Raw genomic sequence first — 248,413 nt, forward strand, 5'->3', positions numbered from 1 at the left:
GACTCCATCACCTGACACACAGACCAGGGAGCAGGAGAGGAACAGGGTGGGACTCCATCACCTGACACACAGACCAGGGAGGAGGAGAGGAAGAGGGTGGGACTCCATCACCTGACACACAGACCAGGGAGCAGGAGAGGAAGAGGGTGGGACTCCATCACCTGACACACAGACCAGGGAGCAGGAGAGGAAGAGGGTGGGACACCATCACCTGACACACAGACCAGGGAGCAGGAGAGGAAGAGGGTGGGACTCCATCACCTGACACACAGACCAGGGAGGAGGAGAGGAAGAGGGTGGGACTGCATCACCTGACACACAGACCAGGGAGCAGGAGAGGAAGAGGGTGGGACTCCATCACCTGACACACAGACCAGGGAGCAGGAGAGGAAGAGGGTGGGACACCATCACCTGACACACAGACCAGGGAGCAGGAGAGGAAGAGGGTGGGACTCCATCACCTGACACACAGACCAGGGAGCAGGAGAGGAAGAGGCTGGGACTCCATCACCTGACACACAGACCAGGGAGCAGGAGAGGAAGAAGGTGGGACTCCATCACCTGACACACAGACCAGGGAGCAGGGGAGGAAGAGGGTGGGACTCCATCACCTGACAGACAGACCAGGGAGCAGGAGAGGAAGAGGGTGGGACTCCATCACCTGACACACAGACCAGGGAGCAGGAGAGGAAGAGGGTGGGACTCCATCACCTGACACACAGAGCAGGGAGCAGGAGAGGAAGAGGGTGGGACTCCATCACCTGACACACAGACCAGGGAGCAGGAGAGGAAGAGGGTGGGACTCCATCACCTGACACACAGACCAGGGAGCAGGAGAGGAAGAGGGTGGGACACCATCACCTGACACACAGACCAGGGAGCAGGAGAGGAAGAGGGTGTGATTCCATCACCTGACACACAGACCAGGGAGTAGGAGAGGAAGAGGGTGGGACTCCATCACCTGACACACAGACCAGGGAGTAGGAGAGGAAGAGGGTGGGACACCATCACCTGACACACAGACCAGGGAGCAGGAGAGGAAGAGGGTGTGATTCCATCACCTGACACACAGACCAGGGAGTAGGAGAGGAAGAGGGTGGGACTCCATCACCTGACACACATACCAGGGAGCAGGAGAGGAAGAGGGTGGGACTCCATCACCTGACACACAGACCAGGGAGCAGGAGAGGAAGAGGGTGGGACTCCATCACCTGACACACAGACCAGGGAGCAGGAGAGGAAGAGGGTGGGACTCCATCTCCTGACACACAGACCAGGGAGCAGGAGAGGAAGAGGGTGGGACTCCATCACCTGACACAGACCAGGGAGCAGGAGAGGAAGAGGGTGGGACACCATCACCTGACACACAGACCAGGGAGCAGGAGAGGAAGAGGGTGTGATTCCATCACCTGACACACAGACCAGGGAGTAGGAGAGGAAGAGGGTGGGACTCCATCACCTGACACACAGAGCTGGGAGCAGGAGAGGAAGAGGGTGGGACTCCATCTCCTGACACACAGACCAGGGAGCAGGAGAGGAAGAGGGTGGGACTCCATCACCTGACACACAGACCAGGGAGCAGGAGAGGAAGAGGGTGGGACTCCATCACCTGACACACAGAGCAGGGAGCAGGAGAGGAAGAGGGTGGGACTCCATCACCTGACACACAGACCAGGGAGCAGGAGAGGAAGAGGGTGGGACTCCATCACCTGACACACAGACCAGGGAGCAGGAGAGGAAGAGGGTGGGACTCCATCACCTGACACACAGACCAGGGAGCAGGAGAGGAAGAGGGTGGGACTCCATCACCTGACACACACACCAGGGAGCAGGAGAGGAAGAGGGTGGGACACCATCACCTGACACACAGACCAGGGAGCAGGAGAGGAAGAGGGTGGGACACCATCACCTGACACACAGACCAGGGAGCAGGAGAGGAAGAGGGTGGGACACCATCACCTGACACACAGACCAGGGAGCAGGAGAGGAAGAGGGTGGGACTCCATCACCTGACACACAGACCAGGGAGCAGGAGAGGAAGAGGGTGGGACTCCATCACCTGACACACAGACCAGGGAGCAGGAGAGGAAGAGGGTGGGACTCCGTCACCTGACACACAGACCAGGGAGCAGGGGAGGAAGAGGGTGGGACTCCATCACCTGACACACAGACCAGGGAGTAGGAGAGGAAGAGGGTGGGACACCATCACCTGACACACAGACCAGGGAGCAGGAGAGGAAGAGGGTGTGATTCCATCACCTGACACACAGACCAGGGAGTAGGAGAGGAAGAGGGTGGGACTCCATCACCTGACACACATACCAGGGAGCAGGAGAGGAAGAGGGTGGGACTCCATCACCTGACACACAGACCAGGGAGCAGGAGAGGAAGAGGGTGGGACTCCATCACCTGACACACAGACCAGGGAGCAGGAGAGGAAGAGGGTGGGACACCATCACCTGACACACAGACCAGGGAGCAGGAGAGGAAGAGGGTGGGACTCCATCACCTGACACACAGAGCAGGGAGCAGGAGAGGAAGAGGGTGGGACTCCATCACCTGACACACAGACCAGGGAGCAGGAGAGGAAGAGGGTGGGACACCATCACCTGACACACAGACCAGGGAGCAGGAGAGGAAGAGGGTGGGACTCCATCACCTGACACAGACCAGGGAGCAGGAGAGGAAGAGGGTGGGACTCCATCACCTGACACACAGACCAGGGAGCAGGAGAGGAAGAGGGTGGGACACCATCACCTGACACACAGAGCTGGGAGCAGGAGAGGAAGAGGGTGGGACTCCATCACCTGACACACAGACCAGGGAGCAGGAGAGGAAGAGGGTGGGACTCCATCACCTGACACACAGACCAGGGAGCAGGAGAGGAAGAGGGAGGGACTCCATCACCTGACACACAGAGCAGGGAGCAGGAGACGAAGAGGGTGGGACTCCATCACCTGACACACAGACCAGGGAGCAGGAGAGGAAGAGGGTGGGACTCCATCACCTGACACACAGACCAGGGAGCAGGAGAGGAAGAGGGTGGGACACCATCACCTGACACACAGACCAGGGAGCAGGAGAGGAAGAGGGTGGGACTCCATCACCTGACACACAGACCAGGGAGCAGGAGAGGAAGAGGGTGGGACTCCATCACCTGACACACAGACCAGGGAGCAGGAGAGGAAGAGGGTGGGACTCCATCACCTGACACACAGACCAGGGAGCAGGAGAGGAAGAGGGTGGGACTCCATCACCTGACACACAGACCAGGGAGCAGGAGAGGAAGAGGGTGGGACTCCATCACCTGACACACAGACCAGGGAGCAGGAGAGGAAGAGGGTGGGACTCCATCACCTGACACACAGACCAGGGAGAAGGAGAGGAAGAGGGTGGGACTCCATCACCTGACACACAGACCAGGGAGCAGGAGAGGAAGAGGGTGGGACTCCATCACCTGACACACAGACCAGGGAGCAGGAGAGAAAGAGGGTGGGACTCCATCACCTGACACACAGACCAGGGAGCAGGAGAGGAAGAGGGTGGGACTCCATCTCCTGACACACAGACCAGGGAGCAGGAGAGGAAGAGGGTGGGACTCCATCACCTGACACACAGACCAGGGAGTAGGAGAGGAAGAGGGTGGGACTCCATCACCTGACACACAGACCAGGGAGTAGGAGAGGAAGAGGGTGGGACACCATCACCTGACACACAGACCAGGGAGCAGGAGAGGAAGAGGGTGGGACACCATCACCTGACACACAGACCAGGGAGTAGGAGAGGAAGAGGGTGGGACTCCATCACCTGACACACAGACCAGGGAGTAGGAGAGGAAGAGGGTGGGACACCATCACCTGACACACAGAGCAGGGAGCAGGAGAGGAAGAGGGTGGGACTCCATCACCTGACACACAGACCAGGGAGCAGGAGAGGAAGAGGGTGGGACTCCATCTCCTGACACACAGACCAGGGAGCAGGAGAGGAAGATGGTGGGACTCCATCACCTGACACACAGACCAGGGAGCAGGAGAGGAAGAGGGTGTGATTCCATCACCTGACACACAGACCAGGGAGTAGGAGAGGAAGAGGGTGGGACTCCATCACCTGACACACAGACCAGGGAGCAGGAGAGGAAGAGGGTGTGATTCCATCACCTGACACACAGACCAGGGAGCAGGAGAGGAAGAGGGTGGGACTCCATCACCTGACACACAGACCAGGGAGCAGGGGAGGAAGAGGGTGGGACTCCATCACCTGACAGACAGACCAGGGAGCAGGAGAGGAAGAGGGTGGGACTCCATCACCTGACACACAGACCAGGGAGCAGGAGAGGAAGAGGGTGTGATTCCATCACCTGACACACAGACCAGGGAGTAGGAGAGGAAGAGGGTGGGACTCCATCACCTGACACAGACCAGGGAGCAGGAGAGGAAGAGGGTGGGACTCCATCACCTGACACACAGACCAGGGAGAAGGAGAGGAAGAGGGTGGGACACCATCACCTGACACACAGACCAGGGAGCAGGAGAGGAAGAGGGTGGGACTCCATCACCTGACACACAGACCAGGGACTAGGAGAGGAAGAGGGTGGGACTCCATCACCTGACACAGACCAGGGAGCAGGAGAGGAAGAGGGTGGGACTCCATCACCTGACACACAGACCAGGGAGCAGGAGAGGAAGAGGGTGGGACTCCATCACCTGACACACAGAGCAGGGAGCAGGAGAGGAAGAGGGTGGGACTCCATCACCTGACACACAGACCAGGGAGCAGGAGAGGAAGAGGGTGGGACACCATCACCTGACACACAGACCAGGGAGCAGGAGAGGAAGAGGGTGGGACTCCATCACCTGACACACACACCAGGGAGCAGGAGAGGAAGAGGGTGGGACACCATCACCTGACACACAGACCAGGGAGCAGGAGAGGAAGAGGGTGGGACTCCATCACCTGACACACAGAGCAGGGAGCAGGAGAGGAAGAGGGTGGGACTCCATCACCTGACACACAGACCAGGGAGCAGGAGAGGAAGAGGGTGGGACACCATCACCTGACACACAGACCAGGGAGAAGGAGAGGAAGAGGGTGGGACTCCATCACCTGACACACACACCAGGGAGCAGGAGAGGAAGAGGGTGGGACACCATCACCTGACACAGAGACCAGGGAGCAGGAGAGGAAGAGGGTGGGACTCCATCACCTGACACACAGACCAGGGAGCAGGAGAGGAAGAGGGTGGGACTCCATCACCTGACACACAGACCAGGGAGGAGGAGAGGAAGAGGGTGGGACTCCATCACCTGACACACAGACCAGGGAGCAGGAGAGGAAGAGGGTGGGACTCCATCACCTGACACACAGAGCAGGGAGCAGGAGAGGAAGAGGGTGGGACTCCATCACCTGACACACAGACCAGGAAAAGGAAAGGGAAGAGGGTGGGACACCATCACCTGACACACAGACCAGGGAGCAGGAGAGGAAGAGGGTGGGACTCCATCACCTGACACACAGACCAGGGAGCAGGAGAGGAAGAGGGTGGGACTCCATCACCTGACACACAGACCAGGAAAAGGAAAGGGAAGAGGGTGGGACACCATCACCTGACACACAGAGACCAGGGAGCAGGAGAGGAAGAGGGTGGGACTCCATCACCTGACACACAGACCAGGGAGCAGGAGAGGAAGAGGGTGGGACTCCATCACCTGACACACAGACCAGGGAGAAGGAGAGGAAGAGGGTGGGACTCCATCACCTGACACAGACCAGGGAGAAGGAGAGGAAGAGGGTGGGACTCCATCACCTGACACACAGACCAGGGAGCAGGAGAGAAAGAGGGTGGGACTCCATCACCTGACACACAGACCAGGGAGCAGGAGAGGAAGAGGGTGTGATTCCATCACCTGACACACAGACCAGGGAGTAGGAGAGGAAGAGGGTGGGACTCCATCACCTGACACACAGACCAGGGAGTAGGAGAGGAAGAGGGTGGGACACCATCACCTGACACACAGACCAGGGAGCAGGAGAGGAAGAGGGTGGGACTCCATCACCTGACACACAGACCAGGGAGCAGGAGAGGAAGAGGGTGGGACTCCATCACCTGACACACAGACCAGGGAGCAGGAGAGGAAGAGGGTGGGACTCCATCACCTGACACACAGACCAGGGAGCAGGAGAGGAAGAGGGTGTGATTCCATCACCTGACACACAGACCAGGGAGTAGGAGAGGCAGAGGGTGGGACTCCATCACCTGACACACAGACCAGGGAGCAGGAGAGGAAGAGGGTGTGATTCCATCACCTGACACACAGACCAGGGAGCAGGAGAGGAAGAGGGTGGGACTCCATCACCTGACACACAGACCAGGATGCAGGAGAGGAAGAGGGTGGGACACCATCACCTGACACACAGACCAGGGAGTAGGAGAGGAAGAGGGTGGGACTCCATCACCTGACACACAGACCAGGGAGCAGGAGAGGAAGAGGGTGGGACTCCATCACCTGACACACAGACCAGGGAGCAGGAGAGGAAGAGGGTGGGACTCCATCACCTGACACACAGACCAGGGAGGAGGAGAGGAAGAGGGTGGGACTCCATCACCTGACACACAGACCAGGGAGCAGGAGAGGAAGAGGGTGGGACTCCATCACCTGACACACAGACCAGGGAGCAGGAGAGGAAGAGGGTGGGACACCATCACCTGACACACAGACCAGGGAGCAGGAGAGGAAGAGGGTGGGACTCCATCACCTGACACACAGACCAGGGAGGAGGAGAGGAAGAGGGTGGGACTGCATCACCTGACACACAGACCAGGGAGCAGGAGAGGAAGAGGGTGGGACTCCATCACCTGACACACAGACCAGGGAGCAGGAGAGGAAGAGGGTGGGACACCATCACCTGACACACAGACCAGGGAGCAGGAGAGGAAGAGGGTGGGACTCCATCACCTGACACACAGACCAGGGAGCAGGAGAGGAAGAGGGTGGGACTCCATCACCTGACACACAGACCAGGAAAAGGAAAGGGAAGAGGGTGGGACACCATCACCTGACACACAGACCAGGGAGCAGGAGAGGAAGAGGGTGGGACTCCATCACCTGACACACAGACCAGGGAGCAGGAGAGGAAGAGGGTGGGACTCCATCACCTGACACACAGACCAGGAAAAGGAAAGGGAAGAGGGTGGGACACCATCACCTGACACACAGAGACCAGGGAGCAGGAGAGGAAGAGGGTGGGACTCCATCACCTGACACACAGACCAGGGAGCAGGAGAGGAAGAGGGTGGGACTCCATCACCTGACACACAGACCAGGGAGAAGGAGAGGAAGAGGGTGGGACTCCATCACCTGACACAGACCAGGGAGCAGGAGAGGAAGAGGGTGGGACTCCATCACCTGACACACAGACCAGGGAGCAGGAGAGAAAGAGGGTGGGACTCCATCACCTGACACACAGACCAGGGAGCAGGAGAGGAAGAGGGTGTGATTCCATCACCTGACACACAGACCAGGGAGTAGGAGAGGAAGAGGGTGGGACTCCATCACCTGACACACAGACCAGGGAGTAGGAGAGGAAGAGGGTGGGACACCATCACCTGACACACAGACCAGGGAGCAGGAGAGGAAGAGGGTGGGACTCCATCACCTGACACACAGACCAGGGAGCAGGAGAGGAAGAGGGTGGGACTCCATCACCTGACACACAGACCAGGGAGCAGGAGAGGAAGAGGGTGGGACTCCATCACCTGACACACAGACCAGGGAGCAGGAGAGGAAGAGGGTGTGATTCCATCACCTGACACACAGACCAGGGAGTAGGAGAGGAAGAGGGTGGGACTCCATCACCTGACACACAGACCAGGGAGCAGGAGAGGAAGAGGGTGTGATTCCATCACCTGACACACAGACCAGGGAGCAGGAGAGGAAGAGGGTGGGACTCCATCACCTGACACACAGACCAGGATGCAGGAGAGGAAGAGGGTGGGACACCATCACCTGACACACAGACCAGGGAGTAGGAGAGGAAGAGGGTGGGACTCCATCACCTGACACACAGACCAGGGAGCAGGAGAGGAAGAGGGTGGGACTCCATCACCTGACACACAGACCAGGGAGCAGGAGAGGAAGAGGGTGGGACTCCATCACCTGACACACAGACCAGGGAGGAGGAGAGGAAGAGGGTGGGACTCCATCACCTGACACACAGACCAGGGAGCAGGAGAGGAAGAGGGTGGGACTCCATCACCTGACACACAGACCAGGGAGCAGGAGAGGAAGAGGGTGGGACACCATCACCTGACACACAGACCAGGGAGCAGGAGAGGAAGAGGGTGGGACTCCATCACCTGACACACAGACCAGGGAGGAGGAGAGGAAGAGGGTGGGACTGCATCACCTGACACACAGACCAGGGAGCAGGAGAGGAAGAGGGTGGGACTCCATCACCTGACACACAGACCAGGGAGCAGGAGAGGAAGAGGGTGGGACACCATCACCTGACACACAGACCAGGGAGCAGGAGAGGAAGAGGGTGGGACTCCATCACCTGACACACAGACCAGGGAGCAGGAGAGGAAGAGGGTGGGACTCCATCACCTGACACACAGACCAGGGAGCAGGAGAGGAAGAAGGTGGGACTCCATCACCTGACACACAGACCAGGGAGCAGGGGAGGAAGAGGGTGGGACTCCATCACCTGACAGACAGACCAGGGAGCAGGAGAGGAAGAGGGTGGGACTCCATCACCTGACACACAGACCAGGGAGCAGGAGAGGAAGAGGGTGGGACTCCATCACCTGACACACAGAGCAGGGAGCAGGAGAGGAAGAGGGTGGGACTCCATCACCTGACACACAGACCAGGGAGCAGGAGAGGAAGAGGGTGGGACTCCATCACCTGACACACAGACCAGGGAGCAGGAGAGGAAGAGGGTGGGACACCATCACCTGACACACAGACCAGGGAGCAGGAGAGGAAGAGGGTGTGATTCCATCACCTGACACACAGACCAGGGAGTAGGAGAGGAAGAGGGTGGGACTCCATCACCTGACACACAGACCAGGGAGTAGGAGAGGAAGAGGGTGGGACACCATCACCTGACACACAGACCAGGGAGCAGGAGAGGAAGAGGGTGTGATTCCATCACCTGACACACAGACCAGGGAGTAGGAGAGGAAGAGGGTGGGACTCCATCACCTGACACACATACCAGGGAGCAGGAGAGGAAGAGGGTGGGACTCCATCACCTGACACACAGACCAGGGAGCAGGAGAGGAAGAGGGTGGGACTCCATCACCTGACACACAGACCAGGGAGCAGGAGAGGAAGAGGGTGGGACTCCATCTCCTGACACACAGACCAGGGAGCAGGAGAGGAAGAGGGTGGGACTCCATCACCTGACACAGACCAGGGAGCAGGAGAGGAAGAGGGTGGGACACCATCACCTGACACACAGACCAGGGAGCAGGAGAGGAAGAGGGTGTGATTCCATCACCTGACACACAGACCAGGGAGTAGGAGAGGAAGAGGGTGGGACTCCATCACCTGACACACAGAGCTGGGAGCAGGAGAGGAAGAGGGTGGGACTCCATCTCCTGACACACAGACCAGGGAGCAGGAGAGGAAGAGGGTGGGACTCCATCACCTGACACACAGACCAGGGAGCAGGAGAGGAAGAGGGTGGGACTCCATCACCTGACACACAGAGCAGGGAGCAGGAGAGGAAGAGGGTGGGACTCCATCACCTGACACACAGACCAGGGAGCAGGAGAGGAAGAGGGTGGGACTCCATCACCTGACACACAGACCAGGGAGCAGGAGAGGAAGAGGGTGGGACTCCATCACCTGACACACAGACCAGGGAGCAGGAGAGGAAGAGGGTGGGACTCCATCACCTGACACACACACCAGGGAGCAGGAGAGGAAGAGGGTGGGACACCATCACCTGACACACAGACCAGGGAGCAGGAGAGGAAGAGGGTGGGACACCATCACCTGACACACAGACCAGGGAGCAGGAGAGGAAGAGGGTGGGACACCATCACCTGACACACAGACCAGGGAGCAGGAGAGGAAGAGGGTGGGACTCCATCACCTGACACACAGACCAGGGAGCAGGAGAGGAAGAGGGTGGGACTCCATCACCTGACACACAGACCAGGGAGCAGGAGAGGAAGAGGGTGGGACTCCGTCACCTGACACACAGACCAGGGAGCAGGGGAGGAAGAGGGTGGGACTCCATCACCTGACACACAGACCAGGGAGTAGGAGAGGAAGAGGGTGGGACACCATCACCTGACACACAGACCAGGGAGCAGGAGAGGAAGAGGGTGTGATTCCATCACCTGACACACAGACCAGGGAGTAGGAGAGGAAGAGGGTGGGACTCCATCACCTGACACACATACCAGGGAGCAGGAGAGGAAGAGGGTGGGACTCCATCACCTGACACACAGACCAGGGAGCAGGAGAGGAAGAGGGTGGGACTCCATCACCTGACACACAGACCAGGGAGCAGGAGAGGAAGAGGGTGGGACACCATCACCTGACACACAGACCAGGGAGCAGGAGAGGAAGAGGGTGGGACTCCATCACCTGACACACAGAGCAGGGAGCAGGAGAGGAAGAGGGTGGGACTCCATCACCTGACACACAGACCAGGGAGCAGGAGAGGAAGAGGGTGGGACACCATCACCTGACACACAGACCAGGGAGAAGGAGAGGAAGAGGGTGGGACTCCATCACCTGACACAGACCAGGGAGCAGGAGAGGAAGAGGGTGGGACTCCATCACCTGACACACAGACCAGGGAGCAGGAGAGGAAGAGGGTGGGACACCATCACCTGACACACAGAGCTGGGAGCAGGAGAGGAAGAGGGTGGGACTCCATCACCTGACACACAGACCAGGGAGCAGGAGAGGAAGAGGGTGGGACTCCATCACCTGACACACAGACCAGGGAGCAGGAGAGGAAGAGGGAGGGACTCCATCACCTGACACACAGAGCAGGGAGCAGGAGACGAAGAGGGTGGGACTCCATCACCTGACACACAGACCAGGGAGCAGGAGAGGAAGAGGGTGGGACTCCATCACCTGACACACAGACCAGGGAGCAGGAGAGGAAGAGGGTGGGACACCATCACCTGACACACAGACCAGGGAGCAGGAGAGGAAGAGGGTGGGACTCCATCACCTGACACACAGACCAGGGAGCAGGAGAGGAAGAGGGTGGGACTCCATCACCTGACACACAGACCAGGGAGCAGGAGAGGAAGAGGGTGGGACTCCATCACCTGACACACAGACCAGGGAGCAGGAGAGGAAGAGGGTGGGACTCCATCACCTGACACACAGACCAGGGAGCAGGAGAGGAAGAGGGTGGGACTCCATCACCTGACACACAGACCAGGGAGCAGGAGAGGAAGAGGGTGGGACTCCATCACCTGACACACAGACCAGGGAGAAGGAGAGGAAGAGGGTGGGACTCCATCACCTGACACACAGACCAGGGAGCAGGAGAGGAAGAGGGTGGGACTCCATCACCTGACACACAGACCAGGGAGCAGGAGAGAAAGAGGGTGGGACTCCATCACCTGACACACAGACCAGGGAGCAGGAGAGGAAGAGGGTGGGACTCCATCTCCTGACACACAGACCAGGGAGCAGGAGAGGAAGAGGGTGGGACTCCATCACCTGACACACAGACCAGGGAGCAGGAGAGGAAGAGGGTGTGATTCCATCACCTGACACACAGACCAGGGAGCAGGAGAGGAAGAGGGAGGGACTCCATCACCTGACACACAGACCAGGGAGCAGGAGAGGAAGAGGGTGGGACTCCATCACCTGACACACAGACCAGGGAGAAGGAGAGGAAGAGGGTGGGACTCCATCACCTGACACACAGACCAGGGAGCAGGAGAGGAAGAGGGTGGGACACCATCACCTGACACACAGACCAGGGAGTAGGAGAGGAAGAGGGTGGGACTCCATCACCTGACACACAGACCAGGGAGCAGGAGAGGAAGAGGGTGGGACACCATCACCTGACACACAGAGCAGGGAGCAGGAGAGGAAGAGGGTGGGACTCCATCACCTGACACACAGACCAGGGAGCAGGAGAGGAAGAGGGTGGGACTCCATCTCCTGACACACAGACCAGGGAGCAGGAGAGGAAGATGGTGGGACTCCATCACCTGACACACAGACCAGGGAGCAGGAGAGGAAGAGGGTGTGATTCCATCACCTGACACACAGACCAGGGAGTAGGAGAGGAAGAGGGTGGGACTCCATCACCTGACACACAGACCAGGGAGCAGGAGAGGAAGAGGGTGTGATTCCATCACCTGACACACAGACCAGGGAGCAGGAGAGGAAGAGGGTGGGACTCCATCACCTGACACACAGACCAGGGAGCAGGGGAGGAAGAGGGTGGGACTCCATCACCTGACAGACAGACCAGGGAGCAGGAGAGGAAGAGGGTGGGACTCCATCACCTGACACACAGACCAGGGAGCAGGAGAGGAAGAGGGTGGGACTCCATCACCTGACAGACAGACCAGGGAGCAGGAGAGGAAGAGGGTGGGACTCCATCACCTGACACACAGACCAGGGAGCAGGAGAGGAAGAGGGTGGGACTCCATCACCTGACACACAGACCAGGGAGCAGGAGAGGAAGAAGGTGGGACTCCATCACCTGACACACAGACCAGGGAGCAGGAGAGGAAGAGGATGGGACTCCATCACCTGACACACACACCAGGGAGCAGGAGAGGCAGAGGGTGGGACTCCATCACCTGACACACAGAGACCAGGGAGCAGGAGAGGAAGAGGGTGGGACTCCATCACCTGACACACAGACCAGGGATCAGGAGAGGAAGAGGGTGGGACTCCATCACCTGACACACAGACCAGGGAGCAGGAGAGGAAGAGGGTGGGACTCCATCACCTGACACACAGACCAGGGAGCAGCAGAGGAAGAGGGTGGGACTCCATCACCTGACACACAGACCAGGGAGCAGGAGAGGAAGAGGGTGGGACACCATCACCTGACACACAGACCAGGGAGCAGGAGAGGAAGAGGGTGGGACTCCATCACCTGACACACAGACCAGGGAGCAGGAGAGGAAGAGGGTGGGGCTCCATCACTTGACACAGACCAGGGAGCAGGAGAGGAAGAGGGTGGGACTCCATCACCTGACACACATACCAGGGAGCAGGAGGGGAAGAGGGTGGGACTCCATCACCTGACACACAGAGCAGGGAGCAGGAGGGGAAGAGGGTGGGACTCCATCACCTGACACACAGACCAGGGAGCAGGAGAGGAAGAGGGTGGGACACCATCACCTGACACAGACCAGGGAGAAGGAGAGGAAGAGGGTGGGACTCCATCACCTGACACACAGACCAGGGAGCAGGAGAGGAAGAGGGTGGGACTCCATCACCTGACTCACAGACCAGGGAGGAGGAGAGGAAGAGGGTGGGACTCCATCACCTGACACACAGACCAGGGAGCAGGAGAGGAAGAGGGTGGGACTCCATCACCTGACACACAGACCAGGGAGCAGGAGAGGAAGAGGGTGGGACTCCATCACCTGACAGACAGACCAGGGAGCAGGAGAGGAAGAGGGTGGGACTCCATCACCTGACACACAGACCAGGGAGCAGGAGAGGAAGAGGGTGGGACTCCATCACCTGACACACAGACCAGGGAGCAGGAGAGGAAGAAGGTGGGACTCCATCACCTGACACACAGACCAGGGAGCAGAAGAGGAAGAGGATGGGACTCCATCACCTGACACACATACCAGGGAGCAGGAGAGGCAGAGGGTGGGACTCCATCACCTGACACACAGAGACCAGGGAGCAGGAGAGGAAGAGGGTGGGACTCCATCACCTGACACACAGACCAGGGATCAGGAGAGGAAGAGGGTGGGACTCCATCACCTGACACACAGTCCAGGGAGCAGGAGAGGAAGAGGGTGGGACACCATCACCTGACACACAGACCAGGAAAAGGAAAGGGAAGAGGGTGGGACACCATCACCTGACACACAGACCAGGGAGCAGGAGAGGAAGAGGGTGGGACTCCATCACCTGACACACAGACCAGGGAGTAGGAGAGGAAGAGGGTGGGACTCCATCACCTGACACACAGACCAGGGAGCAGGAGAGGAAGAGGCTGGGACTCCATCACCTGACACACAGACCAGGGAGCAGGAGAGGAAGAGGGTGGGACTCCATCACCTGACACACAGACCAGGGAGCAGGAGAGGAAGAGGGTGGGACTCCATCACCTGACACACAGACCAGGGAGTAGGAGAGGAAGAGGGTGGGACTCCATCACCTGACACACAGACCAGGGAGTAGGAGAGGAAGAGGCTGGGACTCCATCACCTGACACACAGACCAGGGAGCAGGAGAGGATGAGGGTGGGACTCCATCACCTGACACACAGACCAGGAAAAGGAAAGGGAAGAGGGTGGGACACCATCACCTGACACACAGACCAGGGAGCAGGAGAGGAAGAGGGTGGGACTCCATCACCTGACACACAGACCAGGGAGTAGGAGAGGAAGAGGGTGGGACTCCATCACCTGACACACAGACCAGGGAGCAGGAGAGGAAGAGGGTGGGACTCCATCACCTGACACACAGACCAGGGAGCAGGAGAGGAAGAGGGTGGGACACCATCACCTGACACACAGACCAGGGAGCAGGAGAGGAAGAGGGTGGGACTCCATCACCTGACACAGAGACCAGGGAGCAGGAGAGGAGGAGGGTGGGACTCCATCACCTGACACACAGACCAGGGAGCAGGAGAGGAAGAGGGTGGGACTCCATCACCTGACACACAGACCAGGGAGCAGGAGAGGAAGAGGGTGGGACTCCATCACCTGACACACAGACCAGGAAAAGGAAAGGGAAGAGGGTGGGACACCATCACCTGACACACAGACCAGGGAGCAGGAGAGGAAGAGGGTGGGACTCCATCACCTGACACACAGACCAGGAAAAGGAAAGGGAAGAGGTTGGGACACCATCACCTGACACACAGAGACCAGGGAGCAGGAGAGGAAGAGGGTGGGACTCCATCACCTGACAAACAGATCAGGGAGCAGGAGAGGAAGAGGGTGGGACTCCATCACCTGACACACAGACCAGGAAAAGGAAAGGGGAAGAGGGTGGGACACCATCACCTGACACACAGAGACCAGGGAGCAGGAGAGGAAGAGGGTGGGACTCCATCACCTGACACACAGACCAGGGAGCAGGAGAGGAAGAGGGTGGGACTCCATCACCTGACACACAGACCAGGAAAAGGAAAGGGAAGAGGGTGGGACACCATCACCTGACACACAGAGACCAGGGAGCAGGAGAGGAAGAGGGTGGGACTCCATCACCTGACAAACAGATCAGGGAGCAGGAGAGGAAGAGGGTGGGACTCCATCACCTGACACACAGACCAGGGAGCAGGAGAGGAAGAGGGTGGGACTCCATCACCTGACACACAGACCAGGGAGCAGGAGAGGGAGAGGGAGGGACTCCATCACCTGACACACAGACCAGGGAGCAGGAGAGGAAGAGGGTGGGACTCCATCACCTGACACACAGACCAGGGAGCAGGAGAGGAAGAGGGAGGGACTCCATCACCTGACACACAGACCAGGGAGTAGGAGAGGAAGAGGGTGGGACACCATCACCTGACACACAGACCAGGGAGCAGGAGAGGAAGAGGGTGGGACTCCATCACCTGACACACAGACCAGGGAGCAGGAGAGGAAGAGGGTGGGACTCCATCACCTGACACACAGACCAGGGAGCAGGAGAGGAAGAGGGAGGGACTCCATCACCTGACACACAGACCAGGGAGCAGGAGAGGAAGAGGGTGGGACTCCATCACCTGACACACAGACCAGGGAGCAGGAGAGGAAGAGGGTGGGACTCCATCACCTGACACACAGACCAGGGAGCAGGAGAGGAAGAGGGTGGGACTCCATCACCTGACACACAGACCAGGGAGGAGGAGAGGAAGAGGGTGGGACTCCATCACCTGACACACAGACCAGGGAGCAGGAGAGGAAGAGGGTGGGACTCCATAACCTGACACACAGACCAGGGAGCAGGAGAGGAAGAGGGTGGGACTCCATCACCTGTCACACAGACCAGGAGCAGAAGAGGAAGAGGGTGGGACACCATCACCTGACACACAGACCAGGGAGCAGGAGAGGAAGAGGGTGGGACTCCATCACCTGACACACAGACCAGGGAGCAGGAGAGGAAGAGGGTGTGATTCCATCACCTGACACACAGACCAGGGAGGAGGAGAGGAAGAGGGTGGGACTCCATCACCTGACACACAGACCAGGGAGCAGGAGAGGAAGAGGGTGGGACTCCATCACCTGTCACACAGACCAGGAGCAGGAGAGGAAGAGGGTGGGACACCATCACCTGACACACAGACCAGGGAACAGGAGAGGAAGAGGGTGGGACACCATCACCTGACACACAGACCAGGGAGCAGGAGAGGAAGAGGGTGGGACTCCATCACCTGACACACAGACCAGGGAGCAGGAGAGGAAGAGGGTGGGACTCCATCACCTGACAGACAGACCAGGGAGCAGGAGAGGAAGAGGGTGGGACTCCATCACCTGACACACAGACCAGGGAGCAGGAGAGGAAGAGGGTGGGACTCCATCACCTGACACACAGACCAGGGAGCAGGAGAGGAAGAAGGTGGGACTCCATCACCTGACACACAGACCAGGGAGCAGGAGAGGAAGAGGATGGGACTCCATCACCTGACACACACACCAGGGAGCAGGAGAGGCAGAGGGTGGGACTCCATCACCTGACACACAGAGACCAGGGAGCAGGAGAGGAAGAGGGAGGGACTCCATCACCTGACACACAGACCAGGGATCAGGAGAGGAAGAGGGTGGGACTCCATCACCTGACACACAGACCAGGGAGCAGGAGAGGAAGAGGGTGGGACTCCATCACCTGACACACAGACCAGGGAGCAGCAGAGGAAGAGGGTGGGACTCCATCACCTGACACACAGACCAGGGAGCAGGAGAGGAAGAGGGTGGGACACCATCACCTGACACACAGACCAGGGAGCAGGAGAGGAAGAGGGTGGGACTCCATCACCTGACACACAGACCAGGGAGCAGGAGAGGAAGAGGGTGGGGCTCCATCACTTGACACAGACCAGGGAGCAGGAGAGGAAGAGGGTGGGACTCCATCACCTGACACACATACCAGGGAGCAGGAGGGGAAGAGGGTGGGACTCCATCACCTGACACACAGACCAGGGAGCAGGAGAGGAAGAGGGTGGGACACCATCACCTGACACACATACCAGGGAGCAGGAGAGGCAGAGGGTGGGACTCCATCACCTGACACACAGAGACCAGGGAGCAGGAGAGGAAGAGGGTGGGACTCCATCACCTGACACACAGACCAGGGATCAGGAGAGGAAGAGGGTGGGACTCCATCACCTGACACACAGACCAGGGAGCAGGAGAGGAAGAGGGTGGGACACCATCACCTGACACACAGACCAGGGAGCAGGAGGGGAAGAGGGTGGGGACTCCATCACCTGACACACAGAGACCAGGGAGCAGGAGAGGAAGAGGGTGGGGCTCCATCACTTGACACAGACCAGGGAGCAGGAGAGGAAGAGGGTGGGACTCCATCACCTGACACACATACCAGGGAGCAGGAGGGGAAGAGGGTGGGACTCCATCACCTGACACACAGACCAGGGAGCAGGAGAGGAAGAGGGTGGGACACCATCACCTGACACACATACCAGGGAGCAGGAGAGGCAGAGGGTGGGACTCCATCACCTGACACACAGAGACCAGGGAGCAGGAGAGGAAGAGGGTGGGACTCCATCACCTGACACACAGACCAGGGATCAGGAGAGGAAGAGGGTGGGACTCCATCACCTGACACACAGACCAGGGAGCAGGAGAGGAAGAGGGTGGGACACCATCACCTGACACACAGACCAGGGAGCAGGAGGGGAAGAGGGTGGGACTCCATCACCTGACACACAGAGACCAGGGAGCAGGAGAGGAAGAGGGTGGGACTCCATCACCTGACACACAGAGACCAGGGAGTAGGAGAGGAAGAGGGTGGGACTCCATCACCTGACACACAGACCAGGGAGCAGGAGAGGAAGAGGGTGGGACACCATCACCTGACACACAGACCAGGGAGCAGGAGAGGAAGAGGGTGGGACTCCATCACCTGACACACAGACCAGGGAGTAGGAGAGGAAGAGGCTGGGACTCCATCACCTGACACACAGACCAGGGAGCAGGAGAGGAAGAGGGTGGGACTCCATCACCTGACACACAGACCAGGGAGCAGGAGAGGAAGAGGGTGGGACTCCATCACCTGACACACAGACCAGGGAGTAGGAGAGGAAGAGGGTGGGACTCCATCACCTGACACACAGACCAGGGAGTAGGAGAGGAAGAGGCTGGGACTCCATCACCTGACACACAGACCAGGGAGCAGGAGAGGATGAGGGTGGGACTCCATCACCTGACACACAGACCAGGAAAAGGAAAGGGAAGAGGGTGGGACACCATCACCTGACACACAGACCAGGGAGCAGGAGAGGAAGAGGGTGGGACTCCATCACCTGACACACAGACCAGGGAGTAGGAGAGGAAGAGGGTGGGACTCCATCACCTGACACACAGACCAGGGAGCAGGAGAGGAAGAGGGTGGGACTCCATCACCTGACACACAGACCAGGGAGCAGGAGAGGAAGAGGGTGGGACACCATCACCTGACACACAGACCAGGGAGCAGGAGAGGAAGAGGGTGGGACTCCATCACCTGACACAGAGACCAGGGAGCAGGAGAGGAGGAGGGTGGGACTCCATCACCTGACACACAGACCAGGGAGCAGGAGAGGAAGAGGGTGGGGACTCCATCACCTGACACACAGACCAGGGAGCAGGAGAGGAAGAGGGTGGGACTCCATCACCTGACACACAGACCAGGAAAAGGAAAGGGAAGAGGGTGGGACACCATCACCTGACACACAGACCAGGGAGCAGGAGAGGAAGAGGGTGGGACTCCATCACCTGACACACAGACCAGGAAAAGGAAAGGGAAGAGGGTGGGACACCATCACCTGACACACAGAGACCAGGGAGCAGGAGAGGAAGAGGGTGGGACTCCATCACCTGACAAACAGATCAGGGAGCAGGAGAGGAAGAGGGTGGGACTCCATCACCTGACACACAGACCAGGAAAAGGAAAGGGAAGAGGGTGGGACACCATCACCTGACACACAGAGACCAGGGAGCAGGAGAGGAAGAGGGTGGGACTCCATCACCTGACACACAGACCAGGGAGCAGGAGAGGAAGAGGGTGGGACTCCATCACCTGACACACAGACCAGGAAAAGGAAAGGGAAGAGGGTGGGACACCATCACCTGACACACAGAGACCAGGGAGCAGGAGAGGAAGAGGGTGGGACTCCATCACCTGACAAACAGATCAGGGAGCAGGAGAGGAAGAGGGTGGGACTCCATCACCTGACACACAGACCAGGGAGCAGGAGAGGAAGAGGGTGGGACTCCATCACCTGACACACAGACCAGGGAGCAGGAGAGGGAGAGGGAGGGACTCCATCACCTGACACACAGACCAGGGAGCAGGAGAGGAAGAGGGTGGGACTCCATCACCTGACACACAGACCAGGGAGCAGGAGAGGAAGAGGGTGGGACTCCATCACCTGACACACAGACCAGGGAGCAGGAGAGGAAGAGGGTGGGACTCCATCACCTGACACACAGACCAGGGAGCAGGAGAGGAAGAGGGAGGGACTCCATCACCTGACACACAGACCAGGGAGCAGGAGAGGAAGAGGGTGGGACTCCATCACCTGACACACAGACCAGGGAGCAGGAGAGGAAGAGGGTGGGACTCCATCACCTGACACACAGACCAGGGAGCAGGAGAGGAAGAGGGTGGGACTCCATCACCTGACACACAGACCAGGGAGAAGGAGAGGAAGAGGGTGGGACTCCATCACCTGACACAGACCAGGGAGCAGGAGAGGAAGAGGGTGGGACTCCATCACCTGACACACAGACCAGGGAGCAGGAGAGGAAGAGGGTGGGGCTCCATCACTTGACACAGACCAGGGAGCAGGAGAGGAAGAGGGTGGGACTCCATCACCTGACACACATACCAGGGAGCAGGAGGGGAAGAGGGTGGGACTCCATCACCTGACACACAGACCAGGGAGGAGGAGAGGAAGAGGGTGGGACTCCATCACCTGACACACAGACCAGGGAGTAGGAGAGGAAGAGGCTGGGACTCCATCACCTGACACACAGACCAGGGAGCAGGAGAGGATGAGGGTGGGACTCCATCACCTGACACACAGACCAGGAAAAGGAAAGGGAAGAGGGTGGGACACCATCACCTGACACACAGACCAGGGAGCAGGAGAGGAAGAGGGTGGGACTCCATCACCTGACACACAGACCAGGGAGTAGGAGAGGAAGAGGGTGGGACTCCATCACCTGACACACAGACCAGGGAGCAGGAGAGGAAGAGGGTGGGACTCCATCACCTGACACACAGACCAGGGAGCAGGAGAGGAAGAGGGTGGGACACCATCACCTGACACACAGACCAGGGAGCAGGAGAGGAAGAGGGTGGGACTCCATCACCTGACACAGAGACCAGGGAGCAGGAGAGGAGGAGGGTGGGACTCCATCACCTGACACACAGACCAGGGAGCAGGAGAGGAAGAGGGTGGGACTCCATCACCTGACACACAGACCAGGGAGCAGGAGAGGAAGAGGGTGGGACTCCATCACCTGACACACAGACCAGGAAAAGGAAAGGGAAGAGGGTGGGACACCATCACCTGACACACAGACCAGGGAGCAGGAGAGGAAGAGGGTGGGACTCCATCACCTGACACACAGACCAGGAAAAGGAAAGGGAAGAGGGTGGGACACCATCACCTGACACACAGAGACCAGGGAGCAGGAGAGGAAGAGGGTGGGACTCCATCACCTGACAAACAGATCAGGGAGCAGGAGAGGAAGAGGGTGGGACTCCATCACCTGACACACAGACCAGGAAAAGGAAAGGGAAGAGGGTGGGACACCATCACCTGACACACAGAGACCAGGGAGCAGGAGAGGAAGAGGGTGGGACTCCATCACCTGACACACAGACCAGGGAGCAGGAGAGGAAGAGGGTGGGACTCCATCACCTGACACACAGACCAGGAAAAGGAAAGGGAAGAGGGTGGGACACCATCACCTGACACACAGAGACCAGGGAGCAGGAGAGGAAGAGGGTGGGACTCCATCACCTGACAAACAGATCAGGGAGCAGGAGAGGAAGAGGGTGGGACTCCATCACCTGACACACAGACCAGGGAGCAGGAGAGGAAGAGGGTGGGACTCCATCACCTGACACACAGACCAGGGAGCAGGAGAGGGAGAGGGAGGGACTCCATCACCTGACACACAGACCAGGGAGCAGGAGAGGAAGAGGGTGGGACTCCATCACCTGACACACAGACCAGGGAGCAGGAGAGGAAGAGGGTGGGACTCCATCACCTGACACACAGACCAGGGAGCAGGAGAGGAAGAGGGTGGGACTCCATCACCTGACACACAGACCAGGGAGCAGGAGAGGAAGAGGGAGGGACTCCATCACCTGACACACAGACCAGGGAGCAGGAGAGGAAGAGGGTGGGACTCCATCACCTGACACACAGACCAGGGAGCAGGAGAGGAAGAGGGTGGGACTCCATCACCTGACACACAGACCAGGGAGCAGGAGAGGAAGAGGGTGGGACTCCATCACCTGACACACAGACCAGGGAGAAGGAGAGGGAGAGGGTGGGACTCCATCACCTGACACAGACCAGGGAGCAGGAGAGGAAGAGGGTGGGACTCCATCACCTGACACACAGACCAGGGAGCAGGAGAGGAAGAGGGTGGGGCTCCATCACTTGACACAGACCAGGGAGCAGGAGAGGAAGAGGGTGGGACTCCATCACCTGACACACATACCAGGGAGCAGGAGGGGAAGAGGGTGGGACTCCATCACCTGACACACAGAGCAGGGAGCAGGAGGGGAAGAGGGTGGGACTCCATCACCTGACACACAGACCAGGGAGCAGGAGAGGAAGAGGGTGGGACACCATCACCTGACACACAGACCAGGGAGAAGGAGAGGAAGAGGGTGGGACTCCATCACCTGACACACAGACCAGGGAGCAGGAGAGGAAGAGGGTGGGACTCCATCACCTGACTCACAGACCAGGGAGGAGGAGAGGAAGAGGGTGGGACTCCATCACCTGACACACAGACCAGGGAGCAGGAGAGGAAGAGGGTGGGACTCCATCACCTGACACACAGACCAGGGAGCAGGAGAGGAAGAGGGTGGGACTCCATCACCTGACAGACAGACCAGGGAGCAGGAGAGGAAGAGGGTGGGACTCCATCACCTGACACACAGACCAGGGAGCAGGAGAGGAAGAGGGTGGGACTCCATCACCTGACACACAGACCAGGGAGCAGGAGAGGAAGAAGGTGGGACTCCATCACCTGACACACAGACCAGGGAGCAGAAGAGGAAGAGGATGGGACTCCATCACCTGACACACATACCAGGGAGCAGGAGAGGCAGAGGGTGGGACTCCATCACCTGACACACAGAGACCAGGGAGCAGGAGAGGAAGAGGGTGGGACTCCATCACCTGACACACAGACCAGGGATCAGGAGAGGAAGAGGGTGGGACTCCATCACCTGACACACAGACCAGGGAGCAGGAGAGGAAGAGGGTGGGACACCATCACCTGACACACAGACCAGGAAAAGGAAAGGGAAGAGGGTGGGACACCATCACCTGACACACAGACCAGGGAGCAGGAGAGGAAGAGGGTGGGACTCCATCACCTGACACACAGACCAGGGAGTAGGAGAGGAAGAGGGTGGGACTCCATCACCTGACACACAGACCAGGGAGTAGGAGAGGAAGAGGCTGGGACTCCATCACCTGACACACAGACCAGGGAGCAGGAGAGGAAGAGGGTGGGACTCCATCACCTGACACACAGACCAGGGAGCAGGAGAGGAAGAGGGTGGGACTCCATCACCTGACACACAGACCAGGGAGCAGGAGAGGGAGAGGGAGGGACTCCATCACCTGACACACAGACCAGGGAGCAGGAGAGGAAGAGGGTGGGACTCCATCACCAGACACACAGACCAGGGAGCAGGAGAGGAAGAGGGAGGGACTCCATCACCTGACACACAGACCAGGGAGTAGGAGAGGAAGAGGGTGGGACACCATCACCTGACACACAGACCAGGGAGCAGGAGAGGAAGAGGGTGGGACTCCATCACCTGACACACAGACCAGGGAGCAGGAGAGGAAGAGGGTGGGACTCCATCACCTGACACACAGACCAGGGAGCAGGAGTGGAAGAGGGAGGGACTCCATCACCTGACACACAGACCAGGGAGCAGGAGAGGAAGAGGGTGGGACTCCATCTCCTGACACACAGACCAGGGAGCAGGAGAGGAAGAGGGTGGGACTCCATCACCTGACACACAGACCAGGGAGCAGGAGAGGAAGAGGGTGGGACTCCATCACCTGACAGACAGACCAGGGAGAAGGAGAGGAAGAGGGTGGGACTCCATCACCTGACACACAGACCAGGGAGAAGGAGAGGAAGAGGGTGGGACTCCATCACCTGACACACAGACCAGGGAGCAGGAGAGGAAGAGGGTGGGACTCCATCACCTGACACACAGACCAGGGAGCAGGAGAGGAAGAGGGTGGGACTCCATCACCTGACACACAGACCAGGGAGCAGGAGAGGAAGAGGGTGGGACTCCATCACCTGACACACAGACCAGGGAGGAGGAGAGGAAGAGGGTGGGACTCCATCACCTGACACACAGACCAGGGAGCAGGAGAGGAAGAGGGTGGGACTCCATAACCTGACACACAGACCAGGGAGCAGGAGAGGAAGAGGGTGGGACTCCATCACCTGTCACACAGACCAGGAGCAGAAGAGGAAGAGGGTGGGACACCATCACCTGACACACAGACCAGGGAGCAGGAGAGGAAGAGGGTGGGACTCCATCACCTGACACACAGACCAGGGAGCAGGAGAGGAAGAGGGTGTGATTCCATCACCTGACACACAGACCAGGGAGGAGGAGAGGAAGAGGGTGGGACTCCATCACCTGACACACAGACCAGGGAGCAGGAGAGGAAGAGGGTGGGACTCCATCACCTGTCACACAGACCAGGAGCAGGAGAGGAAGAGGGTGGGACACCATCACCTGACACACAGACCAGGGAACAGGAGAGGAAGAGGGTGGGACACCATCACCTGACACACAGACCAGGGAGCAGGAGAGGAAGAGGGTGGGACTCCATCACCTGACACACAGACCAGGGAGCAGGAGAGGAAGAGGGTGGGACTCCATCACCTGACAGACAGACCAGGGAGCAGGAGAGGAAGAGGGTGGGACTCCATCACCTGACACACAGACCAGGGAGCAGGAGAGGAAGAGGGTGGGACTCCATCACCTGACACACAGACCAGGGAGCAGGAGAGGAAGAAGGTGGGACTCCATCACCTGACACACAGACCAGGGAGCAGGAGAGGAAGAGGATGGGACTCCATCACCTGACACACACACCAGGGAGCAGGAGAGGCAGAGGGTGGGACTCCATCACCTGACACACAGAGACCAGGGAGCAGGAGAGGAAGAGGGTGGGACTCCATCACCTGACACACAGACCAGGGATCAGGAGAGGAAGAGGGTGGGACTCCATCACCTGACACACAGACCAGGGAGCAGGAGAGGAAGAGGGTGGGACTCCATCACCTGACACACAGACCAGGGAGCAGCAGAGGAAGAGGGTGGGACTCCATCACCTGACACACAGACCAGGGAGCAGGAGAGGAAGAGGGTGGGACACCATCACCTGACACACAGACCAGGGAGCAGGAGAGGAAGAGGGTGGGACTCCATCACCTGACACACAGACCAGGGAGCAGGAGAGGAAGAGGGTGGGGCTCCATCACTTGACACAGACCAGGGAGCAGGAGAGGAAGAGGGTGGGACTCCATCACCTGACACACATACCAGGGAGCAGGAGGGGAAGAGGGTGGGACTCCATCACCTGACACACAGAGCAGGGAGCAGGAGGGGAAGAGGGTGGGACTCCATCACCTGACACACAGACCAGGGAGCAGGAGAGGAAGAGGGTGGGACACCATCACCTGACACACATACCAGGGAGCAGGAGAGGCAGAGGGTGGGACTCCATCACCTGACACACAGAGACCAGGGAGCAGGAGAGGAAGAGGGTGGGACTCCATCACCTGACACACAGACCAGGGATCAGGAGAGGAAGAGGGTGGGACTCCATCACCTGACACACAGACCAGGGAGCAGGAGAGGAAGAGGGTGGGACACCATCACCTGACACACAGACCAGGAAAAGGAAAGGGAAGAGGGTGGGACACCATCACCTGACACACAGACCAGGGAGCAGGAGAGGAAGAGGGTGGGACTCCATCACCTGACACACAGACCAGGGAGTAGGAGAGGAAGAGGGTGGGACTCCATCACCTGACACACAGACCAGGGAGTAGGAGAGGAAGAGGCTGGGACTCCATCACCTGACACACAGACCAGGGAGCAGGAGAGGAAGAGGGTGGGACTCCATCACCTGACACACAGACCAGGGAGCAGGAGAGGAAGAGGGTGGGACTCCATCACCTGACACACAGACCAGGGAGTAGGAGAGGAAGAGGGTGGGACTCCATCACCTGACACACAGACCAGGGAGTAGGAGAGGAAGAGGCTGGGACTCCATCACCTGACACACAGACCAGGGAGCAGGAGAGGATGAGGGTGGGACTCCATCACCTGACACACAGACCAGGAAAAGGAAAGGGAAGAGGGTGGGACACCATCACCTGACACACAGACCAGGGAGCAGGAGAGGAAGAGGGTGGGACACCATCACCTGACACACAGACCAGGGAGCAGGAGAGGAAGAGGGTGGGACTCCATCACCTGACACACAGACCAGGCAGCAGGAGAGGAAGAGGGTGGGACTCCATCACCTGACACACAGACCAGGGAGCAGGAGAGGAAGAGGTTGGGACTCCATCACCTGACACACAGACCAGGGAGCAGGAGAGGATGAGGGTGGGACTCCATCACCTGACACACAGACCAGGAAAAGGAAAGGGAAGAGGGTGGGACACCATCACCTGACACACAGACCAGGGAGCAGGAGAGGAAGAGGGTGGGACTCCATCACCTGACACACAGACCAGGGAGTAGGAGAGGAAGAGGGTGGGACTCCATCACCTGACACACAGACCAGGGAGCAGGAGAGGAAGAGGGTGGGACTCCATCACCTGACACACAGACCAGGAAAAGGAAAGGGAAGAGGGTGGGACACCATCACCTGACACACAGACCAGGGAGCAGGAGAGGAAGAGGGTGGGACTCCATCACCTGACAGACAGACCAGGGAGCAGGAGAGGAAGAAGGTGGGACTCCATCACCTGACACACAGACCAGGGAGCAGGAGAGGAAGAGGGTGGGACTCCATCACCTGACACACAGACCAGGAAAAGGAAAGGGAAGAGGGTGGGACACCATCACCTGACACACAGACCAGGGAGCAGGAGAGGAAGAGGGTGGGACTCCATCACCTGACACACAGACCAGGGAGCAGGAGAGGAAGAGGGTGGGACTCCATCACCTGACACACAGACCAGGGAGCAGGAGAGGAAGAGGGTGGGACTCCATCACCTGACACACAGACCAGGAAAAGGAAAGGGAAGAGGGTGGGACACCATCACCTGACACACAGAGACCAGGGAGCAGGAGAGGAAGAGGGTGGGACTCCATCACCTGACACACAGACCAGGGAGCAGGAGAGGAAGAGGGTGGGACTCCATCACCTGACACACAGACCAGGAAAAGGAAAGGGAAGAGGGTGGGACACCATCACCTGACACACAGAGACCAGGGAGCAGGAGAGGAAGAGGGTGGGACTCCATCACCTGACAAACAGATCAGGGAGCAGGAGAGGAAGAGGGTGGGACTCCATCACCTGACACACAGACCAGGGAGCAGGAGAGGAAGAGGGTGGGACTCCATCACCTGACACACAGACCAGGGAGCAGGAGAGGAAGAGGGAGGGACTCCATCACCTGACACACAGACCAGGGAGTAGGAGAGGAAGAGGGTGGGACTCCATCACCTGACACACAGACCAGGGAGCAGGAGAGGAAGAGGGTGGGACTCCATCACCTGACACACAGACCAGGGAGTAGGAGAGGAAGAGGGTGGGACTCCATCACCTGACAGACAGACCAGGGAGCAGGAGAGGAAGAGGGTGGGACTCCATCACCTGACACACAGACCAGGGAGCAGGAGGGGAAGAGGGAGGGACTCCATCACCTGACACACAGACCAGGGAGCAGGAGAGGAAGAGGGTGGGACTCCATCACCTGACACACAGACCAGGGAGCAGGAGGGGAAGAGGGAGGGACTCCATCACCTGACACACAGACCAGGGAGCAGGAGGGGAAGAGGGAGGGACTCCATCACCTGACACACAGACCAGGGAGCAGGAGAGGAAGAGGGTGGGACTCCATCACCTGACACACAGACCAGGGAGCAGGAGAGGAAGAGGGTGGGACTCCATCACCTGACACACAGACCAGGGAGTAGGAGAGGAAGAGGGTGGGACTCCATCACCTGACAGACAGACCAGGGAGCAGGAGAGGAAGAGGGTGGGACTCCATCACCTGACACACAGACCAGGGAGCAGGAGAGGAAGAGGGAGGGACTCCATCACCTGACACACAGACCAGGGAGCAGGAGAGGAAGAGGGTGGGACTCCATCACCTGACACACAGACCAGGGAGCAGGAGAGGAAGAGGGTGGGACTCCATCACCTGACACACAGACCAGGGAGCAGGAGAGGAAGAGGGTGGGACTCCATCACTTGACACAGACCAGGGAGCAGGAGAGGAAGAGGGTGGGACTCCATCACCTGACACACATACCAGGGAGCAGGAGGGGAAGAGGGTGGGACTCCATCACCTGACACACAGAGCAGGGAGCAGGAGGGGAAGAGGGTGGGACACCATCACCTGACACACAGACCAGGGAGAAGGAGAGGAAGAGGGTGGGACTCCATCACCTGACACACAGACCAGGGAGCAGGAGTGGAAGAGGGTGGGACACCATCACCTGATACAGACCAGGGAGCAGGAGAGGAAGAGGGTGGGACTCCATCACCTGACACACAGACCATGGAGCAGGAGAGGAAGAGGGTGGGACTCCATCACCTGACACACAGACCAGGGAGCAGGAGAGGAAGAGGGTGGGACTCCATCACCTGACACACAGACCAGGGAGCAGGAGAGGAAGAGGGTGGGACTCCATCACCTGACACACAGACCAGGGAGCAGGAGAGGAAGAGGGTGGGACTCCATCACCTGACACACAGACCAGGGAGCAGGAGAGGAAGAGGGTGGGACTCCATCACCTGACAGACAGACCAGGGAGCAGGAGAGGAAGAGGGTGGGACTCCATCACCTGACACACAGACCAGGGAGCAGGAGAGGAAGAGGGTGGGACTCCATCACCTGACAGACAGACCAGGGAGCAGGAGAGGAAGAGGGTGGGACTCCATCACCTGACACACGGACCAGGGAGCAGGAGAGGAAGAGGGTGGGACTCCATCACCTGACACACAGACCAGGGAGCAGGAGAGGAAGAAGGTGGGACTCCATCACCTGACACACAGACTAGGGAGCAGGAGAGGAAGAGGATGGGACTCCATCACCTGACACACATACCAGGGAGCAGGAGAGGCAGAGGGTGGGACTCCATCACCTGACACACAGAGACCAGGGAGCAGGAGAGGAAGAGGGTGGGACTCCATCACCTGACACACAGACCAGGGATCAGGAGAGGAAGAGGGTGGGACTCCATCACCTGACACACAGACCAGGGAGCAGGAGAGGAAGAGGGTGGGACTCCATCACCTGACACACAGACCAGGGAGCAGGAGAGGAAGAGGGTGGGACTCCATCACCTGACACACAGACCAGGGAGCAGGAGAGGAAGAGGGTGGGACTCCATCACCTGACACACAGACCAGGGAGCAGGAGAGGAAGAGGGTGGGACTCCATCACCTGACACACAGACCAGGGAGCAGGAGAGGAAGAGGGTGGGACTCCATCACCTGACACACATACCAGGGAGCAGGAGAGGAAGAGGGTGGGACTCCATCACCTGACACACAGACCAAGGAGTAGGAGAGGAAGAGGGTGGGACTCCATCACCTGACACACAGACCAGGGAGTAGGAGAGGAAGAGGGTGGGACTCCATCACCTGACACACAGACCAGGGAGCAGGAGAGGAAGAGGGTGGGACTCCATCACCTGACACACAGACCAGGGAGCAGGAGAGGAAGAGGGTGGGACTCCATCACCTGACACACAGACCAGGGAGCAGGAGAGGAAGAGGGTGTGATTCCATCACCTGACACACAGACCAGGGAGCAGGAGAGGAAGAGGGTGGGACTCCATCACCTGACACACAGACCAGGGAGCAGGAGAGGAAGAGGGTGTGATTCCATCACCTGACACACAGACCAGGGAGCAGGAGAGGAAGAGGGTGGGACTCCATCACCTGACACACAGACCAGGGAGCAGGAGAGGAAGAGGGTGGGACTCCATCTCCTGACACACAGACCAGGGAGCAGGAGAGGAAGAGGGTGGGACTCCATCACCTGACACACAGACCAGGGAGCAGGAGAGGAAGAGGGTGGGACTCCATCACCTGACACACAGACCAGGGAGCAGGAGAGGAAGAGGGTGGGACTCCATCACCTGACACACAGACCAGGGAGAAGGAGAGGAAGAGGGTGGGACTCCATCACCTGACACACAGACCAGGGAGCAGGAGAGGAAGAGGGTGGGACTCCATCACCTGACACAGACCAGGGAGCAGGAGAGGAAGAGGGTGGGACTCCATCACCTGACACACAGACCAGGGAGCAGGAGAGGAAGAGGGTGGGACTCCATCACCTGACACACAGACCAGGGAGCAGGAGAGGAAGAGGGTGGGACTCCATCACCTGACACACAGACCAGGGAGAAGGAGAGGAAGAGGGTGGGACTCCATCACCTGACACACAGACCAGGGAGCAGGAGAGGAAGAGGGTGGGACTCCATCACCTGACACAGAGACCAGGGAGCAGGAGAGGAAGAGGGTGGGACTCCATCACCTGACACACATACCAGGGAGCAGGAGAGGAGGAGGGTGGGACTCCATCACCTGACACACAGACCAGGGAGCAGGAGAGGAAGAGGGTGGGACACCATCACCTGACACACAGACCAGGGAGCAGGAGAGGAAGAGTGTGGGACTCCATCACCTGACACACAGACCAGGGAGCAGGAGAGGAAGAGGGTGGGACACCATCACCTGACACACAGACCAGGGAGCAGGAGAGGAGGAGGGTGGGACTCCATCACCTGACACACAGACCAGGGAGCAGGAGAGGAAGAGGGTGGGACACCATCACCTGACACACAGACCAGGGAGCAGGAGAGGAAGAGTGTGGGACTCCATCACCTGACACACAGACCAGGCAGCAGGAGAGGAAGAGGGTGGGACTCCATCACCTGACACACAGACCACGGAGTAGGAGAGGAAGAGGGTGGGACTCCATCACCTGACACACAGACCAGGGAGAAGGAGAGGAAGATGGTGGGACTCCATCACCTGACACACAGACCAGGGAGCAGGAGAGGAAGAGGGTGGGACTCCATCATCTGACACACAGACCAGGGAGCAGGAGAGGAAGAGGGTGGGACACCATCACCTGACACACAGACCAGGGAGCAGGAGAGGAAGAGGGTGGGACTCCATCACCTGACACACAGACCAGGGAGCAGGAGAGGAAGAGGGTGGGACTCCATCACCTGACACACAGACCAGGGAGCAGGAGAGGAAGAGGGTGGGACACCATCACCTGACACACAGAGCAGGGAGCAGGAGAGGAAGAGGGTGGGACTCCATCACCTGACAGACAGACCAGGGAGCAGGAGAGGAAGAGGGTGGGACTCCATCACCTGACACACAGACCAGGGAGCAGGAGAGGAAGAGGGTGGGACTCCATCACCTGACACACAGACCAGGGAGCATGAGAGGAAGAGGGTGGGACTCCATCACCTGACACACAGACCAGGGAGCAGGAGAGGAAGAGGGTGGGACTCCATCACCTGACACACAGACCAGGGAGCAGGAGAGGAAGAGGGTGGGACTCCATCACCTGACACACAGACCAGGTATCAGGAGAGGAAGAGGGTGGGACTCCATCACCTGACACACAGACCAGGGAGCAGGAGAGGAAGAGGGTGGGACTCCATCACCTGACACACAGACCAGGGAGCAGGAGAGGAAGAGGGTGGGACTCCATCACCTGACACACAGACCAGGGAGCAGGAGAGGAAGAGGGTGTGATTCCATCACCTGACACACAGACCAGGGAGCAGGAGAGGAAGAGGGTGGGACTCCATCACCTGACACACAGACCAGGGAGCAGGAGAGGAAGAGGGTGGGACTCCATCACCTGACACACAGACCAGGGAGCAGGAGAGGAAGAGGGTGGGACTCCATCACCTGACACACAGACCAGGGAGCAGGAGAGGAAGAGGGTGGGACTCCATCACCTGACACACAGACCAGGGAGCAGGAGAGGAAGAGGGTGGGACTCCATCACCTGACACACAGACCAGGGAGCAGGAGAGGAAGAGGGTGGGACTCCATCACCTGACACACAGACCAGGGAGCAGGAGAGGAAGAGGGTGGGACTCCATCACCTGACACACAGACCAGGGAGCAGGAGAGGAAGAGGGTGGGACTCCATCACCTGACACACAGACCAGGGAGCAGGAGAGGAAGAGGGTGGGACTCCATCACCTGACACACAGACCAGGGAGAAGGAGAGGAAGAGGGTGGGACTCCAGCACCTGACACACAGACCAGGGAGCAGCAGAGGAAGAGGGTGGGACTCCATCACCTGACACACAGACCAGGGAGCAGGAGAGGAAGAGGGTGGGACACCATCACCTGACACACAGACCAGGGAGCAGGAGAGGAAGAGGGTGGGACTCCATCACCTGACACACAGAGCAGGGAGCAGGAGAGGAAGAGGGTGGGACACCATCACCTGTCACACAGACCAGGGATCAGGAGAGGAAGAGGGTGTGATTCCATCACCTGACACACAGACCAGGGAGCAGGAGAGGAAGAGGGTGGGACACCATCACCTGACACACAGACCAGGGAGCAGGAGAGGAAGAGGGTGTGATTCCATCACCTGACACACAGACCAGGGAGTAGGAGAGGAAGAGGGTGGGACTCCATCACCTGACACACAGACCAGGGAGCACGAGAGGAAGAGGGTGGGACTCCATCACCTGACACACAGACCAGGGAGCAGGAGAGGAAGAGGCTGGGACTCCATCACCTGACACACAGACCAGGGAGCAGGAGAGGAAGAGGGTGGGACTCCATCACCTGACACACAGACCAGGGCGCAGGAGAGGAAGAGGGTGTACTCCATCACCTGACACACAGACCAGGGAGCAGGAGAGGAAGAGGGTGGGACTCCATCACCTGACACAGACCAGGGAGCAGGAGAGGAAGAGGGTGGGACACCATCACCTGACACAGACCAGGGAGCAGGAGAGGAAGAGGGTGGGACACCATCACCTGACACACAGACCAGGGAGCAGGAGAGGAAGAGGGTGTGATTCCATCACCTGACACACATACCAGGGAGAAGGAGAGGAAGAGGGTGGGACTCCATCACCTGACACACAGAGCTGGGAGCAGGAGAGGAAGAGGGTGGGACTCCATCTCCTGACACACAGACCAGGGAGCAGGAGAGGAAGAGGGTGGGACTCCATCACCTGACACACAGACCAGGATGCAGGAGAGGAAGAGGGTGGGACTCCATCACCTGACACACAGACCAGGGAGCAGGAGAGGAAGAGGGAGGGACTCCATCACCTGACACACAGACCAGGGCGCAGGAGAGGAAGAGGGTGGGACTCCATCACCTGACAGGCAGAACATGGTTCGTGTAGGGAATCGTGGTACAGGAGCAGGAAGAAGTGGGATCCCATCGTCCTACCAGACACAGCAGGTGCTGTGTCCCCTTTTCTCTGTGCTAGCTGCCCCAGTGTACCTGGCACCATGACTGAAGGTGGCCCCCCCGCCTGGACACCATTCCTCCACAGGCCTCCTGCTCACAAGCTCCATCCCTGACACCTCTCTCCATGATGAGCCTGCAGTAGGTCAGAATCCTTTCTGTGTCGTAGCAAAAGCTCTGAAGCAATGTCAGCTCTAGTCACGCTTCCTTCCATTTGGGCAATATTTTTTTAATAGCATGTCAACAGTTCTTACCTCTCCGGATCCTCCCTGTTCGTTGTAGTTTCATGTATGTGATTTTTTTCTCTTTATAGCCAAAGCCGGTGAACAGAGGACATCCACCCAGAGCAAAGGTCTGGAGAACTCCAGTTCAGAGCAGGAGGGAGCTTCCCCTCTGCAGAAGGCTGGCCGTTCAGTCACGGCGGTCAGCACATGTGCTAGGGTTGGCCTGGCGCATCCCACAGGCTCCTGTGCTGAAGGCCTGGTCCCCATGTGGCAGCTTCAGTGGGGGCTTTGGGGATTGGTGGATGTCGTGGGCTCTGACCCTCCAGAAGGTTAACCCTTTGACAGATTCATAATTGAAGGACTCCTGGGAGGACCCGCGGTCTGGCTGGAGTGAGTAGATCCTCGGTTCCCACTCTTTCTTCTCTCTGCTCCTCAGCTGCCATAAGGTGACATCCTCCCTTAGCCATGTCCTTCGGCCACGATGCTCGGCCCTTCCCTGGGCCCAGAGTAATGGGGCAGCAGCCATGGACGGCAGCCTCTGGCACCACAAGCCTAGCACCTCTTCCTCCTCTAGGTTAGATTCCTGATCCCACAAGCTGACCAGCTGACTGACAACTTGGCTTGGACATGTCATCTAGGAAGACACATGGATGGCAACGGAGCCGCAGTGATGCTGTGTGGCACTGGGTCAGGAGACCCAGTGGGGGGGCAGGTGTGGACTCCCTCCCTGCCAGGTCAGCACCTGCGACGGGTGCATGTGAGCAGAAGCCCCTGGGAAGCACCTGGTAGCTGCTCGACTACATGGCAGGGAGCTCACTGAGGCCCGCCCGCTCCTGCTCTTGAAGAACCCAAGTGCCCACCCATAGTCCCCACCCACGGCACCAGAGCAGTGAGCCCGGATGGATCTCAGAGCAATGAGCCTACAGGAGCAGCCGGGCAGGGGACCGGGCCACACACTGCACCAGAGGCTGCGAGCCCTCACAGGACACCAGGGTGCCTGGGCCAGAGGACAGCAGGAAACGTGGAAGTCTAGGGGCGGGGAACGTGTGTGCGATCCTGACCACTGGTCTCAGGGTGCGTCTGCGTCAGAGTGTTGGACCACACAGCCTGCACATGGGCACGTGGACACTTCACTGTACGTCACACACTCCTGAGCAAAGACAAACATGGCCCAAAACGCAGAACAAGTCACATCAGTCAGCGAGACAGACTTAGGTCAGCAGAGCAAGAACATGTCACCAACGGCCATGTGGGACAGTGGCACTGCCAGGGCACATTTGAACTCGAGCCCACAGAGGACACTGAAGCGTCAACCTGCTGCTCACACCAGGACCCACAGGCTGCCACAGAGCTGCAGTGGCCTCCACAGGGCGTGGCTGCGGGGAGGAGGCAGGGCCGCGGCCCCCGCTCCTTCTGGGGCAGATGGAGCTGGAGAGAGGTTCAGGCTTGGCTGCCAAGGCCCATGATGAACCACCATGAGCGAGCTTTGGGAACCGTGGGCAGTGGGCATGGAGGGCAGCAGCTGCTTTGGGCTCAGGAGGCTCTGCCTGCCCAGGCTTGGCATCCTCTTCTCAGGATGCCCCAGGCTGGCCTTCCTCTCCCTCCTGGGCAGAACCTGGCTCAGCGCCCAGTGTCCAGAAGCCTTCCTGCTGGTCTGAGAGGCCAGGTGGCCCTACGCCTGAGCCAGCTCAGCCCCCACTCTTCTTCCCAAGTCAGTCTCTGCCCACAGAAACAGGCTTTTCCGCTTCAGCCCCTTCACAGAGCCCATAAAACAAAACCCGGCCTCGCAGGTCAGGAATGTGGTCACCTTCTCAGCAGGGACAGAGGCCAGGACCTAAGCCCGACTTGTTCTGGAATCTACACGATAAATGGCCACTGCTGGAGACCATCCACGAAATCCCATTTTCCTCTTAAATACTCTGGCCACATTTGGAGTTAGGCTTCAAAACATCTGGAAGAACACAGTGTCTCCTTCTCCAAAGTCTGGGTCACGCAGGCCTGGGCCACATTCCTTCATCAGCAGGGGCAGGTCTGGACTGCACGCTTGTCCAGGCCACGCCTGCCTTTGGGAGGCTGGCGGGAAATAGCCGGGCCTGGCAGAGCTGGAGCCGGGCCTGGCAGAGCAGAGGGCGTTTGGCTGGGTCCTGGGGCTGTTTCCACACTCCGCTAGTGACATGCTATCTCCCTGGCCCTCGCCTCCTGCTCCTTGAAGGGCTGTGGGGCTTCGTGGGCTCAGTGGCACTGCCTGGCTTTGCTCTGGCCCCGAGGCCTCAGGAGGTAGCACCCTTTCGTGTGCTCGCTGGCATCTCCTCTTGGAGAGGTGCCCACTCCTCTGCCTAGCTTTACGTTTTAGTTGTAGTTGCCACAATATCTTTATTTTGTTTACGTGGTGCTGAGAATCGAACCCAGGGCCGCACACATGCTAGGCGAGTGCTCTACCGCTGAGCTACAGCCCAGCCCCAGAACAGGGTTGTTTTTTATATAAGAATTCCTTACAGTGAGACCCCATATCAAAAATTTTAAAATGAGAGAGGCTTTAGGGAGGCCTCTGCTTGTCCTCCAGGAGGGCACAGGAGGAGGGAGACAGCACCTCGAAGGACAGGCCTCCGTGGACCCGGGGTCTCTGGCCTCCCAGCCTCCAGCACTATCCCAGTCTGCTCTGCTGCTTACTCAGCACCCAGCCCAAGGGTCTGGTGCAGCATCCTAGTGGACTGAGCTGTTGCTTCAAAGAGCTGGATATTCAGGGTCCCTTACGGCCCACGTGCAGCTGGGAGTGGGTGCTTCCTGTTCTGCTGTGGAAAGGAGTGGCTCCTCTGCTTCCACAAGCTTGTCCAGCTCCCTGTCCAGCTTAGTCCACTGCTGGCCGACCCTTGGAGAACGCAGAGGCCACAGGAAAGCTTACATGACGGCAACATTAAGGCACCAAACGTAGCTTGCTCTCCCCAGACGACCAAAGTCCCCTCTCAACACCACAGGTGCAGCCCTGGCGCCTACTTCTGGAAGTTTGTGTCGGGCCCACAGGCAGGACGCAGTCCCACAGGATGCCTCACTTCAGCGAGCAGTGCAACGTGAGGGTTCCCAGCGTCCCGTGCTTCTGTCCAACTTGGCCCCAGGCCAGGGCAGCCCACAACATTTTTAGGGAGTTGCTAAATAGCTCATGTACTCGGGGAGTGCTTGGGCTCATGCTCTGGCCTAGCGCGAAGGGTGAGCCGAGGACAGAGAGCCGGGCAGGGGCGCACAGGGCGAGCGAGTCCAGAAGGGGCCCCAGCGGGGCAGCCTCTATCCCCTGGAGCTGGGCAGTGCCACCCACCTGGCAAGTGGGCATGTCCACCGACCTGGAAGCTCTCCCAGCCCCATCACTTGGGTTCAATGAGGACAAAAACTGGTCTGATGGTCAGCCCAAGCTTCAGCCCCTGTCCCATGTTCTCTCCCCAGAGCCTGACGGGACAGTCACTCCCCATCTGAGCCTGCACCCTGAGCACTGCCCACAGAGGAGCCCACACCTCCACCCAACTCCCAGCAGAAGGCTGGATAAGAGCAGCCAGTTGGCACCAGGGGGATGGTGTTCAGAGAGGAATGCTGACACTCCTCAGTCACGAGCAGTGTCAGCACGCCAGGGACACGCGATGCCTTGAGGGACGGCACATAGGGACACGTGACAGTTTGGGGACTTACCAAGGAACATCAGCGGAGTCCTGGTGAGATGTGCCAACAGCAGAGACAGAGCTGGGGTGTCTTCAGGCAGGAGGTCACAGATGATTTCTACCCAGTCCAGGAACAAACACAGAAGCATATGATTTGGGGACCTCAGAGTGACAGCCAGAGCAGCACTTCATGTCAGTGGTAGCTATGGCTGGGCAGAGGGTGGGGCGTGGGGCTGGCTGTGGGTCCTGAGGAGCTCCTCCAGGCTGCTCACAGGTGCTCCTTGCCCAGGAGGACCCTCACCCGCCCCGCCTGCTGTGTCACGGAGTGTGTCAGTTACAGTGTCCTGAGACCGACAGTGAAGGAAAGTCAGCAGCCCTCCCAGACCCTCGGCTGCTCAGGCCAGCTCCCTCTGAGGCCCTTGGGAGTGAACAGGAGTCCCCAGGACCCCGGAGCCTACTGAAGGCGCCAGGAGGACACACTCAGGAAGGTGTGGACCCGTAGGGCAGGACCACTGTCACAGCCAAACCCAGGACCAGGGCACACGGCTGCTTGTCACCAGCAAGCAGGGAATGCCAGTCCGCTGGCTCCGTGTCCCCCCAGAAGTCCTCGGTTTTTGGTGTGCGTGTGTGTGTGTGTGTGTGCGCGCGCGCGCACGTTGGTCCTGGGGACTGGACACAGGGCGCTCCACCACTTGGCCACACCCCCAGCCCTTTGTATTTTTTACTTTGAGACAGGGCCTTGCTACGTTGCCTGGCTGGCCTCCAACCTGTCACCATCTTGCCTCAACCTCCCACAGGCAGAGCCTCTGGTGGCCTCCATCGCCGACTTAACGACGAGCTCCGGGCTCAGGAAGCTGACGCACAGGAAATCCCTGTGGGACCCTCCTCTGGGACCAGGGTTCTGCCTGGGGCCAAGTGCCTTATGGGAGAAGCCCTGAGGACTGTCAGGAAGGGTCACCTGCTGCAGGGAGAGCACTGGGCAGTGGGAGGGAGAGCTGCTCCCGGCACCCTTCCCTGATCTGGGAACCACCTGGTGGACCCCAGGGCCACCTCCCTGTGGCTCCCCCTCCACACTGAGAACCCTGTCCCTTGTAGTGAGCCCAGTACCCCTTGACCTGGCAGCACTCAGGCCTCTGCGGTGTTAACCACTCTGCCTCAGAAGGAAGAGCACAGGCGCACAGCCGAGGTTTCCAGCCGGCCCTCTGTGTGCTGTCCACACACAGTGACCAGCATCCACCATGACCAGCACAGGCAGTGATGGACACACGTGTGCAGTGAAAGACACAGGCGATGACTGGCACATGCCATGGTGGACACACACTGTGGTGGACACATACAGTGATCCCCACACACAGGGGGCATATCTATAGGTGGCTCCAGGGCTGTAGGGTTCCCGAACTTCAAGCTGGAGTTCACAGGAGTGGCCAGGGAGGGCAGGGCAGAGGCTGATGGGACCTCCATGGCAGGGGAAGGGTCAGGGCTCACATTCCATTGAGAAAATGGTGTTTTTAACAAGCCGGGAGAGCCGGAGGGAGCGACTGCCTGTGCTTGAAGTCTCACTGGCTTCGTCCGTTTGGGGGGGGATTCTGCCTCTGGGAGAAGGGGTGGTGCAACCCTGCAGGCAGCTCCACCCCAGGCCCTGCCAGGGCAGGGAGGACAGGGCCTGCTGCGTCTGGACACAGGCCTTCCTGGGCCCAGGACCCAGGGAAGCCCACACCTGTGAGGAGACAGTGCCCGCCCAGCACCCAGGAGGACCCCTTCCCACAGCTGGCCACGAATGTAGGGCACAGCTGTCCACAGTGGAGTTCCCAGTCCACAGGCCTGGGGCTGCTGGAGGCCACTGTGGCTGGGCCCAGGTGCTGTCTGCTTGGCCCTCTACCAGGAGAGCCACAGACCACTCTTGGCTCCGAGCGCCTGTGGTGCCTGCACCAGCCCACCTCCCCCCCCCCCCGGGCTGTCCCCAAAGTCTGCAGGTAAGTGCCGTCTTACGTCCCTCCCCAGGGCTGCAGCAAGAGGGGAGGGGCCCAACATGTGTGCTGCCCACAGGGCCCGCTCTAAGGAGCCACGGTGCCAGAACTCGGCAGTGCCATGACAAGGTGTCTTCAGGACTGCTGGGTGCCAGCAGCAGAGATGTAGTCTGAGCCACCTTCCATCACGCCAAAGGGGCTTTATTAGTCGTATAACCACAAGAGGAGATTTCTGGCCTTCAGACACAGCTGGATCTGGCTGCAGGGGTCACCTCATCTTATCTCTCGCTGCCTCTACTCACCCCTGGGCTCCACTTGGGACAGCCTTCCTACTTGGTGGAGAGTGACCCTGTACCTGGGTCTGCCTCGCCTCCTCAGGCGACCTCAGATGAGACTGAGGGCTTCCCTTGCAGCCCTCCAGACTGGCCGGCTCACTGCCCTCACATGCTCGGCCAGGCTGTGGACAGCCGCGTCTGACTGGCTGCCAGAGGCTCGAGCCCCAGGGAGGTGTCTCACTGGAAAGGGCTTTCCAGAAGCAAGAGGAACCTGCGAGCCCACAGCTGACACCAAGCCCACCACATGGACGCCCGGAGCGCCAGTCCCCAGGGCAGGAGCCCTCCCAACTGCAGGAACGACAGTCTGGGATCAGAGGACCTGGGTTGACATGTGGCCCATGAACTTCCTGACCTCCCAGCTCAGCTCCCAATGTGACCTGCAGGGCTCTGCTGGGCTGGCCTGGGTCCCAGATGCCAAGCAGGGATTTGTCACGTTAGCACACAGGCCGGCCGCCCAGGGCCCAGTGCACTGCTGGCCAAGGCTGCTGACTGCTGGTCCCGGCTGAAGGCCACTGATGGCTGGGAGGCAGTTGGGAGTGCCAGCGTTCTCTCTCCAGATTGGCTGGGGGCGGGGGGGGGGGTGTTGCACTGGAAGCCTGGTGTGGCATAACCAGAGCTTTTCCAAGTGTCACCAGGATCTTTGTAAGTGCAGCTGTGGAGCTTCAAGACTTCAAAGCACTTGCCCCTGAAGTGAGCCAAGGCCATGTGGGTGTGGGGCTGTCCTTCAAGGGGCAGAGCTGGGCCACCCAAAGGTGTGGCTGGTCTGCTGGGGGCCTGGCTGACCCACCCCACCTGACTGGCTGTGGGAGTGTATGCGAACTTGGAGTTCACTTCCCAATCACCCCAGAGTCCGTCTAACTGGCTGACCACGGGCAGGCTGCTCCTTCCTGGGCCCTGCTGTGAGGCCGGGTCCAACATGCTGCAGCAGCAAGTCTGGGACCCCAGGACCGCCCTCCATGGCTCAGGTGCTCCGTGCTGAAGACGGCCCGACCTGGAGCCCAGTCCACCTGTCAGCACAGCTGGGACACCAGGAGGTTCTGACGTGGGCTGCGGAGAGCCGGGTGCTGGTCAGGTGGACTCCGAGCTTTCTCTGCACCCACCACAGGAATGAAGGCCCCAGAGTGCCCAGGAAAGACATGTGCTGCCAACGTGGGGGTTTCCACATGGTCCACCCATGGTCAGCCCTGCCTCCTCCTTCCTACAGCAGCAACAGCCTCAAATCCCCTGGAGCCCCTTTCAGCCGAGCCCTGATTATGAAATCCATGGACAGACTAGGAAAATATGTGGTGTTTACTTTGTGGCCCCAGAGCTGACATATTTAAACTTTCCATGTGCCAACACTCCAAACCCTGGGCAGGAAGAAAGGATGAAGCCACCACCACCCCGGCCAGCTCCTGTGGACAGACACTCCAAAGTCTTCCTCCTAGATGTGTCCAGTCATGCAGGTGGCCCTGTCCCCAAAGAGGGCACCAGGGGAAGAGTCAGGGGCGTGTTGGTGGCCCTGTCCCCCACGCAGGGCACCAGGGAGAGAGTCAGGGCATGTTGGTGGCCCTGTCCCCCACGCAGGGCACCAGGGGGAGAGTCAGAGCATGTTGGTGGCCCTGTCCCCCACGCAGGGCACCAGGGGGAGAGTCAGGGGCGTGTTGGTGGCCCTGTCCCCCACGCAGGGCACCAGAGGGGCAGGGCTGGGGGAATGTGGATGGTTCTGTGCTGCATTTTCTCTGAAGAAATGGAGACAATTTCCTGGGGCTCAGGCAGAATGGACATGGCACACATGTGGTCATGAGGTGCTAGGTGCCAGGCCTGGGAGGTGGTCACCCCGATGCTAGGACTGGATCAGCAAACCTTCTCCCCACAAGAAGGCACTCGGAAGCTGTTTCCTGGCCCCGTGAAGTCCCCTCAGCAGCAGCAGCCGTGGCCTGCAGGGTGGAAGCTGGGCAGGAGCTTGCCTCTGCTGTCCTCTGAGACCTGCTCAGTTGCGGGGTCCAGGGACTGGGTCAGATACGGCCACATGAGGCAGCTCTGGCCATGCACCCCTTCCTGCAGCATCCTGCCCTGGCTCCAGGAGGGCCCCAGGAGCCCCAGGTGCATGAGGACAGGTGGCAGGACCATGCAGGAGTCCCTGCAGGGTTGGGTGGACATGCTCAGGAGGCCCTGCACCCCTCGACACTCTGCCGCCACCTTGACATTCTCACTGATCCCCGGAGGCTTTCCCTTGGCACAGGCCCCACAGACCACGTTGCTGGTCCTGCCTCCTGTCAGGACATCCCCTCCTGCCCAGGGAGTGCCACCCTGGACCTCTGCCTGCGGCCTTCAGTTCCTGGGCATCAGGGTCCCTCAGCTTGGCATGGACTCTCAGCCTTCCCCCAGCCTCACCTCAGCTTGTGGCTGGTTAGAAACAGGAGACTAGTGGCTTTGCAGGCGCTCCTCAGGAACGTGGCCCAGGTTCCTGGAGGTCAGGGGTGGACTGTTGGCCACGGCCCTTGTTCCGTCTGGAGCCAGCTGGTCTTAGATAATCCTGGGCGGCTCACGTAAAGCATAGGAAGGGCACCTGGACCTCACACCTGGGAGGCCCCCTGTGCGACCCCATTCAGCTACTTAACCCTCCTCAAAACAGGAAAACACTGTCTCTACCCCAGAGGGTGGACCCGGGATGGCCAAGCAGAAATCCCTGTCGTCCTCTGCCCAGCACCTGCAGCCCCTGGAGCACAGTGCCCTCCTTCCTGCCCACTCATGGTGCCAGGAGGTATGCCATCACTGCTGTGGAAGGATAGTGTCCCAAAATCACAGGCCAAAGTCCCAGTCCTGTGCAGAGGACGTGACCTGGTCTGGAAAGGGGTCTCTGTGGCCAGCCCAGTCGGCATGAGTTCATCCTTGGAAGATGGGTGTGGCCCAGGAAAATTGGCAGAGTGCCCAGTGATGATGGAGCCAGGACTGGAGTGATGTACCCCCAGCAGAGAATGACAGACAGGATGGCGGGAGGCAGGATGTCACCTGCCGCCCTGCCGTGCCTTCTTGCGAAATCCGGGCCTCCAGAATCACAAGGCGATCGACTTCTATTGCCCTTGGCCCATCTGCCATGCTTGGCTTTGGCTGGGGGTCTTTAGCTCCCTATTCCTGGTCTCCAGGTTTGGCAGCAGCTGAGTCAGGCCAGCTATTCACTCCACTCCCCCAGAAAAACCTGCCAGACCCCCTCGTTGTCTCTCCTCTCTGGCTGGAGATGTGCCCCAGGGCTCCTGGGTGTTTACAGATGATGGAAGAGGCCTGAGGAGAAGCTGGGCACCCAGAAGTTGGGGCTCAGAGGGCACCATCCCCCAGCCACGTTCCTCCTCCCCTCTCCTCTCACAGACCAGCCCTTCAGACACTTTCCTAGGGTCCTGGGTTTCAGTCTCTGAAAACCCTCCAGCTGAGCCATAGTATACATCAATAACATTGTATCTATAGCAACCATGCAAAGGACACTTCAGGATTTATAATAAAAACACTATAGACAATTCAAAGTGGAATTCTAAAAACTGTCAAAGTAACCTACAAAGGAAGAAAAAAAACAGGAGTGAAAAATAGAAAACAAAAACTAAAATGGAGACGTAAGCCCTAATGTGTCTACAAGTACACTAAACGTAAAGGGTCTAACTTCATGAATCAAAAGTCAAAGATTGGAAGAATGGACTACAAACTGTGACCCAACTGTATGCTAGTTACAAGAAACTCATCTAATTTGACAACTGAGGCAGGATGACAGCTGAAGAAAGACTTAAGGCATCTCTCCCAAACATCAACCAAAGGAAATCAGATGCTGTTGTTTTAAATCAGAGAAAATAGACTCCAGAAAAGAGAACATTGCCAGAGAAAAAGAGGGACATAATACAAAGTTCAATCCACTGAAACCACATAGAAGCCTCATTTTCTTTGCAACCACAACAGAGCTATGAAACACTTGAAGGAGCTGAAAGGATAGAAAGAAAAAAAAAAGTCCACAACTGTGGCTGGAGACTCCAACACCTCTTTCCAAAAACTGATAAAACAGCCAGAGAGAAACTCAGCAAGGATATTGAACTCAACAACACGGTCAGCAACAGTCAGATCAATGTGTACAGAAAACCAGAACAACACCTTCCCAAGACAGCGAACACGGCCAAGATAGACCGGGGCTGAAAGACAACGCTGAAATAACGGAAGCCGACAGAAAGGGCTGGATAGCCCAAATGGTCAACCAGAGTCAGTAATGGAAAGATAATAGGAAAGCCCAAACACCTGAAAATAAGCAGCATACACTAAAGGATCCCAGGTCACAGAGGAAACCTCAGATATCAGAGAACAGGCATGCATGCTGAGATGAGTATAGTACACCACGGGAAGACGGAGGGTGCACAGAACAGCACCTAAGTGGACAGGGACCATCAGAATCAATGCCATACTCTCATCCAAGAGCCCAGAAAACAAGAGCAAAATAGACAATAACGCGGAAGGAAAACTAGTAAAGTGGGAGTAGAAAGGAAGGGCTTGAAAAACAGGAAGAAAGTGAGCAAACAGGAGCTGCCTCTGAGAGACCATATCAGACCAACCTGCAGCCTACTGCTGCAGGACAGAGATACGACATCCAGAATAGGCACCAGGGGCACAGCACCAGAGGTGGGCAGGAGGGCAGCACAGAGTCCCACAAGCAACTGAGGGGGGGGGGTGCACCACCAGGCCACAGCAGCCAGAGATTCACAACGTCACCAAGGGGTAGGACCACCAGATCACAACAGCCAGAGCTCCACAACGTCACCAGGGGTAGGACCACCAAATCACAGCAGCCAGAGCTCCACAACATCACCCAGGGGTAGGACCACTAGACCACAGCAGCCAGAGCTCCACAACGTCACCCAGGGGTGGGACCACTAGACCACAGCAGCCAGAGCTCCACAACGTCACCCAGGGGTAGGACCACTAGGCCACAGCAGCCAGAGCTCCACAACATCACCCAGGGGTGGGACCACTAGGCCACAGCAGCCAGAGCTCCACAACATCACCCAGGGGTAGGACCACTAGACGACAGCAGCCAGAGCTCCAAAATATCACCCAGGGGTAGGACCACCAGATCACAGCAGTCGGAGCTCCACAACATCACCCAGGGGTAGGACCACAAGACCACAGCAGCCAGAGTTCCACAACATCACCCAGGGGTAGGACCACTAGACCACAGCAGCCAGAGCTCCACAACGACACCCAGGGGTAGGACCACTAGACCACAGCAGCCAGAGCTCCACAACGTCACCCAGGGGTAGGACCACTGACCACAGCAGCCAGAGCTCCACAACGTCACCCAGGGGTAGGACCACTGACCACAGCAGCCAGAGCTCCACAACGTCACCCAAGGGTGGGACTATTGACCACAGCAGCCAGAGCTCCACAACGTCACCCAGGGGTGGGACCACTAGACCACAACAGCCAGAGCTCCACAACATCACCCAGGGTTAAGACCACTGACCACAGCAGCCAAAACTCCACAACGTCACCCAGGGGTGGGACCACTAGAACACAGCAGCCAGAGCTACAAAACGTCACCCAGGAGTGGGACCACTAGACCACAGCAGCCAGAGCTCCACAACATCAACCAGGGGTGGGATCACTAGACACAGCAGCCAGAGCTCCACAATGTCACCCAGGGGTAGGACCACTGACCACAGCAGCCAGAGCTCCACAACATCACCCAGGGGTAGGACCACTAGACCACAGCAGCCAGAGCTCCACAACGTCACCCAGGGGTAGGACCATTAGACCACAGCAGCCAGAGCTCCACAACGTCACCCAGGGGTAGGACCATTAGACCACAGCAGCCAGAGCTCCACAACGTCACCCAGGGGTAGGACCATTAGACCACAGCAGCCAGAGCTCCACAACGTCACCCAGGGGTAGGACCATTAGACCACAGCAGCCAGAGCTCCACAACGTCACCCAGGGGTAGGACCACTAGACCACAGCAGCCAGAGCTCCACAACGTCACCCAGGGGTGGGACCACTAGACCACAGCAGCCAAAGCTCCACAACGTCACCCAGGGGTAGGACCATTAGACCACAGCAGCCAGAGCTGCACAACGTCACCCAGGGATAGGACCACTAGACCACAGCAGCCAGAGCTCCACAACGTCACCCAGGGGTAGGACCACTGGGCCACAGTAGCCAGAGCTCCACAACGTCACCCAGGGATGGGACCACTGGGCAACAGCAGCCAGAGGTCCACAACGTCACCCAGGGGTAGGACCACTGGGCCACAGCAGCCAGAGCTCCACAACGTCACCCAGGGGTAGGACCACTGACCACAGCAGCCAGAGCTCCACAACGTCACCCAGGGGTAGGACCACTGACCAAAGCAGCCAGAGCTCCACAACGTAACCCAGGGGTAGGACCACTGACCACAGCGGCCAGAGCTCCACAACATCACCCAGGGGTAGGACCACTGACCACAGCAGCCAGAGCTCCACAACATCACCCAGGGGTAGAACCACAAGGCCACAACAGCCAGAGCTCCACAACGTCACCCAGGGGTGGGACCACTGACCACAGCAGCCAGAGCTCCACAACGTAACCCAGGGGTAGGACCACTGACCACAGCGGCCAGAGCTCCACAACATCACCCAGGGGTAGGACCACTGACCACAGCAGCCAGAGCTCCACAACATCACCCAGGGGTAGAACCACAAGGCCACAACAGCCAGAGCTCCACAACGTCACCCAGGGGTGGGACCATTGACCACAGCAGCCAGAGCTCCACAACGTCACCCAGGGGTAGGACCACTGACCACAGCAGCCAGAGCTCCACAACATCTCCCAGGGGTAGGACCACTAGGCCACAGCAGCCAGAGCTCCACAACGTCACCCAGGGGTGGGACCACTAGACCACAGCAGCCAGAGCTCCACAACGTCACCCAGGGTTAGGACCACTAGACCACAGCAGCCAGAGCTCCACAACGTCACCCAGGGGTGGGACCACTAGACCACAGCAGCCAGAGCTCCACAACGTCACCCAGGGGTGGGACCACTAGACCACAGCAGCCAGAGCTCCACAACGTCACCCAGGGGTACGACCACTAGACCACAGCAGCCAGAGCTCCACAACGTCACCCAGGGCTGGGACCACTAGACCACAGCAGCCAGAGCTCCACAACGTCACCCAGCGGTAGGACCATTGACCACAGCAGCCAGAGCTCCACAACGTCACCCAGGGGTAGGACCACTAGACCACAGCAGCCAGAGCTCCACAACATCACCCAGGGGTAGGATCACTAGACCACAGCAGCCAGAGCTCCACAACGTCACCCAGGGGTGGGACCACTAGACCACAGCAGCCAGAGCTCCACAACATCACCCAGGGGTGGGACCACTAGACCACAGCAGCCAGAGCTCCACAACGTCACCCAGGGGTGGGACCACTAGACCACAGCAGCCAGAGCTCCACAACGTCACCCAGGGGTAGGACCACTGACCACAGCAGCCAGAGCTCCACAACATCACCCAGGGGTGGGACCACTAGACCACAGCAGCCAGAGCTCCACAACGTCACCCAGGGGTGGGACCACTAGACCACAGCAGCCAGAGCTCCACAACGTCACCCAGGGGTACGACCACTAGACCACAGCAGCCAGAGCTCCACAACGTCACCCAGGGCTGGGACCACTAGACCACAGCAGCCAGAGCTCCACAACGTCACCCAGCGGTAGGACCATTGACCACAGCATCCAGAGCTCCACAACATCACCCAGGGGTGGGACCACTAGACCACAGCAGCCAGAGCTCCACAACATCACCCAGGGGTGGGACCACTAGACCACAGCAGCCAGAGCTCCACAACGTCACCCAGGGGTAGGACCACTAGACCACAGCAGCCAGAGCTCCACAACGTCACCCAGGGGTAGGACCACTGACCACAGCAGCCAGAGCTCCACAATGTCACCCAGGCGTAGGACCACTGACCACAGCAGCCAGAGCTCCACAACGTCACCCAGTGTTAGGACCATTGACCACAGCAGCCAGAGCTTCACAACGTCACCCAGGGGTGGGACCACTAGACCACAGCAGCCAGAGCTCCACAACATCACCCAGGGGTGGGACCACTAGACCACAGCAGCCAGAGCTCCACAACGTCACCCAGGGGTGGGACCACTGACCACAGCAGCCAGAGCTCCACAACGTCACCCAGGGGTGGGACCACTGACCACAGCAGCCAGAGCTCCACAACGTCACCCAGGGGTGGGACCACTGACCACAGCAGCCAGAGCTCCACAACGTCACCCAGGGGTGGGACCACTGACCACAGCAGCCAGAGCTCCACAACGTCACCCAGGGGTAGGACCACTGACCACAGCAGCCAGAGCTCCACAACGTCACCCAGGGGTAGGACCACTAGGCCACAGCAGCCAGAGCTTCACAACGTCACCCAGGGGTAGGACCATTGACCACAGCAGCCAGAGCTCCACAACGTCACCCAGGGGTAGGACCACTAGACCACAGCAGCCAGAGCTCCACAACATCACCCAGGGGTGGGACCACTAGACCACAGCAGCCAGAGCTCCACAACGTCACCCAGGGGTGGGACCACTAGACCACAGCAGCCAGAGCTCCACAACATCACCCAGGGGTAGGATCACTAGACCACAGCAGCCAGAGCTCCACAACATCACCCAGGGGTCGGACCACTAGACCACAGCAGCCAGAGCTCCACAACGTCACCCAGGGGTAGGACCACTAGACCACAGCAGCCAGAGCTCCACAACATCACCCAGGGGTGGGACCACTAGACCACAGCAGCCAGAGCTCCACAACATCACCCAGGGGTCGGACCACTAGACCACAGCAGCCAGAGCTCCACAACGTCACCCAGGGGTAGGACCACTAGACCACAGCAGCCAGAGCTCCACAACGTCACCCAGGGGTAGGACCACTAGACCACAGCAGCCAGAGCTCCACAACATCACCCAGGGGTAGGACCACTGACCACAGCAGCCAGAGCTCCACAACGTCACCCAGGGGTAGGACCACTAGACCACAGCAGGCAGAGCTCCACAACGTCACCCAGGGGTAGGACCACTAGACCACAGCAGCCAGAGCTCCACAACATCACCCAGGGGTGGGACCACTAGACCACAGCAGCCAGAGCTCCACAACATCACCCAGGGGTGGGACCACTAGACCACAGCAGCCAGAGCTCCACAACATCACCCAGGGGTCGGACCACTAGACCACAGCAGCCAGAGCTCCACAACGTCACCCAGGGGTAGGACCACTAGACCACAGCAGCCAGAGCTCCACAACGTCACCCAGGGGTAGGACCACTAGACCACAGCAGCCAGAGCTCCACAACATCACCCAGGGGTAGGACCACTGACCACAGCAGCCAGAGCTCCACAACGTCACCCAGGGGTAGGACCACTAGACCACAGCAGGCAGAGCTCCACAACGTCACCCAGGGGTAGGACCACTAGACCACAGCAGCCAGAGCTCCAGAACGTCACACAGGGGTGGGACCACTAGACCACAGCAGCCAGAGCTCCACAACGTCACCCAGGGGTAGGACCATTGACCACAGCAGCCAGAGCTTCACAACGTCACCCAGGGGTGGGACCACTAGACCACAGCAGCCAGAGCTCCACAACATCACCCAGGGGTGGGACCACTAGACCACCGCAGCCAGAGCTCCACAACGTCACCTAGGGGTAGGACCAGTAGACCACAGCAGCCAGAGCTCCACAACGTCACCCAGGGGTAGGACCACTAGACCACAGCAGCCAGAGCTCCACAACGTCACCCAGGGGTTGGACCACTAGACCACAGCAGCCAGAGCTCCACAACGTCACCCAGGAGTAGGACCACTAGACCACAGCAGCCAGAGCTCCACAACGTCACCCAGGGGTAGGACCAGTAGACCACAGCAGCCAGAGCTTCACAACGTCACCCAGGGGTAGGACCACTAGACCACAGCAGCCAGAGCTCCACAACGTCACCCAGGGGTGGGACCACTGACCACAGCAGCCAGAGCTCCACAACGTCACCCAGGGGTAGGACCACTGACCACAGCAGACAGAGCTCCACAACATCACCCAGGGGTAGGACCACTAGACCACAGCAGCCAGAGCTCCACTACGTCACCCAGGGGTAGGACCACTGACCACAGCAGCCAGAGCTCCACAACGTCACCCAGGGGTGGGACCACTAGACCACAGCAGCCAGAGCTCCACAACGTCACCCAGGGGTGGGACCACTAGACCACAGCAGCCAGAGCTCCACAACGTCACCCAGGGGTACGACCACTAGACCACAGCAGCCAGAGCTCCACAACGTCACCCAGGGCTGGGACCACTAGACCACAGCAGCCAGAGCTCCACAACGTCACCCAGCGGTAGGACCATTGACCACAGCATCCAGAGCTCCACAACATCACCCAGGGGTGGGACCACTAGGCCACAGCAGCCAGAGCTCCACAACATCACCCAGGGGTGGGACCACTAGACCACAGCAGCCAGAGCTCCACAACGTCACCCAGGGGTAGGACCACTAGACCACAGCAGCCAGAGCTCCACAACGTCACCCAGGGGTAGGACCACTGACCACAGCAGCCAGAGCTCCACAATGTCACCCAGGCGTAGGACCACTAGACCACAGCAGCCAGAGCTCCACAACGTCACCCAGTGTTAGGACCATTGACCACAGCAGCCAGAGCTTCACAACGTCACCCAGGGGTGGGACCACTAGACCACAGCAGCCAGAGCTCCACAACATCACCCAGGGGTGGGACCACTAGACCACAGCAGCCAGAGCTCCACAACGTCACCCAGGGGTGGGACCACTGACCACAGCAGCCAGAGCTCCACAACGTCACCCAGGGGTGGGACCACTGACCACAGCAGCCAGAGCTCCACAACGTCACCCAGGGGTGGGACCACTGACCACAGCAGCCAGAGCTCCACAACGTCACCCAGGGGTAGGACCACTAGGCCACAGCAGCCAGAGCTTCACAACGTCACCCAGGGGTAGGACCATTGACCACAGCAGCCAGAGCTCCACAACGTCACCCAGGGGTAGGACCACTAGACCACAGCAGCCAGAGCTCCACAACATCACCCAGGGGTGGGACCACTAGACCACAGCAGCCAGAGCTCCACAACATCACCCAGGGGTGGGACCACTAGACCACAGCAGCCAGAGCTCCACAACATCACCCAGGGGTCGGACCACTAGACCACAGCAGCCAGAGCTCCACAACGTCACCCAGGGGTAGGACCACTAGACCACAGCAGCCAGAGCTCCACAACGTCACCCAGGGGTAGGACCACTAGACCACAGCAGCCAGAGCTCCACAACGTCACCCAGGGGTAGGACCACTGACCACAGCAGCCAGAGCTCCACAACGTCACCCAGGGGTAGGACCACTAGACCACAGCAGGCAGAGCTCCACAACGTCACCCAGGGGTAGGACCACTAGACCACAGCAGCCAGAGCTCCAGAACGTCACACAGGGGTGGGACCACTAGACCACAGCAGCCAGAGCTCCACAACGTCACCCAGGGGTAGGACCATTGACCACAGCAGCCAGAGCTTCACAACGTCACCCAGGGGTGGGACCACTAGACCACAGCAGCCAGAGCTCCACAACATCACCCAGGGGTGGGACCACTAGACCACCGCAGCCAGAGCTCCACAACGTCACCTAGGGGTAGGACCAGTAGACCACAGCAGCCAGAGCTCCACAACGTCACCCAGGGGTAGGACCACTAGACCACAGCAGCCAGAGCTCCACAACGTCACCCAGGGGTTGGACCACTAGACCACAGCAGCCAGAGCTCCACAACGTCACCCAGGAGTAGGACCACTAGACCACAGCAGCCAGAGCTCCACAACGTCACCCAGGGGTAGGACCAGTAGACCACAGCAGCCAGAGCTTCACAACGTCACCCAGGGGTAGGACCACTAGACCACAGCAGCCAGAGCTCCACAACGTCACCCAGGGGTGGGACCACTGACCACAGCAGCCAGAGCTCCACATCATCACCCAGGGGTAGGACCACTGACCACAGCAGACAGAGCTCCACAACATCACCCAGGGGTAGGACCACTAGACCACAGCAGCCAGAGCTCCACAACGTCACCCAGGGGTAGGACCACTAGACCACAGCAGCCAGAGCTCCACAACGTCATCCAGGAGTAGGACCACTAGACCACAGCAGCCAGAGCTCCACAATGTCACCCAGGGGTAGGACCACTAGACCACAGCAACCAGAGCTCCACAACGTCACCCAGGGGTAGGACCACTGACCACAGCAGCCAGAGCTCCACAACGTCACCCAGGGGTGGGACCACTAGACCACAGCAGCCAGAGCTCCACAACGTCATCCAGGAGTAGGACCACTAGACCACAGCAGCCAGAGCTCCACAACGTCACCCAGGGGTGGGACCACTAGACCACAGCAGCCAGAGCTCCACAACGTCACCCAGGAGTAGGACCACTAGACCACAGCAGCCAGAGCTCCACAACGTCACCCAGGGGTAGGACCAGTAGACCACAGCAGCCAGAGCTTCACAACGTCACCCAGGGGTAGGACCACTAGACCACAGCAGCCAGAGCTCCACAACGTCACCCAGGGGTGTGACCACTGACCACAGCAGCCAGAGCTCCACAACATCACCCAGGGGTAGGACCACTAGACCACAGCAGCCAGAGCTCCACAACGTCACCCAGGGGTGGGACCACTAGGCCACCACTCCAGGCCCCCCAGGGCAGCACAGCACAGTTCCCCCCTCTCTCAACAGACTAATATAGACCTGCCACTTGTTAGAGAATCTTATTGTTTAAAACTCCAAAAAGATGTCTCCACACCCAGGCAGCCTGGGGGCGGATTCTACCCAGTGTTCAATGAATCGGCATCCGTCACTAGAATCTCTTGCAGGAAATATAAAGGTGGGAACATGTCCCATATGAGTTTCAGAACTACTATCACCTTGACACCGAAGCCATTCCAGGTAAAACCAGTGAGCAGGACTCTTCCTCCGAATAGATGCCAAGCCCTGGGTATGCCCTAGCACCGTCCAGAGTGCCACCCAGGGCAGGCGCTCCCAGCTTGGTCCCAGGGCCTGGAAAACACAGTGACATGGAAAGATCAGCATGTGGAGGCAGAGACGTGGCTCAGTGGAATGAAGGCCATGCTTGCCAGGCTGCTTCTGCCCTCAGTGGTCGGGAGATCCCCCTTGTGACAAGCTGGGAAGGGAGAGCATGGGGGTCACCAGGGAATGGGAGGTTGAAACTGCCTTGGTTAAGACAGCACTGAGGAAACCAGACTCCAGGCCTTGGAGGAGAGCGTAGGTCAGATGCGTGCTCCTCAACCCCGTGGGTTCAGAACGCACGCCTCACCCCACGAGGCACCCACTCCAGAGTGGGGAAGGACAGGAGCAGCCATGAGAGATGCAGGAATACCAGCTGCAGTGTTCCCAGGACACCAGGAGAGGCTGCAGGAGCCCACGCAGAGCAGCTGGTGAGTCCACGGCAGCTGCCCGTCCAGCCTGGGGACACTCGCGCCACACCTGCCACACAGCAGCCCACCCTGCTCCTGGGCCATCCCTCCAGAGGGTGAAGAGCTCTGTGAACAGAAGCCACGGTATCCTGACTCAGCCACAGGAACTAGAAGGGACCTACCTGTCCATCATCAGGGAAGGAACAAGCAAATCACAGCATCTCCAACACAGAGACGCCACGTGAGCAGGTGGTGTCAGGGCCTCCCAGGGTCAGGGGCCAGAGCAAAGGGACGACGGCACAGGGGTCACCTGATGCTGGGGTGGCTGGGCTTCTCTGGACTGTGGTGGCCTAGGGACACATGCTGTGGTCATTGCGTTGCACGCTCTGAAGGGATACTGTTTCCCACGTCATCCACATGCCCATAAAGTCAGCCTTAGAACCTTCAAGAGAAAGTAAGAACAAAACTTCGGCAAGTCCCATCTTTCCACACTGTAAAAGAACATTCCATGACCTTCCCCGTTGCCCCAAGAGTGCGAGACCAGCTCTGCGTGAGAACACAGGCTAACAGAGATCCATCGCAGGCACAGGACATGGTCAGAAAGAGAGCTCTTCTGAACCAGTGCTGACCTGGCTCTGGCCAGCAGCCTCACCAGAGGACAGCCACGTGAAGGGGACAAAGGAGCCTCCTGGCTGGGCTTCTCAGCTGGGGCAGGCTTCCCCGCCTCTCCCGGAGGCCCTGGAGCCAGGAGCCCTCTGCAGACAGGCTGCCCTCCTGGAAAGGCTCCCAGCTGGTTTTGCCCAGCGCCTTTCCACACCCTCCGGACTTCAGGATGAGCTGAAGGAGCAGAGGTGGGGGGCAGAAGGTCGTTCTGGGGCACTGCTGCCTGCCAGGGGTCGGGGAGCCACCTCGAGGGAGCCAGGCACGCCGGCCACAGGGTCCTGAGCTGCGGCCCACACCAGGCACCCTCTGTGGGGACACAGGCTTCATGTGCCATGGAAGAGCTTGGGCTCCCAAAGCTCCAGAGAGACGTCTGTGGCATCTGTGCTGGGCCTGGATGTGGGGGCCACCAGGCCAGGAGCACAGACGGGGAGCAAGGTCACTTTGGCAGAAACGGTGAGCAGTCCCTCCCCCTAGACAAGGGGCCCTTGTCCCTGTTGCCATGGGACATTCTGGAGGTGCCACCAGTGCAGCAGGACCCAGCAAGAAATGAAGGCCAGGTACGGCCGCAGAAAGGGAAGGCCAGGCCAGCCGGGCACAGACCTGCGGGAGAGCACGGAGCTCTCAATGCCACGCTCCCCCAGGCTGGCCCGGGCCTGGGGATGTGGAGCAGAGAGCCCAGGGCAGGTCTGGCCGGACCGGGACAGAGCGCTGCTCCTTCCTGAATGCAGACCATCTGGCTGAGTCAGGTTTGGGCCCCAGCTTCCCCCAACACCTCCAAGAGCTGGCTCCAGGCCAGCACAGGAGAGGGCAAAGCCCAGGTGGGTGGGCACCCTGCAGACCTGGAGCCCCCCAGTGCCTGCGACGGCCCACCTGGGGGTGGGGGCGTGCTCCTTTAGTGAGCTGTCAGAACAGCTGCAGAGGAGGGGAGTTTGTGTGAAGGCTCAGGGCTTCAGACCACCCTCCACAGACAGCGGCTCTATTCCTCAGGGCTCAAGGGAGGCGGAGCCTCAGGGAGGAAGAGTGTGGCAGAGGGAAGCAGCTCCCTGAGGATCAGGAAGCAAAGACACTCCAGAAACAAAATGTCTGCCCCATAGCCAACCCCCAGGCCAGCCCCTCCAGCTTCACCCCACCGGCCTCCAGTTACCACTCAGTGACCCCCTCGGGGGTTGATTCACTGGTTGGGTTAAGGCTGTCAGAACCCACCCAGTTCCCCCTGATGCTCTTGATGGTCCCGCATGTGAGCTTTGGGGACACCTCACATCCAGACCATGACACACGCCCTGCCTATGGATTCCGTGGCGCTGCCCTGGGGGACATCCACCCCTCTGGGGCCACTGTGGAGGGAAACAGCCCCTCCTGCTAGGTGAGGTGGGCCTCTCTGCTGAAGGAGTGGACCACTTCAGGGTGCCGCCCTGTGGCGGGACTGCACGCAGCCCCTCCCGGCAACCTTCTCGTGCCTGTGCCAGGGCCAGCTGCACACATGTGGCCCGTGGGTGAGGGACTGATGGACCTTAGCACACTATACAAAGCCACAGCAGAGGGACAAGCCTGCGAGTGTGCAGCCAGCACCCAGCATCACTGCGGCTGTGGGGCTGGGAGGGCAGTGCAGGCCTGGTGCCCCTGCTATCCACGGGAGGGGCTGGGGTCAGCACCACAACCACCAGTTCCTCCTGCATGTGCAAGGGAAGCCTCGGACTCACCTGCTGCGGTCTGCAGCCGAAACCTCAGGCAGCGCCAGGTGTGCCTGATGCATCTTCCAGAGCCCTGTGCAGTGAGCAGTGCGGACATCACCGTCCTGCCCTGACTCCACAGTATTCACGCCATCTCTTCTCCAGAGGCCAGGGCGAGGCTGACAAGCCAGCACTCTGTTTTCCTTGGTCTTGTTGAGGGTCCTCCACTGGCTGCCCTCCCAGGCGGCCTGCACTGGTGACTGGACAGGGATGGTCCTGCTCTCTGAGCCTCCTGGCTCTTCTGAGAGCCCCTCGCTGGTTCCCCTTCTTTTAGCACATCATCCGTCCCACTTTGCCCGTGCTCTGGCCCAGGAGAGAGTGCCCTGGGCCATCTGCCTGGAGGTCTCTGCCTCTTCTGGCACACCACGGAGGTGACAAGCAGAGGTGACAGAGGGGACGTGCCCCAATAGTCCCCATTATGAAAGTAGCTGGCCTTGACCTTGAAAGTATTCATGCTTGGGAGAGTGGGAGTTAAAAGCCCCAAAGCCCTGTCCTCCAGCCACAGCCAATCGGAGGTCATGCTTGCTTGGAACCCCAGGAGAACTTTGCCCAAGCAGCTTGGCAGCCAGGTGGGGGACACCCACAGCCGTGGGGGAGGAGCACTGAACTGGCCATGCTGTTTCTAGGAGTCACACCAGCAGGCAAAGACAGCCCCACCACGGAAGCCTGGCGGTGGCCGTGGTGATGGCCTGGCTCTACCATGCTGGGACCCATCTCTCTGCTAGGTTGTCCCACTGCCCTGGAGACAGCAGCCACGCCGGCATCCCACCAACGCTGTGGCTCTAGGTCTCAGGACTCATTAGCTCAAGCACACTCACTGCAGGGGAGGAGAGAACCCCAGAAGATAAGGGACCTGGAAGACAGACCTAGGTAGAGCCAGATTCAGAGGGGACTTGTCAGGGCCAGCTCCCAGGGCCTTGCTGAAGGGAATTTGGAAAAGGAGGAAAGAAGAAGGATGGGGTGGGGGCGCTCACCAGAGTCCCTTCACCCAGAGAAACCCTGAGCACTTCCCTGTGCTTTCCATGAGCCACTTGGGGCACTGCTATCTGCCCTGATGGCACTGTCCTGGAGATCAGGAACAGGTCCTTGTTCCCCTGATGTGGAAGGTTACACACCCGAGAAATGCTGAGGCAAGCACAGAAACCGAGTTTTATTTAAGAAAGAGACAAGCAGACTTCTCCAAAGAGCAGGGAGCCCAGGGCTGGGTGTCTGTGGGGTGGGTGTCTTGCTCTTTTATACACCCCAGAGCCCCACATCTCCTTCTTCACATATGTGCCGGGGGCAGGAAGAGGCAGGAGCTCAGGGGAATCCTTAGCAACTCCTCTTGCTGGGAACCAAGGTTGGCTGTTGGAGGACCAGTGATAACCAGTCATCCTCCTCCCCTGACCTCCGTCATTCATGGTCCCCTCAGGCCAGGCAGGGCTGCAGGCGGAGAAAGCACATGGGGAGTCAGTACAGTGGGCTTATTTCAGGATTATCCCCTAACCTCGTGTTCCCTCCATCCTCATCCATCTCTCCCCGACATTCTCCCTTCAAAGACTGGCCCCCAAATTCTTTCAGGGTATTTGGGCATCGACTTGTTCTGGTTACCTTCTGCTGCCAAGGGTGACACACAGGGGAAGGACACTGAGTCCTTGTTCTCCACCAGCAGGGACATGGGGAGTTAAGGGACGTGGCTTCAGGGCCATCCAGAGGTCCATGGTGGCAGTTGGTGGGTCATGGTAAGGGGACAGTACAGGAGGATGGTGGGAACATGTGACCAAGGCTCAGCGGCCCCTCTCTTGGGAGCAGCTTCCACCTTCCTCCAGGGGTACCCGGCGGCTTTGCTGGACCAGCACCGGCCCTGTTGGAGCCCGAGATCCAGTCAGAGCTGGAGTGTTCCCGCTCCCGGCCCTCTCAGGCCTGATCAGAGCAGGCCTCTCTCCGGGCCTGCAGCCCCAGGTGTGAAGACAGAAACACTTGGGCTTTGAGACGGCTCAGCCACCTGGGGCCAGCTCTAGACTGCTGCCCACACCTGAAGATGGCCCCCGTGAGGCCAGGGCCTGCCCACAGGAAGTCTTCCCGGAGGCTCCCCTCCACCACCTGCAGCTGGATTCGCTGAGCAAGAATGAACAGTGGTCAGGCCGTCAGGGTCAGGGGCCCACGCCGACGGACCAGCAGGAGCCAGTGGTCTCTCAAGGCCTCTTCTCGCGGGGGCCCTGTGGGAACATTCCCACAAACGCAGAGGGAGTTACAGGAAGGCGAAAGGGCACGCCAAGGACTTGGGGGCTTTCTGGAAGCATGTTCAACACAGATCTTGACCGACACTCAGGGCCAGGAGAGCTATGGCTAGCACACAAAAGCAGGCGTCCTGACACTGGTGCCCCCGGCATGGCGAGTTCTACCTCTTCTCACTTAGATCCGCCCTACCCGCCTCTTCTTCCCTGCCTGCAGTTATTGTCCATGGAATTTATTCTGCAGATTTATGACACAGAAAACCCAGAAATAAATTGGTGAAGCGAGAACTTAGTTCATCTCAAATCTCCAGGTTCAGTAGGACAGTGCTGGCCACCGCCAGCTGCCGTCCCAGCGGCTCCCTGTCCTCATCCTGGCTCCTTGACTCCCAGCTACCCACCAGGACCTGGGCCAAGGTTGAGCCCGTGAGAGTCCTGACCTCGGGGCCGGGGCCACATCCTCAGAACCGGGCCTCGTCAGGGGCCTGGGACTCCTCTTTTCTGGGCCACACAGGCACAGCCCAGTGCCTGCCATCCAGAGCTCTGCAGCAGGGAAATGAGGTGAGATGTCAGGAGGACGAGCGCTCTGCACAGCAGGGGGCGCAGAGGCGCAGGGCCGTCCAAGCAGGCCGCATCTCTGCCGTGGAGGAGAACGCAGGCCTCTGGTGGGGCGGGTGGGCCAGGGTAGGGGTACTGCCCAAGAAGGAGTGCTAGGGAACCACTGGGCGCTCTGCCAAGCCGCACAGTTAGGGTCATGGGTAGGTCTCTCCTCTCCCAACACCCTCTCTGTGGCTGTCCACCGGGAAGGGTTCCACACAGGCCTGGGTCTTATGGTCCCTAATCCCCTGTCCCCAACCAAAATATAAACTGACCACACTCAGGGGAGTGTTCCACTCCTGGGCTGGGCAGAAGAGCAGAGACACGCCCTGAACGGTCCTGCGTGGAGAGGGGAAGGCCAGGTGGGCATCCGGAACAGCATCAGGACAGGGTGAGCCAGATGCCCGTGGGTGGACTGCTCAGGATCTCCCACTCCTCTCCCAAAACTAGATCCAGCGGAGCCCTCGAGGTTGTCAGAAACACTCTTCAAACTGCTTTCCCCGAAGCATCGGCCCTCACTCGGCCTCCTTCTCCAGGCCCTCCCAGCAGCCAGGCACAGGCGCCATAGGCCCACCCACCCACCAGCAGCGGGAAGTTCTGCTCCAGACCCAGCCACAGTACTGTCAGTGTCACAACGGGCCTTCTGAGGGGGTGACACCGGCTTGGGGGCTCTCCTGCCTTTCCCTGAGGCTGGGGATGTCCTCCATCCGGTCTTTGCCCTTATCTCACTGGGCCTTTGGTTCCCTGCTGGGTGCACATGCTGTGCGACAGTCTGACAGCCATCATCCTCGTCCTCCTCGTGGTAATGTGAAAAGTAGAAAGTCCGGGGTCCACTTTCAGAATAGCCTTAATGAGGATGCAAGATCCAGTCTGGCCATTTTAACCACAGGCCTTTCCTCTGCCCGCCCAATTCTAAAATTAGCCAATCATGCACAGTGTGACCCTGAGCTCCTCCCACCCTAGCGGGGTAGTGCTGCCTTACAGATAAAGGGGCCCCTCCCGCCCAGCTGGCATGCTTGCTGGCCAGGCTCGGTGGTAGGCCCATCTGCAGGACAGGAGTTTGCCTGGCAGAGCTGTTCTGAGCACCTGCTGGATTCCTGGGGCAGCTGGTCTTTCCAGCAGTGGCTCTTCTGCTCGGCCTCTCAGGGGCCTTCTGCGGGGTCCAGACTTCCTCCCTGTGGTGACTGCCAAGGCCAGCCAGGCCCCTTCTGGGGAGGGAGAGGGAGGCCTCCACACCCTGGGTTGGGCCGGCCTCTGCCTGCTCTGGCTGGGAGGCTTCCCGAGTGCTTGGCCACGCCCATGGTTCCCAGAGGACACTGGGAGGTCCCCTAGCCAATCTGAGCTACTTTCCAGAAAACACACCACCCTCTACCTTACTTTTCTTTTTTTTTTTTTTTATTTTTTGGTACTGGGTGTTGAACCCAGGGGTGCCTAACCACTGAGCCACATCCCCACCCTTTTTATATTTCATTTTGGGACAGGGTTTCTCTGAGTTGCCCTTGAACTTGGGACCCTCCTGCCTCGGTCACCAGGGTGCTGGAATTGCAGGTGTGGCCACGACCAGCTTTATTACGCCTTACTATCCACACTGACCACTGGTTTGCCCAGCACTGAAGAGGACTGCTGAAGTCTGTCTGCATACACCTGCACTTGAGAGAATCCTGACCTGCCAGGCGGGAAGCCCAAGGTCACGCTCACAGCGACAGTCCTTCAGCCTGCAGTTCCTGGGCAAGAAGGCTTCCAGTAGCCACTGAGGCTCCCCGGCTCTCCATTCCCTGTTGTGCAACCCTGATACTTCACCACCCTTACTTGGGGATGTCCTAAGGCTGTATTTTACCTGATCAATTAATTTATTGCAATGAATTTTTAAGCTATGAAATGCATCACTTGTTCAAAACTCGGGAGTGATGGAGGCAGGCCGCTCGGCCACCCTTGGGTGTCTGAGGAGCGTGGAGGTCCTGTACACCCTGCAGAGACGTCCCTGGGCCCCATCTTCATGCAGGTGTGATGCTGGGTAACATCCTGGACGTGCCCCATGAGGAGTCAGACAGCCCTTATCGCCCTGGGCCCTGCTGGGCACCCAGTGCCCCATGGCTTGCATCTGCAATCAGGACCCTGTTTAGTGCTGGGTGAGAAGGCTCCAGGCCTGTGGGCACCTGGTCCTGGGCACCACAGAGGCCTTCCTATAGAACACCCTTCCACAGGCCACATGAGGCCCTGGGGCTCAATGGTCTCTGCTGGGCACCAGGATGGACCTCAAGCGAGTGGCCTTGAATAATGGAACCTGCACTTGGGCACCTCGTCTGTGAGAGAAGGGGACATGGCGCTCTCACTTGGGATTAGCACTGAGGCTTCACAACAAAACAACTGAGTGATAGATTATTCCACAAGTGGTACCAGGACCACCATCATCTGCCAGGTAAGACCACTGAGGTTCCTCCCACAGGGTGGAGGGTGCGGCGGCTAAAGAGGGAGAGAGGCAGCAAGGGAGGAAGGCTGGCTCTGGAGGAATCCTGAAGCCCTGCTGAATGTCTGGATTCAGAAGGGCTGAGGAAGCGCCTCCCCCCACGGCTCTTCCTGGAGCAGCCTGTCCGCAGGGAGCAGCCACGGACCTGGCGGACCTGGCAGCTGCAAGAATGACCTGCTCACCTGGGGCCAGCAGCCGAGCAGGAGGCCCGGGTCAGGTGCCCAGAGCTGCTGCTCACACCTGAGTGCAGGCTGACTTACCTCCAGATAAGTCCTATTGAAAATCTAGCTGAGCCACTCACAGGGTTCCACAAAGAAGGACTCGTTCATACAGGATCAGCCTCACGGCCTGGCCCGGCTGAGGGACCAAAGGTCTCCAAGGGAAGGGGTGGACAGCTGTGGCTATGATCTCAGAGAAGGTGGCTTCTTCTCCAGCCAGGAGCGGGGCAGAGCAGCTGCTCACCTCTTCCCACGCTCATCCGGAGGCCCTGGAGCCCTTCAGCAAGGACAGCCAGGCAGCCAGAACCACAGTCACGGCGTCCCCCCAGCTCCTCTCCCCCACGTGGAGGGGGTGAGGCTGGCACAGCCGCTGTCCGCAGACCCCAGTGGCAGCATCTTGCTGCCCCTCCCACAGAAGCCCCTCCCATGGATGCTCCTCCCAGAGAAGCCCCTCCCACGGCAGCTCCTCCCACAGCAGCTCCTCCCACGGCTGCTCCTCCCACGTCAGCCCCTCCCATAGCAGCCCCTCCCACGGCTGCCCCTCCCACAGAAGCCCCTCCCATGGATGCTCCTCCCATAGCAGCCCCTCCCACAGCAGCTCCTCCCATGGATGCTCCTCCCACATCAGCCCCTCCCACAGCAGCCCCTCCCACGGCTGCCCCTCCCACAGAAGCCCCTCCCATGGATGCTCCTCCCATAGCAGCCCCTCCCACAGCAGCTCCTCCCATGGATGCTCCTCCCACATCAGCCCCTCCCACAGCAGCCCCTCCCACGGCTGCTCCTCCCACAGAAGCCCCTCCCATGGATGCTCCTCCCATGGCTGCCCCTCCCACGGCTGCTCCTCCCATAGCAGCTCCTCCCACAGCAGCTCCTCCCATGGATGCTCCTCCCACATCAGCCCCTCACACAGCAGCTCCTCCCACGGCTGCCCCTACCACGGCTGCCCCTCCCAAGCAGCTCCTCCCATAGATGCCCCTCCCACAGCAGCTCCTCCCACAGATGCCCCTCCCATGGCTGCCCCTCCCATGGATGCCCCTCCCACAGCAGCTCCTCCCACGTCAGTCCCTCCCATGGATGCTCCTCCCACAGAAGCCCCTCCCATGGCTGCTCCTCCCACATCAGCCCCTCCCACGGCTGCCCCTCCCATCTCCTCCCAAGCAGCTCCTCCCATGGATGCTCCTCCCATAGGTGCTCCTCCCACAGCAGCTCCTCCCACAGCAGCCCCTCCCACAGCAGCCCGTCCCAGGGCTGCTCCTCCCACGGCTGCTCCTCCCACAGCTGCTCCTCCCACGGCTGCTCCTCCCACAGCAGCTCCTCCCACGGCTGCCCCTCCCACTGCTGCTCCTCCCATGGCTGCTCCTCCCAAGGCAGAACCCCCACAGCTGCTCCTCCTACAGCAACATGGGCCCCTGGCCCCAAGTCCCCAACCCAGACCCCTGGCCCTGCTAGTCCCGGAATGTGGGTGGCACCTTACATCACAGATGGGCTTTGCAGGGGAGAGGGTGAGGACTTGAAGACCCAAACCCCCTGGATGGGCTGAGTGACCAAAAGGTTTCCAAGGGAAGAGGAGGTCCAGGACAGAGTGGAGGGCCCTGTGCGCCTGCTCTCAAGATGGAGGAGGGCTGTGGCTGAGGGAACCTCACCAAGAGATGCTTCTGTACAGTAATGCCAGCAAAGGCCTTGTCCCCAGCACGACCTGCTCCACCTAGCTGTCGTAGGGACCAGAGCCATGGGGAGCCCCTCCTCAGCGGCAGCTTCCCAGTGTCCAGAGCCCACTGTCACCTCTGTGCCTGCAGATTCCTTGGGGAATCTTCAACCACATTCCTGACACTCAGGGCTCTGGACCGCCCCAAGAAACACCCACTGTGTCCAGGTTTGGCTGCTTCCCCTCCTTGGAGGACACCATGGGGTGAGTGCCCCAGGCGGAGGACATGGCCACAGGCCTGATCTGGAATCTGGGTGTCTCCTTGCATGTATGCCGCGGAAGCAGGTCCAAACAGCCACCCTGTGCTCTGTCCAGACTGGGCCTGGGGGCTGCAGGCCTGGGGGTTCCCAGGCCACCCCAGGTTGCCCCCACTGTGAGATGTCAGAAGCTCGCAAGGAGGGCTAGGGATGTGGCTCAAGCGGTAGCGCGCTCGCCTGGCATGCGTGCGGCCCGGGTTCGACCCTCAGCACCACATACCAACAAAGATGTTGTATCCGCTGAGAACTAAAATAAATAAATAAATATTAAAAATTCTCTCTCTCCTCTCTCACTCTCTCTTTAAAAAAAAAAAAAAAAAGAAAAAAAAAAAGAAGCTCGCAAGGAGAGGCCCAGAGGCCAACTGCTCTGGCTCTGCTGCTTCTGCGTGGGACGGGACCCTGAGGAGGACGGAGACCTGCTCCTGGTCTGGCTCTGCTCCTGGGGGAGCTGTGGGGAAATGTAACTGAGGCAGCAGAGGGAAGCTGTTCTTCCTGGTAACCCCGAGTGCAACTTCCATCCTGAATTCCCTGTCCAGGAAACATCACTAACCATTTTGACCTTCCCATCAGGCACACAGGCTGAAGGACGTGGGGATGCTGGGGACAGGGAGCCACACAGTGGGCGAAACATCCAGCAGAGCTAAGCCCGGGTCTTCCCAACATCCTACAGGTGGGGATAATACAAGGCACCACGGAGACATGGAAGCCCCCTCACTCTCCTGAAAACCAGCAAATGAAGGAGAAACAGCTTCTTTCCCAGACTGCATCAGGGTGAGCAGCGGACGGGGAGGCCAAGCCCCAGAAAACCGGTGCTCAGGACAGGCTGTGCACCTGCGGCCACCCAGCAGGCCCTGCATGAGGCAGCCATAGCCACCAGCCCTGAGCCACGCTGTCCTCACACAGGCGAGGCTGGGACTGGCCCAGTGGGCAACTCCAGACCCCAGAAAGGGGGGGGGGGGCAGAAGCCAATGACGAAGAAAAATAGGACTGAGGGAGAGACCAGAGGTCCTGCAGGGAAGGAAGCCATGGGGACAGTGAGGAGCTGGGCTGTGAGCAGGAGGGAGGCCCTGGGACAGTGAGGAGCTGGGCTGTGAGCAGAAGGGAGGCCCTGGGACAGTGAGGAGCTGGGCTGTGAGCAGGAGGGAGGCCCTGGGACAGTGAGGAGCTGGGCTGTGAGCAGGAGGAGCCCCTGGGACAGTGAGGAGCTGGGCTGTGAGCAGGAGGGAGGCCCTGGGACAGTGAGGAGCTGGGCTGTGAGCAGGAGGAGCCCCTGGGACAGTGAGGAGCTGGGCTGTGAGCAGGAGGAGCCCCTGGGACAGTGAGGAGCTCGGCTGTGAGCAGGAGGGAGGCCCTGGGACAGTGAGGAGCTGGGCTGTGAGCAGGAGGGAGGCCCTGGGACAGTGAGGAGCTGGGCTGTGAGCAGGAGGGAGGCCCTGGGACAGTGAGGAGCTCGGCTGTGAGCAGGAGGAGCCCCTGGGACAGTGAGGAGCTCGGCTGTGAGCAGGAGGGAGGCCCTGGGACAGTGAGGAGCTGGGCTGTGAGCAGGAGGAGCCCCTGGGACAGTGAGGAGCTCGGCTGTGAGCAGGAGGGAGGACCCGAGACAGCAGGAGCTGGCTGCCGGCCAGGGAGTCGAGGGTCCTGAGTGCTGTTTTCCAGGTGACATATAGAACTGAGGTTGTGTGGGTTTCAGTTCTGATCTTTAGAAATACTCTCATGGACACAATAACATGACGTCTGGGATGAGTTCAAAATATCCCTGAGGAAGCGGGGGCCCAGGCCTGTGGCTTGCTGCAGGGTAGGTCAGATGCTTGTCAGAAAACTCTGTGGTGGACTACCGTCCTGCAAGAGCAGATGCTGTGCATCCCAGGGCCTGAGGCTGGGCCTCTCTGGCCCTGCTCTGGAGCATGAGCAACCTGGGGAGGACACGGCAGCCCCCCAGGTTTGCCTGCAGGATCTCTGCTGGCCGAGCCCCCCAAAAGGTGGTTTTAAGGGTCTCCCCGTTTTCCTCTTCTGTTGAGTGGGGGCTGTTGATGCTCTTCTGCCTCCCGGGTTTTAGGGAGGTTGGTGTGAGGGAGGGGCCACCTGTCTGTGGCCTCAGGGGAAGCCTGGAGCACTGCTGGGTCCTCCCTCTGGGCCTGCACCAGGTGCCTGTCCCACCAGGAAGGTCAGCAGTCGCCTGGAGCTGGGTGCTGCAGGCCTGGGCACATGGTCGCCGGCCAGCAGCCCTGCCCATGGGAAGGCCTTGCTGGGGTGTCACAGGGAGTGTGGGTGGGCAGCGAGGGCATGCCTGTGGCACTGCACGTGCTGCCTGCCCGAGGGCCAGCTTTCGGAAAGATGGGTGTGTCCAGGGGCCGCAGCCCCAACACCAGCACAGCTGGGCCAGGGACCAGGTTTCTCTCGGGTTTTGGGACCAAGCTCTGGGCGGCCCAGCTGTGGAGTCTTGACCACCTTGGCCTAGGGTGTATAAAGCCACTGCTGCCCTCCTCCACTGTGTCCCCAAATGTCACATCTGCGGGACGTCCTTCAGCTCACAGTGGCTCACATTAGTGCATCAGACCTCAGGGCAGACTCAGCCTCAGACACAGACTGTGTAATGGGCGAGACCCAGTTTTCACAGCCCTGGTGGGTGGAGGTGACCTTATGTAACTCTGGCCATGGCTTCCAAAGCTAGCCTTGCCCAGTCGGGACATTGGCCTGGGGTTCAGGTGGCACGGGGTGGGAGCCCAAGTGTGCAGGTGAGCCAGCGTCGGCAGGGGGGCTGGAGACCTTGGGTCCCGCTGCCAGCCTCGCAGTCTCTCGGGACCACTTGCCCAACCTCAGGGGAGCCTGGCACCCTGCTCCCAGGCAGGTCTGCAGGGTGGTGACAGAGGGGCCCCATGCACACCGTGGCTTCTGAGCATGGGCACTGCATTCCTCCTGCTTGGTGTAGACCTGGTTCTCAGAGTAAATGCCCATGTCCTGGCTCAGCCTCAGTCTCCTTCTCCTGCATCTCCCACAGCCCACCCAGGGCTCAGGGAGGCTGTGCTGCCTGGAGGTGGGATGCCCCGGGGGGGTTCCACTCAAGCCACCTCCACCCAGGAGACCTTTGGCTGTGGCTGTGGCTACAGCAGGGAGCAGAGCTGTTGGCTGGGCCTTTGCTAGGGAAGGCCTCTCCCTGCTGTGGCCACCACACCCAAGTCCCCACGCATCCTTGGCCGCTTCTCCTCACTGGTCACCTGAAGCCAGTTGCTTAGGGACGAGCACCCAGCCCTAAAGGAAGCAAAGTCAACCCAGGGGCCAGGTTTGCACCTAGAAACAGGCGGCACCGCGCCCCAGGGTTAGGGTGTGGGCCAAGGGGGATCCTGGGACGAAAGACACTGGGGACAGGAAGCAGCCCCGTCGCCTGGGCTTCAGGGCTAGACCACTGTCCCTCAGGGGGCTCCGCCCTCCACGGGGTGCCTCCTGGGCTTCAGGGCTGTGCCACTGTCCCTCAGGGGGCTCTGCCCTCCACGGGGTGCCTCCTGGGCTTCAGGGTCGTGCCATCTTAGCAGAGAGACTGAGAAATCTAGTCCCCAGATTTCAAGTAGGCACTAGACCCCGAGGGATCAGGAGCCACAACAGTCACCTGGGGCCACAAGTCACAGGGGAAGGAGCAGGCCAGGCCGACCCGAGCTAGAGTCAATGGGCGTGAGAATGAGGGGCAGGCGGCCAGCTCTTCATGGGGGCCTGACCACACTGACCTCCCAAGCATCGGACACAAAGTCATTCTGCACCAGCGTTCACAAAACAACCAGCAGCCTGAGGGGCGGCTCCACATGCACCCTGCCTGACAAGCAAGTTTTGAAATTCATAACCTGGAACTGCCACTCCATCATAAAGGGGTTTGTGGTGCAAACAATTCTTCCTGTGTTTAGAGCCACCAACTCTGCCACCAGACAGGACAGGACAGGACACGGATCAGCTAAAGTCAGTCCCACCTGCAGTCTTAGAACATGTCCTGGGAGTGCATTAGGGGCAATGCTCACTGACAGAGCAACGGGAGTCCCCTCCCCAGCCATCCAGGACAAGGCGAGTCAGGCAAGTGCCAGTCCACCTTGCTACTTACGGGAACTGCAACCCAACTCTGAATTCCCACGGACCCACAGATCTCAAGGAAAAGATGGTCTCTAAACCTCCGTCCCTACACTTACTGTTCGTGAAGCTTATGGGTCCACTAAGCATGTCCCCCAGAAATCAGCTCTCACATTCCTGCTTCAACAGGAGACTCCAGGAACCAGCTCTGCCTGCTCCCACCTCCTCTGCTCAGTCAACCAAAGACCTTGACACGGTTTGTCCTCTATCTGCCTGGGAGCTGGCCCAGCAACACAAAGCTGCTCTCTGTCCTACCCCTGAGACAGGAGCACAGAGCCAGGAACAGGCTGCTCCAGGGCAGGAGCGTCCCCAGCAAGGTCGGGAAAGGCAGAGGCGGAGCGCACCTTCGAGATGAGCAGGGAGAAGGCGGATTCCAGGAGTCTCTTCCAGCTCTACTAGGTACACACCAGGCCTAACCCCAGCCTCTGAACACAGTCTCGCCTGGAAATGGGATCAATGCAGATGCAGCCAGTTAAGGCAAGGAGGGTGGACCCCCATCCAGCAGCACTGCGTCCTGTACAAAGAGGAGAGGGACACTGAGGCACACACATACAAGAGACGCGTGAAGATCGGCAGACGCGGAGATATGTAAACTGGAGTCAAGACACCTGGAGCCCAGGGCTGGCAGGGTGGAAACCCTGGAGCCCAAGGTGGAATCCAGCCTGCCATGCCTGGAGGGTCCCCGCCAAGCCCTGGGAGGGAGTCCAGCCCCGCCATCCCTGGAGGACTCCCAGGAGCCCTGAGTGGGAGTCCAGCCCTGCCATCCCTGGAGGGTCCCCCCCAAGCCCTAGGTGGGGGTCCAGTCCCGCTATGCCTGGGCTTCTCACTCCAGGATGGCTAGAGAATGCGTGTCTGTATCTTCAGGCTTCTCAGGCTGTGACTCTCCTACTGTCCCTGGACTCTGCATGCCCAGCACCCTTGACCTTTCAAGGTATGAGTCTGACTGGTGGAGTGGAGCTGCCCTTGAGCTTTATGCCAACTGCCTGTCCTGGAAAGTTCAACACCACCGTGTTACGTGAAAACAGCTGTGTCCTTCCTCAAGAGTGGCACGGTTGCTGTAAATGCTTTGGACACTCTCCAGAATAATATTTATAGAGCTCTTCCAGCCTTTGTCGGCCCAGGTTCCTCTTTCACGTTCACTGAAGCAAAGCTCATCAGTTTGTGAAAGCCAGCATCAGCAAACCACGGGCTCTGATGGGAGACGCCCGCCACTGCTCCTTGCCTCTAATAACAGTGCTCACGTGCTCCCGGCACGGTGGTCTAAGGCGCCTTCTGTCATAGGGCTCTTCCCCCAGCCCAGTGGGACTGTTGGCTCCAGGACCACCTCCGCAGCCCTTCCTAGCCCTCCAGCAGCGGCAGGCTCAGGCCAGCCAGAGTGTTCTCTCCAAGGACGGCTCCGGCCTGAGTGCAGAGGACGGCGTCCACCCTCTGGCAACCAGAAGCGAGGAGCATGGAGCTCTCCTGGTGCCTGCCTTTGCCTGCCCAGTCAGAGGGAAAGGTGAACCCTCTGCGAGTCTGTCTCTTACATCCATGACGCAGACTTGCAGTGGGAGTCAGTCCAGGGCCACCCTGTGTTGGGGCAGCTTTCCAGATGAGCAGCAGTTACCGCCCAAGCCACAGCCTCACCCTGAACCCTGGTACCAGGCCCCCTCCAAAGGCAGCTCCAGCCCCAGAGACATGAACAAGAGACCCCAGCCGCCAGGCCAGGCCTCCGGAGCTGCGGGGAGTGGGCTCAGGATTGCTGCTGCAGGGAAACCACGGCATCTCCACCACCTGGGACCCCACCTCTGCCCCCTCCCTCCAAGCCTCAGGACCCAGGACAGAACCTCAGGCCTGGGGTACAGGAGGTGCAGCCTGCCAGGGAGTCGGACAGCATTTCTGTGGAGGGTTGGTGCAGATTCCATGAGCCTCTTGCATGTGAGTATTTGGCACAGAATCCCACTGCAAGAGTCAGACTGCAATGTTTCGCCCAGGGGACAAGGCAGGGCAGAAGTCCTCATGGACCTGGGACCAGGAGTCTGAGCTTTGGAGCTGGGAATGCCTGGAAAGTGGGACGAGCTGGCATCTTGGCCAAGGCCTGCATTTCCACAGAAGGGCTGTGACCTTTGGGTGCCCCACCACAGCCCAGCAATCGATGACTTCACACTCACAGACAGAGGCAGAGGTGACCAGGGTCCCACCAGGTCCCTCCACCGCAGTCTGGGTATGGAAACCACCATGGCACCCACGCTGGGGCCAGCCAGGAGCAGCACAACCTGCAGGGAGGCAGCCTCCCTTGAGCGCGCCCAGGGCTCCCGCACTGCACACAGCAGCAGCCACCGGGAAGCAGGCGAGTGGACAGGGAAGTTTCCCAACAAGGCCTTGCAAGCGGAAACCAGCAGCTGTCTGAAGGGGGAGTGTCGTGACCAAGTGGGCCACAGGGACGCAGGACCTGCTGGACGTTGGAGACGGATCACAGTGGTGCACGGACTGATGAAAGGGAAAAGACCCTATCGATAGATGCAGAAGAAACTTCGGGCAACTCCCAGCATTCTCCCCTGATTTTAAGAAGAAAGGCCTCATGGAATACTGGAAATAGAAGCTACTTTCCCAGCCCGCAAGGGTCAGCAACTCAAACGGGTCCTGCTCCCAGGCGCGCAGCATGAAGCCACACGGCGTCTGGAAGACATCCTGTGGCACTCGGCCCGACAGAACTGACCCCAAGAGCAAAACCCACTAATGAAAACATTCCAAGTCCAGGGCTCTGCTCTGTGGGCAAACCGAGGCCCAAGACTGATTTCAGGTGTACTGGAGACCATGGTCACAAAGCAGTATGGTGAACAGGAGGGACGCAAGACAGCCACAGGGCCCCCAACCCTGGCCTGTGACCGGGGCCACTCACAGGCTGGAGAGAAGAGCCTGGGGAAACCAGATGTGTACCTGGAGAAGAAGGAGACTCTCTCACCCTGCACGGGCCGACTCAGAGTGCACCAAAGACCTCACACAAGACCCAGAACTTTGGAAGAAAACATGGGGAAGTGCTCAAGGCCCAGGAACCCAGCCCAAGACTCCAGGAAGCAGGAGCGAGAACCCAGGTCAGAGCACCAGTGAGTGCACACCTAGGGGCACCGGTGGAGAGAAGGGGGAGGGAGAGCTGGCCAGCGGGTCCTCTGCAGCGGGTTAGAGTGGAGTAGATAAAGGACTAACATGTAACACTGGCCAGTCAGCAGGCAAATGGAATGAAGAGATGCTTCTCGAAAGACCTATGAGTGGCCAATAAGTATTCGAAAAAGATATTCCACATCATCCACCATCAGGGAAATGCAAAGGAAAACCACATTGAGACTCCATCTCACCCCAGCCAGAAGGGAGGCTCCTCACCCAGTTAGAAAGAGAGCCACCACGGACCCCACTATACCACACGGAGGAATTAAAGCCACCATACTGTAGAGATACCAGCATGCCCATGTTTATCATGGTACAACTCACATTAGCCAAGTCACAGGATCAGCCCAGGTGTATGTGAGTATAAAGAAAATGTGGTGTATATACACAGTGGACTATTATGCAACCAGAAAGAACGAAATTGTGTTGTTTACAGGGAAATGAATGGAATCAGAGACCATCAAGTTAAGCCAAATGAGCCAGGCACACAAGGACAGGTATCACATGTTTTCCTGCATAGGTGGGATCTGGGGATGACAGGAAAGTAGCAGGGAGACTATCAGAGGAGAGGAAGGAAACCAGGGGCTGGGGTGGCTATGGCCACAGTACATCATTTGCATGTATGTGTATGCCACAACAAAACCCATTATTCTGTATCATTAAAATGCACTAATTTTTAAAAATTCTGTTCTTTGAAAGACAATTTTGACAGAATGAAAACACCAGCCACAGACTGGGAATATTTGCAAGCCACACATCTGATAAGGGACATGCAAAGAATTCTTGAAATTCAACAAACAGCAATCAGAAAAGCAATCATCCCAAGCTAAAAGAAAGGAAGAAACAACACTTAAACAGACACTTCACCAGAGAAGGTATTTGAATGGCAGCAGTTCATAAGAATTTGCTCCAGTTCCTAAGTTGCTGGGGAAGTACATGTTTAAACAAGGGGTGCTCCTCTAGACCTGGAAGGCAGACCTTGAAGCTGCCCATGGCCAACACGCAGCAGGTGCAGCACACACGCTGCTGTGGTGATGGGAAGTGGCAGAGCCCTTGGAGGGGTTGAGTTTCCTTAAAAGTGCCTACAATGCTGCTCCTAGGTGTTTCACGAAGAGAAAACGTAGTCACATGTGATGACTTGTGCACAAATATTCATGGCAGATTTGTAATGATAAAAACTCCAGAAACAAGCCAAATGTCCATGAAGAGGTGAGTGATAAACAGTGTCAGACCCACGCAACTGAGCGTCACTGCTGATACACGCACCAGCACAGACAGCTCCGAAGACACAGGTACTGACAGAGGATAAAGGAACATGCACACCACATGTTTCCTTTCATGTACCCCTCTAAGAAACGCAGAACAGCCCGTAGTGACAGGAAGCTGGCCATGGCTTTGCCCAGGGACCCAGACTCAAGGCAGGGCAGGGATCCAGGAGACAGGAACTGCAGAAGGCTGTAGGGAAACCTTTCTGGATCTGAGCTTGTCTTCAACGTGACCGTGATGTCTTCACAAGTGTACACATGTGTCTCAAATGTGCCAAAATCTGACAAAATCACTGTGATTTCCATTATACCCCAAAAATAGCTGCAAAGGCACTGATTGGTTGGTCAATGCCCAGCATCTTTTCAGGCAAGACAGCAAGTGCTCGGCCTGCAGGTGCTGGATGCAGGGCTGGTTCTATTGTGGTGGCGTTGTGACCCCAAGAAGGCAAGAGCAGCAGGGGCTTGTGGACCCTGCACTGCTCCCAACACCTCGTTTCCACCCCCACCCCATCCCTGCTTTCTGGGCAGGAAAGAGGAGCTGCCAGATAGGGTGTCTGCTGCCTGGTCTGAACTCCTGCCCCTAGTGGGGCTGGACTGTCCACTTCATTGCTGTCTCAGGCACAAGATAGTGCTGGTGGCTCTTCCCACTTTTGAAACACATTATTTAGATTGTTTTCCATTTCTGACCCACAGCACACACTCTGCACTGGTCACTAGGCAGAAGTTCTCTGGGGTGGGAATCCTGCTCTGCTCTCCATAGCTGCTCCCTGCAATGCTCAGTGATCTAGATCAAGTTGAGCATCTGTACCATGGGAGGCACTACTATTGGGAGCTACCTGGGGAGAAAAGATGCATTGAGAATATGGGGGGGGCCGGGGCGTGGACCAGGCTAAGAGCCGGCAGGGCACCTGGAAGACTGCATCCTGCGGAGGCCATGCTGACGCCTGGTCACCTGATGTAGGCGCTGCACTACTGCAGACTGCCCAGAGAAGCTCTCACTGACCTGCCGGGGAGCTGAGTGCTCCGGAAGCACGCTGTCTTCTTCAGACCCTCACCAGCATGTAGAAACTCTGATGGGAGTTCTCACCTTTCTTGAAGCCTGCCATGTCCCTGGCTTAGGCCCCACAAACATGGCAAGAGCTGGCTCACTGCGGTGCTCCTAGTTCATTGACACCACGCTCCTCCTTCAGGGAGGGCAGGAAAATTAACATCACAAACGTTCTGTCTGCTCTGAGCTCTGTGGTGTTTGTAGGCTGAGGCAACTCTGCGGCACCAGGAGGCTTTCTGGGAGTGCCCCAGGACTCTCAGGCCAAATGTGCATGACTTCACTGATTTCTAGTTCTCCTTGAAGATCATTCCTAGGGACATTAATCCGCATGTTCCATGAGGGTTAACCCCACCTTCAAACCAAGGACCTGATAAAAAAATTCCCCTAGCAATGACATTCCATTCTTCTAAGAATTAGAGCCATGAGCTCAGAAAGCCAAGTGGGCAGCCACGGGCGTGGAGGTGACTCATTGTCCCTTTTCATCACCATTTTCGGGTGTGGGGATTTCAGAAGCAGGACTCTCTGGTCTGGTTTCCAGGTCCCCTCCTCCTGGAGGGGTGCCAGGCTTACGGACGGCCTCAGGGCTCCCTGAGTGGTGGCCAGGGTTGGGCCGTGTGTGTGTCTGTGTGTGTGTGTGTGTGTTGCCGGTGACTTTGCAAAATATTCAGAGACAAGGGACAGAAAGTCCTGTCTCTGAGACGGAGCACAGTGTGCTTTGGGCTGGGAAACCCCGGAGTTCGCCAGCCATCATTATGGAAAACAGACGACAAAAAGAAACAGCCTCACTGCCTGCACCCCAGTCTTGAGAAAATGTGCCCAAGAATGAAGAATCCACAAGGGATGCTGTGCCGTGCGGCGGGACCGAGCGGCGGCGAGAGGTTCAAGAGGCGTGCTGACCGGAGGGCGTCCACTCCGTGGTCCAGCGGGGGCCGCTCTGGCTTCCTCCTCCTCCCTCGGACGCTCCGCTTCCCGGCGAAGCCGCGCAGTCTGAGTGACGCCGAGCCTCCTTTCCCCGGACGCGCGCGCGGAACCGCCAGCGGCGGGTGACCTGCTTTCCCTTGCGTCCGCGGACGCAGCCCGAGCGCGGCCCCGCGGCCCGCGTCGCTGCTGGGCCGCCCCGCCCCGGCCGCCGCCCCCGCCCACTCGCCCCGCGCCGGTGCCGCCGCCGCCGGCGGGATGTGACCTTCAGTGCCGCCGGGACGGGATGACCGGAGCCACGGCCCCGCGGTGTCCGCGGCTCGCCACGGCCTCCCGGGCGCTCTGACCGCGCGCTCCCGGCCTCCCGCCGGCCCGGCCCCGCCATGCCGCCGCCGCCGCCCGGGCCCGTCGCCGCCCTGGGCACCGCGCTGCTGCTGCTCCTGCTGGCCTCCGAGTCCGCGCACAGTGAGTCCCGCGCAGGCCCTCGGGGCGGGCGCCAGCGGCCCTCTGCGACACCTCTGTCCCCGCGACATCACGGGGCTCCGGTGCACCCCGGCGGCTTCCCGGCCCCCAGCCCCCTGACCTCTGACCCCTGCGGCATCGCAGCCCCTCTGCGGCATCCCCACCCCCTGATCTCCGTCCCCAGTGACTTCGCGGCCCCCGGTGGCACCTCTGCGCCCCCCCCATCCCGCGGCCTCCCGGCCCCTGGGGCATCCCTGCCCTCTGCAGACCCCAGTCTTGCTGATGCATCCCCGCGTACTGGCCCTCGCCACCCCTGGCCCCGCTGCAGTCCCGCGCCGCACCCCAACCCCACGGCCCCCAACCCCGGGCGCAGGTTGACGCGCCCCCCTCTCCCTGGCAGCGGTGCTGCTGCGGGCGCGTGAGGCCGCGCAGTTCCTTCGGCCCAGGCAGCGCCGTGCCTACCAGGTCTTCGAGGAGGCCAAGCAGGGTCATCTGGAGCGGGAGTGCGTCGAGGAGCTGTGCAACAAGGAGGAGGCCCGGGAGGTGTTCGAAAACGACCCCGAGACGGTGAGGGGCGTCCGAGGCCGGGGGCGGGCGGGCCTGTGTCGGAAGCCCTCCGTGGTCCGGAGCTTCATCAAGCTTCACCAAGGACTGGGACCTGGGCCCCCGACCATGCTTACTGCTCTGGCGAGCCCTAGTGGAAGGGCTCTCGGCCTCACTCAGAACTCAGACCCCAGAAGCTCCCAGTGAGGGTCACAGCACCAGCCTTCCAGTGCGCCTTAGTGACCCTCTGGCACCCCAGTTTCCCTGGTGACCCCAGGTTCCATTTAGGAGAGGAGGCAGGTCTTGGAGCCAGATATGATTGGGGCCCTGCAGCAGATATAATTGGGGCTCCTGAGAGAAGCACTTGAAAGGAAATGCTCAAAATAAGATGTGGCCCTCCCTCCAGGATAAAGCAGGAGTCGGTTTTCAAAGTGTACAAGAAACACAACGGTTAAAAACCTAAATACTTCCTTTGCCGCAGCGCCCCCCCCCCCCAGCTGGAGTGGAGGTGAGGGCTGGGGCTGCATCTGGGTGCTCCTCCAGAGAGCCTGAGGGTTTTCCTGAAAGAGGAATTGAAAGACCTCAGGGCTGGAATTGCTTGCAGCAGCAGGTCCAAAAATATGATTCAGGAATTGTGCAGAGAACAGACACAGGGGGGGTGGGAGGAGTAGGGAAGGGCCCAGGACTGGCCTCTGCAGTCCCTGGCCCAGGACATGCTTGTATGAATAATGTCTTTGGGAAACCAGGCAGCAGCAGCAGCCCAGGAGTGGACAGGAGTCTCCACAGGAGCAGTGGAGGACACTTAGGAATGGGCACTGGGCAGAGCACATGGTTTTGGAGTGGTGTGGCCCTGCTGGTGTCAGGGGATGCCACCAAGTTAGGGGGATTTCAGAGCTGACTTTTTGGCTCTGCTGGAATTTTTCTTTTAAAAATTCTGAGATAAAATAAATACCACATTTGATAAAAGGATGGGACTGTGGCCCACGTGGGTCTTTATTTTGACTGGCATCTCTAGCGGTTGGCTGGACAGCCCCTTCAGACTTGCCCCTTCGGAGTCCAGGGCTGGAGAAGCAGGCTACCTCCTCTGCGGCCGCCCTCCATCCTCTGGGGGAGCGGTTCACAGGTCTTTTCCTAACCTGGCTGTCTTATCATTTCTTTGATGATGAACCCTGGTAGAATGACTCAGGCCACTCGCAGAGGGTCTCTGGGGCTGAGGCAGGTCTGCCAGGCACTCATCACCCGACTGTGGAGTTATGTGACGGGGCAGTACCCTCTCACCCCATCCTCACCTGGGACAGGGTCTGTGGTGACAAGAGCTGAGCACTGCCAAGCCACGGCCCAGCCCAGTCTGAGGAGCCAGAGGAGCCCGCCCTCTGCAGCCCTGTTTGCCAGGCCCGACAGGCCTGAGCCGGCTTCTCCTGGCTGCCGGACAGACAAGCTGCTTTTGCCAGAGTCAGGCCCCTCTGGTGTGACTTGGTTTTATATTTAATTATAACTCTACTTACAAGGGTGTAAAAAGAAAAGAAAAAGAAATAAGTACTCAGAGCTGCATGGCTTCAACACAACGCCTGGGCCGTGGGTGCCACTCCTGTCTGTGTTGTGGGCGGGCCTTCCTCTGCTGGCCTGGCCATGGGGCCTATCAGGAGTCAGACCCTGTTCACATCGAGGTGTCTGTCATTTCCGAGTTCTCCTCCTGTCCCCACAGCTAGTGCTCCATCACCTGAGTTCTCCTCTAGTCCCCTCAGCTAGCCCTGTGTCTGTCACAGTGATGGTCAGACTACCTGCCTGCACCTCTGGTGGCCAGTGGAGGAGCCAGAGCTCCGGGCAGGATGTGGGCCTGATGTGCTCCCTTTCTCTTTCCTCAGGCCGGGTGGGATGCGGGTGGTGAGGGGGGATCTGGGTCTGGTCAGAGCCGGACTTGGGCAGTACAGGTGTCCACCTTCCGCTGCGCCCCATTCTGCTCCACACCCATGCGGAGGCCTGAGGCCCCGGGACCGGGGTCTCCAGACCCCATGACTGCTCATACCCTGAGGAAGGGTGCAGAGGCAGGGCTGCGAGGTCTGGTGAGCCTGGGGCTTTCCCAAGACACAGGCATGGTTTGTCTGGCCTGGGAACAGCTCTTCAGCATTCTTTGAAGGGGGCTCCTGGGTGGTCCAGATAAGAGGAGCGTGGGTCCTGGTGCACAGGAAGGAGAGGACCACCTGCCAGGCCAGATTTGCACAGTGGCTGGGCCAGGCCAGGGCCCTCCCACAGGGTCGACCTGCTGCCCTGTCCTGTGCCAGCCCACTTAGGGATTTAGGGAACTGGAAGCTGATAGTTTGTCCTGGCCCTCTGTGAGAGGCCTTGTCCAGCACACCTGCCCACATCCGGCCCCTCTCCTGGCAGGAAGGCCAGCTGCTCTCTTCTTGGGAGGGGAGAGTGGGAGCTTCCCTCCGTCCCTGGCTGTGTGGGCCTGGGCAGCTGGAGCTCCGTCTCCAGGGCCCTGGCTGGGTTCTCTCCTCTGCCTGAGGGACAGCACTTGGCCTGCAGGGCTCTCCCCACAGCTGGGAGTGAAGTCCAGTGGCCTTTCCGGTCCTGCTGCTGGCCTTCCCACACCTCTGCCTGAGGCGGGGAGGCCCTCCCTCTGAGCACTTCCTGCAGCACCTCCTGGCTGTCTGGCCAGCATTCCTTGGCCTAGGGTGTGTCCCTGCTGGTGACAAGCCTGGCCCTCCTGACCATTTTGTCCCCTCCCGCGCTCCTCTTATCTGGCTTCCCTTTTGCAGCACTGCCCTCCCTTCCTGCACTGAGCCTCCCCCAGGGTCCGGTGCCCAGCTCCCAGAGGCCGGGTGGTTCTGCCGGGGTTGCCTCCACTGCGGGGCTTTGGTCCTCAGCACTCTCCTCTTACCAAAGCCCTCTGCTCCCGGCACTTGGATTCCCGCCTGGAGGCGGAAACCCAGCGGGTTCCTGATTAGTGCTTGTTTTATTTGAGATATAAAGTGAAATGTTTATGGCAGGGCAGGTGGGCAGTCCCTGCTCAGCTGGGGGGACTGCCCTGGAGCTCTGCTTCCCTGTCCCTCCCTTCTCCCCCACGGCCTTCCTCACCTCTCTGCTGCTGGTGGTGAGTTCTCCCGTTGGATTTTGGGGTGCGGTCAGTTTTAAAAGCCCAAGCCCAGCTGACCTTGTGTGAACTGCATCTACTTTCCAAAGACCTTTTTCCTGAGATTGCGGATTCTTCAAGAACAGCCCAGAGAGGGTTACCTCCTCCACTGATGGAAGCACCCAGTTCTCCTTGGACAACCACTGGGGGCCAGGCCCAGTTGTTGGGGTGGCCTGGGGAGTTCTAGCAGGAGGAGAGAGGGAGCCCCAAAGACTTGGGGAGGGATGTCCAGGCTGAGATGCCCACCCTACCCTGCTTGAAAGCTGTCCCAACATACCCCCCACACAGACGCACCCAAACAGAGACATGCAGAACACACAACCAGGGCATGCACATGTACTCAGACACACGTACACACTGACATGGGAAACACATGGTCAGGACATGCATGTGTACTCAGACACGCACTGAAACACACGCAGAGACACGCACACACTGTCACATAGAACACAGGACACGCATGTGTACTCAGACACGTACTGAAACACATGCAGAGACACGCACACACTGTCACATAGAACACAGGACATGCATGTGTACTCAGACACGTACTGAAACACACGCAGAGACACGCACACACTGTCACATAGAACACAGGACATGCATGTGTACTCAGACATGCACACACTGACACACAGAAACAGGATGTGCACCTGTAGTCAGACACTGACACACGCAGACACACGCACATACTGACACGTGGAACACAGGTCAGGGCGTGTACATGGAATCAGACACACTGACACACACAGACACACATGCAGACACACGAGTGCACATAGCATACATGCACACACTGACACACACAGACACACATGCAGACACACGAGTGCACATAGCATACATGCACACACTGACACACACAGACACACATGCAGACACACGAGTGCACATAGCATACATGCTTTTCTCTCCCACGTCCTCTCGGGTCCTCCCTCCCTCCCCAGTATCCTGGTTGCTGAGCCACACCTTCCCTCTAGCCTGTCCCTCCCCTCCCCTGAGCCTTCCCTGCCACAGGCCTGGAGGGCATAGTCTTGGGGGTCATGCTCTCCAGGGTGGGGTGCCCCCTCCAGATCTGGCTTCCCCTGGAGGCTTCTTTCTGAGCCGCACCAGCCCCCCGCTCTGCACCCGGAGATGCAAAGGCCATGGACCTGTTGCCTACAGAGGTGCTTGGGTCTGCTTCAGAGTCCTAGACCCTCTGCCCTTCAAGGTCATTGTGTCCAGACTCATTTCTGAGTCTGCCAGAGTCCAGATGCAGCCCTAGACAGGCAGGGGCTCCTGGTGAGCCTCCGGGGTCCAGAGCAGTGGCTGCAGCTCTCAGGGGCGGCAGTGGCTGCAGCTCTCAGGGCAGCAGTGGCTGCAGCTCTCAGGGCAGCAGTGGCTGCAGCTCTCAGGGCAGCAGTGGCTGCAGCTCTCAGGGGCAGCAGTGGCTGCAGCTCTCAGGGCAGCAGTGGCTGCAGCTCTCAGGGCAGCAGTGGCTGCAGCTCTCAGGGGCAGCAGTGGCTGCAGCTCTCAGGGCAGCAGTGGCTGCAGCTCTCAGGGGCGGCAGTGGCTGCAGCTCTCAGGGCAGCAGTGGCTGCAGCTCTCAGGGGCGGCAGTGGCTGCAGCTCTCAGGGCAGCAGTGGCTGCAGCTCTCAGGGCAGCAGTGGCTGCAGCTCTCAGGGCAGCAGTGGCTGCAGCTCTCAGGGGCGGCAGTGGCTGCAGCTGCCGAGCTCAGAGCCCCTGCCCTGAGCACAGACTGCTCTCTTTGTGCCAGGAAGAGCCTCAGTTTCCATTTCTTTACCTTTGCATGGACAGCTCCAGCTCCTTGAGCCTGCAGGGCATGCCCCGGCAGCCACCTGCCGAGTTAAACACTGCTAAAGTTTCTTAATGGTTTTTAAGGAGCCGGTGGTGGGAGCTGCTGAGCAAGGCAGGGGTTCTTTCTTCCCTGGACAGAGTTTGGCCGGTGGCTGACTGCTGGGTCGAAGCCATGCCTGGTGCCACACTCGTTCTTGGACTTTTTAGAACAGTGGATGGAAACCATCTTCTCCTAGTTAGTGCCAGGGTGAGGAGTGGTCCCCACCTCTCTCCCAGCCCTGCACAAGCCCAGTTCTGCGAGGAGCTCTCTGGAGACTGTCCCCTGGAGGCGCAGCCCCTACCCAGGCTGGCCAGCTCTGCCTCACGTCCCAATCAGGTCGGGGTCAGCAGGACCAGGTCTGCTTGTTCTTAGAATGGCCCAGCTGGTTGCCCTGCAGGGCTGGTGCAAGACCAGCTCTGTCACGTCCCTGCTCTGATGGACGCGACCAGGGGCTCTCAGGGGGGCCCAGGCCCTGACGGACATGGGGTGCTCAGATGGTTCCTTGGCCTTGGGTGGAAGGCAGTGCTTCCTGCTGAGTGGTAGGAGTAGATGGGTGTGAGGCCCAGCCAACCTGAAGGCAGCAGGTTGCTGTGCAGAGCCTACCTGGGAGGTCTGAGGGAGGTGAGGGAGCTGGGGCCCCAGCACCTGTCGCTCTGCTGGTCACCAGGACCCTCGGCCGCTGTCACCCTCCACTTTCCAGCCCTTCCTGCTCCTGACGGGAGCAGATTCCACAACCTCCTGCCTCGGGGTCTCCCATCGGGGTCTCCCATCGGGGTGGGCGTGCAGTTCCATGGGGCATGGAGAAGCAGACCCCACCCGCACCCTCCTGACTGCCATTCACAGTCCCTCTGTGGTCACTCCAGCCTGGGATGTGGAGAGCCAAACTGCCGTTGTGACCGGCTGACCAGGTCCTGGAGTCTGCTTGAGCCCCACAACAGACCTGACAGAGTCTCCAGTGGGCTCCGCACTGCCATGCAGGGCAGATGGCCCAGTGTCCACACTGCCACGCGGGCACACGGCCCAGCGTCCGCCAGCCCACTTGTATGCACATGGCCTCTCGACGTGCACTCGGTGGAGGCCCCTCGGGAGCGGCCTCCCTGCCTCCCTGGCAGAGCTGGCTCACAGATGCAGTGGATGCGGATCCGTGCAGATGCCGATAGGCACAGGGAGTCCAGGCTAAGGTGACTGTCCCTGGCAGAGCCTGCTTCCACCTAGGACACCCTTCTCCTCAATGTACCTTCTCCTGAGACACTTCCAGTGGCACTTCCCAAGTGTCCCTGGGTGACCCCGATTGGCTGGCCCCTGGAAGTGATCCAACAAATGCACTGAGGCTCTGCAGTCACCCTGCAGACCCTGCTCAGCATTCACTGCCTCCTGCCTCCTTCCTGGCAGAGGCCGGGGGAGGGGCTGTGGTTCCGAGGGCTTGAGGCCCGCCTGTCCACACCTGCCCCTCCAGACTGTCGCCACCTGCGGTGCTGCCTGGGAGCTCACGCCTGCCTTCTCTTTCCACAGGACTACTTCTACCCCAGATACCTCGGTAAGTCTGACCACTTTAGCTGTCACAGAGGTGAGTTGGGAGGGAGCCCGTTGCCAAGTAGCTGCTAGAAAGAAGACTGAGTGGGAATCCGGAGCAAGCAGGTCAGAAGCATGAGTCCGCCTGTGCCGAGGTTTTCTCCCGATCGCCAACCCTCGGGGCAGAGCCAGTTCTTGCAGGCCCTTCTCTGCTTTGGTGCCAAGCTCCACCCACCACCTGGAAGTAGGGTTGATGTGGTGTCCTCCCACTTCCTGGTGTCAGGACTCTGCACTTCTGCTATCACCCAGAAGGGCTGACTCACTGTGGTCGCCCTGTTGACGGTTGAAACAGAGAACCTCGAGAAACACGTGTTGAGTGTGAAGGGCAGGACTGCACCAGCCATCAGAGCAGTGAGTGGGTGTGGGCAGGAGGCTCTGGGCCAGCCACAGTGCCCTTGGAGAGAAGGAGAAAGAGCAGCCCTCCTGGGACAGTGACTTCCTGCCGGGGTCCTGGCAGGGTGGCTCTGCGGGGACAGCCTGCTGAAGTTCCGTGCTGTCTCTGCTCTCATGCTCACGAGAGCCGGTGTGTGAGGGCCGCAGGACCAGGGCAGCGGGTGTCCTGCCGCAGCCTGGCGCCGCACTGAGCTCCGTCCTCCCAGGATGGTGGTGACCGTGCCGTGCATTTCTCTCTTGCAGAGTGTGTCAGCAAACATGGCTCTCCATACAGCAAAAGCCCTGACTTCGCCACGTGTGTTCGCAGTAAGCGTCCCCTTCCTCCTGCTCCAGTGTGCACGTGAGGGGGCCGCGGGCAGGAGCTCTGAATTCCTCTGTGACCACAGTGGGCGCCGGGCCTTCCCAGATCTGCTTCCTTCACACCCGGCCTTCCTGGCACACAGGGAGACTCTGACTTCCCAAGGGGGCAACAGCATGTCTGAACAGTGCAGTAGGAGGGGGGTGCGTCCTGCCTGCTGGCCGGCTGCTCGTCCAGCACACGCAGGGTCTTCTGCTCTGCCCGGCTGCCCGCTGTGCCTCCTGCCCCTCCTGGGAGATCCTCCCGTCAGGTCTGCTGTGACAGTCTGTCTAGCGGTACCCCCAGACTTGCGAATCATCATAGGCACTAGGGTGAGCCCTGGTGTCCCTTGTCCCCGAGCGCCCAGGCACCCCTCCTGCCGCTCACCTTGCTCCCACCTCAGTTGAGCCTGGTGCTGATGGTCCCGATAGTGGGGCTGCTCCTTCGGTGTCCTCTGGCTGGCTGTGTGTCTGGGAACCACTGACCTCAGCAGGCAGGTTTGGCTCCTGTGTCTGTGGAGTTCTCCACTTTGGCTGATTACTTCACGGCCCCAGAGTCCCTCAGTGGTTCAAGTTGCGATGACACTTTCTGGATGGGACTGGAGACTGCTCACCCAGCAAGAGCCCTGGAGGAGTGGGGCAGGCGTGAGGCCCTGGCTAGGGGGGGACAGAGCTCTGCTGCGGCTTGGCCAGACACACCCCGTGCTCCTCACAGCTGTGTCTCCTGCCCAGAAGCACTGGCGGAGCCCCACCCGGGTCCTGGGAGGGTCGCTCTCCCTGTGAGCCTGGCCCTCCCGACTGTCTAGGCCCCACCTGTAATTGTCGGTTCCTTGCTGGCAGTCTTACTTGGAGTCCGTGGGCATGTCCGAGCCTGCATTCTTGATCACCCACTCTTGTTAGACGTCATCAGCAGCCTCAGAGATCATTTCTGAGTCTGCCAGAGTCCAGATGCAGCCCTAGACAGGCAGGGGCTCCTGGTGAGCCTCCGGGGTCCAGAGCAGTGGCTGCAGCTCTCAGGGCAGCAGTGGCTGCAGCTCTCAGGGCAGCAGTGGCTGCAGCTCTCAGGGCGGCAGTGGCTGCAGCTCTCAGGGCAGCAGTGGCTGCAGCTCTCAGGGGCAGCAGTGGCTGCAGCTCTCAGGGCAGCAGTGGCTGCAGCTCTCAGGGCAGCAGTGGCTGCAGCTCTCAGGGGCAGCAGTGGCTGCAGCTCTCAGGGCAGCAGTGGCTGCAGCTCTCAGGGCGGCAGTGGCTGCAGCTCTCAGGGCGGCAGTGGCTGCAGCTCTCAGGGCGGCAGTGGCTGCAGCTCTCAGGGGCGGCAGTGGCTGCAGCTCTCAGGGGCGGCAGTGGCTGCAGCTGCCGAGCTCAGAGCCCCTGCCCTGAGCACAGACTGCTCTCTTTGTGCCAGGAAGAGCCTCAGTTTCCATTTCTTTACCTTTGCATGGACAGCTCCAGGTTCTCCAGCTGAGCTCTCCCACCATGCCCTGCAAGTGTTGAACTGTGCTCAGGCTGAGGTCCATGTGCCCAGCCAGGCAGGATGCCCCCTTAGGGGAAACAAGGCTCCTTTCTCGTGGCCAGAACAAAGGCCAGCAGTGGACGGAGCGTGTGGCCAAGTCCCTGCTGGCTTCCCGTTCCCTCTGCAGCTGCACATGGAAAGGCTGAACGGTCTCTCTCTGAACACACACGAGACTTGGTGACCGGCATACAGAGCAGGGTGCCGAGTGGCCATCCTCCCTGCAGAGGTGTGTCTCTTCCTCTGCCTTTCCCAGCTGGGTCAGCCTGATCACACAGAAGTTGGCTGGGCACCTGCAGAGGGAGAGGCTCGACCTTGGCTTCTATCCCGGAGATAAGTTTCCAACAGGGACAGGACACGGTGGTGGGTGGAGCTACGTTGCCTGGAGACCGAGGGAGGAACATGGAGAGACAGGCGTGTGGTGCTGGCTCCGTGGTGGGGGGCTCTCCTAAGAACAGCCCCATTCCAGTAGAAGTTGGTACTGTCCCCCTGTCAAGGGACAGACTTTGTAAAGGGGCAGTATGGTGTCCTAGGCAAATTCAAGGCCAAGTTAGCTAGCCCCCACACTGAGTTCACAGGCACGTACTTCAGAAATAACCCTGACCCCAGCCGAATGGGTCAGTGGAAATGCGCACCGACCTCCCCCACTGCCCTCCCATGGCAGGGGCTCCAGGGGAGTAACTGGGGGCACAGTCCTGCCCCCCACCATGCCTGATACCTGTCGCTTCTCAGGGCCTCTCCACCCAGGGGGCAGCTCTCCGCTCTCCTGACCCCAGGCGCGGCTCTACCCTGTGAGGCCCTGAGTGCAGCCAGGCGGCTGCAGTGTGCGAGGGAAATGGAGGCAGCCTCGGGAGGGCTGCACCCACGACAGCCAGCCAAGCAAGGCAGTGCTGCCCAAGGCCTCACAAAACCACCCACTGAGGTGGCCACAGGCCACAGAGAGGTGGGCAGAGCCCTGCTCTCCTAACAGGCTGCCCTTGAACTTGGTGCAGAGCCTCTTTGCAAAGCAGAGGCCATCTCCTGAGAGGGTATGGAGGAAGCCTGAGGCAAGTTGAAGGGGTGCAGCTTTGCCACCAGAGGTCCACTTGCCACCTCGTTCAGATTCCCTGCAGCCGCTGGGCACAGCTCAGGTGGGAGCCAGGGGACAGGCTGTGGTCCTCTTAAGGATTAGGGACACATGGGCATGAGTACCCCAGGCCTTGGTGCCTGCTGGCTGCCGAGATTGTTCCAGAGGAGGTGGACTGTGGAGGCCCCCACCCTGAGTGGGCAGCAGGTGGGCAGAGAAGCCCAGAGACAGCACAGCCCCCACAGCCTCAACCCTGCTGCCTGACTTGTGGGCCATCCACCCATGGAAAAGGAGCCAGGACCTCTGGTGTCATTTCCTTCTGAGGAACGGTCACACAGTGTCCCCATGGGCTGGTCACTGAGCACTCAGGGCCTGTTTCCTTCTGTGACCAGAAGTTGTCGCCAGGCTCAGAGGCTCTGGGTAGCCACCTGGGCCCAGGGAGAACATCTTGTCTGCAGGAGGCCACAGGTGCAGTGCTAGGGAGGGACTGGCCGGCCCTGCCCTCTGCTGTACGCCACGGCGACTGGGTGGCTGGACGGGCCGGCCAGGTGACTGATGACTGTGGTCTCGGTGGCTGGGGAGTGAGGAGGGCCACCCTCAGCAGGAACAAGGCGTCCCAGGTCCAGGTGTCTGCAGCCACCCAGCCACGCCCTCTAACCCGCCAGCCAGCATTCTGCTTGGAGGGAGGGGAAGCAGGGAGTGTGAGCATCAGCGTCCACCTGGGGACAGCGGCCCTGGGTGATGGAAGAAGGCCTGGTTGGAGGCCTCTACCTGGCCAGTCCGCAGGCTGGGGCAGAGGCCACTCGGGGTCCAGGAAGGACCCTGCTGTGACTCTGGAAAGCCAATGTCCTGCCATGCTGCACCCTCCTCCAGGACACCCCAGAGCCTCCACAGCCACAACCCACTGGCCACCTGTACACAGGAGCCCTGGCAGCCCCCCAGGTCTCGGAGAGAGTGCATGGGCTCCGACTTCTGTGCGCTGGCTGCACCTCGTCTGCTCAGCCAGCAGCCCCTGAAAGGATTCTTTGAGCCCAAGGCATGACAATAGCCCTTTCTGCTAACTTCCCCGACCTCAGGACGCGGTGGCTCACACGCAAGCTTTCCTGCCCATCTGTGCCGGGGCAGCCTCCCTGTGTGTGGCGCTCCCTGGGAGGTCGCTGTGCCTGCGGCTTCCTTGACCCCTCGCTGAGGCTGTGCTGGGATCCTGCCTGCGCCTACTGCTGGGTGCACGCCTGACCTGGAGCCTCAGGAGATGCTGTGGGCAGGGGCTATTCCTGCTGGTGGGGCCTGGGCTGGGGTCTGGGATTTCTGTCCTGTGCCAGTGCCCACTGAGGCTGAGCTCTGTGGACAGAAGACTTCAGAGGCTGATGACTGCCCCGCCCAGGGCAGCCTGGCCCTGGTGGGGCAGGTGGAATCTCCTAGGGTTGGCAGGGGCTGGGGGCCCTGCTCCGGGGCGGGGGGGGCGGGGCGAGGCCCAGCTCCTGCTCCTTGGCCTCTCAGGGCCTCTGCCACTTCCCAGAGTCCCCTAGAGTCCCCCAGGACTGGGACCTCCCACACCTGCTCCTGCCCTGAGCTGGAGACCCTCTTGGCAGCCACATCTGCCCAGCAGCCCCTCGGAGAAGCTCCAGCCATTGTCCCCTGGCTCTGGGGCTTTGGGGACCTCTCAAGACTTTCTGTCTGTGTCTCAACTCAGACCTGCCTGACCAGTGCACCCCAAACCCTTGTGACAAAGAGGGAACCCAAATCTGCCAGGATCTCATGGGCAACTTCTTCTGCCTGTGCCAAGCTGGCTGGGGCGGCCGGCTGTGTGATCAAGGTGAGAGCCCACCACCTCCGGAAGGGCCGAGTGGGGCCCTCTGACCTTGCCCACCATGGAGGCTCGGGGGGGGCCAGAGTCTGTCCTGGGGTCCTGCCCCGGTGGGTTCCCTCCCCGCAGTATCCTGCTGGAGAGGCCCTGGGGTGTGGTCGCCTGAGGCTTCCTGGAGCTCCTGGGGACACAGGGAGCTGGGTGGCCCCTCTGGGAGCAGGGCTGGCCGGAAGAAGATGCGCGTGGCCCACCACCCCACATAGCCCAGCAGCATGTGGCCTCAGCCAGGCGACATGTGGATGCTGGAAGGTAGACTGGGATGGGGTGTTCCAAATGGGACCTGGCCTTGTGGCCTTGTGGGCCTTGTGGTGTGGGGCAGTGTCCACCCTCAGGCACTGGCCATGGCAAATTTTGGCCTCTGACCCCCTCCTGCATGCAGCTGGAGCCCTTGGAGCTGATCTATAGCTGTTGCCCCCATGGCTGCTCCGGTCCCCTGCACCCTCCCGCTCCCAGGGCAGCATGGTGGAGTGTGGGGGTCTGTACACCTCCGCCCTTCTCTCTGTCCTGCCAGATGTAGACGAGTGCAGCCAGCAGAATGGGGGTTGCAACCAGGTGTGCCACAACAAGCCAGGCAGCTTCTATTGCGCCTGCCACAGTGGCTTTGCACTGGCCTCAGACAACAGGACCTGCCAAGGTAAGGCGTGACCAGGCCCCACCACAATCCTGGCTCAGGAGGAGGTAGGCATCACTCAGAGGCTAGTAGCTGCAGAACGCAGATCACAGTAGGGCTCCAGACCACCCATTCCCCAAGATCTGAGGGGTGGGCCAGAGGCAGCCGGCCCTGCCTGGCCTGCAGTGTAGCTCTCAGGGTCCAGGCTCCACAGGTGGCCATGCAGGGAGCTCAGGCAGTGTTGTAGGCCCCGGGTCCCACCCATGCGTCTCTCAGGCCCCTCCAGCCCCCGTCTCTGGCCCCCTCGGCCCTGTCCTGAGGAAGCAGAGGCAGCTCAGCCTCCCTCCTCCTGTCCCTGCTTCCATCAGCCTGAGGCTCCTGGGGGTCTAAATCCAGAGCAGGGTGCCCTGAGGACACCCCAGAAAGTCACTTCAAAGGCATGCACCCTGCCACCCCTGGCATCCAGGGCTACAGAGGAGCAGCACCCCACCTTGCAGGGGCAACCTTGCCCTGTCCCTGGATCCAGAGGTGCCCCCTGAGCTCCTGGACTTGCTCCGGATAAGGGGCACAGCTGCCTGTGTGGTGGACAGTTGGATCCTGGTGGCCACGGGGTGGGGTCAGCGTCAAGAGCTGGAGAGCATCCCATCAGACGGGGGACACCGTTCCCATCGTCTGCTCTGAGAAGTTTTCATTTCACCCCTTAGTTGCTGTCCCTTACAACCAGAGGCCATCCCTACACAGATGACTGAGGGCCAGGCCGGCCTTCCCCTCCTCCATCCTCCTCATACCTGGAGCCCTAGAGCTCCTTGCCACGGCTCTATCCTGTGCTTTAGAAGCAAATTGAGGATACCTGGTCACGAGGTGGATTCTTAACTCGGATGTCTAACGTGGCTAATGTGGCCCAGCGTGGGGTGGGCGCTCCACATGGACGCTGGGCTGGCCGACCCTTGGTGGCCGTGCCCTCCCCGACTCTGTCCTCCTCCTCAGTGTCTGGGGCTCCTCCCACCTGTCTGCCCAGCAGCTGGCTGCAGCTGTCCCAGGCTCCTCTGCACAGCCTAGCCTCACTGACTTTGCTTGCAGACATAGACGAGTGTGCAGACCCAGATGCCTGCGGGGAGACGCGCTGCAGGAACCTGCCAGGCTCCTACTCCTGCCTCTGTGACGAGGGCTACGTGTACAGCTCCCAGGAGAAGGCCTGCCAAGGTACCCCATGGGCTCCTCCTCCTCCGTCCCTGAGCCCAGAGACAGGGGTCAGTCACTGCCTGAGCACAGGCTTCATTGGTAACAGACTTCAGTCCAGGGTTCTAGGAAACCTCTACCAACAGAGGGTTGGAAAAAGGCCAGGACACCTCCTGCAATGAAGAGAACTCTGAAACTGAGCCCTCACATTGCCTAGTGGCTACTTACACCACAGTGCAACCCACACATGTATGCATACACACATGCATGCGTGCATGCACATGTTGACAAACATGCTTACATATGTACACTCTATGCATGGGAACATACATGGGCACAATCAAATTTGCACATGCCACACGGCATGCACACGCATGCATGTGTGCACACATGGACGTATACCATGGAGACACTCATGCACGCTCACTAACATGCAGATCACACGTGTACACAAACGTGCTTTCATAAAATATGTGCATGTGAACACGTGGTGGCTCACCCATGCACATGCACATCTACACATTGTGCATGCACTCAAACATACACTCGTACATACCTACATGCATGCACACACACAAGTTTATGTGTGCACAAAAATGCACACAAACATGCTTGCACACATAAGCTTGCATGCACATGTACACACAACAGTCACACATTCATGTGATTGAACATGCATGTGAGTATATGCCCACATGTGTGTGTGCACATAATACTCATGTGTATGTGAGTTAGCACACAAACATACGTGCATACACATGGACTCACATATGCAAGCGCACTGTGCTTGCACTCCTGCACATGCCATGGCACATACATGCCCACCCTCCAGCAGCGTGCCACAGATAAAGAGCAGAGACCCTGAGCTTGGACTGTCTACGAGCCTAGAGTCAGCTCACAGTGTGAAGGCTGGCCAGCAAGGTGGTACTCCTCACTGTGGAGACCCAGCATGTCCTGGGCACACAGCAGTGAGGCCGACTCTACTGTTAACTCCTTTCTGGCAACCTTGAGGAACCCTGGCCCCTGCTGGGCAGCTCTGGAACCCATGAGAGGGCTGAGCCCCCAGGGAGGGAGCATGTGGGGACTGGACAGCCAGAGTGAGCTGACCAGTGGGCCCAGCCCCACAGCACTCCCTGCTGCCCTCTGCTGCAGTCTGGCCCTCCAGCGTCCCTCAGTCTCCTGGGGCCCTGGTTGCACCAGCTGGGCCTGGTGGCATGAGCAGCCGTGGTGTGGCCGAGCACCTTCCTCAGACACCCACAGCCTTTGCTTGCCCGTAAGAGGAGGCCGCTCTGGGGAGGAGTAGCAGGCTGCTGTTGGGCACTCGCCTGGTGAGACACTTGGGATGTCCCCCCACCCGCGCGCTACACAGGGGCTGGCATGGTCTGGAGCTGTCCCCACACCGCCGTGTGACTCTTTGCTGGCAGATGTGGACGAGTGCTGGCAGGGCCGCTGCGAGCAGATCTGTGTCAACACTCCCGGCAGCTACACGTGCCACTGCAACGGGCGCGGGGGGCTCAAGCTGTCCCCGGACATGGACACCTGCGAGGTAGGCATGGGGCCCTCCAGCAGATGGGGTCTGCAGAAGGCTTCTAGAGCCAGGGCTTTGGCCTAAGGCTCCGGGATCCCCAGAGCTACGGGTAGAGCTCCATGCCATGTGGGGTTTGGCTGTGTTGATGGAATTTCCATAGCAACCCGGCTCTCGCTGGCCAGCCTGGTGCGGCTCCAGGACTTGAGGCAGTGTCTCTGGGTGGCTCCACCCTGCAACGTGGGTGGGTGCCTGTGCTCCCTGCACGGGCAGCTGGCAGCCAGCCAGGCGCTCCTTGCCCTGTGCTCTGGGTGTGGGTGAAGCCAGTCTGTGTGGAGTTGACGGTAGCGAGTGTTCTCCAGAACAGCCATGAGGCCCTCCAGGTGAATCATGGTTAGACAAGCAGAGCCACAGGGAACCTGGGACGGCACAGGGCCGCACCCGGGTGGAGGCAGTGCCCAGCAGCTCTGCTCCTCACTGGAGCCTGCATCAGGCTATAACAGGCTCTGGGATCTCAGAGTCAGGGAGGCAGAGGCGGGTGTGGGCAGCCAAGTCCCTGAGAGCCACAGGGCAGCCCTCCTGATGCGCCCTCCCCTGGCGGCAGGATATCTTGCCATGTGTGCCCTTCAGCATGGCCAAGAGCGTGAAGTCCTTGTATCTGGGCCGCATGTTCAGTGGGACCCCTGTGGTCAGACTGCGCTTCAAGAGGCTGCAGCCCACCAGGTGAGGAGGCCGGTGCTGATGGTGGGGCTCCCGGGAGAGCAGAGCCGCCCAGGGTCCTGGAGGAGCCACAAGCCAAGGCTGGTGCAGCCTCTGGTTGCTGCTGCCCAGTGCTAGGTGGCCCACACCTCTCTGTTCTGTCTCGGTCTGTGCAGGCTGGTGGCTGAGTTTGACTTCCGGACCTTTGACCCTGAAGGGGTCCTCTTCTTTGCTGGAGGCCATAGGGACAGCACCTGGGTGGTACTGGGTCTGCGGGCTGGCAGGTTGGAACTGCAGCTTCGCTACAACGGTGTCGGCCGTGTCACCAGCAGCGGGCCTGTCATCAACCATGGCATGTGGCAGACTGTGAGTGGGGCTGCCGGGACTCTCCTGGGCCAGTGTGCATCGGCTTGTTCAAGGGTACCCCTGGTTCTGGGCAGGTGACAGATGCCCACAGATAGAACCCCATGCCCCTTAGGGTTAGGGTTAGGATTAGGGTACACATGCTGGGGCTCACTGTACCACTCAGGGGCCCTGTTTCACCTCACATGAGGCCCTCAGAGGTCTCATACAGGCATGGTGGCCAGAGTCCAGGGGACAACCACAGCAAGGGACGAAGGCCAGGGCTGCTCAATGCTCACAGAAGATGGCCTGGCTTAGTTTGCCCACAAGCCCAAGTCCCGGTTCTGGGTGCCCCTGGCTGTACTGACCTTCTGCCCCTCGCTCTGGCCTTCACTCCTGACAGAAGTCCAGGGGAGCCCTCGCAGGGCCTGCACAGAGAGTTTCCACTCCCAGGCCCACATGGACCCACCTGGCCAGCAGACCCCATATCCCAGGTCGTGAGTGAGATGCTCTTCAGTAAAGCAGGCTTGGAGCTAACCATAGGGCAGAGAAACAGAAAAACACTCCTTTTCCCTAGAAGTGAAGCAAGTGGAAAATTCCACCCTGGCCTCCATAGACAGAGCCCTGCAGACATCTGCTCACATTCCCACCTGCCAAGTCATGTCCTGGTCCCCTCCCATCCTTAGAGTAGCCGGAAGGGCATTCCCAGCACAGCTAGACAGAGACCTAAGCCAGAAAGGAGGCCATTCCAGGGAGGGTGGCACACATGCCACACAGTATGGGGACAGGCCCAAGGACAGTGGCCCAGTGGGAAAGCATGCTGGAGTGGCCTCTGGGACAGTCCTCGATCTCACATCGCATGCCCTGACAGCCACTCGGGAGCAGGGCAGCTGCAGGAGGCCTGCATGGCCCTGCCCTTTCCACAGGGCCCAACATTTCCACCTCAGCCAGAGAGGAAGCATGGTCCCCAGAGGATGGAGTCCAGTGTGCACAGACACAGACTTAAGACTTTTCTGCATGGAAAGTTTCAGAGGAACTTATTTGTCCATTCAGCATTCAATCCATGCCAGACACTGATTAGCTGTTAGGGATTTAGAAATAAAAAAATGTTCTGCTGCCTTCAACCACACAGGCCAGCCAGGAGGACAGCCCTGACACGTAGGAGACCAGGAGGCCAGGGAGCTAACATGGGGAGGGTGGTCAGGGCAGGCCAGTCCCTGGGGCAGCATCCTGCAGGAGCTCCAGGCAGAACCCCAAGGTGCAGAGAAGAGTGGCTCAGGGCGAATCCAGGGCCAAGTGTGGCCAGAGGGGACTTAGGACTGGGAACCACACGTGGGCCACGGAGGTGGGACATCCTGCAGACTGGAAGCTGAGAATGAGTGGACACCCAGGGGCTGGAGCACACCCAGGAGCCTGGGGTTTTCCTGGATGCAGTGCAGCTAGGCAGGCTGTGGAGGAGGGTGTGCGTGTCTGAGGCCACTGTGCCGGCCCAGTTCCCTGCTGTTCACAGCATGAGGGCCCCTGAGCTGTAGGCTCATGCTGTTGAGTTCTCCTGCAACAAGAAGAGTTGAAACTTTGAGATTGCTTTAGGGTTCCGTTTGGCTATGGCTCTGTGTTTGGCCAAAGTCAGGTCCCCCCAGTGGTCAGGAGGGTCCCCACACAGCCACACCACCACCAAAGGCCATCTCCCTGCACGGCAGTGTCTGGGGTCACAAGACACTGAGAACATCCAGAGGAGAGAGTGTCCTGCTAGCTGCAGAGGCGTCCCCTGGCTCAGCCTGGCTGGGCCCTGAAGGGGCTGTCTGCGGTAGGGGGCAGGCATGGTCCCTGTCCCTGACACACGGAGCTCCCCGCAACGACGTGGCCTCACTGGGTCTCTGGAAATCTGCTGTCCTGAAGGTGTTGGAGGTCAGCCCCTGCCCTCAGTGTGCAGTGCTGACCCACATGCCCCCAGGGCAGTGTGGCCCCTGTGCCTTCTGTCCCCGGGGGGCAGAGGGCTGGCCCGGACCCGAGCCTGGTCTCGGGAGGTGGGGCTCCCTGGGTCAGGCAACGTGGGCTGGTCCAAGGGCTGCTCACACCTGCCCTCACAGCACGGGTCTCCTGCAGATCTCCGTTGAAGAACTGGAAGGAAACCTGGTGGTCAAGGTCAACAAGGATGCCGTCATGAAGATAGCAGTGGCCGGGGATCTCTTCCAGCTGCAGAGAGGCCTGTATCACCTGAACCTCACCGTGGGAGGCGTTCCCTTCAAGGAGAAGGACCTCGTCCAGCCCGTGAGTGCTGCCACTCGCTGCGGGGAGGTGCCGGGGTGCTCAGGGCCAGGGCCGAGCCAGGTGAGGGCCCAGAGAAGGCCGAGGCCCCAGGTCGGCCCGAGGCTGAGCCGGACCTCACCACCTCCGTCTGAGCCTCCCTGAGCCTCATCTGCACTGGCGACAAGGTGTGGTGTGACGGTCCTCGGACACTGCAGTCGCTTTTAACAGAAAGATGAGCTCTTGGACAACTCTGAGCGCACTCCAGGGCTGGTTCTACTTTCAATCCTGCCTTTTCTCACCCCTCCTGGGTCTCCATCGCAGCCCGCTGAGGTTTGTGGCTGGGACTCTTGGTTTGGGGGTGGGATGTCCACTCTGCACAGGAAACGGGCCTGGCACCCAGGTGGTAGAGGCACTGATGCCCACCCTGGAGGGTCGCTCCTGGGATGCCCCGCCTGGGCACAGCACATCAGACCTGTGGCACAGGCCTGCGGTCGGCTAGAGACCGCGTACCAGGCTCGTGGCTCCTGTGTGGAGACCCTGGAGGCCTCCACATGGCGGAGCTGGGCTGGCACCCCTGTGCAGGCAGGGCAGTGCCCCACACCTGCCTGGCCCCTGGGGAGGCCTGCTGGGTGGACACAGGGACTCAGCCTTTCCTGAAGGAACCCACCCAGGTGGGGCTTCCCTGGCTGACCACAGGCCTCCTCCAGTGTCAGGAGGAGCCTCCCGTGTCGGGGTGGCGCCACAGGGCCTGTCTTTCCAGATCAACCCCCGTCTGGACGGCTGCCTGCGGAGCTGGAACTGGCTTGGTGGGGAGGACAGCGCCATCCAGGAGACGGTGAAGGCGAGCTCCAAGATGCAGTGCTTCTCCGTGACGGAGAGGGGGTCTTTCTTCCCGGGGAGCGGGTTTGCCTTCTACAGCCTCAGCTACGGTAGGTCACACCCATGGAAGGGACTGTGGGGGGGCCTCAGACCACTGGTCGGAATTCCAGGGGACCACCAGGAGGCCAGGCCACCCTCGAAGGCACAGGCCAACCCAGGTTCGGCCCCCATGTGGCCATCTGTCGCAGCACTCTGTGGGGGAGACAGCAGGAGGTCCAGAGCAGGCCGGTGTAGGATGGTGTTGGGTCCTGGGCAAGAAGAGCTCCCTGCATCCAGGATGGAGAGGCTCATGGCTCACCTGGCCCCCACTCACCTGCCTGAGGGGTGTGGGGTGTCTGGAGGCAGCCGGGGCTACCCCAGGAAGACAGCTGCTTGGGGCTCAGAGGAGGAACACTGGGGGTGTGGCAGGGAGGAGCAGGGCCACCCCAGCGCCCTGAGCCTCGGCAGCAGAACCAGGCCACAAGGAGACTTACCCTCAGCCCCGGGAGAGCCGGGCAGGAAGACGCTGCCCTCCTCAGGGGCAAGCTGTGTGGACACCTTCCAAAAGGGTGGGCTGTGGCCGGGCAGGAGAGCCCTGGGGCCTGTGGGACCCACATAGTCTGTGTCCATGGGAACGGGCTCTGGGCATGCTGTCCATCGGGCTGGTGGTGCTGCAGCCAGGGAGGGGCCAAGGATGGCCAGAAGGCAGAGGTGGAGCCCAGAAGCCCTTGGCACCTCTAAAGCGGGGCCCAGATCTCTTGGCGCACCACAGTCAGCTGGGGCAGGCGAGGCCCCTAGACCTCAGGTCAGAGGCCCCGTGCCGAGGACAGACCCCGAGGGACAACCAGCGCTGGCCCAGTGGAGGGCCCCGACAGGGTACTGCAGGCTCAGGCCTCCTGGTCCCTTCCTGCTCAGTAAACAGCAAGCCTCCTCTTGCCCTTCCCAGTTCCTGTGCATTTCCTCACGTACCCCTGAGGGTTGAGAGCCAGAGGCTGGACAAGATCCAGGGGCAGCACCGGGCCTCGGTTGGAGGGGGCAGGAGGCAGGAGCTTACGGCCTTACCACAGACCCTGTCCCAGGTGCCCCCCAGAAGTCTGCAGCTCTAGGTGAGGTCTAAACACAAGGGCCAGAGGACAAGGTCTCCAGTGTCCCAGTCACAGAGGGTCTAGGGGCCCAGACAGCCTGGACCCGCCCCTCTAGCCAAGTGTGTCCAGAGCTACACACTGACGATGGCCTCACGCGTGAGACTGGCAGTGTGCGTGTGAATGAAGTCAGCGTGAGGCCCTCCAACCTGGAAACCAGGCCCCCCAGGGGAGAATGTGTGTGGCAGGGGGCGGCCACCCCTACACAGGCCTCTCCACTGCTTCCCAGGCGGGGCCATGGCCAGGACAGAAGGGTCCTCGGGCTCATGCCACGGCGGGCTCCCACTTCCTCCGGGCCAGGCAGCGCCTCCTCTGCCGAGAGCAGGCGTCGCCGCGTCCCCCGCAGGCTCGCGCTCTGTCCAGCCGCCACTCACTCAAGCGTGGCCGACATCTGTGCCGCCTTGTAATGCGCGACTCTCATCGCAGCGCGGACATCCCCGGATGCCTGGACGGAGACGACCTGGGAAATAGAAGTGGTGGCTCGTGTCCGTCCAGCGACCGACACGGGTGTGCTGATGGCGCTGGTGGGCCAGGACCACACGGTGCCACTCTCCGTGGCCCTGGTGGACTACCACTCCACCAAGAAGCTCAAGAAACAGGTAGGCTGCGCCTCTGCCAGCGCAGCCCCAGCACCCGGAGCCTGGGAACCCCCACCTGGGGAGGGGTCCCGGGACCTGAGCACTGGATGCAGGTGGGCCCTGGTGCTTGGCGGACCACAGCTGCACGTGGCCACCTCCACACGACTGGAAGGCAGACTGTGGCTGGCCCAGTCAGCTGGAGGGACAGTGTGCTCCCAGGCCAGCACTGGGTGGCACTGGGCCTGGGGTGTGTCCCCCACACTGGTGTGGAGGATAATGTGGCCAGCTGCCCCAGGCCGATCATGGCAGACCTGCCCACCTGGCCGGCGTGATGCAGGCCAGCGTCCTTTTCCAGTTGATTCCAGGCTGGGGCCTCCCCAGGACTCCCTGCACGGCAGCACCATTCCTGCCCTGGGAACAGACCCTCCTCTCCCCCGTCCACAGAGAACATGGGCCAGAAGAGAGGGCTCCTGTCCAAAGCTGCCCCCGGGGCCCAGCACTCCTGCTGTGTGCACTCAACAGTAACAGAATCGGCCTGTGCACCCAGAGGGCCGCGGCCACACACCTTGCTTGCACCCGGCTCCTGGCATCTGGGATAAACAGCAAGCGCTCCACCAGCAAAGCCCCACACCAGGGACTGTGAAGGGCCCGGGGCACAGAGCCCTGCCACCCAGCACAGGCACCCACAGGGCTGGGAGCCCACAGCCATTCCCACGTCCCCACCCTGAGGCACCAGGGGCCCTGGGAAGCTGCTCAGCTGTCCCCCATGGCTGGCCAGGGGTTGCCTGCTATTGCCTCTCACCTCCCAGCTGGTCTCTCCTCACTCCTAGTGGGAGTGGGTCACCCAGGGCTATGAGCCCCTCACACCTCAGGGCCACAGACGTGCCTGGGTCTGCATGAGCCAGCTAGGGGCTGCTGGCTACCCCTGCTGGACGTGGGAGGGGCTGGCAGCCACCGTCAGTGGCCCACAGGGGTGGATGACCAGCCGGGTGTGGGTGGCAGCCTCATACACTGCCCGGGACCTTGGCCTGCTGGGGTCTTGGAGGAGGCTCGAGAGGTAGGTGAGGCCTGATGGAGTACCAGAGGCAGTGGGGCCCAGTGGCTAGCGTAGGGGCCTGGGCTGCAAGGCCCTGACCCATGTGACCCCTGCACTCCCACGTCACCCTGACCCCTCCCCCGGTGTCCCCACAGCTGGTGGTCCTGGCAGTTGAGGACATTGCCCTGGCCCTGATGGAGATCAAGGTGTGTGACGGGCAGGAGCACACGGTCACCGTGTCCCTGAAGGATGGCAAGGTCACTCTGGAGGTGGACGGCACCAAGGGCCAGAGTGAAGTGGGTGCTGCCCAACTGCAGGAGAGGCTGGCCGCCCTGGAGAGGCACCTGCAGGGCTCCGTGCTCACCTTCGTCGGGGGGCTGCCAGGTGGGCTTCCTGCGGCGTTCTGGGAGGACGGCTGTGTCCCTGGGCCCTGGCTTCCCCAGTCCAGGCCGGTGCTGGGGGGAGCTTTGGCTTTGGAGGGAGAGGGCCTGCGGCCTGGCTCTCGTGCCTCAGCTGCCACCTCCTGACTGGGGAGCCCAGGCAGGCCCGAGCTCGCCCAGCCGCCCTGCATCTCTGGGGGGCCTCCTCCCAGATCCCAGCAGGCCAAGGCCCAGTGGGAGTGTGCAAGTGTGCAAGGCCACCACCCAGACCCTGATGGTCACCTGCCACTGTTGGCCACTGACATGGCTGCCAGCCCCTTCCATGTCCAGCATGGATGGCCAGCAGCACCTCGCTGGCTCATGAAGACCCAGGGTGGGACAGGTACCCGGCCACAAACTGCCCCTGCGCTGCCCAGAGCCAGGAGTGTGGCAGAGAGGACTGTGGCTCTGCTGGGGCCCTGTCTGGCAGCATCGGCCGGACTTCCATCCTGGTGGCCGGACACAGCCCCTCTGGGTTCCCAGCAGTGAGGTGGCCCCTCTGGGTGTGAGGGCGCCGAGGATCAGCCGGCTTTGTGTCCGCTTGGCGCCGCCCCCCCAGGGAGATGTGCTGGGCCTTCCTGGGCCTGGCTCTGACCACTGATGTGCTTGTTGCCCCCCTGCCCAGATGTGCCAGTGACTTCGGCACCCGTCACAGCCTTCTACCGTGGCTGCATGACGCTGGAGGTCAACCGGAGGCCTTTGGACCTGGATGAGGCTGCCTACAAGCACAGCGACATCACCTCGCACTCCTGTCCTCCGGTGGAGCTGGCCGCACCCTAGGCTGCGGCAGGACTCCTCTGGGAAGACCCCCTGCCTTCTTCCAGGAGGCAGGAGGTGGGAGGCCGGCCCTGGAGCAGCACAGCCCCGACCCCTGAGCACTCTCCCTGGGGCCACTCCTTGTAACATAGCTGTGAATAGGGGACTGGTGGAGGCTGAGGCTGCCCCTTGGGAGCTGGCCACAGGGGTGGGCACGGGGAGGGCCAGCAGCTCACAGAGAAGCAGACTTGAAGAACATAATTCTCTATTATTTTTATTACCACACGCTTCTTTCTGACTCTAAAATATGGGAAATAAAATATTTACAGAGACCTTTTTAACCCTGTGTTGGCCATCTTCTGCTCCATGAGGTTGTCCGGCACTGGGGTTAGTGGGCTTTGAGGCTGGCCGCTCTGCAGTGCTCCGTGCCTCCAGGAGCCTGGGTTTGTCCTCTGTGAAGGGGACAGATCTGCTTGATGTGGGCATCAGCCACAGCACAGAGTTCCTGGGGACTGCGCCTGCCAGGCGGCCTGCAGGGGCAGGAGCGACCCACCCCTGTGCCTCCCCTGAGCTGGCCCACCTGCTTCTGGCCTCAGTCCCCAGCTGTCAGTGAGGAGTGGAGGAGCCGGGGACACTCTTTGACGCCAGCCGCCAAGGAGAGGCTGGGTCATCGCTGCCTGGGGAGCCACCTCCGGAAAGGCACCAACTCGGTCCTGGCCTCCGGGGAGGCTGCTGCCTAGAGGACACGGAACTGCCAGTGTGCAAGGAGACGCCAGTGGGCCGCTGCCCCTCCTAGGCCCAGGGGAGGACCAAGCCAAGGCTCACGCCCCAGGCCGCATCCCTCTGCCAGGATCCCATCACTGCTGGACCCCCGCGGAGGCCCAAGTCAAGAATGAGGCCACCTTCATCAACATCGAAACCCAGCTGAGTGCCAAGCTGTGGGCAGCTGGCTCTCCAGGGCACGGCCGCCCTTTGGCTCACACACTGGCAGCACCAGCTGGACATTGGACCCCTCGCATCACAGATGACCCTGAGCCCTGCTCTGCACTGGCTCCAGACAGTAGGTGGCTGGCAGGCTGATGAGAGTCAGGCAAGGCTTGAAGCCGTGGGACAGTGCCCCACGCTGTCCACTGGGCACAAGAGCCCGGTTTCGGGCATGGACACCATCTGCAGGCTGACTGAACAGGACTCACCTCGCCCCACAGCAGGGAGCCAAGAGCCAGCCCCGAGAGGCGTGGGGAGACGGCCTGTAGGGGCCCTGGAGCCAGGGGTGGCCCCCTCCAACCCTGGCGCTGCCGGGTCCCAGGGCGCTGGTGGTTTCCCTCTGTCCTGGAGGCGGTTCTGGAAGGCCTGCATGGAATGTCCTCGGAGCATCCTCCCAGCCAGCCCTCCTTCTCTTCAGGAGTTCAAGGGGCAGAGCAGAGAAGAAGGGAAGCTGTCTCTGCGGCTGGACCATGCTGGACCCCCAGGGACAAGCCTGGGCCTTTCCCTGCCCTCCTCGGGGAGTGACACCCCTACTTCCTGACGCTTTCTCAGGCTCCGTGGGCGCCAGGCCTTCCTCCACCTCCTGCCAAACACAGCAGAAACCTTGGCTGGCCAAACCCTGCGGCCCCTTCTCTGGCTGCCAATCGCATGGCTCTCTCTGCACCTCGGGTTCAGCCGGAGCAGCCAAGAGGCTGCAGGGGAGCACGGACCTCCTGACGGCCGCAGGGCCACAGGTTGGGTGCTGACTTCAGGGTCTGAGTTTATTCCAGAGTTTCTCTTTCCTTAAGGAACAGCCTTCACTGTCTGCAGTTCATCTTTTCCAGGATATCCGGGGACTCTGTCCTTTCAAGTTCAGTCCTGTGCACAGGGCCATTAGAGCAACCCCTCCACCCAAAGGTGCCAGGCAGCCTCTGACAACTCACTCGCGTGTGACCATGGGAGTGTCTGCAGACCCTGCTCCCCTCCATCCCCTGCAGCCCCCTGCCTGCGGCAAAGCCACCCTCTTGAATCCACTGCTTTAAAGCCAAGGGTGATGTGCCCCCTCCATGATTCGCAGGACTGTGGATTGGTTGTGCATGTGAATGTGAAGGAAGGTTGCAAGCTCTGCTAGAAGATTCTAGGGACACACAGGAACACAGGGCTCTCATCCAGAATGGATAACGACTTCCTGCAAGTCCATCAGGCAGAATAACCACCCAACAACGAAATGGGCAGGAGGCCTGAGCAGGCCCCATGGCTAAGGGCTACATGTGGCACTGTGCTGGGCAGGAGGAGGAAGACAAACGGCAGACACACTGAGTATCGGCATCTTGGTAAATCAACAGCGCAGGCTCTGCAGCCCAGAGACGGTAGAAGCCCAACTCTGACAAGTCTCAACCAGTCTCCTGAGTGGGAGTGTCGTCCAGGCCCAGCACGCGCACACCACACACAGGCAACAGCTGCAGCAGCTGCTCGCAGAGCACACCCCCAGAGACAGCCCTGCCTCTGCCAGGCTTCACCTGCAACACTGAGAAGTGAGGACAAAGAGCTGCCCGCTGGTGAGCAACCTCACGAGCCTGAAGCCGAGCACAGCCCCAGCTCTGGGCACCCTGGCCTCCAGAAAGGGCCAGCTCACGGGCAGCAGACTCCTGCAGGGCCCAGGCCTGGCACAGCTTCATCCAGCATTTTTTCTGCATGTAGATCAGGTTTCATAATTTTCAAGTTTTGTGAAACGGAAAGGGGTGCACTCACAACTCCTGCCACCTGAGCCATTCAGTGCGCCCACCCTTCACAGGTTGGAGGAAAGCCCAGAGCAGAAGCCCCACACCTGCCTGCAGTGAAGCTTCTCTTGGCTGAGACCCTGAGGCCAGCTTTGGGGAGTCAGGGATGGAGCCCCAATATGACAAGACATGGAGGACCACTGGACACTGACCACCCCTCAGCCTGCAGGGAGACCATGGAGGACCCCAAACACTGGGTGTGAGGCCCCCAGGAAGAGGACTCAGCAAACCCTCCACAGCTGAGCCCAGGGAGTCACACCTGCAAGCCCAGCTCCGAAGAGCAGGGGGCTGCCAAGGGGGCCCCCTGACCTGAGGGCAGAGGCTTGACCAGGGCCTGCCCACTCACGGTGCAGCCTGGGGAGAAGCTGCTTGGCATCCGAGGTGCAAGAGAGGCCACCAGGCTGTGGGCGGAATGGCTCACATTCTTTGTGGCTGTGTGAGGGAAGAGACATTTTTGTGGGCATGAATAAAATCGTTGACCTTGGAGTTTAATATTTCTAAACAGCTCTTGGCTCTAGGAAAGAGTAAGAAAGCCAGCCAGGAAGAATAACGTGGGGCCTGAAAGACATGGCTCAGCACAGCTTCGGGCAGGCGCCCAGCCCTGCCCCAGGCTCTGTGCATCTGGCCGCAGTCAGTACCAGAGGGGAACATTCATTCCTTGGGGATCTGGGTGCTTGGTTGGCCTGGGGGGCTTTGGGGCCATGGCTCTGGTGGGCAGAGGTCCCAGACTGCAATTCAGGGATGGAGGACCACTGGACACTGGGCCATAGCTTCACCCAGTGTGAGCCCCAGGGAGGAGGCCTCACAGTGCCCAGAACAGGGCTCTGAGGCCTGGAGATGTAGCAGTCCTTGGCAGCTGGAAGTCCATCTCTGCTGTTCTGACCACTGCACAGGGCGAAGCATCCTTGCTCCAGCCCTGGAGTCAGCAAACCAGCAGCAGGGGTCTTTGCCAAGACATCCCCCCATGCCCCTGGCTTTTCCTAACCTCCTCACCTTCTACTCACAGAGGAGAAGAGGGACCCATCACCACTGCATGCACATCTCCCTCCCCCACCTCTCTCTGCAGTACTAGGGACTTGCCCCGGGCCTCATGCAGATGAGGCAATCACTCTGTCACTGAGCTACACTCCAGCCTTTTTATGTTTTATTCTGACATGGTCTTGCTAAGTTGCCCAGGCTGGTCTGGGACTCGTGATCCTCCTGCCTCTGCAGTTTGGATCGTAGGTAGGTGCCACCACGCTCTCCTGCAAGCCCCTCCTTAGGACCAGCAATGCAGGCCACATCCACACTGCTAAGCTGCCCACTCTGGATGGATGCCCGGGGCAGGTCCTGAGGCTGGTGCTGACTGATCCTGACCAACAGGTGCTGAGCAGGATGCATCACTTGGTCCAGAGAGGATTAACATCAGTGAGAGGTTAAACAGATTTTTACAAATGCCATCAAACTGTGGTCCTGTGAGATCCGTCTTTGCTCCGCAGAGGCCGTGAGAAAAACCCAGCCAGCAGAACCTCATCTGACTTGAGCAGAGTGAGCAGGTGACTGTGGGGACTTGGAAAGGGCTGCCGTAGGGAGTCCCCACCAGCTCAAAGCAAAGGCTGTCCAGAAATGTGTGACCTCAGCAGACTGGGTGGCACAGATGCCCGGAATCCAGGAGCCCCCAGGAAGCTGAATGCGGGTGGTCACTGTGGCCTGGGCTCTGCCATCTTGGCATGATCCTCCATCAAGTTAAGAGCCATGTGCTCTGCAGTCCTCGTATGCTATCAAAAGTCCCTAAGTTTACACAAGTCCATAGAGAACGGTCTGTCCTCCTGCCTCCACAGGCAGAGCTGGCCACATTGAGGAGACAACGTCAGGCTGTGGCTTCCCCTGGCCTTCATCTATGTGGCCTCTGAAGGTACCACAGACATGAAGTGCTTGTTAGGTTTGCACCTGACGTCCCCCAAGGACCCCTATGATGAAGGCTTGGTCCCAGTGCAGCTCTGTGCAGAGGTGGGCCCTGGGGAGTGGATGGCCATGAGGACTCTGACCTCAGCAGTAGATCAACCCGTCCGTGGATTAGTGATCTGCATGGACCATTGCGGGGGGGGGGGGGACCTGAGGTGGGCTGGGCCCAAGGTTGTTGGAGAAGGTAGGTCACCAGGGCTGTCCCTGGGGAGGGCTGACCTCGTCCCCACCTTCCTCGCGCACTCTTGGCCTCCTGGCTCCCAGTTGCTAGTGGCCTTCCTGCACCACAGATTCTACCCTGACATTCCTGCAAGATGGCCAGGTTAAACGAGAGCAAATGGACACAAAGGGTTTGACTTTGGCATGTCTGAGAGTAGCTCAGTCATTTTTTGCTAAGTTTAAAAATGTAGTCCAAACAAGACAAACAATTCAGCAAGAGTGGCCATTGACCACGGGATCTGAAACCTCAGACCTTTGCAACAGTTCCATAAATGACATTTGAACCTCGACTTGCAAAGAACCATCAAGGACAAAAAGAAGGCTGAGTCACGCTCTCAGAAATTGTGGGGAGCTGAGGTCTGGTTCCTGGAGGTCAGGGTCACTGGGGTCTGGTTTCTAGAGGTCAGGGTCACTGGGACCTGGTTCCTGGAGGTCAGGGTCACTGGGACCTGGTTCCTGGAGGTCAGGGTCACTGGGACCTGGTTCCTGGAGGTCAGGGTCACTGGGACCTGGTTCCTGGAGGTCAGGGTCACTGGGACCTGGTTCCTGGAGGTCAGGGTCACTGGGACCTGGTTCCTGGAGGTCAGGGTCACTGGGGTCTGGTTTCTAGAGCTCAGGGACACTGAGATCTGGTTCCAGGAGGTCAGGAGCGTTGGGGTCTGGTTTCTGGTGGTCAGAGGACTTGAGGCTGAGCTGCACCCAAGATTAATGTTAGAGTCTGTAAACAAGTCAGGATGGCGCCTGGCATTTTGCCAGGGGGAGTGGTTTGTGAGGTGGCGCCAGTGAGCCATTAAGTGTGGAGATTCCTGATTGGTTGACTGCTGTATCTAGTTTATGCTAATTAAGATAAGCTGGGTGGAATGTATAAATACCCCTCTTGTCCTACAATAAACGGCTCCCACTCCTGCTGTATCAGTCTACACAAGTTGCTCGTCACCCCCCGGCTATTTTGCTGCAGCCGGACTGCGGCAGATTGTCAGCACCCAGGGGAGACCCAGCTCATGTTCTCCTGGAAAACAGACTCGTGAGGCTAATTTCAACAAAATGATGAGCCAGAGTTATGGGTTTATAGGCCGGGGCCATTACTGCCACCCAGAGACCAGTCAGCAGCCCCTGGGCTGTTGCCAGGCGTCTTCCGCACACCAGTCCTGGGGCTGCCATGTGCTGGTGTGTGCCCTGCATGGCCTTTGTCCTGGACCTGCCTGCGTTCAGAGCAGGTCCCTGTGCCACTGAGTCTGCCAGTCGGAGTGTGGTTCTAGGCCAGCAGGGGGCGCAGGAGCCACGTCTTCCCGGTTCCTGTCCCCTCCAAGCTCCCTGGTCTTTTTTTCCCAATGGTGCAGGATGGTGTTGTGGAGAAAAGACCCCTACCCCATGTGCTGCAGCTGAAACTATGGAACAAACTGGCCACGGTCAGGCAGTGGGAAAGGGGACAGGGTTATTGTGTACTTGGGGCATTCGTGGGACGCAGGGAAGGCATCCTGATATGGAAGCAAGGGAGGGCAGGGAGAGGGGCAGAAAGAGCCTACCTCTCCTCGTAGCCCTCCTTCCTGTTGGAGAGGTGCTGAGTCCCTCTGGGACCCTCCTGGGGCAGACCTGGCCTGTCCCTGCACTGGATGACAAGTCCAAGACGCTCCAGCCGGAGGAAATCACACAGGAGGGAATCACACAGCACGGTACATGCTTTGGGGCTGTCCTGACAGCTCACTGACTCCGTGCAGGGACTGCTGGGTCAGCCAGGACCTGGCCATCTCCAAGAACAAGGACACTTCAGCATCTTCACAGGGGCCTGGCACAGCGGTCACCTGTGGGACCCTCAGTGTATGACAGAGTGGGGAGGCCAGGTCCTGGGGACCATCTGCCCTGGCATTCCCTTGGTCAGAGACTGGAGGTTCCGTGGCGCCTCCTGCAGTTGCAGGCTGCAGGTGTGCAGTCTCTGGGCAGAGTGAGGAGCAGCAGCAGGACCTCAGAGCCCTGGGTAGGCAGCACTTGGGCAGACCGGCCTCGGCAGGCAAGTGGCAGATATGTGTCCCAGCACTGAGCAGGCAGCAGGACCCAGGCCTCAAGCACAGGCCATGCACAGGCCTTTGGAAACTCTCCAAGCAAATGCCAGGAGAACACAGCACCGGGGGGCAGGTGGGACCCTGTGCATCCCTAGGGACTCACACACAAAAACACCCATCTCCAACACCTTTCCTTAAAAGAATGGTCTTCATTCAGTGATGGACCAAGCTGTATTCCCCTTGCAGCATGATGATAACAGCCAGTGGATTGAGAGGAAGGCAGAGAATGGACTTCTGGTTCCGTGAGTGAAGGCAGATTTCTGAGCAGCCCCTTCCAACAGAGGAGGCTGGGGCCAAGTGTGGGGTGCTGGCTTCGCGCTGAGAGGGGAATCAAGCAGAGCCGCCTCGGGCTCTGGTCGACTGGCTCACCTCTCACCTTTATTCCTGGTCAAGGGTGGGTCCCCGAAGGGAGGATAGCACAGCCTTCAGAAGCTCTCCAGCTCTACAGGAGGTCAGCTGCAGATGCAGGCTTTCTAGACGGCTTTTTAAAAAACAAGCAAAACCAAGATACTTTTCAATCTGCCACCCCGAAGTCAGGGTGTGTAGGGGGGTGGCTTCTCCCCAGGGAGGAAGTAGGCTGGCATGCAGGGTGTTGGAGCGTTGGCTGGAGGCCCAGGGTGGGAGCCCCGAGAGGGAGGCTGCATGTCCTCGGGTAGATGGAGGTCAGTGGAGGCTGAGGCCAAAAGGGTGCCGGAGGGCTGCAATTAAACAGAGGCGTCCTCAGTCAGCAGGGGACCTGCCTGCACACTGTCCAGAGAATATGCAGGCCCCACGTTGGCACAGGCCCATGCAGACCCAGGGTCCACCCACACAGGGTCCAAGGGAGCCATCAGCCAGAAAAGGTACAAAGAGAGGGGCCAAGAGTCAGCCTCGCTGACAGCTCATGGGCACAGACTGCTCCCAAGCCACTAAGAGACCCTGAGAGAGTGCTCCGAGCGCCTCCCTCTGTGGGCCCCTCTCTGCAGGCCAGCAAGAAGGACGCCATGATCTGACACAGAAGGTAGGGGAAGGCAGGGCCACAGCCTCCAGGGTCACACAACATTTGATACTTCAAGGGAAACACAAGGCAATAAACAAGCACACCACAGTGATGGCTGACTGCATCAGCAGATGGGGACATGGACACGCCACATTTAGGAACCACAGAGGAAAACCAGGAACCACAGAGGAAGCCCCAGGAACCACAGAGGAAGCATCAGGAACCACAGAGGAAGCCCCAGGAACCACAGAGGAAGCATCAGGAATCACAGAGGAAGCCCCAGGAACCACAGAGGAAGCATCAGGAACCAGAGAGGAAGCCCCAGGAACCACAGAGGAAACATCAGGAACCACAGAGGAAGCATCAGGAACCACAGAGGAAGTTCTCAGGAACCACAGAGGAAGCATCAGGAACCACAGAGGAAGTCCCAGGAACCACAGAGGAAGCATCAGGAACCACAGAGGAAGTCCCAGGAACCACAGAGGAAGTCCCAGGAACCACAGAGAAAGCCCCAGGAATCACAGAGGAAGCCCCAGGAACCACAGAGGAAGCCCCAGGAACCACAGAGGAAGCCCCAGGAACCACAGAGGAAACCCCAGGAACCACAGGGGAAGCCCCAGGAACCACAGAGGAAGCCCCAGGAACCACAGAGGAAGCCCCAGGAACCACAGAGGAAGCCCCAGGAACCACAGAGGAAGCCCCAGGAACCACAGAGGAAGCCCCAGGAACCACAGAGGAAGCCCCAGGAACCACAGAGGAAACCCCAGGAACCACAGGGGAAGCCCCAGGAACCACAGAGGAAGCCCCAGGAACCACAGAGGAAACCCCAGGAACCACAGAGGAAGCCCCAGGAACCACAGAGGAAACCCCAGGAACCACAGAGGAAGCCCCAGGAACCACAGAGGAAGCCCCAGGAACCACAGAGGAAACCCCAGGAACCACAGAGGAAGCCCCAGGAACCACAGAGGAAGTCCTCAGGAACCACAGAGGAAACCATCAGGAACCACAGAGGAAGCCCCAGGAACCACAGAGGAAGCCCCAGGAACCACAGAGGAAGCCCCAGGAACCACAGAGGAAGCCCCAGGAACCACAGAGGAAACCCCAGGAACCACAGAGGAAACCCCAGGAACCACAGAGGAAACCCCAGGAACCACAGAGGAAGTTCTCAGGAACCACAGAGGAAGCCCCAGGAACCACAGAGGAAACCCCAGGAACCACAGAGGAAACCCCAGGAACCACAGAGGAAACCCCAGGAACCACAGAGGAAACCCCAGGAACCACAGAGGAAGCCCCAGGAACCACAGAGGAAACCATCAGGAACCACAGAGGAAACCCCAGGAACCACAGAGGAAGCACCAGGAACCACAGGGGAAGCCCCAGGAACCACAGAGGAAACCCCAGGAACCACAGAGGAAGCATCAGGAACCACAGAGGAAGCATCAGGAACCACAGGGGAAGCCCCAGGAACCACAGAGGAAGCCCCAGGAACCACAGAGGAACTCCCAGGAACCACAGAGGAAGCCCCAGGAACCACAGAGAAAGCATCGGGAACCACAGAGGAAACCCCAGGAACCACAGGGGAAGCCCCAGGAACCACAGAGGAAGCATCAGGAACCACAGAGGAAGTTCTCAGGAACCACAGAGGAAGCATCAGGAACCACAGAGGAAGTCCCAGGAACCACAGAGGAAGCATCAGGAACCACAGAGGAAGTCCCAGGAACCACAGAGGAAGCCCCAGGAACCACAGAGGAAGCCCCAGGAACCACAGAGGAAGCCCCAGGTACCACAGAGGAAGCCCCAGGAACCACAGAGGAAGCCCCAGGAACCACAGAGGAAGCCCCAGGAACCACAGAGGAAGCCCCAGGAACGACAGGGGAAGCCCCAGGAACCACAGAGGAAACCATCAGGAACCACAGAGGAAGCATCAGGAACCACAGAGGAAGCACCAGGAACCACAGGGGAAGCCCCAGGAACCACAGAGGAAACCCCAGGAACCACAGAGGAAGCATCAGGAACCACAGAGAAAGCATCAGGAACCACAGGGGAACCAAAGGAACCACAGAGGAAGCCCCAGGAACCACAGAGAAAGCATCGGGAACCACAGAGGAAACCCCAGGAACCACAGAGGAAGCCCCAGGAACCACAGGGGAAGCCACAGGAACCACAGAGGAAGCCCCAGGAACCACAGAGGAAGCATCGGGAACCACAGAGAAAGCATCAGGAACCACAGAGGAAGCATCGGGAACCACAGAGGAAGCATCAGGAACCACAGAGGAAGCACCAGGAACCACAGGGGAAGCCCCAGGAACCACAGAGGAAGTCCTCAGGAACCACAGGGGAAGCCCCAGGAACCACAGGGGAAGCCCCAGGAACCACAGAGGAAGCCCCAGGAACCACAGAGGAAGCATCAGGAACCACAGAGGAAGCACCAGGAACCACAGGGGAAGCCACAGGAACCACAGAGGAAGCATCGGGAACCACAGAGAAAGCATCAGGAACCACAGAGGAAGCATCAGGAACCACAGAGGAAGCCGCAGGAACCACAGAGGAAGCCCCAGGAACCACAGAGGAAGCATTAGGAACCACAGAGGAAGCCCCAGGAACCACAGAGGAAGTCCCAGGAACCACAGGGGAAGCCTCAGGAACCACAGAGGAAGCCCCAGGAACCACAGAGGAAGCATCGGGAACCACAGAGAAAGCCCTAGGAACCACAGAGGAAGCCCCAGGAACCACAGAGGAAGCCCCAGGAACCACAGGGGAAGCCTCAGGAACCACAGAGGAAGCCCCAGGAACCACAGGGGAAGCCCCAGGAACCACAGGGGAAGCCCCAGGAACCACAGAGGAAGCCCCAGGAACCACAGGGGAAGCCTCAGGAACCACAGAGGAAGTCCTCAGGAACCACAGAGGAAGCCCCAGGAACCACAGAGGAAGCCCCAGGAACCACAGAGGAAGCCCCAGGAACCACAGAGGAAGCATCAGGAACCACAGAGGAAGCCCCAGGAACCACAGAGGAAGCCTCAGGAACCACAGAGGAAGCCCCAGGAACCACAGAGGAAGCCCCAGGAACCACAGAGGAAGCATCAGGAACCACAGAGGAAGCCCCAGGAACCACAGAGGAAGCCTCAGGAACCACAGAGGAAGCCCCAGGAACCACAGAGGAAGCATCGGGAACCACAGAGAAAGCCCTAGGAACCACAGAGGAAGGCCCAGGAACCACAGGGGAAGCCCCAGGAACCACAGAGGAAGCATCGGGAACCACAGAGGAAGCCCCAGGAACCACAGAGGAAGCATCAGGAACCACAGGGGAAACCCCAGGAACCACAGAGGAAGCCCCAGGAACCACAGAGGAAGCCCCAGGAACCACAGAGGAAGCATCAGGAACCACAGAGGAAGTCCTCAGGAACCACAGGGGAAGCCTCAGGAACCACAGAGGAAGCCCCAGGAACCACAGAGGAAGCGCCAGGAACCACAGGGGAAGCCCCAGGAACCACAGGGGAAGCCCCAGGAACCACAGAGGAAGCCCCAGGAACCACAGAGGAAGCATCGGGAACCACAGAGAAAGCCCCAGGAACCACAGAGGAAGCCCCAGGAACCACAGAGGAAGCCCTAGGAACCACAGAGGAAGGCCCAGGAACCACAGGGGAAGCATCAGGAACCACAGAGGAAAACATCAGGAACCACAGAGGAAGCCCCAGGAACCACAGAGAAAGCCCTAGGAACCACAGAGGAAGGCCCAGGAACCACAGGGGAAGCATCAGGAACCACAGAGGAAAACATCAGGAACCACAGAGGAAGCCCCAGGAACCACAGAGGAAAACATCAGGAACCACAGAGGAAACCCCAGGAACCACAGAGGAAGCCCCAGGAACCACAGAGGAAGCCCCAGGAACCACAGGGGAAGCCTCAGGAACCACAGAGGAAGCCCCAGGAACCACAGAGGAAACCCCAGGAACCACAGAGGAAGCATCAGGAACCACAGAGGAAGCCCCAGGAACCACAGAGGAAGCATCGGGAACCACAGAGAAAGCCCTAGGAACCACAGAGGAAGGCCCAGGAACCACAGGGGAAGCCCCAGGAACCACAGAGGAAGCATCGGGAACCACAGAGGAAACCCCAGGAACCACAGAGGAAACCCCAGGAACCACAGAGGAAGCCCCAGGAACCACGGAGGAAACCATCAGGAACCACAGAGGAAGCCCCAGGAACCACAGAGGAAGTCCCCAGGAACCACAGAGGAAGCCCCAGGAACCACAGAGGAAGCACCAGGAACCACAGGGGAAGCCCCAGGAACCACAGAGGAAGCCCCAGGAACCACAGAGGAAGCCCCAGGAACCACAGAGGAAACCCCAGGAACCACAGAGGAAACCCCAGGAACCACAGAGGAAACCCCAGAACCACAGAGGAAGCCCCAGGAACCACAGAGGAAACCATCAGGAACCACAGAGGAAGCATCAGGAACCACAGAGGAAGCACCAGGAACCACAGGGGAAGCCCCAGGAACCACAGAGGAAACCCCAGGAACCACAGAGGAAGCATCAGGAACCACAGAGGAAGCATCAGGAACCACAGGGGAAGCCCCAGGAACCACAGAGGAAGCCCCAGGAACCACAGAGGAACTCCCAGGAACCACAGAGGAAGCCCCAGGAACCACAGAGAAAGCATCGGGAACCACAGAGGAAACCCCAGGAACCACAGGGGAAGCCCCAGGAACCACAGAGGAAGCATCAGGAACCACAGAGGAAGTTCTCAGGAACCACAGAGGAAGCATCAGGAACCACAGAGGAAGTCCCAGGAACCACAGAGGAAGCATCAGGAACCACAGAGGAAGCCCCAGGAACCACAGAGGAAGCCCCAGGAACCACAGAGGAAGCCCCAGGAACCACAGAGGAAGCCCCAGGAACCACAGAGGAAGCCCCAGGAACCACAGAGGAAACCCCAGGAACCACAGGGGAAGCCCCAGGAACCACAGAGGAAGCCCCAGGAACCACAGAGGAAGCCCCAGGAACCACAGAGGAAGCCCCAGGAACCACAGAGGAAGCCCCAGGAACCACAGAGGAAGCCCCAGGAACCACAGAGGAAACCCCAGGAACCACAGGGGAAGCCCCAGGAACCACAGAGGAAACCATCAGGAACCACAGAGGAAACCATCAGGAACCACAGAGGAAGCCCCAGGAACCACAGAGGAAGCCCCAGGAACCACAGAGGAAACCCCAGGAACCACAGAGGAAACCCCAGGAACCACAGAGGAAACCCCAGGAACCACAGAGGAAGCCCCAGGAACCACAGAGGAAACCATCAGGAACCACAGAGGAAGCATCAGGAACCACAGAGGAAGCACCAGGAACCACAGGGAAAGCCCCAGGAACCACAGAGGAAACCCCAGGAACCACAGAGGAAGCATCAGGAACCACAGAGGAAGCATCAGGAACCACAGGGGAAGCCCCAGGAACCACAGAGGAAGCCCCAGGAACCACAGAGGAAGTCCTCAGGAACCACAGAGGAAACCATCAGGAACCACAGAGGAAGCCCCAGGAACCACAGAGGAAGCCCCAGGAACCACAGAGGAAACCCCAGGAACCACAGAGGAAACCCCAGGAACCACAGAGGAAACCCCAGGAACCACAGAGGAAGCCCCAGGAACCACAGAGGAAACCATCAGGAACCACAGAGGAAGCATCAGGAACCACAGAGGAAGCACCAGGAACCACAGGGAAAGCCCCAGGAACCACAGAGGAAACCCCAGGAACCACAGAGGAAGCATCAGGAACCACAGAGGAAGCATCAGGAACCACAGGGGAAGCCCCAGGAACCACAGAGGAAGCCCCAGGAACCACAGAGGAACTCCCAGGAACCACAGAGGAAGCCCCAGGAACCACAGAGAAAGCATCGGGAACCACAGAGGAAACCCCAGGAACCACAGGGGAAGCCCCAGGAACCACAGAGGAAGCATCAGGAACCACAGGGGAAGCCCCAGGTACCACAGAGGAAGCCCCAGGAACCACAGAGGAAGCCCCAGGAACCACAGAGGAAGCCCCAGGAACCACAGAGGAAGCCCCAGGAACCACAGAGGAAGCATCAGGAACCACAGAGGAAGCCCCAGGTACCACAGAGGAAGCCCCAGGAACCACAGAGGAAGCCCCAGGAACCACAGAGGAAGCCCCAGGAACCACAGAGGAAGCCCCAGGAACCACAGGGGAAGCCCCAGGAACCACAGAGGAAACCATCAGGAACCACAGAGGAAGCATCAGGAACCACAGGGGAAGCCCCAGGAACCACAGAGGAAGCATCAGGAACCACAGAGGAAGCCCCAGGTACCACAGAGGAAGCCCCAGGAACCACAGAGGAAGCCCCAGGAACCACAGAGGAAGCCCCAGGAACCACAGAGGAAGCCCCAGGAACCACAGGGGAAGCCCCAGGAACCACAGAGGAAACCATCAGGAACCACAGAGGAAGCATCAGGAACCACAGAGGAAGCACCAGGAACCACAGGGGAAGCCCCAGGAACCACAGAGGAAACCCCAGGAACCACAGAGGAAGCATCAGGAACCACAGAGGAAGCATCAGGAACCACAGGGGAAGCCACAGGAACCACAGAGGAAGCCCCAGGAACCACAGAGAAAGCATCGGGAACCACAGAGGAAACCCCAGGAACCACAGAGGAAGCCCCAGGAACCACAGGGGAAGCCACAGGAACCACAGAGGAAGCCCCAGGAACCACAGAGGAAGCATCGGGAACCACAGAGAAAGCATCAGGAACCACAGAGGAAGCATCAGGAACCACAGAGGAAGCACCAGGAACCACAGGGGAAGCCCCAGGAACCACAGAGGAAGCCCCAGGAACCACAGAGGAAGCATCAGGAACCACAGAGGAAGCACCAGGAACCACAGAGGAAGCCACAGGAACCACAGAGGAAGCATCGGGAACCACAGAGAAAGCATCAGGAACCACAGAGGAAGCATCAGGAACCACAGAGGAAGCCGCAGGAACCACAGAGGAAGCCCCAGGAACCACAGAGGAAGCATTAGGAACCACAGAGGAAGCCCCAGGAACCACAGAGGAAGTCCCAGGAACCACAGGGGAAGCCTCAGGAACCACAGAGGAAGCCCCAGGAACCACAGAGGAAGCCCCAGGAACCACAGAGGAAGCCCCAGGAACCACAGGGGAAGCCTCAGGAACCACAGAGGAAGCCCCAGGAACCACAGGGGAAGCCCCAGGAACCACAGGGGAAGCCCCAGGAACCACAGGGGAAGCCTCAGGAACCACAGGGGAAGCCTCAGGAACCACAGAGGAAGCCCCAGGAACCACAGAGGAAGCCCCAGGAACCACAGGGGAAGCCTCAGGAACCACAGAGGAAGTCCTCAGGAACCACAGAGGAAGCCCCAGGAACCACAGAGGAAGCCCCAGGAACCACAGAGGAAGCCCCAGGAACCACAGAGGAAGCATCAGGAACCACAGAGGAAGCCCCAGGAACCACAGAGGAAGCCTCAGGAACCACAGAGGAAGCATCGGGAACCACAGAGAAAGCCCTAGGAACCACAGAGGAAGGCCCAGGAACCACAGGGGAAGCCCCAGGAACCACAGAGGAAGCATCGGGAACCACAGAGGAAGCCCCAAGAACCACAGAGGAAGCATCAGGAACCACAGGGGAAGCCCCAGGAACCACAGAGGAAGCCCCAGGAACCACAGAGGAAGCCCCAGGAACCACAGAGGAAGCCCCAGGAACCACAGAGGAAGCATCAGGAACCACAGAGGAAGCCCCAGGAACCACAGGGGAAGCCTCAGGAACCACAGAGGAAGCCCCAGGAACCACAGAGGAAGCGCCAGGAACCACAGGGGAAGCCCCAGGAACCACAGGGGAAGCCCCAGGAACCACAGAGGAAGCCCCAGGAACCACAGAGGAAGCATCGGGAACCACAGAGAAAGCCCCAGGAACCACAGAGGAAGCCCCAGGAACCACAGAGGAAACCATCAGGAACCACAGAGGAAGCCCCAGGAACCACAGAGAAAGCCCTAGGAACCACAGAGGAAGGCCCAGGAACCACAGGGGAAGCATCAGGAACCACAGAGGAAAACATCAGGAACCACAGAGGAAGCCCCAGGAACCACAGAGGAAAACATCAGGAACCACAGAGGAAACCCCAGGAACCACAGAGGAAGCCCCAGGAACCACAGAGGAAGCCCCAGGAACCACAGGGGAAGCCTCAGGAACCACAGAGGAAGCCCCAGGAACCACAGAGGAAACCCCAGGAACCACAGAGGAAGCCTCAGGAACCACAGAGGAAGCCCCAGGAACCACAGAGGAAGCATCGGGAACCACAGAGAAAGCCCTAGGAACCACAGAGGAAGGCCCAGGAACCACAGGGGAAGCCCCAGGAACCACAGACTAAGCATCGGGAACCACAGAGGAAGCCCCAGGAACCACAGAGAAAGCCCTAGGAACCACAGAGGAAGGCCCAGGAACCACAGGGGAAGCCCCAGGAACCACAGAGGAAGGCCCAGGAACCACAGGGGAAGCCCCAGGAACCACAGAGGAAGGCCCAGGAACCACAGGGGAAGCCCCAGGAACCACAGAGGAAGTCCCCAGGAACCACAGAGGAAGCCCCAGGAACCAGAGAGGAAGCCCCAGGAACCACAGAGGAAGCATCAGGAACCACAGAGGAAGCATCAGGAACCACAGAGGAAGCATCAGGAACCACAGAGGAAAACATCAGGAACCACAGAGGAAGCCCCAGGAACCACAGAGGAAGCCCCAGGAACCACAGAGGAAGCATCAGGAACCACAGAGGAAGCATCAGGAACCACAGAGGAAAACATCAGGAACCACAGAGGAAGCCCCAGGAACCACAGAGGAAACCATCAGGAACCACAGAGGAAGCCCCAGGAACCACAGAGGAAACCATCAGGAACCACAGAGGAAGCCCCAGGAACCACAGAGAAAGCCCTAGGAACCACAGAGGAAGGCCCAGGAACCACAGGGGAAGCATCAGGAACCACAGAGGAAAACATCAGGAACCACAGAGGAAGCCCCAGGAACCACAGAGGAAAACATCAGGAACCACAGAGGAAACCCCAGGAACCACAGAGGAAGCCCCAGGAACCACAGAGGAAGCCCCAGGAACCACAGGGGAAGCCTCAGGAACCACAGAGGAAGCCCCAGGAACCACAGAGGAAACCCCAGGAACCACAGAGGAAGCCTCAGGAACCACAGAGGAAGCCCCAGGAACCACAGAGGAAGCATCGGGAACCACAGAGAAAGCCCTAGGAACCACAGAGGAAGGCCCAGGAACCACAGGGGAAGCCCCAGGAACCACAGACTAAGCATCGGGAACCACAGAGGAAGCCCCAGGAACCACAGAGAAAGCCCTAGGAACCACAGAGGAAGGCCCAGGAACCACAGGGGAAGCCCCAGGAACCACAGAGGAAGGCCCAGGAACCACAGGGGAAGCCCCAGGAACCACAGAGGAAGGCCCAGGAACCACAGGGGAAGCCCCAGGAACCACAGAGGAAGTCCCCAGGAACCACAGAGGAAGCCCCAGGAACCAGAGAGGAAGCCCCAGGAACCACAGAGGAAGCATCAGGAACCACAGAGGAAGCATCAGGAACCACAGAGGAAGCATCAGGAACCACAGAGGAAAACATCAGGAACCACAGAGGAAGCCCCAGGAACCACAGAGGAAGCCCCAGGAACCACAGAGGAAGCATCAGGAACCACAGAGGAAGCATCAGGAACCACAGAGGAAAACATCAGGAACCACAGAGGAAGCCCCAGGAACCACAGAGGAAGCCCCAGGAACCACAGAGGAAGCCCCAGGAACCACAGAGGAAAACATCAGGAACCACAGAGGAAACCCCAGGAACCACAGAGGAAGCCCCAGGAACCACAGAGGAAGCCCCAGGAACCACAGAGGAAGCCCCAGGAACCACAGAGGAAGCCCCAGGAACCACAGAGGAAGCCCCAGGAACCACAGGGGAAGCCCCAGGAACCACAGAGGAAGCCCCAGGAACCACAGAGGAAGTCCTCAGGAACCACAGAGGAAACATCAGGAACCACAGAGGAAGCCCCAGGAACCACAGAGGAAGCCCCAGGAACCACAGAGGAAAATATCAGGAACCACAGAGGAAGCCCCAGGAACCTCAGAGGAAGTTCTCAGGAACAACAGAGGAAGCCCCAGGAACCACAGAGGAAGCCCCAGGAACCACAGAGGAAGCCCCAGGAACCACAGAGGAAAACATCAGGAACCACAGAGGAAGCCCCGGGAACCTCAGAGGAAGTTCTCAGGAACCACAGAGGAAGCCCCAGGAACCACAGAGGAAGTTCTCAGGAACCACAGAGGAAGCCCCAGGAACCACAGAGGAAGCCCCAGGAACCACAGAGGAAGCCCCAGGAACCACAGAGGAAAACATCAGGAACCACAGAGGAAGCCCCAGGAACCTCAGAGGAAGCCCCAGGAACCACAGAGGAAATCCCAGGAACCACAGAGGAAGCCCCAGGAACCACAGAGGAAACCCCAGGAACCACAGAGGAAAACATCAGGAACCACAGAGGAAGTCCTCAGGAACCACACAGGAAAACATCAGGAACCACAGGGGAAGCCCCAGGAACCACAGAGGAAGCCCCAGGAACCACAGAGGAAACCCCAGGAACCACAGAGGAAGCCCCAGGAACCACAGAGGAAACCCCAGGAACCACAGGGGAAGTCCTCAGGAATCTCAGAGGAAGCCCCAGGAACCACAGAGGAAACCCCAGGAACCACAGAGGAAAACATCATGAACCACAGAGGAAGCATCAGGAACCACAGAGGAAGCCCCAGGAACCACAGAGGAAGCCCCAGGAACCACAGAGGAAGCATCAGGAACCACAGAGGAAGCCCCAGGAACCACAGAGGAAGCCCCAGGAACCACAGAGGAAGCCCCAGGAACCACAGAGGAAGTCCTCAGGAATCTCAGAGGAAGCCCCAGGAACCACAGAGGAAACCCCAGGAACCACAGAGGAAAACATCATGAACCACAGAGGAAGCATCAGGAACCACAGAGGAAGCCCCAGGAACCACAGAGGAAGCCCCAGGAACCACAGAGGAAGTCCTCAGGAATCACAGAGGAAGTCCTCAGGAACCACAGAGGAAGTCCTCAGGAATCACAGAGGAAGTCCCAGGAACCACAGAGGAAGCATCAGGAACCACAGAGGAAGCCCCAGGAACCACAGAGGAAGTCCTCAGGAATCACAGAGGAAGCCCCAGGAACCACAGAGGAAGCCCCAGGAACCACAGAGGAAACCATCAGGAACCACAGAGGAAGCATCAGGAACCACAGAGGAAGCATCAGGAACCACAGAGGAAGCCCCAGGAACCACAGAGGAAGCATCAGGAACCACAGAGGAAGCCCCAGGAACCACAGAGGAAGCCCCAGGAACCACAGAGGAAAACATCAGGAACCACAGAGGAAGTCCTCAGGAACCACAGAGGAAGCATCAGGAACCACAGAGGAAGCCCCAGGAACCACAGAGAAAGCCCCAGGAACGACAGGGGAAGCCCCAGGAACCACAGAGGAAGTCCTCAGGAACCACAGAGGAAGTCCTCAGGAACCACAGAGGAAGTCCTCAGGAACCACAGAGGAAGTCCTCAGGAACCACAGAGGAAGTCCTCAGGAACCACAGAGGAAGCCCCAGGAACCACAGAGGAAACCCCAGGAACCACAGAGGAAGCCCCAGGAACCACAGAGGAAGCCCCAGGAACCACAGGGGAAGCCCCAGGAACCACAGAGGAAGTCCTCAGGAACCACAGAGGAAGTCCTCAGGAACCACAGAGGAAGCCCCAGGAACCACAGAGGAAGCCCCAGGAACCACAGGGGAAGCCCCAGGAACCACAGGGGAAGCCCCAGGAACCACAGAGGAAGTCCTCAGGAACCACAGAGGAAGTCCTCAGGAACCACAGAAGAAGCCCCAGGAAACACAGAGGAAACCCCAGGAACCACAGAGGAAGCATCAGGAACCACAGAGGAAGCCCCAGGAACCACAGAGGAAGCCCCAGGAACCACAGAGGAAACCCCAGGAACCACAGAGGAAGCATCAGGAACCACAGAGGAAGCCCCAGGAACCACAGAGGAAGCCCCAGGAACCACAGAGAAAGCCCTAGGAACCACAGAGGAAGGCCCAGGAACCACAGGGGAAGCCCCAGGAACCACAGAGGAAGGCCCAGGTACCACAGGGGAAGCCCCAGGAACCACAGAGGAAGCCCAGGAACCACAGGGGAAGCCCCAGGAACCACAGAGGAAGCCCCAGGAACCACAGAGGAAGCCCCAGGAACCACAGAGGAAACCCCAGGAACCACAGGGGAAGTCCTCAGGAATCTCAGAGGAAGCCCCAGGAACCACAGAGGAAACCCCAGGAACCACAGAGGAAAACATCATGAACCACAGGGGAAGCCCCAGGAACCACAGAGGAAGCCCCAGGAACCACAGAGGAAGCATCAGGAACCACAGAGGAAGCCCCAGGAACCACAGAGGAAGCCCCAGGAACCACAGAGGAAGCCCCAGGAACCACAGAGGAAACCATCAGGAACCACAGAGGAAAACATCAGGAACCACAGAGGAAGCATCAGGAACCACAGAGGAAGCCCCAGGAACCACAGAGGAAAACATCATGAACCACAGAGGAAGCATCAGGAACCACAGAGGAAGCCCCAGGAACCACAGAGGAAGCCCCAGGAACCACAGAGGAAGTCCTCAGGAATCACAGAGGAAGTCCTCAGGAACCACAGAGGAAGTCCTCAGGAATCACAGAGGAAGTCCCAGGAACCACAGAGGAAGCATCAGGAACCACAGAGGAAGCCCCAGGAACCACAGAGGAAGTCCTCAGGAATCACAGAGGAAGCCCCAGGAACCACAGAGGAAGCCCCAGGAACCACAGAATAAACCATCAGGAACCACAGAGGAAGTCCCAGGAACCACAGAGGAAGCATCAGGAACCACAGAGGAAGCCCCAGGAACCACAGAGGAAGCATCAGGAACCACAGAGGAAGCCCCAGGAACCACAGAGGAAGCCCCAGGAACCACAGAGGAAAACATCAGGAACCACAGAGTAAGTCCTCAGGAACCACAGAGGAAGCATCAGGAACCACAGAGGAAGCCCCAGGAACCACAGAGGAAGCCCCAGGAACGACAGGGGAAGCCCCAGGAACCACAGAGGAAGCCCCAGGAACCACAGAGGAAGTCCTCAGGAACCACAGAGGAAGTCCTCAGGAACCACAGAGGAAGTCCTCAGGAACCACAGAGGAAGTCCTCAGGAACCACAGAGGAAGTCCTCAGGAACCACAGAGGAAGCCCCAGGAACCACAGAGGAAACCCCAGGAACCACAGAGGAAGCCCCAGGAACCACAGAGGAAGCCCCAGGAACCACAGGGGAAGCCCCAGGAACCACAGAGGAAGTCCTCAGGAACCACAGAGGAAGTCCTCAGGAACCACAGAGGAAGCCCCAGGAACCACAGAGGAAGCCCCAGGAACCACAGGGGAAGCCCCAGGAACCACAGGGGAAGCCCCAGGAACCACAGAGGAAGTCCTCAGGAACCACAGAGGAAGTCCTCAGGAACCACAGAGGAAGCCCCAGGAACCACAGAGGAAACCCCAGGAACCACAGAGGAAGCATCAGGAACCACAGAGGAAGCCCCAGGAACCACAGAGGAAGCCCCAGGAACCACAGAGGAAACCCCAGGAACCACAGAGGAAGCATCAGGAACCACAGAGGAAGCCCCAGGAACCACAGAGGAAGCCCCAGGAACCACAGAGGAAGCCCCAGGAACCACAGAGGAAACCCCAGGAACCACAGAGGAAGCATCAGGAACCACAGAGGAAGCCCCAGGAACCACAGAGGAAGCCCCAGGAACCACAGAGGAAAACATCAGGAACCACAGAGGAAGTCCTCAGGAACCACAGAGGAAGCATCAGGAACCACAGAGGAAGCCCCAGGAACCACAGAGGAAGCCCCAGGAACCACTGAGGAAGCATCAGGAACCACAGAGGAAGCCCCAGGAACCACAGAGGAAGCCCCAGGAACCACAGAGGAAGTCCTCAGGAACCACAGAGGAAGCCCCAGGAACCACAGAGGAAGCCCCAGGAACCACAGAGGAAGCCCCAGGAACCACAGAGGAAAACATCAGGAACCACAGAGGAAGTCCTCAGGAACCACAGAGGAAGCATCAGGAACCACAGAGGAAGCCCCAGGAACCACAGAGGAAGCCCCAGGAACCACAGAGGAAGCATCAGGAACCACAGAGGAAGCCCCAGGAACCACAGAGGAAGCCCCAGGAACCACAGAGGAAACCCCAGGAACCACAGAGGAAGCCCCAGGAACCACAGAGGAAGTCCTCAGGAACCACAGAGGAAGCCCCAGGAACCACAGAGGAAGCATCAGGAACCACAGAGGAAGTCCTCAGGAACCACAGAGGAAGCATCAGGAACCACACAGGAAGCCCCAGGAACCACAGAGGAAACCCCAGGAACCACAGAGGAAGCCCCAGGAACCACAGAGGAAACCATCAGGAACCACAGAGGAAGCATCAAGAACCACAGAGGAAGTCCCAGGAACCACAGAGGAACCATCAGGAACCACAGAGGAAGTCCTCAGGAACCACAAAGGAAGCATCAGGAACCACAGAGGAAGTCCTCAGGAACCACAGAGGAAGTTCTCAGGAACCACAGAGGAAGCCCCAGGAACCACAGAGGAAGCATCAGGAACCAAAGAGGAAGCCACAGGAACCACAGAGGAAGCATCAGGAACCACAGAGGAAGCCCCAGGTACCACAGAGGAAGCCACAGGAACCACAGAGGAAGCCCCAGGAACCACAGAGGAAGCTTCAGGAACCACAGAGGAAACCCCAGGAAACACAGGGGAAGCCACAGGAACCACAGAGGAAGCCCCAGGAACCACAGAGGAAGCATCAGGAACCACAGAGGAAGCCCCAGGAACCACAGAGGAAGCCCCAGGAACCACAGAGGAAGCCCCAGGAACCACAGAGGAAGCATCAGGAACCACAGAGGAAGCATCAAGAACCACAGAGGAAGCCCCAGGAACCACAGAGGAAGCATCAGGAACCAAAGAGGAAGCCACAGGAACCACAGAGGAAGCATCAGGAACCACAGAGGAAGCATCAAGAACCACAGAGGAAGCCCCAGGAACCACAGAGGAAGCATCAGGAACCAAAGAGGAAGCCACAGGAACCACAGAGGAAGCATCAGGAACCACAGAGGAAGCCCCAGGAACCACAGAGGAAGCCGCAGGAACCACAGAGGAAGCCCCAGGAACCACAGAGGAAACCATCAGGAACCACAGAGGAAGCATCAAGAACCACAGAGGAATCCCCAGGAACCACAGAGGAAGCCCCAGGAACCACAGAGGAAGCATCAGGAACCACAGAGGAAGTCCTCAGGAACCACAGAGGAAGCATCAGGAACCACAGAGGAAGCCACAGGAACCACAGAGGAAGGCCCAGGAACCACAGAGGAAGCCCCAGGAACCACAGAGGAAGCCCCAGGAACCACAGAGGAAGTCCTCAGGAACCACAGAGGAAGCATCAGGAACCACAGAGGAAGCATCAGGAACCACAGAGGAAGTTCTCAGGAACCACAGAGGAATCCCCAGGAACCACAGAGGAAGCATCAGGAACCAAAGAGGAAGCCCCAGGAACCACAGAGGAAGCTTCAGGAACCACAGAGGAAGCCCCAGGAACCACAGGGGAAGCCCCAGGAACCACAGGGGAAGCCCCAGGAACCACAGGGGAAGCCCCAGGAACCACAGGGGAAGCCCCAGGAACCACAGGGGAAGGCCCAGGAACCACAGAGGAAGCCCCAGGAACCACAGAGGAAGCCCCAGGAACCACAGGGGAAGCCCCAGGAACCACAGGGGAAGCCCCAGGAACCACAGGGGAAGCTTCAGGAACCACAGAGGAAGTTCCCATATAAGGGGCCTCGCAGGGTACTGGCCCAACACAGGGTGGACCGACCCCTCACTTCCATCACTCCAGTGAAGCTCTGCCTCTCCCAGTCCCTCCTGCACTCATTCAGGAATCCACTGGTGTGTGGAAGAGGAGCCTTAATGTTTATTTTTGCTCAGGGCTCACACCCTCTCCAGAGGCCACTCCTCCCTGAGTGTTGTGCTGGGGGCTTGGCTCAAGGACTCCAGCTGAGCACTGAACACTTCCTTTGCCTTCTTGGCGGAAACCGAGCATCTACTCACTGTTCCGAGGAGATCTCCTCCCAGGCCTGGTTATCTCCCCGTGCCCCGGAAGCCACACCTGCTGGTGGTAGATGCTCAGCAGTACCTTTTCCAGGACGCCCAGGTCTGCCCTGGGATAAAGGGGTGAGTTCCTGCCTGGATCACTGACTCTCCAGAGCAGGGTCGCAGCCCAGGTGGGAATCCAGGCTGGGGAGGGCCTGCTGTGCTCCCCCAGACAGACTTGACCAACAGAAGGCACCAAGGTCTGGTAGCCCGAGGCCCAGGCCCAGATAGGAGCCCTGGGCTGGGGAAGAGTTCATCCCTGGTCACTCCTTGTGGGCAGCAGGTGTCAGGAGGGAGGGCACTGGCCAGGCAGGCTGAGCTGCATCACGTGTTCCTGGTGCCCCTATGTCCATGGGAGCACCTGCCAGGGCAGGATGTGGCTTTGTCCTGTGGTCCTGTGTCCAGCAAAACCCCAGATGAGGCAATGAGGGCAGGTGGAGCCCCTGCTCAGGGCTGGAGCTAGCGGACAGGCGCTTTCTGTGATTTCTGTCGTCCCCAAGGCGGGTGTGGAGAAGCTCATGGGGAAGACGGAGGCCAGAGCTCAAACGGGCCCACCACTGTGGGCGACCACACGGCAGGGTCCTTGGCCAGCGTCTCGCCACTTCTGAACCTGCAGCGGCACCTTCCATCCCAGCCACGGCAGACTCCCTCTGCACCAGGCCTGGCCCTGAGGTGGCCTGCGGTTCCCCAGGGCAGCAGCACCTGGCCTCTGGGGGCCAGCCCTGGAGCCAACCAGGGGCTCCTCTGGCACATCCTTCCAGCGGTCACTCACAAGCCTGGACCAGCTCCCCAGCCTCAGAGGACCCTGCATTGGCCTCTCCTCTTGGGTTCAAGGGCCCCAGGGCATGGCCCTGGCTTCATTTCCAGATGAGACTCAGGCACAGAGAGAAGGGGCAGGAGGGGCCAGCACAGAGGCTTCACATCCCTGAGCCACAGCTGGCCGCGTCCCTGCAGAACACCTGATGGGGTCTCTGCTCCGGTCCCACACCTGCTCGGGGTCCACATGCTGCCACCACCTCTCCTTCAGACCTGGAGCTGAGACGGTCTCACAGCTCTCAGGTGCGGCTCCCACCTGGCCACTGCATGCAGTCAGTTCCTGGAGCCTCAACAGACTCTCCGCTCCAGACTGCCAGGGCTAGGGTATCCACACATGTCCCCCGTGGTCACTCTCTTCTCGGGTTTCACCTTCTACCAATCTGCTATTGGGGTGCAGCCCTCCTCAAGGAGCATCTGAAGACCTGACTTTAGCTCCGCTGCCCACAGTGCCCTGGGATGCCTGCTTCCACAGGACACCCACCCGCAGGCTGCAGGTACGGCTGCCACTGACCACCAGAAGCCCAGTCAGCAGGCTGTCAGGAGCCTCCACAGAACAGGAAGCTGGCTCTGGTGGAGCAGGGCTCCCGCCTGCCCCAGTGATGCTGCAGCATGTGAAAGGGCTTCGAGGGTCACAACCAGGAGTCCCTGCTCACCAGGGCCGAGACCAGGGCCTGTCCAACACCTGGCAGTGCCCAGAAGCCTGCCAGATGATGACCCCCCAGAGGCCCAGTGCCGAGGCACTGAGTCAGGGTCCCGCTGGACCACCAGGGCCTGCTTCATCATGGCCACCACAGCCCCACACGTGCAGCAGCCAAAGGCAAGATGGACCTGAGGGAGGCAAAGTCCCTGCCTACAGGAGAGTATGGCGCCTCCTTCACGGAGGCCCCGGACCCACAGCACTGCTCGGACAGACCCTGTGAAGTTGCCATCCTGTAGGAAAGGTGGTGGGCTCTGGAAAACCTGTGCTCTGCCTGATGACCTCGCTGTGCTGTGCTGGTGGGCGTCCAGCCACTGGGGCGACGGCTGTGTCTCAGCAGCTCTGGCCTGGTGGGACGGCTCACAGCCAGGAAGAGAACAGCAGGAGCTGGCAGAACCACACCACAGCCAGGGCCACGGACAGCAACAAGGCCCCAGACACCACGTCGGCCTGTGTGGCCCCCAGCGGGCTCACCACCACCTGCAGGCCCTGCACCATCTGGGCAGCAGCCAGCACCAGTGACCACTGTGCACAGGACACACCTGGCTATGCAGGTGGCACGCACCTACCTGAAGGGGCAGTGGGTAGGACGAGCAGGTTGGCACCGTGGGGGGCGATGGACAGAAGCCTGTGTAGGCCAAGATCTGCTGGCCAGGGTTGTAGAGGACCTGAGGTGGAGGAGGTGGACTGTAGGCCATCTGGGGGAGAGGGGCCTGTGGGAGAAGGGGAGGTCAGCGTTGCACCCCGGGCATTGAAGGAGAGTCTGCGCATCCTCGACAGATCTCCTTGGAGGGGAACTCCCACCCGGGGCAGGTGGGAGCCTGCAGGGAAGGCTGGGCCTCCCCTGGCTCCACAGAGCTTTCTGGGAATAGAAGCCCTGGAGGCACGGGGCTGAGCAGCGGGTCCCCACACTGGAAAGAGCCGGTGGCCACCCTAGGGCCTCTGGCCTGCAGCTTATTTAAACCAGCCCAGACCTGCCACCTGGGAGGCTGCCGTCAACACCCCAGGAGACCTGGGTGACCCGGGTGACCTAAGCTTCATCTCTTAAGTGGGGACTGGGTGTGGCTATTTCTGAGGCAAAGGTGGACTTAGGGGCTCTATAAGGGGCTGAGGCGGACATTTCCGTGGCGAGCTGGCAGTGAGCACCAGCTGTCCCCACACACCATGGTTATGGGTGCCGGCCACTGCCCAGATGGCCCAGCGTGCTCCTGTTAGGGAGCACAGAAGGAACCAGGCCCTGACCGTGGGCTGGAAACACACAGTGCCACTCACCATGTCCTTGAAGGCCCCCAGGACTGCGGCTGTGATGATGCCCACACACAGGCCCAAGACGTTGAGCACCATCGAGACCCAGAGCAGCCGGTAGAGGTGGACCACGTCCTGGCAACTACGCACTCCCACAAACTCGTAGTAGGTGGGCGAGGGCTCTGTGCTGCAGAGGACAGGAGAAACAGCATCACCACCCCGTGGGCTGGAACATGGCCAGGCGACTACCCCAAGGGGTCAGGGCGAGGTCCCGGTGACCTGTGCCCAGTGACCACCTTGAGGGCTGAACTGTGGCCAGGTGACTTCACATCTGGGCACTGAGATCTGGGGAGGAAGTTAGCACCAGAGCCACACCAACTCCTGTGCAGACCTCTGAGTCAGAGAAGCCAGCGTTGGTCCACACTGGCCCTATAGGCCTGGTCAGTTCTGGGAAGGACCCAGTGAGTAGGCTCAATGAATCCTGCAGCCGTGGAGCCAAGCCTCGCCACACCTGTGCCCCTGCCCTGGACCTGGGCTGCACTGAGAGCTGGTGAGGCAGGTCACGGTGTCCACGAGTGACACTGGGCTGAGCAGGACAGGCAGCCAGCAGGGGCTGGTGTCCACCTTCTCTGCCTCGCGGGCCTGGCAGGCGAAGCCCAGGTACAGGGCTAGGGCTGGTGTGTGGTGGGGGCACCTCTGCTGATGCACCTGGGGTCAGCTGCTGCGGGGTGGGCACCCTGCCTCCAGGGGGCAGAAGCCCAGGAAAGCTGCACCCCGTATTTCCACATTGGCCTTCCTGTAGGGTGTCCCCTCAGGTTCCCCAGAGAGGCTGCTCCCAGGTTGAGCCCCCGAGCCCCAGGCCCGTGTCTTGAGAGGCAGCAGTGGCCTCGCTGCATAGCACCGGGTTGGGGGGGGGGGTGCTTCCACAAGCTCATGGGCAGCACAAAAAAGGGCGCCTGGCCACCACGCATTCCCAAGCTGGGAGCCACCGTGGGGTGGGTCTGCAGCTGCCCCTCGGCAAGACCTGTCCTGGCTCTGGCTCCACCTGGAATTGGCAGCAACTGAGGGCACTGCCCTGCCCCACCAATAAAGCCCCCCCAGCCCAGGGGCGGTGACAGGGCACCTTTTGAAGTGTGGGCATTTCTTTCCCAGGTGACAAGCAGCCTGCACCCCAGGAGCCCCCGTGCTGCCCAGCTGCAGCCACCCCAGGCCAGGCTTCCATGGTCCGAGGGGCCCGCAGGGCCTCCTGCAGAGACAGTGGCAGGAGCACAGCCAGGCTTCAAACAGACCTGTTGGAGCCTCCCTCCAGGCCCAGAGGGGAAACGCAGCGGGAGGGAGAGGTCCCCGAGCGGCACCGACAGGCCACAGAGGCAGCCCACGCTGGCACAGCAGCCCTGGCACAGCAGCACGCAGCCACCTGCTGGAGACACCAGCGCCCTCCCCCCAGGGGCAGCACCCTTCTCAAGCCCTGCGGGCCCCTCGGCTGTCCCAGGTCCATCTGCACCTGGCCATCTGCCTGACCAGGGAGGCTTCCACCTGGGGCACTCCGGTCAGTGCAGAGGACACACCCAGTGTCCCAACTCACTGGCCCTGACTCCGGCACCAGGGGCTCTAGCCCTGAGGAGGGACAGTGCCAGGACATGCTGGTGGCTACCCTGGTGGCAGCAGGTGACAAGCAGAGGACAGCAGGGCCTCCCCAGGCAGGCCCTGAGCCTCAGCTCCTGGCTGAGGAACCTCAGTGCCTTTGCCCACATTAACTAGGCATCAGGTGCAGGGAAGGGACAAGCCTGTCAGGAGGGGAGGACACACCCCCGGCAGGCGCCACCACATGGGCCTGGCTCTGCGGATGCCGAGTGCCAGCGTGTGTGGGCGTGTGTGGGGCCACCCCGGCACCCTCACCTCTCGCAGGTGTAGAGGTCGCAGCAGTAGCAGGTGTGGCTCCTCACCTTCAGTTGGCACTTGCCATTGAAAGAGTAGCAGGTGACCTGGGAACAGAGGGACTATCAGGTCCATCGAGGCCCTGGCTCCGTGTCCTTCCATGCATGCCAAGACCCTCCTGATCCTCTCAGGGCTCCCCCCATCCAGGCACAGCAGGGAGATCCTTGCTGGTGTGAAACACAGACGCCTCTCTCCAAGATGCCCTAAGCACTGGACAACCTCTCTGGATCTGGAGTGGTGGTGGCCACTCTCTGCCCCTCCTCGGACGCTGACACTCAGTTTGAGAGGCCATGTTGGTTTAAACTGAGGAATCTCCACAGCACTGGCATAGGATGGCCAGACAAAGCCACATGGAACTGAGTGCAAGACAGCGGTGGCCCCAGTATGGACAGCCATGTGGACTTGCTGTAAGCCACGTGTGCACCTGTGGTGGCCTCCAACCTGAGGCCACCAAGCACCCTTGTCCTTCCTGGCATCCCTCAGCTGGTATGAGACCACGCTGCAGCTGTCCTCAGCCCAGGAAGGACAGCGGGCCACATCACCCAGGGCCTGGCAGCAGCACTGAGTCAGCACAGATGCCAACTAGAAAGGCCACACGGGGCAGCACAAAGGAACCTCAGCTCCGAGTGTCATGGCTGTGGTTCCAAAGAGCATACAGGACGTTGAAATGCCACAGCTGGCCCAGAAACGATCCTGGAGCACAAACATCTCCCGCCTCACAGTGGGAAGGGATACAGGGAGACCTCCTCCATCAAAACTGTCACCCTGTGACCAGACAGAGCTCCACCAGGGAAGCCGAGCTGCCAGGCAGAGCTCACCTCTGTCTGGTAGACGTCATACAGGTATCCTGCCCCGCCAGAGTAGAACTGGCATCTTCCTGTACTGAGGGGCCGTGGTTCCTAGAGAGGAAATCCTGATCAGGACAGTCAAGGTGGTTCAGACCTGCCTGCTGAGGGCCCAGAGGACAGAGATCGGCCCCGGCGGAGCCTGCCAGAGAAGACAGCTGCATCCTGTGAGAGGGAGGGCAGCAGAAGCCCCAGCGCAGGAGCACCCCTGGGCCGCTCAGCTGGACTGTCAGGTCTTCTCCACGGGTCAGCCAGGGAGAAGGGTGAGACAGCGCTTCACCATACCACAGACACTGACTCCTCCTCTGTTCCTAAGAGCAAAACTGTTTTTTTTCTACTTTGGGAGGTAGCAAGAGGGATTTCACTCAGACATCCCACCAGCCCACTAAGCACCCACCCAGCTGTCCACCTATTCATGCAGTCATTCACTCACCTATGCCTCTGTACATCCACCCACCTGTGCACCATCACCTACACATCCATCCATCCATCATCCATCATCCATCCCTCCTTCCATCTGCCCATCCACCCACCCACGCATCATCATCCACCCACCCACCCATCCATCCATCATCCATCCATCATCCTTCCATCTGCCCATCCACCCACCTGTGCACCATCACCTACACATCCATCCATCCATCATCCATCCCTCCTTCCATCTGCCCATCCACCCACCCACGCATCATCACCCACCCACCCACCCATCCATCCATCATCCATCCCTCCTTCCATCTGTCCATCCACCCACCTGTGCACCATCACCCACCCATCCACCATCCATCATCCTTCCATCTGTCCATCTGTCCATCATACATACATACTAACATCTGTCATTCCTCCATACATACAAACATCTCTCTTTCCATCCGTCTTTCCATGGGTCCCGATCCACCCCCTCCACAGGCACTCGCTGGTCTCATCCCTCTGTCTCCAACATTCATGGAGCACAACAGCCTCAGACCCAAGGAGGCCGAGACATAGCAGAGTTCCTGCCTGGTTCACAGACCAGTCAGGGAGTCAGACCCATAAACCCACGATTACAAAAGGCGTACAATTGCTGTAGCAGAGCAGACCGAGAGCTACAGGAAAACGGAGAAATGCCACAAGCCATGCCATGTGTGGAGCAGGTAGGGCCCGGCCATGTTTGGCTTTCTGACTGTGACCCTCCACTTCTCACACTCCTTCTTCTGACCGGAGAGGCCTCTGCGCTCTAGTCCAGCTGGAGGAGGAAACACTCGGTCTCTCAGCAGCAGATGCTGGGGCGTGGGACAAACCAGGCCCAGTCACATCTCTGTCATTGTGGTGTCCTCTTCCTTGGGGACACCAGGCCAGGACCAGGGCAAAAGAACATGCAGGACAGACACCAGGTGTGCAGAGGTAAAGGTGGCCAGGAGGTGTGACATGGGAGGTTCAGGCCAGCAGTGTCAGAACTCCCAGACAGTGTTCAGGGAAAGCGGTATGTGGACTTTCACCATGTGGACATGTCCCAGTGGGAAGTGACTCTGGGTGACGATGGTGTCTCAGAAGCATCATGGTGCATCAGTCTCTGGGAAGACCTTCATTCAGAAATGGGGCGTCCTCCTCTGCCAGTTGCCTCACCAGGGTGGACTGAGTCAGATGGTCTCCTGTCCAGCTTGGCCACCTGCAGCCACTCCTCTCCCACTCCACTGTGCCCATCAGTGTGTCCACCTGCAGCCACTCCTCTCCCACTCCACTGTGCCCATCAGTGTGTCCACCTGCAGCCACTCCTCTCCCACTGCACTGTGCCCATCAGTGTGTCCACCTGCAGCCACTCCTCTCCCACTCCACTGTGCCCATCAGTGTGTCCACCTGCAGCCACTCCTCTCCCACTCCACTGTGCCCATCAGTGTGTCCACCTGCAGTCACTCCTCTCCCACTCCACTGTGCCCATCAGTGTGTCCACCTGCAGCCACTCCTCTCCCACTCCACTGTGCCCATCAGTGTGTCCACCTGCAGTCACTCCTCTCCCACTCCACTGTGCCCATCAGTGTGTCCACCTGCAGCCACTCCTCTCCCACTCCACTGTGCCCATCAGTGTGTCCACCTGCAGCCATTCCTCTCCCACTCCACTGTGTGCCCATCAGTGTGTCCACCTGCAGCCACTCCTCTCCCACTCCACTGTGCCCATCAGTGTGTCCACCTGCAGTCACTCCTCTCCCACTCCACTGTGCACCCATCAGTGTGCCCACCTGCAGCCACTCCTCTCCCACTCCATTGTGCCCATCAGTGTGTCCACCTGCAGTCACTCCTATCCCACTCCACTGTGTGCCCATCAGTGTGTCCACCTGCAGTCACTCCTCTCATACTCCACTGTGCCCATCAGTGTGTCCACCTGCAGTAACTCCTCTCCCACTCCACTGTGCCCATCAGTGTGTCCACCTGCAGCCACTCCTCTCCCACTCCACTGTGCCCATCAGTGTGTCCACCTGCAGCCACTCCTCTCCCACTCCACTGTGCACCCATCAGTGTGTCCACCTGCAGCCACTCCTCTCCCACTCCACTGTGCCCATCAGTGTATCCACCTGCAGCCACTCCTCTCCCACTCCACTGTGCCCATCAGTGTGTCCACCTGCAGTCACTCCTCTCCCACTCCACTGTGCCCATCCGTGTGTCCACCTGCAGTCACTCCTCTCCCACTCCATTGTGCCCATCAGTGTGTCCCCTTGCAGCCACTCCTCTCCCACTCCACTGTGTGCCCAACAGTGTGTCCACCTGCAGCCACTCCTCTCCCACTCCACTGTGCCCATCAGTGTGTCCACCTGCAGCCACTCCTCTCCCACTCCACTGTGCCCATCAGGGTGTCCACCTGCAGTCACTCCTCTCCCACTCCACTGTGCCCATCAGTGTGTCCACCTGCAGCCACTCCTCTCCCACTCCACTGTGCCCATCAGGGTGTCCACCTGCAGCCACTCGTCTCCCACTCCACTGTGCCCATCAGTATGTCCACCTGCAGTCACTCCTCTCCTACTCCACTGTGCCCATCAGTGTGTCCACCTGCAGCCACTCCTCTCCCACTCCACTGTGCCCATCAGTGTGTCCACCTGCAGTCACTCCTCTCCTACTCCACTGTGCCCATCAGTGTGTCCACCTGCAGCAACTCCTCTCCCACTCCACTGTGCCCATCAGTGTGTCCACCTGCAGTCACTCCTCTCCCACTCCACTGTGCCCATCCGTGTGTCCACCTGCAGCCACTCCTCTCCCACTCCACTGTGCCCATCAGTGTGTCCACCTGCAGTCACTCCTCTCCCACTCCACTGTGCCCATCAGTGTGTCCACCTGCAGCCACTCCTCTCCCACTCCACTGTGCCCATCAGTGTGTCCACCTGCAGCCATTCCTCTCCCACTCCACTGTGTGCCCATCAGTGTGTCCACCTGCAGCCACTCCTCTCCCACTCCACTGTGCCCATCAGTGTGTCCACCTGCAGCCACTCCTCTCCCACTCCACTGTGCCCATCAGTGTGTCCACCTGCAGCCATTCCTCTCCCACTCCACTGTGTGCCCATCAGTGTGTCCACCTGCAGCCACTCCTCTCCCACTCCACTGTGCCCATCAGTGTGTCCACCTGCAGCCACTCCTCTCCCACTCCACTGTGCACCCATCAGTGTGTCCACCTGCAGCCACTCCTCTCCCACTCCACTGTGCCCATCAGGGTGTCCACCTGCAGCCATTCCTCTCCCACTCCACTGTGTGCCCATCAGTGTGTCCACCTGCAGCCACTCCTCTCCCACTCCACTGTGCCCATCAGTGTGTCCCCCTGCAGCCACTCCTCTCCCACTCCACTGTGTGCCCATCAGTGTGTCCACCTGCAGTCACTCCTCTCCCACTCCACTGTGCCCATCAGTGTGCCCACCTGCAGCCACTCCTCTCCCACTCCATTGTGCCCATCAGTGTGTCCACCTGCAGTCACTCCTATCCCACTCCACTGTGCCCATCAGTGTGTCCACCTGCAGTCACTCCTCTCCTACTCCACTGTGCCCATCAGTGTGTCCACCTGCAGTCACTCCTCTCCCACTCCACTGTGCCCATCAGTGTGTCCACCTGCAGTAACTCCTCTCCCACTCCACTGTGCCCATCAGTGTGTCCACCTGCAGTCACTCCTCTCCCACTCCACTGTGCCCATCAGTGTGTCCACCTGCAGCCACTCCTCTCCCACTCAACTGTGCACCCATCAGTGTGTCCACCTGCAGCCACTCCTCTCCCACTCCACTGTGCCCATCAGTGTGTCCACCTGCAGTCACTCCTATCCCACTCCACTGTGCCCATCAGTGTGTCCACCTGCAGCCACTCCTCTCCCACTCCACTGTGCCCATCAGTGTGTCCACCTGCAGCCACTCCTCTCCCACTCCACTGTGTGTCCATCAGTGTGACCACCTGCAGCCACTCCTCTCCCACTCCACTGTGCCCATCAGTGTGTCCACCTGCAGCCACTCCTCTCCCACTCCACTGTGCCCATCAGTGTGTCCACCTGCAGCCACTCCTCTCCCACTCCACTGTGTGCCTATCAGTGTGTCCACCTGCAGCCACTCCTCTCCTACTCCACTGTGCCCATCAGTGTGTCCACCTGCAGTCACTCCTCTCCCACTCCACTGTGCCCATCAGTGTGTCCACCTGCAGCCACTCCTCTCCCACTCCACTGTGTGCCCATCAGTGTTTCCACCTGCAGCCACTCCTCTCCCACTCCACTGTGCCCATCCGTGTGTCCACCTGCAGCCACTCCTCTCCCACTCCACTGTGCCCATCAGTGTGTCCACCTGTAGCCACTCCTCTCCCACTCCACTGTGCCCATCAGTGTGTCCACCTGCAGCCACTCCTCTCCCACTCCACTGTGCCCATCAGTGTGTCCACCTGCAGCCACTCCTCTCCCACTCCACTGTGCCCATCAGTGTGTCCACCTGCAGCCACTCCTCTCCCACTCCACTGTGCCCATCAAGGTGTCCACCTGCAGCCACTCCTCTCCCACTCCACTGTGCCCATCAGGGTGTCCACCTGCAGTCACTCCTCTCCCACTCCACTGTGCCCATCCGTGTGTCCACCTGCAGTCACTCCTCTCCCACTCCACTGTGCCCATCAGTGTGTCCCCCTGCAGTCACTCCTCTCCCACTCCACTGTGCCCATCAGTGTGTCCACCTGCAGCCACTCCTCTCCCACTGCACTGTGCCCATCAGTGTGTCCCCCTGCAGTCACTCCTCTCCCACTCCACTGTGTGCCCATCAGTGTGTCCACCTGCAGCCACTCCTCTCCCACTCCACTGTGCCCATCAGTGTGTCCCCCTGCAGCCACTCCTCTCCCACTGCACTGTGCCCATCAGTGTGTCCCCCTGCAGTCACTCCTCTCCTACTCCACCTTGCCCATCAGTGTGTCCACCTGCAGCCACTCCTCTCCCACTCCACTGTGCCCATCAGGGTGTCCACCTGCAGTCACTCCTCTCCCACTCCACTGTGCCCATCAGTGTGTCCCCCTGCAGCCACTCCTCTCCCACTCCACTGTGCCCATCAGTGTGTCCACCTGCAGTCACTCCTCTCCCACTCGACTGTGCCCATCAGTGTGTCCACCTGCAGTCACTCCTCTCCCACTCCACTCTGCCCATCAGTGTGTCCCCCTGCAGCCACTCCTCTCCCACTCCACTGTGCCCATCAGTGTGTCCACCTGCAGTCACTCCTCTCCCACTCCACTGTGCCCTTCAGTGTGTCCACCTGCAGTCACTCCTCTCCCACTCCACTGTGCCCATCAGTGTGTCCACCTGCAGCCACTCCTCTCCCACTGCACTGTGCCCATCAGGGTGTCCACCTGCAGTCACTCCTCTCCCACTCCACTGTGCCCATCAGTGTGTCCCCCTGCAGCCACTCCTCTCCCACTCCACTGTGCCCATCAGTGTGTCCACCTGCAGCCACTCCTCTCCCACTCCACTGTGCCCATCAGTGTGTCCACCTGCAGCCACTCCTCTCCCACTCCACTGTGCACCCATCAGTGTGTCCACCTGCAGTCACTCCTCTCCCACTCCACTGTGCCCATCAGTGTGTCCACCTGCAGCCACTCCTCTCCCACTCCACTGTGCCCATCAGTGTGTCCCCCTGCAGCCACTCCTCTCCCACTCCACTGTGTGCCCATCAGTGTGTCCACCTGCAGTCACTCCTCTCCCACTCCACTGTGCCCATCAGTGTGTCCACCTGCAGCCACTCCTCTCCCACTCCACTGTGCCCATCAGTGTGTCCACCTGCAGCCACTCCTCTCCCACTCCACTGTGCCCATCAGGGTGTCCACCTGCAGTCACTCCTCTCCGACTCCACTGTGCCCATCAGTGTGTCCACCTGCAGCCACTCCTCTCCCACTCCACTGTGCCCATCAGTGTGTCCACCTGCAGCCACTCCTCTCCCACTCCACTGTGCCCATCAGTGTGTCCACCTGCAGTCACTCCTCTCCCACTCCACTGTGTGCCCATCAGTGTTTCCACCTGCAGCCACTCCTCTCCCACTCCACTGTGCCCATCCGTGTGTCCACCTGCAGTCACTCCTCTCCCACTCCATTGTGCCCATCAGTGTGTCCCCTTGCAGCCACTCCTCTCCCACTCCACTGTGTGCCCATCAGTGTGTCCACCTGCAGCCACTCCTCTCCCACTCCACTGTGCCCATCAGTGTGTCCACCTGCAGCCACTCGTCTCCCACTCCACTGTGCCCATCAGTGTGTCCACCTGCAGCCACTCCTCTCCCACTCCACTGTGTGCCCATCAGTGTGTCCACCTGCAGCCACTCCTCTCCCACTCCACTGTGCCCATCAGTGTGTCCACCTGCAGCCACTCCTCTCCCACTCCACTGTGCACCCATCAGTGTGTCCACCTGCAGCCACTCCTCTCCCACTCCACTGTGCACCCATCAGTGTGTCCACCTGCAGCCACTCCTCTCCCACTCCACTGTGCACCCATCAGTGTGTCCACCTGCAGCCACTCCTCTCCCACTCCACTGTGCCCATCAGTGTGTCCACCTGCAGCCGCTCCTCTCCCACTCCACTGTGCACCCATTAGTGTGTCCACCTGTAGCCACTCCTCTCCCACTCCACTGTGCCCATCAGTGTGTCCACCTGCAGCCACTCCTCTCCCACTCCACTGTGCCCATCAGGGTGTCCACCTGCAGCCACTCCTCTCCCACTCCACTGTGCCCATCAGGGTGTCCACCTGCAGCCACTCCTCTCCTACTCCACTGTGCCCATCAGTGTGTCCACCTGCAGCCACTCCTCTCCCACTCCACTGTGCCCATCAGGGTGTCCACCTGCAGTCACTCCTCTCCCACTCCACTGTGCCCATCAGTGTGTCCACCTGCAGCCACTCCTCTCCCACTCCACTGTGCCCATCAGTGTGTCCACCTGCAGCCACTCGTCTCCCACTCCACTGTGCCCATCAGTGTGTCCACCTGCAGCCACTCGTCTCCCACTCCACTGTGCCCATCAGTGTGTCCACCTGCAGCCACTCCTCTCCCACTCCACTGTGCCCATCAGTGTGTCCACCTGCAGCCACTCCTCTCCCACTCCACTGTGCCCATCAGTGTGTCCACCTGCAGTCACTCCTCTCCTACTCCACTGTGCCCATCAGTGTGTCCACCTGCAGCCACTCCTCTCCCACTGCACTGTGCCCATCAGTGTGTCCACCTGCAGTCACTCCTCTCCTACTCCACTGTGCCCATCCGTGTGTCCACCTGCAGCAACTCCTCTCCCACTCCACTGTGCCCATCAGTGTGTCCACCTGCAGTCACTCCTCTCCCACTCCACTGTGCCCATCCGTGTGTCCACCTGCAGCCACTCCTCTCCCACTCCACTGTGCCCATCAGTGTGTCCACCTGCAGTCACTCCTCTCCCACTCCACTGTGCCCATCCGTGTGTCCACCTGCAGTCACTCCTCTCCCACTCCACTGTGCCCATCAGTGTGTCCACCTGCAGCCACTCGTCTCCCACTCCACTGTGCCCATCAGTGTGTCCACCTGCAGCCACTCCTCTCCCACTCCACTGTGTGCCCATCAGTGTGTCCACCTGCAGCCACTCCTCTCCCACTCCACTGTGCCCATCAGTGTGTCCACCTGCAGCCACTCCTCTCCCACTCCACTGTGCACCCATCAGTGTGTCCACCTGCAGCCACTCCTCTCCCACTCCACTGTGCACCCATCAGTGTGTCCACCTGCAGCCACTCCTCTCCCACTCCACTGTGCACCCATCAGTGTGTCCACCTGCAGCCACTCCTCTCCCACTCCACTGTGCCCATCAGTGTGTCCACCTGCAGCCGCTCCTCTCCCACTCCACTGTGCACCCATTAGTGTGTCCACCTGTAGCCACTCCTCTCCCACTCCACTGTGCCCATCAGTGTGTCCACCTGCAGCCGCTCCTCTCCCACTCCACTGTGCCCATCAGTGTGTCCACCTGCAGTCACTCCTCTCCCACTCCACTGTGCGCCCATCAGTGTGTCCACCTGCAGCCGCTCCTCTCCCACTCCACTGTGCCCATCAGTGTGTCCACCTGCAGCCGCTCCTCTCCCACTCCACTGTGCGCCCATTAGTGTGTCCACCTGCAGCCACTGCTCTCCCTTGGCACCCTACCCATCTGTCTCTTGATGTCCTGCTGCAGGATAGCTCACCACAGCCCACTTCCTCACATATGTCCCCCCATGAGAGCGGATTCTGTTCCCTCTTGTGACTGTCATTGTGGTGCCCAGTTTTGGAGCCATTGTCACCCTGGGTGGGGACTGTACTCACTATGTGCTGTGCAGCAAACACGCCGTCGACGACAGCACAGCAGAAGGCTGCTACCACACCAAAGCTGATGAACACAATGGCCGCCACCAGCTGCAAGCAGAGGACAAGCAGGAGTGGTCAGCTCTCCAGAAGGACCTCCCATCAGCACTCCTGTCGCCTGGATTCTGCCTCCTTCCTCCTTTCACCTGCCCCTGCACCCTCCCATGCACACCAGCCCCTGATCCAGCCAGGCCCAGCAGGATGCCTGAGGGTCACCACCCTTCATAAGGTCAGTCCCTACCCTGCACCCACGACCTGGGACACCCGTGCAGCCTTCTCCCACTTCAAGCCCCCTCACACGTGCTTGACGCAGGCCTTGTGCAGGTAGCACATGCACCATGCACTCTCTAGTCCTGTGCTCAGCGAGCCAAGAGCCAGAAGCAGCCCACTGCACACCTGTGACTACTGCCCACTGTGGACGCTCCCTCAGTTTGCAGCCTCCTCTTTGGACTGCTCCAGGGCCTGCTGTGCTCCGCACACCTGCTCTCCCACGCTGGAGCACATGCATCAGGTGCCTCACCTCGGGTCGGGCAGTGACCGCTGCCTTGTCCTGCACCTGCACTTTGCCAGCTTCCACCTTCTGACAGCAGAGCACCTCTCCTAGACCACGAAGCACTCTTGGCACTATTGTCCTTCAAGGTCCAAGGATCTGGTCACGGTTCAAGGTCACCCAGCTCTGCACCCTGACACATGGGCCCTGCTCCTCAGCCCCCACCCTAGGGGCGGCTGTACTTTCTGACCTTCGCCCATGTGGCAGCAAGAAATCACACTTTAGTGAGTTGCAATTTGTGTTGTTCTGCTGGGCGTGGTGGCGCACACCTGTAATCCCAGAGGCTCAGGAGGCTGAGGCAGGAGGATCACAGGTTCAAAGCCAGCCTCAGCAATGTAGCGAGGAGCTACGCCACTCAGTGAGACCCTGTGTCTAAGTAAAATACAAAATAGGGCTGGGGTGTGGCACAGTGGTCAGTGCCCCTGAGCTCAATCCCCAGGACCAATAATAATAATAACAATAATAATAATAATGATTTAGGTTTCTCTGATTCTGAGTGAGTTTGAATGTCCTTTCCTTTGTTCAGGGCTGTTCCTGTGACTTCTTGTGAATTAGCTGTTGACCTCTATGCTTCCTGTTGGGTTCTGGGCCTTGTGCCTCAAGCTATAGAGCATGCAAGCGTGCACACACAACACACCCATACAGAGGCACATGAGTCTATGTGTACATGTAATATGTATGCACACATCATTACATGTGTGCTTTGTGTCACTGCATGTGTGCATGCAACAGGAGTATGTGTGCACACAGGCTCACACCTCCATACACATGTGTACAGGGCACACATGCAGGTACTATGAATACATGTGTGCACACAGGCTCACACCTCCATACACATGTGTACAGGGCACACATGCAGGTACTATGAATACATGTGTGCACACAGGCTCACACCTCCATACACATGTGTACAGGGCACACATGCAGGTACTATGAATACATGTGTGCACACAGGCTCACACCTCCATACACATGTGTACAGGGCACACATGCAGGTACTATGAATACATGTGTGCACACAGGCTCACACCTCCATACACATGTGTACAGGGCACACATGCAGGTACTATGAATACATGTGTGCACACAGGCTCACACCTCCATACACATGTGTACAGGGCACACATGCAGATACTATAAATACATGTGTGCACACAGGCTCACACCTCCATACACATGTGTACAGGGCACACATGCAGATACTATGAATACATGTGTGCACACAGGCTCACACCTCCATACACATGTGTACAGGGCACACATGCAGATACTATAAATACATGTGTGCACACAGGCTCACACCTCCATACACATGTGTACAGGGCACACATGCAGGTACTATGAATACATGTGTGCACACAGGCTCACACCTCCATACACATGTGTACAGGGCACACATGCAGGTACTATGAATACATGTGCACTCAGATTCACACCTTTATGCACATGTGCACAGTACACACATGCAGATACTATGAATCCATGTCTGCACACACATGCATTTCACACATTTGGATGCAGACACATACATGTAAAAACACATATACTGTGTACGTTAGCGTACTTGTGTGCGTGCACACACAGCCACGTCCTGAGTCTGACCTATCACAATCTCTCCTAGTTTGTCACGTGTCTTGAGATTGGGGTTAAAATGCTTTTCCAAGAGATTGATGCTTGTCTTCCTGGGTCACTGTGCATCTTTTCTTGCTTCTGGGTTTTGTCAGAGTTAGAAAGACCCCCTTGAAAAGAGGAAAGCAAGCAGCCTGCCACGTTCAGCTGGCACTCACTTGTTTGTCCCTAGGCCCCCATCTTGACAAGCTGCCCTGCGTGTGCCCCTGCGGCCACCTGCCCTGCACTTCCTCCTGCTGGACCCGGCCGGGGGGTGCCTTCTCTCCCGCCTGCCGGGCGTCCTGACAAGGTTTCCCCTCGGGCGCTGTGACCCCTCCCCCAGGGCCTCCAGGGCTGTGCTGAAGCGTGTCCTGGGTGCTATCTGCAGAGGTGCTGAGCTGCCCGGAGCAGCCCCGCTGTCCCCGCACCTCCTGCAGGGCTCCCTCAAGGTGTCCGCGTCCTCTCACTTGTCCTAAAGCTCCTCAGTGTCCAGCTGCAATTGTCCCAGGGCCTCTTCGGCCACCGTCCTCTGGCTGCTTACACAGTGTGTGTGCACGCTGCACGTGTGTGCACGCATGTGGGAAGGAGTGTCCACTTCTGTGCCACCTCACACCGTCCTTTCCCTCGAGGCCTCTGGACGCCCCGGAGAGCCCGGGCTGTGGCAGAACTCACAGCTGTGCGTGGTGGGCAGCCCTGGCCCCTCTGGCCTTGCCCCAGGGACATGGCTGTGGACGCGTCGTCGCAGGGCTGGCTTCTGACCGTGGGAAGACCTCCATCAACCAGCCACTCTGGCTGTGCTGCACGAGGATGGCCCAGAGAGGGACGCAGTGGAGTTGAGTGCAGCTGGACCCAGGACCAGTGCCTGGGCCAGCAAATCAGAAGTGCCACTTGGGCAGGGCTCAGCTGAGCCAGTGCAAGTCACCCAGGACAAAAAAGACCTGAGGTGTCACATCAGTGGAAAGACAAAGATCTCAGAAATGCTAAGAATGTGAAGCCCCCCCAGGTCAGTGGGGCTGTTCTCATGTCACCTGAGTGTCCCAGCTAAACTGGGAGCACTGATCACTGCTGGACCCTGAAGGTGCAGCTCGACCCTCCACACCAGTGACACCTGTGTGGCCCTGAATAGAGGCACAAGGCTGCAGGTGGCAGGCTCCCCCTCAGCCCTCCCCTCTTCCGCTGCGCCTCCCTGCTCCGGGCAGTTCATCCCCGGCCCTTCCTCCCCTGGCTCCATGCTGGTCTCCCTGCAGCCTCATCAGGACTGGCACGGTCCCTCTCTGTCACTCCTGCAGAAAAAGCTTTTGTCCAAAAGCAAGTTCCCCCAGTCGGTGAAACCCCTGCCCTCGGGAGCCCCCCCCCCCACCGGGTTCTGCTGGGCCGACTCCCCCAGAGGCTCAGAGAAAGACCTGAAGAGGGGTGAACCTCCAGCCCGCCTCCCCCGGCCCCGAGGCTCAGCGGCGGAGCAGAGCACTACTTCACAGCTGCTCAGGGGCACACGGCACAACCAGCCAGTTCCCCGAGAGGCACCCTGGCCTTCATGGCCCAGCCAGCCCCAGGCGGCCCCAGGAGGCGCTGGAGGACAGATGGCTGCCTCCGGACGGCTCAGTGGGGAAGGTGCCCTCCTCCCCGTGTCCTCGAGATTGCTCTCCAACAGACCCAGAAACCAAACGCCGGTCCCTCCTGGCTCTGTCGCTTCATCACGCCTGCCCCGCCGTCCCATGCCCCCGTCCTGAGTCCAGGGTGCCCTGTCCCCAGACAGACAGGCCACAGTAGCATTGGGCAGTCAGTCTCCTCCTAACTGGAGAGGCCACTCTCCTCCTCACGGCCTCCCAGACTACAGATTCATGAGCAAGGGTCACTGGAAGGACTTCAGCAAGTGGGGCTCTGGGGCTGCTGCCCTGCCATCCGGGAGGCCCTGGCAGGGAGATCTGTGAAAACCCACCCGCAGCACCCAGGTCTGGGACTCAGTCCCCAGCAGCCACCCAGACGGTCTACCACCCCAGATCCTCACAGGACGGGGCACCTACTGATGCGAGACCCCTTCTCCCTCACACTGCACCCCTGCCCAAGCCCCTCCTGGCCAGAGGGGCCAGGAGTCCAGCCAGAAGGGACACAGACACCTCTCCTCTAGGACTGGCTTCACAGACACCTCCCATCCACCTCCCTCCTGACCCTCCAGCTGGCCACACTGCCCTTCTCAGTGGCCCCACCCCCCCCGTTCTCCCAGGGGTCACCAGCCTGCACCCACAGCTCTGCCCTTTAACCCTTCTGGCTGAGCTGGTGGCGTGACTGCCGGAGGCTAAGGACGGCTTGAGGCGCAGAGTGCTCTGGAGCAAGGCACGTGTGCTGCCACCCCAACCTCTCTGCGCACTTGTCTGTGTACATACATGCACATGTGTGCAAGCGTGTGCACACGTGTGTGTCTGCATTGTGCACACATGTGCATGAACACATATGTGAGAACATTGTGCGCACATGTGTGTGAGCCTGTGTGCACATGCACATGAGTGTGCTATACACACATGTGAAAGAATGTGTGTGCAGACCTATGTGATTATGCACAGACATGCACGCATACATGCACATGTGTGAGTGTGTACACACACGTGGGGAAGCATGTGCATGCACAGATGTGGAAGTGTGCATGCATGTGTGTCATGTGCATGTGTGAGAGTGTATACATGCACATGTGTGTACACACGTGTGTGTGTGCATGGGGGCAGAGGGTTGGCAGCCAGCACACTGTCTTTGCCTCCCTGGCTGGGAGGAACCAGGCAGACTCTAGAGCTGGCAGTGAAATTGATGGCCTGTGGCTGCCTGGGAGACGCAGGAGCAACTGCCCATCAGTGGAGAAAGAGCAGGCCCAACCCCTGGGGTGTTCTCTGGCTGTCTCTGGAGACTGACACTGTAACCAGCTCAGATAACGATGGAGCCACGTCTGAGGACCAGATTCCACCATGCAGAGAAAAAGGGAGGCCCTTGGAGAGGAAAGGGTGCAGGTCTGGGATTTGTTCCTCTAGATGAAAGAAAGAAGCAGAGGGAGACGCAGCAGGACTGGCCCTGAGCTGATAGCATGTCTCGCCTACAGGGGACCCAGGCTCACTCTGTTCTTGTCTACTTTTACATTTGCTTATGATTTTTACGGTAGAATTCTAAAACATAAAGCCACCAAGAAAGCCGTGTTCCTCCGTATCTGGATACTTAGAGACCCTACAGTCCTCCTTATCTATGTCGGAGACGGCCGCCTGACCTGCTACTAAGGAAGAGCACCGTGGCCGCCCTTGAGGCCTCGTGGGCCCAGCTCTGGGCCTCCTCCTGTGCAGCAGCTCACCTGCACACACAGGGCACAGCTGAGGTCCTACACAGGGCCCTGCCGCAGGGTGGACGGGGTTAGCAGCCAGCACATGTACTCAACAGGCCCAGTTAGCCCAGGACACCTCCAAGAGGCACAGGTGAGACCCTGTCGGGGACCTGGGTCGAGGACCTGTCTGCAGGAGACCTGTGCCCTGGCAGCTGTGGCCACGTTCAGGTCCACCTTACCCTGTGAGTTCCACATTTTTTTGGCAAAGCCAGACTGAGCAGGAAGAAACTGCTCCTAACTGCAGGTGATGATCTTGTGGACAGGAATCCCTAGGAATCCTGGAAAGCTATTGGAAGCAACAGAGTTCAACAGGACGAACCCACGAGACCCAGAGGCGAGGAATGATCCAAGCATAAAATGAAGAAGGCGGTATCCTTCACGTAGACTTGAAGAGACTCAGACACCGGGAGAGACCTAGCAAAATTTCACTCGCACTCCAAAAACAACAGAAAATTTTTGAAAGAAACTTAAAGCCTAAACAAATGGGAAATGTCTGGTGTTCCCACATTGCTACCAGGGGACAGTCCTCATGTCCACCTCCAGGTCCAGCACTGTCCCTAGGAACCCCAGTGGGCTCCCTGTAGAGGTCAGCCAGTTGATTCTGTGCCCATTGGAATCCTCAGGGAGCAGCTTCACCAAGAGGATCCCGACCAGGAAGACTGGAGCCAGAGGGCGCAGCCTCTGCGTCTCGCACTCACCACCAAGCTCGTCCTCCAGCCTGGCGCTGCCCGAGGCCTGAGTCCGTGTGCACGGGAGGAGTGAGAGCCCAGAGCTGAACCCTGACATTCATGATCTGCTGCTCTTGACCAGAGAGAAAGAACACAACAGAGTGGGCGTCCATCCCTCCCTCCGCCACGTGCAGATCCCACTCAGTGTGGGTCAGGGCCTCAGCGGAGCCTGGAGACTAGGACATCCGCTGAGAAACCGCAGGCCTGGACTTCACAGTGCCTCTGGGGTATGGTACCAAAACGTGAACAAGAAAAGAAAAAATAGATGAATTAGACTTCGCCAAAATTAAAGAAGGACACCATCAAGACCTGGAACCCAGCTGCTGGGTGGAACAGGAAGCCACCACTCTCACACCTGGTCAGGGCCTTGAATCTGGCCACTCCAGATGAAAAGAAAGCCACCCACACCAAGGGCAGGCGGCCTGCAGGACGTCTCTCCAGAACCCAGCCCAGGAGAGAGTTGTTGGAGCATCGGGACCACCAAGCCAGAGGCTCCCCACGGCTCCCACAGCCAGGACAGGGAGGCAGGGCCAGGCGGCCCTGGGGAGGACAGCGGGCAGGCTGGAGCCCTGACCCGCCTGAGGAGTGCCAAACGGGGCGGCCCTTGGAAAACCGTCTGGCCGTGCACCAGCCACTGAGGATGGTTCACTACAAGACCTGGACCTCCTGGCCGTGGCGTCCACCCAGAGGGAAAGCACGTACGTACCCCTGAGATTTGCACTTAGGCCATCGTGAAGTCCCTCACCTGGCCAGGGGACACAACCACTGGGACATCCACACAGGGGACAGTACTCATCCTTAAAGGGAAAGGAAATTCTGACACCTACTACAGCGTGGGGGGCCTCAACACCACAGCATGGGGAGGCTTTGACCCACAGCACAGGGATTTCATACAACAGCACGGAGGGCTTGAAACCACAGCACGGGGATTTCATACAACAGCACGGGGGGCTTGAAACCACAGCACGGGGATTTCATACAACAGCACGGGGGGCTTGAAACCACAGCACGGGGATTTCATACAACAGCACGGGGGGCTTGAAACCACAGCACGGGGATTTCATACAACAGCACGGAGGGCTTGAAACCACAGCACGGGGATTTCATACAACAGCACGGGGGGCCTTGACACCACAGCGGTGTGTGGGGGGGGGGCTTGAAACCACAGCTGTGGGCCTTGAGAACATTATGCTGGATTTAAGAAGCCAGACACCAAACGCCGCACCGCACACTCCGTCATCTTTGACGTGAAAACCCAGGGTAGGCGGCCCCAGGTGGTCAGCGGGTGCTAGGGCCAGGTGGTGTGGGCAGAACCTGAAGGCTTCAGGTTCTTGTTGGCATGAAGATGCTCCAGTGATGACGTGGGATGCGCCTATGTCTCAGAGGGCAGTAGGGACCATGGAGGTGGAGTGGGTACATTTATGGGTTATTTCTCATAAAGAGGCTTTTTAAAAACTGGAAGCAAAGAAACTGGTCTTGGAGACAGTGCAGGCCCCACAGCCAGTGTGCGGCTCTGCCTCACTCAGACTAAGGCACGGGGCACAGGGCTGCTGTACAGGGGACCTCTCATCAGAACCCAGCTGGGCTGGGACCTCCCCGGGGCCGGAGCTGCTCCAGTCCCCGGGAAGGTGTGCATGCCTTACCATCTGTCTTCTGTTCTCCACCAGGTTGATGCCAAGGATTCCCAGGAAAGAGCCAAAGCCCAGCTGAGAGCCAAGAGAAAGCAAGAGAGAAGCTCCGGTCAGCCTCATTCAACGTGCAGGCTGTGCCACCCAGACCCCTGGCACGGCACCCGGGGCAGAGGGCAGCCACCCCTGGGCCCGGCTGGGTGGAGCAGAGGCTGCCCCACCGCTCCAGAGTCTGCAGCTTGCTCACAGCTCACAGGTTGGAGCGGCATGACCATGTGGAGAGAAGGTCAGGCTACTCTGGACCCCTTGGACAGCTTTGGTGGACAGCCTCTGTCTAACCTGGCACTTCTGTGGCCACTGGATAAATGCACACTGACCCTGCAGACCTTGCTCTCCATGGCACCTGAGGCTGGAAGGAGGTGGGAGCATCTAATCTTGGGGTGGCTCCCCTGCTTTGCAGTTCCACAGCCTTCCTCCCCTGCCTGCTCCGGGACTGACCACAGGAGCCTTGTGGTCTCTGCTCAGAGGGACCTGTCCCTGGGGAGCCTTCAGGAGCTGGTGCGTTAACGGCATTGACTGCGTCCGCGTACCTGGGACAGGCCTCGCACGCGGCTCAGTGGGAGCCAGCTCCTTGCCCCTCAGAGCAGAGGGCCTGCCTGCACTGAAGCTAACTTCCTTCTGGTCAGTACAGAGTGGGTTCATGCCCAGGACGTGTGTGGCCGGCAGAGTGAAGTTGGGAAATGCCCACTAGAGTTACGAATGCAGCTCCAGGGAGGAAAACTTTAAATTAGTGAAACTTGCGAAGAAACAAAAAACTCCGCCATGCGAGCTGTCTTGGTGTCTGCAAAAACCTTGGGATGGTGCATGTTCACAGCCACTGGCCCTGACTTCCAGGGCCCAAGGGAACAGGACAGAGGCTGAAAGAGGGCCCGTGTGCAGGACCTCGTGAGATTTCACCTGTAAGAGCTTGCTGTGTTGACAGTGGTACAGGCACAGTCCTGAACAATGCACAGAGGACACAGGTGCACAGGTGACACAGTTGCACAGGGGACACAGTGCATAGGGGACATGGATGCACAGGAGACACGGATGCACAGGAGGATGCAGGTGCACAGGGGACACAGTGCACAGGGGACACGGATGCACAGGGGACACGGATGCACAGGAGCATGTAGGTGCACAGGGGACACGGATGCACAGGGGACACAGGTGCACAGGGGACAAAGGTGCACAGGGGACATAGATGCACAGGGGACACAGGTGCACAAGGGACACAGGTGCACAGGGGAGGCAGGTGCACAGGGGGACAAGGATGCACAGGAGACGCAGATGCAGAGGGGACACAGTGCACAGGGGACACGGATGCACAGGAGGATGCAGGTGCACAGGGACACGGATGCACAGGGGACATGGATGCACAGGAGATGCAGGTGCAGAGGGGACACAGTGTACAGGGGACATGGATGCACAGGGGACACAGTTGTGCAGGGGAAATGGATGCACAGGGGACACAGGTGTATAGGGGACACAGGTGCAGAGGGGACATGGATGCACAGGGGACGCAGGTGCACAGGGGACACGGATGCACAGGGGATGCAGGTGCACAGGGGACACAGGTGCACAGGGGACACAAGTGCAGAGGGGACACAGGTGCACAGGGGATGGATGCACAAGAGGATGCAAGTGCACAGGGGACACAGGTGCACAGGGGACATGGATGCACAGGGGACATGGATGCACAGGGGACACAGGTGCACAGGGGACACAGGTGCATAGGGGACATGGATGCACAAGAGGATGCAAGTGCACAGGGGACACAGGTGCACAGGGAACATGGATGCACAGGAAGATGCAGGTGCACAGGGGACATGGATGCACAGGGGACACGGATGCACAGGAAGATGCAAGTGCACAGGGGACACAGGTGCACAGGGGACACAGATGCACAGGAAGATGCAAGTGCACAGGGGACACAGGTGCACAGGGGACATGGATGCACAGGGGATATGAATGCACAGGAGACACAGTACACAGGGGACACGGATGCACAGGAAGATGCAGGGGACATGGATGCACAGGGGACACAGTGCACAGAGGACACGGATGCACAGGGGACACAGGTGCAGAGGGGACATGGATGCACAGGGGACACAGGTGCACAGGGGACATGGATGCACAGGAAGATGCAAGTGCACAGGGGACACAGGTGCATATGGGACACAGGTGCACAGGGGACACAGGTGCACAGAGGGACATGGATGCACAGGGGATACGGAGGCACAGGGGACACAGATGCACAGGGGATATGGATGCACAGGAGACATGGATGCACAGAGGACGCAGGTGCACAGGGGAAATGGATGCATAGGGGACACAGGTGCACAGGGGACATGGATGTACAGGAGGATGCAAGTGCACAGGGGATACGGAGGCACAAGGGACACAGATGGACAGGGGACACGGATGCATAGGAAGATGCAAGTGCACAGGGGACATGGATGCACAGGGGACAGAGGTGCACAGGGGACGCAGGTGCATAGGGGACACAGGTGCAGGGGACATGGGTTCACATGGGACACAGGTGCACTGGGGACACAGATGCACAGGGGATGTAGGTACACAGGGGACATGGATGCACAGAGAATGCAGATGCACAGGGGACACAGATGCCCAGGGGACACGGATGCACAGGGGATGCAGGTGCACAGGGGACACAGGTGCACAGGGGACCCAGATGCACAGGGGACACAGATGCACGGGGGACACAGATGCACGGGGGACCCAGATGCACAGGGGACTCAGGTGCACAGGGGACCCAGATGCACAGGGGACACAGATGCACAGGGGATGCAGGTGCACAGAGGGACATGGATACACAGGAGGAGGCAGGTGCACAGGGGACACAGATGCACAGGGGGACATGGATGCACAGGGGATGCAGGTGCACGGGGAACATGGATGCACAGGGGACGCAGGTGCACGGGGAACACGGATGCACAGGGGACGCAGGTACAACGGCAACGGCTAGATCAGCAGCTAGGGAGCATGCAGCGACTGCTGTGAGCACACCCAGCTGTCCAAAGCAGGAGCCAGCCTTGCTGAATCTGGCCAGCACTCCTCTGGGGCAGAGGCTTTGTTAAGAAAGAGCTCCAGTGCGACTGAGGCCCACAGCTGCTCCACAGTCAGCCGAGGTCACGGAGAGCTGCAGGCCCTGGGGCCACTTTCATCAGCAATATCAGCAGGTGCAGAATCACCTTGGGAGTTCCTTGGAGAGTTTGGTGTTTGGGTCGCGGCCTGCGACCTTCTATGTGACTCTCTGGGTGTCTCAGTGGGCAGCAGGTGGCGTCAGCACATGGCTCTCCTGTTCCCAAGTGTGGCATTACCAACAGAACCCTCAGTGCTGGCCTCTTGGCAGGAGGCTTTCAAAGCACTTGCCCGTCTTCCCAGGGAGCTGGTGGGTACCAGTCGTGTGGGATGAAACCTGGGGTGCAGAGCTGGTCCCGCCTGGTTCCAGGGAGGCCCCTGTCTTTCCCAACTCCTGGGCTATGGCTCTCCTCCACATTCACCACCTGCCCTCCTCTCCTGAGGACCCTGCGGTCACCCCCAGGCCACCTGGATGGTGCAGGACAGCACTCTGTCTTCAGGTCTTCTGACCAGCCACCATGACTGGCCTTTGTCTCAGAGTAGGACATGGAGGTCACTGGGGTCATCCTGTCCAGCCAGAGTACCAGTAGGCTCTCCAGCTCTCTGTGGAGCTGGTGTGGACGGTTGCCCCCCATGGACACACCAAGACCTGCCCTCTGCCTCCCCACGGACCCGGGACTCACGATGATGCCTGGGTAGTAGCCTCCCACGGTCACGTTCTCCGTCCTGGTGGTGGCAGCAAGGCCGATGGTCAGTATGAGGGCAGACACCAGGAGCAGAGACCCCACAGACCACAGGGAGGTCCTCTTCCTTCTGGCAGACCCTTCTGTGCAGAGGACCAGAGAGGCTGGTGAGGCCAGTGGCAGGCACACCTCGATTCCGGCCACCCAGGCAGGGACCTGGGCCCGGGGCACCCTCCTCAGGGCCCTCCAGCCCAGGCCCCAGCCCTGGAACCTCCCAGACATGCCCACCCTCACCTCCTTCACCTTTCTCCGAGCGGGAGCAGGGAGCACCTTGGCCCCCACAGGGAATCGCCAACAGTGGGCCCTGACTGTGTCCAGGCCTCCCGAGCCCAGACCCTGGGCACTGCCCGCCTCCGCCCCTGCTGTTCCGCAGTGAGTCCCTGTCCTGGTGAAGCCAGAATCAGACAGGCATCAGGACAGATGGGTAAATCGAGTCAGTCGGACCAGGGAGGCCAATTCTGAGTGCGTCTGGAAGTTGGGGACTGTCCCCTGAGGGACTGAATGTGAACTCCCGCAGAGCCCTTCCTCCACCCTTATCCAGAACCTGCCCCAGCTCCAACCTGTGGCCAAGGTCACCTGTCCCAGAAGTTGCCCCTCCCTACAGGGAGCTACAAGGCCAAAGTCAGAGTGTCCAGGGCTGCTCCACCCTGCCCTTCCCCTCAGCCCACCTGGTTCCCACCTTAGGCCTCCCACCGAGCATCCCTGGGCACTCCTGGGCCTAGTCACGTAACAGGAGGGAGATGAGGGGAGAGGGCAGAGAGCAAAGGAAGCCCAGGACATGTGAGAAGGCAGGACACCTCGCTCCTGGGGACACCAGGACACCAGCTGTGGCCCCTCCCCTCCCAGGAGAGTCTATGTGACCCTTCATGGGCAGCCTCAGGGGCCTCTCCAGTGTTCTCCTTCCACACTGGGGAGCAGGACCCACGGGGACGGCGGTATCATGGGAACCTGATTCCCACCCGCCTGCCCTCCTCGGGCCCTGGTGTGAGGTCCTCTGGGCTCCTGCTGCCTGGACAGGCCACAGTGTGCTCACGGATGCTGTCCAGGCAGGACCGCTCCCTGCCCTGGCTGCGTGGCACGCAGTGGGCACAGCGTGGCTGGCTCCCCCAGCAACAGTGGAGTTGGTGTCCTGGGCTCCTTGCCTGCCGCCCTGAGGACATTTGTCCTGTGACCCACAGAGCAGCAACCACACCCGGCCCTTCACTGAGCACCTACTGCGCGCCAGGCTGCCTGAGCATGGTCATGCAGGAAGAGCATCCTGCCCGTGGGCAGCTAGCCTAGTGACTCACCTATGGGAAGTTTGGCCTGGGCCTGGGCCAGATCAAGCAGGCGCTGCACTCGGGACCACACACCTGCCCACAGGCCCTCTGGGCCACTGTCACATCGCGCCTGAGGCTGGGAGCATCTTGGCTGCCCCTCTGGTGAGAAGCTCAGGGTCACCAGAGAAAGGTTGCCCACCAGGCCGGCAATGAAAGTGGCTGAGGCTGCCTGGACCCAGCCCTGCCCTGTTGGATGCTGGTATGACAGGCAGCACACGCAGAGACCCTTCTGCACAGGCAGCAGCTCAGCCAGGGGATTCAGGGTACCTCCAGGAGGATCCTGAGAGCTGTTCCTTCAGACTCCCCTCCACTGGGACTGCTTCCTGGGATACAAATATGAGGGCAGAGCCCTGCAGCCATGTTGGACCATGAGGGACTTGAGGATGGAAGCCACACAGGGCAAGACAGCCTAGAGTGGCTGCCTCCAGACTTCCATCAGGTGGAAATCCCTGGACTGTAAACCTCTATGTGGGTGCCAAATACTTGTAGCTGAATCAAATCCTAACAGCTGCACAACTCGGGAAAGCAAGACAAGCACATGCCTGCTTCTCCCCCAAGCACCTATCCTCCCTGGCCTGGGGGCTGGAGCCTGCTCCATCTACTCCTCACAGCAGCACAGGCTCCCAATGCAGGGGTCCCTGCTGCAGCTCACTGTTGAGAGCCACTGCCTGTCAGAATGACACCTGGCATTTGCCAGAGGGAATGTTTGTTTGTTTGTTTTAAGAGAGAGTGAGAGAGGAGAGAGAGAGAGAGAGAGAGAGAGAGAGAGAGAGAGAGAGAGAGAGGAGTGAGAGAGAGAGAGAGAATTTTTAATATTTATTTTTTAGTTCTCGGCGGACACAACATCTTTGTTGGTATGTGGTGCTGAGGATCGAACCCCGGCCGAACGCATGCCAGGCGAGCGCGCTACCGCTTGAGCCACATCCCCAGCCCAGAGGGAATGTTTAAAAGGTGACGTCAGAGAACCATTGAGATGATGATTTGAGTTGAGCTGTATATAATTGCTGTGATGCTGGATTGATTGTATTGTATATTTGACCTTTACTGTCAGGCAATGGGGCGGCTCTTGCTGCCTCAGGCGCCGGCTACTTTGGAGTTCTCGAGATTCCCGGAGAGTTACCATTGGTTGGGGAAGTGCCAGAGGAGGGATTTGCGGTGTGAGGGTTTGCAGGAAGGGCTGTGTGGGTGGTGTTGGCGGAAAAGCGCACATGCAGTGCTGATGAGAGTTGAAATAAAGTAGTTGCTGTTTGAACCTACAAGGCTTTGTGGCGGCTCGTTATTTGTGCCCAGACAGACTGCAGCATTTGGTGGTCCATGCGGGGAATGCCTGAAGCTCAGAGGTAAGTGAAATTGCTCGCCCCTGAGGGAAGGCAAGAGAATTGGTGACCATTTCAAAAAACAATGTGTTCTTGTTTTGATTTGTTTTGTTTTTGTTTCAAGCTGCCTGTCCCTAGAACTTTCTCAGGCAAACTGGGAAAAATGGTTGGTTCAAGGTTTGAAGTTGTTCAGTCCTGAGGAAGAGATAGAGATAGACCACAAATATACATTTCAAAAAAATAGAAAAATTGATACAACGATTATTTGTTCCATTTTTGTTTTGTTTTGCTTCAGTTTTGTTTTGAGTTGTCTGTTTGAGTTGCGTTATCCTTGTAGCAGAAATATGGGGTCAGAAATTAGCAAAAAACAAACCAAAAGAAGGTTAAGTAAATTGTTAGAGAAAGGAGGCACCCCAGTAAAACCAAAAAGAGTCAGGGCATACGTTGATACAATACAAAAATGTAGCCCATGGCTTTTTAAGGAGGAGTTGTTGAATATATCACAATGGGACCATCATGGTGAAGATTTAAGGGACAGGGAAAAGAAAAACCCAGGAACTCTGCCAGTTGGCACATTGCCATTGTGGATGATGATACGATTTTGTTTGCCTAGTCCAAAGCCTTCAGTTCAGATTGTGGTAGAAGATATATTAGATCAGAAAAAAAGAGGAGGCCTCTCGAGATAGTCAGAAAGGGGAAGAAAGTTTAGAGCAGAAAAAGCCATCAGGGGAAAAGTTACAACAGGGGGCTGCTACTAACACCGTTCTATCACCAGAGGGCATAAGTGTCCAACCAATAGCTCCACCTATGGGGCCCTCAACCCCCGTAGTTGATAGATGGGATCCTGAGACAGGATCTCAAATATTAACATGCCCTGTATTTGATCAGGCGGGAGGGCAGCGAATTCACCATGTTTTAGATTTCAAAACAGTGAAGCAGCTAAAAGAGGCTGTAACAACCTATGGTCCCCAAGCACCCTTCACTGTAAGCATGGTTGAATCCATTGCCAACTTGAACATGACGCCAGCAGATTGGGCTAATATGTGTAAAGCTGTGCTAAATGGAGGTCAATACCTGTTATGGAAGGTTGCCAATGAGGAATTTTGAATGGAGACAATTAGGCGAAATAGAGCAGCTGGTTATCCTCAGAGAAATCTAGATATGTTGTTAGGAAAAGGACCTTATGAGGGTCAGCTGCAACAAATTGCATATGGTCCTGGCGTATACTCACAAATTGCTGCAGATGCAGTTAGGGCATGGAAGACTTTACGAGGACATGGAGGTTTACAAGGTCAATTATCTAAGGTAATACAAGGAGCTAATGAACCTTATGCTGAATTTGTAGGTAGGCTTATTCAAACAGCTACCAGAGTTTTTGGGAATACAGAGCAAGCAATGCCATTAATTAAACAGCTAGCCTTTGAGCAAGCAAACAGATGGTACAGGGAGGCCATTAGACCATGGAAACATGGAGATTTAAACACATATATTAAATTATGTAGAGACATTAATGAACAAGAGCAAGTCTTGGCAGCTGCAGTACCACAGGCTTTAGATGCCAGGCCAAAAACATGCTACAATTGTGAACAAACAGGACATTTTAAAAGGAATTGTCCCATAGGAGGAGGGTTTAACAAAACTAGGTATCAAAGGGGTAGAATACCGGGTATTTGCCCAGGATGCCATAGAGGGAGACATTGGGCTAATGAATGCGGTTCATGAACCACCATAGAGGGTACTCTGTTATCAAAAAACGGACAAGGACCAGGTGTTTACCCATGATATTGTGGAGAAAAGCATCAGGCTCCATTGCCAAAAAATGGACAGGGGGGCCCAATGCTCCAGGGCCCATGACCACAAATATATGGGGCACTGGAGGAACCCAGCAACACCATCAGGGTAGTGCCCAGGACACATTATCCATTAGATCCCTCATCAGACAAACCAGAGGGAGCGCAGGGCTGGACATCTGCGCCTCCGCCAGAGCAATACTAACTCCAGAGATGGGAGTTCAAATCATTCCTACAGGAGTAAAAGGACCTCTTCCCCAAGGAACAGTAGGCTTATTATTAGGACGCAGTTCTTCCACTCTAAAAGGACTTATGATAAGTCCTGGGGTAATTGATCCCAATTATGAAGGTGAAATAAAAATTATAGCCAGTTCTCCAAGAGGTACATCAGTAATTTCACCAGGAGATAGAATAGCACAGTTATTAATAATATCCAGCCTGCATGATAAATTTTCCAGTCCTACTGTAGAAAGAGGTTCCAGGGGATTAGGCACCACAGGTGTAGATTGGGCTATGCCATCTTTAAATTTAGATTCTCGCCCCATGTTAAAACTAAGTAAAGGACATGAATTTAATGGGCTACTTGATACAGGTGCAGACCTTAGCATCATCTCTCATCAAGAATGGCCAAAACACTGGCCATTACAACAAGCCACTCAAACGCTTCAAGGCCTAGGAGTGGCAACTAATCCCCATAGAAGTGCAATGGTATTAGATTGGAAGGATCCTGAAGGATGTGAAGGAACTATACAGCCATATGTATTGGATCATGTTCCTATAAATTTATGGGGACGAGATGTCCTAGATCAATTAGGTTTGACATTAACAAATAACATCAACCAAAATGCACCCACTATTATGGCTAGACAAGGTTTTAGGAAAGGAAAAAGATTAGGAGAACAACAACAAGGTATAGCAGCACCAATACAAACAGATCAAGGAACAGACAGACATGGGTTGGATTTTCAGAAGGGTTCACTGAGACAATAAAAATTACTTGGAAATCAGAAAGACCAGTGTGGGTTCCTCAGTGGCCTCTGACTAAAGAAAAGATACAAGCAGCCCATGACCTGGTCAAACAACAATTAGCGGAGGGACATATACAACCTTCCGTATCTCCCCATAATACTCCCATTTTTGTCATCAAAAAGAAATCTGGTAAATGGAGATTATTTCAAGATTTAAGAGGCATTAATAATGAAATGGTTATTATGGGACCTGCTCAACGAGGAGTCCTCAATTGTCTGCTTTGCCAAAAACCTGGTATGTTTTAGCTATAGATATTAAAGATTGTTTCTTTTCAATTCCAATTCATCCTGAGGATAGTCCACGTTTTGCATTTACTATCCCTGCACTGATCCATGAAGGTCCTGATCAGCGATATGAATGGAAAGTACTCCCTCAAGGGATGGCTAAGAGCCCGACTATGTGTCAAATTTATGTTAACAAAGCAATCCAGCCACTTAGAAATCAAAATCCTGAACTACAAATATTTCACTATATGGATGATGTGTTATTAGCACACAAAGATAAAAACACATTGCTAGAATGTTATGCCACACTTACAAATTTATTAAAAAATTATAATCTAGAGATAGCAATAGATAAAGTACAATTAAATTTTCCAATTAATTATTTAGGAGTTCTATTATCCTCAACCATGGTCCGTCCACCAAAAATTCAAATATGAGTAGATCAACTCAAATCACTTAACGACTTTCAAAAGTTATTAGGAGACATAAATTGGATGAGGCCTTATCTAGGCATACCAACAGGAGAGTTGGGACCTTTATTTGATATCCTAAAAGGTCCATCAGATCCAAATTCACCCCGCATGTTAACGCCTGAAGCAAGAAAAGCATTAAAAATCATTGAAACACATATGGAAAATATGCATTTGGATAAATTGATATAAGTTTGCCTTTATTATTTATTGTACTACCAACAAAAAATATTCCTACAGGAGTATTTTGGCAAGAAGGTCCATTATTATGGATACATTTATCTTATTCTCCTAACACTATTCTTACTAGGTATCCTGAGGCTGTAGGACAATTGATACTCAAAGGAATAAAAGCAGCAAAGGGAGTGTTTGGGATTTCTCCCAATAAAATTATTACTCCATTTACTATGGATCAAATTGATGAGTTAGCTAATGAGTTAAATACTTGGGCAATAATCATGTGTAAATCTAATGTTTCATTTGATAATCATTTGCCATCAAATCCTTTGTTGTCTTTTTGGTCTAAGCATCCTGTAGTTTTTCCTAAAATGACAAGGAAAACCCCTATCATGAATGCTCCAAATATATTCACTGATGGGTCAAATAATGGTACAGCAGCAGTAGTTACTCCTGATCAAACTTTTACATTTTTAGTACCCAAACAATCAGCTCAAAAGGTAGAGCTTAATGCAGTATTACAAGCTTTTGTGATGTTTAAAGATTCTGTATTTAATTTATTTTCTGATAGTCAGTATATAGTTAATGCTATAGTATCCCTTAAAGATGCTGGTAGGATTTCCCCTTCCTGTACTGTTTTCTCTTTGCTTTCCACTATACAAAGTTTAATCTGGGATAGAAAATATCCATTCTTTATAGGACATATTAGGGCACATACAGGATTGCCTGGAGCCCTTAGTTTGGGCAATGATTTAGTAGATAAAACTACACATGACATACATATTTTCTCTACAATAGAAGAAGCTATAAATTTCCTTAAATGGTTCCATGTCAATGCTAATACTTTACAAAAGCATTTTAAAATAACTAAGGAACAAGCTAGACAAATAATAAAACAATGTCAAACTTGTGTGACCTTTTTACCACAAGTTAATCTTGAAGTCAATCCTAGAGGACTGATACCTGATACCTGATATTTGGCAGATGGACGTCACACACTTGCCAGAATTTGGAAAATTAAAATATTTGCATGTTACAGTTGATACTTCTTCTGGATTTTTGATGGGCTCCCTTCATGCCGGAGAAAAAAGTAAAGATATTATAGCTCATTGCTTACAAAATTTTGCCACTGTGAGGGCTGGGGATGTGGCTCAAGCAGTAGCGGGCTCGCCTGGCATGCGTGCGGCCTGGGTTCGATCCTCAGCACCACATACCAACAAAGATGTTGTGTCCGCCGAGAACTGAAAAATAAATATTGAAAATTCTCTCTCTCTCTCCCCTCTCTCACTCTCTCTAAAAAAAAAAAAAATTGCCACTGTGGGCGTTCCGAAACAGTTAAAAACAGATAATGATCCTGGTTATACTTCTACCTCCTTTAAACAATTTTGCTCATCATTTGGCATTACTCACATAACAGGAATCCCATACAATCCACAGGGACAAGGCATAGTTGAAAGAGCTCATCAAACTATTAAAATGTACTTATTAAAGCAAAAAAAGGGAATTGGAAAGGGGTATATATCCCCCAAAGATAAACTTAAAATAACCCTTTTTATTCTAAACTTTTTAAATTTGGGTTCATCAGGGCTTAGTGCTGCGGAAAAGCATATGTATCCCAAAAATGTACATAAGTCCAATGTACTTTGGAAGGATATTCTAACAGGACAATGGAAAGGTCCTGACTCAGTGATTGTCTGGAGTTGGGGGTCTGTTTGTGTGTTTCCACAGGGAGAACAGCAGCTGATTTGGATTCCAGAGAGATTAACTAAAGCAATTTCTACAGACCAAAAAGAAGATGATTTGGCTCAAATCCATAACAGCTGATAGCCAGAGCTCCAGCTTGGCTATTCTTACATCTGCAACAGTGGTTCTCCCACACCTGGAGGCTAATGAATAATGAACACCATTAAGGCCTATTTCAAATGTAAAAAACCTTGGGGCTTGCTTGTGGGAATACCTTCAGACCCATATGCAAGTTACAGGAAAAAGGATGGGATATCCAAAGAAGAATCAAACCCAGGTGGTAACCAGGGTGCCTTTTTCAATATCTATTTTATTATTGCCTTTTCCCACATCATAAAGTTCTATTTTATTTTTTGAGCTCATACAGACCTGGGTTAATGTTTTTCTGATCAGTTCTATTTTTTGACTATGGAGTTTTTAAACATTTCAATGGAGATTTCACCTGTGTAAAGCTACAAGGCCTTTACTATTGTCTTATGTGTTGTATGTTATGTGTGCACACTTGTGTTTTGTGTTGTCTTATGTGTTGTATGTTATGTATGCACACCTGTGTTTTGTGTTGTATGTCTGTATGTCTGAATGTCCATATATCATATATGAGGAGCACTCATGAAAAAATGGATCCAAATATTTTTATTATTCACATGATTTAAACGGCTTAATTTAAATTGGGTAAACAGCTGTTGAGGATTGTTTTAATATGTGAACAAAAAAGGAGGTTAACAGATCTGTTTGTTTACTTTCACCTTTCCTTTTCATTATTTCTAATTCTATTCAGGATACTAAATCATTCAGAAAATTGTTTTCTTAGTGCCTGCTGGAATGTTACATAATTTTTTTTAGCCATCATTGCCAGAATTCCTATCTTCATCCCAGTGCTGGTGAAGACAAAGATAAAACCAAACTACAGCTTCTGCGATAGCTATCACAGTAAACTGTATAAAATGATGCATCAATGAATAATAACTCAACAAGTGATGCTCAATCAAGGAGTCGATTTACTTTGGGAGGAAATGCATATATTGATGGATTCCTCTGCTTTGAACTGCTTGCAGAACGTGCCTGGACTATGTATCACTTGTATGCATTGGGAACTATCTGTTGGTGCAGCGAATTGTGGTAGTGCTGGGGCATCTTTGCTGATGGTGTCACCGGTGGTTCAATTTTTCCAAAAAGAGCCGTCATTTGGCTTGGTGCCGTGGCGTTCTGCATCCTCCTCTCTTCTGTTGGCACCAAGGCCAAATTTGGGGGCCATCAGAGGTGAGGCAAAGAACCTCACCCCCCCCCCCCCAACTGGTGCAAAGGCCTATCCACAAGTATGGTTGTATGCTGGACCGGTAGTCAGTGACGGGTAAGATCCAATTGCAATGGTACCAACCTAAGACAGGAGGCTGACGCCTTGAGGTCAGCTCATCCAATGACGGGTAAGGACCATATGTAATATTGGACAACCTAAGACAGGCACGGTCCCTAAGCCACATTGCTTGTTTTTTAATTAAACAGAAGGGGGGAGATGCTGAGAGCCACTTGCCAGAGGGAATGTTTGAAAGGTGATGCCAGCGAACCATTGAGATGATGATTTGAGTTGAGCTGTATATAATTGCTGTGATGCTGGATTGATTGTATTATATATTTGACCTTTACTGTCGGGCAATGGGGCGGCTCTTGCTGCCTCAGGCGCCCGCTACTTTGGAGTTCTCCCAGGGATTCCCGGAGAGTTCCCATTGGTTGGGGAAGTGCCGGAGGAGGGATTTCCGGTGTGGGGGTTTGCTGGAAGGGCCGAGTGGGTGGCATTGGTGGAAAAGCACACATGCAGTGCCAATGAGAGTTTAAATAAAGTAGTTGCTGTTTGAACCTATAAGGCTTTGTGGCAGCTCGGTTATTTGTGCCCAGCCAGACTGCGGCAGCTCACAGTGAGGAGGCCGAGGTGCAGAGAGGGGGCCGCACTGACCCACCACTGTCTGGTCCAGGTCACTGGTACGGAAGGGAGGAGGGCAATATAGGGCTCTCTCCAAGGCCGCTCTGTATCCTACATGCACAGGTGGGAGAGTAGCCTCCACCAGAAGCACCACCAGTCACTGACCTTCAGCCCTGATGGCCACAGACCACCAGACCTGCTGGCCACCAACCACCAGCCCCGATGGCCCTAAAGCAGTGTGAGTGGATGCTTGGTGCTCTGGAAGGTCTGCACCTGAAGGATGCCCCTCCCTGGCACTGCCCTGTGTGAGGATGGCCCTAGGCCTGAGCCTCCGCAGCTCCATTTTAAAAACTCCAGTTTAACCTGCAGTCTCATTAGGCACACCCACAGAGCCCTCCAGGACGGCCTCAGACAAGTCACTTCTCCTCACCCTGATAAGGAGAGTGAAGCCCCGGCAGGCTGTCCCTCCTGATAAGAGGGAAAGGCAAGAAGATCAGGGTGGAGACCACCAGACCAGACTTTCTGACCCCAGGGTAAATGATGTCACGGAGAAATCCAGTGTTAGCTGATAAGGACTGACAGGGGGGTCAGAACCCCCAAATTTAGTATAAATAATAGAGCTGATGAACAGGGATTCAGCCAGCCGAAACCAGGATGCACTCGAGCTGGAGAGCCTGGTGAGGGAGGACCCGACGTCCCACCACTGGTCATCGTTCCTGAGCCTCTGGGCGATCCTCACTGCTCTCAGACTCTACCGCCTGGTCTGGACCCTGGTGAGCGCCGCAACTTCTCCCTATGACCCTCTCCTCAACCGGTCGTCCACTCCACGTCCACTCCACGCCAGGAAAAGCCTGCCCTGGTTCAGGACCTGGTCACCGTGGGCTGAGTGAGTGTGCGTCTGCTGGACTTGAAGCCTAAGGCTTAAGACTTTTGACCTCAGCCTGCAGAGGGCGTGCTGTCATGAGCCTGTCATGACCCAGTGTGTTTGCAGGGCTCAGAACTGTTTGCTGTGAACTCATCATGTCCATGGTGGTGCCCAGCATCAAGGGTCGTCGTTTTCTTACTAAAAACCTATAGAGTGAACCTGTATGGAGTGATTTGAGTGAATGAAGCACTGAAAGGGGCAGAAGCACGTGGACATTCTTTATTTCTCCCCTAGACTGCACACGTCACAATTTTGCCCCCTCGCGACACCCTGGCACCACTCCAGTACCATTCCGGCCTTCCTAATGTCACCTGCAGGCACACTGCCGTGCTCCCTGGTCACTCCCTCCTCACTCCCTCTGCAGACTGAGCACACCCATTTGCAGGCCACCGGTGGCCATGGGCACAGCAGCCCTGGCAGCCTGGGCCCTGGGGTGCCCAGGCTGCCTGCACGTGGGCAGCAGCGCCGGGGCCTTGGGAAGTGTTTCTGCTCCAAGGAAACTGAGCGGCCAGGGACGGAGGATCTGGGAAAGGTGCCTTTGTGAAGAGGCAGCTGGAGGCCTCCAGGGAAGGCCCCAAATGGCCAGCAAGTGACCTGGGCCAGGGGCAGGGGGTGGCCACAGCCAGACCTTGAGCAGGAGGCAGATTCCAACTGTCACTGTCCCCGACTTCCCCAGCAGCCTGGTGGCTGAGATGGGCTTAGTGAAGCCTGGTCTGTGGAGCTCAGGCTGTGGGGGCTGAGGGAGGCCTGCCTGGCCCCCTCTGGCCCCCTCTGGCCAGCTCTGGCCAAGAGCCTCCTGCGGGTGGGAGTGGGTTGGGGCACCCTTACCAAGGCCCTCACTTCCACATGGTGCCCAGAGGCTGCCACAGCCCAGAGCACTGGCCCTTGGCCTCCTGGCTGCCCTGGGGGATGCCTCCCCTGCCCACAGCACCCGCGGTGGGCCTCCAGCCAGGGTGTGGCCCAGAGAGCGGGAGTGTGCGTGGAGCCTGCAGAAGGAAGCCAGATCCTCAGGTCTCTGAAACATATCAACCAGCCTGGATTTTAAAAAGAAGCTTCCCCAAAACATTACATCAAGACTGCTTCTCCCCCACCACCGGTCCTCCTGCCCGGGGGCCGGAGCCTGCTTCATCTGCTCTTCACCTTCGTTTTGAGGTTCAAAAACCTAGTAAAGGAACCACCACGTGACCCCGCTGTCCACTCCTTGGTGTGTACAGTAAGACCTAAACCAGCATGCCACAGGCACAAGCCACATCAACATCTACAGCACACAATCCACAGGCGCCCGTCCACGGAAGAAGAGATGAAGACGTGGTGTGTGTGCCACAGGGGTTTACTCAGCCACAGAGAGAGGCCCTGGCACCTGCTGGAAGACGAGGGAACGGAGAGCTTCATGCCGAGTGAAGCCAGCGCAGATGTTTGATATGTGCCAGAGCAAAATAAGGGACCAAAGAAAAGGAAGGGTGTGCTTGGGTGGGAGTGGCACCCACGAAAACAGAAGAGAGAGCAGCAGAGTAGGAAGGAGGGGCTGAAGGGCACAGGAGGGAGACTGCCCTCACCTTCCTGCCTGGTGCCTGGCCCTCAGCACCTACACCCACCCAGGAGGCACAGATTTAGAGAGCAACAAGTGAATAGCGGAGATCAGTGGGGGAGGGAGGGAGGGAGGGGAGGAGGAGGAAGGGGGGGAGGGAGGAGGGGGGAAGGGGAGGGAAGAGGGAAGGAGGGAGGGAGGGGGAAGGGAGGGAGAGGAGGAGGGGGGAGGGGAGGGGGGAAGGGAAGAGGGGGAGGGAGGGAAGAGGGGGAGGGAAGAGGGGGAGGGAAGAGGGAAGGGGGGAGGGAAGAGGGAAGGGGGGAGGGAGGGAGGGGGAGGGAGGAAAGAGGGAAGGAGCGGGAGGGGAGGGGAGAAGCTGAGACAGACTAGGATTCCCAGGCACTCACAAGGAACCCTCACACCCTGTAAAACTGAAAGGACCACAGAATAAGACCCAGGCGTACATGCTCGAGTCTAGACACTCCAGGTCTGAAGAGCAGTTGGAACCGTGTTCGGGGCAAAAGGGAAGGAATGGTGACCTGAGGGTGCAGAAAGGAAAGAAACGGGTAGAAATCAGGAGGACCTTGTGCGGACTGCGCTGCCCAGTGTCTGAGGCGTGGTTGTCAGTGGAGACCTGCCTCGTGGAATACTGTCACTTTGGAAATACCAGTTCCTTGCCTTTTTATTATGTGCATATATTTTCTCCCCTGTTTTTCCTGTGAACATATTTCCTGTGCTTTTTCATTCTCATGTAGTAAAGACATCTTAAACGAAAAAAACAGAGAGAAATGTAAGACCAAGCACCACGGAGGCTCAGCAGCGGCCCTTCTTGCTGGTCGGCTTCTGAAGGCGGTGGAGCCTGACACCATCACCCCCACCCTGCCTCCAGCACAGCCTTCTCTTCCAGAGCATGCCCTGTCCTCTGTCCTGCAAGAGCACCCTGCAGGACAGCCCTGGCCACCTCTGGCAGAGCCCCTGGGAGCCACTGCACCAGGTTTCCTGTTTTCCCTGTCCAGCCGGGTTCCACAGCTGCCCCCCGCCTGATTCAGAAATCCAACAATTGGAGGTTCCGTGAATTGAAGTGGAGAAGTGGCCGGGAGGGCGGGCCCCGACCAAGCACCTCCCAACACTGCGTTCCTGGCCACCGTCAGGCAGCAGGAAACTGCCTTCTTCCTCAACAGGAGCATTTCCCGGCCACACTGGGTCCAGGAGCAGAGGGGCAGCGGGTGGGTCACAATAACAGAGTACAGGGAAGCGAGACAGGAAGACAGTCAGAGGAGACGGAAGGAAAGGTCCAGGGGAGAGAGGAGAGGGAGGGAGGGCGGGGCTAGGAGATGGAGGGGACCAAGCCTGAGAAGCCAGGCATGGTGGTCCACGCCTGTCATCCAGGCTCAGGAGGCTGAGGCAGGAGGGTCATGAGTTCAAGGCCAGCCTCAGCAACTTAGCAAGGCTCTAGGTAACAGCCAGACCCTGTCTCTAAATAAAAAATAAAAAGGGCTGACATGTGACCTGCTATCCCAGGTGGCAGAGAGAGAGAGAGGGAGAGAGGGAGGGAGAGAGAAAGGTGAAGGAAGGAAGGAGGGATGGCAGAGGGAGGGAGGGGTATGGCTGAGCAGCCTGGCCAGAGCCAGGTGCCCCAAGACAAACTCCAAGGAGGCAGGTGGCCCAGGCCCCTGGGGCCAGAGTCTTTCCCTTGTCCTACTGGCCCGGTGCGACCTGCAGACCTAGCCCTCTGGCCCCACATTCGCTGCCCACCCCTCAAGACTCACAGGACACTCCCCCCACCACCCGCTCACCTGTGGTGTCCAGCAGAGCCAGAGGCCCGGGCACTGGTGGGGACGGCATCCTGGGGGCGCACAGAGGCAATGCCCTAGGGGCTGCTCCTCCGCTCACCCTGGGCAGCAGCGCAGCAGATGGTGGCCACAGTGGGGCAGGAGCAGGCCCAGTCCCCTCTGGCCCCGCCTCTTTCCCTCCCTCTTCCCTCCCCTCCCTCTGCCTCCCTCCGCCCTCTTCTCCCCGCCCGCCCGCCCGCCCGTCTGCTGGCCCGTTCGTCCCACCACCGCTCTCCTCCAGCCCGTGCTGGACGTTGGCAAGTGGGAGTGTGCACTGCCCAGGGTGCGGGTGGGGTGCAGAGCCCCTCAGGAGCACACCACGGGGGTGCTCACTCCTGGCCTGCACCCCCGACACAGGGCCTTGGGCAGCAGCACCGTCCTTTGCTTGCACAGGACTGTGTTGGAAGCCGGGGTTCACAGCCACTGACCCCGTCTCCTGGCCATTGCCCTGGAGCTGTGGGAAAGAAGGGGGCTAGAGGGAGGGCTTACTTGTCTGTGAGGGCTCAGGCCTGGTCCCTCCAAGGAAGACTACTGGCAGCACTTGCCTGGCCGCTGAGGCCCTAGGCAGCCTCCAGCCCTGAGCAGAAGCTAAGGCTCAGCAGCAGCCCCTGAGAAGATGTCCCCCGTCATCAGGAACGGCCCTGGAGACTGCCCAGCAACAGCTTCTCCTGCTGCTGCTGCTGCTGCTGCCACAAAGCTGGGGTCCCGAATCACCAGCACGAAGGTGTGGGAGCTCCCACAGCGGGGGGCACACCTGGCACAGCCACCTGGGATACAACACCCGGGAGGGAGACTGCAGGCCCTCAGCCCTCCCTGAGGACACACAGGAGGCCCAGGCTCTAGGCCCTGCTGCCCTAGAACAGCAGAGAGGTCCTGAGTCCACCTGGGCCCTCGAGCAGGAACCTGGAAACCAGGTGATGTTGATCATGCCCTGCTGTCCCCACAGGCCACTGCGAAGGTGGCCAGCTTGCACACCCACACAGAGATGCACACCCAGCACTGGTCAGTGGACACTGGACACCACCTGTACGGGCAACACCAGGAGGGGTGAGTAGGGGGGACACAGCAGCAGGGAGACACCCTGGTTCACACTTACAACACAGCTTAAGGCACCTGTGGTCAGGGGCAGAGGACACCAAGAGCCATGTGCAGTGGGCAGCACCAGTGCTACCACCGATTGCCAAGCAGCAGCAGGCCACCCTGGGTGGAAGACCCCACTTGGCAGAGTGGAGGGAGAGCAGGTGGGCGGTATTCCCACATGGAGGTGAGCAGCAACAGGGTAACAGGAGTGACCACCCTCAGCAGGCTGTGGTCACTAGGGCCCCTCGCGGGAAGCCTGGCCATGTGCACTGCCTGTGGGGAGGTGGTGGCCCTTGCATGGGGGCTCAGCCCGGGTGGTGGGGCCTTGGGGGCCTACCTCGGAAGGGGCCTCTGGAGTGGGACTGCTGGAAAGCAAGGCCGGCCTCCGGTTCTGCCTGCTGTCTCACCCTTGGTCCCTCTCCACGAGTACGCTCGGGACGCTGTCCCCCAGAAGGCCTCCAGGACCGAGTGGAGACGCCCCACTCTGCACCCCCCAGCCTCAGACGTGCTCTGGAAATGGGGGCCCGAGTGCAGCAGACCGGAGGCCATGCCGGGGCGGACGGCGGTGGGCCGGGGCCAGGCGTGGAACAGGGCCACACCTGCACTGCTGGGTGGCCCAAGTAGGCCTCCTCAGATGGGACACCTGAGCCCAGTCTCCAAGGCCCATGGCCACAAGCCACCCAGGTACCTGGGTCTGGGGACCCCATGCAGAGGCCCAAGGAGGCCAGAGGCCAAGCCAGGAGCTGCAAGGCCTGAGCCCTCCTGGGTGGGCCTGGGGCCTGAGAGGGCAGCACAAGGGCCCAGAGACCGGCTTCCCAGGTCCTGGTCCCAGGGCAGGGAGGTGGCCTGACCAGGACGGGGAACCCAAGGCAGGGAGGCAGGCTGAGGCCTCAGGGGACCAGGGTGACAGCACAGCACCTGGAGGCCACGGGGACCCTCACTGAGGTGCAAGGGCACAGCGCAAAGAGCATAGGGCACGCGCTAGCCAGCCAGAGTGGGAATTCTGCCCTCAGGGAACAGGTGTCCAGAAATGGCCACCAGGCCTGGTCCATGTGACTGACCTCCACAACAGAATGAAGGCTGACGCTGCAGAGTTGTCTCCATAGACACAGGAATGGCCCTTCACCACCAGAGACCCCACCCCTCACCAGAGCAGGGTGACTTTGGAGCCGACAGCAGTGTCCACTCCCAGCCAACAGCAAACTTAGGGCGGAGGACAGTGCTTCCCGAAGACCAGGAGCAAGACGCCCTGCGACCCGGGCCTCAGAAACACACCTTCTGGTCCCACCCTGTGAGTGCCACGGGGACCCAGGAGGTCCATGGAACAGAAGAGCACGGGCACTCGCTCGGATGGGAAGGCCGTGGGGTGGTGTGGGCTGGACGGTACCAGGGGGACATGGGCAGAACTGAGAGCCTGACGGCGTGGATGCGTGCGTCTGAGCCACTGTGTGTCAACCCACAGGACAGACTGGGCCTGGGCAGAACCAGGCAGGGCAGAGGCTGCCCACGCTCCCGAAGCTTCATCCCCGAGGCTGGGCCCTGGACTCCGAGCCTTTGCCAGCACCCAGAGTCCCCAGGCCTCAGACCTCAGCCTGTGAATCATCCACCGGTGCCTTGGTTCTGAGCCTGGGACCTGCCCCACGACAGGCCTCCCTGGGCCTCTGGCTGCAGACAGCAGATGGTGAGGCTTCTCAGCCTCCGGAATCACATGAGCCGAGTCCCCTGGCAAATCCCCTCCCGCCTGCCGCCTGATCATGTCTTGCTCTGATCCTATTTGTCCTGTCTCTCTGAAGAGCCCTGACCCACATCTTCTGGACACCCAAACGAGAGAGCCACAGCTTTCCAAGTCGATGGCGGTGGACCCTGAGAGCCCCAGTACTTTTCTTCTGTGTGTGGAAACCCCCCAGGCCCTCCTGCTCTGGGATGGTGCTGTTCCCACGCACGACTTTGAGGCATCATGCACTGGTCACTTAAAGGATTACTGGCCTCTATGAAGCTCACAGTAGCAAACAAGCTTTCCCAAATCCCCACTGCCACCTGAAACCTGCCGTGCTGCCCTGGGGTCAGTGCTGCCAGTAGTCTTCCATGGAGGGACAGGCTCTCGTGTTTGTTTTGAGAATGATGCCAGCCCAGTTCCCAGTCTGAGGAGCCAGAAGTTGTCTGTCAGCTCGTGTCCACTGGGAGCTGGTGTGGCAGGAACCAGAGGCTGCAGTCAGATGCTCCAAGAGCCTCCTCCCACGCCCGGCCAGAGCCCCATGCCGACGGGCAGTGGCCTCAGCCAACTCCGGCCTGCCGCCAGCCCGCTCCTCAGGGAGCTGCAGTCTGGGACCTGGGTGTTTTCACTGTGTCATGGGATTCAGCTCTCCCGAAAGGCACTGATGAGATGAGGCCATCTGTGCTGCGTGGTCTGAGCACAGCCTGGGTAAATGGCTACAGACTCCAAGGAGAGGGACGGCGTGCACCTGCACGTGAGCCAGGCCCTCCCCTCAGCCTTGAGCGATGAGGGTATCGACGTGGCATTGCACGCTGCGGGAAGTGCCCATGGGATGGGGCTGCCCCCCAGCCCCCGTTTCTGGAAACACTATTCCTGCCCTTATTTGGGTGGAATATTCTATCGGATGTCTTTTTCTTAATAAATAGAGGGGTTGGGTGGGCTCTGGCTCTTGTTCCTCGTGCCCTCTTTCCAGCGCACCTCCGGCTCCCCCTGGACAGCCTTCCCATAAACACAGAGCAAGGGGCAGACACCAGACTCCTACCTGTTCCTCACACCCAGACATGGGCTGAGCTCAACCCGGGCCTCAGAAGGCACCACGGGCTCCAGAGATGGGACCTGCCCTGGCTGAGCGCCTCCACGTGCTGCACACTGCGTGCACCTGTTCCACGGTCCTGCTCACCTGGTGCCCAGAGGTGCCCAGGACTAAGTGCCTTTCCCAGGCCAAACAGCTAACCAAGTAAGAAACGAGCCAGGTGGGTCTGACTCTCAAGGCACTGCACCTCCAGGAGGGAAAGTGGACATTCACCTGGATCTAGACTTTCCTTCAGTCAAAAAGTATCTCCTGAAATTCTGTGTGCAAGATACGAGGGTAACTGGGAAGATGGATTGTGCAGGCTTCCCCTAAAACAAAAGAGCGGAAAGATCACAGCAGTCTCAGTACAGTGGGGAAGCCCCCCATCCCACGAGCAGTCTGCAGGGAAGGCCAGCAGAGAGTCCAGGGACGGTCCCAAGTGCCCACCCCACCCCTCCCTCTCTCCCTCTGCCAGCCTGGCATCTGTCACCTGGGGGCTGTTGGGAAGCCCTGGCAGGAACCCGTGAGTCCTCTCTGGAGGGGATGGATGCAGTGTGGGACGTGGTTCCATGAGCAGCCACCCCTGCCACCCCCACCTTGTGGCAGATAGGTCTAAGGGTTGGGGGCTAAGGGACTTCACTGGATGGCTCAAGGGACATTTTTAAGATGGGTCTTGCTGACTTGCCCAGGCTGGTCTCCAACTCACAATCCTCCTGCCCCTGCCTCCCCAGGTGCTGGCATGACTGGTGTGCCTACCAAGCCTGGTTTGGGACCTTGGAGGTCAGGGCTGAGTGGGCACAGCTCCTGAGAGGCACCAGAGCCAAGAGAATCCAGGGGCACCACCGAGTCTCAGGCTCCCCGAGGTCCCACTATTCGTAGGAGAGGTTCCCAGGGGCAAGGAACGGCACCATTTCCTCCTCAGATGGGAGCTGGTGATCCCCAGACCTCAGTCAAAGGTGAGTGAGTCGGTCCCGATGTCCTGGGTCAGCCCACACTTCCTGCCGGGGCCATTCAAGACAACCCTGCCCAAGCCCGAGTCTCCCCGGCTAGGGCAGGAGGACTTGTGGGGGCCCTTGCAGTGGTCGATTTGAAAGACAGGGCCTGTGAGACTCAAGAGCAGACGTGAGCTGCCAGCCGTGGAGACGAGAGCGCGTGAGATGCACCCGAGGGTCCCCTGCCCTGACCTCCCGAGGGACAGTCATTGCAGAGACGCCGTGGGCCTGGCCTGGCTCAGCTCTCACCCATCCTGGGGGGTGGAGTCCAACATGACTCCTCCTGAAACCAAATAACCCCTGAATAATGCAAGCCAGGGCCAGCGGGGGGGCTGGGGCCTCCACCTGCCGGCATGGAGGTGGGAGGCCAGCCCAGGGGCAGGCTGGAGGCACCCGCAGCCTCAGGTTTTTAAACATTAACGGGGCTTCCGCCCTCTGCTAGAAGCTGTGTAAGAGGATACCCCAGATCCCTTCCAGAGACCTGAGCAGGAAAGGCACAGCCAGGCGCCCCGGCTGGACAGCTGTGCTCCCAGAGAAGGCCCTCCTGCCCCGCCCTGGGAACCACAGGCCTGTCCAGCACCTCAGTTCAGACAAAGATCCACACAGCCCTGCAGCTGAAAGGAGAGAACCAGGCCCTGCAGCCTCCGAAACAAGACCCTGCCGCGGCGGGCCTGGGAGCACTTGGCAGGGTCAGGTATTGGCCAGCAGTGGCCCTGAACTGCAGCAGCACAGGGAGCTCTCACACCCCAGGTGGCCCCAGCCCAGGGCCTGCTCTGCGGACTTCCCTCTGCCCTCATTGGCACTGACCCTTCAGCCCATGTGTCTTGGAAATGGCAGAGTTGGGACTTGGAAAAGCATTTTGGGGGACTGTGGTCACTCTCAGAGCCAGTCAGGCTCTTGTGTGGTCAGCACCGCCTGAAAGCCCACTGCACCTCACCCTCAGTGTCCTGTTCCACACTGAGGCCTTTCAGCCAGGAGCAGAGGCCACACCTGACATCCAGCCCCTGGGAGCCTGAGGCAGGTGGCCCGCAGTTCGAGGCCAGCTGGCAACTTAGCAGGACCCTGTCTCCAAAGACAAAACCGAGAACCATGGGAATCAGAACCACCCTCTGCTGGTGCAGCTTCATCTTCAGGCCCAGGGGCAGGTGAGCCCAGGGAGCAAAGGCCCCAGGGTAACACGTGGCCACTAGGCGGGTCTGAAGGACGGCCAACGAGGACGCAGCCTCTGCAACACCATAGTGACCCCAAGCTGCAGTCCACAGGCGGCCACCGGCAGGGCCCGCTCTTCCTGTCCTTAGGCAGGGCCTGGCTCCGGCACGCTCCGCCCATCCTTGGCTTCCCGTGGACATGCTGGCAGATCCCGCTCCTCCGCCACCTTCCATGGGACAGAAGTGGTGAAGGCGTTCCTGCACCCGCTGTCTGACAGGGTCCCAGCGTGGGGGATGCAGGGCTGCGCTATCGGGAAACGGGAACCATGGGGAGGATCAAGTGTCTGTTTATGATATCATGACGTGGAGAGCGGGGCGCATGTCAATCCATAATGGCAGTACGTCTTGCCCGAGACTGCAGGAGAATCCCAGATGAGACCAAGGGCACCGTTGGGACAGGCCATGAGGTGTGTTTCAGTGTCTCTCAGGACACAAACAAGGTGTCATTCCCAGGCCTGAGCCATGGTGACAATTTACATGACCTCCCCTCAACCCCTCCTAAAGCCACAACCTGTACCACACCTAGCTACAGAAGGACACAGTACAAGGAACACCGTGTGTAGCTTATCCCCCTCGAGGACAGGAGGCTAATAGAAATACATTCCCCAACCAACACAGTCTCCTTCGCCTTCCACAGACACTTATGATGGAAATGGAAAACACAGAGTTAATATAAATGACAAACGGGTGGAGGTGTAAGGCCTGCCCTTTATTAAAGATTACAGAGACATAAGAACTGGCATGCTTTGACCAAGGATCAAGGAAACTGTGAGAAAGCAATTAAATAGGTCACATGAAAAAAGGAAATCACCTTGGAAATTAAAAATAAATGATGTAAAATTAATATAGATATATTTTAGAAGCACTTCAGAGTAGTAGGCTTTTAAGTACTAGACTTCCACTATTTTAAGTGTGTTTTACTGGGACTTTAGTTTAAAAGTAAGAAAGCTTTCCAATAATCATAAGAATGCTTTAAAGCTAAAGGTTGATAAAATAATTATAGGTACGCTTTAAAGTTAGAAGTGAATAAAAGTCCAGAGACATGTGGTCTGTGGCGTTGCCTAGCACCTAGAGATTGAGGTGGAAATGTGACACTTACATCATGGCTGTCTAAGGCTACAGAACAATATTTTGAACAACGTACTCAATATCTTAGGTAACAATGTAGGTCAGAAAAGACTGTAACTCTTGAAAATTATGCACGTCAAAGAAGCGTCAGGCTTTGAGGCTATCCATTAACTACCTGGAAAAGACACCTGTAAAAGGCATAAAACAAAGGCCCCCGGGCAGCAGATCTTTCTGGACGCTGCTCATAACTTGCAACCTGTCGTCCCGGCTCTTCTTCTTTCGCTGACGCCACTCCTCCTTCAGGACCCTTGGATCCCCCCTAGGGCTAGACCCCGGCCCAGAAGCTGCTGGGAAAGTGACCCTTGGGGTGAGGGCACTGGGTTCCACCCAGGGTGGACATCACACTTGGCACGAGGGCAGGTGGGACCCAGCTCTAACCAGGGTTTCCAAAGAGTGCTGCACACTGCGATCACCTGGGTGGGGCTGAAGTGCCCCTGGTGCCACCCCGTCAAACCCGAGTCCTGAGGGACCCCAGTGCTTCCAGAGCCCTGTGGGGATGCCCACCACAGTGGGCTTGAGGCCCTGGGCAGCCTCACCTCAGCTTGGCCCCAGGTCTCTCCTAACAGGGAGGAGGCGGTCCTCTGTGGCCACCGGGTGGGACGGAAGCCGAGCTAGCACACTCCTTTCCTGCTCTGCTCTCCACTGTCTCACCTCTGCCGGTCACCCCTCGGAATTCTACAGTCCATGTCTCCCACGTCCCAAGGACCTCCGCCACAGGAGGCAGGGGGTTTGCCTCTGCAGTTCTTCTGGTGCCCCAGCACTTGGGCCAGCGACCGCCCTTTACAGCCCGGTAACACCTGGTGTTCCTCTGTGCTTGAGGAACAGAGCTAACAAGGAGGCTGCCCAGCCGACCAGCAGACTCCTCAGCCAGGAGCCGGCCCAGCCGACCAGGAGGCTGCCCAGCCAGGAGGCTCCCCAGCCAGGAGGCCCCCCTTTCAGGAGATCTCTCAACCAGCCAGGAGTCTCCCCCAACCATCAAGGCTCCCCTAACCAGCCAGGGTGTGTAGGGGAATATGAAGATGTGTGTAAGGGTGGGGGGATGTGCAAGTGTGTGCACGTGTGCAGGTGTGTGTGCATGCATGTATGCAGGGGTGTATACATGAGGGATGTATAGGATGTATGCTGGAGTGTGTGGGGGTGCATAATAGTGTGTGCACAGGTGTGTACAGGTGTGTGCATGTGTGCAGGTGTAGGCAGAAATATTCATGTGTATGGCTCTGTGTAGAGGTTGTGTGTGCAGATGTGTGTACATGTGTGTGTTCAGATGTGTGCAGGTGTGCATGTGTGTGCAGGAGTGTGTAGGGGTGAGTGTGTAGCTGTGTTTAAGGTGTGTGTATGTAAACACATGCATGCATATGTACGTTCAATTTTAAAAGAAAGAATGCAAGTTGGAATTCATACCACGATCCAAGGAACCTGCCCTCTTTGTTAATATTTTTAATAGTTCTTTAACTGAACCATCTTTTTCTCCGAGTCCTTTCTGACTGCACCTCCCCAGGGCATCTCCTGCTCCCCCTGCTCCCCTCTGGAGGGCAGAAAGTTTCTAGAATCACTATGGAAGTGAGGGGGCTAGGGTCACCACAGCTGCAGGTCTCAGGGGGTCAGAAGTGGAACACCGCCCATCAGGCCCCGGCGACAGCCATGCAAGAGAGGACACCGCATGATGTGGGTCCCAGGAGACGGGCGTCCACCTCAGGTGGTGATGGAAGAGATGAGATGGCGTCCACCACAGGTGCTGTGCACTGAGGGGACAGTGTCCACCACAGGGGCTGTGGGCCAAGGAGACGGGCGTCCACCACAGGTGGTGATGGAGGAGATGAGATGGCGTCCACCACAGGGGCTGTGGACCGAGGAGACGGGCGTCCACCACAGGTGCTGTGGGCCAAGGAGATGGCGTCCACCACAGGGGCTGTGCACTGAGGGGACAGTGTCCACCACAGGGGCTGTGCACTGAGGGGACAGTGTCCACCACAGGGGCTGTGCACTGAGGGAACAGTGTCCACCACAGGTGCTGTGGGCCAAGGAGACAGGCGTCCACCACAGGTGGTGATGGAGGAGATGAGATGGGCGTCCACCACAGGGGCTGTGCACTGAGGGGACAGTGTCCACCACAGGGGCTGTGCACTGAGGGAACAGTGTCCACCACAGGTTCTGTGGGCCAAGGAGACGGGCGTCCACCACAGGTGGTGATGGAGGAGATGAGATGGGTGTCCACCACAGGGGCTGTGCACTGAGGGAACAGTGTCCACCACAGGTGCTGTGGACCGAGGAGATGGCGTCCACCACAGGTGCTATGAACCAAGGAGATGGCGTCCACCACAGGGGCTGTGCACTGAGGGGACAGTGTCCACCACAGGGGCTGTGCACTGAGGGGACAGTGTCCACCACAGGGGCTGTGCACTGAGGGAACAGTGTCCACCACAGGTGCTGTGGGCCAAGGAGACAGGCGTCCACCACAGGTGGTGATGGAGGAGATGAGATGGGCGTCCACCACAGGGGCTGTGCACTGAGGGGACAGTGTCCACCACAGGGGCTGTGCACTGAGGGAACAGTGTCCACAACAGGTTCTGTGGGCCAAGGAGACGGGCGTCCACCACAGGTGGTGATGGAGGAGATGAGATGGCGTCCACCACAGGGGCTGTGCACTGAGGGGACAGTGTCCACCACAGGGGCTGTGCACTGAGGAGATATCTATACAACTATACCACAGGCGGTGTTAATGAGAACACAGATGTCCACCCCAGGTGGTGACAGAGGAGATGAGATAGGACACAGTGTCCACCACTAGTGGTGCTGGCCCCTGAGGCAGCTTCCCTGCCACTTCATGGAGGCAGTGATTCCCAGCTAAGCCCAGGGAGGTCCCACCATTTCCACTCCCACAAGACTTAATGTCCCCGAGTGGGAGTCCCTGGAGTGCGGTGGCTGGGAGCAGGGCCAGTACGGAGTCCGGGACCATCCCAGAGTCCAGGACCATCCCAGAGTCCAGCCTCTTGCAGCTGTGGTTTGCCAGCCCTCATCTCACTGAGAGCTGGCCTCCTCCTGAGGGACCTGGGCTGGGGTATTAGCAACGGCCCAGGAGACCCACGCTGCCCCAGGCTTCTGACTGCACCTTGGCCAGCACTGCCCAGAAGGGCGGTCCTCTCGTGCATCTCTGCAAGGCCGTGGGCCCATCTGTTGCTGCCTTGTGGCACCTGGAATATTTTCCTGCCTCTTTTGAGTGAAATAAGACGAGAAGGTGGACGACCACATTGGTGGGCCCGGGGCTCCTGGGCTGGGCAGGCTTCTCGTCCTTGAGTGGTCTGGAGGGGGAAGGGAGCTGGTGCCCGCCGTTGGGGGCCACGGGCTGACCCAGAGGTCTGCATGTCCACCAGAGCGGCTCCTTTCGGAACGTGGCTAGGAGACCAGACACATTCCTGACTTGCACACGGGGGCCGCCTCCCCCACAGGGACTCCCTTCATGTCATCCGGCATCTGCCCGTCAGGGCGCCACACATTCAGCTCCCGGAAGATGCCCGTCTCGATCATCTCCTCCTGCCAGGGAATGGGACAGTTGCCCGAGGCAAATTCCTGGAAGAATTCCGAGTCTGCTTTGTCAAAGGCCACACCCTTGACCGTGGAAAAGGCACCCACGTCCTGAATGCTCTTCGCATAGACAGTTCTGGAGTCAGGGATGAAGGGAGGAATCAGCATTCCTGTGGGGTACAGAGAGAGGCGCAGGTGAGAGGAGGCCCAGGTGAGGAGGCCCAGGTGAGGAGTGCAGGTGAGAGGAGGCCCAGTTTAGGAGGGTAGGTGAGAGGAGGCCCAGGTTAGGAGGGCAGGTGAGAGGAGGCCCAGGTGAGGAGGGCAGGTGAGAGGAGGCCCAGGTGAGGAGGGCAGGTGAGAGGAGGCCCAGGTGAGGAGGGCAGGTGAGAGGAGGCCCAGGTGAGGAGGGCAGGTGAGAGGAGGCCCAGGTGAGGAGGGCAGGTGAGAGGAGGCCCAGGTGAAGAGGACAGGTGAGAGGAGGCCAGGTTAAAAGGGCATGTGAGAGGAGGCCCAGGTTAGGAGGGCAGGTGAGAGGAGGCCCAGGTTAGAAGGACAGGTGAGAGGAGGCACAGGTGATAGGAGGCCCAGGTGAGGAGGCCAGGTGAGAGGAGGCCCAGGTGAGGAGGAGAGGTGAGAGGAGGCGTAGGTGAGGAGGACAGAGCATGGGCCTCCAGCAGCCAAGGAGAAAAGCAGCGTCTCTCAGATCCCAGCCTGAGGTCCAGTGCTCTGTGCTGCGAGGACAGCTGGATGCCTGAAGCCGGGCTGGGCAGTGTACCATGAGCCACCAGCCCTCGCCCCACGCTCCCCAGACCCCCCCAAAGCCTGCTGAGAGCAGCCCTCCTGCTCTGGCCCCTGGGGACCTCAGCCCCTCGGCAGCTCCCTCGACCTCCCTGTGGCCCAGAGCCCCTGGCTCGTGCCCAGGTGGACTTGACTGACCCCACCGACCCTCCCTCCCAAGATGGCCTCTGCTCACATGCCCAGGAGCCAGCAGATGCAGGATGCCAGTCCCTGAGAAGCCCCATGTGTGCAGACCCCCAGACCCTCCCTCGGTGCACAAGGTCCTTGGGGGCCGCCTAGCCCCCGCCTTCACACAGACACACGGGTGCAGGCTGGCGGCCAGCTGCTGCCCTCCAAGGCCTCTGTGTGCTCCTTCCCCACCAGCTGCGCTGGACACCCCGACTCAGCCTGGTCTGGCGCAGCACAGTCCTGGGGCTCCCGGGACCCGCGTCCTTCCTGGGGCCTGTGTCCTGACGGCTCTCCCACGCAGAGCCCACTTCCCTGCCTGGCCCTTCCCCCAGGAGGCTGAGCTTGCCCCCGGCCCCCGGCTCTGTCCTAGGCACAGTTGTATCGTGATGATCCAGGTCTTCCACCAGGCTCCTGGAGGGACAGCTGGCCTTCCACGTCCCTCCCAGACACACACACGCATAGACACACCCAGGAGCACACATACACACAGACACAAATGTGCACATCATGCTTGAAGACCCGGTGAGGACACAGGTGGACACACACAGTTGAGGACAGCCATGGTCATGACCTCACCTCTCCACACAGTGTGAGGACCCCGCCTCCCATGGCTATGGCCTTCAGAGCCACAGAGTGGACACCAAGCTCAACTGAACTCAGGGTCACACGCCCACTGCAGTGCCCAGGCCCAGCAGGCTGGGGATAGACAGAGGGCTGGGTGGCATTGCTGGGCAAGAGGTAGCTGGGGTCCCACCACTGGACAGGGCAGGGATGCAAGGGCCAGGCAGGCCCTCAGGCCCAAGGTGCCCAACAGTACCGGCCTCTAGCTGCCTCCAGCTGATGTCTTTGAAAAGGGCGTGGGCCCGCAGCCCATCGCAGGAGCCATCTCTCAAGCCCAGGCGCTTCTCCGGGTCCTTCTCCAGCAGGGCCTCACAGAAGTCCCTGCTGGCCTGGCCGAACTTGTCTGAGTAAGTCACGGGCTCCGAGAGAACACGCTGCTTGAGCTCCTTGTTCTCCACCTGCCGGCCAGGGTGGACACACCCCCTGTGTCAAGCCCACCCGCAGGCCAGGCTGGACACTCCTCCCCGACACCCCAGCAGCCCACCCGCAGGCCAGGCTGGACGCTCCTCCCCGACACCCCAGCCCACCCGCGGGCCAGGCTGGACGCTCCTCCCCGACACCCAGCCCACCCGCAGGCCAGGCTGGACGCTCCTCCCCGACACCCAGCCCACCCGCGGGCCAGGCTGGACGCTCCTCCCCGACACCACCCGCAGGCCAGGCTGGACGCTCCTCCCCGACACCCAGCCCACCCGCAGGCCAGGCTGGACGCTCCTCCCCGACACCACCCGCGGGCCAGGCTGGACGCTCCTCCCCGACTCCCAGCCCACCCGCGGGCCAGGCCTCTGCACACTGGCAGAGGTGGATGCAGAGTGACTGAGCACGGGGGGCGTGGACACTGACCACCAGGAGCTCAGAATTCAGCCTGTTCCAACGCCATCCTGGGGAGACCAGCATAGGGACTGAACCCCACCAGTCAGGGCCAGGCCCCCAGGCAGTCATGGGGTGGTGGGTTCAGAGCTGGACAGACTGCATTTGAGGGCACTGTGAGGTGCTGCTCCCATTGGCAGGACACCACAGAGATCCTGGCCCTGGCTCTAGCTCTGCCCTGCCTCGGCCGCACAGCCCCTGAGCTCCGTCCACACCTGTGGAGGGAATAGACTAGAGCCACCCTGCTGGCCATGAGCCAGGCAGAGCCACCTTCAGGGGCTCTTTCTTGTTTGAGTTGCAGGAAAGCCAAAGTTCTGAGATGCTTTGGGGGACGGGGCTGAACAGGAGCCACGAGATGTCCACCTCCCTCCATTCAGGTCAGCTCTGTGCCCATGCTGGGCAGCAGGCTTTTGAAGTGTGGGGAGGAGGGGAGCTTGCTGTACTAAATTGAAAAGTAGCAGCTGACCCAGGAGCATGAGCCACTGTGACCTGTGTGCCCAACAGCGGCCTAGCAGCCAGGGAGCTACAGAGCTGTGGGTGGCCAGGCCTTGGGATGGTGCAGCAGCAGCCCTTTTGTGAACAGGGCCCATGAATGAGTCTCAGGTCTCAGTCTGCCACTCAGAAGGGGAGGGCAGCAGGCTCTGTGGGGACGCTTCCTCTGCCACCTCTCATTCTGGGGCAAAAGGACCTGCAGCCTGGGGAGCTGGCAGCCTGGATGGTCCTAGGGTCCTAGGGTGTCACCCTCGAGAGCCACACCAGGAGCAAGACCTGACCTGAGCCTGCACCCCCAGTGGTCCTCTGAACCACCCCACGATGTCCCAGCCAACGAGGGCCATGGCAAGACCCCCGCTGGGCAGCGCCCACCTTCTCTCCTCGGGCTCGGAAAGGACCTCTAGCCGCGATCATCTCGTACAGGGTGGCCCCCAGGGCGAAGTAGTCCACAGAGAAGTCGTACTCCTCGCCACGCAGGAGCTCGGGGGCCATGAAGCCTGCGGGACACAGCTGCAGGTTGAGACGGGCCGCACCCCGCAGGTCTCAGCACTGCTGACCCTTGGGGACACTGGCACCTGCTGGTCTCCACCCCTGGAGGCCGCAGCACCCCGGTCTTGACAAGGACAGTGCCCCGGCTCAGCCGTGTTCCCTGGGCCAAGTGTCCCATGGCCGGGAACCCGAGCCCTGCACCCAGGGGGTGGGGTCTCCTCTCCCCCCCGGACCCTGCAGGACACGCCGGGCAAGCCCAGCCGTGGGCAGAGCTCTTGGGGCAGAGATGGCCCTGCGGGCTTCTCACTCACTCCAGGCCAGGACCCGAGAGCACAGACCCTGGCCAGGCACCCCAGAAGGACAGCCAGGCACCCCAGGAACGGGCCAGGCACCTTGGCCCGGCCGAGGCCCACGGGACGCCCCCAGAGCAGGCCTGGCGTCCTGCAGGGAGACCTCAGCCCGGGCACTGTCTGGCAGCACCTGTCCAGCACCTGCTGAGCTGACCCCACTCCTGCACCTACCAGGGCCACCAGTCACCTCACTGTGCAGAGGAGAGCAGAGCTTGCTCCGGCTGACCAGGAGGCAAGTGGCCAGCTGGGCCCACAGGCCTGCACTGAACTGCCACTACGGCCAACCTGGCCTGGGGCCAGCCCCTCGCAGCCCCCACCATCCTCGCCTGGGGGTCAGGTGGTTCCCTCACAGAGGGTCCTGCCCACCTCCCCCGCGGACCCCTGGGCACCGACCAGGGCCAGCACACTGGTAGCAGAGACACAGCTAGAGCTGAGTGTCAGTGTGGCGCAGCCCCAGGGACCACTCCCCGGCCCGGAGCAGCCCATCCTGCCCGTCCAGGCCCTGGGCCCACAGACGGGACGTGTGGCTCGCCCAGCCACATGCTGTGGTGGGTCCTGAGCGCCCGGGCACCTCACCCTGTGCCCGCCCTGCACACGGAAGACACCATCCTCAGCCAACAGAGACCTTGGCAGGGAGCCAGGCCCGGCCTCTGCCGCCAGCCTCAGCTGACCAGGGAGCTGCTGGGAGTCAAGGCCAGAGACTGGCTCCTGACCCGCAGGTTGACGGCAGAGCGCGGGCCACGGGGCCCCCTAGTGGCCATGCAGCTATCGCATCCCTGCAGGCAGGGTCCACCTCTGTTCTGGCTGCGGCAGTCACCAGGCAAGCAGCTACTTCCACACCACACCTCCCGTGGTGTCCATGGTGTATATCAGAACCCACGGCCAGAGACGTTAAGCAAATCACCCAAGGTCACACAGCACTAATAAGGGGTCTCCACTAGACTCTGCCCTTCTCAGCTCTGCCGCTCCTTCCCTGCCCGCGGGGACACACACACAGGACACACAGGACAGACACACACGCGCACATGCCAGACACACAGATGGCACCAGTGCACAGACCTGCATGCAGAGGCACGTGTCAGATACCTGCACACCCAGACACACACAGGCAGGGTCATGGATACGTTCACAAGTGTGTGTGTGTGTGTGTGTGTGTGTGCATGTGACACGCCTGTGTGTGGACACCCCGCAGTGGCCCCAGGCCCAACTCCCCGAGCCAGCACTCGGGGCAGACCCATTCTCTGCAGCCCAGGCCCTGAGGTCCTGCCCTGGGCCCCTGCTCATCACGCCCCAGCGGGTGGCTTCAGCAGGCAGGAGGCTGTCACGGGGCGGCCCCAGGGGCAGCCAGTGGACCCTGGCTGTTGACCGCTCCAGGCCCACCGCACCTCACCTGGCGTCCCTGCGTAGCCCCTGGTCTTGCTCTGCCCCTCCGGCAGCTCCACGGCCAGCCCCAGGTCCGAGATGCGGACGTTGCCTGGAACAGCGCGCTGCGGTCACTCGGGGGGCCTGGCAGGCCGCTGCCCGCGGGCACCCTGGCCACACAGGCAGCACAGCCAGCACACCCTGCACACACGCACAGCACACCCAGCACACACCCACAGCACACCCAGGACACGCACAGCACACCCAGGACACACACACAGCACACCCTGCACACACCCACAGCACACCCAGGCCACACCCAGCACACCCAGGACACACACACAGCACACCCAGCACACCCAGGACACACCCAGGACACACCCACAGCACACCCAGGACACACCCAGCACACCCAGGACACACACACAGCACACCCAGGACACCCAGGACACACCCAGGACACACCCACAGCACACCCAGCACACCCAGGACACACCCAGGACACACCCACAGCACACCCAGGACACACCCAGCACACCCACAGCACACCCAGGACACACCCACAGCACACCCTGCACACACACAGCACACCCAGGCCACACCTAGCACACCCAGGACACACCCACAGCACACCCAGGACATACACAGCACACCCAGGACATACACAGCACACCCAGGCCACACCCAGCACACCCACAGCACACCTAGGACACACCCACAGCACACCCTGCACACACGCAGCACACCCAGGACACACCCAGCACACCCAGGACACACCCACAGCACACCCAGGACACACACAACACACCCAGCACACCCAGGCCACACCCAGCACACCCAGGACACACACCCAGCACACCCAGGACACACACACACACCACACCATGCACCACATACCACACACACCACACACACACACACACCGCACACACACACACACCGCACACACCACACACACAGCATACACCACACACACACACCACACACACACTTCACACACACCACACACACACCACACACACACCACACTCCACACCACACACACCACACACACACACCACACACACACCACACACACACCACACACACACCACACTCCACACCACACACACACCACACACACACACCACACACACACACACACCACACACACACCACACTCCACACCACACACACCCTGACTGCAGGGCCCGGGGCACACAGCATGCAGGCAGCAGGGCTGACAGTGACCTCAGGGTGCCCAGTCCTCGGCCCTGGCTCGAGCCTCTGCACTTCTGCCTGGGCACAGGCAGCTTCCGGCTCCAGGCTTGTGTCCGGCGCAGGGCCGCCCAGCCTTGGCCCAGGAGTGGCCGTGCCTAGGGCCCACGGAACAGGGAGCCGGACAGTCCGCCCCCCTCGCGCTCAGTCCTTCAGAGCCTGGGGCGACCGCTGGGAGTGGTGCAAGAGCGGCACGCCCAGCCGCCCACGGCTCACCCCCGTCATCCAGCAGCACGTTCTCGGGTTTGAGGTCGCGGTAGACGATCCGTCTCTGGTGCAGGTGCTCCAGGCCACTCAGCATCTGGGCCGCGTAGAAGGTGGCGCGCGGCTCCGGGAGGCCAGGACTCTCCTCGTCCACGCTGTAGATGTGGTACCTGGGTGGCACGCGCAGAGCACCGGCACCCTGGCCACAGCCTGCCCGGGACAGGCCCAGGCAGCCGGAGGCCCCGGCTTCCTGCACCCCAACCACGACTCTCAAAGGCAGGAGCTGCGGTCAGGGGCCTGTCCTCCCAGAGCCCAAGGCCACTGGTCAGTCCACACGGGGGCCAGTGGCTGCCTGGTCCCTGCTGACGTGCGTGGCCCACGGCAGGCATGAGTGGTCCTCACCCGACCTAGAGCCCCTGGTGGACTTGCAGCGTCCTCTGCCCAGTCCTGCCTGAAGTCCACCCTTCCTTGTCTCAAGAGAGGCCCAGCCCATAGCTATGAGGAAGTGGTGCCCTGGGCAGCAGCAGGGTGGCCAGGCCCTGGCTGAGGGCAACAGGAGGGCAGGCAGCAGCTGCTAGCCCTGCACGTGCTGAGGGGCAGGCGGCCCTGAGAGCTGCCCACCTCTCCTCCCTGGGCCCTCGAAGGCTGCTGTGTGGCCCTCACTGGAACCCAAGCAGCCAGAGAGAAGGGGCCCATGGAGTGAGGGCGGGTGCCAGAGGCAGTGTGGGCCTCCCAGCCAGGCCCCCTGCAGCTCCAGGGCCGGCCCAGGCCGGGTCCAGGACAGCGTGAACCTGGGCATGGGTCCCGTTTCACAGACGAGGCCACCAAGGCCAAGATCAGGCCTCAGCTAGCTCCAGGCCCTGGCCCCCCGACCTTCCTGGGAGCCCAGCTGGCCTCAGAGTCGCCCAGGGACTGGTCAGGGCACACATGCTGCTGGGCTGGTGGCGGCGCGGCCGGCCCACATTGGCCGCTCGTGGTGCAGGCCAGCTCCCTCCCGGGCGGGCACCAAGGGTGTCGATCACCACGCACCGGCCCTTGTGTGAGGTGCGAGGCCCTCGGCCGGCCTCGGCTCCCAGCACCAGGTCAGGGAGCAGAACCGGGAGGCACCCGTGACCAGCCAGGGCCACCGGGGGATCGCTGCCCTGGTGTGGGCCTGAGACAGGCACCAGCTCTGGAGACAGAGGGGCTTCTGATGGGGCCCAAGCACATGTGCTCAGCTCACGGGCCACCAGACTGGACGGCCCTTTACCTTACATCACCTCCATTCATGATGGTCATCACCAGGCAGAGGTCAGTCTTGGTCTCGAAAGCATAGGCCAGAGAGACGATGAACCTGCTGTGCACTTTGCTCAGGATGGTCTTCTCGACCATGGCGCCCTGGAGGGCAGAGGAGGGAAACCAGAGGCCTGTGGAGGGGCCCAGGCCGCCTGTACCAGTGGCCACAGGGCCAGACTCATGCAGGACGGTGTGCCCAGTTTCAGAAGCAACTGAAGTCCCTTGAGACCCTTTCCACACACCCGGCACACAGGGGGACACCCGGCACACAGGGGGACAGCATGAGAAGCCATCTCGGACTGGGCCTGGGGCCTCTGGGCATCTCCAGCCCAGGGGGTCCCACCACCCAGCCGACTGCCGTCTCCCTGCCGCGGTGCTGGTCTCCCTCTCGGTGCTGCCTGGGTCCAGCCAGCTCCCCTGCTGCCGCCCAGCCCTGTCCCGCCAGCCTCTGCCCCCAAGAGCTCTGCTCCTCTGTCTGGCTTTATCCTGAGACCACGGGGGTCACCGGGGTGCAGGGCAAGACCGGCCGGGCTCGCCTCAGCCTGCAGCAAGACCCTCAGGAGGCTAAAGCCAGGGTTAGACACGAATGGCCTGGCATGAACTGCCCTTTCCAGATTGCCGCGGACCACGCTGGGAGTGGTCACGTCCAGTGGTCACGTCACAGCTGCGTTCTTCTAGGCTGAGCAGCTCCCACTGACCCTGCCTGGCTGGACACGCTGGTGCCAGCAGAGGAGTCGGCAAGACGCTGACTCCTGTCCTCCCAGGAGGCCGACCCCGCACCCCAGCCCCGGGCCAGGCCAGTCCGAGAGACATGTGGCTCACAGAGCCCGGCCTCCCTCAGAGCCCGGCCTCCTTCCCCAGAACCTCCCCTGTTGCAGCGTAAGCGGGCTTTGAACTTCCAGATGGGGCAGATCCAGAGAGCAGTCCCTGACAGGCAGGGTCCACCGGCCAGGAACCCGGGAAGGACCACAGGCCCCGGGGCCAGTGGCGAGGGCAGCGTGCAGCTTGGCAGGTCCTCCAGGGCCTGCAGCCTCCATCTGGACCACGAGAGCAGGCCCTGCTGCTGGTCGCCGTGCCCACCTGGTACCCCTTCCTCTTCTTCAGACGCTTCTTGTTCAGCTTCTTGCAGGCGTACATCTTGCCGGTGGCCTTCATCTGGCAGGCAGACACCTCCCCAAAGCCACCCTTCCCCAGGACCCTGAAGTCCAGGAACCAGTCCTCCCCGACAGGCTGAGCCTCCAGCCACTTCCACTGCAGGAACCTCAGGAAGTGCAGGCTGTCCAGGAACTCCTGGAAGGGGCCCCGGCTCAGGTGCTCCAGCGTGGCCTGCAGCAGTGGCTGGAAGAGCCCATCCTGGCCCCCCACGGCCGCTCCCTTCACCTTCGACATGGTCCCCTCATCCAGAAAGCTGCAGAAGAGCTTGGCCTGGGGGTCCAGGTACGTGGCCACGATGCTCTGTGCCTTCTGCAGCCGCAGGTCACCATCCACAGTGTCATAGTCCTCGATGTCCAGCCAGAGGCCCACAGCCGGCTCGTGCCCCGGGTCAGCCCTCAGAAACTGCTGGAAGAGCCGCCTGCCGATGGGCTGCTCCCGGCACACACTCTGGAACTCCAAGTCGAGGCTGCCCCGGAGGCCCTCGCACTTGGACAGCGGGGGCAGCCGGAGCTTGACCCGGTACTTCTTGTCCCTGGAAGACGGGGCGCTGCTCCCGTCAAAGCTGCCCCGGGCAGCGATGAAGGCAGAGTTGGCCACCACGGTCTCCAGAGACCCAAAGTCCATCCTGGCGCTGCCTCCTGCCCGCTCAGGCCTGAGGAGACAACGGCCAAGGCCAGGCCCTGGGCGCCGACTCACTGCCCTTGGCCTGTGGCCGGCTCCTGCCCTGGGGGGACCAGGAAGAGCTCCCAGCAGTGGTGAGGACGCCCAGGAGGACCCGGGGCTGACACAGCACTGACTAAATCCCAGCTCCGGGGCAGGGAGGGCACCTTGGGGGTGGCTATTGGGTCCAGAAAAAGAAATCCCCTAAGCTGCCCCAAAGCGGATCAGCCAGGGGCAGCTCAGCCCCCTGCAGCCAGACACCTGTGTTTCCCACAGGAAGGACAAACCCAGGCCCCAGGGGGCTGCGCCTGTCCTCATGGGACCCTGGCCAGCAAGGACAGGGCGTCAGTGGCGGTGTCCTCTGTGAGGATGGCCGGTCATCCGTTTTTATTCTAAGGAAATTACAGCAAGAAGCAAACCTCCAGCCATTAGGAGCTGAGAGAGGAGAACCCCACAAGAGCTGTCCAGGGGTGTCCAGGGGTGAGGGCACGGCACACCGAGCGGTCAGCTCCAGGTCACTTTCTCCTCAGCGGGGCTGCTCAGGTGACGCCAGCCAGGGAGCCGGAGACTCAGAGCCGCCCGGGCACAGCCCGAGTCAGGCAGGAGAGGACAGGCAAGGCAGGGACCTGGGCGGCAGCCCACCAGGGGCTCACCCAGGACCCAGGTGGGCACGGCTGACTCAGGGAGGGCGCCCTGGGACACCTTGAGACGTAGCTGGGACACACAAGGGCGTGCCAGCTCCTCCTGGGAGGAGGCAGCCCCCAGCTCCAGGGGCAGGCTCCTCGTGGGCCCAGCCTACAACAGGGCTCAGCTTGGCTTGCAGAAGGAGACGGAGAGTGGTCGTCCCACTCACAGAGGGCAGGGGACAAGGCCAGGAAGAGAGAGTGCCCGCGCCCAGGGAGGCCGGAGGACTGTGCGGTCAGCCCTTCTCGTGCAGGAACCTCCCGGCTGGGCGGTGCGTCCCCATGGCCTCGGGCAGGACTGTGGCAGGTGCTAGTGAGTAAATATTTGAGGTGAACAGCATCGTGTCGTCCCCGGGAGACTGCACTAGGTCAGCCCTGCCCCCTAGGAGGAGGTGACCTTGGGCCAACCACTTTAACGCCTTCCCGTCACCAGGGTCAGAGGGGACAGGGTTCTCATGGTATTGTTAGTACAGGTGGCCTCTGCTGCCTTTCCCCCAGTGTCCGAGCCAGAACAGTCACCCAGAGACCCTGCAGGAGCATCCCATGTCGGTGGGCCTGGGCGGTGCAGACCCGCATCTCTGGGGGCTCCCAGGGGGCTCCCATGTCATGGCCCACCTGAGACCCAGGGCTGAGGGAGAGGACTACACTAGAGGTGAGCACAGAGGTGTCCTGTGGAAAGGACCCGCTGCCCCTGGCCGGCCACAGAGCACCCAGGATGAAGGCAGGTTCCTGCTGCCCCAGGGTGACTTGGACCTAGCAGACGTGGCCGAGAGGGGCAGCTGTGCCTCGAGGCCAAACTCCTGGTCTCTGGAAGTCCTTTCTCCTTTGACCCTCTGGTGGGTGGTGACTGCTGATTGGCAGCCGGGGCAGGAACCATAGAGAAGCCCCTGAGTAACAGCCCGGAGCACAGCCCAGCAGGGCAGCAGGGCCCTGTGCTGCCTCGGAGGCCACACGCCTGCCCTGCCCACCCCTGTGGACCACCAGTCTGAGGCACTTGGGCATTTCGAGGATGCTCTCTGTGTGGATGCACACAGTGGCCCCCAGACCAGCTCTGCACTCACATGGCTCTGGGGGGCCATCTAGGTCAGCGTGTACGACAGACCCCTGGACCCAGAGCAGGCCTGCTCGACCCGCTGCTTCCAGTGTTCAGCTGCCCGAGAGGAGCCGCTGTGGACATGGTGAGTGTCCCTGAGTGTCACTCGGGTCGTGTGGCAGGGGTGTTTGCTCTCTGGGCAGCTCCCCCCGGGGCCGCCCACCAGGCCTCCCTCATGGCCACAGGAGCTCTGCCTCCTCAGAGTCCTGCAGGTGCTGGTGGCCCTGGTGGCTTCGACCTGCACTTCCTGAGGGCTCGTGCTGGTGTCCTCTGTGCATGCCCTCGCTTCCACCTGGAGGGTCCACTTTCTGTGTCCTGGGCAGGTCCCTTGTCAGAGTGTGGTTTCCAGGTCTCCTCCCGGCCGCTGCCTCTCTGTGGTCTCCGTATGTAGGCTCACCGAGCAGACGTGGCTCATCTTGCTGAAGTCCAGCTGTCCACGTGCCTTCTCACAGGCTGGGCCTGGTGTCCAGCCCGACTCCCCTAGCCGTGGCTCCTGAAGACCCTCCCGTGTCTTTCCTGGCATTTCACCTAGAGTTCGTGGCCCAGGGGCTACGTGTGGGCCAGGCGTGAGGCTGGGGTCCAGTGTCTGCTACAGGCCCAGCTGCCTGCACCTGGAGCAAGGCTATTCCATGCCTCGGATATCCCCTGCACCTCTGCAGGAGTCAGTGGGTCTGTCCACCCTGAGCTGCACCTCCCCAGGCCTCAGGACACAGTCCTGGTCACTGGGGCTGTAACCAGCTGTGGAGCTGGGCAGACCTACCTCCCACTGTATTCTTTGTCTCAAAAACATTTTCCAAGAACTCTTCAGAATGTAGAAGAAAATATCTGCCTATTCCCTTGGCTTTCTGTACAAATTCTAGAATGATTCCTGTCTCTATCTCCAAAGTAATCTTGCTGGGATTTTGTGTGTGAGTGTGAGCGGGGATAACAAGGATTGAACTCAGGGGCCCTCGACCACTGAGCCACATCCCAGCCCTCGTTGCTGTATTTTTTTTTTAGAGACAGAGTCTCACTGAGTTGATGAGCATCTCGTTTTGCTGAGGCTGGCTTTGAACTTGAGGTCCTCCTGCCTCAGCCTCCCAAGCTTCTGGGATCGCAGGTATGCGCCCCCACACCTGGCTTCTGGCTTGTACGTTGATGAGTTATTTTAGGCCTGAATTTTAACTTGGAGAACCTCCGTCTCTACTGAGCTGGGACCTGTTCCTCCATGAGTCCGACCTCCACTTACTTCCTCGCCCACCCAGAGGGTGTCACCTCTGTCCTGCTCGCGTCTTGTCAGATCGGCACCTTGTGTCCTTTGGGCTGAGCCTTGTCACAGTGCTGCACTTTCATCCTAGCGTGCACATGCCTGTTTTGCCCTACAAACACAGCTGGTTCTGCACATTGGTCTGGAGTGAACGTGCTGTTTCTGGGATGGATTTCTCGACATCAAACCCGCTTTGCATCCCACTGGAACAGAGTGGGCTTTTACACACTGTTGGACTCAGTCGCCCACATTTTATCTTATTTTTTTTATTGATTTTATTTTTTAAATACACGACAGCGGAATGTATGACGATTCTTATTACACATACAGAGCACAATTTTTCACATCTTTATATAAAGTGTGTTCACGCCAATTCATGTCTAGTTGCCCACATTTTAAAGGACATTTGTGTCCTTGTTCTCGAGGGCCACTGGTCCGCAGCCCACTCTGGTATTCCTGAAGACTGCTGGTCCACTGGTCACTTGTCTGTTACCTGGTTTTAGGATCCGGCTCACACTGGCCTTAAGTTGGGTCGGGAAGCATCTCTTGCCCTCTATTTTCTAGAAGATAGAGTGAAGAATGGGTGTTGCCAGGTGTGGGGGTGCACGCCTGTCACCCCAGCAGCTGGGGAGGCCGGTGCAGGACGATGCGAGTTCAAAGCCAGACTCAGCAAAAGCGAGGCACTAAGCAACTCAGTGAGACCCAGTCTCTAAATAAAATAGAAAATAGGGCCACCTGAGGGTCGAGGGCCCCTGAGTCCGATCCCCATGCAGGAGCTGGGTGACACCCTCTCGCTCCTGACCCTGGTGACAGTGTCTGCTCTCTTACGAGGCGTTTGTCAACCCTATTGATCTTGTCAAAGGAGCAGCCTTTGTCTCGTGGACGCCCACCACCGCTCTCTGTTTCACATCCACTGGCGTCTCTTCTCTGTTTCTCCTGCTTTGTTTGGCCCTGGAGTGTCCCCAGGTCCCGTGCTGAAGGCCTGGGCCCCGTGCAGCAGGCTCGAGGGGCTACAGGGTGTGGCAGATCCTGCAGGCTCTGACTCAGTGGTGGCCACGGGGGTCACAGGTCCACTTTGTTCTCTGCAGTGTCCCCTGTTCCCTTGTCTTTCCTCAGGTGTCCCAGTTTTCCTGGCCGTGGGCCTGTCTGTCGTGGCTGTGGACTGGTCATCCAGGTCCATCGATCTCACGCCCGTTGCCTGACGTTGGCAGGTACAGATGGCACCTTCCTTTTTAACCCTCCTGGTTCTCGGAGTGACGAGCGACCACCTATTGAAACCTGACCTTCCTCGTCACTGGCTCCTCTATTTGGCCTGGTCATCTGTGACTCGGGCATCACCAGGGGCTGGGCCAGGACTGTGCACAGGTACAAGACCAGGTCCTCCTTGTGAACTAGGCAGGTGGGACTTCGGGCTCCTCGTGAGGTCTCCACTGACACCACTGGGTGATGGCCAGAGCCCTGACTCTGCACTAGGCCAGCCAGAGACGGGCAGCAGGGTGGGCACGAGGTCCCCGTCATCCGAGCCCAGAGCCGGGCTCTCAGAAACGTCGCGGGGAAACTGCTGAGGTCTAAGGGACGTGGGCAGAGGCTGTTCTGTTCACACAGCTCAGGCCTCCAGAAAGGACATCGTCTGGAGACAATGGCCACAAAGATCCCAGCACCCTGGGGTCCAGGCCCACAGGCTGTGAGAGCTGGACTGCCGCCCAGAGCCTCAGTCCACACAGCACTACCCTGAGGCTCCGAGTCAGCAGTGGGCACAGGGCCTGAGGTCAGGCACAGGATGGTTCATTAGGACACCAACAGGAGTCCAGGCTAGACCCTCGGGGTGGCCCCAGAGCTCTTCCGTCTCCTGGGCAGTCTCAGCTGGGCAGCATCAGGCTTTCTGCCCTCCACATGTGGCCCATTCACACCCACACCTGCACCCCAACTGTCCTCATGGGCTCTGAGAGCGTGAGAATTGCCCCACGTGACCACACCGCCTGCTGGGAGGCAGCTGCAGATGCCACGGCTGGGGGTGCTTCCCTGACCCGGAGCCTTGGGGCCACAGGCAGGAGGCCACCCTCCCTGCCAGGCCGCTGGAGGCAGCAAGCCCGGGAGTGGAGGGCTGTGCCCAGGCCTGGCCTGGCCTCCGCTGCTCTGAGTGTTGCCTCCTGAGGGAGACACGTGCCCTTGATCGCTATCAGAGCAGCGCCTGCCAAGGGCACCCCAAGGGTGTCCTGGGGGCCACCCGGGTGCCTGGGACAGGGAGGAGGCGTGATAGCAGGGGAGCACCTGGGGAGCAGCCCCGTGTTTGGAGAGCTGATAAGGCCTCCTGGTGCCTTTGACGCCCAGGAGACTATAAGACCGCAGGGCCACTGCCCCGTCTCAGCAGGAGCAGGCATCACCAGGGACATGGCCGCGCTGCAGGAGAAAAAGTCCTGCAGCCAGCGCATGGCTGAGTTCCAGAACTACTGCTGGAACCCCGACACGGGGCAGATGCTGGGCCGCACCCCGATCCGGTGGGGTACGTGAGGGCCCGGCGGGGCGCTGCTCAGGGCGCCCGTCCAGGGTGGTGTGGGAAGGGGGCAGAAGACCACTGGCCAGGAGGACCAGACTGCAGGAGAGGCTGTGGCTGCCGGGTTCTGGTGGGAAGCAGCAGTGGCCCTGGACAGCCAGGTGGGCGCTCACACAGGACCCTGCGGGAGGGAGGGCATGCGGCCAGCCCAGCTGGCCCCAGCAGGGACCAGAGCCCCTGCGGCATCCACGGGGAGGGGGCTCTCCCAGTGGGCACTCGGGGGCGGGTGTCTGCCTGTTCTTCATCACACCTCGTCACACGTCACCCTCTCAGGCCTGACCTGTGCGTGTCACTGGCCCAAGCCTGTGGGTGACGGTGACATCCCGGCGTTGGCCCTTGCCCTGGAGCTGCCCCTCCCCTGGGAGCGTCCGTCAGGCCTGCTGGCATTTCTCTGTGCTCGCTGGCTCCGGGAGAGCTGGCTTCCCCCGGCCCTAGTGAGTGGCCTGGCTCTCGTGACCCTGGAGGCCGGGACCCCTTTCCCTCTGGTCGCTGGTACGGCCTTTAGACCAGGGGCCCGAGAACAGGCCTGGTGTCTTGCCCCCCGAGGCGCCCTTCCCTCGGCCCCAAGGGTCCTGTTTGCTATGGGGGTCCCTATCTGTGTAGACCCTGCCCCTCAGCAGGAAGCCAGGGTCCCCAGATGGCCCCGGAGGCCTCCTGCTCCCCAGAGGCTGCCCTCCGCTCTGTGAGCCAGACGCTGCAGGGTGAGGCCAGCAGGCTGCAGTCCCTCCCTCCCTCATGGCCACAGTGGGTGCCTACACCCTTCCTGGAGATGGGGAGAACAGGTCCAGGTGGCCTCCCACCCACTGCAGGGGACAGAATGCCCTCGCTGCCCTCAGGCCTGCCCAAAGCCACCCAGGGATGCCCCTGCTGGGTGGGTCCTCAGCCAGCAGCAGTGTCCATGAACTCCCCCCAGAGTGAGCCCTGAGCCTCCTTCAGGACCTGACCTCCCTGGTGAGGCTCTGCTGGCCAGGAGTGTCCCCATGGGACCCCGGCAGCTCTGCAGTGCCAGCCCTGCTGGAGACAGGGTGGCCACCCACCCCTGGAGTCAGACCCCACTCTCCTGACCCCTCTCCTGCCCCACTCTCCTGCAGTGTGGATCAGCCTGTACTACGTGGCCTTCTACGTGGTCATGACGGGGCTCTTTGCCCTGTGCCTCTACGTCCTGATGCAGACCATTGACCCGTACACACCTGACTACCAAGACCAGCTAAAGTCACCAGGTAAGCGCAGAAGGACACAGCCCTGAGCCGTGCTCCACCGCCCGTGGCAGGGATGGCTCAGCTTTCTCCGTGAGCGACAGATCTCATCTCAAAGTCGACGTGGCTTCAGCTTTAACATCACAACAGCACTCGTCAGACATGAGGACAGCGCTCTCGCTGGCTGGCCAGTGCCCACGAGCATGTCGGACGTCGCTGGGAGGACACAGGAGGAACTTGGCAGGGCCTGGAGACAAGGGAGGAAGGACTTGGAGAGGGCAGAGGGAGAGGTGGGCCTGGCTGCGGGGGCCGAGGAGGAAGTTCCAGTGGTTCCCTAAGATGCTCCGCAGGTTTGCACTTCAAACCAGGTAGAGCTGCTGCCTTCCAACGCCCAGAAACAGCCCAGCCTCTGCTCAGGTAGACAGGAGCAGGCTGCCAAGGTGGACATGGTGCACCAGCAAGTTCTGTGGTGCCGTGGCCGGAACCAGAGGCCGGGAACGGGGTTTTCAGCAGCCTTGGAAATGGGGGAGCATGGGGGTGGCCAGAGTGCGAGGTGAGCCCCGCAGGCCGGGAAGGAGGGTGCTTGAGGAGTGGCTGTGACTCCTCCTCTCCCACACACACACCTGGGGACTGAGCCAGAACCGGAGAAGTGTCTGTGTGCTGAGATGCAGTTCCCCTGAGCCCATGACAGCTCAGTCCTGCCAGCCACCTGCTCCTCGTGGCCAGGCTCTGGACCTTCCTGGGACAGGCCCCACCTCACAGCAGCCATGCTCCTCCTGGCTCTCAGGCGGGGGTCCCAGGGCCACGTGTCCTCAGAGCCCTCCGTCGGGAGCCTGACTGTGGCTTCCTTCCCGGGAGAGGCCCTGCCCTGAGCCCAACCTGCCCGTCTCCCAGGCTGGACTTGCCTCCAACCATTCTGTGCCAGGCTGGACCCCGCGTGGCAGGGCTCCGGGAGACACTGTGGCGCTCTCTCCCCAGGGGTGACCCTGAGGCCGGACGTGTACGGGGAGAGAGGGCTGCAGATCTGCTACAACGTCTCCGACCGCCGCTCCTGGGCGGGCCTCACACACAGCCTCCACAGCTTCCTGGCAGGTAGGCGGGACGCTCTGGCCAGTTCCCCACTCTCCGCGGAAGTCCTCAGGGCTGGGCTCTGGCTCCAGAGGGCGGAGGCAGGACGGCGCTGGCAGGCCCCTGTTCCCCCAGGCTACTCCCCCGCGGCCCAGCAGGACAACGTCGACTGCACGTCTGAGCAGTACTTCTTCCAGGAGAGCTTCAGGGCTCCCAACCACACCAAGTTCTCCTGCAAGTTCACCACAGACATGCTGCAGAACTGCTCCGGCCTGCCGGACCCTGACTTCGGCTTTGGGGAAGGAAAGCCGTGTTTCATCATTAAGATGAACAGGGTGAGCCTCGAGGGCTGGCCTCCTCTGCCTCGGCAAGAGGCGGAGCCTGGGTCTGCTCCTGCCCTTGGCGCGGGGCTTGTCCCCTCACCCTAGACTCTTGACCATGAGTTAAGCCACCTGCTCAGCCCTCCGCGAGGTGCTGAGGAGCAGGACGCAGGGCAGTTAAGGGGATGCCAGGGCCAGGCAGGGGCTGGGAGGGGCCAGGAGCCTCCACCAGGATCAGGGACCCCCAGGGTCGGGCACAGAGGGGCCCTCCGCTCAGCACAGTGGGAGGTGCTGGGGCCGGGAATGGTGTCCAAGGCTGGGGCCATCCCTCCTGCCTGTGAGAACAGACATGGGCAGACAGCAGAGTGCAGAATGCAGCTGGCCTGGTGGGACAATGGGGGTGACGTGGAGGCTGAGGCCTGGGGGCAGCAACTGGCCAGGCAAAGGGGCAGGATCACTGATCCAGAGACTGGCTGGCCCTGGGACTCTCGGCAGTGCCCTGAGGGAGCTGTACACTTGGGCACGGTACTCATCACGGGAACCTGTGGCTGGCCAGAGTGTCCCCAGGGCTGCCTAGCAGGAGGACCGTGACCAGGCTCCCTTGGGACCACAGCAGCTGCATGTCCATCAGTGGCAGATCCCGCCCAGAGCTCAGGAGGGGCGGCTGGGGCTGGAGAAGTGGGGCAGGGGCCGGGAGGCAGGTGTGCACATCCTGAGGGGCCTCGAGCGTGGGCCCGAAGAAGCCAGCCCACCCACACCACCCTGCTCAGCCACCCACCCACAGCACACTGAGGCCACACGTGGCGTGACCAGGACCCAGTCCCACTCCGACCCCTGCACCTGGGGCCTGGCTCCAAGTGTGTGGGTGACCTGCACGGGCTCCTCGGAGGGGCAGCAGCCACGGCACTGCCCACACAAGGGCACACACCTCTCCTTCCAGATCGTCAGGTTCCTGCCCAGCAACGACACGGCCCCCCGAGTGGACTGCACTTTCTTGGTAAGTATAGCCACTGGAGGCTCATGGGGACACGCCCAGGCAGCTGCCCAAGGCCAGGCATGTGGTGCGAGCGTATGTTGAGGTGCGGCCTCTCACTGTGGCCTGTGGGGCACCTGCGACATCTCACCAGCTCTCCAAGGTGCCCCCAGTCTGGAGAGACCACATTGTACCATGTTGCCTTGTCCTCTTACTGGATTATTTACAGAAGTCTTTCAGGTCCCTAACAGTCATGGCCATTCAATCAGGCCAGTAGGGGACGGCTGTGGGGTGGCAGGCAAATCCCAGTTTTTTTCCCAAAACTACTGCCACTGACATATTCTAGGGTTTGTTTTTAGCACTGAGCTGCCCAACAGGTCCACATGTGGCCTTCGGCCCACCGACAGGACACGTCCCACCAGGTGGCCCTAGGTGGCGTCCAGCGAGGCCCTCTGTCCTGGTGGGGGGTGGGCAGCAGTCTGTTTGGACTTTCTCCTGGGTGGTGCGGGCATGGTGTGGGCCGGCTGGGGGTAACACGGGCCACGGGCCCCTCATTCGTTCTCTGACGAGCTTGAGCTCCCCCAACAAGCCCAACATGTGCCGCAAGGAGGCGTGGACACTTTCTGGAGAGCCACCAACTCCAAGCCAGCCCCCGTCACTGCAGGACACCCGGGCAGGCACGTGAAAGCCGTGGGGCCCGCGCTAGCAGGTGGTCCTGTGCACAGGCTCCACCCGGCACCCAACCCAGCCCTGGCTCTCCCCACAGGACGGGCCCCCCCGGGGTGCAGGGCCCCTGCAGGTGGCCTACTACCCGCCCAACGGCACCTTCAGCCTGCACTACTTCCCCTACTACGGGAAGAAAGCCCAGGTAGGTATGGCCTCGCTCCGCAGCCTGCAGTGGCCCCAAAGAAAAGCATGACCGTTCTCCTCTAAAACCCCAGCCAAGACCGTGACGTGCCCCTCCCGTGCACGGCCTGCCGCCTCCCAAACAGCATTCTCGTGATGGCGCAGAGACACGCGTGTCCCACTCTCCGACAGCACAGCGCTCAGAGCCCCTCCCACCGCACAGACCGCTCAGAGCGTCCCCTCTGTGCCGCAGGCAGCTCTGGCCACGGTCAGCCCACACTGTGTCCCTCCAGACCAGCATGGGGACCGTGGGGGAGGAGTCCCGGGTCACCACGCCCCCCCTGCACTTGCCTGGCTGGGCTTTTGTACCACGGGTTCCCCACATCTCACCCCGGCCTCCACTCCAGCCCCACTACAGCAACCCTCTGGTGGCAGCAAAGCTGCTCAACGTCCCCACCAACACAGAGGTCGTCATCGTGTGCAAGATTCTCGCGGAGCACGTGACCTTCGACAACCCCCATGACCCCTACGAAGGGAAGGTGGAATTCAAACTCAGAATCCAGGAGTGAGGCAGCCACTGGGCTCCAGGCCTACCTCCCTGGCCCTGCAGGTCACCTGCGACCCTGCTGCTCTGGGCTGCTGGAGAGGCGCTCCTGTCACCCACAGGGGTCGCTGCTGTTCCCGCTGAGGTCACCCTGTGCCAGAGGGAACTGGAGGCTGTGGTGGAGGCTCAAGTGGCGGGGGGCGAGGCCTGGGACGTCAGGCCTCAGCCTCACGGACGGCACCTCTCCCTGGGCCTGTGGTGTTCAGCAGGAACCAGCCCCGCTGCACTGTAAGCCACCAGGCACTGCCGTGGGGATGCTCACGTCCGTGCCTCGAACTCTCGCTCCTAAGAATACAAGTCTCGAGCTGTAAAAATAAAGCATGTTCCAGTGACTCTCACTCTCCTAAAACCGTCCCTCTGTCCTGACAGGGAGAAAACGGACTAAAATCAAATGCTTCCTTCTTGGAAAACCCTTTCAAAGCTTAAGTTCAGCCCAGGGAAAAGACGAAGGCCTGCTGAGGGGGCCGCTGGGAGGCTGGCGTCAGAGGGAGGCAGGAGAGGGAGTCAGGAGCCCATAACATGGGGTCAAGAAGCCAGGTCACCTGGGCACTGGTCAGCTTCCCTGGATGATTCCTCCTCCAAAACTCACCCCTTCACAGAAACCTGAGATTGTGCAGCCCACAGGCAAACCTGCCCTCAGAGGCTGCTGGACTCCTCCAACAGCCATGCGAGGCCCAGGGCCGAGCCCCATGGTGCCCGCTGCAAGGAGAGCTGCAGCAGGTGGCACTGAACGCCACCCTGACACACAGCCACGAAGCCCCCAACCTGGGGTCTCCCACGAGGCTGACTGGGCGGGACCAGACGCCTGCACTGCGGGCTGCGAGTGTGCGGGATCAGAGACTGACTCACTGTGTCCAGGTCCCAGAACAGCCTGCCCCCCAGGTGCCCCTCACAGGAAGGGCAGGGTGGGGCAGCCGGGGCAGAGAACACAGCAGGCCCCACAGTACCAGGAACAAGGTGACAGACGAAGGGGTCCCGTGGCTGGTCGGGGAGGCCGCAGGGCACAGCCCTCCCTAGCACGGCTCAGGGGCTCCTGTGGGACTCCGGCTCAGCCCTCGGGTACAGGGCCACGTCCTGCCATCTGAGCTCCAGCGACGCTGTGCTGGGCAGCTGGACTCTGGGCATGGGAGGTCCGCTCGGGGTCAACTTGTCATTGGAGTGTTTCCTTCCAATACGGAGGTGAGGCTCGCACCTCCTGCACATCACGGGGCAGGGTGACAGGGGCCAGCCAGGTGGCCAAGGCCTCACTGCAGCAGAGGCAGAAGGGAAGGCGGCTCCTGACAGGAAGCCCGGGTCCGACGGAAGAAGACTGGACTCAGGGGGCAGTGGTTCCAGACAGGAGTCTGCAGACCCTGGGCCCCCACGGCCAGCCCCGTCACCACACACAAGAGTCACAGGGGCTCGCGAGGAGGGGCCGCGGAGGCCTGGTGCAGGCTATCGTGAGCACCGCAGCATGAAGGTTGGTGTGTGGCTCCGGCCGGGAGCTGCCCTGAGGACCCAGAAGTGGAGCTGTGTACCAGAGAGCACTCGGTTGTAGCTAAGAGCAGCCATCTGTCTTCCGCAGTGACATCCCCCCCCCCAGCTTCTCCACACACTCGTGCCAGTCAGCTGTCTGCCACTATGACAAGTACCCGAGACACAGCAACTTACCAAGGGGAAAGGCCCTGGAAAGGAAAGGTGACCAGTGGGTCCACTGCTTCAGGCAGGAGCGCCTGGCCAGGAAGCAGAGCAAAGGGGCAGGGGTTGAACCCCGCTTGAGGGCACACCCCATGGGCTGTCCTCCGCCCCCGGGCTCACCTACCAGAACCTCCATTCCTCCTGCAGGGCCAAGCCTTCCACAGAGCCACGGCCAGGCCCCCTCCTCTTCTCTTGGCGGTGGCCAAGCAGCCATCCTGGTGGGCAGGCGGCAGTGTCTCTATGTCACTTTACACTTTCAGGGTGATTATGGTGCTGACTCTTGGCCCCTGACCCTTCCTTGGAGGGGAGCCTGTCTGTCTGTCTGTCTGTCTCCACCTTCTGCATGGAGCCTGTCTGTCTGTCTCCACCTTCTGCATGGAGCCCGACCAGGTGTGGCTTTCCGACTTCCCCGCCGCCTGTGGCTCCCTGATCACCTGGGCTGAGGGCACCCTGTCCAGACCAGCATCCATCCACAAGCTCACAGTGCTGTGGTCACTGTCCTCCCGTCTCATGTCCATGCGTGGCCACACAGAGTGGGCTCCACGCAACTGCCTGTGGACCACCTGCCCCAGCACCCCTGCGACCGCCTTGGGACCTCCGTCAGAAACTGGCTCAGATGCGAGCGTCCTGGCTCTCCTGCGGGCGTCTAGGCGTTGGTGATGGTGGCTGTGGCAGGTTTGAAGTAAGGAGTGAAGAATGAAGTTCTCCGTCTCTGCTCCTGCAGGATGCTCTTGGGGATTCCTGGGATTCCCGAAGCCCTGAGACTTCCTGCAGACAAAGCCCAGGATTCCAACAGGGCCCAAGACCACGCTGGGGAAGCGGACTCACAGTGCTGTGTCCAGTCCTGGACACCCAGTGCCTCTTCTCCCTGGTCTTGACTCCTCTCAGCAAGTCCTTCACCCCTGTGGCACGTGGGACAGTACTGTGCAGCCGGCTTCCTGCCAGCCGCTTCGTCAGGCACAGAAGCACCACGCCTTGCTCACGCGTCTGGCCCTCTGTGGCTCTCCTAACAGCGCGGTAGGGGCCTCGGGGTCTTCAACACAGAAGGCTGTCTGTCACCTGCAACTGGCAAGCTCTGCTTCCTCCTTCCCAACAGGGCACCGTGTTTCTCCTTTCTGGTGGCCCTGGTTGGACCTTGCAGCACCAGGCTGAAGAGAGCGGCAGAGGTGGGCACCACCTCCTGCCCTTAGGCAGAGGCCTTCAGTCTGGCCACCTCGCAGGACGTCATTTAGATACAGCTCCCGGCCCAGCGGGGCCACTGGTGGAGGGCGGCCTGGGTGGGTGGGAGAGGGGTGTGGAGCACCCCCGTGGCAACACGGAGCCCCCCAGGCAGGCACAGCAATTCAGTGCCCTGAGGGGGCCAAGACCACCCAACTGCCACTGCAGGGCGGCCAGGCCTGGCACAGTGCAGAGCCCGCTGCAGGAGCAGGCTCAACACAGCGCTGCAGCCTGTGACCCCAACCTCCCATTCCTGACCCGCCAGGAGAACATGGAGGTGGGCAGACCTGAATGGAAGCAGGACTCCAGAGCTGACCAGTAGCATTAGTATGTTCCAAACCCCAGCTGGCTGAAGTTTGGGCCAATAGCACTGGTACATCTTCAGCACAATCTGCATAAGTCTGGACCCCTAGCAGGGCCGTGTGTGCTATATAAACCCCGGGACCCGCACATCTTCCGAGAAAACACGCTCACAGACCTTTCTTTTACTGCACAAGTTTTGATCGTCAGTAAATCCTACTGGTACTCTCATGGTGCTCCTTGGATCTCAGTCTTTGGATTCTACTAGAACCCCGAAAGAAGAAATTGGTGGTGGGCTGGGCCCGCCCCTGGGAGCCGCCAGAAGGTCTCCCATACCAGTGCTTGTAAGCGCACTGGCCAGAGCCTTCCTCCCCTCGCAGGGCCCTTGTGGCTGTTGGAGCCAGGTGACGCTGGCTTCACAGGAGAGTCAGTGAGTGTCCTCCTGCCTGCATGGAGTGTCTTTTTCATGCTTTTACTTTCAATATTTTTTCAAGAAGTTTGAGGACTGGTGTTATTTTCTGAATATTCGGTAAAAACCACTGGTGACACTGTTTTCTCTGCTGGGAGATTTGGAGAACAGAGACTTTCTCTTCTGATGTCCTCTCGGCGGGTTGGTTTCTAGGAAGCTGCCTGTTTCACCTGGCTTCCAGGTTTGTTGGCACACTTGTTCACGGCATTCTCTCACATCCTTGCTTCTACAGAACCCATAAAAATGCCACTTGCATTTCTGATCTTTTTTTTTTCCTTTCCTACTAGTAATCCAGCTAGAGCTTTGTCAATTCTGTTGGACTTTTCACAGATGACCTCCTGGTTTTGTGGATCTTTCTGTATTTTACTATTCTCCATTTCATTCACCTCTGTTCTGATTTGAATTGTGCCTTTCCTTGGCTGACTTTGGGCTTAGCCTGACCCTCTCCTAGTTCCTGAACTTGCAGAGGTAAGTTGCTAACGTGAGCTTTCTCTTCTTCCTAATGTGCTTCTAGCTATGGAACCCCGGCATGGCCCTGCTTGAGCCCCTCAGTCTTGGCATGACGCTTTGTCTTCATTTGTCTCTAATGATGTGCTGTTCCCTGTGTTCCTGCTTCCGTTACTTCAGAATGTGTTGATTTCCCCAATCTGAGAACTTCCCAGCTTGTCCCTGATTCCTAACTTCATCTGTCGAGGTCAGTGAAACACTTTCTGAGTCTGCCTCTTCCCATGTGTGGAGACTCGCTGGCGCCCTGGGGACTTTCTTGGGCACTCGCCTTGGCTGTTGGGGAGTCCTGTGGGCGGGGTCTGCCTGGTTGTGGAGTGGGGGAGTCCTGTGGGCGGGGTCTGCCTGGTTGTGGAGTGGGGGAGTCCTGTGGGCGGGGTCTGCCTGGTTGTGGAGTGGGGGAGTCCTGTGGTTGGGGTCTCCCTGGTTGTGGAGTGGGGGAGTCCTGTGGGCGGGGTCTCCCTGGTTGTGGAGTGGGGGAGTCCTGTGGGCGGGGTCTCCCTGGTTGTGGAGTGGGGGAGTCCTGTGGTTGGGGTCTCCCTGGTTGTGGAGTGGGGGAGTCCTGTGGGCGGGGTCTCCCTGGTTGTGGAGTGGGGGAGTCCTGTGGTTGGGGTCTCCCTGGTTGTGGAGTCGGGGAGTCCTGTGGGCGGGGTCTCCCTGGTTGTGGAGTGGGGGAGTCCTGTGGTTGGGGTCTCCCTGGTTGTGGAGTGGGGGAGTCCTGTGGGCGGGGTCTCCCTGGTTGTGGAGTGGGGGAGTCCTGTGGGCGGGGTCTCCCTGGTTGTGGAGTGGGGGAGTCCTGTGGTTGGGGTCTCCCTGGTTGTGGAGTCGGGGAGTCCTGTGGGCGGGGTCTCCCTGGTTGTGGAGTGGGGGAGTCCTGTGGTTGGGGTCTCCCTGGTTGTGGAGTGGGGGAGTCCTGTGGGCGGGGTCTGCCTGGTTGTGGAGTGGGGGAGTCCTGTGGTTGGGGTCTCCCTGGTTGTGGAGTGGGGGAGTCCTGTGGGCGGGGTCTCCCTGGTTGTGGAGTGGGGGAGTCCTGTGGTTGGGGTCTCCCTGGTTGTGGAGTGGGGGAGTCCTGTGGGCGGGGTCTCCCTGGTTGTGGAGTGGGGGAGTCCTGTGGTTGGGGTCTCCCTGGTTGTGGAGTCGGGGAGTCCTGTGGGCGGGGTCTCCCTGGTTGTGGAGTGGGGGAGTCCTGTGGGCGGGGTCTCCCTGGTTGTGGAGTGGGGGAGTCCTGTGGGCGGGGTCTCCCTGGTTGTGGAGTGGGGGAGTCCTGTGGGCGGGGTCTCCCTGGTTGTGGAGTGGGGGAGTCCTGTGGTTGGGGTCTCCCTGGTTGTGGAGTGGGGGAGTCCTGTGGGCGGGGTCTCCCTGGTTGTGGAGTGGGGGAGTCCTGTGGGCGGGGTCTCCCTGGTTGTGGAGTCGGGGAGTCCTGTGGGTGGGGTCTCCCTGGTTGTGGAGTGGGGGAGTCCTGTGGGCGGGGTCTCCCTGGTTGTGGAGTGGGGGAGTCCTGTGGGCGGGGTCTCCCTGGTTGTGGAGTGGGGGAGTCCTGTGGTTGGGGTCTCCCTGGTTGTGGAGTGGGGGAGTCCTGTGGGCGGGGTCTCCCTGGTTGTGGAGTGGGGGAGTCCTGTGGGCGGGGTCTCCCTGGTTGTGGAGTGGGGGAGTCCTGTGGGTGGGGTCTCCCTGGTTGTGGAGTCGGGGAGTCCTGTGGGTGGGGTCTCCCTGGTTGTGGAGTGGGGGAGTCCTGTGGGCAGGGTCTCCCTGGTTGTGGAGTCGGGGAGTCCTGTGGGTGGGGTCTCCCTGGTTGTGGAGTCGGGGAGTCCTGTGGGCGGGGTCTGCCTGGTTGTGGAGTCGGGGAGTCCTGTGGGTGGGGTCTGCCTGGTGGACTGTGTCCTCTTTTCCTGACACCTCTGCTGGCTGCTGTACCCATTATCGAGTGAGGTATCCAACATCACCTGCCCTTCACTTTGGCTTCCTTTGTCCTTAGGACTGACCCTTGGACACGTGGATCTTTATAGCTGCTCTATGTCCTTCCTCACTGAACCTTGTTTCAGTACCAATGTCCTGTCTTTTACGATCTCCTTGATTCGAGTCCTATTTTGTCTTATATCAGCATGGCCACCTCTTTCTCAGAGACTGCCTGCATCCACGCTTTTACTGTAATCTATTTGACCTCAGAACTAAAGAGAGAAATCTGATGAACAACATAGACTGATCTTGCATCTTATCTGTCTGCCAGTCTGTCCTGGGAGAATTAACTACTCATCATCATCTTCTAATGGTTTACCCTTTAGGCTTTTCTCGTCCCGCATTTCTTGAACCACTGTCTTCGCGTTCAGTTGATTTTTCTGGTTGAGAATATTCGAGCTCCTTCCTTATTTCCTGGGTGTATACACTGTAGAACTGTTCTGTGCGGCTGGTAACGTTGTGACCCATTCATGGACCCAGGCTCACCTCCCACAGCCTATGAAATGGCCCCTTACAGCTGTCCCACACCTCTGGGTTTGATACTGGGAAATCATCCCAGTACGTCATCTGCACAAAAACAAATTTTTCTTTTAAACAGAGTAGTCTCTTAAATTATGTAGAAAACAGACCAACATGGCAGGACCAGCTTTTGTTAACTGCCACATCCTTACGTCCACTGAGCTCCTGACTCCATCTGGCTTCAGGTTACCCTCTGGCTTCCCTGCATTTCACCCTACAGGACTCTCGTGCACTGACCGCAGGGCAGGCCTGTGGCGGTGAAGCCCTGGGCTTCTATCTGGGAATGCTTTAATCTCTCTGTTGAAGGGCCATTTTGCCAACACAGGGTTCTTCCAGCATTTTCAGGGTATTTGCCTACTGGCTCATGGCCCCAAGATGACAGATCTCTGCATCATGTTATTAAGGAAGCCTGTGTGCGACAACTGCTGTTTCCAAGACTGTTCAAAAGTCTAACTACAGTACATGGGTTTCTTGGGTTCATCTTACTTAGAATTCCTTAAAACTTCTTGGAGGTTCATAATCCTATCTTTCCATCAAACTGCGTGACTGCCCACCACTATACCCTTGGGTATTCTTTCTGCCCTTCTCTTGTGAGTCTCCCAAGCTGTGTACGTTTGTCATCTAGGAGTCCCACATCCCGTAGACTTGGCTTTTTCTCGACTTTCCTTTGGTGCCTTTGTCTCTGTGATCTCCACTGTCCTGTCTTCTAGTTTGCTGGTGCCACCTCTAACTCCCTCTAGGGAATTCCCCACTTGAGTTGTTAGCCGTCTCAGCCCCAGGATCTCCTCTTGGCTTCTTGCTGGGTTTTCTGCCCCTCTATTGGTGTCTTCCTTTGGTTCATACGTGCTGTTGACTTTCTCCACATCCTTCCTTGTTCTTTGAGCATCTTCAAGAGAGGGTTTTCAAGTATCTCAGGACCTGTCAAGGTATCTGCCACCACTTCTTTTTCAGAGACCAAGTCTGTTGCTTTCACTTCTTTAAATAGGGCGCACTTTCCTGTTTCCTTGTAGCTTTTGTCTTTTTGCTGAAACTAGAAGTTTGAATCCGTTATCATGCAACTGAGAAGCAGAACCCCCCCCACTCCCCGGGGCTGCTGGGCTCTGAGCTGGCTGTGGACAGTGGTCAGCTGTCGGCAATGGGATCGGCCTGATGTGCAGACTGACAGTCTTCCCGGGTCTCTTCTGGGCCTGTTTGTGGGCGTGCAGTTCTTTCTGCATTTCCTGCGAACACAGTGCTGGGAAATGCCCCAGATTCAGTGTCTGACTCCCAAAGGGGAAAGAGAAAAAGGAAGGGGAAGGATGGGAGAAGGAGGGCACCAACCTTCATGTCCCCCGGAAGTCACTTCAGCCAGGGGAGGGACTTGCCCCACAGGCTGCTGCACCCCCCAGAGCCCGGCCACCTCATCTGTGCCTGTGGTCAGCAGGCAGAGCAGACCCCAGAGAGCTGGCTAGTTCCTGTCACCCCAGCTCCCACCTCCTATGGTTGGGCTCCCCCAGGACACGAGCCCAGCTGCCTGCCGGGTGGTGGGGAACGCTGCTGGGCTGAGCTGAACGGGACCAGCACTAACTACCATCTGCCTCCCAACCTGGAAGCTACAGGCCTTCCAGAGCTCCTGAAGAGTCACATCTGGCCAAGTCTTCTGCACGAGACCATTGTCCAGGTGGGGAGACGCTGTGCTCCCCCCTGGAGCTCTCCCCAGCTCCGCCAGCTTTCTGAAGTGCTCTCATAATCTTATTCTTTTAATGAAAGTCAAATCTCAAATTGGCCTCAGCTTCTAAAAAGCAGTCAAGGAACAAATGTCCTCTGCACCATGGACACTCGGGAAGCAGCCCAGGCGCCCACAGGCCGCACCCACCTCAGCCCCTTTCCTGGCCCCCACACTGCTAGGGCAGCAGGGGCAGCAGGAGCCCCAGCTGACCACGCTCCTGCTGCTCCGCCCCAGGTCCTCAGTGGAGCCCAAACAATCCAGACCACCCCAAACCAGAGACACAGCTTGTTTAAAATGCCCATGCGCGTTTTATTAATAAAAACTAACAGTGCCAAGTTAAACAGGTCAAACAATTAAAGTCTCTTCATATTCCATAAAATATTACAGAAAATTTTATTTGTGTTTCAATAAAAAGACTATTGTTTCAGAACAGGCAGCTAACAGCAACTGTGCAGTTAACGGTTTTCTGTGAATAAATTTTAAAAGAGACTACTGCCTGTCCTTAAATTCCTTTTTCTTTTTATAAAAAAAGAACTATTAAAAATGATTGACAAATTTTGAGTTAAAAAACTGTTAAAACATTCTCTATGTTTAATTTCAACTTTATAATAGATTACAGGAAGATGCTCAGAAACAAATACAACATTTGTTTCAGTACATGTCTTTAAATGATAGACTTATAAGTATGTAAACAACTATAGAATAAAAAGTTTCCAAACGCGGCCTGTAAGAAATCAGGCGAATTTTACCATAAGCAATGAACCTTCCAGACAGTTTCCGAGCTGCACCAGCGTAGCTGTAAACTTACCCAAGAACACACAGAGAGGAAGGACTTGGGATCTGCGGCTGCAGTAGAGAGGACGTGCGCACGCAGGCCGTGGGGCCGGCGGAGCTCACGGAGAAGCGAGTCGCAAGGTCTCCGCCCTCAGGCCTGTCCTGTGCGCGCTGCCTGTCTGAGACGGGAGACCTTCTGGGTCTCCTGATGGCGCCCTGGACACTGCAAACGAGCTGCTGGGCACGTCCACGGGGACAGCCAGTGAGCACTGCTGGGCGGGCACAGCAGGGCTCAGCAGGCCCAGCGAGCACTGTCGGGCAGGACTGGACTCCCGTGGACGTAAGTGCAGGCGCCGCGTCAGCAGGGGTGGTGGCGTCCGCGGCAGGGTGGGGACCTGGGCAGTCCTTGCTCCTCGATTCCGTGGTTGACCAGCATCATCTTCTTGGGAGTAGCCAAAAAGAAACACAACCCCACACTAAAGCAGCTTCTCTCCTCTGCGCAGCGTCCCGTGAAGCTGGTGGGGACCTGCAGGGTCAGTCCTCCTCCTCGTTCTCGTTGAACTCGTCCTCCTCGTCCTCATCCTCCCCGACGCAGGACACAGGGGTCTCCACCCGGGAGCCGCTGTACTGAGACCCGTTGGAGCTTGTGGCCAGCATCCCGTCCGCTCCATTGCTCAGGTCACTGCAGGGACGGGGCCAAACAGGGCAGTCAGCGGCGTGGCCCACCTGCCCAACCCCAGGACAGGCCACACGTGTCCCCAACAGGCTTGGGTTTCTAAATGATGCAGGAGAAACAAAAGCTCAGGTGTCATGGCAAAGCCTCAAGCTGTCACAGTGGCACCAGACACCTGTCCCAGCCCGCACAACCGATGCCCCAGCACACAGGAGCCAGAGGAGCCCTCCCAGGGCTCGGGAAGGCAGGGGGCGCAGTGTGTGAGGCCACAGGAGCCAGGCTGGAAGTGGCAACCCAGGCTGGGTGGGCGCCGCTGCAGAGCCCACGCCGGGCAAGCACCCGAAGGGCGGGCGTGTGTGAAAATGTGGTTTTGTGGATCAGAACCCCAAACGGGCAGTACCAGAAAACCCGACCCTGGGCTGTGGCTGCCCTGGGCTGTGGCTGCCCTGCCCCGTGGTCAGCCCTGCACACCCTCCAGCAGCATGAGCACCACCAGGTCCGACGTGGCCTCTGGGACCAGCACTTCAGTAAGAATCACACCAGCTATGCTCCGCAGAGCGCCAGCCAGAGCCGAGCAGGACGGGCTGCGAGCACTGGCACCCGAGCCCCACCCTTGGGACTGGCTTCCATTTTCTGCAGTTCTCGGGGTTAAGTCCAGGTTGCTCCACACTGACCCACAACGCAGCCCTCTTTATTCTGAGACAGGGCCTCACCACTCTGCCCAGCTGGCCTGAACCTGCCACCTCCTGCCTCCGCCTCCCGAGCTGGGAGCCCAAATCAGTGCTCTCGTGAAGCAGACAAGCCGGGGAAGGCCGACCCACGAAGAGGGAAACCTGAGATGAAACCTGACGCCAGGGTCCAGCTCAGAAGCAACCCTGGCCAGCCATTCTGCAGACTGACGTCCACGAGGCAGAAATTCAGGATGAAGAGACAGGCCTGCAAGATGCCACCCAAGTCTCTGCTGTACTGCCACCTAACTGACACCACAGCACGTCCCACACCGTGTCACCTGTGCCACAATGGCTTGCCCCACCTGCATGGCCTGCCCCTCACACCGGTGGCTGCGGAGCACTTATCCGTCACACCACGGACAGGCCAGCACTTATCAGCTCTACCCTGCCTGCTAACTTACCGAGACTCTAAGAAATAGTGTCAGCATCCAGTGACGTGTAAGCCTGCCCTACAGCCACCACGGGAGGTCTGGGGGGGTCATTTCAAAGTCGGTGAGACCACCCCTAGGCCCTCACTGTGAAGGCTGCCACCCACTCCCCGTCAGAGCACTGGACACACACCCAGGGATGGCCTTCTGCTCTGGGGATGCTGGCCCCAAAGCTAACCACACATTTACTTAAATAGAAGTCCTTAGTAACAGAAAGACACATACTATAAAACGCAAAGTTGAAAAAAAAACAACTGCACCCCGCGGGGTCTCAGACACATGCCAAGAAAATCAAACGAGATCCTGGAAGCCCTGGTCACTGAGGCGGCGGGCATGGGGTCTCCCACTTCCCAGGGCCACTTGGTCAAAGCCGAAGCCTCCCACGGCTCCTGACTTGGAGGGTGAGAAACCAGGGAGAAAGAAAGCTCTTCTCACGGGGACAGGGTCAGTGGGCTCCCTGGGCTGTGCCCCGGTGCAGGGTCCCGCCCTCACCGCCCCCACCTGCCCCCACCTGGCTCACCTGGCAGAGAGCCTTGTGCCGTTGGAGGTGGAGCCTGCTGTGGTGAGGAACACACCTCCGATGGATCCCTGAGCCATTTCTGCAAAGAGGAGGAAAAGGAGGCCCAGGCAGCAAAGCCCAGAGAGTGCAAGGGAGCAAGGACAGAGTGGCGGGTGACGAGGGAAGCCTGCGCCCACACGAGCCCACCACCCCCCCCAGCGCCCAGGGCCCCGTGCATGGCCCGCCAGGGCCAGCCATGGGTCAGGTCAGACGGTCACATGCCTGGGAGAAGCGATCCCTGACCCTCAGGAGGGAGTCCTATGGGCTGAGGACCACAGGAGGGTGGGCATCTCTGCGCCCACCAAAGCCATCCCGAAAGCCTGCAGCCAAAACCCCAATACTGCAGCCAAGAGGTCACCAGACGGGGACAGAGCAGAGCTGCTCCTCCCCCTGCGCCCCCAACAGGAACCGCAACCCAAGTCAGCAGCCGTCCTGGCTGCCCACTGCCCTGGCACCCCAGAACAGTCCCCCCACCTGGGCTCTGTTTGCAGACGACCCTTCCTTTGCTCGAGACCCTCGCACAGACCAGAGCCCCCAGGGGCTCGAATGCTGCACAGCTGGCGGCAGCCACACCTGCGGGACTCGTGTTCGGGTCTATCACAGCCAGATGCAGGCCCAGGGCAGGACTGACCTGTCACGTACGGTTCCAGAGCCTTTGGCACCAGACTTCTGGCCACCTCGAGGTCCTCGGCGGAGCACCTTCCAGACTCCAGCCCGCAGGCCAGGCCCATGCGCTTGAGCACTTCTATGTCGTCATGGATCTCGAACGTGTTGTCGAAGTTGAACAGATACTCGAACCTGCGGGGGGAGGCGCGTGAGCGGGCTTCCCGTGAGGCCACGCTCGCTGGCTAGGCCCGGCCACCCCAGCCATACCCACCCCCGGTTCTCGTGGCCGCGTCTCTGTACAAAACTTAAGAACTGAGAAACAAAGGATGAGAGCTGGGGCCAGTCTGTGAATGGCTGTCCATGGCCAGGCACTGCCCAGCACACAGACGTCCCGCCAGCAGTCACGCTGCCCGTGGCCGCCAGGGGACAGCACACGTTCCCAACAGTGCTAGCAACGAGCACTAAGGATGCTCCAGTGGGCTTCTTCCCGCGAGGGTGCCCGCCACGCACTTGTCATTGGAGATGCTGCAGTCGATGACCGTCTTCCTACTGGTGTTGACGATGATGAAGGGCAGGTGGATGACCGAGTTGGGCGGGGGCGGCCGTCGGGCCTGCTGCTCCGCCTGGCGGTTTCTCTGCACCAAGTTCTTGAAGGCAATTTGCTGAAAAAGAGGGGCAGGTGACCCACATGGCCGTGGCCACAGCAGGGAAGCCCTTCTCTCTGAGGTGTCCACACCACCCTGTGGATGCAGGGGCTGCTGGCACGCGAGACCAGGCCCCGGCTGGCCCTCTGCCCTGATGCAGGGAGAGACACAGAGAAACAGAGGCCTTGGAGGACATCCCCAGAGGGAGAAGGCAAGGAGTGGAGGGCACACGACGTGCCGCGCGTGCGGCCACCTGCCATATGCAGAGGCAGGACTGACCTCTGCGAAGGACCTTGGTCCTGGAACAAGGCCGCACCAAGGGCCCGGGTCCCAGGCTCCCGAAGCTGGGCTCCAGCTCCTCTTGCCAGCAGGTGCAGCCACTGGGGACGGTCACCCAGGCCACAACAAGGGACCAAACGCCTCCTGCCACTGTCCAGGGCAGGAGGCCAGGCCTTGCAGGGTCCTGCTGCCCCCGACTTTCTTCAGGTGGGATCAGGCCAGGCCCAGCATTCTGGGCTGCCTCTGGGCTGCGGGTCCTGCACACAGCCCTCAGGGAGTCACAGCGGGGTCTTAGCAGTAGACGTGGCGCTGCAGAGGGCTGAGGCCTGCCCCACTCTGGCCTCTGGGTGCCACTGGACATCCACAGCGCCCCCAGGCCGGTGGCCTGTGAGCCCCAACCTCTTCACCACTCCCCCTGGAAGGTTCTAGCACACCTTGCTCAGGGTATTAGCCTGCCCTACAAGCATGTCACCTTCACTGTCACCCCCATGGTAGACGCTGACCCTGTTTCTCCATGGGGAAGTCCAGCTCCAGGGCCATCTGGTACAGTCGCCAACCCGGCCATCTGTGCTGCCCAAATGGCAGGTACCACATCGCCACGCCCCCCGGCTCAGACCTCGTCCTCAGAACGGGCCTGGCCTGCGAAGGGGTCCTGAGTGCTGCTCTGTGGGAACTGTGCCCTGGCCACTAGGTCCCTGCTCCAAAGGAAGCTCACACGGCACAGGCGGAGCCGCCACTCCTGGGGACGCGCTCGGTGTCACGTGTGAAGGTCCACGGGAGGACCTTCAGCAGAGCCTCCCAGCAGGGCCACCCGCACACAGGGTCGCGGTGCGGGAGCCGCTACCTGCAGGATGAGCTCCTGGAGCTGTGACTGCTTCTGCTTGATCCTCTCCAGCCGCCGCTGCCTCTCCACCTGCAGACGGAGGAGCGTCACCAGGGCCCGGGCCTCACCCCTTCGGCACGGCACCTGGGGCCAGCTCTCGCCAAAAGACCACCCCAAACCTCGTCAGAGTGATGGGCCTAGACATGAGCCAGGCCTGGACCTGGAAGGACTCCCAGCCCTCCTCTTCCTTGCAAGTGCTGCCAACGTGGACTGAGAGGCACATTGCTAGGGTCTAGACTGGGTGGCCGGCTGCGCTCACGCCCATGGCCAAGCAGCGGCGACCGTATCAGCACATCCGCCACCAGATGCAAAACGACCCCACAACAGTCCAAGACACACGGGGTCATTCACAGGTGCAGGCGACGGGCTGCGCCTCCTGAGTGACCGGGACAGCAGTGGGGACCCAGCGGCAGCCCACCTCCAGATTCTGGCACTCCTGGGCAGAATTGGTGGGCAGTCCGATCCACTTGATCTCCTTCTTCTCCTTGGAGATGATGTTCATGGCCATTAGCACGTTCAAAGCATCGTAGACGCGCCGCCGTATGTTCTTCTGGTCGTAGGCCTGGGGACACAGCAACAGCCCTGCCAGCGCTCTGAGGAGTGCCGTGCTGGGGCCGTGTGGCCGCGGGAGGCACAGGCCCTGCCCTCTGGGAACTCAGACCCGGGCGCCTCTGAGGCTGTGCCGAACCTCCTGCCGAGCGTGCAGCCTTACCGACTCGTTGGGCAGGATGTGGTTGTCGGCGGCGCTGAACTCAGCCACCAGCTCATCGGCCACCTCGTTGTAGGAGGTGGTGCCCTTGCGCTGCACCTTCTCGCACACCTTCATGGAGAAGTGCCGCAGGCCCTTGCCATGCTTCTCCCCTTTCCTGTTGCGTTTCCTTCAAACACACAGGAGCGGCCGTCAGTGTCTGCAGGCAGCCTGCGGTCAGACGGTCCCTCCGTGCAAAGACCAGCGGCTGCGGGGTTCCCGCTGAGAACACGGGCAGGCGTCAGGATCCAGGGGACAAAGACTATCGGGGCAGACTGCAAACTGTGCCTGCAAATGTCAGAACGGGGCGGCACAGAGGGTAGGAAGGCACCCTCTGCTCTGTACCGACACCGGGTGCCATCTTGCCAAAGACGTCAGCTGGTGTCAGCACAGCCGCTGTGGTCTGGATTCAGGACTGCTAGGGTCTAGACTGGGTGGCCAATCTCGGCAGGCAACCATGACTGAGGCAGATGCCTGGCCACCGCAGGTGCAGGCCACGGAGACAGGTTCCAGTTGGGAGGGGACCTCACATCACCACACCCAGGCCCGAGGCGTTCCCATTAGCTGGTCTGGGGAGCTGAGGATTCTGCCCCGGCCAACACGGGTGAGGCTGCAGAGTGGCTAGGCGTGATGGCGGGGAGAGCTCACCCGGCAGACCACGGCGAGGACTCAGAGGGCTGGTTCTGGGACACGAAGTGTGTGCTGGGCGTGTGTGGGCTTCCCACCACGATGGCGCTGGAGGCCGCGGGTCTCTGAGGTGTGCCAATCACCTGCAGTCGAGAGGGTTCAGGGCCATCAGAAGACGCCCACTGTCCTCCCTCCAGAGGGCACCACGGAGCCACGCACCACAATGCGGCCCCTCCAGACAGCCATGCTGCCACCCCCAGCCACCTGCTCCAGCTACAGCACCAACAACTCCGCCCAGCGGGCAAGGAGGGCAGAGGCGCGGGCTTCGGGCAGGCGGCCCCCACACAGGTGCCCGGGTGTGAGGGGGTCCCCTGCCCCCCGCTCACTTTCACACAGGTGCACCCTTCCATGCGACCAAGAGGAGACCAGAAAGAAAGAAGAGCTCCCTGACAAGGGCCATGTGCCCACCGTGGGACTGATCCACCCAACTCCAGGGGCCAGCCTGAGGCCTCCAGCACAGGACAAGGTCCGAGAACGCTCAGGTCTCAGCAGCAGGCGGAAGATGCCGGAAACCCCAGCATCTTGCCACCCAGCTCAGCGGTCAGTGTTGAGGACCAAGACTGGATGGTGCTGCCCGAGGCCCATGGGGCCAACGACCTGGGCCCCCCAAGCCTGGACTTGAGATCAGTTGATGACCCGTCCACCCACACGTCCAGCCCCCAGAAGTCACAGACATCCTGGGGACCCAGATGCCCAACAGCCACCACGTCAACTGAAAGAGAGTCATCTCCCAAGGAGCTTCCATGCTGTCCAGGACACCAGTCCGGGTGGAGACACATCTCTCATGAGGCTCCTGGACTCCTGGGCAAGGCAGGGGAACAGGCCCAGGTACACGGCTGCTCAGCTTGCTCCAGGCAGGCCACCACCACCAGAGGGTCCTGGAAATGTCATGGCTGCAGGAGCCGACTCCCCTGGGGCCTCCCAAGCAGGCCAGGGGCAGCAAGGGCAGAAAGTCCAGCAGGTGCACAGCCAGTGCTCACTAAGGACCACCCACACCAGACAGGTCCCCAGCCTGGCCAGGACGGCCAGCAGTGTGAGGAAGAGCTGCCGGGCGCAGATCTGTGGGCGCTCCCGTTCCTGCTCCAACTGCTTGGCGTGGCAGCCTCTGCGCGCTGCGCTGGAGGCCCCAGAGCCACCCATCACCCCGGGAAGAGGCGCGGCCGGCCTGCCTCCCTGCAGCCCCGGGCGCGGGCACAGTCACAGTGAGCCCTCTGGGATGACAGGCACAGCGGGGCTGGGCCGTACAGGCCGTGGGAACTCTCCACCATCGCGATCAGCCTGCTGCAGAGGGCGGGAAGAGGGGCGGGCAGACACAGCAGTGCCCTGGCGCTGTGGGGGGCGGAGGGTGGAAGAGAGCCTGAGGGTGCCCGCATGAGACAGGAGGAGGAGGCAGGAAGGTGAGGCCCGGGTGGGAGGACAGTGGGAGGCTGCCTGGCCAGGCAGAGACCGGCGCATCACCTGGGAAGAGCCGCCAGGATGGGACAGTGGGCCACCTCCACGGGGTTCCCACCTGACCCTGACACGGAGGCCCCTGGGGCAGGGAGCTGCTTGGACACCTCCTCGCCAACCAGAGGAGCTCTGTGCCCCAACTGTCCCAGCCTCGAGGAGGAAAAGGGGCAAAGTGACAGGTCACAAGAGGCACCTCTTCTCTGCTGTCCTCACTGTGAGGCTGGAACCGGCCAGAGAAGGCGACCCCACGTCCCGTCCCACAGCCGCTGTGGGGCAGGCAGTGAAGGCGGGAAAGTGCGCAGGGGAGACGGGAGCCAGGCCCAGCCTCCGCCCACAGAAGGCCACAGGACCTCCTGGGACCATGGCTCCAGGGTCTCAACACTACGTGGGCACAAGCGCTGAGCCGCTCCCAGCCACAGCAGCCCCCGAGCCTCACCTACTTGAGCCAGTCAGAACCCCCAGTCTGCGCTGAGGGACGCTCCGGACAGCAAACCCACGGACAGACGCCGCGAGAGCAGCCCGGAGGCAGTCAGGGACACCAGGACGCGGCTCCTCCTAACCCTCTCCTGGGCAGGGCACTACCCACAGTGCCCAGAGGGAGATCCTGCCTGAGCTGAGAGGGCCCACGTCACCCTGTGCCTGAAACCTGCCCCACCAGAGCCCTAAACGCCCCACACCATCAGGCCCCTCCACAGGTGCCACCGGCCCCCAGAGCCCGACCTCAGAGAACCCAGTGCTGACCTGGGCACCAGGGACCCAGCGCCCGTGTGGCTTTGCAGCCATCTCCCTGAAGCCGTCAGTGTGTGGGAAGGGGTGGGGACCACTCGCAGCAGTGAGCATCGACCCACGACGTCTGGCAGAGCGCCCCAGCTCCATGAAAACACTGACGGCTGGCCAAGGGTTCAAGCTGCACACACAGCAGTCGACCCGCTAGCTGGCTCGTGAGCCTGAGCCGTCTGCAGGCCGAGTCCTGCTGAGCCTCTCGCGCACGGCTGGCACTGAATCACAGGCACTCCAAGGGGAAACGGAGATGCGATTTCCACCTTTCCCAAAGATGGCTTCACTGAGCAGAAGCTCCGACACGCCACAGCCGGAGGCAGGACCTCAGCATCACCCTTGGTGACCACTGGGCGGCAGCGAGGGCAGAAGCCCTGCAGGACCCCTGTGAATGCCCAGCTCAGCACATCCCCAGTGGCTCTTCTGCACTCCAACTCCAGGCCACGTGTAGGTCATCGGGGACCAGGACAGCACCAAGCTCAGATCAGAGTCCCCAGTGTGCGGTCTGCTCGGAGGAGGTACGATCACACTGCAGGGTGGGACGGCAGCCATGCGGTCCTGCTGACCTGCAGGGGCGGGCGCTGGGGGGCTGGGGCAGGGACGCCAAGCACAAGCACCCTTCCCACCAAGAGGACCAGGTCAGCAGTGGGGACAGAGCTCACAGGTCAGGTGGGGCACACAGGCAGGATGGCGGCCAGGGACAAGAGACAAGCGTGTCACAGAGGCCCAGTCTCAACAGGAGGCCCAGGGTGCAGACGGAGCCCAGCTGCCAGGGCTGCCGCATCTCAGGACCAGGCAGGAGCCTGTAGCCGCAGGTCGGAAGCCCGTCCTGCCTTTGGGCAGCTGTACTCTGGGTGCAGGTGACCCTGCCACCCCGAGGCTGCCCCCAGCCCTCTTCTGACAGCGGAGGCCGCCGGGCTCGTGGCTCTGCAGGGCTCCTCATCCTGACCACAGCCCAGCCAGGGAAAGGACAGGCTGGCACCCTGCTCTGCCGGAGCAGGGGGGAAAAGCCGGTCCTGCTGTCCCGGTCTGCGGAGCACAGGGCGGCCAAGGAGGAAGGCCAGGCCTGTTGTGCCAAAGCTCCTCCAGCACCCAAGGAACGCCCTTGGCTGAGCTCAATGGACGGCCATCACAGCAGGAAGCTGGCAGAGGCCACCCTGGGCCAGGGTCGTGGCACCTGCTGGGCCTCCGATACCACACAGGCAGGGGCCGTCCCCAACAGCAGGCCCGGGCGACAAGGCTAGGCGCAGCCCCACAGCTGGGGAGGGAAGCAGGCCCCTGCCCACCCCAGGCCTTACCACTTGCTGGGCGATGTTGACGTTGGACTGTCCGAAAGTCTTCGGCAGGAGCTGCTTCCCGAGTGTGCTCACTGTGGACGGGTGCACGGCCACCAGGGACACCACGCCTGTAGTACAGGGGTCAGGGTTGGGGTCAGGTCAGGGCTCTGTGGCTGAGCCAAGGCCATGGGTTTCTGAGCACCCCGTGTTGAGGAGCTCTCCGCACTCTTCCATACAAGACCTGGACCGAGCCAAGATGCAGTCCATGGCCAGCTCGCAGTGTCCACTAATACTGCTCAGCAGTCTGGCTGAGGGTCCCAACCCCCAGCACTCCCAGTGGCCGCTCCAGACCGACACCAACAGCCCCGTGGTCTCAGGAGAAATGGAATTCACAGGGTTTTTAAGGGCTTGGTTTGGTGCTAGGGATTGAACTCAGGGGCTTAACCACTGAGCCACATCTCCAACCTCTTTTTTTGAGACAGAGTCTCCCTAAGCTGCTTAGGGCCTCCTGAGTGGCTGCGGGGCTCTGAACTTGAGACCCTCCTGGCTCAGCCTCCCGAGCTGATGCTTGTTCTCATCTGGAGGTACAAATCAGACCGCTCACGGGTTTCTTTGGTAACAGACTGCCAGAGTCACATGGGGCCGCGGGGCAGTCATGTGGCCCAGGAGCCCAGCCCAGGAGCCCACATACCACAGACCCTGCTGCTCAGAGCGTGAGGCACACCACAGAGTCCTTCCAGGGTCACGCCAGGCAGAGCTTCTGCATGGTCTGAGGCGAGGATTTGCTAACAAGGACTCCAAGAACACCAGGGTGGGGGCCTGTGACTGCTGCGCACGCTCCTTGAAAGTCCCCAGGTTGAAGGCACCCAATCAGGGAGCACAAGGACCAGGGCTTTGCAAAACCGTTCAACTAAATGCCATTGAAACTCAAGTCTAAGTCTGTTTTTTAAACTGACTTTAACGAGGACACTTAGGGTGCACGATGTGCAGTCACGGGACCCATGTGGACACACGTGGACAGCAGAGGCTGCAGTGCTACAGCCTCACCCCGCAGCACCCACTTCTGGGGCTCAGTGGCAACAACACTGCATCCACGGTAGATCCAGGCTCTCATACCACACGTACCAGAGGCCACGGTCTCCACGTCCCCGAGGCACCTGTGGCGCCCTGTGGCCTCCCCGCCCTGTGAGCACTTTTCTTCTCTGCCTCCGTCTTCTGCCGTTGGGACTCCACAGAGACCCCACTATCCCCCGAGGCTGAGGTTCTGCTTAGCTCGGGAGGAGCCCCCTGGAGGTGTCCAGGCTCACACAGGTGAAGCGGCCCATACAGCCTGTTTCTGGACCAAAGAACATTCACGTTTGAAGTCACCTGATCCTTGGTCACTCACTGACACTTGGGCTGGCTCCTACCCACGGCAGGGACACCAGGAGAGGGAGCGTCTACTCTGAGCACATGCTGAGGACAGGCTGCCGGTGAGGGCAGCTACACCTGGATCTTTCAGGGCCAGGTACATCCTCCACCAGGCCTGGGCCTGTAGCCTGAGCTTCCCACCCTCGCCAGCGCCCACCATCCAACCTGAGGCAAAGGCCACCCTGACGGAGGCTCGCAGGGAAGAGGCACCGCACTGTGGCCAGACACATGTAGGGACCTCAGCACCGTGGCTGGACAGTGGGGGACCTCAGCACCGTGGCTGGACAGTGGGGGACCTCAGCACTGTGGCCAAACACGCGTAGGGACCTCAGCACCGTGACTGAACAGTGGGGGATCTCAGCACCGTGGCTGGACACGTGGGGGATCTCAGCACTGTGGCCAAACACGCGTAGGGACCTCAGCACCGTGGCTGGACAGTGGGGGACCTCAGCACCGTGGCCAGACACAAGTAGGGACCTCAGGGCCATGGCCAGACACACGTAGGGACCTCAGCACTGTGGCCAGACACACGTAGGGACCTCAGGGCCATGGCTGGACACGTGGGGGATCTCAGCACCGTGGCCAGACACACATAGGGACCTCAGCACCGTGGCCAGACACACATAGGGACCTCAGCACCGTGGCCAGACACACGTAGGGACCTCAGCACCGTGGCCAGACACATGTAGGGACCTCAGCACCGTGGCTGGACAGTGGGGGACCTCAGCACCATGGCCAGACACGAGTAGGGACCTCAGCACCATGGCTGGACACGTGGGGGACCTCAGCACTGTGGCCAGACACACGTAGGGACCTCAGGGCCATGGCTGGACACGTGGGGGATCTCAGCACCGTGGCCAGACACGCATAGGGACCTCAGCACCGTGGCCAGACACACATAGGGACCTCAGCACCGTGGCTGGACACGTGGGGGACCTCAGCACCGTGGCCAGACACGCGTAGGGACCTCAGGGCCATGGCTGGACACATGGGGGACCTCAGCACCGTGGCCAGACACACGTAGGGACCTCAGGGCCATGGCTGGACAGTGGGGGATCTCAGCACCGTGGCTGGACAGTGGGGGACCTCAGCACCGTGGCCAAACACACGTAGGGACCTCAGCACCGTGGCCGGACACGTGGGGGACCTCAGCACCGTGGCCAAACACACGTAGGGACCTCAGCACCGTGGCCAGACACACGTAGGGACCTCAGCACTGTGGCCAGACACACGTAGGGACCTCAGCACTGTGGCCAGACACACGTAGGGACCTCAGCACTGTGGCCGGACACGTGGGGGACCTCAGCACTGTGGCCAAACACACGTAGGGACCTCAGCACCATGGCCAGACACACGTAGGGACCTCAGCACCGTGGCCAGACACACGTAGGGACCTCAGCACCGTGGCCAGACACACGTAGGGACCTCAGCACCATGGCTGGACACGTGGGGGACCTCAGCACTGTGGCCAGACACATGTAGGGACCTCAGCACTGTGGCCAGACACACGTAGGGACCTCAGCACCGTGGCTGGACACGTGGGGGACCTCAGCACTGTGGCCAGACACGCGTAGGGACCTCAGGGCCATGGCTGGACAGTGGGGGATCTCAGCACCGTGGCCAGACACACGTAGGGACCTCAGCACCGTGGCTGGACACATGGGGGACCTCAGCACCGTGGCCAGACACACGTAGGGACCTCAGCACTGTGGCCAGACACGGGTAGGGACCTCAGGGCCATGGCTGGACACACATGGGGGACCTCAGCACCTGTGCACACCTGTGGGCAGCAGTCGCCTGCAGAGCGGCTTAGAGTCACTTCCCGCCCACTGTGCCAGGAATGCTCCGTGTGCTAGCCAGGCTTAAACGACCAGAGAACACCTCAGTCAGATGGCTTCTGCCTGTGGCCCTGCCGACTGGCCAACCTGCGCACACAGCAGCCATCACAGGGTCCAGAGGCACATGGAGCTGCACGCTGGCCACCCCACACTCCATGGGCAGGCTGGCTAGACCAGGCCACAGCAGGACAGGCCCCACAGTGCCCTCTGCAGAAACGCACCATGCACAGGTGTCCACACATAGCGGGCCCCACAGGCAGGCCCAGCCCAACTCTGCAGGGGACACACCCAAGGTGACACACAGCTCTGACTCTGGGGAGCAGGCTTTGCCTGGGGACCCACCACGAGGCAGAAACAAGTTCTGGGGCTAAAAAGTGACTGGTAGCAAGAGGGAAATAGAGAAAAGGAGGACCGGAAAGCAACTCGGGACAGGCTTAAGGCCACACTCCTGAGGAAATGACAGGAGACACGGCCACCGCCCACGAGAGCCCAGGCCAAGCAGCACAGCGAGGCCAGATCCACCAACCCGCGTGGATGGTGGGCAGCCCTGGGAAACACAGGACCAGGGACAGTCACAAGAGGCTCTCACACACCACCCTGGCCACTCTCCCTGGCAACGTCAGAGGAGAAAGAGCCACAGAAAAAACAGAGGTCAAAAGAGAGGATGCCAAATTATACTGAAGACCCAAACCAAAATGAATAAAAGAAAGAAAAACAACAACAAAATGCAGCAGATTGGATTTAAAAGGAAGGAAACACCTCTGAAAAAAGTGGGCAAGAGTGAGCAGGGGCCTGAGTGAGCAGGGGCCTGAGTGAGCAGGGCCCAGAGTGAGCAGGGCGTAGAGTGAGCAGGGCGTAGAGTGAGCAGGGCGTAGAGTGAGCAGGGCCCAGAGTGAGCAGGGCCCAGAGTGAGCAGGGCGTAGAGTGAGCAGGGCCCAGAGTGAGCAGGGCCCAGAGTGAGCAGGGCGTAGAGTGAGCAGGGCGTAGAGTGAGCAGGGCCCAGAGTGAGCAGGGCCCAGAGTGAGCAGGGCCCAGAGTGAGCAGGGCATAGAGTGAGCAGGGCCCAGAGTGAGCAGGGCCCAGAGTGAGCAGGGCCCAGAGTGAGCAGGGCCCAGAGTGAGCAGGGCCCAGAGTGAGCAGGGCCCAGAGTGAGCAGGGCGTAGAGTGAGCAGGGCCCAGAGTGAGCAGGGCCCAGAGTGAGCAGGGCCCAGAGTGAGCAGGGCCCAGAGTGAGCAGGGCGTAGAGTGAGCAGGGCCCAGAGTGAGCAGGGCGTAGAGTGAGCAGGGCCCAGAGTGAGCAGGGCATAGAGTGAGCAGGGCGTAGAGTGAGCAGGGCCCAGAGTGAGCAGGGCCCAGAGTGAGTAGAATCCTCGGGTGTGCAGAGACCTAGAGGATGCAGTGCCTAGAGCACACAGTGCCTAGGAGACCCAGGGTCCAGTTGCCTCCCCAGCATGGAACCCCAGGAGAGTGCTGGCCCAGGAGGGTCCTGCTCGAGCCCACGGCATCGCAAGCCATAGCCCAGACAGGAAACTCTAAATTTTCCCAACATACGTTTTACACTAACACTGCCAGGAAATGTTTGCACCGGACAGAACCAGGTCTGTAGGCACAGGTGACACAGCCCAGCCTTCCACCCGGGCGGGGAGGCCCCTGCAATGCATAAGCCACACTGAGGGGGCGCTGCGCCCCAGCTGCACACCTGCTCCCCATTGCAGCAGAGGGTGTGCCCATTCCATGGAGTGAGCCCTGGGCTGTGTGTCACGCTTGGCCATGAGCACGCACTGTTCACAGGACAACTGGGGGTCAACGGAGCCCAGGACCCATGGAGGGACGGGCACACTGCCATCTGGTGTCCTGAGGACAGAGGCCCAGGGCTGAGTGGCAGAGCACACACAGGAAGGCAGGAGTGGCGGCTGACGGGCACGGCCACCTGGCCAAGTCGAGACACAGCAGGACACAAAGCCCATGGCCTGGCCCTCTACAGCCTGGCGAGGACCAGGAATGACTACCCCCCTCATCCCGCAGTGAGGCTCCGCACAAGGCAGTGGCTGGGACGTGCACACAGGTGATGCCAGCATCCACCCAGCTCTGGGCTCTGGGGAAGCTGCAGAGCACAGCTGTGACCAGCAGGCCGGCCGCCTGGAGCCTCCTGTGTCCCTCCAGGAGGCGCTCTTCTCTCTGGGCTCTACGGGCCAAGGAGCCGTGAGCTGGGTCTGTCTGGGCAAAGGAGTGGAGTCTCAGAGTGTGATGTGCAGCCCAGGCTTCCCCGAGGCCCCCCAGGCTGACTGCTGGGAGCTCTCTGCAAGGGCTGCTCCGGCACTGGCTGACTCGGGCCCAGAAGACTGCTCGCCCGCAGAGCCTCGTCCACTCCTTAGGCCCTCTGTACCCACACCTGCTACTTCAGCTGGCCACTCCGCAGCCACCACCTTCCTCACGCACATGCGTCTCCCACAGCCGTGTTTCTGGAGAACCCAGTGGCCCAGGTGTTAGCAGGGCCCCCAGGGTCCCCTCAAGTGGCCAGCTTCAGACACCTGGGCCCGGCCAGAGGACAGCAGGTGGGCGGGCCCCACCAAGGATGGTGCTGGCCACCACGGAGGGGACATGTGGTCTGCAGCCCTAGGCCTTCCCACAGCTCCTAAGCTTCAGAACACGTGACCCTGGAAGAGAGTCAGCACAGCGCCTGGCGGACACACGGCCCAGGCCCCCACACTCACCCCACTTCCGTTTCCCTACCAGGAGGCTTACCTTTCCCGGGACTCAGGCTCTGGTCTATGAAGACCTTCAGTTCTCCGTTGGCTTCAATCAGACCGGCCTGCGGAGAGCAACAGCAGCAGTGAGCACCGGGGCCACCCGCGCACGGCCGTCGCTGGCCGCCCTCCTACCCCAGGGGCCACCGGGCCACCAGGGCCTCCAGCCTCAGGACCGGCCCTGGGTGTCCGCAGGGTCTCTGGGACTCCGTGACTGTGAGGGCAGGGAAGGCCCAGTCCAGCAGAGGGCGTGGACGCAGCAGGCGGGGTCTCGCCAGCACCTCACCCTCCTCCTCCAGGAGACGGCCCAGGCGGGGCCTGAGGCCTTGGGACAGGAGGCAGCCCCGGGTCCCCGAGCTCCAGGAGGGCCAGGCACACACACCAGCAGGCTCAGTCTCCTTCCCACAGAAGAAACAGCCACAGATGGGGTCAGGGCCACACACAGAGAGGGACACTGGCCACAGCCTATACTCAAAGCCTGGAGGGCCCTGGGCCACTTCCCGGTCCCCGGCCTCCACTTTCCCACAGACAGCAGGAGGGAGGCCACAAGCAAGACAGGCTGATCACCCCTTAGAGCCAGGAGAGGCCCGACAGAGGCCTGGGGGCAAGGCCACAGACGGAGCTGGTGGCGGACACCAGGGTGCCAGGGGTGAAGGCTCAGTCCGGCTGAGGCCATGGGTGAGGCCAGGTGAGCAGGGCCAAGGGGCGGCAGAGAGAAGGCCCAGAGGTGAGCATACCAGGCAGGAATGCCCATGGGTCGTGCCCAGGGGAAGGCAGGAGCCTGAAACCATGACGGTGTGGTCAGGAGGGCTGGCGACGCAGGCCTTACCAGGAGTGCCGGGTCAGTGGAGGGCAGGAGGGGGTCTCGTCTGGACAACCACAGAAAAGGCAGAGGCAGGTGCAGAAGGTAAGGCCCAGGGCCAGGACAGCAGGTAAGAGCCTGGGCGTGAAACCCAGAGATGAGGTGGAGGTGGCCTGTGAGCTTCGGGCCACACAGGCAGGGGAGGTAGCGGGCCAGGCGGCATGGCTGGCCAGAGCCTCAGTCGGCACTGAAGCCGGGGACAGATGCTGGGTGGGCAGGACAGCACCAGGCCAGGTGGGCCACAAGGCGGGCAGCAGCACCCAGTGGCCAGGCCACCTAGGTGAGGACAGATCCACAGGCGAGTAGGGTGCCATGATGTGGCCAGGAGGGCTGAAGCCCGAGTCCCAGCTCCAACAGGCGTCCCTCTCCGCAGCTCCCCAGGCCCTGGGAGGCCGACAGCCCTGGGCGTGGGTCTGGGGCCTGCGGCTTGGCCCACCACTGCTCCCGCCTCATGGGGACTCGGTCTGATGAGGACAGACAGACTCCCGGATGCCACCGGGCTCCGTGGCCCAGCCCCATGGAGCCCAGCCCTCCCGATTCCCAGAAGACTGGCTCTGGCGCTACTCTGCTCCTTCTGGGGCACCCTCTCCCACGACTAAGGGACTGGGGGAGGCGCCCCGTCAGGCTGGAAGCAGGGCAGAGCCTCCCAGGGGCAGGGCTGCAGGGTGCACACAGGATGCCTAGAGCCACGCTTCCTGCGGTCCACGAGATCTGCTAGGCGAACACGCAGGTTAGGCCTCCAGGCAACAGACAGGGGGACGTGCAGACACCACCCACTGTGCCCCACCCACAGCAGCCAGCTCTGAGACACACCGCACAGGTGCCACGGCAGGAGGGCAGCAGGCAGGGCCAGGCTCCCGGATGCTCCTGGCTCAGCTTGGCCATCCCCAGCCAAGACAGGAGCAGAATATCCAGTGCCACCCGCCTCAGAGGCCACCCCAGCACTGTGGGGAAGACGTCACGTGACGCTGGGCGGCCTGCAAGGCTCCACAGCAGCTCTGGTGAGCTCACTGGCCAGGGTGGACAGCCCAGCCCTGGCCAGGGCCAGAGATGGAACGTGGGGGTCAGGCTCTCCACCTGAGCCTAAGTTCAGGGGTGACTGGGGCAGCAACTGAACTTCAAAGCAAGAAAGACACAAAGCCAGACACCTGCACGTCCTGCCACCCAGGCCTCCAGCTGCTGGGCAAACGGGCACCGTTTCACTCCCCAAAAGCAGTAAGATAAACCCCTCTTCTCGAGTCCTCCAACGCTCTCCAAGGACGCTCACCTGAAGGGCTGGCCCACCCCCAGGCCTCTGGCTGCAGACCGGACACTCCAGACCCCACGGTGCCCCTTCCTTCAGCCTTTGGCAGGGCATCCCCCCATCCACCTGAGTGGGTTTCCCAGGGCAGCAGAGACGGCCTGGGTGACTTGGGGGACTTCTGCTGTGGGGTGCTGGCCCGGGCCCCGCTGCCCCAACTGCCTCCCAGCTGCACCCCCAGGGTGACGAGCAGATCACGCCCAGCCTTGCGAAGCTGCCCTCGGTCCCAGGCTTGGCTTTTGGGCTGTGCTGCCCGGAATCAGAGCTGCCCAGAGCCAACAGGTAAAGCACACCCGTTTCCAGGCAGGTCCCTGGGCCCTGGAAGCCTGGCCTGGTTTGCAGCCGTGGAGGCTCCCGGTGCACACACACCACAGCTGCCCACCAGAGCTGAAAGCGCAGAAAGCTCCTTCAGACTGTCACAACCACAAGGGCCATGCAAGCTCTCCCCTCCAAGGAGGAAATCGGGGACCAAACCAGCTGGGCTCCTGCGGCACTGTCTGGAGGGCAGCACACCAAGTCCCCCAGGAGCCGACACTGCAGAGCCGGTGACCCCCGGGACAGGACTCAGCAGACCAACTCTCTGCAGCTGGGCCGCAGCTGAGTGGCCACCTTCAGGAGGCTGCGCATCTGTCCTGAGCACTGACTCTCAGCGTCACAGGTGCAGCCTCGTGATGGGATGGAGCCGGCCCCTCCCACATTAGGACACAGCAGGAGCAAGGTGGTCCCCGCCACACCCCAACCAGCGATCTGTAGCCTCCAGAACGTGAGAAATAGTTTCTGTCCCTTATAAGCTACCAGGTGCGTTTGTCACAGTAGCCTGAGGAAACTGAGACGGATTGTCACCAGTGTGTACCCGGGCCATCCTCACCACACGGAGCCCTGTGGCAGGACACTGGGAATGTGGCTGACTTCTACAGCCAGCACCCTGCCCTGCGGTTTTCTCTGGGAAGCCAATGGCCAGTCTGCAAGGACACCTGAGCAGACCCTGCCCACGGCCAAGCGGGGTCCTCAGAAGCATCTCTAGGCCCAGCCACTGCAGATCTGCACAGCACCCCAATCTGGGGACAGGAGTCTCCCGTCACACCCTCCTACATCCTGACCCACGGCCACCAAGGTCAATAAACGTGTCACCTTCACCAGTGAATCCCCACCTGTGTGGGTCACCGCAGCAGGTGCCCGACGCGGCAGCTGAGGGTGACTCAGAGCCATTGTATGTGGAACCTTGGCTCTACGAGGAGGCTGCGCCCACTGGCCCAGCAGAGCCCAGCCCCCTCCACTCACCACCAACCAGAGGCCCTCAAGGGAGGTCGCTGCGGGGCAGTGGTGAGGTCAGCAACACCCTGTCATGAGCAGGACATCACCTGGCCTTCCCTGAAAAGAACCCTCGCTGCAGTCCCAGCCGGCTCTAGCGTCCGACTCGGCACCACAACAGCTCCTGGGCCGGCCGAGACCTCGCGCAGCTTCTCACCGTGACTCCGCTGTTAGAAAGGACCCTCACAGCCAGGCAGTGGCCACCCCTATCATCCTGGTGACTCGGGAGGCTGAGACAGGAGCATCCCAAGTTCAAGGCCAGCCTCAGCAACTCAGTGAGACCCTGTCTTAAAATAGAAAGGCTGGGGCTGGGGCTCAGTGGCAGAGCACTCGCCTAACACGTGTGAGGCACAGGGTTTGTGCCTCAGCACCACATAAAAACCATTTAAAAGGAAAGGCATCGTGCCCATCTGCAACAACAAAGGTAAAAACAAGGGACCCCCTCCCAGCAGTGGCCAGCTGAATGGCCACCATCAGGAGGCTCCGCCGAGGGGTGGGCCTGCCAGGGTGAGGAGGGCCAAGACTGGGGCTCCTGCAGGAAACGCAGCGCGGCCCCACGGCGTCACCACGAACGAGCGCCCGAACAGCGCACGGGGCGATTCTCTCCTCTCCGGGGACCGGGAGCCACGCCCGGGAAGCAGGGCCTCCAGGGTCCAAGCAGGCCATCGCTGCAGTCACCAGGGACAGCCCAGGACGGGCCATCACCATCTCCGCTCAGACCCGCCGGGGCTCCCAGGCGGGCTCCGGCACGCGGCCCACAGCCCCCTTCCCAGAGCCTGGGACCAGCACCGCGCTGCAGGACTGAACTGAGGCCTGAGCACGAGAAACTAAGGGCAGGACAGCGAGGGGGCAAGACGAGGTGCCTCCACCCTCACCACCGGCCTGGTGCCTCCCTGCCCACCCAGCCAGTCCTGGGACGTCCCCCTGGCCAGGGTGCAGGGCCGTGGAGATGAGGCACCAGCTCTGCTGGGAGTGGCCCAGCTCCAGCAAGGTCCAGCGCAGCCATGGGCACGCCCACTGCGGCGACCCAGGCTTCTTCCTGGGGGAAGCTTCGTGATGAAGCTAGAAAAGCTTCGTCCACAAGGGAACACTGGAGCAAGGGCCTGCCGCTTAGCGGTCCAGCCTCCCAGGCCCACAACCAGGCCAGGAACAGGTGACCCTGCACACGAGCACCCTGCACCCCAGGGCAGCCCGGCCCACTGCGGCCCATCAGCTGAAGCCTGGCACTGGAGTACAGGAGCGGCAGACCACGAGGGGACGAGCACCACGGGAGCAGGGAGGCTTCAGAGCATCAGACACCAAAGTCTGAGGACCACGTGACAGTGACAGAGGCCAGCCTCCAGCAGTCGCTGACCAACCATGACAACTCACAGCCAGTCACGCACATAGCTCGGCACTCCGAGTGGACACACACCGCCTGACGTCCAGTGTACCACCAGGACCGGCCCATCGGAGACAGCACCACAACTCAAGGCTACCACCCAGCCTCAGGACCAGAAACCACCACCTCAACAGCCACCCTGCAGGGACCCAGCAGAGTCCAGTAGGGCAGAGTCCAGTAGGGCAGAGTCCAGTGCCCCACAGCAGCCCTGGAAACGCAGCAGCTCCATATGAAAAGCCCACGGAGCCAGGGAGACTGCATTACCAGGTGTGACTGCGCAGGTGGGAGACAGGCAAGAGGGTTCAGGGGGAACTGACTGGGTCAACCCCACAGGGGTGAGCTGGGAGGGCACACCAGGGAGGTGGGGTTGGCAGGCGGAGGTGCGTCCCTGAGGGTGTGCCTCGGGGGCATATGCTCTCTCTGTGCCCTGGCCTGATGTCCCCAGCTGCTCTCCTGCATCACACACTCCTGCCCGGACCTGCAGCTCCACCTCAGGCCTTGAGAAGCAGGGCCACCCACCCGTGGATGAGGAAGGGGAGTGCCAGGTGAATTTCCCTTCCTCTGATGGGTCTTGGCAGGCACCTTGATCACGGCAGCAAACAGTGACTAGAACTGAAATTGGTACTGAGAGGAGGGGTCACTGTGGGGACTAACCTGACCCATGAGGTTCAGAAGCTGTGGGGGCTTCTTGGAGTCTGTGGGAGTTACTTTGAAAACCTTAGTGATGCCAGCTGGAAAAGCTTTGATTGCTGTAGGTGGAACCTGACGGCGGTTCTGGTGGGAGCTCAGAGACCAGAAGGCCGACAGGACTGTGGACAGTAAAGACTGGGCTCATGAGACTTCATAGGACTCTCCTGGCATTGGACCAGAGGCCCTCTGTGTCACATTCTGGCTAAGATGTTAACTGCATTTTTCTTCATGTCCTGAGACTTTCCATGAGGGTGAATTTAAAGGTGATGAACTCATCAATCTGGTGAAGGAGATTTCAAGGTAGCATACGTTCAGGTGGGAGCATGAAGTTGCTGGTTGCTTTTAGTCAAATTCATTGTGATAATCAGGAGCAGAAAGCTAAGTATTTGAAAAACTCACAGTTTGGCCAGAAAACTGAGTAAAGCTAGGGCTAAGGAAAGTGGGTTGTTAAAGACGTTATAGCCACTAAAAAGATGCTCAATACTTTACCCAAAGACAGGAGGAATGAGGCTTGAAAGCATCTCAGGAGTTGGCAAGAGCACACCCATCACAGATTCAAGGGCATAAAAGTAAAAATTCCTGAGAAGAGACCAATGAGGCCCCTGCTTGCACAGGGCGGCCCACGAGGTGGAGGGGTCCTGCAGCCAGCGCCCTCCCCGCAGCACATGGGCTCAGCTGCACACTGTGCAGTACCCGACGCTGTCACAGGTCACTTAGCTAGAGACACTCGGCCAGCCCAGCTCTTCTTGGTCACACGCAGACACGTCCGCCACCAGCGTGGAGTTCGGCAGGGCTGTGGTGAGAAGACCCAGGTGCGCCACAGGCGGGCTCAGTGGAAATGGAGTCACAGTGCTGCAGAGCGTGACAAGGACTTTCAGACTACGCCAGAAACAGGCACAAGACGTGTCAATCAGGGTGACTCAGCTCTGCACTGAGGACCCCTGTGAGAAGGAAAGGACTCCCTTCAGGAGGAAGCGGAGCAGGCCCCTCCCACACCCAGGCCTCGTAGACCTGGGAAGACCCCCAGAGATGAGACACCCAGGGAGAAGGCCCCAGGCCACATCTGGGGAGACACCGAGAACCTCCAAGTGGGGGCCCTCTCCCAGGACAAGGCCCAGAGTCCACGGCCTCAGGACACCTGCCTGGCTGAAGGAGGTGCACCAGAGCCTTGAGCCCTCCTGACCTTAATGTCCAGCGGGCAGCCACAGCTACAGCCCAGGTCAGAGCTGGACCCCAGGGATTGGGGCAGAAGCACCAGGACATGCTGACATGCTCAAGTGCTCAGACTCAGGCCTCAGAACACAGCAAAGAACCAAAGGAAGGCTCCACGGAGGGACAGCGCACTAGCTGCACACTGGAGAGCTAGCAGGGCGGTCCAGCAAGGCCGAGGGAAGGTGCAAGCTGAGGGGGCAAGGGTGGACCCAGGCAGCCCCACACAGCACGGCATACACTGACCACAGGGAGGGCCGGGGTGGGAGAATGGCATAGGCCAGCCGGGGCAACTCGGAAGACAGCCTCAAAGCAAACCGTGGGCTGCAGCTGCCCCTCAGTGGCAGACCCTGGGTTCAGCCCTGTACCCAAGAAAGACCGAGGCCTGACAGAAGACACCAGACCAGGGGGACCACACCAGGGCAGGCAACAGTCGCAGCCACAACTGGCCAATGCACCTCTGAGCCTGGAGGCTGCCTCTCCAGCCCTCGATCCCAGGTCCAAAGCCCCACTTCCAAGAACCCGTCTCCAGCAGCCGGCCCCAGCCCACGGGGTCTGCAGTGAGATCTGCTCACACAAAGGTGAACACCCTGAGGGTGCGGCCCTCCTGGGGACAGCGGCAGAGGCCTCCTCTCTGCTAGCCCACAAGCAGGAGGCCTGTTCCTCAGGAGAAGCCTCCGGACCTCCTCTACCCTAACCAACACTCCAGGGGGGGCACCAGGAGGTGGACCCTGCAGGGGCTCCAGACCTGCACACTGGCCTGAGAGGCCGGGGTCCCAGAGCTGCCTTCAGGGAAACGTGGGAGCAGGCTGCCTGCCTGGGCCCTGCTGAAGGCGCTGTCTCTGGGGGGCAAGCCTGAATGGAGGGACCGTCCCGACACAGGCAGCAGGGACGCAGGCCTCCAGCACAAGCTCCCTGCTTGTTCCTTAGGAGCATTTAAAATTGCTGCCATGAAAAAGCCCAGGGCAAACTGTGGAGGGAAAGAGCCAGGCGCAGGCCTGTGTCCAGCACCCCCTCACACGCGGGAGCCAGAGGGAAGGAGAAGAGGGTCCCGTGGAACAGGGAGACCAGACAAGAGGGAGGGTCGGAGGAGGGGAGGGCAGGGCCTCTGCCAGACCACGCCACGTCACCGAGTGTCCCCAAGATGTGCGGACGATGCAGAGGGGGAGGAAGGGGAGGGCTGGCAGGGGGGAGGGCGGGTGCTGCAAGAGCCTGGGGAGGTGGGTGCGTATGTGGGATCTGGGTGCCCCCTCCAAAGGGCCAAAATTAAAAAAACAGAAGAGAGCAGGGTAGGTAAGTTCATGTGGGCAAAACCGCAGCTCAGGCGCCTGGGTGGACACCCAGGACACCCAGAACAGGCCACCCGGCTTTGGCTTCAGGTCCCTTCCTTCCTGACACCTTTGTGCACTGTGAGGATTTCAAGAAAATCTCTGTTTTGTTAATAGACATGTAACGAGGCTGTTTCCTTTCCCGACGCGTGGCAAGACTGGGGGCTGGCCAGGCAGGAAAGAGGTGCAGCCACAGACCTGCTGCCCCAGCCCCCGGCGCTAGCCAGCAGGAGTCCAGGCAGCAGAGGTCCATTCCACAGACAGCAGCAGATGTGTCCAGAAAGTCAGAGAGGCCAGGAAGGAAAGAAAGGGCAGCTCCCACTGACAGCCCCAGCAGTAACATTAATCCCGGGTCCTCAGAGAAGCTGACGGGGCGGGTGACTTACAAGGCGCCATTCTCAGAGGCCGACGCAGAGAGTCAGGGGGGCGCTGCAGGGAGGCCGAGGAGCAGGAGAAATCGGCACTGAGGTGCAGACACTTGGGAGCTGACCACATCACACATCAGCCAGGCCCAGGCCACCTTCCCAAGAGGGACACATCAAAGCCAAGCAGCTGGGCAGCCTCTCCATCACGGGCCACGTGGCTGCCTCCTCCACCCGGCTCCCAACCCCAGGCAGCACACTCACCCCCTCCTCTTCAAGCCCACCTAGCTCTGGTCCAACCAGAGAGGCCTGTGGCCTGCTAGGAAGTGCCCCGGCCTCCGCTTTCACTCTTGCTCTCTGCCAGAGATGCCACGTGCCACCGGGTTCTGCCAGCTTCTGCCTGCACCCCACCCCCTGTGTCTCCGGGGCAGGTCGTGGGGGTGAGTGCAGTGCTGCTGAGCTGTGGGGGGTCCAGAGCATGAGGAGCCAGGGCAGATGGGGCCACTGGTCCCACGACACTCCCAGACAGGCCAGGGCGTGGCGTTCTGTACAGAGACCAACCAAGCTGGAACCCCAGGGCTGGTGTGCCCGCCACTTCCCTAAACCAAAGCCACCCTGCGTTCACCTGCAGGCCTCTGCTGCTCGAGGCCTCAAAGCCGCGAGGCACAAAGCCCAAGGCACCGACTGCGCAGCTGACTGCACCCAGGATGGAGTCAGGGCTGGAGAACCCCAGAGCCCCCCAGCCAGCCATGCCCAGGCCACAACACAGAGGGCATGAAGGCCCCTCTCCGCTATGTTGTTTCATAGGTGAACACACCAAGAATGGCAGGTTTTCAAAAGATGCTCTAAAGCTATGATGGCCGAGAAGAAATAGCAATTAACCCAAAAGCAGAGCAGACCACCGATAGGAAGGCTCAGCCATGAAGACACCAGGCAGCTGAAATGCAAACACAGGTATCTCCTTCTTCCTGCAAAGTAAGGTGAGTGCCCATCAACAGAGGTGGCCCAGGTATCTAGTGCACACCCCAGGGCTGGGGTGTGGCTCAGGTAGAGCAGTGCTGAGCCTGGGTCCTGAGGCCCGGTTCCATCTCCAGCACAAAAAGAATATAAACACACCCTGCCTTTTCGGAAAGGCCAAGCACACAGTGGAGCCCAAATAAGCCCCATCCAAACTCCTCCAGTTTCCAGACAGCAGAAGCAGATCACAAGAGGTCTGGTGGGCTGGACCTCACAGGGCACTGTCACCTCTCACCCAGAGCCCACAGACACATCCACTGCTCTGTGGACCTGGGCCTCCAGGACTTGAGGGCCACACCAAGTAAGGAAGAGCAAATAAATGGTGATGGCCACTCAAGAACACATCCTGGGGGCTGGGGATACAGCTCAGTTGGCAGAGTGCTTGCCTGGCATGCACAAGGCCCTGGGTTCAAACCCCAGCACCACCACCACAACAAAAAAGAACACTCCTGGCACTATCTAAAATCCATCTGTATTTTACGCTGAAATGTAAGGTACACAGCTGGGTACAGTGGTGCAGCCTATGATCCCAATGACTTGGGAGGATAAAGTAGGAGGATCGCAAGTTCAAAACCAGCCTCAGCAGTGGTGAGGCCCTAAGCAACTCAGTGCGACCCTGTCTCAAAAAATATAAAGGCCTGGGGATGTGGCTCAGGGATAAGCACCCCAAGGTTCAATCCCTGATGCCAAAAAAAAAAAAAAAAAAAGATATCCACTCAGGCTTAAAAAAAAATGAGTCCATGCAAGTCAACATGAAACAGATAAAGACAACTGAGGACAGGACACACTCACCAAGTGTAAAAAGGCCAACTGAAACAAGATGTAACTCCTACTTTCACCCGTCCAGCTGAGGAACTCCGTGGGCCTGGACATTGTTATCACCTCCACGTGGAAACAGAGTGCTGGGAGTAGAGTCATGTCCTGCCGTCTGAAGCACATAGGGCGGACCTGGCCCACACTCCCACAGGACTCTCACACCTCAAAGGCACGGCATGTGTCAATGCACACGTTTACACACCGCCAAGGATCTGTGCTAAAGACCCCTGTGGATGTGTGCCAACCTGCTGGAAGCACTGGGCATCCACAGACGGCAGCGCCGTCCAGGACTCACCCCACTCTCCCCCGGCTGTGTTTGTTCTTAAAAGCCGGGGACACTTGCAGACAGTCCAGGAGGGTGCGTGTGGGTCTTTAAATATCTTTTTGCTCCCTATTCATCCTGCAGAAATCAGACTGGTGTCCCGGAAATGGACTGTGCAGAGGACCTGGTTCCGAGGAGGGGCTTCCACAGGAGAAACGTGACTGTGTCCACCACAGGACTGTGGTATCCGCTGGCCTGAAGTGAACTAAGGTCCAAGCGCTGTGTTTCGCTTCCCATGTCAACTCGCTGTTCCAGCGACTGACCACTTACAACCCCGCAGCACGTCAAACAGACAGCTGCTGAAAAAAGTGGCCAGCGTGGAGGAGAAGTCAGACAGGTGGGCAGTCCAGCCCCTGTGGCCCACTAAGTGGAGACCCAACCGGGTGCTCACAGGCAAACAGCTTTCTCTTCCGGCTGCTTTCCTAGGACTCCCCAAAACTCTCCGAGATCACTCTCATTTAATAAGAAGAACTCGGCTGGATTAAAACTCCCAACAGTGACGGGCAGCACAGCCCACCGTGACCAGCCAACAGCGGCTCAGAAAGAACAGCACCCAGTCTCCACCAGGAGCTGCCCGCCACCCAGAACAGACCTAGGAACGTAGGACATCCCCTGCAGGTTCACACCCGGAGGGAAGGACTCTGCAGACATGTGGAGGGCAGGCAGGGCAGAGCTGGAGCAGGGTTGGCCTGGGCATCTGGCTATCTTCCTGCCCACATCTCAGGGCCATCAGTCCTGCTTTCTTGGACCTAATGGGAGCCCAGGACACCAGGGCAAGCTCCCGACTCAAGCAGGCTGTGCCAGGGCCACAGAGGTGCACAGGGGTCATTCCCATCCACCACTGACAGAGACCAGAGCTCAAGTAACAGGCATGGCTCTCCACTCAGGTCTCAGAATCTCTAGCAGCACAGCAAGGACAGCCCAATCCCCGTGACCCGGAAACCCAGGTCAGCATCCTCAAGCACACCCTTGGTGGGCAGGACATGCAGAGGCTCAGCCAGTGAGCATTCACTGACCCAGCTCAAAGATGAAGAATCAGGCTCCATGAGGGCCAACACACAAACCGGACAGAAGGCCAACGGCCAGCTGGCCCTCAGACCTGGGCACACTAGGCCCTTCCTGGGGCCTGTCTGAGCGAGACTGAAGACATCACGTCCCTCCAACAAACAGCAGAACTACACCCAAGGCAAGCCAAGTAGCAACTCCAAAGTGAATTTTCCAACTATTCTACGATGAAAAACAATGAATTAACTCCTTAAATACTGAGTGTGAGAGCATCCGCGAAACCGGGCAATTTTGAGAACTCTCACCCAGAGTACATGCACACATCCTGCAGGTGGACGGGCATGAGGACTGCAGACCACACACCCCCCACCAACAGAATGGCTGGAAGAGCCAAGCCTGGGTCAGCTCAGAGGCACTGTGCTCCAAAAGCTCAGGCCGGGCTCGAACCTCAGCACCTTGAAACAACAAAGATTAGAAAGGGTGGACTCAGTGAAGAGGGCCTGTCTTTCTCCTGGCCCGGCGCCCGGACTGCCCACTGGCCTAAGCACCAGGTTCCAAGAGCTGCTGTTGGCTTCCACGCCTTCCTCCCCTGGAGAATAGCCTGGCCCAGGACGACACCTGCAGCCTGCTCATCTCCACGAGGTCCCTCCATCCAGTCAGGCCCAGGCACTGATGCTGTACCTGCTCTCCCAAGGCCGCAGGGACAGCAGGGCCCCTTTCCGTCTAGGCCTGCGAGGTGCACAGCACCTTGGTAAAGTCATCATCTGCTCCAGACATTAACTAGGTCTCTTGGTTACACCACAGAGAGCTGAGACCGTGACATGGCTCCCTTTGCTCTCTGCTCTCAAAGAACACTTGAAGATTTTTCCAGAAACCCCAGTACACAACCGGGCAGCACAGTCCAGGCATCCAAGGGACTGGACCCAGGCACCCACTCACACGGCCATGCTCTCTGCAGGGCAAATGACCAGTGACCCACATGTGCTCCCAGAACACACGGTCATCCCCCAGTATCCACAGAGATGGCTCCGAGATCTTGACGGACACTGAGATCCAGCAAAGCTCAAAGGGCTCCCATAATGTGTTCGGGGCTTGCATGTGACCACACATGTCTCCTGCGGACTTCAATCATCTCCAGATGTCTCAGGTACCCAGCACTTGCAGACACTGCGCTGACAGCAGTCACTCTGCCTTGTCCAGAGAATAGCAACATGCAAAGAGACTGCATGTCCAGTGCAGATGCAGGGTTTTAGAAACATTTTCCACTTGCAGTTGGTTGAAATGGCAAGTGCAGAACTGCAGATGAGGAGGACTCGCTGCACTGGGTGCACATCCTTCTCCCCACAAACGGCAGCGGAGCTCAGAGGGTGGCCACGGGCTCCAGTCAGCAAAGGCTCCCTCCCTTCAGCACCGTGTGAAATGACATCCCCTCCCTCACCACTTACAAACCTCCCTGTCATGACAAGTTGGGCTGGACCAGTGGTCACAGCTCCCCAGGCAGTGAGCACTAGGGGAGACCCCAAGAGAGGACATTGACCGTGCAGGCCACAGGCACTCATGCATGGCCCTGAAGCCCAGCCCTGAGCAAGGTGGCCTGCCTTCACTGAGCACACCACCGCCCACCCGCCTACTCCCTCCCCACGTCCTCCCAGACCACCTTTCTTCTCCCTCGTGGAGCACCGGCTCCGGTATGTCCAGCCTCGGGCGCCCACTGCCCATCATCACCACTGTTCAGATGCTCCTACAGCTGGGCTCTGCACAACCCTGTTCTTCGCTGTACTACATACATGGGGTCCCTCCCCAGACTTGCTGGTATCACAGGGCCAGCATGTGGCCAGCGCTCCCTCTCCTCTTCACAGTCTTCCACCAACCCTCATGGTCTCTTTGTCTGTCCCCTCCCCTGGGCCCCAGGGTCCTCCATGAAACCCCAGGCTCTGCACAGTGGGTCCCAGACACTCCCTCCAACAGGCTGGGCTTCCAACACTCACCAGTGCACTGCTTAGAAAACCTCAGTGTGCCTCTATGTCTCCTCTGGTACAAGCTGCAAAGTCCCTTCTGAAACGCAAATGTCATGCCCCTACTTCAAGGAAATGGGTTGGCTAGAGAACAGGCCCAGCCTGAACAGGGAAGGCCATCTGCCTCTCTACCCAGCTATTCCACGGCCTGCAGGGCCAGGTCACCACTTCATAGCATCGCCCCATCACCATAGTGAATGACCCAAGACTAGCTGGGGCTGGGCCCACCCTGCACCAGCCCACCTCACTTGACATGTGGCCATGTCCAGGGACTTAGTCTTCCTCAACCAGACATAGCCAAGCCTGACCACAGCCAACACATCCATGGGAGCCTCATGGTGTACACACCAGGCGCACAGTGCCAAGCAGATGACGTGGAATTAAGAGGGCCTCAGACCACGTCAGTGACGTGTGCTCAATAGGGTGATGACACAACCCAGAAGCACCCACACAGGTCACGGGGACCCATCCCCACTTTAGACCATCTAAGGCATCGGCTGCTTTCTGATCATGTGCCCAGGCGCTTGCACCTTTAGGGCATGCACACAAGAGAGGAGGGCATGGCCCTCGACCAAAAGCCACCCAACAGCACTTACACACTGTGACTTCAGCTAGCCACACTGGCCTACCTGCAGTGACGTGCCTCCCAGAGGCAGGCCCAGGGCACCCTGGGCCTAGCTCCCCTGGGACCTGCAGAGCCTCTGCCGACAGGCGGGTCCACACAAGCTCTCCGGGGCAGCGCTGTGGACGCGTCCCCACCACACTCCTGTGTTCTGTCTCAGGCAGCTCACCTGCCTGTTTCCAACTATGCACAGTGAAAGATAAATACATAAATGCTTCTGGAACACTACATTCCCAGGAACACAAGGGTACCGCTGGCATAAGGCAATGACACAGATATTACAAAGAACTATAAGACCAACAGCATCAACTACAATTTCCAGACCTAAGAGTCTATTTCTCCATCCCAGTTGTAAAAGTTACTCAGGATATCCAACAGTTTCAAGGCTACACAAAGCTAAACTAACTAGCACAGTGTACCACATTTCATTATCACCAAACACCACCCTTCTGAGAAAACAGAGCCAAATGAGTGTCAGTGTTTGACCCAGCAGGGCTGAATTTCTGTCCTCCACCATATGCAAGACAGACGCAGCCCAAGCCCCAGGCCCCTGGGTGCCAGCCAGCCCTCCTGTGCACAAGGCCACAGAGCCTGCAACACCCTCCACCTCCCTGGACAAAGGGTGGGTTTGCACATATAGATTCAGTGCAGTCTGGAGGTACAGAAAACACTGCCAGGGGCATCACCGGAGCACCCTGCACCAGGGCTGGAGTGACAAAGAGCAGGAAGCATTGGACCCCTTCATCTCTCACCTCTATCCTGCCACCTGGGCTCAAAAGTCTGAAAATGTATACTACCGCAGTCCACGTGCTGCCTCCTGAAATAAAGGGAAAGCCCCCGAGAATGAGCCCTGCTGACACCTGTCTGCCACAAGAAGCAGAAATACTTACATCTTTTGCCATGTTACCAGATCCAGGAAATCGAGGCTAAAGCTGTGCACCTCCACAGGAGAAAACTGACTCTTCTGGCAGAAAAAAAGGAAAGACAGATGATGAGTAAGAATGAAAAAAGAAGTTTCGCACACACCACGACTGAAAGGCAATGCCTTCCCCCACCCGCACGCGGGCCTCCAGGCAATAGGGCCTTCTCTGCCCAATCCTGACAGTGGAGCTGGCCAAGCAGGTCCCACAGTGGGTTTCAGGCCACCTCTCCAAATGGAATCGCACCCCAGGACACCCCGCAGCACCTGCAGTCAGAGGGCCAGTGCAGGACCCCAGCTCCTGGGCCCCGCAGCACAGCGGTCAGGGCTCACTTCCACCCTCCGGGGCACAAGGACACCCCCCTCAACGGGGCACAAGGCCCCACCTGGGCAGGAGGCCCGGAGGGGCTCCCCCCGGCTCCCAGCGCAGCGCGCAGGTTCTCCGTCCCACCGAGACCCCCGGGGCCGCGGCCGGCTACTCTGACAGGTGGGCTCCACGGGACCCGCCCGCCTCGACCTGTCACTAGGCCCCGCGGCCCAGCCCCCGCGCGCGCTGCGAAGGCGCGGGGGCGGCCGGGGACCCCCGCCCGCCGCCCGCCGGCCTGCAGAGCCCCGGCGCAGGCCGGGCCGGCTGGGGGCGCGGGCCGGGCCGGGCCGGGGCGGCGGGCCACGGGATGCAGCCGGCCGGGTGCCGCCGCACCCCCCGCCCGCCCCGCCGCACCTGGCTCGCCGGGCGGGCGCGCTGGGCGCGGGCGCGGCGCCGGCCGGGAGGTCCGGCCGTGGCGGGTCCCTGCCCTGGGCCAGCGGCGCCGGGACGCGGGCTCACCCTGGGCCGAGCGTCGGGCCGGCGTGACGTGCGCGCGGCGCGGTGACGTGGGCGCGGCGGCCCGCTTCGCGCAGCGCGCCTGCGCGCCTTTTCGCGCCTTCAGCGCCCTCCTCCTCCTCCTCCTCCTCCTCCTCCTCCCGCCGCTCAGCTCCTTCTCCTCCCGCCGGTGCCGCCCGCCCTGGGGGTGCGGACGCGCGCGCGTTCTCGAGTGCGCGTGCGCCAGGCGGGTGGAGACGGGCTGGCGCCAGAGCGCGCGGTGCGCGCTCGCCTGTGTGCGCATGGAGAGGGGCCACGTGTGTGCGTGCCTCTGTGTGTGCACGAGAAGGCCAAATGTATGTATACCTGTGCATGTGTGCACAGAGGGGACACATGTGAGTGTGCCTGTGTGTGCGCAAGGATGGGCCAACTTGTGTGTATGCATGTGAGTGGGCACGGAGAAGGGGCCACGTGTGTGTACTCCTCTGAGCTTGCATGGAGCAGAGCCAGTTGTATTCACACCTGTGTGTGTGCACAAGGAGTAGAGGAGCCACGTATGAGCATGTCTGATGCCTACTTGGAGAAGGGCTGCATGTGTGCATACCTGTAAGTACATGTAAGAGAAGAACTGTGTCGCCCAGAGACGGGCCAAGTGTGTGCACTAAAGGGCAAACGGTATGCACCCAGATATGCATGCCTGTCCCCAAGAAGGGGCTGACGTTATGCACGCCTTTGCGTGTGTATCCACACGCGCATGGACAAGAAGAGCCAGGCGTGGGTGTGCTCTGGAGTACTTTCCTGTGAACCCACAGGAAAGGAGACAGTGGGCGTAGGTTTGCACAGAGGAGGGCAGGTGGGGCATGTGAGTAAAGGCGTGCACTGGACACCAAGGAAAGACAGACTGCTGCCCCTAGTCAGCCAGCGGCCTCAGCGCCCTTGCGACATGCACCCAGATTCCTGGCAAGTCCACACCTTCTGAGCACCTGTGCAAAGGAACTAGAAGGGGATCACCAGGAAAACTAGGCAGCCTGTCTGCTCCTCAAGGGCAGAAGCAGTTTTGTCACAGGAGGGACCTGGTGCAGCCTGGCCCTGGAGGCGTAGTCCAGCCTGAATCCCACCACCCAGCCAGGTAGAGGACAGTCTGGGCCTCCAGAGCCGGTGCAAAGGTCAAGGCTGAACCAAGGGAGGGAGCCATTAACCTCTGCCAAGGACTTTAAGGAGCCTTCGGAGGCCTCCCTCTCCACCTGGAACATATTATTTCAGGACACCCCACTTCAGAGGATTTCACAATTTAACCACTTGTACGCAGACTACACCCACTGCTGCCTCTTGGGTGAAGCTCCGCCCCTGCTTAGGTGGCCAACAGTTTAATTAACCTTGCCTTCTTTGAAGAGAGCAGATACTTTCCAGTATCTGCTGATTGGCGCATTCTAGGTACTCAGAAACCGCTGGTGGGGAGGTAGGGTGAGCCAGAGGCTCCTGGGGGAAACCTGCAGATTGCTGGCCTTGCTTTCTGCCATGGAATCTGTGCATGCCGCAAGGGAGTCAGCTTTACTTCCAAAACTACACTCCTCTGCACTTCCTTCCCAAAGGCTGTAGGTTCCTAGCTCTGCTCCTGCAAATTCAGGTTCCCCTCCCCACCCAATCACCACCAGCTAGAAGAGACACAAGAAGCAGCCATTGTTCTGGGCCATATGCCTACCTAAACATCTTAGAAAACAGATACTGGGAGACACTGAGTCATTTCTTCAAACCCATGGAGAGAGGTTGTGTTCCTGAGGTGGTAGGCAGGGTGGATAGGAGAGACTTCACGGGGGAGGCCTGGTGCAGCCACTGAAGCTAACTCTGGCCATTCTTGAAAGACACCTGCAGAGCCCAGAAGGTCAGCTCCAACCCAGGTCCGCCTGGGTGCTGGGACAGCCGGAGCTGGCTGGACTGGAGTGACGTGTCACCGGAGGCTTCGAATGGCTAAGTGTCCTCCAGTTCTCTAGTCCCTGCCCACCACCCCAGGGAGCAGGAAAGTGCAAGATGCATTCTGGGCTTCCACAATGGGAGGTGACCCCTGCCTCCTCACAGTATCTAACCGTGGTGGACTTCCTAGATTCAAGGAGGCCTCTGATGTGTGATTGATCAGAGAGCAGCTGAACTCACCTTGCGGGGAGATGTGGAGGCTTCACAAGGCATCTTGAAAGCTGGGTGGGCTGGAGTCAGAAACAGACACCGGGACGGGAAAAGGAAGGGGCCAGCCTGGGCACAGGGGGAAGGGTAGCTTTGGGAAAGCGCTCCTGATGGATGAGTTTCGGGTTTGGATGGGCTAACCTGCTCCTGGGATGCTGCAGTAAGACTCTAGGTAGGACTTACTTTTGAATGTGCTACTATCACAAGAGGGGCAGCCAACACTTCCCGGGGCCTGGGCACTGGAGAGCAGTGCCTTAGGCTGGCCATGTGCAGCGTCTAATGTGCAGGACACTTGGGCCCCAAGTGTCCTGCTGGGTCCTGCATCCTTACTGACCTCTGGCTGCTCTATCCAGGGTCAAAAGAAGACACAGACATCTCCTACAGTTACTGAGGAGGGACTCTCTCTCCAAGGCTGCCGCTGCTTGCTTTGCATATTTAGAAGCTCTGGTGTTTGGTGCACATGTATTTGCCATTGCTGTGTCTTCTTGGTGAGTTGGCCCTTGTGCATGATGTCCCTGTCTCTTGTGACAGTCTTGGACAGAGTCTGTTATTTTCATCCTGGCGGAGCTGCCTTGCTGGCTTTTGTTCACTGTTTGTCTTGATGTATTTTCCACCCCTTCACTTTCAGCCTCTGTGTGTTCTTAGAGCTAAAGTGGGTCTTTTGTAGACAGCGTAGATTCAGATCCTGTATTCATTCATTCATTCATTCAATTGGAGGTTGAATTTAGGGGGACTTTACCACTGAGCACATCCCCAGCCCTTTTTATCTTTTGTGATGGAGTCTCACTAAATTCCTAAGGCTGGCCTCAAACCTGCCATCCTCCTGCCTCAGCCTCCCAAGCCATTGGGATTGCAGGCATGTGCCACCAGGCCCAGTGTGAATCCTGTTTTTTGTTTTGTTTTGTTTTTATCATTCTGGCAATCTGTGCCTTTTGGTTGAGTTTTATCCATATACATCTTTTACACATTTTTTTGCCCATAATATTTATATGTATCCTCTTTTCAATAACATAGGAAATAAAAAGAGGAGTCACAAACCAAAAATACAACAATTTTGGCCTTTCCACTTGCCCACATATTTACCACATTGGTGCCGTGGAGACAGTCACCTGTTTCGTGGATCCGGCGGGGTGTCCTTCCATGTCAGCCCTGTGGTGTTTCTTATGGGGCAGGTCTGGAGGTGACACACACCCTCAGCTTGTGTTTACCTGGAGAATGTCTTAGTCTCTCCTTCATGTTCTAAGGGCATTTTGGGTAGACACAGAATTATCTTATTTTCTTTTCTTCAGCAAAATGTGCTATACCACTGCTTTCTGGTCCCCTCTGGTCTCTGATGGGAAATTAACTATTCCTCTCACAAGGGTTGCTTGTGAGTGACAAATCACTTCTCTCCTGATGCCTTCAAATTCCTTCTGTTTTGCCTGTCCAGTTTGATTCTGTCTTGAGCAGATATGTTCTGAGTGTACTTTATTTGGGATTCATTGAGCCTCTTGTATTTGTAGATTTGTGTCTTTCAACAAATAGTGACGACTTGAGATTTATTCCAGGAATGCAGAGGTCCTGCACCTTCACATGTACATACACACACAAGTTTCTGCGTTGATAATTTATGCCAATGCTCATTACAGCATTATTCATAGTAATGAGCATCCATCCACGATGAAGGGATAAATAAAATGTGATATATACACACAGTCGTGTAAAGGAGTGAAATTCTGACACATCCTGCACATGGATGAACCTTGAAAATATTACACTAAGTGAAATAGGCCAGATTTCCAGGATATGAGGATAAATATTGTGTGGTTCCACTTGTATGTAACATCCAGAATAGGAAGTCTCATAGGGGAGTGGCATAAACCGTTTCCTGCGGCTGTTTGTTATGGGAGATGAGTGGATACTTGATGACTGAAGTTTCTACTTGTAGTGACAGAAACATTTTGAAAAAAGTGAATGAAGGGTGGAGCTGGGGTTGAGCTCAGTGGTGGAGCACTTACCCAGCATGTGTGAGGCCCTGGGTTCCATCCACAACACCACCTAAAAATAAAGAAAGAAAATAAAGGTATCGTGTCCATCTGCAACTAAAAATATATTTTTAAAAAAGAGTTATGACTGCACAATGCTGTGAACGTAATTAACACCAGTGAACTGTACACTTAAAATGGCTAAAATATATAAAACCACATTACACTTTAAACAAGTGAAATATGTAATATATGAATTATATCTCAGTGAAACTATTATTTAAAAAGCTACACAAGAGGGCTGGGGATGTGGCTCAAGTGGTAGCGCGCTCTCCTAGTATGTGTGAGTCCCTGGGTTAATTCTCAGCACCATGTAAAAATAAAACAAAGATATTGTGTCCACCTGAAACTAAAAAACAAATATTTAAAAAATAAAATAAAAAGCTTCACAAGAGGGCTAGGACTGTGGCTCAGAGGTGGAGCACTCACCTAGCATGCGTGAGGCACCTCATAAAAATAAAGGTATTGTATCCACCTACAACTAAAAAACAAATATTAAAAAAAAAAGCTACATAAGATATCGTTCTAGGAACAATTGAAGAAGATTTTACATGTTCCAAATATTAGTTAAGAGAAGAAATTTCTCTGCTAGGTAAGATGATGGTAATTGTAGTAATGTGAGATTGTCCTTATTTTTAGAAGAAGCAAAATAATGAATATAGGTACTAAGCATCACAATGTTGACAATTTATTTTAAAATAGCTTGGAAAAACACGTATTTTTGTAAGTATACTTTCAGATAACATACACAAAGAAAGAGGAAGAAAAAAGAATAAATATGACAAAAATGATAAAAACTGCTTAATTTATGGGTGTTCTACTATTTGTCCAACTTCTCTATATTTTGAAAATTTCAAAATAATTACAAGAAAAATCCCATTTCTATTCAACATTAATCAGGAAGACCTAACCAGTGCAATAAGACAAGAAAAATAAAGAAAGAGGCATAAGTAGTGAAGAGGAGAAAGTAAAGCTTTATTTGTTCTCAGATGATGACAACATGTGTGGAATACCAAGAAGTTGACTACATCAGCCAGTAATTCCCCAGATTCTCTGGACAGGAGGTCAGTGCAGGAGGCTGCATGTGTAGCTCTGTGGTAGAGCCCTTGTCTAGCAGGCACACACACAAAAATCAATGCAAAATAAAATCACATCTATTTCTATATATCAAAAAAACTATTGCAAAATATATATTTTAAAATACTATTTACAATGGCATGAAAAATCAATTAATTTAGATTTGCAAAAATTCCACAGAAAAATATGTAACGCTCTTTAAAATGTGTAAAACAGATCAAAAGTAAGGAAATACACCATATTGTGGATCAGGAACCTTGATGGCCATTCTTCCTATACTAACCTGTAGATCCAAAGAGATCCCAGCCAAAACCTTGCTGTTTGGTTTGGTTTGGTTTTTGTAGAAATTAACTACTTGTTATTTTTTTAATAGACCTTTTCGGGCAGTGCTAGGGAAGGAACCCAGGACCTTACACATGCTAGGCAAGTGATCTACCCCCAAACTACACTCCCAGCCCTAGACTTTATTTTTTTAGAGCAGCTTTAGATCCTCAGCAAAACTGAGGAGAAAGTGCATAGCTCCATAGACCCCTGGCCCAGCATTGTCTGCTGCCACAGTCTGCGCCTCTCTTGACACGTGCCGCCACCCTGAGTCCACAGGTGGTGGGGCCTCACTCCCGATGCTGTGCATTCCATGGGGCTGGGCAAGTGTACAACAATGCGTGGCAACCATTTCAGCACCTTAGAGTCATCTTAATACCCTGAAAGCCCTCTGTGCTCAGTCAATTCTTCCCCTCCTCCCAACCCCTGGCAGCACCTACCTCTATAGTGTCTCCAGGAAGGAGATCATGGTTGGGATCATACAGCCTTCAGATGGGCTTCTGTCACTTGACAATTATTCATTGGTGAATAATACTCCACTGTCTGGATAGACCACAGCTTGCTTATTTATTCATCTGGGGTGCTGGGGATAGAACCCAGGGCTTTGAGAATGCTAAGGAAGCTCTCAACCACTGTACTACATCCCCAGCCCCTTTTACCTTTAACTTCAGATGCCTCACTAAGTTGCTGAGGCTGGCCTTGAACTTGACATTCTCCTGCCTTGGCCTCCAACTAGCTGGGATGACAGGCTGAGCCACTGAAGGATGCCTTCACTGCTTCCAAGTCTGGACACTTAAGAAAAAGCTGATGTAATGTGTATGTTTTGTGTGGAGTTTGGGGTAGATGCCAGGGATGGATCCTGTGGTAAAAGCATGTCTAGTTTTACCAGAAGCTCCAAGCTGTCTTCCAAGGGGTGGCCACTTGACATTCCCACAGGCCATGGTGTGTGCCGTTCCTCCCCGTCCTCGCCCAGCAAGGCCTGGAGCAGTGCCCCACCCCAGCTGGCCCTCAGGCAGGGTGTCGGTGCTGGGGGTCTTGGGATCCCTCAGCACGGGCCTCCTCCCAGGCCATTCTTTGGGGAGCAGACACAGAAGGTGCGACGCGATGGTGTTACCTGAGGCTACGTGTGGTCTCGAGGGGCCCAGGTGTGTGTGAGGCAGTCGAGCGCCAGGGAGGTGAGGATGGAGGGCTGTTCTCAGTGTCTGCCGCCACCATGGCAGCCAGGCCTGCAACTTTCTTGTGGCCACCACAGGCAAAGGGCAAGCGACGTCCACAGTTGTGCCCATTTGGCACACATCTGTTTGTTTCCTGAGGATCATAAAGAATTCCAGCCACAACTCCACTTCCAGTTCATTTTTTGTTACTCTGAAAAAACTAAAGAAGCCACCATTTGGAAATCTTTGAAGACAGGAGGCCTGTCCTTCACTTAACCTGGCAATTTGTCTCCCCTGGTGCTGCCCCTGCACTCTCAGGGTCAGCAGCTGGATGGTGAAGACAGTCACCAGCACGATATCAGCACCAAGAGGAACTACAGGTGTCTCGCAGAAGCAGAGGAGGTTGGCTCCTCCCGATGCCGGCAGGGAGCCTGCCGGGGGGGCACCTGTGCTGGGAGCATCCTCGGCCATCCTCCAGGCCAGAACTGCCCACGCCAGGGCCCACACCAGCTTCCATGTGCGTCTCTAGAGACCCTGTGGTCACACTGCGGAGCAGCCACGGCCAGAGACCTCAGTTTCTCCGTTGAATGGGCTGCCATGGAAGGAGGCTGAGGCAAGATCGGACCCACCACCAGAGCAGGAGGGCTGTGGAGTCTCCCTCCAGCACGGCCTTCCCGGGCGAGCCGTGACGTCCACTTTTAACTGGCTGACAGGGTCCAGGAGTGTTGACAGACAGAATGTACCCACAGGAGCATAGGACTCCCAGAAGAAAAGCTAAGTGACAGAGCCATGGTCTGTCCCACTCGGCCTCCGAATATCCCCTAGGGCCCCTACGATGAAGCCAGATTGGGAGGAGCCTGGGTTCTCGTGTCACAAGTGTGAAGAAGAGAATCCGTAGACAATACTGAAGGGGAGGTAGACAGCAGGATCCTGCATGCGGGAGGGCCCGACAGAGGAACCCACTGTGGGCTGCCTCAGGGCTTGTGAGTGAACAGGCATCAAAAGAGGGTCAGGGCTGTGTCCTTCAGCCTGAGTTTTAGTCCTCGTTGGAACTCTGTCTGGGTTCGCCCCACCTTCCATCTCTCCTGCCCCTGGGACAAGGGAGCTGGCTGCAGTATTCCCACAGGTGTGTCTCGGGTCACTGACAGCCACCCTTCTGCTGCCTCACCGCTGGTGTGGTCTCTGCATTTGAACAAGGCCTCGGGGTGGGGGCACACACTGCTCACTCTCGACCGTTCTTATTCATCAACACTCTGGCTGGCCACCCAGAAACACACGTGGGTTGGCCATTTCAAGGGTATCTTTACTCATACCCATTTAGAGGGGCCCCTTTGTCCACGTTTTATTCAAGTGACATGAACCGAAGGGTGTTTGGATCTCTACATCAAACTTACGAGAACTCATTTTTCTGTCGGCCAATTTTGATACTAGGAACATGGTGCAGACACAAGCACATACAGAGACACATACACAGGTGTGCAACATACATGAAACAGACGGGAAACACGTTTGTTTCCAGCAGGGGATAGATCTCCACAGCTAGGAGGCAACAGCTACACACTCATCAAAGTCTATGAGATTTACCCCTTCAGAAATTAAAATGGGGCCTGTCACAGATTTTCACAGTATGACCCAAACATGAAAGGGCCTACAGTTGGGAACATTAGAAATAGAGTCTGCAGTCCTGGTGGACACTGAAGTCACAGGTCCAGGGGGCCACGACCCTCCATGGGGCACATTTATTTCCACCATTACTATCATTCATTTCCCCGCACAAGACTCTTTAAAGGAAAGGTTATACATACAGGCTCTTTTCTTAATTCTTCCCTGTCCCCAGCCCTAGAATTTTTATTCCCCATTTTTCATAGGCTCCTGTAATTGATTTTCCTCTTGTGAGTGAACCTCCTGCCCTCTCTGTGCTCAGTCCCTCTTACCAGGGATTTCTCACACACCTTGGGACCCCACCGTGTGCTCAGTCCCCGTTCCTACGGATTTCTTGCCCGACCACCTAAGGACTAAGTACTTCTCCCTCAAGCCCAAGAATGGATTTTCTTTTCTTTTCTTTTTTTTTTTTAAAAAGAGAGTGAGAGAGGAGAGAGAGAGAGAGAATTTTTAATATTTATTTTTTAGTTCTCGGCGGACACAACATCTTCGTTGGTATGTGGTGCTGAGGATCGAACCCGGGCCGCACACATGCAAGGCGAGCGCGCTACCGCTTGAGCCACATCCCCAGCCCCAAGAATGGATTTTCTAATTTTGATCTAGGTACACAATCACTTGGTGCCTGTGGTTCTTGTCTGGGCCTTTTCCCTGTGTTGCAGATCCACTTTTTTTTTTAATATTTACTTTTAAGTTGCTGATTACACATTTATTTATTTATATGTGGTGCTGAGAATTGAACCCAGTGCCTCATGCCTGCCAGGCAAGTGCACTACCACTAAGCCATAGCCCCAGCATCCTCGATCCACTTTCAATCCACTTTGGAATTTGGGTCCTTTATTGGCCTCAGGGTTGCCACTTTCCTACCCTCACCAAGGCGAGGGCAACAAGGCAGTGGGAAGCGTCTCCTCTGAGGAGGGTCCCTGAGACCACTATTGGTTATAGACCCCCATGCCAGGCTCCAAAATTGTTAGAAATACCAGGTGCCACAAGAAGCCAAAGGTGCCAGGAGGTATGTGGGCAAGGCACTCCAGCCAGAAGGTCTCCAACACTGCCTGAGCGCAGGTGTGCCAGGTAGGCTTCACCTGTTACCAACAGCACTGCCCTGTGCCCCGACGGGAGGACTCAGGACCTTCCATATGACTGGCTAACTTGAAGATGAGGGCAGCTGGTGAAGTGCTGCAATTGAAACAGGTTCTCATGGAGCCAACTGAGGTGATTACGCACTGCCCTGGTGGAGGAGCTCAGGCTGCTGTTCCACTGGAGCCAACTGGGCTGATCACACACTGGCCTGGTGGACGAGCTCAGGCTGCTGTTCCACTGGAGCCAACTGAGCTGATCACACACTGCCCTGGTGGAAGAGCTCAGGCTGCTGTTCCACTGGAGCCAACTGAGCTGATCACACACTGCCCTGGTGGAAGAGCTCAGGCTGCTGTTCCACTGGAGCCAACTGGGCTGATCACACACTGGCCTGGTGGACGAGCTCAGGCTGCTGTTCCACTGGAGCCAACTGAGCTGATCACACACTGGCCTGGTGGAGGAGCTCAGGCTGCTGTTCCACTGGAGCCAACTGGGCTGATCACACACTGGCCTGGTGGACGAGCTCAGGCTGCTGTTCCACTGGAGCCAACTGAGCTGATCACACACTGCCCTGGTGGAAGAGCTCAGGCTTCTGTTCCACTGGAGCCAACTGGGCTGATCACACACTGGCCTGGTGGACGAGCTCAGGCTGCTGTTCCACTGGAGCCAACTGAGCTGATCACACACTGCCCTGGTGGACGAGCTCAGGCTGCTGTTCCACTGGAGCCAACTGAGCTGATCACACACTGCCCTGGTGGAGGAGCTCAGGCTGCTGTTCCACTGGAGCCAACTGGGCTGATTACACACTGCCCTGGTGGATGAGCTCAGGCTGCTGTTCCACTGGAGCCAACTGGGCTACACACACACTGTCCTGGAGTGCTGCAGTCTGGCTGGGCACAAATCACGAGACACTCAAGCAGGAACAAACTTTATTTCCGAACTCACGTGAACACCACCCACGCGGTCCTTCCAGGCACTCCATACACCAACCAGAACTCCCTCCACTGGAACATCACCAACCAACACGAACTCCCCAGGAATCCCCTTGAGAACTCCAAAGTAGCGGGTGCCCGAGGTGGACAGCAGGGGTCTATATACAATTGAATACACAGCCAATTTCAATCCAGCATCATCTTAATGGCTCGCTGGCGTCACCTCTTAACCAGTCCCTTCTGGCATAATGCCATGCATCATCCTGACTTGGCTGTGGCCCTCAAAATCTCCCCCGTTCTGTTTAATTAAACACCAAGCATGTGGCTTAGGGACCGGGCCTGTCGGTTGTCCAATACTACATATGGTCCTTACCCGTCATCGGATGAGCTGACCTCAAGGCGTCAGCCTCCTGTCTTAGGTTGGTACCATTGTAATTGGATCTTACCCGTCATTGACTACCGGTCCAGCATACAGCCACTCCTGTGGATAGGTCTTTGTACCAGCGGGGGGGTGAGGTTCTTTGCCTCACCTCTGTTGGCCCCCAGATTTGGCCTTTGCACCAGTGGAGGGGTGAGGTTCTTTGCCTCACCTCAGTTGACCCCCAAATTTGGCCTTTGCTAGCAAAAGGGAGGAGGATGCAAAATGCCACGGCACCAAGCCAAATGACGGCTCTTTTTGGAAAAATTGAACCACCGGTGACACCATCAGCAAAGATACCCCAGCACTACCACAGTTCACTGCACCAACAGATAGTTCCCAATGCATACAAGTGATACATAGTCCAGGCACGTTCTGCAAGCAGTTCAAAGCAGAGGAATCCATCAATATGTCCATTTCCTCCCAAAGTAAATCGACTCCTTGATTGAGCATCACTTGTTGAGTTACATTATTCATTGATGCATCAGTTTATACAGTTTGTTGTGATAGCTATCGCAGAAGCTGTAGTTTGGTTTTATCTTTGTCTTCACCGGCACTGGGATGAAGATAGGAATTCTGACAATGATGGCTAAAAAAATAAATTATGTAACATTCCAGCAGGTACTAAGAAAACAATTTTCTGAACAATTTACATTATCCTGAACAGAATTATTAAATATAATGAAAAGGAAAGGTGAAAGTAAACAAACAGAACTGTTAACCTCCTTTAAAAACAATCCTCAACAGCTGTTTACCTAATTTAAATTAAACCATTTAAATCACTTGAATAAAAAAAAATTCAGATCCATTTTTTCATGAGCACTCCTCATATATATGTACATATGCACATACAGACATACAAAACAAAACACAAGTGTGCACACATGACATACAACGCATAAGACAATAGTAAAGGCCTTGTAGCTTTACACAGGTGAAATCTCCATTGCAATGTTTAAAAACTCCAGTCAAAAAATAGAACTGAACAGAAAAACATTAACCTAGGTCTGTATGAGCTCAAAAAATAAAATAGAACTTTATGATGTGGGAAAAGGCAATAATAAAATAGATATTGAAAAAGGCACCCTGGTTACCACCTGGGTTTGACTCTTATTTGGATATCCCATCCTTTTTCCTGTAACTTGCATATGGGTCTGAAGGTATTCCCACAAGCAAGCCCCAAGGTTTTTTACATCTGAAATAGGCCTTAATGGTGTTCATTATTCATTAGCCTCCAGGTGTGGGAGAACCACTGTTGCAGATGTAAGGATAGCCAAACCGGAGTTCTGGCTATCAGCTGTTATGGATTTGAGCCAAATCATCTTCTTTTTGGTCTGTAGAAATTGCTTTAGTTAATCTCTCTGGAATCCAAATCAGCTGCTGTTCTCCCTGTGGAAACACATAAACAGAACCCTGACTCCACACAATCACTGGGTCAGGACCTTTCCATTGTCCTGTTAGAATATCCTTCCAAAATACCTTGGACTTATGTACATTTTTGGGATACATATGCCTTTCCGCAGCACTAAGCCCTGATGAATCCAAATTTTAAAAGTTTAGAGTAAAAAGGGTTATTTTAAGTTTATCTTTGGGGGATATATACCCCTTCCCAATTCCCACTTTTTGCTTTAATAAGTACATTTTAATAGTTCGATGAGCTCTTTCAACTATGCCTTGTCCCTGAGGATTGTATGGGATTCCTGTTATATGAGTGATGCCAAATGATGAGCAAAATTGTTTAAAAGAGGTAGAAGTATAGCCAGGGGCATTATCTGTTTTTAACTGTTTTGGAATGCCCACAGTGGCAAAATTTTGTAAGCAATGAGTTATAATATCTTTACTTTTTTCTCTGGCATGAAGGGAGCCCATCAAAAATCCAGAAGAAGTATCAACTGTAACATGCAAATATTTTAATTTTCCAAATTCTGGCAAGTGTGTGATGTCCATCTGCCAAGTATCAGGTATCAGTCCTCTAGGATTGACTCCAAGATTAACTTGTGGTAAAAAGGTCACACAATTTTGACATTGTTTTATTATTTGTCTAGCTTGTTCCTTAGTTATTTTAAAACACTTTTGTAAAGTATTAGCATTGACATGGAACCTTTTATGAAAATTTATAGCTTCTTCTAGTGTAGAGAAAATATGTATGTCATGTGTAGTTTTATCTGCTAAATCGTTGCCCAAACTAAGGGCTCCAGGCAATCCTATATGTGCCCTGATATGTCCTATAAAGAATGGATATTTTCTGTCCCAGATTAGACTTTGTATAGAGAAAAACAAAGAGAAAACAGTAGAGGAAGGGGAAATCCTACCAGCATCTTCAAGGGATATAATAGCATTAACTACATACTGACTATCGGAAAATAAATTAAATACAGAATCTTTAAACATCACAAAAGCTTGTAAAACTGCATTAAGCTCTACCTTTTGAGCTGATTGCTTGGGTACTAAAAATGTAAAAGTTTGATCAGGAGTAACTACTGCTGCTGTACCATTATTTGACCCATCAGTGAATATATTTGGAGCATTCATGATAGGTGTTTTTCTTGTCATTTTTGGAAAAACTACAGGATGCTTAGACCAAAAAGACAACAAAGGATTAGATGGTAAGTGATCATCAAATGAAACATTAGATTTACACATGATTATTGCCCAAGTATTTAACTCATTAGCTAACTCATCAATTTGATCCATAGTAAATGGAGTAATAATTTTATTGGGAGAAATCCCAAACACTCCCTTTGCTGCTTTTATTCCTTTGAGTATCAATTGTCCTACAGCCTCAGGATACCTAGTAAGAATAGTGTTAGGAGAATAAGGTAAATGTATCCACAATAATGGACCTTCCTGCCAAAATACTCCTGTAGGAATATTTTTTGTTGGTAGTACAATAAATAATAAAGGCAAACTTATATCAATTCTATCCAAATGCATATTTTCCATATATGTTTCAATGATTTTTAATGCTTTTCTTGCTTCAGGCGTTAACATTCGGGGTGGATTTGGATCTGATGGACCTTTTAGGATATCAAATAAAGGTTCCAAATCTCCTGTTGGTATGCCTAGATAAGGCCTTATCCAATTTATGTCTCCTAATAACTTTTGAAAGTCGTTAAGTGATTTGAGTTGATCTACTCGTATTTGAATTTTTGGTGGACGGACCATGGTTGAGGAAAATAGAACTCCTAAATAATTAATTAGAAAATTTAATTGTACTTTATCTATTGCTATCTCTAGATTATAATTTTTTAATAAATTTGTAAGTGTGGCATAACATTCCAGCAATGTGTTTTTATCCTTTTTTTTAAGAGTTATTTTTTAACATTTATTTTTTTAGTTTTCAGCAGACACAACATCTTTCTTTGTATGTGGTGCTGAGGATCGAACCCAGGCCGCACACATGCCAGGCGAGTGCACTACCGCTTGAGCCACATTCCCAGCCCGTGTTTTTATCTTTATGTGCTAATAATACATGATCCATATAGTGAAATATTTGTAGTTCAGGATTTTGATTTCTAAGTGGCTGGATTGCTTTGTTAACATAAATTTGACACATAGTTGGGCTGTTAGCCATCCCTTGAGGGAGTATTTTCCATTTATATCTCTGTTCGGGACCTTCATGGATCAGTGCAGGGATAGAAAATGCAAAACGTGGACTATCCTCAGGATGAATTGGAATTGAAACAAAAAAACAATCTTTAATATCTATAGCTAAAACATACCAGGTTTTTGGCAAAGCAGACAATTGGGGAATCCCCAATTG

General features: G+C 58.8%; 5 protein-coding genes and 2 long non-coding RNA genes across 9 annotated transcripts; 3 read left to right on the top strand and 4 right to left on the bottom strand.

Moving 5' to 3' along the window:
• Nucleotides 1-56,480: 56,480 nt before the first annotated feature.
• Nucleotides 56,481-59,956, bottom strand: LOC308648266. Its single transcript, XR_014021793.1, has 2 exons — nucleotides 59,251-59,956; nucleotides 56,481-56,776 (listed from the first exon to the last, which is right to left on the bottom strand). It is a non-coding gene; the product is annotated as an uncharacterized lncRNA (long non-coding RNA).
• A 13,284-nt stretch (nucleotides 59,957-73,240) lies between these two features.
• Nucleotides 73,241-97,750, top strand: GAS6 (growth arrest specific 6). Its single transcript, XM_081292909.1, has 15 exons — nucleotides 73,241-73,761; nucleotides 74,159-74,325; nucleotides 80,787-80,811; nucleotides 81,483-81,545; nucleotides 85,842-85,964; nucleotides 86,527-86,649; nucleotides 87,706-87,828; nucleotides 89,229-89,350; nucleotides 89,934-90,052; nucleotides 90,205-90,394; nucleotides 92,477-92,641; nucleotides 93,381-93,549; nucleotides 95,047-95,219; nucleotides 96,390-96,618; nucleotides 97,279-97,750. Exons 1-15 carry the CDS (start codon nucleotides 73,680-73,682, stop codon nucleotides 97,431-97,433), a joined length of 2,028 nt encoding a protein of 675 aa, XP_081149035.1. The 5' UTR covers nucleotides 73,241-73,679; the 3' UTR covers nucleotides 97,434-97,750.
• A 7,159-nt stretch (nucleotides 97,751-104,909) lies between these two features.
• On the bottom strand, nucleotides 104,910-162,002 carry TMEM255B (transmembrane protein 255B; the record flags this gene model as incomplete). Its single annotated transcript, XM_081308742.1, has 9 exons — nucleotides 104,910-105,074; nucleotides 123,706-123,849; nucleotides 124,409-124,568; nucleotides 126,281-126,366; nucleotides 127,138-127,218; nucleotides 135,921-136,010; nucleotides 143,847-143,909; nucleotides 147,659-147,801; nucleotides 161,954-162,002. 9 exons carry the CDS (start codon nucleotides 162,000-162,002, stop codon nucleotides 104,910-104,912), a joined length of 981 nt encoding a protein of 326 aa, XP_081164868.1.
• An 8,849-nt stretch (nucleotides 162,003-170,851) lies between these two features.
• Nucleotides 170,852-171,723, top strand: LOC308644273. Its single transcript, XR_014020934.1, has 4 exons — nucleotides 170,852-170,915; nucleotides 170,950-171,055; nucleotides 171,227-171,390; nucleotides 171,596-171,723. It is a non-coding gene; the product is annotated as an uncharacterized lncRNA (long non-coding RNA).
• Nucleotides 171,724-171,742: 19 nt separating this feature from the next.
• On the bottom strand, nucleotides 171,743-182,397 carry GRK1 (G protein-coupled receptor kinase 1). The gene is made up of 7 exons (XM_081285168.1): nucleotides 181,669-182,397; nucleotides 180,563-180,690; nucleotides 179,326-179,483; nucleotides 177,881-177,964; nucleotides 176,024-176,148; nucleotides 174,489-174,690; nucleotides 171,743-172,875 (listed from the first exon to the last, which is right to left on the bottom strand). The coding sequence occupies exons 1-7, from the start codon at nucleotides 182,365-182,367 to the stop codon at nucleotides 172,577-172,579; spliced, it is 1,695 nt and encodes a 564-aa protein (XP_081141294.1). The 5' UTR covers nucleotides 182,368-182,397; the 3' UTR covers nucleotides 171,743-172,576.
• A 3,630-nt stretch (nucleotides 182,398-186,027) lies between these two features.
• On the top strand, nucleotides 186,028-192,996 carry ATP4B (ATPase H+/K+ transporting subunit beta). Its single transcript, XM_081285179.1, has 6 exons — nucleotides 186,028-187,928; nucleotides 189,071-189,199; nucleotides 190,154-190,578; nucleotides 191,504-191,560; nucleotides 192,303-192,404; nucleotides 192,790-192,996. Exons 1-6 carry the CDS (start codon nucleotides 187,817-187,819, stop codon nucleotides 192,949-192,951), a joined length of 987 nt encoding a protein of 328 aa, XP_081141305.1. The 5' UTR covers nucleotides 186,028-187,816; the 3' UTR covers nucleotides 192,952-192,996.
• An 8,626-nt stretch (nucleotides 192,997-201,622) lies between these two features.
• On the bottom strand, nucleotides 201,623-233,900 carry TFDP1 (transcription factor Dp-1). Of its 3 annotated transcripts, none has more exons than XM_081297853.1 (12): nucleotides 233,832-233,900; nucleotides 232,977-233,050; nucleotides 217,845-217,911; nucleotides 211,874-211,980; nucleotides 208,311-208,432; nucleotides 207,627-207,792; nucleotides 207,333-207,476; nucleotides 206,876-206,944; nucleotides 205,619-205,770; nucleotides 205,134-205,300; nucleotides 204,464-204,542; nucleotides 201,623-202,793 (listed from the first exon to the last, which is right to left on the bottom strand). In XM_081297853.1, exons 2-12 carry the CDS (start codon nucleotides 232,986-232,988, stop codon nucleotides 202,646-202,648), a joined length of 1,233 nt encoding a protein of 410 aa, XP_081153979.1. In that variant the 5' UTR covers nucleotides 232,989-233,050; nucleotides 233,832-233,900; the 3' UTR covers nucleotides 201,623-202,645. The 3 variants fall into 3 exon arrangements, with proteins under 3 accessions (XP_081153979.1, XP_081153977.1, XP_081153978.1); XM_081297851.1 differs by having other exon boundaries at nucleotides 233,727-233,857; XM_081297852.1 differs by lacking the exon at nucleotides 233,832-233,900 and adding an exon at nucleotides 233,392-233,609.
• Between the last annotated feature and the right edge of the window lie 14,513 nt (nucleotides 233,901-248,413).

Source organism: Spermophilus citellus, assembly GCF_964194105.1.
Source record: "Spermophilus citellus genome assembly, chromosome: 1".
Taxonomy (NCBI): domain Eukaryota; kingdom Metazoa; phylum Chordata; class Mammalia; order Rodentia; family Sciuridae; genus Spermophilus; species Spermophilus citellus.

Coding starts and splice junctions, on each gene's coding strand:
- GAS6 (XM_081292909.1), top strand. CDS start 73,680: ATGCCGCCGCCGCCGCCCGGGCCCGTCGCCGCCCTGGGCACCGCGCTG. Junction 74,326..80,786: donor TCGAAAACGACCCCGAGACG/GTGAGGGGCGTC, acceptor CTCTTTCCACAG/GACTACTTCTACCCCAGATA. Junction 95,220..96,389: donor CCAAGAAGCTCAAGAAACAG/GTAGGCTGCGCC, acceptor GTGTCCCCACAG/CTGGTGGTCCTGGCAGTTGA.
- GRK1 (XM_081285168.1), bottom strand. CDS start 182,367: ATGGACTTTGGGTCTCTGGAGACCGTGGTGGCCAACTCTGCCTTCATC. Junction 180,691..181,668: donor AGAAGAGGAAGGGGTACCAG/GTGGGCACGGCG, acceptor TCTGCCCTCCAG/GGCGCCATGGTCGAGAAGAC. Junction 177,965..179,325: donor CGTGCTGCTGGATGACGGGG/GTGAGCCGTGGG, acceptor GCGCTGTTCCAG/GCAACGTCCGCATCTCGGAC.
- ATP4B (XM_081285179.1), top strand. CDS start 187,817: ATGGCCGCGCTGCAGGAGAAAAAGTCCTGCAGCCAGCGCATGGCTGAG. Junction 190,579..191,503: donor TCATCATTAAGATGAACAGG/GTGAGCCTCGAG, acceptor CTCTCCTTCCAG/ATCGTCAGGTTCCTGCCCAG. Junction 192,405..192,789: donor ACTACGGGAAGAAAGCCCAG/GTAGGTATGGCC, acceptor CCTCCACTCCAG/CCCCACTACAGCAACCCTCT.
- TFDP1 (XM_081297853.1), bottom strand. Junction 205,301..205,618: donor TGCAGCATCTCCAATGACAA/GTGCGTGGCGGG, acceptor CTCCCCCCGCAG/GTTCGAGTATCTGTTCAACT. Junction 204,543..205,133: donor TCTGGAACCGTACGTGACAG/GTCAGTCCTGCC, acceptor TCCTCTTTGCAG/AAATGGCTCAGGGATCCATC.